The sequence below is a fragment of a genome, unplaced genomic scaffold (genome assembly GCF_019419815.1).
Source record: "Pyrus x bretschneideri cultivar Hongxiangsu unplaced genomic scaffold, Pyrus_bretschneideri_v1 Contig6, whole genome shotgun sequence".
Classification (NCBI taxonomy): Eukaryota; Viridiplantae; Streptophyta; class Magnoliopsida; order Rosales; family Rosaceae; genus Pyrus; species Pyrus x bretschneideri.
The window spans coordinates 8,121,813-8,362,897 of record NW_025999798.1 but is presented as its reverse complement, the minus strand read 5'-3'; the positions used below and the strand labels follow the sequence as shown (position 1 = coordinate 8,362,897).

At 37.4% G+C, this 241,085-nt stretch overlaps 31 protein-coding genes, 1 long non-coding RNA gene, 1 other non-coding gene and 1 pseudogene across 45 annotated transcripts; 20 read left to right on the top strand and 14 right to left on the bottom strand.

Annotated features, from left to right (window-relative positions):
* Positions 1 to 9,149: 9,149 nt before the first annotated feature.
* LOC103943641 (flowering-promoting factor 1-like protein 3) lies at positions 9,150 to 9,749 on the top strand. Its single transcript, XM_009353968.3, has one exon. It carries the CDS (start codon positions 9,196 to 9,198, stop codon positions 9,517 to 9,519), a length of 324 nt encoding a protein of 107 aa, XP_009352243.1. The 5' UTR covers positions 9,150 to 9,195; the 3' UTR covers positions 9,520 to 9,749.
* A 6,688-nt stretch (positions 9,750 to 16,437) lies between these two features.
* On the bottom strand, positions 16,438 to 20,422 carry LOC103943642 (vesicle-associated membrane protein 724-like). 2 transcript variants are annotated; one of them, XM_009353970.3, is made up of 5 exons: positions 20,101 to 20,419; positions 18,539 to 18,680; positions 18,314 to 18,434; positions 16,943 to 17,005; positions 16,438 to 16,847 (listed from the first exon to the last, which is right to left on the bottom strand). In XM_009353970.3, the coding sequence occupies exons 1-5, from the start codon at positions 20,288 to 20,290 to the stop codon at positions 16,698 to 16,700; spliced, it is 666 nt and encodes a 221-aa protein (XP_009352245.2). In that variant the 5' UTR covers positions 20,291 to 20,419; the 3' UTR covers positions 16,438 to 16,697. The 2 variants fall into 2 exon arrangements, with proteins under 2 accessions (XP_009352245.2, XP_018502085.2); XM_018646569.2 differs by lacking the exons at positions 16,438 to 16,847; positions 16,943 to 17,005 and adding an exon at positions 17,285 to 17,524 and having other exon boundaries at positions 20,101 to 20,422.
* Positions 20,423 to 43,608: 23,186 nt separating this feature from the next.
* On the bottom strand, positions 43,609 to 45,065 carry LOC125471223. Its single transcript, XR_007253533.1, has 2 exons — positions 44,938 to 45,065; positions 43,609 to 43,738 (listed from the first exon to the last, which is right to left on the bottom strand). It is a non-coding gene; the product is annotated as an uncharacterized LOC125471223 (long non-coding RNA).
* Positions 45,066 to 50,443: 5,378 nt separating this feature from the next.
* Positions 50,444 to 52,833, bottom strand: LOC125471485. The gene is made up of 3 exons (XM_048571922.1): positions 52,811 to 52,833; positions 50,968 to 51,454; positions 50,444 to 50,854 (listed from the first exon to the last, which is right to left on the bottom strand). Exons 1-3 carry the CDS (start codon positions 52,831 to 52,833, stop codon positions 50,444 to 50,446), a joined length of 921 nt encoding a protein of 306 aa, XP_048427879.1.
* Positions 52,624 to 54,651, top strand: LOC103943644. 2 transcript variants are annotated; one of them, XM_009353972.3, is made up of 7 exons: positions 52,624 to 52,911; positions 53,008 to 53,046; positions 53,197 to 53,250; positions 53,337 to 53,390; positions 54,044 to 54,097; positions 54,188 to 54,259; positions 54,349 to 54,651. In XM_009353972.3, the coding sequence occupies exons 1-7, from the start codon at positions 52,855 to 52,857 to the stop codon at positions 54,436 to 54,438; spliced, it is 420 nt and encodes a 139-aa protein (XP_009352247.2). In that variant the 5' UTR covers positions 52,624 to 52,854; the 3' UTR covers positions 54,439 to 54,651. The 2 variants fall into 2 exon arrangements, with proteins under 2 accessions (XP_009352247.2, XP_009352246.2); XM_009353971.3 differs by having other exon boundaries at positions 52,626 to 52,911; positions 54,343 to 54,651.
* Positions 54,652 to 55,716: 1,065 nt separating this feature from the next.
* Positions 55,717 to 56,178, top strand: LOC125471484. The gene has a single exon (XM_048571921.1). The coding sequence runs from the start codon at positions 55,717 to 55,719 to the stop codon at positions 56,176 to 56,178; it is 462 nt and encodes a 153-aa protein (XP_048427878.1).
* A 3,771-nt stretch (positions 56,179 to 59,949) lies between these two features.
* Positions 59,950 to 61,296, top strand: LOC103943721 (heavy metal-associated isoprenylated plant protein 35-like). Its single transcript, XM_048572330.1, has 3 exons — positions 59,950 to 60,107; positions 60,204 to 60,279; positions 60,425 to 61,296. Exons 1-3 carry the CDS (start codon positions 60,075 to 60,077, stop codon positions 61,078 to 61,080), a joined length of 765 nt encoding a protein of 254 aa, XP_048428287.1. The 5' UTR covers positions 59,950 to 60,074; the 3' UTR covers positions 61,081 to 61,296.
* A 698-nt stretch (positions 61,297 to 61,994) lies between these two features.
* On the bottom strand, positions 61,995 to 65,868 carry LOC103943645 (probable protein phosphatase 2C 40). The gene is made up of 4 exons (XM_009353973.3): positions 65,516 to 65,868; positions 63,348 to 64,532; positions 62,905 to 63,169; positions 61,995 to 62,239 (listed from the first exon to the last, which is right to left on the bottom strand). The coding sequence occupies exons 2-4, from the start codon at positions 64,512 to 64,514 to the stop codon at positions 62,112 to 62,114; spliced, it is 1,560 nt and encodes a 519-aa protein (XP_009352248.2). The 5' UTR covers positions 64,515 to 64,532; positions 65,516 to 65,868; the 3' UTR covers positions 61,995 to 62,111.
* Positions 65,869 to 68,029: 2,161 nt separating this feature from the next.
* On the bottom strand, positions 68,030 to 70,770 carry LOC103943646 (alanine--tRNA ligase). The gene is made up of 8 exons (XM_009353974.3): positions 70,551 to 70,770; positions 70,276 to 70,422; positions 70,054 to 70,166; positions 69,764 to 69,856; positions 68,766 to 68,868; positions 68,607 to 68,681; positions 68,385 to 68,480; positions 68,030 to 68,242 (listed from the first exon to the last, which is right to left on the bottom strand). Exons 1-8 carry the CDS (start codon positions 70,641 to 70,643, stop codon positions 68,186 to 68,188), a joined length of 777 nt encoding a protein of 258 aa, XP_009352249.2. The 5' UTR covers positions 70,644 to 70,770; the 3' UTR covers positions 68,030 to 68,185.
* A 661-nt stretch (positions 70,771 to 71,431) lies between these two features.
* LOC103943723 lies at positions 71,432 to 72,688 on the top strand (annotated as a pseudogene).
* Positions 72,689 to 72,780: 92 nt separating this feature from the next.
* Positions 72,781 to 74,177, bottom strand: LOC103943647 (40S ribosomal protein S21-2). The gene is made up of 4 exons (XM_009353976.2): positions 74,025 to 74,177; positions 73,851 to 73,922; positions 73,617 to 73,749; positions 72,781 to 73,040 (listed from the first exon to the last, which is right to left on the bottom strand). The coding sequence occupies exons 2-4, from the start codon at positions 73,898 to 73,900 to the stop codon at positions 72,978 to 72,980; spliced, it is 246 nt and encodes an 81-aa protein (XP_009352251.1). The 5' UTR covers positions 73,901 to 73,922; positions 74,025 to 74,177; the 3' UTR covers positions 72,781 to 72,977.
* A 2,078-nt stretch (positions 74,178 to 76,255) lies between these two features.
* LOC103943649 (rapid alkalinization factor) lies at positions 76,256 to 76,840 on the top strand. The gene has a single exon (XM_009353977.3). It carries the CDS (start codon positions 76,310 to 76,312, stop codon positions 76,697 to 76,699), a length of 390 nt encoding a protein of 129 aa, XP_009352252.2. The 5' UTR covers positions 76,256 to 76,309; the 3' UTR covers positions 76,700 to 76,840.
* Positions 76,841 to 78,348: 1,508 nt separating this feature from the next.
* LOC103943650 (heat shock factor-binding protein) lies at positions 78,349 to 94,813 on the bottom strand. The gene is given in 5 exon segments (XM_048572018.1): positions 78,349 to 78,697; positions 79,249 to 79,291; positions 79,377 to 79,400; positions 79,839 to 79,886; positions 94,717 to 94,813. Coding segments are annotated over 5 exon segments (267 nt in total). The 5' UTR covers positions 94,720 to 94,813; the 3' UTR covers positions 78,349 to 78,548.
* Positions 90,990 to 93,531, top strand: LOC103943651 (MDIS1-interacting receptor like kinase 2-like). 2 transcript variants are annotated; one of them, XM_018646570.2, is made up of 3 exons: positions 90,990 to 92,121; positions 92,485 to 92,894; positions 93,124 to 93,531. In XM_018646570.2, exons 1-2 carry the CDS (start codon positions 91,380 to 91,382, stop codon positions 92,880 to 92,882), a joined length of 1,140 nt encoding a protein of 379 aa, XP_018502086.2. In that variant the 5' UTR covers positions 90,990 to 91,379; the 3' UTR covers positions 92,883 to 92,894; positions 93,124 to 93,531. The 2 variants fall into 2 exon arrangements, with proteins under 2 accessions (XP_018502086.2, XP_048427974.1); XM_048572017.1 differs by lacking the exon at positions 93,124 to 93,531 and having other exon boundaries at positions 90,991 to 92,121; positions 92,485 to 93,087.
* A 7,002-nt stretch (positions 94,814 to 101,815) lies between the features above and the next one.
* On the top strand, positions 101,816 to 103,531 carry LOC125471586 (xyloglucan 6-xylosyltransferase 2-like). Its single transcript, XM_048572195.1, has one exon. It carries the CDS (start codon positions 101,995 to 101,997, stop codon positions 103,381 to 103,383), a length of 1,389 nt encoding a protein of 462 aa, XP_048428152.1. The 5' UTR covers positions 101,816 to 101,994; the 3' UTR covers positions 103,384 to 103,531.
* An 8,350-nt stretch (positions 103,532 to 111,881) lies between these two features.
* LOC125467940 (probable histone-arginine methyltransferase 1.3) lies at positions 111,882 to 117,517 on the top strand. Of its 2 annotated transcripts, none has more exons than XM_048571610.1 (14): positions 111,882 to 112,085; positions 112,323 to 112,385; positions 112,599 to 112,701; positions 112,932 to 113,075; positions 113,267 to 113,370; positions 113,475 to 113,573; positions 113,659 to 113,728; positions 113,854 to 113,950; positions 114,392 to 114,446; positions 114,651 to 114,734; positions 115,423 to 115,604; positions 115,691 to 115,863; positions 115,943 to 116,094; positions 117,154 to 117,517. In XM_048571610.1, the coding sequence occupies exons 1-14, from the start codon at positions 111,882 to 111,884 to the stop codon at positions 117,157 to 117,159; spliced, it is 1,536 nt and encodes a 511-aa protein (XP_048427567.1). In that variant the 3' UTR covers positions 117,160 to 117,517. The 2 variants fall into 2 exon arrangements, with proteins under 2 accessions (XP_048427567.1, XP_048427566.1); XM_048571609.1 differs by lacking the exon at positions 117,154 to 117,517 and adding an exon at positions 116,331 to 116,624.
* Positions 117,518 to 118,094: 577 nt separating this feature from the next.
* Positions 118,095 to 128,618, bottom strand: LOC103943653 (isoleucine--tRNA ligase, chloroplastic/mitochondrial). Its single transcript, XM_009353983.3, has 22 exons — positions 128,437 to 128,618; positions 127,200 to 127,398; positions 126,875 to 127,029; positions 126,695 to 126,796; positions 126,277 to 126,346; positions 125,914 to 126,026; positions 125,678 to 125,746; positions 125,357 to 125,464; positions 124,800 to 124,950; positions 123,806 to 124,034; positions 123,395 to 123,681; positions 123,149 to 123,285; positions 122,567 to 122,714; positions 122,072 to 122,203; positions 121,456 to 121,584; positions 120,554 to 120,681; positions 120,295 to 120,453; positions 119,889 to 120,014; positions 119,619 to 119,692; positions 119,216 to 119,465; positions 118,601 to 118,780; positions 118,095 to 118,507 (listed from the first exon to the last, which is right to left on the bottom strand). Exons 1-22 carry the CDS (start codon positions 128,521 to 128,523, stop codon positions 118,259 to 118,261), a joined length of 3,282 nt encoding a protein of 1,093 aa, XP_009352258.2. The 5' UTR covers positions 128,524 to 128,618; the 3' UTR covers positions 118,095 to 118,258.
* Positions 128,619 to 131,022: 2,404 nt separating this feature from the next.
* On the bottom strand, positions 131,023 to 131,217 carry LOC125471696. Its single transcript, XR_007253787.1, has one exon. It is a non-coding gene; the product is annotated as a U2 spliceosomal RNA (small nuclear RNA).
* A 1,342-nt stretch (positions 131,218 to 132,559) lies between these two features.
* LOC103943655 lies at positions 132,560 to 135,366 on the top strand. The gene is made up of 4 exons (XM_009353985.3): positions 132,560 to 133,772; positions 133,851 to 134,110; positions 134,487 to 134,696; positions 134,890 to 135,366. Exons 1-4 carry the CDS (start codon positions 132,584 to 132,586, stop codon positions 135,019 to 135,021), a joined length of 1,791 nt encoding a protein of 596 aa, XP_009352260.2. The 5' UTR covers positions 132,560 to 132,583; the 3' UTR covers positions 135,022 to 135,366.
* Positions 135,367 to 135,580: 214 nt separating this feature from the next.
* Positions 135,581 to 137,295, bottom strand: LOC125471474 (TOG array regulator of axonemal microtubules protein 2-like). Its single transcript, XM_048571893.1, has 5 exons — positions 136,933 to 137,295; positions 136,740 to 136,846; positions 136,509 to 136,656; positions 136,201 to 136,395; positions 135,581 to 136,095 (listed from the first exon to the last, which is right to left on the bottom strand). Exons 1-5 carry the CDS (start codon positions 137,146 to 137,148, stop codon positions 135,805 to 135,807), a joined length of 957 nt encoding a protein of 318 aa, XP_048427850.1. The 5' UTR covers positions 137,149 to 137,295; the 3' UTR covers positions 135,581 to 135,804.
* A 1,115-nt stretch (positions 137,296 to 138,410) lies between these two features.
* On the bottom strand, positions 138,411 to 143,007 carry LOC103943656 (pentatricopeptide repeat-containing protein At3g06920). 2 transcript variants are annotated; one of them, XR_001952899.2, is made up of 4 exons: positions 142,828 to 143,007; positions 142,224 to 142,297; positions 139,241 to 142,064; positions 138,411 to 138,775 (listed from the first exon to the last, which is right to left on the bottom strand). XR_001952899.2 is itself a non-coding variant. In XM_009353986.2 (3 exons), the coding sequence occupies exons 2-3, from the start codon at positions 142,240 to 142,242 to the stop codon at positions 139,432 to 139,434; spliced, it is 2,652 nt and encodes an 883-aa protein (XP_009352261.2). In that variant the 5' UTR covers positions 142,243 to 142,297; positions 142,828 to 143,007; the 3' UTR covers positions 138,982 to 139,431. The 2 variants fall into 2 exon arrangements, 1 of the variants encoding a protein (XP_009352261.2); XM_009353986.2 differs by lacking the exon at positions 138,411 to 138,775 and having other exon boundaries at positions 138,982 to 142,064.
* A 6,874-nt stretch (positions 143,008 to 149,881) lies between these two features.
* On the top strand, positions 149,882 to 155,526 carry LOC103943658. Its single transcript, XM_009353991.3, has 13 exons — positions 149,882 to 150,316; positions 150,641 to 150,824; positions 150,943 to 151,011; positions 151,104 to 151,202; positions 151,597 to 151,676; positions 151,766 to 152,600; positions 153,007 to 153,686; positions 154,024 to 154,108; positions 154,227 to 154,278; positions 154,393 to 154,442; positions 154,630 to 154,677; positions 154,780 to 154,974; positions 155,054 to 155,526. The coding sequence occupies exons 1-12, from the start codon at positions 150,060 to 150,062 to the stop codon at positions 154,954 to 154,956; spliced, it is 2,616 nt and encodes an 871-aa protein (XP_009352266.1). The 5' UTR covers positions 149,882 to 150,059; the 3' UTR covers positions 154,957 to 154,974; positions 155,054 to 155,526.
* A 1,597-nt stretch (positions 155,527 to 157,123) lies between these two features.
* LOC125471643 (ubiquitin-like-specific protease ESD4) lies at positions 157,124 to 162,040 on the top strand. The gene is made up of 9 exons (XM_048572323.1): positions 157,124 to 158,278; positions 158,493 to 158,572; positions 158,654 to 158,747; positions 158,903 to 159,001; positions 159,663 to 159,755; positions 159,841 to 159,960; positions 160,988 to 161,091; positions 161,198 to 161,270; positions 161,563 to 162,040. Exons 1-9 carry the CDS (start codon positions 157,478 to 157,480, stop codon positions 161,623 to 161,625), a joined length of 1,527 nt encoding a protein of 508 aa, XP_048428280.1. The 5' UTR covers positions 157,124 to 157,477; the 3' UTR covers positions 161,626 to 162,040.
* Positions 162,041 to 162,299: 259 nt separating this feature from the next.
* LOC103943660 (kinesin-like protein KIN-13A) lies at positions 162,300 to 168,519 on the bottom strand. Of its 4 annotated transcripts, none has more exons than XM_009353996.3 (14): positions 168,101 to 168,519; positions 167,711 to 167,983; positions 167,371 to 167,589; positions 166,328 to 166,513; positions 166,044 to 166,148; positions 165,839 to 165,916; positions 165,585 to 165,666; positions 165,152 to 165,314; positions 164,374 to 164,703; positions 163,981 to 164,199; positions 163,284 to 163,878; positions 163,121 to 163,186; positions 162,720 to 162,936; positions 162,300 to 162,619 (listed from the first exon to the last, which is right to left on the bottom strand). In XM_009353996.3, the coding sequence occupies exons 2-13, from the start codon at positions 167,927 to 167,929 to the stop codon at positions 162,754 to 162,756; spliced, it is 2,445 nt and encodes an 814-aa protein (XP_009352271.2). In that variant the 5' UTR covers positions 167,930 to 167,983; positions 168,101 to 168,519; the 3' UTR covers positions 162,300 to 162,619; positions 162,720 to 162,753. The 4 variants fall into 4 exon arrangements, with proteins under 4 accessions (XP_009352271.2, XP_009352270.2, XP_009352273.2 ...); XM_009353995.3 differs by having other exon boundaries at positions 162,300 to 162,588; XM_009353998.3 differs by having other exon boundaries at positions 162,753 to 162,936.
* A 7,664-nt stretch (positions 168,520 to 176,183) lies between these two features.
* LOC103943662 (translationally-controlled tumor protein homolog) lies at positions 176,184 to 178,308 on the bottom strand. Its single transcript, XM_009353999.2, has 5 exons — positions 178,150 to 178,308; positions 177,344 to 177,417; positions 176,912 to 177,040; positions 176,675 to 176,832; positions 176,184 to 176,535 (listed from the first exon to the last, which is right to left on the bottom strand). The coding sequence occupies exons 1-5, from the start codon at positions 178,175 to 178,177 to the stop codon at positions 176,418 to 176,420; spliced, it is 507 nt and encodes a 168-aa protein (XP_009352274.2). The 5' UTR covers positions 178,178 to 178,308; the 3' UTR covers positions 176,184 to 176,417.
* A 6,457-nt stretch (positions 178,309 to 184,765) lies between these two features.
* Positions 184,766 to 187,238, top strand: LOC103943664 (chaperone protein dnaJ 49). 3 transcript variants are annotated; one of them, XR_007253721.1, is made up of 4 exons: positions 184,766 to 184,925; positions 185,022 to 186,257; positions 186,577 to 186,630; positions 186,856 to 187,238. XR_007253721.1 is itself a non-coding variant. In XM_048572205.1 (3 exons), exon 2 carries the CDS (start codon positions 185,203 to 185,205, stop codon positions 186,253 to 186,255), a length of 1,053 nt encoding a protein of 350 aa, XP_048428162.1. In that variant the 5' UTR covers positions 184,766 to 184,925; positions 185,022 to 185,202; the 3' UTR covers positions 186,256 to 186,257; positions 186,856 to 187,238. The 3 variants fall into 3 exon arrangements, 2 of the variants coding, with proteins under 2 accessions (XP_048428162.1, XP_048428163.1); XM_048572205.1 differs by lacking the exon at positions 186,577 to 186,630; XM_048572206.1 differs by lacking the exons at positions 186,577 to 186,630; positions 186,856 to 187,238 and adding an exon at positions 186,370 to 186,570.
* Positions 187,239 to 191,990: 4,752 nt separating this feature from the next.
* Positions 191,991 to 192,546, bottom strand: LOC103943665. The gene has a single exon (XM_009354003.3). The coding sequence runs from the start codon at positions 192,413 to 192,415 to the stop codon at positions 192,050 to 192,052; it is 366 nt and encodes a 121-aa protein (XP_009352278.1). The 5' UTR covers positions 192,416 to 192,546; the 3' UTR covers positions 191,991 to 192,049.
* A 6,193-nt stretch (positions 192,547 to 198,739) lies between these two features.
* Positions 198,740 to 204,683, top strand: LOC103943666 (putative E3 ubiquitin-protein ligase LIN-1). Of its 3 annotated transcripts, none has more exons than XM_048572144.1 (17): positions 198,740 to 199,546; positions 199,624 to 199,675; positions 199,817 to 200,077; positions 200,176 to 200,234; positions 200,399 to 201,421; positions 201,557 to 201,698; positions 201,780 to 202,025; positions 202,114 to 202,408; positions 202,553 to 202,674; positions 202,838 to 202,960; positions 203,118 to 203,249; positions 203,346 to 203,468; positions 203,555 to 203,665; positions 203,750 to 203,896; positions 203,974 to 204,099; positions 204,193 to 204,309; positions 204,443 to 204,683. In XM_048572144.1, the coding sequence occupies exons 1-17, from the start codon at positions 198,807 to 198,809 to the stop codon at positions 204,458 to 204,460; spliced, it is 3,837 nt and encodes a 1,278-aa protein (XP_048428101.1). In that variant the 5' UTR covers positions 198,740 to 198,806; the 3' UTR covers positions 204,461 to 204,683. The 3 variants fall into 3 exon arrangements, with proteins under 3 accessions (XP_048428101.1, XP_048428100.1, XP_048428099.1); XM_048572143.1 differs by having other exon boundaries at positions 200,176 to 200,252; positions 202,841 to 202,960; XM_048572142.1 differs by having other exon boundaries at positions 198,741 to 199,546; positions 200,176 to 200,252.
* Positions 204,684 to 213,958: 9,275 nt separating this feature from the next.
* Positions 213,959 to 219,807, top strand: LOC103943667 (protein pleiotropic regulatory locus 1). Its single transcript, XM_048572120.1, has 17 exons — positions 213,959 to 214,302; positions 214,440 to 214,464; positions 214,598 to 214,715; positions 214,872 to 214,941; positions 215,265 to 215,327; positions 215,907 to 215,988; positions 216,324 to 216,416; positions 216,623 to 216,686; positions 216,777 to 216,862; positions 216,955 to 217,056; positions 217,203 to 217,286; positions 217,815 to 217,875; positions 217,958 to 218,024; positions 218,142 to 218,219; positions 219,060 to 219,124; positions 219,225 to 219,302; positions 219,387 to 219,807. Exons 1-17 carry the CDS (start codon positions 214,169 to 214,171, stop codon positions 219,557 to 219,559), a joined length of 1,443 nt encoding a protein of 480 aa, XP_048428077.1. The 5' UTR covers positions 213,959 to 214,168; the 3' UTR covers positions 219,560 to 219,807.
* Positions 219,808 to 221,432: 1,625 nt separating this feature from the next.
* On the top strand, positions 221,433 to 224,760 carry LOC103943668 (UDP-glucuronic acid decarboxylase 2). Its single transcript, XM_009354008.3, has 7 exons — positions 221,433 to 222,177; positions 222,530 to 222,677; positions 222,921 to 223,000; positions 223,148 to 223,231; positions 223,317 to 223,391; positions 224,129 to 224,221; positions 224,320 to 224,760. The coding sequence occupies exons 1-7, from the start codon at positions 221,539 to 221,541 to the stop codon at positions 224,536 to 224,538; spliced, it is 1,338 nt and encodes a 445-aa protein (XP_009352283.2). The 5' UTR covers positions 221,433 to 221,538; the 3' UTR covers positions 224,539 to 224,760.
* A 2,159-nt stretch (positions 224,761 to 226,919) lies between these two features.
* Positions 226,920 to 231,335, top strand: LOC103943670 (eukaryotic translation initiation factor 2 subunit gamma). The gene is made up of 9 exons (XM_009354009.3): positions 226,920 to 227,078; positions 227,697 to 227,872; positions 228,006 to 228,067; positions 228,812 to 228,924; positions 229,000 to 229,102; positions 229,458 to 229,685; positions 229,764 to 229,982; positions 230,238 to 230,498; positions 230,845 to 231,335. Exons 2-9 carry the CDS (start codon positions 227,767 to 227,769, stop codon positions 231,145 to 231,147), a joined length of 1,395 nt encoding a protein of 464 aa, XP_009352284.1. The 5' UTR covers positions 226,920 to 227,078; positions 227,697 to 227,766; the 3' UTR covers positions 231,148 to 231,335.
* Positions 231,336 to 231,488: 153 nt separating this feature from the next.
* Positions 231,489 to 233,751, top strand: LOC103943725 (phylloplanin-like). Its single transcript, XM_009354065.2, is given in 3 exon segments — positions 231,489 to 233,031; positions 233,033 to 233,180; positions 233,403 to 233,751. Coding segments are annotated over 3 exon segments (447 nt in total). The 5' UTR covers positions 231,489 to 233,001; the 3' UTR covers positions 233,672 to 233,751.
* Positions 233,752 to 235,989: 2,238 nt separating this feature from the next.
* On the top strand, positions 235,990 to 237,332 carry LOC103943671 (phylloplanin). Its single transcript, XM_009354010.3, has 2 exons — positions 235,990 to 236,452; positions 236,819 to 237,332. The coding sequence occupies exons 1-2, from the start codon at positions 236,260 to 236,262 to the stop codon at positions 237,106 to 237,108; spliced, it is 483 nt and encodes a 160-aa protein (XP_009352285.1). The 5' UTR covers positions 235,990 to 236,259; the 3' UTR covers positions 237,109 to 237,332.
* A 1,362-nt stretch (positions 237,333 to 238,694) lies between these two features.
* LOC103943672 (late embryogenis abundant protein 41) lies at positions 238,695 to 239,411 on the top strand. The gene is made up of 2 exons (XM_009354011.3): positions 238,695 to 238,909; positions 239,012 to 239,411. Exons 1-2 carry the CDS (start codon positions 238,857 to 238,859, stop codon positions 239,250 to 239,252), a joined length of 294 nt encoding a protein of 97 aa, XP_009352286.2. The 5' UTR covers positions 238,695 to 238,856; the 3' UTR covers positions 239,253 to 239,411.
* The last annotated feature ends 1,674 nt before the right edge of the window (positions 239,412 to 241,085 follow it).

Here is a 241,085-nt window from a genome sequence, read left to right as displayed (position 1 = left end):
TCTGAAAATGAACATGAGTGAGAAATCTATCGAGCAGTAAAGGCAGCGATGCTGATGCATTGCTACTTTCTTTTGAAAGACTATGTAGCAAAGTTTCGACAGAAACGCCAACCAAAATACATAAATATTTTTCAATCATTGCCTAAATACACATACCATAAACTTTAACGATTTCTTATGTAAGAGAGTAGCTAAATAGCAAGTTGTTACACTAGTCCTAATTATAATAGTAGAAAGATATACTCTTGGCAGCATAATGCAACAACCAGCCAAATTGAAGAAAAGAGCAAAGAATAAGTAAAAAAACAAATAACCAGGCAAGCACAAGCTAATAAATAAGTTTTTTGAAATCTAACCTGCTTATAATCAAGTAGCTTTCAGCTTTGATAATGTCTTTCGTGCTTCCACTCGGTAGGGAACTATACAACAATATGAAAAATCATTATAATTTATCAATTTATTATAAGTCCGAAGAGAGGAAAGGTAACTTATCAATTCTAATACACAAAAAAAAAAACATGTAGTTACTCTCCAATGGAATAACCAGACAAAAGGAATCACCAACGGGAAATAATAATGCACTTAGTGTAGCATATACAGAAAGAACAAACTTTTATAATCCAATACAACAGAGGAGAAAACATATACCCTTAAAAGAATAAAATTTATTGGAAGGCGAAAACCTAACCTGTTTTGGGATGGAAAAATCTGAATCTTAGCATAGTCCCAAGGTGCACTGGCATCAATTTCCCCTCCATTTTCAATGCGCTTAAAATTGAACCCAAGCAGAGCAACCTGTATGGGAAAAGAGGGAAACAAAGTTTAGGTAAAAAAAAATTCAAATGCGGATTTACAAAAATTCAGCACTTAAACAAACTAAAAGCCTGCGAATTCAGTGTAGTAGATACACATACATACATACATCCGTACGTACATATACATATAAATTCAAAGATAAAGAAAAACCAAATAGTTTACAAGAGCAAAGAAAATGAAGGGATAAAGAATGAAAGATATACCTCTATCATCTGTGGGAGGACTCATATTTGCTTTAGGGGCCTTTCCACCACCTGCTTAAAGATGATTCTTATTTCACAACTCCACCATCCAAAACAACCAACAATGGAAGCAGAAGATTAATAGGGAAACTACAAGTACTCCTCATAAAAAATACATTTACAAGCAAGATAAAAAACAAACAAAACTTCTAAGATTTTCTATAAAGCAGTTCACACAACCAACAAGAGGGGAAACTACCACATATTTCCAGTGATGTTCAAGGACCAAAAAACTTTCAAACATTAAAAACTTAAAAATGCATTACTAGGTTGTTCAGTCCCATAAGACTTTGCACAAGGTTACATGGCTAGTTGCTCAATGATTAGATTCGTTATAGATAAATATTATCATCTTCATTTTGATTCCAGTATTCAAGCAGAGACTAGAGAAGTTTCCTATCCTTTTAAGTTATGTAACAGACCAAAGAAATTGACCAACTGGAATTACCGCTATTGAGAGCGACCATGGAAAAAACCTGTTGAAACCGACTGACATAACCCTTTGCTTGATGTTAGTGAATAAAAGACCCACTCGGCTAACAGACTACAATATTCATTACATACACATTCATTATGTAGTCAAATAGATACACATTCATTATATAGTCATCAAAACGAATATAGTCGAATTCAAAACCATTCCCACAATCAGTTGAAAATGACACCAAAAAATAGAGTTAATTAAAATCAATACCTAGAAGTTCCAGATCTGCCATGGAGTAAGGCTATCTCAGCATCTTTCAGAACTTGCAAATTCAAAATGTCTTAATCAAGTATATAAAAAGAAAAATCAGGTAAGCAAATACAATAGCTCTGAAGGTTAACATCATAATCCCCTGTTTGTTGTAGAAGCCCTTTGCAAGGTTTGTGCTTTCTTGTGCTTCTTTGGATTAGGACGTATGGAAGTTCTTGTCGGGGAAATTTTAGATGGAAGCTATTTGGAAATTAACAGCATCATATCAAGCAAATTGATTAGAGCATACAAAAGCTAGTTGGAAATAAAATTAACTATAAAGGGAAGATTAGGAGAAAAATTGGAAGAGACTTGAACAAATAAACCATTTGCCACTTCCAATACCATAGCAATTTGACAACATATCAAAGTACAACCACTGCCAGTTCATTTGCTTTCTAAGAAACCCCTTCTCTTTCTAGATTGTAAGTTCATCAATACGTTATACATACTACTACCAGTACCAATTCATGCTTTATTTCCTAAACTAAATTACTCTACCAGTTCAACTTCCTTAAAGAATCATTGCCTACTGTTCAAATACGAAAACCCACTCGTTGTACAATCAACCTGAATTGTACAAATGCGTTCATATGGACAAGTCACAAATATGAACAATCAACCTGAATTGTACAATCAAAGAGAAATATGAACAAATTTGAGCAAAATGGAATAACAGCCTTCCAATTAATTATTGTGCCATGAAAAAGCTGAATAACAGCTTTCCAAAGCCAAATATACCATTGGCTAATACATTAATTAGTACATATACAACTCAATATTTGTTAATTCATAAAAACAGCCAATCACCTTCCAGTATAAACCTATTCGAAGTGACGACAGGTCACTTCCGATTCGAAGCAAAAATGGGTATGTTTGAATCTGAACCAGATCAAATCCCCTTTTGATTACCCAAAAGAGAAAAACGCTCAGTTCCCTTGTGTTTCAAACGAACCCTAACCCTAACCCTAACCCTAACCCTAAAATTAATCACAAATTATTAACTAAATTAAACGATACAAGTTCTAAACTGTTACCATTTTACCTGGAACGAAGTGGAAAGGAAAGAATCCCATTATACAGGCATTGAACTGAAGGGGAACTCGGGATGAGATGAGAGTTGAGGCCAACTGATTTGTAGATTCTGTGTGAAGGAGATGGATTTGCAGAGTCTGAGAATTTGTGAACTCGACTGAAGACTTGAGTTGAGACCCACCGATTTGCAGTGTGTGTGAAATTTGAAGGGGAAGGATTTACAAATTCTGTTTCTGCGTGAGATGTGAACTCCGACTTGAGAATTGAGATGAGAGGCAAGAGAGACACAGAGAGGGAAATAGAAAATTTTGGCGAAAATAGATAGAGAGAGAGAGAGAGCCTAGGGTTGAAGAGAGGCTCGGAAGGGGAGAGCCAGAGAGAGAGGAGAGGCGGAGGAATTGAGGAGAGGCTGGGTTGAAAGGGGAAACACAGAGAGGCGGAATGAAGGAATGAGGACAGAGAGGCGTGAAGATTGAGGAAAATGGCTTCTTATTTTGTTTAAAACATTATTTTAAACAAAGGGCACAAAAAATCTACTTTTACTTTAAATATATTAAATTATAGGACACAATTATATTTATGGTGTCATTGCAAATTAATAAAAAATTTCCATTGCTGACATTAACGGCACAAAAGTCATGGTTCTGTGCCCGATAATGTGTTTGTGTCCACTTTTCTTAACATTGCGCACAAGTCATGGTGGCCATTACCAAATGAGCACTGTTCCACCTTATTGGTGTTTAAACAAACACAAACACCTCGTTCGTGTCCTTAATTTTGTGCCCAAAGACCATTTTTCTTGTAGTGTGTGAGACAGCAAAACTTAATTAGTATTTAGGGATTGGATTGGATTAGCACCGGTGGCTTCCTAAGTTGTGTTGGATTGTATAATCAGAGGCTAAGGGGTTTCGAAGAGTCTAGAACTCTATGTTGGCGTGAGGATCAAGAAATTGGCTATCAGGTTTGTTCTCTTATGAATGGAACTCTATGACTCCAGCCACTAAACGTACACTCAAGGCCCAGAAGCATTCTTGGTTAGTTTTCGGCTCTTGGACCATGGAAGCTCAATTCTACCTTGTTCACTTTAGGTCTATAGCCCAGAGTCCTTTTAACAAACAGTTCCTATAAGTACCTTAGGCTACTGAATGTCCACCAATTAATTAACAATAAGCAGGGATTATCATCAAGGGAAACATCACCTTCCACGTTTTTATTTTTATTATAACTGATATTTCTACTTTAAGTAGGATTAAGAGAAGGGGGTCGGTTTTGAATCCGAATTATAGTAGGATGTAGATTAAGGTTTATCCATTAGGACAATCCACCATTTGCGTACATCTCATACTTACATAATATATATATATATATATATATATATATATATATATAGTTAATACAATAAGAAGCGAAATCTAACCTTTACAAATTAGTACAAAGAATAAAATGATCGATCTTGTCATTGTTAATTATTTTGGAATATGATTAATATAAGAATTCATCCCTTAATTAATTTTTGTTCTTATGAAGGGATTGATCCTACATTCCTCATGTTTAGTACTTTATTATCAAAATCATGGTAAAATGGCCTAAATCCATCTTTTTAAAACAAAGTTAGGCATAATCTAATGCTAGATAAGCACTCTCTAGCTAGTTGCTTTATTTTATTTTGTTCTCTTTATAGATAAATTCTCTCTTGAAGAAAAATTCCCATTTTATATCTTTGAAGAACCTTAAGACACTCAAATTTTAATAAACCCAAATATCCAATGAGTTTTGTTGTATTATAATACAAGTATAATGGAGAATAAGTTCGGCCACACAGGCATGAGAGAGGGCATTGGTTATTTAAGAAACTACTACTTAAATTAAGAAGGATAATCATTTGGAATTTACTCATTGCAAGGGGAAAAAGGGGAAAACACCACCCCCCCCCCTCCTCTCTTTCTTTAAAGATGTAAGCAAAGATTACAAGGTGCTCCATTTTCTTTTAGATCATATGCATGGAATCCAGTTGCCTCTCCACTTTGAAAATTAAACGGATCTTCCTCTCAAGCACTCTTTAACAACTTTGGAAAGATGGTTATACCGTTAAAGCGTCTAAATACATGGGCAAGGAGTTTATCAAAATATATTATGGCATTTTCGCATTTTACTTTTGTTCCCCAGCATTCCTAATTTTGTTCAGTCATTAGATCAAATAAATCAAAAGAAAATAAACAAGGAGAGAGTTGTAGAAAAGAAAATGAAAACTTACATGAAATGTGATGAACATATATGATGGTAGAGGTAAAATGACTAATAATAATAGTTCAATGGGAAAATTGGCCAAAATAAAGATTCAAGCAAATCAAAAAAAGATAAGAGTTGAAGAGGAAATCGTCCAAAAACTCAAAATACAAAACTTTGGAGTAAATTGCATATTCACTCAAATTTTATAGAAGCATCCTCTTCACATAACCTAATACTAGCAAACACATCTATAATAGACTTCCAACGTGATTACATCCTAAACCCTATTCAAATGTGGAATCTTTGTCTAAATTAGGGCTAAAGCATCTACTCGCATAAATTAAGTTGTGCTTTAAATTCGATCTATACATAATTTTTTTTAATACAAGAAATAGGTGTGAAATTCGAAACTAGAACCTCTGGTGCAAAAGTAAAACCCTCTTAACCATAACCACAATCCCCTTACCATCCGTACATAATGCATTCAAGTGAATAACGAGAGAATATATAAGCATAGGGGCTTTTCCAAATATATTACTATATATTTAGGAGAGAACCTACATTTCTTTTAGTGATTGAGATAGGTCGTTCCTTTATTCTTTTAAAGAAGAAATTACATTAAAGGATGATATACAAATATCTTGCTTAATTAGTTAAATCGATTACTTAAAAATTGGCTTTTCTTGAGGGACAATCACATGGACATGTTTTATACATGCCACAAGTAATAGAGCTTTCCTTACTTTATGGAGACACATGCTTAGTGTGGCGATATGGAGAGCTAGGGTTAAAGCAAAACAACCATGCATGATGATGAAAAAAGCTGGTCGAGGATATATAAAAATATTCCCTAAAAATAACTTGGAATTTCCAGGAACAAAAATGGTTTGAAGAAAAAAATAGGGATTTAGATTTGAGAGAATCATTGATATCTGAGGTGGAAATTTTCTCTGTAGACGTCATGATCTTGATGCACTCAAAATTCGATTTGGTTGCTTTGCTTTTCTCTGAAAAAACAGAAAAGGATGGTGAAGGTAACATTTTCTTGAAGTTTCTAGCAGAAGTCTTGATAAAACGCATGCATGTTGCCCGTTTGTGAAAATAAACTACATATCCTAGCAAAATGAACGTGATCAACGATTTAGAGATAACAATTTGACAACATAATAAATGCATATGGTAAGACAAACACTTCCATCAAATAAAAGTGATTATTCTGGAATATTTCAAGAATGATCAAAATGCATAGTTGTGGAAGGAATTAAAGAAAAAACACTTGAGCAAACCAGGGCCGGGCCGATGGTCCAAACTTATGAGATTGTTGAGAGGAATTTCATGAGAGAGATGTGACAAAATTGGAAACCCAATTGGCAAAGTTCATTGTCATGAGAGGAGAAATGCTGGGTTTGGTCGGGTTGGGAGGTCTGTTTCAGAGGGCCAAGTGGCTGGAGAAGGAAGAAGCAAAATCTAACAAGGGCTAGATCATAGCACTGTGGGAAAAGAGAATGTGTGTCCTAAAGGCCAGCATGCTATATGCATATATCACACCATCTCCATTGGTTTGGTTGGGTGGGACTGGATTCTGCTGGAATCCATGGCTGCCTGTCATTTTGGAAATTTCCAAGTTCCAAGTTGTTGGTTACTCCCCCTAAGAGTCTTAAGACTAAATAACCCTAGCTAGGTACGTACGTAGCTAGCCAAAATAGAAGATGCGAAAACTATAGGGAGTCTCATTGTACTTGTTCATATCTAGAATGCTAACTCTATAGCAACTTCTGAACATGAATTTTGTTTATTGTGTACAATAACAAAAAAAGAGATGAAACTATCATGGGGAACATGTACAAATTTACCATATGACCTCTTATATACTTTATAGAGTTTCTTCATAATACGAGTCTTATTTGATAAATATATAGTTTTCTACATACAGAAATACTATTGCTACAATAAAACTGAATTCCTACTAAAAGGGGCTCGTATAACACACATGCTAACCTAGTAATAACTACTACATTTCACCTAAGTCTGCTGGCATGCAATGCATAAGATCATAAATATAAGGACTTTAAGTAATGTTTTTCAATAAGAAATAATATAAAAATTGGAGGCAAATTGATGGGGCAAGTAGTCAACAGTTAGGCAGCTAACACTACTTCAATCCGCATGCTTTGGCTAGTGGTAGCTGGGGGGATTCACATTGGTCATCTTTCTACAGATAGTGAATTACCATGGTACTCCCAAATATCCTGCTCTCCAAGACTCCAACAACTAGACTTTAGAATCCTTTTCATTTTGGTCCCATCATTCACAGCTCATATCTTTTGCCACAACCATTCACATCCTTTGAAAAAGACATTAAACTTTTTATATCTGTACAAGCCCTTGAGCATCTCAATTTTTTCCTCTCAGAAATTTTATTCCACGGTCATCCAACTACTATATTGAAACCGAGCAACACTTCCCTCTATTATTCTACTTGAGATGATATTTCAAACACATATAAAATTATACCTTTCATGTATGTGAATGTGACAATCAATTCAACTACGAATATTTATACTCTTGTCTCGTTGTATAATCTAACGACATTAATTAATTGTTTATATTGTGTCGAACTATATAAATCGATCGATCAATATGCAATAATCCAAAATCACCAATCAAGTGGCTACACAGGTCTTGAGAGAGCATCAAATAAATCGTGTCACATTCAATGTCTTTAAAAATGGAGTATAAGTGTTACAACGAAAATTTCACCTAAAACTCAAAACATTCCACTTAAAGGTATATAAGGTAGCGTACATACCTAAGTGAATATTAGATCATGCATGAACTCTCCCTCAAGACTCATCAACATCCAATCACCTTTAGCCGACCCCAGGACCTTAAATACGAAATTCAAAAGAATTTTAAGCTAAAATATCATATTTTTAAAGGAAAACTAATGAAAATGGTTTGAAAACTTTGAGTTTTAACGATCAGGATTGACTTTTTGTTAAAGGTAAAATATCATATTTTTAGTGTAAAAATTTAGTTTTTCGTTAAAGTGAACAGTACCAAGAACGTTTCATTAAAGTTATGTATTTTTAATTAGTTTAGGTACTAGTTGAAAAGTCAAATTAATTTGTTAGTGAAAATGACGATAACGTCCAACCCTACAATCATAATTCATAGTCATTAACCTTCCCAATGAACTGTGACAAACGTGCAACTATGTAAGACTATTTTTAGAAGGAAAAATTGTCACGACGTTAGCCGCTTTAGGGCATAGGGTTTAGTTCTAAGATTTTGGGCGCCCAAGGAAATTCTATAACCCTAAACCTAAAATGATCAACCCCAAACCTTAATGGACCTTCTAAAACCTTAAACCCTCAAAGTCAACCCCGGACTTTAAGGGACCTTATGAAATTCTAAAAGAAATAAACTTGAGAAAAAATGGTAATTGCCCATGTCTTTTATTTAGTCATAGGTTCACTTGCAATAAACTTTGTGGCTTATCCTTAAATATTTAATTGGCCTTTGATATTTTTCCTTGAATATAGTATTTTTCCTTAAAACTTATGTTCAACTTGATATTTAATAATCTACCTTACAAAATTGGCATGTTAATCTTTAGCATACAAATATATACATCCATATAATAATTTATGCCCTCAAAACCACAAAGTTCAAATCATGATCATTTTCTATTAGTCATTTGGTCTAGCTAGCTAATAAGCTTTCTCGAGAATAAGTCTCCATCCTAATTATATTTTTTTCACAAACAAAACAAAGATTCCCAGTGTGGGGTTAAAGCCTTAGGGAGAAAATAAAAAATTTAAGGAAAATAAAAACAAGGATTCTCCTATCGGATATATGATATGCCCATAGGTGATTGCTACTGGTCCATGGCTGCATGTCCCAAACACCATGACACTTGTTGTATCCTTATTAAGACTACCCCGCAATCAAGTGGACGCCACCTTACCCTACTATACCCGCATCCAAACATGCCCATAATTTCATTTCTCCAAAATTTAACCTGACGACATTTCATTTTACCTATAAAAACACATACCCAACATCTTACAAACAACGCATTCTCACTCCTCCCTACGAGCTTTTGCCTGCAGTTGTTTAACCTTCTCATCACAAAACATGTCTGGGGTTTGGGTGTTCAAGAATGGCGTCGTCCGGTTGGTGGACGGGGCGGATTCCTTGCAAGGCTCCAACTCTCGGCCACGCAAGGTGCTCGTCCACACTCCAACTGACGAGGTCATCAGCTCTTATGCCGTGCTCGAACGCAAGCTGTACTCACTCGGTTGGGAGAGATACTATGACGATCCAGACCTTCTTCAGTTCCACAAACGATCCACCGTCCATCTCATCTCTCTCCCCAAGGATTTCAACAAGTTCAAGTCCATGCACATGTATGACATTGTTGTTAAAAATCGCAATGTGTTTGAAGTGAGGGACACGTAGTCCTTGGACTAGTTTGTGCAGCGTGCTGGATGTATTTGTGATGACTTTGATTCTGTGCTAATTTGTGTGTGTTTGTAAGTTTTTGGTTTGGAGCTTACTTTTGAATATTGGGTTAGTTTGGATTGGTTTAGGGTTTAGGGAAAGCTAAGTAAGTAAAGTAGTTTAAGGGTGTGTTTGGTGATTGATTGTTACGTTGGGTAATATTACAGTTTGTACAAATTGTTATTATGTATCGTTGTGCAATGAAAATTGGGTCTCGACTCTTGCGTTGTGTTCTTTGTTCCACAGCCTTTTGTTTTCTTCGAGAAGATCAAAAGACAGCAGTTTCACTCCCTTTATACTAAATCTCTACCAAAAAGAGAGGCGAATTTCGTAATGTTTTTAGAGAGGTAAATTCCACAGAAGTTTTGGTCTGCCTTGGTCACTCCCTGCAATCTTTCCAAGTTCGGTCTCTCTTGATCGTTCTGGCTCTGGTTATGGCAGGAGGTTTGGTTGTAATTTTCTCTTTTCTTACCTAAACCCTAATAAATTGTAATGTACAAGGAGCTTATAGATTAATAGCATTTATCCTTCCCATAATATTGATCGTGCATAAAAAAGATCCATTTCAATCCAAAATATTCGAAATGTTTAATTATAGGTTTCACAAATGTCTTGTGGATGAAAAAGATTGATCTAAATGATTGGAAGTGAGTGGAATTTTGAACTTACAAGTGATGTGGAATTTCCATATGGCATATATATCTAGTATTCTTGGCTTTTGATGGTGTCTTGTTGACGTGGAATATGAGAGGAAGGGGCAACGACACGTCGCTTAATTTGCTTTGTATGCTTTCAAGGTATGTTGGGTGTGTCAAGATTTTTCATTTATTCATCAATAATGTTATTCTTACCATATTTTTGTAGAACAATTGTATACCACCTTAGCATGTGGACAACTACATCATCTAAATTAATTAGCATTTAATTTCAAAATGTTAATCAATAATTAATAAAAAGATTGTTAATTAAATGATAATTGTGGTATACGAGGAGTCTCCTTCTTCCACATAAGATTATTTAAGTGTTTTAATTAATAAAAATATTGAAATTAAATGATGTAGCTTGTCCAACTCATCTGCGACCTAAGATGGTAAAGAAATGTGGTATAAAATTGTGGTAAGAATATCATTAATACAACAATATATTTATATTAATTAGGAGAAAACACATAAAGCTAAATTATAAGACTATATTTTAAAGAGAAACAAAGTTTATTATTTATTTTATAGAGGAACAAAACTTATTCATTGTTTATTTTAATTGGCTTTACATTTTCAATTTTACCTCTTTATGTTTAAAGATGGATTTTTTGTCTCCTTATATCTCCTCTTTTTTCTTCGGTACTCTCTATTTTATTCCCTCCTTGCAACCTCTCTCTCCACTACTTCTTCATACTTCTCTTGCTCCTCCTCTTCTCTCTCGTAATATTCCCTGGATTTATGAGAACCATTGATATTTTTAATTTTATTCTAGTTTTTTTTTTTTTTTTTTATTTTGAGGTTTTGATGATTTGGATGCATGAATTTTGAAACTGATCTTGCAAAAATGTTAGAATTTTGAAACTAAATTTGCAAAATTGTTGGAATTTTGAAACTATTCTTACATAAGTGATGAAATTTTGAAATTGGTCCTGTAGAAGTGTAGGAATTTTGAATGATCTTACATAATTGCTTAATTTTGAAACTAATCTTGCACAAGTGCATGAATTGTGAAACTAATCTTGCACAAGTGCATGATTGTGAAACTGATATTGTAGAAGTGCATAAATTGTGAAATTGATTTTCTAGAAGTGCGTGAATTGTGAAACTGATATTGCAAAAGTTCATAAATTGTGAAAACAATCTTACACAAGTGCATGAATTGTGAAACTGATCTTGTATGAGTAAGTTTTTATGGATCTAAAATCAGTTTGAAGTTTCTATAGATGGCGTAGTTTAGGACAAATCTATTGGGGGCACGGCTAAAATTTTGAATTTTTTGTTTGCTTTTTTTAGTCTAGGTTTGTTAAGGTTTGGGTTTTTGTCTCTTCTTGAAATGATTCAAAACTAGTGGAGTTTTATGAAATATATTTTATATTTTTGTCCCCATAGGTAAAAAGCTTCATATCAATTAATGCCTAAGAGACTTAAACCAACCTACACATGAGTAAGCTATAATAATTTAGTTAGAATTCACCTTAAAAAAAAAAAAAATTTAAAACTTATAACTTATAAGAAAAACATCAATAGCTATAATATTAGGGAATTATTTGGCACTACAATACTTCAAGTTTTCTATAGTTTAAAAGGAAAAATACACATGTAAATTATGAGCAATAAATTTTTTATAATGCCAATAATAATGCCCTAATTTTAAACGGCACATGTGTCAAGATTTTAGATGCATGGGTTCTATAAAATACACATGGGAGTTTCATCATGACAAAGTTTGGTCTAACTAAATATAATTTTATTAATCTCGATGTACGACTAGTGGTTTATCATGAATCCATGAAAACCCAATATCATTCGGCTGGGCCAATCATTTGCTTTGCTTACCAACAACGTGGTTCCGCCACGTGTTCAAATACAAGTGGCGGGGTCTATCCTATCAGTAAAATGCATTCAAAATGCCGAAACTGCCCCTATGCACACCGAACAAGTGAAGGCAAATTATGGGGTTTTCCTAGCCCAAAAGTGGAATAATATAGCCAGGCAGGCATGCAAGCTAGCAAGCCGCATATTTTGGGTGACAAAACTAAGATTTTTCTTGAAATATCCTGACTTTATCTGAATAAATGGTAAAATCAACTTTTACTCGAAACCGAAAATTTTGCCAAATATGGAAATATACAACTTTGTCAAATACCCAAAAAAAATTGTTTTGAGTTTTGACTTAGGAAAATATATAAGGAAAACTAACGAAAAGTTCAAAAAAACTTTTGTTTTAATGAAAAATGACGAATAAAGGTGTAGTGAAAAGTACTAGAGAAAGATAAAAATGTGGTTTTTCGTTAAAAATGAACAGTATCAGAAGTGTTTCGTTAAAACTCTCAAATATACAAGCAGAGATGTTATTAGTTTGAATTTCTTTGAGGCATCATGTTGTTATTTATTCAATTTGAATGTCTTTTGATCAAAGACAGTAACATTGAAACGCTAGATTTACATTGAAGTTTACCCTAATGACCGTTCATCTCGTAAATATAGCGATAAGTATATACGCCTATATCTTCATTAATCACCAAGTTAGAATTGTTTCATTAAGTAATTTTTCATAACCAAGTTTGAATTGTTTCATTCACTAATTTTGTTCATTGACTAATCACATAACAGTGTTTTATCTATTTAAATCTCGGCTAATATAATCAAAACGTCATTATTTATAATGTACATACAAGATACTAATGTACAATGCACATGTCATTTAGGATTAAATTTTAGGGTTCGGCATTATGATCAGCACGTCCAAAGTGTAGATTAGGGTTTGGCATTATTATTTTTAACTCTTTAGGATATTCTAAATAGTTTCCCGAGAAATATGAAGCACATGCATGCATGAATCAATTCAAATATTTTGGAGCCATCATCAAGCTGCCATGCATGGAGCGTGTCCAAGCAACATGTGCTATAAAGAAAGGCTATGGAGGAAAGAGATCTCCTGATAAGTATCCTAAGAGCAACTCCATTCTTTAGGTTTAGGGCGATAATTGTTCGGGCTACTGGACAATTGGTAATTATTATCTTAGTCAACAGTAATTGACCATAAAGAAAGGCTATGAAGGAAAGAGATCTCCTGATAAGTATCCTAAGAGCAACTCCATCCTTTAGGTTTAGGGCGATAATTGTTCGGGCTACTGGACAATTGGTAATTATTATCTTAGTCAACAGTAATTGGCCGAGTGCATCTTCATCCTGTAAATAAATTGCTCAAACAATTGTCATTAAAAAATTAATATTACGCTTAATTTCGAATAGGACTTGTAACACGTCATGCATATGTTATTATCCGAAATTACATTTGCCGTGACATCATCCTAACGTCAGACTGTCTCAGGCGATGGTTTGGGCGATTGGGGCCCGATCTTTCTCTTTTTCCCTGTAGCCCGACTAATTGCACATGTACTGGGGCTCATGTACTGGGGCTCATTTTGTTGGTTTTCGTGAATTACATCATCCAATTTTTTCTGGCAATTGGAAGGGGCAGAGTTGCTCTAAAACGAAAGGACTGAGGCGCTAAAAACTCATGTGGATAAGAATATATCAGCATGTGTCTATATAAAAACTCATAATTCATCATAATATTGTAGGTATATATGCCCATCCCTTGTTTGAATGGGGTACAATCACTTTTCGTCGAGTGGTCAGTTCCTTCAAATCAATGGCCTTCTCAACAGTGCCAAAGGCCAATAATAATCGAACAAACCAAAAACCAACTGAGAATAAAGATCGATATATAATATATATATATACACATATATGATGGAGAAGAGCCAGCAATATTGGAGCTCTTTGTTTCTCTTTTTATACCACGTATATTATATATCCAGTGATTATCCACAAATGATGGAGCAAGAGAGATCCTATTTGTCTTTTATGAGTTTGATTTTGACGGCAAGATCAGAGCTTTTGTCATGTCAATGCCATTCAAACCAATTTCATATGAATTGTCAAATAGTTGTTAGAAGATATTATCAATGAATTTACAGAGTCATATGTAACTCCATACCCACTCGGGACTACGTATCGGTATTCAATATATTATCCTTTTGGCTAGAGAAGCAGGGGTGAAGAAAAAAAGAAGAAGTGAGAGTCTGAAATTGTATTGAAATTCAACTTTAAAACTAAAAATCCTCTTACGTAATTATTATGGTTTGGCCAAATCATGACTGACATTGTTCAATTATATTCACGATTTTGATCCTAACTAAATCAAGCCGAAATGTTCCCCCAGTTCTGAGAAATGTTTTCTTTTTTGCTACTTTGTAAGGGAGTTAAATACTTTTTATCAAATACAAGTAATATTCTACACTAAGAGTCATATTAATTAATCACTTACAAAAAAAAATGGAATATTTAACCTAGTTTAATTCTAACTCGTTTATTGACCACGTGACAAAAAAAAAAAAAAATTCACAAAGAAGACCAAATAACTCTATGATTGGTGAGCCAAAAATGATTAAATAATGTAATGACAAATGTATGTTGTTATCAGTCACATGATAATATTAATATATACAAATTCTATGATTTTCTAGTGGAACCCTAAACCCTAATCCACCAAAAACGAACCCTAGCCAGCTCTAATTTCCAATTGATTGGGAAGACCATTGGGACGATGTATAAACTTGTTTAATTATCTCAGCACGCCATTCGTACTATTATAATTTATTTGTTACTTTTCTAAAAGTTCTGTTCTAGGGTTTGAAATTATGTGGCTCAGTGTTAGGTTTTTCAAACTATGTAACTGTTGCTTCTGCTGCGCCTACCTTAATTTCATGGGACTAGTCTTTTGGGAAATAATTTCATGGAACTAGTTGGACTTGGACTCTCATGCAGCACTTAAAGGTCGGTGCATTAAGGCATAAAAATATTGAAGTTGTTCAGCAAGTTTGGCAGGCCATGACTTATGATGCTTCTAAATGATTATTAAAACTTCAGGGAATAATGCGTCGGAAGTGCACCGAAAGATGACCATGGGAGGTAGAGTACAGGGACATCCAATTGAAAAGTTCGGGCTCATTTGATAACCAGATCGCTTTTATTTTTTATTTTTTTCAGTATACAGAGAGAGTACGAGGAAAAACATATCCTTCAGTTTTCTGAAGAAAATTACCACAAGTGGCCTAAGCACATAGTTTAGACCGTTTACGTTCTCCTAGAAAATCAAGGTTTAAGAAAATTATAATCACCCACTATTTGACTTTAATCTAACATTAAAGGAAAAAAATAAAACAACAAAAGTTAAATAATTACTCACGGTCAAATAAGATTGAAAGGTGAGTGACTATAATTACCCTGCTATATAGGAGAGCAAGACTGCTCATATAAATTCTCTTGGTTTGCATGGCGTGTAGAGTAGAGTATGACAAGTTCACATTTAAACTGTCAACTTAGGGCCACATGTATGGGCTGATTTGGTATTTCTGTGCTTTGAAAAAAAACTGCTTCTGCTTCTGCTGTGCTGTGTATGGGCTGATTTGGTATTTCTGTGCTTTGAAAGAAAAAAAACTGCTTCTGCTTCTGCTGTGCTGTGAGAATAAGCTCATTTTTGCTGCTTCACGTTTTCAACTTTTTTTCACCTAAAACTGTGAAAATAAATTGTTTTTAAGTGTTTATCAAACACTTTTTTCAGCTTTTTTATTTTTTTATTTTTTTATACCTACTTTTTGTAAAAACACATCAGTACCAAATCAATACATAATATCGTTACTCATTAGAGGCACATTCGACATTAGCTGAAAAAAGGCAAGGAATTTGTAGCTAAAATGGCTTACAACATTTACTCGTGTACTCAAGCTCTATGTTCCATTCCCGTAGCCCAAATATTTGTTTGTGTCAAAAAAATTAAAAAAACTAGCTGAAGAGTATCTGTCTTGCTTAGTACCGATAATATCCAACACATGCAGAAAGAAGACATCATTTGACAGCATATGAACATCTAGTATTCAGAATAGTAGAGTTGAGCTTTGATGAAATTAAGATTCCATCACAAAACCAATTGATAATATAAGAAGGAGCCCAAGATCATATACACGCATATAACAAACCTTGTCCCTCCCTGATGTGGGACAACTCTCAACAAGCTTCTCGACCCTTTGCCTAAGGATTAGTCAGTTCTATTTAAGTTTCTTTTGGAACATATTAGGAATCTCCTGATCTCATCAATCACGTAAGATTCAGAAACGAAAAAATTAATCACCAAAACCTTGTCTGCATTGTTGCCATATTAAAATAAAAATCTAGAAAACATATATAATGAACAATTTGATAAAGCCAAATGTAAGAATTCTCTCTCTCACGCTATCCCCTCGCCTGCCCCCGTCCTGCCTCCGTCCTGCCTCTCCCTCTCCTTCTCCCTCCATGTTCAACACAATCTGTTGAAATGAAGCTCATGTATCGCATAATTCGAAAGCATTGCTTTGTGCCTAAATACTACTAGTTCGTGCAGTCAAATCCATGGCAAATAGAAAGCCAGATTACCAAGACCAGAAGTACGAGGATTCCGAAAACGACCAACTTTATCTTCATGTTTTGATACCACATTTTCCTTCTTATTTGTGTTCCCTTATTTTTGTAATCTTGGGCCTGAAAAATGCAACAAGCAAACTTATTCAGCACTTAACTAAGGGGTTAATACAGAAGACAGATAAAAGGGCAGGGTTGATCTTGCCTCCGCTTACCTGAGAACGAAGATCTTCAGTCTTGTCAACAAGAACAGTCAGGTTTTCCCCTCTATCGATAGCCTGAAAAGCATGTGTAGGTGGAATAAGCATGAAATGCAATATCTACGGCCTGGTTAATTGGTGTAAAGAATCATATAATGCAAGGTTTATACATCGCAGATGGTGACCGCGAAAAAAGAAGACATACTGGACTAATCTTACTAGAATGAATAAACAAAGTTGTAACGAGAAGCTCTTTCTGTTCAAGTGTCTATTGGGATTGACAACCAAGAGTTACTTTACTCAATTGTGGTAATTTGTACAATGAGAAACCATATGCATAGTAGGCAGAACTATGAATTCGTACTTAATGCTAGTAGCATGGGCCTACCTTGTTTGCAAACAAGTAAAGTACTCCAACCACCAATACAGTACAGTAAAAATCAGGGACCTCCCACACGATTCGAATAATTTTATATACTCGAGTAAACTTTAAAAGCTGACATAACAGAGTAATAATACATATAGCACCACAGCCAGCAATGAGCAATGTAAATCACGACAGAAGCCCCCGTACCCCATTCTAACAGTCCATAACACCTGTGAATTACAAAATCACAATCAGAGAGCGACAAACAAACCAGCAAGGTCTCCTTGCTTCTTTATATCTTTCTGATCCTTCTTAGTTTGGGACTCCTCCGCTTTAGGGATTCGGAACTATATCTGAAATTTTTTTTACTTCCTCTAAGGAAAAGCTTGCCACTTGGATTGAAACGCAAATCATTCCCTTGCCAAAAGAATTAAGAAAATAATACTCTTCAAAAGATTCTCCATGCATTTTTACTCTCTAAAGCTATGGATTTGCCATTTTTGATGACCACCACCCGCCTTGGCAAACCCCAGCACCAACATTACCACGCCACCACCATTAATAAGTCACACATTCATGATGAAGCCATCTGACACATCCACTATGAGGTCACATCTCTTCCTATTACTAATAACTGCTAGTTGTTAGATTTTATCCATCATTAGATTTTCATAAATTTTTGAAAAGCTAAGTTCAACAACTTACTTGATTAAGGGCAACTTAGAAATTTTTTTAGTCCCACTTAGTGAGGACCAATGTGTCTCTCATGTACAAATGTTGAGGGAGGTCTAAGTAGACTTTGGAAAGACGGGATGTACATGTTTGCTATAAAAATATAAAAAAAAAACAGAAAAAACGAAAAAAAAAAAAAAAAAAAAAAAAACAAGAAGACAAAAAACAAACTTCTGGCAGAAACATCACTAATTAGACCTGTGTGATGCAGATGGTATATCAATAACTAAAAGCATTCCTACTTTGACACTGAACAGATGCACTATATCCGAGAAAAGAAACCATACCTTATCAATATTCTCTAACATTATACTTTTAACTTCTGAAACTTGCGCCTTCACTTTCAATAGTTTTTCAATCTCTTCTGCATGATCAATTATATATTTCATGTGCTCTTTCATAACTGGTCTGTAATTTTCAAAATCATCTCAGTTTCCATTTGGACAGAAATTTGTTCTCAAAAGAATAGAGTTATTTGAACATAATCTATCATGATTCATGAATGAACATACCCGAATTCCTTGTTAAGACTTTTGGCAATAGCCGTATCTGCTTTACCACCCCCATATCTTTTTCTGAAGTCAGCTCTCACTCGTTCTAAAAATGCAATAGATATCTGCTTGCCAACAGAGTCTTTGGCAACAACACAGTATGCTGCAAATTCCATAAAACACGGATAAGAGGTCTGACACCAAAAAACTTCCCCCTAAAAAAACTCTCAGATTCAAAGTACTTTGATTTGGGCACACACATAGATGCATCAACAGACTACAGAAAATAACAGATTGTACAACTAATTCGTTAACATCCAGTTCATACAGAAACTAAGACTATCTCGAGCATATTGTCCAGGTTAAAACTGATAAACTTTTAAAGCTATATACAACATTTATTGAATTGGACATTTGTATGCAAATAGTACTAGCATGAAACATAATAAACTAAACATATAGCTATTGAAATGGTTCAACCCCAAGCTTGTGCTTTGCTTTATCTTAGATGAACTCACAGGTCATCCCTGTGGCCAACTGATAGGCACAAATAGACATTTTTTTTTCTTTTTTAGTTAAAGAAGGCCAAAAGCCTAGAGCTGAGAGTCGAACTCCCAGCGTGGGTGTGCCGTAACAGCTATTAACAACTAAGCTATGAGCCTCCATGAACTGATGCTAAATTTGATTTGGGTCATATAATAGCTACCTATTTCCATAAAGTGAGGGATCCAAAATATGGGGCAGTCAATTAAATTATGGGTTGCATCCTAAAGAATGCAAGGTGTAAGTACAGGCTCTACTATTAAATGAACGCAATCTAAGAAATGTGATACCAATCCATGGAGACTAAAAAGTTTGTTTGTTTTCTCTTCATAGTGAACTAGAGAATTCAAAACACCATTTGAATTTTCAGCATCCAAACGCGGAAGAGCGTTGATCACATTTACTATTATTCAAATGGTATTTAAAGTGCTTCCTTCTTCTTCATCTCATAATTATGTAAATTCTTTCATCAAGTTCCTTCCTTTTCAACAATTCAACCAAATCTACTCACCAAAATTCACCTGATTTCCAAGCCTAGTCAATATTAGCTAAATGCCAAGTCTTCTAATTGTCGAAAGCCCAAACAAAACAAAAACAAAACGAGACTCAAAAATTTAACTTCTTTCCCTTTTTCAAAAATTTTCTCAGCAACCAAACTGAAGAAAGTTGAGGTTTTACCATAAAACCAATTGACAATATAGGAAGCAGCCCGATTACTTATAGCTATAAGCACATGCAAGGTCCCTTCTTTCCCCGTCGTGGGATTCATACTCGATACAAACAGTTTAAAAGACTCGAACTTTACCAAAGGCTCCGAAAACCAAGCAAACCCTAGTTCAAAAAGCTCACTAATTTCCAACTTCCCACTACAAACCAATCAAATCATAAATCCTCACATTTCTCTCTTTCACATTAGATCCAGCTACTCCGGCATGCAATTCAAGCTCCCGGACTGTTTGTTTTCCCGGAAAACAAAAGAAAATCATACAGAAACAGAAAGCAAAGAGATCAGCCAGCTGCAATCGAATAGAACTACGTACCGTATCCATCCTCCACGAGGAAGTTGAAGGTGTGGTGATCGCAGTTGTAGGTGAACTTGTTGTTGGAGGAAGGAAGCTTCTGGAGACACTGCGCCGCAATCGCGGGGAAGTTGCCTGTAAACTGGGTGTACTCCGACAAGATCATCGTACCTCGGGCCACGAAGCTGTAGATGAACGATTCCTGAGTCATTTCCGAGTTGGCGAGTCAGCTGGCTCGGAGGTGTGGAAGCAGCAGTAGCAGACAAAATCGAAGGCTCTGGTTGGTCTTTGTTTCTTTGTTATGAAGTAAGAACTTTTGCTTTTGGGGTTTATGATGCTTAATTAATTATGCTTAACGTTCATCATTAAGTCACTAAAACAGTGGAGTCTGGAATTAATTATTATTTTAATTGAGTTTAGTGGACAGCGATTCGTTCCTGAGCGATTCAAAACTGTTTGAGAAAATGCTTTTTGTTGGACTGAAAGTCGTAAAGCGTCTCTCTGCTTTGACCGGTGTAGAGTGTAATGGCGGTAATGCCCCTCTTTAGCCGCAGTGGCGCTGTTATACAATTGGCGATCAGGCCCGCAGAGGAGGGTATTCTTGGAAATACAACCGATTACTAAATGAAAAAACAGCCGGCAGCTGCGTTGTCCGCACAAGTAGCGTTTGCAGTTTTCTGTCACCTTTCAATATTTTCAACTTTGGCTACTCGATCGTCGTGACAAAATGTTGGCCATCTTCGACCGAATGAGAATTAGGTGGTTCGTTTTAACCTTATAGTTTTTTAAAAAATTAATATTTTAATAAATAATGTCAGATCATATTTTTTTACCATCTTCAACCAATAGGCCAAAGGACCATAGGCCAAACATAGCTTTGTGACAAAAAATCATCTCCAACCGAGAAATGGCCAAAAGGCTATTCATCCAAATATAATTTATTATTTTAATTGAATTAATATGATAGCTTAAATTAAATTACCTCAATAATTTTTCGAGATGGAATGATTCTTACCATCCGTGGTTATGTATCCACAAATTAATTCACAAGACAACTGGATCACTTTTTGGGCTCCTTTCTAAAACTACGAAGTAGTAGAAAAGATTATTTCCATCTGTCTTCAAATTAATTCAACAAATTCCCATCTCTGAAAATATTGGTGGGTTAATAAATGCCCACAATGATATTGAAAATATTGGTAGATTTTTCAATACCCATACAAAGTGATATTGACTTGGGAAATGAAGCAGGATCTTTTTGTCAAAAGTGTCAGCTGTAAATTTCAATGTATAATTAATACGTTTGTTTGAGTTGCTCTATAAATAGAGTGCTTTGTATGCTTTCAAGATACATAGAGAACAAGGAAATATCAATAACATAATTATCTATCCCTCCATCTTTTATTTGTCATCCCCTTATGTTATAGTTATAGTGTAATATTTTACACATGCTTCGCTCCTGTCACTAGTAAAAGTTGTCTCTCTAACTTTTACCTATTTATAACACGTTATCAAGACGACTCTTTAACCATTTCTCATTTCTCTTCGCCGAAAGAAAGGGAAAAAAAAATGTTTCCTCTAAGGATTTTATTGTTCTTCTTTTTCCTCTGCCTCAACTGCTGGATATACCCTCGCGAAGAACTGTTTGCACCATGCCTGCTTTTAGTTCTCAATCTAACAGTTACATATATCTTTGATTTCTTGTTTGGTGTATCTCTTGATTACTAACCCAGTGTTTATTTATGTTAATTTTAATGCAATACAAGATGGTGCGGTACAATCACTCATCTTGAACTGCAAATTTAATCTTATTGCAATCCAAGATGGTGTAGTATCATCGCCTATCCTGGATTGCTGATCTAATTTTACCGCAAATGTTAGGTGGAGTGATATAATCACTCACCTTACCCTGCATATTTAATTTACCTGCTGTTTAATTTCATTGCAATTTTAGGTGGTGCGGTATAATCACCCACCCTACTCTGCGTATTTAAATTTTCCTGCTACTTGAGTGGTGCAGAATAATCGCCCATCCTATATTATATTATTTCAATGAGAATGGTGCGGTACAATCGTTCTCCTCATTCATCATCTAAATCTCGAGTTAGAAGTTTCGAGTGCTTATCATTTTGGGTAGAAGATCAAAATGAAAAAAAATTGTAAGAACCAGAAGTTCTAACACTACATACCTCCAGAATGCATATTATTGCAAGTTCTTACACATCTCAGTTCTTCTTTCAAAAAAAAAAATGGCAAACTTGGCAAAACTTGATTTTGTTGCCATGGACATTACTGGGAAGAACTATTTTACCTGGGTAGTGGATACCAAGATCCATTTGGAGGCAAGGAATCTTGGAGAAACAATCAAGGAGGAGAACAGTGCATCTTCTCAAGATCGAGCAAAGGCCATGATTTTTATCCGTCACCACCTTGATGAAGGACTAAAGAGCGAGTACCTAACTGTTGAAGATCCGTTAGCTCTCTGGAAAGCATTGAGAAACAAATACAATCATCAGAAAACGGTGATCTTCCAATAGCTTGTTTTGAGTAGACTCACCTAAGCATCCAGGATTTCAAGTCAATGGCTGAGTATAATTATGCGATGTTCAGATTTAGCTTCCAGATGAAACTCTGTGGGGAAACCATCATTGAGGAAGATATGTTGGAAAAAACGTTCAACACTTTTCATGCCTCAAACATGTTCCTATAACAGCAGTATAGAGAGCGAAGTTTCACTGAATACAACCAGCTGATATCTGTGCTCCTGCTGGTAGTTGAACAAAACAATGAACTCCTGATGAAAAATCATCAGTCCCGACCTACTGGATCTGCACCATTCCCAGAAATGAATGATGCTTCCCTCGAAGTGAATGCCATATCATCTGGTGGCAATAATCATAAACGAGGACGTGACCACATGCAAGGACGATGGAATAGGAAAGGTAAGAATCATAGTGTCCAGTTTCACAACCAGGTTCCAATGCATAATTCAGGCCCGAACTTCAAAAATGTAAATCGTCACAAAGGCAAAGCTCATATGAACAAAGCTCCAAAAAAACTCTGAAGGAGCCTACCATAGGTGTGGTGGCAATAGGCACTGAGTGCGTACTTGTCGTACCTCAAAACATCTGGTGGATCTATATCAAGCCTCCATCAAGGAGAAGGGTATTGAGACCAATTTTCTCGATCAAGCTAAACCAATAGATATACATGATCCAGTGTGTGACTTATCATGGCAGTTGAACACAACTCACCTAGATGTATCAGACTTAATTGTGGAAATGGGAATGAAGTGTAACAGTCCGACTGAATCGTTTATGTTTGATGTACCGAACTTGTAATTTAAAACTAGCATTTCAAATTCAATAAAAGTGGCATTTAAATTTCTTATTATAAATTTCTTTTAACCATGATCCCCTTACTAAAAAAACATGGATAAGAACTATGGTCATTCTCAAAACAAGAGCAATGGTGGAGATATTTGTCTTACAGACAGCTCAACCACGCATATAATACTTTGAGATTGAAAGTATTTCTCAAGATTGATGCTTACAAAACTAAGGTTAACAACAATATTAGGCCAATCATATGTAATTGAAGGCTCAAGGAAAGCCCAGATTATGTTACCAAATGGAGCAATATTGTCTATACATAATGCATTGTACACTACTCAATCTACTCGAAATTTGTTGAGTTTCAAAGACATATGTTTAAATAGATACCACATTGAAACGAAAAGTGTAGAAAATGTGGAGTATCTATGCATTACCTCCAATGATACCCAGAAGCATATATTGGAGAAGTTGCGTGGTTTGACGAGTAGATTATATTATACATACATAAAGACAGTTGAATCACATATTGTCATGAACTAGAAGTTCATTGATTCAAAAGTTTACATGTTTTGGCATGACCGTCTGGGTCACCTAGGATCTAACATGATGCATAGGATCATTACCAACTCTAATAGACATCCATTATTTTGCAAGGATTGTTCTCAAGAGAAATTGGTAATTAGACCATCACAACTAAATGTTGACGCTGAATCCCCATCATTTCTGGAAAGAATTCAAGGGGATATTTGTGGGCCTCTTCAACCATCCTATAGATTATTTCGACATTTTATGGTTTTGGTTGATGCATCTACCCGATGATCACATGTTTGTCTCTTGTCTACTAGGAATGTAGCTTTTGTGAGACTTCTTGCTCATATAATTAAGTTGCGAGCAAGGTTTCCAGATTATCCCATTAAGTCAATCCGACTTGATAATGCTGGTGAATTTACGTCTCAAACTTTTGATGATTACTGCATAACATTGGACATTAATGTTGGACACCATGTTCCTCATGTCCATACTTAAAATGGTTTAGCAGAAGAATTGATTAAGCAGCTTCAGTTAATAGCTCACACTCTGCTTATGAAAACAAAATTGCCAGTTTCTGCATAGAGACATGCCATCTTATAAGCTGCATCATTAGTTCGATTGAGACCTATAGCCAATCACCAATACTCCTTAGTACAACTTTTGTTTATGCATCAGCCAAACATTTCACATTTACGAGTTTTTGGTTATGCTGTTTATATACCTATTGCACCACCACAACGTACTAAGATGAGACCTCAACGCAAACTGGGAATTTATGTGGGTTTTGATTCACCGTCTATCATTAGATATTTAGAACCCTTGACAGGTGATATGTTTACAATTCGTTTTGCTGATTGTCACTTTGATGAGATAGTATTCCCATCGTTAGGGGGAGAAAAGACTGTTCCAGAAGAACGGCAATAGCTAACATGGGTTGTTCCTGCTTTATCTCATTTTGATCCACATAGCATTCAATGTGAAAATGAAGTGAAAATGATCGTTCATCTTCAAAGCATTCAAATGCCAGATGCATTTAATGATGTTATGAAAATGACAAAATCACATATACCAGCTGCAAATGCACATGCAAGAATTGATGTCCCTGTTGGAAAAAATAAAGTGGCAGCGAATGATTCATCTGGTGCACGCCTGAAGCGTGGTAGACCTCTAGGTTCAAAAGATTTAGCCCCTCGAAAGAGAAAAACAATGGTGATAGGAGCATATTCATGCGACTTAAATGGCTTGTTCTCGTGCATTTACGTTATGTTTCTCTCGTTATTTTAGTCCTTTATGCTTCTTTTGTGTGTTTTCAGGTTCTAAGGGCCTAGGGAGCAAGAAAGTGCATTTTGAGGCCATTTGGAGCATTTTTGGGCATAGATTGGATAGCTTATCCATGGAGCCAAGAGGATGGACGAATTTGAAGGCCTTGTATTCACTTTAGACATAAAACAAAGGGCCTAGCCCATTCTCTCTTATTCTCTCCCTTATAGCCATGCAAAGAACCATCCATTCCATAAAAAACAATCCATCAATTCACATGCAAAACCACCATTAACACACATGCACCCAAACAAAGCCAACCTAGCTAACCCTACATGCATTCTTTATTCACTCTTCATCATTGCATTCATTCTCCAAACACTTTCATTAATTAAAACACATTTGCACATCCACTCATTCTTTCCCCAAAGCCGTGCCTTTCCCTTCCACTTTCCAACCTTTCCAAATGCAATTTCATCAAACACATGCATTCCCTTCACTTTCACCCACATGCAAATTTAATCATTCATTTCCCAACATCATTGCCGTGCACATTCCTTAACATTTCTAGCCATTTCACTTCATCATTACACCACCATTCATTCATTAATCCACATGCACATTCAATCATTCACTCAAGCACCCTTGTGCCTTGTTTCCCCCTTTGTTCCCACCAATCACATGCATCATCATCATTCAACCAAGCCTAACCCGTGCATTCCCCCTAATTCCAGCACCAAAACATGCACTCACATGCATTTTTCACCACCATTCACACACACATGCATCCTGAAATTCTTGCCGTGCATTTCATAACATTTCTAGCCATTTCCCTTTCATTTCCACCACTCATTCTTCATTATTGCAGCCACCTACATGCATTATTCATTAACCTTTCATCATATAGCCAGAAAATAAGCAAGAAAACACTCAATGCCGTGCCTTCACACACCATTTCAGCACATTCCAACACCTTCACATGCAATTCCAGCTTTCACATGTTTTCCTAACTGATTTTCCATCATTAATTAGCAACTTGCATCTTAAACAAACAGCCATATGTTCCCTCCACTACTCCTATAAATACCCTTGCATTCATTCATTCAAACACATCTCATTTCATACACAACACACCACAAACACATCCCATTCTTCCATTGCCGTGAGTCCCACTTCAATTTCCTGCATCTTTTCTTCCATCTCCAACCACTCCTCACTCCATTCCACATACACCTAAAGCCCTAAACATCTCCTTAGACCTTGTGCCATAACGAAGAGGAAGAAAAGAGTGCCTAAACGTTCATACAATTCAAGTCCGAGTTGTTGGAATGTTTAGGTGTTTCTTTGATTTCAAAGTTATAATTTAATCCTCTTTGTTTTGTATGTATAAGGATTGGAAGAGAAGAGTGCCTAAACGTTCATACAATTCTAGTTTGAGTTGTTGGAATGTTTAGGTGTTTCTTTGATTTCAAAGTTATGAGGAACTAAACCCCCTTTAGCTAGGGGGTGATTCGAAACTATGTTTATATTTGCAATATGAATTGATTAACTTTCGTTGGAATTTCATAAGTTGTGGATTCAATTCGTTTAACTGTTTGATTGATAACTTATTTATGTATGTTTATTAAGAGTGCACACTTAATTTTCATGCATAAATATGACGCTAGAATATAAGTGAATTTCACCTAATCGTTATGAACTTATATTCACAAGTAGTGGAGGTTGCTTATAAAAAATCGTGTTAAACGAATTCTTGGCATAAGTTTCATGCGTATTCCATAGTAACGAATGCCTCGTCAATACTTATAGTTTTCATAATGCTTAATGATCTTTGATTGTATCCTTATTGTGCTTTTCACGTAAAGAACTTTTGGAGAATGTGGTGATTTGCGTTGCGCTAACCCATCCAATTCATTGACTTAAGGAGAACTTGACGGTTAATTTAAACGGACCTAATTAACCCGGGGTGTTGAGTTTCACAACTTATCGAAAGACCAACTGAGAATCAATATTGTATGCAAGTGTAACATGTGTGGAGAAGAACCCCTTGGCTATTCCATCATCCATATTTTCATCACATTCATATTTACATTTTGCCTTTAATTATATTCTGTCCATTTAATTTAATATCGTCCAAACACATTTCCCTCATATTTCGTTGAGTCTTAATCATTCGTATTTGTTTTATTTTTATATCTTTAAGCTTTTGGAGTCATAAACAGTTTCAAATTCGTCTAAATCAAGTTCTAGTTTCTATTTGAGTCAGTTTGATTGTTTTAGGCAGTTTGAGTTTTTCAAAGCCATTCTGAGTCATAGTAGTCTTGTTAAGAGTATTTACATTTAGTTTTTGTGTTTTCAAGTCAATTCAAAATAGATTAGCACCCCTAGTTAATCCCCGGTTAGAACGATCCCTACTTACATCATTACTACAATTGTCACAAATAGGGTTTAATTTGTGTGCGTATAATCTACGTATCAAATTTTGGCGCCGTTGCCGGGGATTGGCAAAATTGCTAATCCCTTGTCTTGAGTCTTGTTTAAATTGTTTAGTGTGTGGCAACTTGTTTTCTTACTTGTGCCAAGTCTATTAAGTTGGTTACTTATCTTGTTTACTTTTGTGTGTAGGTACTAGTTTATGACCCGTAACTCACAATCTATTCGTGAGCATATCTCCGACTTTGACGGTGATTTCGAGAGGACTTTGAGAAGGAACAAGAAATTGCAAGAGTCTAATCCTCCTGGTCCCGAACCTGACGTAGAAGAGGAAGCCACAGATTGGGTTAAAAAGGAAGTACCAACCATGGCCGTGGACAATCGAACCATCAAGGAGCTTTCGGCCTCGGGTTTGGATAATGCATTGCCTCTTTGTATCCAATACCCCACGGCTGCAGAGGGGAAGACTGATTTATTTGAACTCAAATCCAGTTTGTTACACCATATTCCGAAGTTCCATGGCTTGTCTATGGAAGACCCCAACAAACACTTGAAGGAGTTCGAGGTGGTTTGTTCGAGCATGACCCCCGTCACTGTGGATGAGAGTATATTGAAGATGAAGGCCTTTCCATTTTCACTTATGGACAAGGCCAAAGATTGGCTCTACGAACTAGCCCCGGGAACTGTGACTTCGTGGGAGAGTATGAAGCGTGCTTTCTTGGAGAAATTCTTCCCTACTTCGAGAGTGATTCTCCTACGGAAGAAAATTAGTGGTATTCAACAGAATCATGGTGAGACATTCCCGGCTTATTATGAGCGCTTCAAGGGCCTTGTAGCTTCATGTCCTCAACATCAAATGAAGGAGGAACTTCTCCTTCAATATTTCTATGAGGGCCTCCTTCCTATCGAACGTCAAATGCTTGATGCATCAGCGGGAGGAGCATTGGTGGACAAAACACCAAGGGATGCCAAGATTCTCATAGCCAACCGAGCGCTCAACGCTCAACAATATGAAGGAGTGGGCCAAAGGGAAACCCCACGGCAACAAAGTGTAAATGAGGTGAGTGTTATTTCTGAAATTCAATCACAACTTGCTAATCTTACTTCTCTTGTTTCTCAGGTTGTGATTGGTCCAAAAGCACAAGAACACCAAGTTTGTGGCGTGTGCTCAATTCAAGGGCATCCATCCGACAAGTGCCCTCAACTAATCGAGAATGGTGGGTGGGAATCTGCCAATGCAATTGGTTTCCAAGGACAAAATCAAAACAACCCATACTCGAACACTTACAATGTCGGATGGAGGGACCATCCAAACTTCAAATGGAGGGAGCCACAACAAGCTGCCCAACAAGGAGGATTTAGGCCAAACCCCCCTGGTTTTTATTCCAAGCCGTATGCACCCCAACAACCCCAACAACCTTCGGCATCATCTCATTCAGGTACGTCATTGGAAAATGATCAAGCTATGCAATTACTAACCTCTATTTCGCAGGGGTTGCAAAATCAAAACAACCGGATAGCAAATAACGAGAAGGAGATGATGGATATGAAGAAACAAATAGGGCAGATTTCTGAGTTCCTTGGACAGATTAGAGAGCAAGGAAAGCTTCCTAGCTCAACCACAGTCAATCCAAAGGGAGGATTCGAATCCGCCAAGGCCATCACCCTAAGGGGTGGAAAAGAAGTTGGGACCAAGCCAAACAATCCCAAATCTGCCCAGAAAGTAGATGAAGAGACGACACAACCTGAGGCAGTGTCTAGCTCACCCACGGAAAGGGTGAAAAACCCAATGCCGCAGGCCCCTAATCACCCTAACTCGGCCAAATCAGGTAATTTAAGTTCAAATTCATGTACTTCACGTCCTAATCTGCCCAATGTACCTTTTCCTCAAAGGTTCATGCAAGAAAAAAAGGAAGAAAGCGAGAAGGACATTCTTGAAATATTCCGGAAGGTGCAAGTGAACATACCGCTTCTCGATGCAATCAAACAGGTTCCAAAGTATGCTAAATTCCTCAAGGACCTATGCAATACAAAGAGAAGAAGGGCAAACAAAGAGGTAATGAAGGTAAGCGAGAATGTGTCCGCTGTTTTACAATGTAAACTGCCTACCAAGTGCAAAGACCCCGGTAGTTTCACGATTCCTTGTGTGATTGGACATAATCGTTTTGAAAATGCCATGCTTGATTTAGGTGCATCCATAAATGTCATGCCTTATTCTATTTATGCATCTATGAATTTGGGTGAATTAAAACAAGATGGTGTAATTATACAATTGGCCGATCGTTCTAACGCGTATCCAAAGGGAGTTTTGGAAGATGTGCTTGTGCAGGTGAACCATTTAATTTTTCCGGCTGATTTCTACGTCCTAGACATGGAGGATTCAGCCCATTCTACATCTTTGCCGATTCTCCTTGGTAGGCCATTCATGAAGACGGCCCGAACGAAGATTGATGTATACAAAGGCACCTTGACAATGGAATTCGATGGGGAAGTGATTGATTTTAATATTTCTGAAACTATGAGATATCCCGTTGATGACCATTCTTGTTTTTCCATTGATGTTATCGATTCTTTGGCGCATGTATACCTTGAAGAATTGAACGAGGACGCCCTGGAAACAACTATCACTAAGGCCATAGAGCGCAAAAATGAAGGATTTGGGCCAATGCAAGGCCACGGCAAGGAGGAGGAATTCTTTGCAATGGGTTCTAGTGAAGAAATAATTGAGGTTGTGGCAGCCCTTGAGTCATTGCCACAACAATATGGTAAGGTCCACTCTCACTTTCAAATTCAGTTTCCACTAAGATGCTACCTTCTGTTGGTCAGGCACCATCGCTTGAACTTAAGCCATTGCCGGACCATTTGAAGTATGTGTTTTTGGGAGAAGGCGAAACATTGCCCGTCATCATTTCATCAAGTCTCACGGCAATGGAGGAGGAGAAGCTTGTGAGGGTGCTGCGAGAGCACAAAACGGCCATAGGGTGGACTTTGGCCGACATTAAAGGAATAAGCCCTACCACATGCATGCACCGTATACTTCTTGAGGAGGGGACTAAGCCATCCCGAGAGGCTCAACGCCGTCTAAACCCTCCAATGATGGAAGTGGTGAAGAAGGAAATAATCAAGCTTTTGGATTGCGGAGTGATTTACCCTATCTCCGATAGCCGTTGGGTCTCTCCAGTTCAAGTCGTTCCCAAGAAGTCCGGAGTAACTGTTATCAAGAATGATGAGAATGAGCTCGTGCCTACACGCATTCAGACTGGATGGCGAGTATGTATCGATTACCGGAAGCTAAATGCCATGACTAGGAAAGATCACTTTCCTTTGCCGTTCATCGACCAGATGCTCGAAAGGTTAGCCGGTCATGCTTTTTACTGTTTTCTTGATGGATACTCTGGATATAACCAAATTGTGATAGCCCCGGATGATCAAGAGAAGACCACATTCACATGTCCCTTTGGAACATTTGCTTATCGTCGCATGCCATTTGGCTTATGCAACGCACCAGCCACTTTCCAAAGGTGTATGGTAAGTATATTTTCCGATTTTGTTGAAAAGATCATTGAGGTTTTCATGGATGATTTCAGTGTATTTGGGAGTTCATTTGATAATTGCTTGGATAATCTGACCTTAATTTTGAAGCGATGTGTTGAAACTAACCTTGTCTTGAATTGGGAGAAATGTCACTTTATGGTGAAACAAAGTATAGTTTTAGGACATATTGTTTCAGAAAAAGGAATTGAAGTAGATAAATCGAAAATAGACCTTGTACGTCACTTACCCTCTCCTACTTCGGTTAGAGAGGTACGTTCGTTTCTTGGCCATGCAGGGTTCTATAGGCATTTTATCAAGGACTTCTCCAAGATGTCCAACCCTCTTTGCCGATTGCTTCAAAAAGATGTGCCATTCAAGTTTGATGAAGAGTGTAATTCGGCATTTAACCAACTCAAGGAGAAGCTAGTCTCGGCCCCCATTATTGTACCTCCAGATTGGAGCCTTCCGTTCGAGCTCATGTGCGATGCATCCGACTATGCATTAGGAGCTGTTCTAGGACAAAGAAGAGACAAGCGGCCGCATGTCATATACTATGCCTCTCGGACTCTCAATGATGCCCAATTGAACTACTCCACGACGGAAAAAGAACTTCTAGCTGTGGTTTTTGCTTTAGATAAATTCCGTTCATATTTAATTGGTACTAAAGTAATCGTTTATTCTGATCATGCAGCTTTGAAGTACTTGCTCACGAAAAAGGAAGCAAAGCCGAGGCTTCTCCGATGGATACTTCTTCTCCAAGAGTTCGATATCGAAATCCAGGACAAGAAGGGAAGTGAAAACGTGGTGGTTGACCACTTAAGCCGTATGGTGCATAAGGAGGATGCCGTGAAACCTAGTCAAGCTTAAACGGAGGTACCGTCCGGCTGCAAGACGTAAAAGAAAGCGCTACTTGGGAGGCAACCCAATACACTGAATAAAATAAAGTTGTCCATTGATCTCCGATTTGAAAAAAAAAAAAAAAAAAAAAAAAAAAAAAACATGGCAGAAAAATGTAACTTTCACAAAGGTTGTTTGCTTGAACTCCTAGGCAAAACTCTAGAAGCGGAAGGCATCGGAGCGGGAAGCATCGAAGGGAGAGCATTCGAGGCCTCAATACTTGGCCAAACGCTGGATGAGCCAGGAAAAATGTGCCTCTGGAGGAAAGCCGAAAACCTTTTACGGTCATTTTGAATCCGACCTTCAGACTCTTGCAGTTCATTAAGCTTCCTCTTCATGCCTGTCAAATAGTTGTTGGCAAGCACGTGCAAACTTCTATTTTCATGCTTAAGCAGTTTGATCTCCTGCTTGAGACTTTCCACTTCTGCCATCAACGATTCAACCTGACGGGAGCGAGCAAGTAGGCGTTGGCCCATGTTGGACACAGAGCCTGCACACTGAACGCTGAAAGCGAGGGACTCTTGAACGGCCAACTCATCGGACCGTCCTGAAAGCAGCCTACTATCCTTAGGAGTGAGGAGGTTCCTAGCTACTATCGTAGCTGTTGTTGCATCCGTCATCATGGAGTCCTCACCTGTAAGGGGACCGTTAGAAGATAAAAAAGAAGGGCGCCATACATTACCTTGACGGGGTGCAACCGGATCGCTGCTGAGACTCAAATCTAAGCTAAGGTTCGATGAGTTTGCCATTTTTCAAAAGTGTTCAAAGAGAAGGGTTGGAGTTAAATTTCCAAGGGCCGGAGTCGATTTTCAAGAATGGGAAATCTTCAGAGTGTGTTGTTGGCGGTGATCGATAGCTCTATAAAAAGCCAAAGCGACGCGTCCACCGATTCAAAGAGCCGGATTTTCCGGCGTAAGTTAGGCGACGCTTTCTCGGCTTTTCAGAAGACGCGTTCAACTTTGTCAAAAGATTTCTTCTTTTCAGACAACACGTGGAAGCCATCATCGCAACTACACATCTTTAGCCGACAAGCGCAAAGTTCGGCGACGCTTTCTCTGCTTTTCAGAAAACGCGTGCAGCTTTGTCAAAAGGAGCCGCATCCGCACTACTACGTGTCGTTCACAAAGCGAAGGGGCGCCTGCTCAGAAATCGAAGAGGCGTTTTCAAAGATCGAAGAGGCGCCACTATTTCAAAAAGCCGGATTTGCGGGATCAAAACGTTTGTCGACAAGGGTAAAAGAACAGTACCACCACTTGCTATTATCTCTATATATGTCGACCTTCATTTTTTTTTTTGGCAAGGCAGACCTGAAGAAAATGCCTAGCTCTTCCTCACCTCTGAGGCCGCAAAGCCTTTCGAAATACTCAATTCTTTCTTCTTCCCCAAAGATGATACCAGATGACTGGAGTACATATGACCCAGGAGGAAACGGCGGATTGAAGCATGTGCTGATTCATTCACCGCTTCTTCAAAGCAAAGGTATCTCATATCATCAAGGTCTAAAGCAAAAGTATCTCATATCATGCTCTTTCCCTGTCCTTTCCTTTGTCCTTGTTATTACTCGCATGGCAAAGTAAACGAAAGCAATCAGAGGCACTTGGAGTCAGTCTTCTGTTCTGGAACCGACTGCCTGGAATCCATTCCTGATTGCTTACCTAGCGTTGCTCTCGAGTAGTCATCTTCAACGGTTGATACACTTCCAGAGAAGATACCACTTCTGCAAGGGGAGCAAGCAAGGCAAGGGAAAATGATACATTGAAGCATGTGGAGACAAACATAGGCTGAGTTATCCTCCAACCCTTTTCAATACGAATTGGAAAGATTGAACAAAGAAACAGACCAAAGGAGTAGGCTTAGACCTTCGGGGGAGACCAAAAGAATCTTGCTGCCCAGTTCAAGAGTAGCACAAAGGAAAATCAACGATGGGAGGAACCCCTGTGGAATCAACAACATCAAGCCTCAATGAAATCAACAAGGAGAAGATGGAATTTACATTCCACAACCAGATTTGCGTCTCTAAACTCTTCTCTTTGTTATTTACATTCTGTCATGTTTAGTATGTTTAAATGCTTTTTGTGTGTTTACTTATGCTTTGTATGATTTTAAGCTTAAAACATTGAGGACAATGTTTGATTTAAGTGTGGGGGGGTAACTAATGTTGTTAATGCAAATTCGTGGGATTTTATCGCCCATAACTTCAAATGTTGTTCCTTACTGTTTTAAGGTGTTTTTAAGTTGTTTTAGAGTGTTTTAGTATGTTTTGTTTTTATAACTCCGAAAATACCATAAAAATTTGAAAAAATTGTTTTGAAAAGCCTAAAAAGAGTGTTTTGAGTCGTTTTTGTGTGTTTGTGTCTTAGGGTACCTTCCAACACAATAATGAGGATTTGGTTTGTAATTGCATGACTGTTAAAAAGAGTTATAAACATGGATGAAAGTTTGATTTACTCTTGGTATATGCTTGGTTATGGTTATAATGTATGACTTCACATGCAATCATAAAAGAAAAATTCGTTTTTGTAACATGCTTGAAGGAAGGAACTCAAACAAACGCTACAACCCTGAGAGACTTGAGCCTATAACGTTCTTTGGAGAGTATAATCTGTGATTTCTTGTTTTCTAAAGTCGTTGCATGATCTCATTATTCCTTGCTTGGTTACTACTTAGAATGCAATTGTATCATGATAGAACTAAATGCTAGAACTTATATCCGTTTCATTCAAATCATGATATTGATTGCATAACATACAATAAGATGAAGTTGTTAGTCAAGCCAAAGCCAAAAAGCCTATCCCTTTTCACATGTATTGTAGGATTACCCCTTTTGAGCCTTTTCAAGCTTATTTTCTTTGTTAAACCCTTGTTCTTAAAGGATAGTGAAGCATGACTTAGAATGAACTCCTTTTGATCAATATACTACAGAAAATAAGTGTGGGGGAAGATAATAGGGCACGGCCAAAGAATGAAATAAAGAAAAAAATTGTTGAAAAGAAAGAAAAAAAAAAAAAAAAAAAGAGTTGAAAAATAAGTGAGAATGATCTCATAAGCATTGGTTATTGAAACTAGGGTCCAAAAGAGTGAATTTGACCCTAGTTGTTGCATGAATCTTCCCTTGTGTTTAAAAGTTGATTTCTGCCATTAAAAGTGAGTTTAAGTGTCAATTTCATTACTTCGCTTTCTATTACCTTTGTTTCACTTTACCTTTCTTTGTTAAACCATTACCCTTAGCCCCGTTACAACCCTCAACTTCTATCTTGATGTTATGTATTCAATAAGTGGAGTTTGGAATTGATATGAGCTTATGGAATCACTGGTTCTCATTCTAAGTAGTAGCATTCCATTCATGAGATCATATACATGTTAATAATTCCAGAAAATGCTTTCCTTGTTATAACATATGTGAGTGTTCGTCTACATGTTTACATCAATCTTCTCACATATACCTAGTGTAGGGAGTGTAGTCAGAAAATCTGTGTGAAAAACGAGTGCATATCTTGTAAGGATTTGAGCAAATTCTCTAAGGCATGTTACTACATTCAAAACATGGTTTTAAATGCTTAATTGTGAAATAATATGTGGTGACTATGAGTAAGAATGTACTTAAGTGTAAAGATGGCTAAAATCTGTGGGAATAATGATTTTTAACTTGTCATGTGCATTGGAAATCCCTAAGACGATTGTTGGAAGGTTTAGGTTTTGTTTTGTTTTTTCTGTTTTGCTCGAGGACTAGCAAAAGATAAGTGTGGGGGAGTTTGATAGGAGCATATTCATGCGACTTAAATGGCTTGTTCTCGTGCATTTACGTTATGTTTCTCTCGTTATTTAAGTCCTTTATGCTTCTTTTGTGTGTTTTCAGGTTCTAAGGGCCTAGGGAGCAAGAAAGTGCATTTTGAGGCCATTTGGAGCATTTTTGGGCATGGATTGGATAGCTTATCCATGGAGCCAAAAGGATGGACGAATTTGAAGGCCTTGTATTCACTTTGGACATAAAACAAAGGGCCTAGCCCATTCTCTCTTATTCTCTCCCTTATAGCCATGCAAAGAACCATCCATTCCATCAAAAACAATCCATCAATTCACATGCAAAACCACCATTAACACACATGCACCCAAACAAAGCCAACCTAGCTAACCCTATATGCATTCTTTATTCACTCTTCATCATTGCATTCATTCTCCAAACACTTTCATTAATTAAAACACATTTGCACATCCACTCATTCTTTCCCCAAAGCCGTGCCTTTCCCTTCCACTTTCCAACCTTTCCAAATGCAATTTCATCAAACACATGCATTCCCTTCACTTTCACCCACATGCAAATTTAATCATTCATTTCCCAACATCATTGCCATGCACATTCCCTAACATTTCTAGCCATTTCACTTCATCATTACACCACCATTCATTCATTAATCCACATGCACATTCAATCATTCACTCAAGCACCCTTGTGCCTTGTTTCCCCCTTTGTTCCCACCAATCACATGCATCATCATCATTCAACCAAGCCTAACCCGTGCATTCCCCCTAATTCCAGCACCAAAACATGCACTCACATGCATTTTTCACCACCATTCACACACACATGCATCCTGAAATTCTTGCCGTGCATTTCATAACATTTCTAGCCATTTCCCTTTCATTTCCACCACTCATTCTTCATCATTGCAGCCACCTACATGCATTATTCATTAACCTTTCATCATATAGCCAGAAAATAAGCAAGAAAACACTCAATGCCGTGCCTTCACACACCATTTCAGCACATTCCAACACCTTCACATGCAATTCCAGCTTTCACATGTTTTCCTAACTGATTTTCCATCATTAATTAGCCACTTGCATCTTAAACAAACAGCCATATGTTCCCTCCACTACTCCTATAAATACCCTTGCATTCATTCATTCAAACACATCTCATTTCATACACAACACACCACAAACACATCCCATTCTTCCATTGCCGTGAGTCCCACTTCAATTTCCTGCATCTTTTCTTCCATCTCCAACCACTCCTCACTCCATTCCACATACACCTAAAGCCCTAAACATCTCCTTAGACCTTGTGCCATAACGAAGAGGAAGAGAAGAGTGCCTAAACGTTCATACAATTCAAGTCCGAGTTGTTGGAATGTTTAGGTGTTTCTTTGATTTCAAAGTTATAATTTAATCCTCTTTGTTTTGTACGTATAAGGATTGGAAGAGAAGAGTGCCTAAACGTTCATACAATTCTAGTTTGAGTTGTTGGAATGTTTAGGTGTTTCTTTGATTTCAAAGTTATGAGGAACTAAACCCCCTTTAGTTAGGGGGTGATTCGAAACTATGTTTATATTTGCAATATGAATTGATTAACTTTCGTTGGAATTTCATAAGTTGTGGATTCAATTCGTTTAACTGTTTGATTGATAACTTATTTATGTATGTTTATTAAGAGTGCACACTTAATTTTCATGCATAAATATGACGCTAGAATATAAGTGAATTTCACCTAATCGTTATGAACTTATATTCACAAGTAGTGGAGGTTGCTTATAAACAATCGTGTTAAACGAATTCTTGGCATAAGTTTCATGCGTATTCCATAGTAACGAATGCCTCGTCAATACTTATAGTTTTCATAATGCTTAATGATCTTTGATTGTATCTTTATTGTGCTTTTCACGTAAAGGACTTTTGGAGAATGTGGTGAATTGCGTTGCGCTAACCCATCCAATTCATTGACTTAAGGAGAACTTGACGGTTAATTTAAGCGGACCTAATTAACCCGGGGTGTTGAGTTTCACAACTTATCGAAAGACCAACTGAGAATCAATATTGTATGCAAGTGTAACATGTGTGGAGAAGAACCCCTTGGCTATTCCATCATCCATATTTTCATCACATTCATATTTACATTTTGTCTTTAATTATATTCTGTCCATTTAATTTAATATCGTCCAAACACATTTCCCCCATATTTCGTTGAGTCTTAATCATTCGTATTTGTTTTATTTTTATATCTTTAAGCTTTTGGAGTCATAAACAGTTTCAAATTCGTCTAAATCAAGTTCTAGTTTCTATTTGAGTCAGTTTGATTGTTTTAGGCAGTTTGAGTTTTTCAAAGCCATTCTGAGTCATAGTAGTCTTGTTAAGAGTATTTACATTTAGTTTTTGTGTTTTCAAGTCAATTCAAAATAGATTAGCACCCCTAGTTAATCCCCGGTTAGAACGATCCCTACTTACATCATTACTACAATTGTCACAAATAGGGTTTAATTTGTGTGCGTATAATCTACGTATCAAATGGCACAACTGAATCTAAATGAAATCATTCAAGAAGAAAAAATGAATGATAAATCCACAATTCATGATTCTGTACTTTCAGAAAAAGAAAATGTCCTTGGTGAAACACATGTACATGAAAAAACAGAGGTACATGAAAGCAAAGAAATCTCCATAAATTATGCTTGTATTAATGAATTGTGAGATCAAAATGAAATAATCATTGACGACATGTTCGCATTCGTAGTAGCCACCGAAATCATATTAAGTGATGATATTGAGCCCCGCTCTATCAATGAATGCAAACAGAGACAAGATTGACCTAAGTGGAAAGATGCAATCCAGGCATAATTAAATTCTTTAAAAAGGCGAAATGTTTTGGATTAGTAGTCCAAACCCCGCCTGGTATAAACCCCGTAGGTTACAAATAGGTATTCAAAAGAAAGCGAATTGAAAAAAACGAGATTGCAAGATATAAAGCACGACTCGTTGCACAAGGTTTTTCGTAAAGACGTTGAATTGATTATGAGGAGACATACTCTCTTGTAATGGACGTAGTTATGTTCCATTACTTAATAAGTTTAGTGATTTCAGAAAAACTTGACATGCGACTTATGGATGTCATCACCGCGTATATATATGGAGAATTAGATACTGACATATATATGAAAGTCCCAGAAGGACTTAAGTTGCCTGAAACAACTAACAAATCACGAGATATACTCTCAATCAAATTAATGCGATCATTGTATGGACTAAAACAATCTGGACGAATGTGGTATAATCGTCTTAGTGAGCATTTGATCAAAGAAGGGTATATCAACAATGTCATTTACCCTTGTGTGTTCATTAAGAAATCCAACTCTAGATTTGCTATCGTGGCAGTATATGTCGGTGATAGGAACCTAGTTTGAACTTCTAAAGAGCTCAATAAAGCTGCTGAATATTTGAAAAGCGAATTTGAAATGAAAGACTTTGGAAAAATAAATTATTGTCTCGGCCTGCAGATCGAGCATTATGCTAGTGGAATTTTGGTACACCAATCAGCTTACATTGAAAAAATCCTAAAGCAATTTGACATGGACAAGGCTCATCCACTCAACATTTCAATGGTCGTTCGTTCTCTGGACATTAAGAAAGATCCATTCCGTCCAAAAGAAGATGATGAAATGGTAATTGGTCCAGAAGTACCATATCTGAGTGCAATAGGTGTTTTATTATATTTAGCATAATGTACTAGACTAGATATAGCTTTTTCAGTCAACTTGTTAGTAAGGTATAATTCTGCTCCAATAATTCGTCATTGGAAGGGAATCAAAGATGTATTGCGATACCTTAATGGGGCAACAAACATGGGTTTCTTCTACTCAAAGAAATCCACAAATAACCAAGTCCTTGTTAGATATGCAGATGCTGGTTTTCTCTTCGATCCGCATAAAGCTCACTCACAAACTAGATATATGTTCAAGAATGGAGATACAACAATCTCATGGCACTCAACAAAGCAAACATTAGTTGCTACATCTTCAAATCATTCAAAAATACTTGCTTTACATGAAGCAAGTCGTGAATGTTCTTGGTTAATATCAATGATCTATTATATCTGAAATTCATGTGGTCTAACTTCGAAGACAGACAATCCAATTGTCATTCATGAAGATAATGCAGCCATGTGTTGCCCAAATGAAAAAATGATTCATCAAGGGCGATAAGACTAAACACATATCTCCAAAGTTTTTCAATGGACATGAGCTTCAGAAGGTTAAAGTTATTGAATTCGGACAAATCTGTTCTAATGAAAATCTGGCAGACATGTTCATCAAGTTTTTACCAAAGTGCATGTTTTATAAGTTAGTGCAAAGTATCGGATTACATCGACTTACCATTTAGCTAAATTTGAAAAATGCGGAATCAGGAGGAGATACATATCAGGGGGAGCACCCATGATAAATGCATGTTGTACTCTTTTTCCTTCGATTAGGATTTTTTCCACTGGGTTTTTCTTATCAAGGTTTTAACGAGGTAACATAAGCATATTTAACACTATATCAACAATTCAAGTAAAGTTGTACTCTTTTTCCTTAGCTATGGTTTTTTCCCACTGGATTTTTCCGAGCAAGGTTTTAACGAGGCAACTGATGTTGATATGTGGGCATCCAAGGGGGAGTGTTGAAAATACTGGTGGGTTAATGAATGCCCACAGTGATATTGAAAACATTGGTAGATTTTTCAATACCCACACAAAGTGATATTGACTTGGGAAATGAAGGAGGATCGTATTGTCAAAGGTGTGTGTTGTAAATTTCAATGTATAGTTAATACGTTTGTTTGAGTTGCTCTATAAATAGAGTGCTCTGTATGCTTTCAAGATACATAGAGAACAAGGAAAGATCAGTAACATCATTATCTATCCCTACATCTTTTATTTGTCATCCCCTTATGTTATAGTTATAGTGTAATATTTTACACCTACTTCGCTCATGTCACTAGTAAAGGTTATCTCTCTAACTTTTACCTATTTATAACATCATCAAATTATAAAAGCAGTAATTCTTCTAACATGTACAGATATATACGCATTATATATATATATATATATGTGTGTGTGTGTGGAATTAAATAACTAAATTACCCAAAGTAGTGCTTGGATGGAAATGTAGCTTTAAAACCAGCAAGATGAGGAGGCTGGCTGGTTCATTTAGGCCAGCCAATTGGCTTGATAGGGTGTTTTTGGTCTGGTGGGGTCCATGAGCTCTTTGACCTAGTCTTCGGTTGGAGACGATTTTCGTGTCATTTCGGCTATTTTTAGCCCTCTGGCCAGATCAGTTGGAGATAGCCTTAGTTAGTTTACTAATTCGTAATGAGATTTAAAAGAAACAAAATCTAAATTCGTTGCCTTGTTGATTGAGTTGTGAAAAGTACAAAAAAAATGTGTGAATATTATCTTTTTAAAAGTTTAGTACTGAATTGTCGTGTCCTTGTGCATCAAAGTTGGTCTCGTGAAATTTTCATTTTTATCGTGAAATTTTTTTTGTTGTTGATGACTTTGGTCGTTTGAGTTTGTCATGTAGTTTTGGTCCAGTTTTTTTTAGCAAGCTCCTCCTTCTTGCTATATGTTGCTAATTGCAAATATAACTGGGGCCTCGTGACCTCATGATATTCTTATGTAATCTTTCTTTTCTTTTAGGTTTATATCTCGTTGTCAACAAAAGAAAAAGTAAAAAGAAGTTATGAATACTATCAAATTATGTGGACTATCATAAATTAATTTTGTGAATATTTTAGACTAAAAATATTTACATTCCGATAAACATTTAAAAATCACTAAACCGACACATGAAACTCATGAAACACTATTGTGGATGCAAATTTCTTCCTCCTTGTTCTTGGACAAAATTACACCTACAAAACAAATAACACATTTGGTCAAGGCCAAGAGCCTCACGCGCCCACGATGAATGAGGGGCTTTAGCCAAAGAACCTTCGATGTCAAAGTTAGAATTTTGAGAGAAAAGTGTTCGAAGAATTTAGAGAATTTTGCAAGGGAGTTGGAATTGAGTTTTGGAGAGAATTAAGGTGTTTATATAGGGGTGTGGCCGGCCACTTGGATGGTTTTGTGGGTGAAGTTCATGATTTGTGTTTTATTAGCAAATTAATTGAATAATTAATCAATTAATTAGCTAATTAATATAATAAAAATGAATGATTTAGGGGTTACCTTGTGGAGAAGATATGATGAGGGATGGATGAAATAGGTTATAAATAAATACCTATTTGGGCACTTTTGACTTGATTGATGGATGTCCACTGCTTGAGCGTAAGAATTCCGGTGTGCCTCGAGGGTAATTTTGTCATTTTTACCCAAAAATCCATGTGTCGTCTCTTGATTATTTTTGGCTCCATAAATGCCCCCACACCTGTTGGGCTGCTCGTAGGAAAGGGCAGCATGTATAGAGATCTCCAGCTTTGATGTAGATTCTCACTTGGACTTGGAATTAGATTCTTCTAGGAAAGGGAAATAAATTGCCTCCAAAGCCTATTTAAGTCTACCTTAAGTAGGGGATTAAATCAACTTCGAAAGACAATTATTTGTCCTACAAGAAATAGAGAAAACTAGAGGATATTTGTTCCCCCTCCCCTAACACTATTCTTTGTTTGCCTATGCAAAAAACCGTCTTCCGTTGATTTCTTTGTCTTCTTCGCGTCGCATCGATGTAAGAAAAACTTAATTCTCCTTGTCTTCCTCATGGGTGATGCTGTCATGGGGCAGCCGTCGGGGTGGTGTGGCGCGTCGGTTGATAGGAGTCAAGAGTTGACTTAGCATGGGCCAATGAGGTAGTGTGGCAGGGGTCAATGCTTGTGCTGCTTGGTTTGACTGAAGCCAAGGATTGGCTCGACATAAGCCGAGGAAGTGGTGTGGCATGTGCCACAATTTGGTCTGCCTCGTTTGGGCTGCTTGCCAAAAATGAGGAAACTGCTTGAATTTGATTTATTAGCTGTCGTAAATGAAGCAGTCAATGATGAAGCTGTTGAAGATGAAGTGTCGGCTGAGCGAACTGTTAAGTGCAAAGTGGATGCTACCCCCTTATTATTTGTTGCCTAGTTAGTCTTCAAGCATTCGATCTTTTGAGTTATGTGACCTTCTCGCACTAGAGAGCTTACCCAGATAAGTGTCGGGGAATTAGTTTACCCTCTTGCACAGGAAAGCAATTAGTTTACCCTCTCGCACTAGAGAGCTTACCCATATGGGTGTCGGGAAATTGGTTTACCCTCTCGCACTGGAGAGCAATTAGTTTACCCTTTCGCACTAGAGAGCTTACCCATATGGGTGTTAAGGAATTAGTTTACCCTCTCACACTGGAAAGTTTACCTATATGGGTGTCAGGAATTGGTTTACCCTATCACACTGGAAAGCAATTAGTTTAACCTCTTGCAGTGAAGAGCAGACTTATACGGGTGTCGGGAAATTGGTTTACCTTATCGCACTGGAGAGCAATTAGTTTAACCTCTTACATTGGATAGCAGACCCAATATGGGTGTCAGGGAATTAGTTTACCCTCTCGTATTAGGGAGCAATTAGTTTAACCTCTCGCACTAGAGAGCAGACCCATATGGGTGTTAGGGAATTGGTTTACCTTCTCGCACTGGAGAGCAATTAGTTTACCTTCTTACACTGGAGATGTCACGCCCCAGACCCGGAGTCCGTGGAAAAATTCAAACCCGAGTCTGAAACGCGAACTAAAAACTAAATAAATAAAATTAAAACTAAAACAGGGTGGAAAATAAAATTCTTCTTATTTAAAATAACTCAATAATTCTTTACAAGGCTAAATAAATAAATATAAATTCTAGCCTCACATCTATTTCGTCTCATCTTGTCCACCCTTTTGACAGTTTGGTTAGTAAACCTGCATAAAAATTGAGGGTGAACTTCAACAGCTTAGTAGGGACATAACCTTACCACAGTAAATTGACAATTTAAATTACGTGTTATAATCATGTAATCAAGTACCAAATCATTATCAATAACCTGCACGTCCCATACCGTGCATTTTACCTATATAGTGGTGGTTCGAATGTTCTAATATACAAATTAATCCCATGTAAATCAATCATCCCAATTTCCCCCTTTGTTAGTCATCTTGCCAAAACCCTTCGTCGCCAATCCCGAATTACCCAAAAGAAACTGTGCACTGTGGGCTCGCCTGAGACTTGGTACCTACTAAGAGTTTGGCTCAACTACACAAAAGATCCTTTCCAACTACCCTTATTTCTAGAATTCCTTCCTGAACACCGAAACTCCAACCACACGACCAATTATGAATGATTCACAAATACTTTCATTTATCATTCACATATACCATAATATATTCTCAACAAATAGCATTTCATCAATAATTCCATAACCAATAACAAGTAAACAAGCAAAGGCAGTATTTATCCAATTAGCAAGCTAGATCACATTAATCAACCAAGAAGATCGATAATAATAATATAATGCTTCACGAAATTTAATAAAGCTAATCTCCGTAAAGGTCTGCCGTATTTCCCCTACCTTCCAAAGCAAGCAATCAGGAACCAATCATATTGACCACACCTTGTGAAATCCAATGTTCTCCCTTTATTTTCCACATTCATTTCTGCATTCAGTAACCCAAGAATAAAACCATAACCCTTAATTAACAAGGTTAAGATCATTTTGTGCCAAACAAATCTCAATAGCCTATATTTCTCATATTAAGGTCCCTGCTCTACTTATTTTCCTTTTCTTTCTTCCTAATTCCTTAATCTACACGTGTAGATATATATACATTTATGCATTCCCTCTTATTTTACAGTTCAACCTATATGAAAACTCTTCATTCTCTTCCTTCATAATCGCACATCCCTTTGCATATATGCATATATATATATATTAGCTTGTATAAATACTTAAACCTTAGATTCCTATAAGAGTATCAAACTAGCTTGAATAATACCACCCATGGATCACGACATATGAGTTAACTTCATGGAATTAATAAGAGCTGACTGCTTCTATTTAGGTCAATCCCTTATATTCCTCATTTTAGTTTTAAGGAAAGAATAAAGAATAAGAAATCATTACCTATAATTTGGGTGCCATAGCGTTAACAGGGGTGTAGTGGATTAATGTCTTAATCACTTCCTTCTTTTTACCGGCCGGTCTCTTTGTCCCTTATCTCTCTCTTTCTCTCTGCAATTCCCTTCTTTTTTTGTTCTCGTAAGAAACTAATCTTTGCACCCTTGGCTCAAAACCTATTTATAGGAAGTTAAAAGGCAGCAGTAGCTCTACTTTGATTGGATGGTCTAGCGGCAAGAGATAAAACATTAACCTGTTACAGATATGTGCATACACGTAGATGAGGTACTGTCAACAATATAAGGATGCTCTTATCCTACTTATTACTTTTCCTAATCATTTCATTAATCACAACCCGTGTTTACCCAATTCCAAATCAGAACCTCAAACTCACAAGCTTATCCAACTCAAACTTAGAAAGACCTTCACGTGGCTTCCATCTACTTCCTATGTATATTTATTAGTGACTAAATATCTAACCTTATGGAAGACCGAATTAAACAAAATGAAGCATACAAGTACATAAAAATCAAAATCTTTTCCCTTATCACAAATATAATATAATTTAAAATATGGGCCTTTACAGGAAAGCTTACCCAGATAGGTGTCGGGGGATTAGTTTACCCTCTCGCATTGGAGAGCATGAAAGTCGTTGTCGTGAGTGCAGTTGAGGAAAGTTGGATTGCTGGACAACTGAAATAATCCTCAGCCTGCTAGATCTTGTTTGGCTATCTGCTTGAGACTTCGAACTGCTTGTGAAACCCACGTAAGTGTGTAAGTGCAATGAGCTGCTCCCAGAATTATTACGCCATCATTATACGTTTCGTCGTGTGCCCTTTTAAGGCTTGGTTGGCACGAGCCACATGGCAAGATCGGTAAGGCTGGAAGTCGTGTTGCAAAATTGGCATAATTATGAGCCATGGTGATAGATCAATGACTGCAAAGAGCCGTGAAGTAGGTAGGCACAGCTGTGAAAGCAGTGATAGGGCTGGCTTGGGCCAGTTTATGTGCAGCAAGATGAATTGGACCACTAGGTTAGTGATGCTCCGTTACTAGTGATGTGCTGCTTCAGTATTGAATCGTCTGGGGTGTTGAGAACAAGGCATGCCCCCGATTCTTGGTAGTTGGGCTGGTGTGTCATTTTGGTACTCATTTGCCCCTAACATGCCATTAGGCTGAGCTGCTATCTTTGTCGAAACAGAAGTAATCTTTGTATTCGATAATATATGTGAGATAGTCCTGTTTGCTCGATCTTGTCATGGAAAGATGACCCGCTTATGTTGGTCATGTCTTATCGGAACGTCTTGTTAATAACTTCGTTGCGTTGGAAAACGCACAATCGCTTGATCATGAGCCTTTCTACTTTTTTCTGAATTTGCCTTTGCTGGTCTAGGCTACTTTTCCATGTGTTCGGCTCGTCTATGCCGCTGCTGCGGTATATGTGGTATGTTCCTAGCAGGCGAACAGGTAACTCACAAGCTGCTGGTTGAACTTGAGCCGAATTCAATGACTGTTTCTCTTCGTCCGTGTGCTGTCTACTCCGATGTGAGGTGGATGATGCTCCTTGCGAGCCTTGCCGCGAGTGAACACTTTGCCTGGAAGGTTGCTCATGTTGATTATCAGAGTGTGGCCCTAACTATGAGTGTATGTTTGTCCCTGGGCCTAACTGAGAGTGCACGCTCATCCGCATGCTAAGACGAGAAAATAAACTATCTGGGGGGCCCAGTGGGAAGTGTACTCCATCAGAACGCTCGGTTCGTGACTAGTCAAGTGGTTGCTTGTTAGGACGCTGCTGGATAGGTTCATCATTTGCCCTTGTCCTACATTGGGACACCTCGTCTGGGGCACGTTGCATCTCGGTACGCTGTAATAGCTGATTCACTAAGATTGTCTGATGTGGGAGGACGTTTATCAACTCTATGACTTGTCGAGACAAATGTTGTTCGCCATCTGGGTTGGAAGAGCTTGGACGAAATACATCTCCTTGAGTAGTGGAAGTGTAATGGACTTCAGGTGCGAGATTTGAGTTGGGATGTCAAATCTCCAGAGAAATGGGGTGAAAATACCCCAAGTTTAATCGTTAGTCCTGAAATCTTAAGCTGGGACGGTTGAACCGGTTGGGATTGCTTGGTAGTCCACAAGAGTGGGTTGGGCCTCAGATTAGACCGTGGGAACGGGTTGGATCCCCGGTGCAAGTAGGGCAGCTAACGTGGATTGCCCTACATGAGGTGTGCATGGGCACTGCTGAGTTTGGGCTCTGCTCGAGACAACGCTGGGCTCGCGCTGGCCTTGGGCCCACGAGCATTAGGCTGTTTTTCTTGCCGCAGCTGCTTGGGCTTGCGCTGTTGAGGTAATATCTCGGACCGGCTCGCGCTAGGCCTAGCTCGGCTGCCTTACATCATGGGTTGCAAATTGGGCTATATGCCAAGTGAACAAGGCTTGGGCTTGCACTGCTGGGGTAGTGGCTTAGGCCTGCTCGCGCTGGGCTTGGCTTGGCTGCCTTGCAGTGTGGGCTACAGATTGGGTTGTGCACCAAGTAGACGAGACTTGGGTCTGCACTGTTGAGGCAGCGGCTTAGGCTGCCTCTAACACTTGGGCTTACTGCCGCAAAGTGGCATGTGCTTGAGCTTGTGGTTGCCTCGCTACTCGCTGTTCATCGTGGGCTTGCTGATATGGAGCTGGCCATTCCTCACTGCCACATTGGTCCCCGTGGCTGCCATGGTGGTGGTGCTCTGTGGTGGCAAAGTTAATCCTTTTGCCAATGCTTTGAGCCTCATCGTTGTGGTGGGGCCACGTCTCGTCCTTCATCATTTGATCAGGATCTTTGAATGTATGAAGTTTTGTTCGTCGTGGTTTTCGAATTTCCTGTCATTGTATTTTTTTCCTCACCTCTATTCAAAGAATTAAAAAACTCTAGGAATAAGAAAGCATGAAAAAATTACGAATGAACGAGAAACAAGAAACTTTGAATGCAAGAGTCTTCTTCGAGCGTCTGAATCAAACTCTCAATAAAAGCACCAATTTGTGGATGCAAATTTCTTCCTCCTTGTTCTTGGACAAAATTGCACCTACAAAACAAATAACACCTTTGGTCAAGCCCAAGAGCCTCACGAGCCCACGATGAATTGGGGGGAAGAGGGGCTTTGGCCGAAGAACCTCCAATGCCAAAGTTAGAATTTTTAGAGAAAAGTGTTTGGAGAATTTAGAGAATTTTGCAAAGGAGTTGGAATTGAGTTTTGGAGAGAATGAGAGTGTTTATATAGGGGTGTGGTCGGCCATCTTGGGAAGAGATGGATCGGCCACTTGGATGGTTTTGTGGGTGAAGTTCATGATTTGTGTTTTATTAGCAAATTAATTGAATAATTAATCAATTAATTAGCTAATTAATATAATAAAAAATTAATGATTTAGGGGTTACCTTGTGGAGAAGATATGATGAGGGATGGATGAAATAGGCTATAAATAAATACCTATTTGGGCACTTTTGACTTGATTGAGAGATGATTGTCCACTGCTCGTGCGTAGGAATTCCGATGTGTTTCGAGGGTAATTTTGTCCTTTTCACCCAAAAATCCACGTGTCTTCTCTTGATTATTTTTGGCTCCACAACTATGAAATAATATGAAACACATGATAAAGATAATTAAACACAAGACACATGAACAAACACATGGTTTTGGAAGATGGTAGAAAGAAAAATTGGAAGAATTGTATGAGAAAAGTGAGTTTTGTGTGGATGTTTCTACAAATACATAGGTATTTTTAGAGTTTTTGGGTGAATTTTGAGTTAAATAATTTTTTATAAATATTTTAACCGTTAGATTTAAATTTGGGCTGTTAATATTTTTTTTATACCATTAGATTTGATCATATTTGATATCAGTTGTTGGATTCAATAAATTTATAAATATAAAAATAAAATATTATCTAAATTAAACATGGACTGTTGAATAACCAACAACCCATTTGAATGTGAGTCGTTGATCAACCAAAAGAGTCGTTGGGCTCAATTTTATTGGCAGACAAGTGGGAGACACACCCATGTGGGTGAGGGCCGCAAGGGGTTGCACTTTGCAGCTTTCAAGTTGGTTGAAGAGTGTGGCTCAAGTGGCGCACGTGAATTTGGTTGCTTGTTGTCCAATTTCATCTGTTCCACTCTCACATGGGCTCCACCACTAATCTTGGCTGTAATCTAGCTTTTTTTTAGGTTTTAGGACCAAATTAGAACTTGGGTTGGAATGAATTGGGGGGAATAGAAGGGAAATTATAGGTTTTAGGCCATGGGTTGGAGTTGGCTTAATAAGATTTAAAGGAAACAAAATCTAAATTCGTTACCTCATTTATTGAGTTATGGAAAGTAAAAAGAAGTCTATAAATATATATCACCTCTAAAAAGTTTAGAATTGAATTATTGTGCCCTTATGCACTAAAGTTGTTCTTGTGAAATTCGTCATATCCATTGTGAAATTTTTTTTTTTTTTTTTTTTTTTTTGGCTGATGATTTGCGTAGTTTGAGTTTGTCATGCAGTTTTTAGTCTATTTTTTTTAGCAAGCTCCTCCTTCTTGCCATCTGTTGCTAATTGCAAATATAACTGAGGTTGCGTGACCTCGTGAGATTCTTATATAATCTTTCTTTTCTTTCAAGGTTATACCTCCTTGTCAACAAAAAAAATAAAAATAAAAAGAAGTATATGAATAATATCAAATTGTGAGTTACTTTTTTGACGAATTACTTTGATTGTCGTATTTGGAAGGTCTTGCTTTACTTTCTATGGGTATCTTTGATTTGGGAAAAGTGGAAAAGCCATTATATTTTTCTCCACCATGTTTATTTACATGTTTAGTTTTCATAATTGGATGAATTTTAGATTATGTTTACATGGCATTCAGTGCAAAGCAGAGGCAATCAGGCAAAGTGCAAACAATCATAATAAAGAAATTAAAGGATCAAACCTATTTTGTTGCAAGAATGGAAATTCTGATGTGGGCTTTGACGCTTCGTTACAGATTTTGGTTTCAGGAGCATGCGGCATAAAAAGGAGAACCGGGAGGTGGAGCTAGGACTTCTGTTGCTAATTTTGTGATGAGCGACAGTTTTTATAGGAGAAAAGAGTGATACTTTTTTTTTTTTTTTTTCTTTTGTTGGAAGCAAGGGAAAACAACCAAGGCACAAAAGCCAAAAGAAAAACAGGAAAGCCTACAGAGAGGCAAACACCAAGAAGGCAAACAAGTAATGAATAGGGATAGGACATAAAGACCCCTTCATCGAGTGGAAGCGTCACCCCAATCACCACCACAATGAAATTAATGTGGACACGACAAACCATCATTGTTCAAAACAAAGTTCAACGAAGATGGGGGCCGATCGACCCAAACAAAATCACTCATTTCCGTAAAACCAACCAACGTAATCTCATACGCCGCACCATTAGCTGATCTGAGCACCCAGGACCAGCGACAGTTCTGGAACTCCCCCTAGTTGCTTGACCCAAGCCAACAATGGGTAAGACTCTTAACTGCCCATATCCAAAGAACAAGAAAGACATTTAACAGCATCAAGATAGTCATATTCAATAATGACAGATGTGACACCTAAAGCAGCTCCCAATTCACAACCACGAAGCAAAGCGATAGCCTCAGCAGCAATAGCCGAGGAAGCTTTAAGAAAGTACCTCGAGGCAGCCACAAACCTCCCATCCTCATCCCGCATAATCACCCCAGCAAAACCCAACTTAAAGACCTTTGACCAACTAGCATCCACATTAATCTTAATGTTAGGAGAGGCAGGAGAGCACCACCAAAAAACCTGGCCAGCCCTACCTATCCCGTCCGATCTGCAAGACCCCAAAACCGTCCTCTCAACCAAAAAAGAACCCAAAGCAGAAAAGACAACAAAAAGCACTTTAGAAGGGTTAATAGGCACCTGATTAAACACAAAACACAGCGTGCCTTCCAAATAAACCAACAAGTAAAAGCAATATAAGATTGCAACCACTTGGTATTTGAAGAAAAGCTAAAAGAATGAGACAAAATAGCCTGTAACCAAACCACCCAAGAAGGAAGAGCAGAACAATCAACTTTGTAGTTCAAGGCACCTCCAAACCAGATAGGCTCAACCCAAGAACATTGAAGAAATAAGTGCTCAATAGATTTGTCATGACAACGACAAATAGGACAAGCTGGGGAAAGGGAAGACCTCCGGCGAAAAAGAACAGCACAAGTAGGGAGGCAATTGTGCATAGTGAGCCAAAGAAAATGCCGCAGCTTTGGAGGCACCTCAAGCTTCCAAATAACTTTCCATAATGCCTTAGGGACCACGCAGGCATCAGATTGCCGAGTATCCCTCAAAACAATCGATCTACTTTGAATCCAACGATAACCCGACTTGATCGAGTAGGTTCCATTCTTGCTATAATCCCAGACAAGCTGATCCTTGCGACTCAAATCACCAAGAGGTGTATCCTCAATAGCCTGTTGATCCCTCACCGAGAGGAAAGACTGCAGAAGGCTAAGATTCCACTGCCTCGAAACCAAACAGATAAGCGAATTAACAGAGTGATAGTTTTTGTGAAAACGAAAAGGCCACTACAATCGTACTTTTTGTGAAAATTGAGAGAGAAGCGATAGTTTTCTGACAACAAAGAAAGAAAGCATTTGGCTGTTTTGAGAAAAAAGTTATGGTATTTCGATTTTTTAATTTTAACGGGTATTCAAGTTGATACGATATTGAATCGTGTCGTTATCGAGTAACTCGATAAGCACATGTTAAGCTAATAAGTTGGTTCAGGTATTCACGTGGATAAAATATTACACAATAAGAAAAATATTAATTTAATAATATTATGCTACTAAAAAAATACTATAATTACCAACGGTAGGATTTAATTCCGAATTGAAAGTTAAAATATAAATATATATATATATATATATATATATATATTTAAATTAAATTTAGAAAATTGATGAACGTTGGATCAATTAAGATTTAATCTTGGGCATCCGATGTTTTTCTCAATCTTAAATAAGGCTCTCTCTTATTCTTGAAGGCTCGAATTTAAGCAGCCACTCTCCCTCTCGAACCTCAACTTCGGCCAACCACGAGTCCACCACCACTCTTTCTGTTACTATCATTTGAAAAAAAAAAAAAAAGAAGCAATACTTTAAATTATAATTTACACACCCAATATAATTCTTTACACACACACACTATCTCTGCAACCAAACAAACCCCACGATATGTACGTAAATAGAATAAAATAGCTTGATATTGGTAATTTTAAGAGGTAAAGTGAGACGAATTTAATTTTAGAGATAAAATGAATTAAAAGATATGGCTATCAATACACACACACACACACACACACACACACACACACACATATATATATATATATGAATCTCATATCTATTAGCTAGATAGTACAAATGTGGTATGAAAAATATAAATTTAGATCATCTTCAGATCTATGTGTTTTAAATTTAAGGACTTAGAGATTCAATTGTTGAAGAGAGAGGTCATCCTCTTTATTTATCTTAAATAAACCAATAAAATAAGCTAATAGAAACCATAAAATAAAAATTGAATGATCTAATTTCTCCATTCATAAACTCAGAACACAAATAATAAAAAATAATTTCAATTAAAAAAAAGGGATAAAAATAGCAACTTTCAAACAAAAACAGTCAAAGTTGTCGAACAGTCACAGACAAAACTCAGTACATTTTACAGGCGGCAATCTCAAAGTCCCACCCTCCGCTGAGTGCCTGCTTGCCGACCCAACCGACACTCAAAATTCAAAATTTGAACTTCCTCTTCTCCTCCTGTTCCTCCAACTGAACTGAAATCTCCAAATTTCAAACAAACACAACTCAAACAAACCTCAGAAAGTCAAAAATCTTCATCTGATCTGGTCCCAATCCCAAATGGCCGCCGCCAACTCTTCTGATTCCTCAATTCCCTCCACTCCTCCACTCTCCTCCGTACGCACGCTCCTCCTCTTTATCCTTACCATTTCTTTCTCTTTAATTTGTAATTTCATGTTTATGAACTTGGAATTTGGTTTTGTATGATTGCAGAGCAAGGAGAATGTGACCCCGATTGGCTCCAAGCTTGCGGTAAAATTTTTTATTTGTTGCTCTTTTTTTCTTTTTTTTTTACATGTATTTTGTTTAGGGTTGTGAGAATTCAAATTAGAAAACCCCAGATTGTAATTTTGGATTTAAAACTGTTTTTAATTTGGTCCACAATGTTATGGTTGTTCATAGGAATTGAATGAATCGAGGTCTGAGCTACTTGGTAGAATTCAAGGGTTGAAGCAGGTGAAACAACTGCCACTACTTTCTCTCATCTGATCACATAATGGTGTTTGTGCCTAATTTGCTTGTTTACTGATTTGGGTAATTAGGATTTGCAAAGTTGGAGGTCGAAGTTAGACACTCAAGTGAAGGTCTACCACGATGTAAGTGTTTATAATATTTTTTTATACATTTGGAAAAGCATGCATTTGGATTCAGTTTATAGTTAATCTTGGTGGGATTATTTGTTCTTGCTAATGTATGTGTGGTTAATGTACGATTTGGGTGCCTGTTATTTGGAAAGTAAGATGATTTGGTTGGAGGGTTAGTTCAATTGAGTTCTTTCTTTGATCACTGAATCAAAATTTACCAAAAGTTCTTTTATATGCATTTGAATAATTAGCTTTTGGAATTCGTATGTTTATTATCTTAGTTGATGATGTTTATGTTGTGTGATTCAACTTTTGATCTGTTGAGAACACTTACGGGTTTCATCAACAAACTATTTTCTTGTTCATATTCTCAAACCTCAAAACCACAACTGTTGGTGTTTCCCATTGACCTTTGATATCTATAAAACACATATTTCTGACAGATGGTGATTGAAATGGCCAGAAGTACAGAAATTGGGTTGTGCATCAAACTTGGATGCAAATACTAAATACGAATAAGTTTGTTGGATGTGTTTGTTTTGTTATATCGAATCTCTCTTCTGATTGGATTTGAGCTAAAACTTGTTTGTTCATAGTTGTATTGCTTTCTTTTTGCAAGTGTTAACCATGTTCAACTCTTGATCCAATTCTCTTCCTTAATGCAGGAGCTTTCAGAACTCAAGAAATCCCTCAACACTGAAGTGGATCAACTTCGATCTGTAAGTTGTGCTCCAGCGATCAATATTCGTCCAAATTTGATTTTGAAATGTGATCGTTTATGCTAACTTAAGTCTTTGAACTGAAACTAGGAATTTCAAGATCTGAGGACCACTCTTCAGCAGCAGCAAGAGGATGTTACAACTAGTCTTAGAAACTTGGGGGTATGTTACACTGCTTACGGGTGCATCTTTTGAGTAAAAAAGTTAGCATAAGAGCTGGATTAACGTCTTATTAATTTCTTCAGCTGCAGGATGTCTCAGGAGATAAAAAAGAAGCCCAAGATACCGAAGAACCAAATGTTTCAACCAAGGTGGATGAGGCCAAAGAAGCTGAAAGCTAGATTGACTTCACTCCGGAGCATGCATGGCATACGTTCGTTCCTAAGTAAATTGTGATTCTTCGTGAATCTGAAATTTGTTATGGTGGTTTAGAGAGAAGTTGCCACAACCTTCTTGTCTTGCGTAACGCACAACTCGTTTCTGAATCAAATTATGTAGTATTAACAATATCCTCAGCGTAAGCAGCTTTCTATCAGTTTTTTTCTCTCCTCTCATTTGTGCATCCCCGTTGTTAATATACATCCAACGTGAGATGATTTACTTTATTGTCCTGGCAACATGGTTGTGCTGGAGAACCGATCCAGAGGACGACATTGCTCGTGTTATTGTGAGTGATGCTGTCACTGAGATTGCGCTATCCGCAAGATGCGTGCTTAACATCGGATTATCTGGCGCCGCGGCAGCATATGTATAACATCGGATTATCTGGTGCCGCGGCAGCATATATGATTGCACTATACATGTATACCATGTGCTGGTTTTCCTACCATCTCATGGTTTTTGGAGTTGGCAATGCGTGAAGAGAGCCTCGTATCTTTTAGGCGCTAATGCAAAGCTTCTTTCATTTTCCGATGTGAAATCTCTCAACATGCATCTGGAAAAACTTAATTATATTTATACCAACAATCGTGAGTGATGAGACGTAATAAGTGTTGTAGGAACATCTATCATCTTGTCAAGATACCTGCGGTCTGGGGCCTTTGGTTGTCAGGTCTGGGTCGATAAGGCCATCTCTAACCGAGGGCTGGCCAGAGGGCTCGTTTAGCCCTCTGGCCCTCCAAAAAATTAATATTTTAATGAACAGTACATGGTCATATTTGCCTCCGTCTCCAACCGAGGGCCATAGGGTCAAACATAATTTATTATTTAAAAACTACAACTTCAATTCAAATCCAACGGCTAAGTGACGTCAGCTAGCCGTTGGTAGCTGACATCATGCTGACGTCAGCTAGCCGTTGGATTTGAATTTTTCTTTTGCTATAAATATGGTGGATATTGGGCTATAATTCACACAACTTTGAATTCAATCTTTTTCAATTCAAGTTTGCAATGAATTCCAACTTTGGATCCTCTTCGGATTCCAACTAGGGGTCCTCATCTAATTCCAAATTGGAAGAAAATTGGGCGCAAATGAGACGAGAAGATGAGGAGTCTGATGAAGAAGTTCAAGGCGCAACAAACAAAACAGAGCAGTAGCCATGGTGTGTCAACCAACTGAGGAACAACCTCAATAGGGTGGCTCTATTGTTGGCCGCTCTTACAAACCACAAAACAGAGCGATGCCACATCCTCATTTGATGAACAACTACTTCAACCCCAACTCGGTGTACACAGAAGACGATTGCATACGTCGTTTTCGAATGAGGCGTCATGTCTTCGAGCGTTTACTTCGTGATGTCCTGCAGGTCAATCCATACTTTCGACAAAAGCGGGATAGAGCAGGCCGCCCTGGTTTCTCACCTCATCAGAAGGTTACTGTTGCACTCCGAATGATGGCTTATGGCTCCCCAGCTGATTCGATGGATGAAACTCATGGTATGTCTGAGTCTACATGCTTTGATACTCTTGAACAATTTTGTGACACAATTGTTCAGGTTTACAAAGATGAGTACCTCCGCGAGCCAAATCAAGAAGATCTGAATCAGCTCCTTCGCAAAGCTGAAGACCATGGGTTTCCGGGCATGATAAGGTCATTAGACTGCATGCATTGGGATTGGAAGAATTGTCCTATCGGATGGTAAGAAGGCTTTAGCAGAAGGTCGAGAAAGTCAATTGTTGTGTTAGAGGCGGTTGCCTCATATGACACATGGATCTGACATGCTTTCTTTGGAGTCCCTGGATCCCAAAATGACGTTACAGTTCTTGGGCATTCACCCCTCTTCAATAACTTGACGGAAGGTAAAGCACCTTAACTTGACTACTACATCAACAACCGTCAATACAATATGGGATATTACTTGGCAAATGACATCTACCCAAAGTGGGTGACACTTGTCCAAGCAACTTCAAACCCTATGAATGACGCAGAAAAGTTGTTTACCTTACACCAAGAGGCATACCGGAAAGATGTTGAGAGAGCTTTCGATATTCTACAAGCATGGTGGAAGATCATTAGAGAACCGGTAAGAGGGTGGAGTCGAGAAAATTTGGACTCCATCATGATGTCTTGCATCACATTACACAATATGATAATGGAGGATGAGCGAGATGGGTATATTGATGGAGAGTCCGATGACGACCAAGAAGATCCAAATAGGTCAAGAATGGCTCGTGCAAAAACATATGATGGGACTAATTTTCCTTTCAATCCAAGAACTAGTAGTATATCTATAAATGAGTACATGGAGGAGCTATAAAATGATACGTTCTCGTGCCACAAACAAGTACCTACAGCAAGATCTTGTTGCACATCTTTGGGCCAAAAGAAGCATGGAGTAGGCGTTTAAGTTTTATGTTGTTAAATGTTTTTAAAAATATTGTTTGAGTTTTATGTTGTTAAATGTTTTTTTTATGTTGTATAATTTGTATGTTGGTTAATGTTATTTAATGTTGTTTCATGTTACTTAATTTAATTTAATGTTGTATAATGGCTTAGGAAGTTATAGGAAAAAAATATATAATTTAAAAAAAAATATGAAACAAATTTTGTGAAATAGAAGTTATAGGAAAAATTTTGTAAATAAAAAATAATAAAAAAATTGTAAATAAAAAAAAAAAAAATCAAATGCAACGGCTAGCTGACATCAGTTAGTCGTTGCATTTGAATTTTAGCTTAAGGATTGACAGGAATAATGATTTTTCTGGCCAGCCCTCCAGCCCTTTCAGATTCCGTGGGGCCCTCTCAGATTTCACGAGCCCTCTGACCCAACCCTTGGTTAAGACGATTTTCAGGCTATTTTTGACCCTCTGGACCCTTCGATTGGAGATGGCCTAAGGTGGTTGAAGGTGGTGGCAACTCTTAATGTGACTAACAAATTTCGTACTCTAAGTAAGTAATCATTTGAATTGGCATCTACCCAAAAATAATGGGTGCTGCTATTCACACATCAATTTTTACTTTTTATATATCCCTCTCAATTTTCGATCATCAGATCGTATGAATCGAAGAAAATCAATAAACAAAAATTAATAAGAATATGTAAGAAGTAAAATGAAGTGTGTGAATTACATTACCCAAAATAAAAGTGTCGGTGACATGCAAATGTCTTCCGTCATCATTAATGCATGGAGAGAGTCTTGTCGTAATGATATGATCAGCCTCATTGATCAGCAAACTACATTTTCCAAGGATTTAGGTGCCCTTAATGAATCGAATTTGGGGTTTGTTGCGATGTTTATGATCCAAATAATTAAAGAGTTCTGGTCTGCAGGGGTAATTTTTGTATAGTGGATTTTGAGTTGTATTATTACTGCACATTTAAATCTTCATTTATTTAAAGGGAATAGTCAAACCAAGATTTTAAAGGATTTTAAAAATGATAGATTTTATGGGATTTAAAAGGATTAAAGACTCCTACAAAATTCATATGGATTTTAAAGAATTTGAATGGATTGTGGTGGAAGGATTTTGAAATTCCACAAAATCCACAATTTATTGAAATCCTCCAAAATCTTAATTTTTTAAATACACATAAATTTGAATGGATTTTAAAATCCTTTAAAATCTTTTAATTGATTACATCTAGATTTGAATGGATTTTAAAATCCTTTAAAATCTTTTAATTGACTACACTAAGATTTTAAAGTCTTTTAAAATCCTCTCAAATCCGAGTTTGACTACACCCCCTTAGTACACGTCATATATCATAATACAACAGAATTTTTGCATATTTTATCATCTTTAATTGCAGTTTTTAATTATTCTTTACTTTTGACCAAAAAAAAAAAATCCTTTACTTCATTTTTGTTTATTTCAATTTATAATTATAGTGTTTTTTTAATATTTATACATATATTCTCTACCTCTTTATAGACTTAATCATAAGTTAAAACAAGATTAGACTTTTTAAATTACTCTTGTTTAGGAATTGGATCCCATTCGGATCCACTTTGTGGGGATCCTAGGAATCCCCACACCTTAACTATTCATCATGTATCGTACGGTTAGAAAATCTCTATATCAAATAAACACAAATAGTATCTGATAAAAACAAAATGGATCCAGAGTGGAAAGTAGAAAATCTCTATATCAATTTAATTATTTATTTCTTGTTTTATTTATTGACAGACATGGTTAATTATAAAATTTAAATGGTAATTTCACGCCCTAAATAATTAAACGTACCAATAGATGATATTAGAGTTGAGGAAAACTTCAAGTTCAAAAAAGAACTGGATACGCTAGGGGGATCGTATTGTACCATCCTTTTAACATATGACAAATAGAGTTTACCAATACAAGTAAGTTACATATCAATATAAGAGAAGACATTACGCGGTCTACTAAAATGTGATCTCCTTAATATTTTCCGTGTTAATTTATTAACATTCAAAGATGGCTTCATGTTATACTACAACAGCATAAGTTTGGTTGGTTTCCAGGGATAATGAAAATGGAGCAGCTTTTTCTTTTTCTGTGTCAATTTGTTTTATCTGTAATTGACTGAAACGAATTGTCCATGTCCTCTGCTAGGTTAAGTGCCCATCAAGCAAGCTCAACTTTAATATATGAAGTGGGAAAGTTTCTATTTATTACTTTGGGGCTTCTGTATATCCAAACCTGTTGTATGTATACTGCCTCTTTGTACTCCAAAGGTCAAACTAATCTACTTTTTATTATTTTTATTTATTTATTATATTTGTTTCTTGAGGGTTTTGATTGTTTGAGAGAGAAAGGCCTGAACTTGAATTCAATGTCCTTGGGAAGCAACGGATTTATCATTGAGAATTTGAGACCTCTCACAAATGTGACTTGTGATCCACAAGGCCTCTAGTTTGGGTTAAGATGTTGTTTGGAATAAGTTACATCATAATCCAATTCGATCTCATTAAACTTTTAAGCGTAACTGTCACACCGTCACGTGATGTTATCAGTTCACAATCAATCAAGTCAATCCATTATAATGAATGAAAGTGACTGTCACATTATTCTTGTTATAATGTGGTATAAATATGTGGTCTCTCTACCATTACTCTTATTACAATGGATGACCATCACACCTAAAATCTCATTAAATTGCACGTCACTTTTTTTTTTTAATATACAATGATATATTGCAGTAGTGGTTCGGTTAAGTCACACAGTAAAGCAACAATAATAACTTAGTACTCACTCATAATCAAACCTAAAATTTCTCACATACAAGTGAAGAAAAATATCACTAGATCGTAACATTATTGACAATTGTTTGATATTGTTTTAGTTTTTGAGATCAGTATGATTAACACACCTTAATTACTACTTCCCTCATAAATCATCAAAGGATCATTAATTGTAGTCAAATATTACATCATTTTTTTGGTTGAAAAAGAGCAGGAACTTTGATAGCTGCGCACTCGCTCTCCTCCGCATACTTGTGTTTTATATTACACTCCCATCTCTCCTCTCACTCACGTTCACCCCTCTTCACTGTTTTACCTTCATTTTATACCTCTGGTATTTGCTCTCTCTCTCTCTCTCTCTCTCTCTCTCTCTCTCATGGCTTCTCAACAAGAACCTCTCAAATATCAGGTACACAAACAAGACACATTGTTCTTCTTTCTCTAACTAACTTGCTACTGTTCTACTTCATAATTTTTTACACCATTTTCTCTATTTTTTCTTCAGACATGGATCTTGAGAGTTCCCATGCACTGTGAAGGTTGCAAGAGGAAGGTCAAAAAAGTTTTACAAAGAACTGATGGTACAAAATTAATTACCTTTTTTTTTTTTTGTGGTAAAATACATATTAGTCGCTGTGTTTCTCCTCGACTTTAACTTTGATCACTGTATTTTAATTTTTTTTTTTCAATTTAGTCACTGTATTTTTACTAAAATTTTTATTGCAGGTGTTTACACCACAGCTATTGAGTCACAGCAAAACAAAGTAACTGTCACTGGAAACGTCGGCATTCAGACCCTCATCAAGAAGCTGGCCAGAAAAGCAGGCAAGCAAGCAGATGAATGGCCGGAAAAGCTTACCGGAAAAGAGAACAAGTCGGAGAAATGCAAGAACAAGGAGAAACAGAAAGTCCCAAACCAACAAAGTGTAGAGAAAGTTGAAGTCCACAAGCTTACCACTGCTCAAAACAGAGCAACTACTACTACTGAAACCGACCCAAGTAAGTTTCCCGGCGAAACTTCGGGGAATAAGGCCACCGGAGGCGGCGGGTCTCCGGCCGTGGAGGTTCAGATCAGTGAAAGTGAGAAGAGTGTGAGCAGCAAAAAGAATAAGGGGAAAGGCCCAAAAGATGATGAGAGTGGTTCAGCAGGCTCTAGTGCACCAGCATGCATAGGATCTCAACCAGTAGATCCAGTTGATCTCTTCCGCACACGCCAGATGGCATATATGTACCCGCTGGCTCCTTATCATTGTTATGTTCCATCGTCACCGTACACGTGTGCACCAACTGGTCATCAAGAGGCTGATGGGATGAAGGCAACACATCTGGAGAGTTTGCAGGTTTTCAGTGATGAAAACCCTAATGCATGTTTTATCATGTGAGGTTTGAGTTGCCAAAAATCAAGATCTAATGGCTAAAACATACCACAACGTAATAGAATTTTCAATTGTAGTGAGGAGGAAATAAGAGAATATTAGAGTGGAGAACAAGTAGGGGACGTTTGGAATTCCATTAACATGACTAATGTTGTTTGTGCACAAAGAATCATTTATGCTTAATTGTTTAGACATGCTTCTGTAAGGACTAAAAATGCATTCAAATAATCAGACATGCTTCTGTAAGGACTAAAAATGCATTCAAATAATCAAAAGCGCTTTTGATAACAGTTAAATAGTGTTTTTGAGTTATAAGAATGTGATTTTCAGTAACAGTTAAAAAGTGTTTTTGAGTTATAAGAATGTGATTTTCAAGAAACGCTCAAATTTTTTCTAGGAAGCACCAGAACTTTTCATAGAAACTTTAGCTTTGCTCAATTCAAATAAAAGCGTTTATATTGAAAGCGTTTATGTTGAAAGTGATCATGAACATAAGTGCTTCTTACAAAAGCATTCTCAAATTTGCTCATAGGGTTCCTTGTGAAGTTGGGAAAGAATAGAATCCAATCACTATATTAATTCCCATCTGAAACTGCAATTGACAGTCTTAAGAAAAAGCTCAGGTCAAAAAAAGAGCAACCCATCTTTATTCATCAGTAGCTGCCAGAAAATGTTCTTTTCTTTTTTTTTTTGGTTGAATGCTAGAAAAATATTCTTTAATTATCAGCCAAAAAAATAACAAAAACAGCGATCCCAAGGCAACAAGGCTTTCTGCTTTGTTATAATCTTGTAAAAATTGCCAAAATTGCAAAAAAAATAAATATAATTTATTTGCCCTTCTTGAACAAGCCTCTTAAAGGATAATAAAGATATGTAATTTGCAGACGAATGCAATGAAGCAGTCTTTTGCCAAGCAAAACTTGATAAACTATAAACATTATTATAGAGCAGGAGCAAAGTATATCTCTGACATCCAACTATATACAATTTGGAACCACAAAAATATTAAACATTCTATTACACCACAAAAAATAATCTTACACGCAAGTTGACGCCCTTGTCGTGCGCTGATTTGTCCCGAGAATAATCACCATTACTGTTACATCGTCGTGATACTTCCTGCGCCTTCCTGCTGGAATGTTCATGAGTTCTTCCATACTGAAACCTGCAACGAAAGTATTAAGGACCGGGCAAACAAAAACTATGCAAAAAGACAAGTTATTCTGTCAGATAAAATAAAATGTAACCAACCCTGTTGTGGGATTTCCTATTTGAAGACTTCAGAAGACCATACTTTAGAGAAAAATGTGTATGCATGCCTTAGGGTGTGGTGTGGTGGGCGGAATGTATATATTGATATCATCCAAGTTAAACTTGGTCTTGAAATGTTTCAATTTCGGGATCAAAACTGGAGTTTTGTTCACCCATCACCAAAAAGTATTTTCTATTTACAATTAAGAGGAGAACATTATAGGAGAAGTTAACAAACGACAACAAATCAAACTGAAACTACTTATTTTAAACTGAAAGATCTGTTATCTTTCAACAAATGCAAGATGCCATATGGTAATAATACCGCATAGGCCATAGAAGCAGGGCCTACGAAGCAGAGAAACGAAAGGGAGAGAACTAAGAGCACACAACATGGAGGGTGAGCGTAGCCTTCTCCAATAACAAATCAATTGCTTTTCTATCTTGGTTAATCCGATCAAGGGTTAGTTAAACATGCTTCTGTGTTTAATAAAGGTAGCCGAAATGAAACAAAGCAAACTTGTAGGGGATATGGATGGAATGACAACAAAATCTCCACATGATATAAAAAATGTCTACCTGCAGAATTGGCTGCTCTTACTACAAGCTGCTCAAGCAGAAACTTAGCTGGATCGCCGGAGGGGTTGCTCAAGATATAGGAGTGGACAAGCTTTACTGCCTCGTCATTGGTAAAAAAGTCAAACAAGCCATCACTACCAAGTACTACAAAGCAATCAGATATTGATATTCTATGCACATTCAACGATGGTTGAGTGGAAACATATGGTGGGCTTATAAGGTTACGAACTTGAAGAATTCCCATCAATGCATCATTCAGGTTTTTCTGCACAAAAGTGAAAAGAAAAGAGATTCAGTAAAATCCACTAATGGAAAATATATTGATTATGAAGAAGGGGCATAAGATATAAACACACCAGATAATGTCAGTTTATCTAAAAAAAAAACTTCTTTTTAACCTACTTGGTGTTGGTACATAATTGTTAAACAATAAGAGTGACCACCTTTTTCAAGTAACCAACTCCAAAAGCTCGAGTGACCTTCAATTTCCCTTTTACTTTTCCAGCCACGACGGTCATGGGATCGTCAGGATGTTCACACAAAACTCGCATTCTTTCACTTTCGTCATCAACTGTATGACTATCAGTGAGCTGGATAGCTTTTAACCTCTCACTCCGACTCATTAAATAACCATCACCATATGTTGCCAATACAGCTCGGCTGTCACCTAAATTTAGTGTGTACAAATCCTTCCCATGTAGAAGCACAACTAAAACACAAGACCCAACAGAAACTAAATCTGGGCGATCCACCATTTCCTGGTCAACCATGTACAGAAAATCATTCTCAGCCTGACTAAGAGCTCGGTGGAGACTATCAAGCACCCTGTGCCTAAATGAATCAGTTGATGTTTTTACTTTAGCACATGGAGCATTCTCAGAGATATGGTCAACACTTGAATCCTTTTGTGTATAAATTCTGGATGAAAATCTTTCTTTGCTGATAGTATTTCTACCATCTCCTATAAATGGAAGGGACCCATCTATATGTAGACCATTAGAAGTTTTGATGGATTCCTGACTTGATTCCCAGTCTAATGAATTAAAGTGAAATACGATGGTTTCATACAGTGTCCCAGCCAGAAAATCAGCTGCGTCTCTTCCATTGAAACCATCATAAATTGCACAAAAGAGCCACTCATTTTCTTCAGAACAAACAGCTTGAACCCTGTCTTCACCAGCAGCTCCACCCGCCACTTGCACTTCCATACCATTAAGAAAACCTTCATTTCTGGAAGGACTCGTGGTTTTCATTAAGTAAGAATCAGAATCAGGCGTAGACGGACTGCAACTTAAGTTTGACATACTACTCTGAAGAGAAGATGATAATATATCCAACCTCGACATAGCTGGTGAAGAGGGAACTCTACGAAATGAATTAGGAGAGTCCCAACTAGGAAGTATTTCTACCCCTATCAAACCATTGCAGATATTTGTGTTTGCCAGAGTGGCATTTGCTCCTATTGCAGCACCAGACAAGCAAGAGAAACTACTGTTCCTTCGGAGTTCAGGCAAGGTTTCATATTCATCGGAATCCTCACAAAAACTGCCTCTGTTGCTATTGCATTGATAGCCAAAGCTTACTTTTAGTTCTCCTTTAGTTTTAACCATAGTCTCTCCTCACATGATCTACAGATGAAAACATACAAAATACAAACATCTTGGTTATTCATTAACTCAAATGTTTGCAACGTGACAACTTGGAATTGATTTGGTTATCTTTATTGCACGAATACCATTTTTTTTTCAAATATGAACTTATAATTCATAACTGTACCGCTGTTTTTCAAAGTGTGTCATTATAGCGTTCAATGGTGAAACATTGGAACTATTGAAAATCAGTTGATATAACTACAAAATAAAACAGTAAAAATACAGCTTCTCAACTCCAAATTCTTTTATTTATGACAATGATGTAAAAAGTGTGCGCCTTTGATTGGATGTGTGAGAGAGCAAAACGCCAAAAGAGAAATTTTCCTAGCTATATGCCACAAGAATGCATACATCTCCAAGTTCAATGATCAATACTAATAATTCAAATGCTTATCCACAACAAGAAAACAGACACAGAGAAAAATAAATTGAGCTGATCAACTAAACATGAAGCTTATGGGGGCTAATAGCTTGTGGTCAAGAACACTACTCTGTCCCCTTACATAAACTTGACGATCAGAGAAAACAGAAGGAAACTTAAAAGTTAGAACCAGGGCAGTGTGACCGGCCCGTTGCATTCAAGTTCGAATCCCCCCACCCCATAGATTAGACTAGTTTAGAATAGAATATCGCCTTGTGAAAAAGAAAAAATAACTTAGAGCTTAAGGAAATTAGATAAGAAAATTACGATAATTCGAAAACAAATAGCAATCATAATAGCATTCTATCCTCATTACTCCATCGAAAGATAAATAATTGGCAATAAATATACGGTTCCAAAAGTGATTCTTTGCATTTCAGACGCAATAAAAAGGGTGAAACAATAAGCAAATTCAATCAAATAAAAGGTTCAGAAACGTAGAGAATATGGTTCAAACACAACCCAATAAACATTAGTGAAATTGCAATACATTATCGAAGAAAAACACGAAGAAACGGAGCAGGGATTGAAAACCCACCTGGGTTTGTTGGTGTTCTTCAACAAAGAGGCCTCCAGAAGAGCAATGGAAGCAAACAAAGAATGCAGCTAGTGCTATATAACATATATATATAGGTGTATATATAAAAAGAGTGATGGAAGTGATAAAGGGTATGACTTTGGAAAGAAAAAGCAAAAAAGCAAACAAAGAGCAGATCTGAGAGAAGGAGAGAGACCGACAGAGAGAGAGAGAGAGAGAGAGAGAGAGGTGAGTGGAGTGGAGAATCTGTATCTGGGTGGTACATAAAACGGGGGAGGTGGAGATGGAGGTGGAGGGAGAAGAAAGGGAATGGGGAAAATGGATGGTGAGGAAGGGGTATATGTTGAAATGAGCGGAATTTGTTTGGCTGGCGTTCTGGCTTTTTGTCTATTCCTCCTCTTACCGGTAATGCCGTTTTCCAAGTTCCATTTCAACTCTATCATCATCAAAATATTTATCATGCTTATTATATTATTCCTTTCTTAACCCTGAAAAAACAAAAATTATCATATAAGTCATATAATTAGCAACAATAATTCCATTAAGGAGGTATTGTGTGGGTGAATCGACACATAGTATTACTAATTCACTAAATTCATAATAATATTATCATCATGGGGTGATATTATTGTATTTTAATGTTGTATTATATGACAAGTGATATATGTGTGTTATATCAATTAGTAATATCATTGCATTAAATGTTGATATTATGTTCTGCCCACATTATGCGTTACAAGATAATCTCCGTACTAAAATGTACTTTGAAACACTTGACAACAATATTTCCACTTGTGACATATTTACTTAATAGAAATGAAAAGTAAAAATTCGGAAAATTTAGTAATAAAGTGAGGAAAGAAAATCTAATTAAAACCAACTAATCCCTCTTCGTTAATTTGATACATGATTTTCATGTATTGGATTACAGGTTTGAAACGAAAAACTAAATATTTTTTTCTTCTATTTCTGTATATGTAGTAAACCTAAGAAAAAACTAATACTTTGATGATTTCAATACTCATATTTTAGAAAATAAACCCAAGAATCATAATAATTCCAATTCTCATTACCTGTACGTGAACAGTCGAGTAATGATACACTTACCATTAATTTGTACTATTCCTCTTATAGAGGTAGGGCCTAACAACACAAAGATTCCATCTTTATTAGAGAGATAATATAAATGATGGTATAAATAGACGATAAGAATAACATTTTTGGAATATATCAGTTGATAAAATAATCTACGATAAATTACAGGAAAAGAATAAAAACTTGAGTAAAGAAAAAGAAGCACATTACTCAAACCAACTTAATTAAAACTCACATCTACAGAATTAACCTGTCATTGACCTATAAATTATAATGCTTTAGTTGGCCTAGCCCTAGGAACACATGCAAACTACAAGTGAGGTATTTTGTAATTATAATTTTACGAATTAATAATTTAATTGGGCGGATGAAAATAATTTCTTATTTTTATATTTATTTTTTTAACAAATGATAAAATAAGCTACATTAAATATATTTAAACTACAAAAATATAATTCAAACACAAGTTGTAAAAAGATAAATACACTACTTTAACCAATTTGGTTAGGCCAAGTTGAAATATATAACTTGTGTCCTTGTTTTGCTCTTTGTTTTTTTAACCTCTTAACAAATGTCAACGAAGGTCTCCGTCACATGATCTATTTTGGCTCTGTTAATAGGTCATCAGATGTCATGTTAATGAAAGATGGCCTTAAACCCTAACGAGAAGCCACATTTCAGCCGAAAAGATATGAAGCCAAAGAAAATAAGAGCCAACAGAAACTTTTTCTAACCGTCACCTGTGTAAAGCTTAGTTGCCTAAAACAATGTGCTGTATCTTTTAAGCCCAAATTCGAATCTTCATCCTCATAAATCAGATGAATTCAACGTAATTGTCCTATCGGTTATCAAAAGAAACTTTTTGACTGAAACAAAAGTGTAATCCAAATTTATGTACAATTCCAATAATTTTGTAAGAAAACTAGTGAAAATAATTTGAAAATTGAGTTTTAATGATAAGGACAAAATAAAGGGTAACATAAATAGTACCAAAATTGACTTTTTAGTGTAAAAATATGATTTTTCGTTAAAATAAACAGTACTGAAGCTTTTCGTTAAAATTATCTAATTTTGTGGCAAATAGTGACTGGGTTCGACATTTTGTATGAAAATTTTCATGCAGTTTTAGATGTCGACCGTGGACCACACACGTATGGCATCTCCTGGTACACCCCGCAGGCATTGCGATTTCCGGCTGCCGGATGAAAGTTTCGAGTCTTGAACGGAACTTCAAACCAGGAAATCCGAACGAGGATGGTGTCGCCTTCGACTCGTCCGTCCGAACGAGACAAACTGCGCTCCTTGTCTATGCCTGTGGAGTGTCGATGGAGTTTCTCTGTATACACTAATTAAGCGGCAACAGTTTAATAAAATACTGAATATATCATGATCACAATACAAACAAATTACAACCAGTGATTCACTAATCGTAAAATCCTTTTAAAAGCCTGAAAAATTTATAGTTTTACAAGAACACTATAATAAAAGTTATATAAATTATCAATTTTTACACAAAGATGCAGATCTTTGTATCAATGAGAGAGCAAAATATTACATCAAGAATTAGGACCCGAGTCACCCGATATTGTAAAAGACCTTTGTCGATCCTTTCTTCGTCCGTAGTTGAGTAACCTGAACAAGTAGTAAAAGACCTCACTTGAATAAGAGTAGACCAACAGATTCTTTCTTGAAGCACTCACTTCATCCTACTAATTTTGCGAAAAATTTGGGACATCAATCAGTTCATAAGAAAACTGAAGCAAATGGATCTTACCGTAATGCTCTTGATCTCTGATATATCAGAAACATGGGTACCGCCACACGGGCAGCCAAGGCTGTCCCCTAGCTTCACAATGCGAGGAGTGCTGTCCTGCAAGAGATCAGAGATGCAAAAAAGTAAATGCAGTTGAAGTTAGTACTCGACAATTTTCAGCACTAAAGTTTGAAGGGTCCAATATGAGCATGTATTGAAAACAGGTCCAGTGTAAGGAATAACCTTTGCAATATAATCGGGAAGGCAATCACCACACAGCTTACATGCTTCTTCATATGGTAACAAGGCAGCAGAAACCTTACAAAAATATGGTAACGGATTAGATCTAATACCCCATACCAAGCATGCAACTTTAGATAAATCCTAAATATTGCAACTCACTTTTCCTCCTCTCGATATTAACGCATTAGCTTCTACCTCCAACTCCTTTCGCTTACTTTCTGTATCTTTTTGTGGAACTGTGCCCTTATATTCCACATATGGCCTGGAAATATTATAAATTTAGAAGTACTAATTCAGAAGGATATGCAAACAACAACATCGTGTCTCAAAGACCAAAGACTGTTCACATCTCAGAATCCTGAGGCTGGCAATGAACTAATTTAAATTTGAGAAGAATTGGTGAAGATGTGTTGCTTCAATCTGAAGCATGTGTCATCGACTCATCGCTTATGCCACTGCTGGTTTTTTTGTATGGCTTATCTGTTTTGGGGTAAAAGCTTATCCGATATACAATAGTGGCCTCATGTGTCCTACAAGACAACTCCACTGGATCCTCAATCCAAAGGAACACTATTGACCTAATTGGCTCTAAGTAGCGCATTTATTTGGTGGCTTATATTGGGCCCCATAACCCTTTCCACTAGAAGCACATACAGGAGACTTTATGGAGAAGGTTTGGAGGCCTACATAAGGCAGCTGCTGCCCAAGACAATTGGGTTGGGGGGGGGGGGGGGGGGGGGGGTGATGGTGAAAAGTTTTCACTTTAAAGCCCACGAAGACTGATCATTGTGCTGTTTTCCACAGATAGATTGACTCGTCGAAAGTTGAAGTACAAGTGAGTGATTACTACACTCAAAAGGAAGGATCATTGTGCTGTTATGTTGAAAAAAATCCTGGCAGCTTACATTAAACATATCTAAATTGAGAGTGATCGCGTTTTTCTGTTTTGTTTATTTGAAGATAACTACAAAAAATTTCAATACAAATTGCATAACAAAGAAAATTGCCAAGAAACGAGGATTGAGGAAAAAATTAGAAACAAGATTCTTGCCAACTAATCATTTAGTTCCCTGATATTAACAGAAGATTTTGCAACAAGAAACACACCTACACTTTGTAATCTAGGCTTAAAGCAATGAAGCAGAAATAAATCATACCCCTGAGGGAAATGGTAGCCTTTGGTTGGCTCTAAATCACCCAATCCCACATTTCTCATACATGTATCCAGCAAATGCCCAGCTGAGTGAAGCCTGCACATAAACAATTCCACAACATTCAAATTATAGAACACGAAACAGCAAGCAAGTAAACCATCTTCGGAGTTTTTTGGCCGAAAATCGAACTTGGTTTTGGTTATACAATAAATGCTCAAACAAAGAACAAGTTCAGCAACTTAATTATAAATATAAACAATCAAATGATCCGATTTCTTCGAGTAGATGCGTACCTAGTATTAAGCCTGCGCCTAGACTCATCCACACACAACAGCACCTCTTTCCTTTTCTCGAATTTCGACTCCGATTCCTCACAGGAATTTTCAATGAAACCGTAGTGGTAAACCTAATCAAAATCAAGTGAAACACCAATCATAGACATTAATTTTTTATTTTCTAATCAAACATTTGAAAATTATAGAGAGAGAGACCATATCAACAATTTGATTACTTACTATGCCGTCTCTGGACCGCACATCGTCTACTACGAATTTGACGCCGGAATCGGAAACGGAGATGAAGCCGGTGTCGGCAGGTTGCCCGCCACCTTGGGGATAGAAGATCGTCCGGTCCAATACCAAGGCGGTTCGTCCATCTTCCCCCTTTCAAACAACAAAGCACACGGTAAAATCCAATTAGGGATTGCATTAATTTTCTGGCAGTATTTTCTCGGGAAACAAACAGAATAGAAAGGAAAGGAACAAAGAGTGTGAAGTGAAAAGCAACTGACTTTAGATACGGATAGCAACGTGGCGGTGGATTGGAGCTTCCACATGTCGTCGAAGTAATCAAGCTTCGTGGAGCCCGAGCTGCTCGAATCCATGGCTGCCGGCGAATGCCGATTTGAACACTGAGCCGCCGCGGCGTTCGGAACTCGTAAGCAGTTGGGTGGCGCTGGCGGCTCTTGTAGTCCACGGCCTAAAATACAATGCCCTGTGTCGAATTTTGAAATTTTAACCTTTTTTGAAACTTTGACCTTTTAGTTACGTTTACGTAACGCAATCTATTCCCATGAAGAAATTTCCGTGTTAATGAGACCTGTTATTTAATGCGCACGTGCTATAATAACAAAAGATGGTATGGTAAGACTGTCAATAAAACATTACTCATATCGTTACGTATTTTACTCGTTAGATTTGATTTTTAACTATTAGCATCGTTAAAAAAATTTACGTACTATTTTTTTTTTCACTTTGTTGAGAAATTTTTTTTATTCTATTGTCGATTTAGAGCAACACCCTTGAGATTGTGAGTGTATTGTCGTAGACGACGACCAGTCGGAAGGGAAGAATTTTTCTAATTTGTCGCACTTGTCCAACCTTGGCACCTTTTTTCCGGTAAAGATTTGTGACCGCCGGGTTTACAATTTTATGCCACATCACTGCAGTACCAAAAAGGATATGTTCTAGCTATTTGCTTGAAGCATTTTTTTATGGTTGATGGTTTGAGTTTTTCATGGCCGAAAATTTCTAATTGGAGTGTGTCTCGTTCGCAATTGATGCTAGCATATATCTATAATAAAAATGCAATATTTATGAAGTATGCTAGTTTTATCAAGACACATTCGTAGTTTAACTCATTGATTAGTATTGACTTGGAGTAATTCGAATTTGGAATTTTTTCTTATGCCAAGTATCACTTTCTTTTTTTCTTTTATTGATGTTAGGCGAAATGAGTGTAGAAAGGAGAGGCAATGACCATTATGACCTTGAGTAAGTAATAGTATTGTGCCATCTTTTTTTGTTTTCTAATCATACATTGCATGCTCTTTGTACAAAGTTCTTAACGTGTAAAAGTCTAGAATACCAATTAATGCATGTTGAAGCCATGTCTTAAGTAGTAACAAAATTAGATAGAACATCTTTAGCAGTGTTTTTGTTTTTCTTACATTTCATCTTTAGTCAGATCATATGGGCGTTCACACTATTTCACAATAATAATCACATTATTTAATTGCTTCTTGTACCTGCAAAGCAAACTGATTTCGTTTTGTCCTTCCCAAGTTCTTGAGGCTTCGGCTTCTGCTCTTCAGGTACTTTTCACTAGGGTTTTTGTATTCTAATTTAATGTATTTTTAAGCTTGGCAAAAGTAAGATACAAAACGTAGGGAAGCTTTTTTTTTGGTTCAATATCTAGAAGGCTTTTGTTCAGGCATCGTCAATGGCCTCTCACGATATCAATGAAGAAATACGAAACGCCTCATCGTCCATACAGTCTTCCAAACGAGCTTTTTGTCGAAGACTCACGAAGGTTGCTGTGCGCTCTTTCGATGATGTTTACTCGGCCAAGTTAAGTTGCAAGAATTTCAACAAAAGCGCTCAGGACAATCAAATATTGGAGGAGGTCACATCAGCAAGATCTCGCTGGTTTCTTGGCGCGAAAGGAAAAAACTCTCCCGATCACTGGAACACTGCAGGGATCGCGGCAATGTCAGGGACTTGTATAGGCAAGGGATGTGCGACCTCTTCACAGGAAAGAGAACAGAAATCGAAATCAAGTCTCTAAAGAGAACGGCCTCAAAGGGTTACATAGAAGCAACCTACGTGTACAGCACGATCTTGGTGCATTATGGGGTCGATTTCAGGCAGAAAGGCCTCAAGCTTCTGCACTCGCTCAACCGTCACAAATCGAAAGGGTTGAGCGAAACAGAATCCAGAGAGGAAATGTTCCGTAACTATTGATAAAACATTGCGTATTATTCTACGCATTGACAATTCACACGAGTCTTGACAAAGTTGATGACAATTCACAAGTGAGGGGGATCTAAACTTGTGTTACTTGCTAGAGAAGGCAATACCCACAGAACATAATCCATGTCGATGCCTATAGGAGTCAGAGAAATATTGGGGTCACTAGATCAAAAGCATGTATTGTCCTGGATTTCATCAGAGGTCAATTTTTGACATAGATCATAAGATAATCATGCAAATTCCGTGGAAATAATTTTATGAAACCAGAAATATAATTAAGGTACTCAACGAGTAGAAGTTTCACTACTTAATCGTCAAAAGAACAGCCCATTTCAAGAACACCAAAAGGTTGGGAACTACTTGCAACGTTCAGTAGTAATTGAATAAGAAAAAACCCTCAACATCACATAATTTAGTTCAGAAATTAAACAACTCATCCCCATTAACTGAAGAAGAATCATCTCTTTCTACTGTTTAACTTCGGTTTTCTTCTTCTGCCAGAGACGGTCCAAACCACTGTCGGCCTCTCCCTACAAAACAAAAGAAAGCACAAGAAATCAGAGCACAACAGATGGAATATCAATATTGCAAATGACCGATACGAAATTATAAGAGGATGCTAATTATCATTTGAGAACAACTGAAAACCTAATAAAAAACCATTAGTAACCCAATATTTTTGAGTTTGACTGTAGGCGTCAATATGATTTTGTTTAAAATTTATCAGTAATCGAACAACTTCCAAAACTGTAGTAGCACTTGTGTCCCGATACGATAAAAAATGATAGCTGAATAAAAAGTGATTGTTTCGGCACAGTTAAGGATTTACAACCGCAGCAAGACTTATTCGATGTGTGACTTGTATGTTATTTTCTCCGTTGTGGGGTTCAAATCCAGCCTCTGAATTCATGTACTTTGTAATATTGCTTAAGAATGCAATCTTACAAAGCCAACGACAGAACCAAATGAGACTAATCCAACAGAAAACACACAAATATAATCAATTTCCGCAACCGTTGTACACATTCTTATCACCCAATACATTCACAAATGCCCAATAAAAGCACAAATATTAACACAGTACAACGAGGGAAAGAAGGCAAAACCTGAGCACGGACGTAGCCGCAGAGAGCAAAGGTGGAGCACTGGCCAGTGTAGATGCCATGCTCATCCAAATGCCCAATGTTAATCTGAACAGACGCGTGGTCCTTGGAGGTGATCAGCCTGTTCGTCGCCGAGCTGCATCCAAAGAAACACCACAAAATTTAACCCTAAAATCCCAATCCCAAAAACAAAGCAGTCGCACAAAATAAAATCGCCCATTAGATTCGAATGGGTACCATTTCCTCGGGATGTAGAGCTCGGTGATGATTCCCTCCTCGTTTTGCATCTTGGCGGTCGAGATTATAACCCTAGAAACAAAATCCACCAAACACAGAAACGGATGTCAGAATTGATCGAATCGGCGAGGATTAGAATACTCGGAATGGAAGGAGGAGAGGAGAAATCTATACCTTTGGGGAAGTCGGAGCGGTGGCGGCAGCTGCTAGAAGTGAGAAGCTCTGCGTTTTTTAGGGTTTTCTAAAATCTCAAGGGGTTATAGCTTTTATACGAATGAGGAGTGCGACAGTGATAACTATAACACTGGGCCTGTCAGATGAACCCAATTGGCCCAAATAATTATATGCCACGGTCATATGGCGCATACTGTTCTGGACCCGTTACTGGATGGTCAGCTTTTTAGCCCATTTAGGAAGGCATGAGGATTGGGACTATTTTTGGACTTTGGGCTAGACTGGGGACGTAAGAGTCCGACACAGTGCGTTAAGACGCTTCAATTATGTACTTGGAAGGGTTAAAGACTTTTTAGGCACTGTGTTTTGGAAGAGAATTTTGTGTACGATGCGGTCTCTCTTAATTACGAGGGAATAAGCGCGGGTTCCATTAAGGGATATGTTGGGTCCCAACCTCTTAGGACCCTACCAAAAACGGGAAACGGCTCGAAAGGTCCTTTGGGAACTCTATGACAGTCTGGTACGAGCCTCAATAGAGTTTATTAATTGTTCGATGAAATGCATGCCTGATACTTCTCAACAAGGCTCGGCAAAGTGATGCTCAAAAGAGCTCAACAGATGTCGCTGGACCTCGACATCATTGCTTAGCATAGGTCGACAAGCCTCATCAGCATAGCTCGAAAAATGTCGATACGTCCACCACCTAACATAATTTGGCAAAAGTCACATTCAATCCTCTAAAAGAAGTTTTTAACTTTTACACTAGGACCTATTTTGGCCACAAAGGTGGGACCACGAGTATAGACGAATAAATTGGAATACATCGAGCCTTTTTCGTGTGTTGCACACAAACACCTAGTCTGACGAACGAAACCTTAGAACTTTTTTCCTTATTTTGCCAGTTAAGCTTGGCATGTAGTTGTAGACTCGAAGTGGTTTACAAGCATTTATTTTTTTCTTAAGAGAATAACTGGTGATAAGTTATGGTTATTCACTCTTTTTGAAGGTCAGAAAGACACACAAAGACATTTCAACCTCTTCTTGACCATGTAGCTTCCACAAGTTTGGTTTACAAGCTTGTTGGGTTCAGTCCTTGGATTTGCAGCAATCAAACTAAGCATTTGAAAGCTATTACATTCGACAAAAAAAAAAAAAAAAAAAAAAAGGATTTTACAAATTCTCCAACAACCCGATGCACTAACTCAAGTGGGAGAGAAAGTGATTTCCTTTTACAATGTCAAGGGGGAATGAATTTACTTTGCACTTTACCTAAATCATCCTCCACTCTTTTAACTTCAAATGTAATTTTCACAATGAAAAAGGGTAAAATGATTTTGATATGTGAATATTCAACTATAAATTAATTCTTTAAGCACTTATACTCAGGTTTGATTATTCAATATGAGATACTCTCATCATGCCTCTTAATATGTGATTTCGTGAGTGACATTGGAGCACATGTAGCAATTTGGCCGGCCGCATATATAACATACTCTTATGTACTGTTAGAATGAGCATTGAACTCAAAGTAAAGTGACAATGGTTGTAGATGTCTCGGAGATTTTAAACACAAAAGACTTCCACGTTTAATATGAAATACTCTTAATATATCATCTCATGTGTGTTGTCTTGTAACCCTAACACACTTGTTCAATATTATTAGTTGACGTCGAAGCACGTATTTTTTATCCGACCTAACACTCCATTTAGTACGAATTTACAATGTTATTGTTAGTTAGAAATAATATAAATGTGTTTATAAAAAAAAAGAAGAATATGAATGCCAGTTTGAAGAAGTTGATATTCCACTATAAAGCTAATTGACAATATTGGTAGTTGTCAAACTCCTTATAAACTCTTGTTAGGTTTCTCTTTCTACCAATGTGAGACTTTTTTACCTTCACATCCTCACACATTCTCTCACGTGTGACGAATTTTCAGGCTAAATACGTGAACAACACGAATTGGATGACGTAAAACATGCATGACCGTTAAGCTTTACACGTGAATCAACATATTCTGATATCACGAAGAAATTAAGGTTGTAACGTTATTATTTTTGTTTAATCATGACAGCTCCCAAAGATAAAGCGTGATTAGTGGATGTCCATAAAGTCATTGGCATTCTTAAACTTGAAGGCAAAGACGGTGAAGTGGCATATCACTGTAAATAATCCCAAAACAAGTGGCATTTCCTCTCCAAAGGTCACTTATAAGGCCAAACCACTCCACAAACCCAGTTCCTCTAAAAAAGTTCATATTTTAGACAAAATCCCCAAAAAAAAATGGGAAGCTCAAGAACAAGAACTCCATCACTCTTTGGCTGCATCTTAATCTGTGCAATCCTGGCCGCCCATTTGGTAGCGATTGCTTCGGCCGTTGACTTCAGCGGCGGCAGCGGCGGCCACCAGCTGGGCGAGTTGAGCTGGGGTTCGATGAGATCGGCGGCTGGGGGACTGATAGCTGACGAGGACGAGGATGCGGAGATGCTGATGGACTCGGAGATCAATCGGCGCATCTTAGCCTGGAGGAGGAGGTACATTAGCTACGGTGCGCTGAGGAGGAACACTGTACCCTGCTCGCGGCGTGGCGCGTCCTACTACAACTGCCGACCCGGGGCTCAGGCAAATCCCTACCGTCGCGGCTGTAGCGCCATTACTCGCTGCAGGCGCTAATTTCAAATTTTATTTTTTTAAATTTAATTTCCACCTCCTTTTTAATTATAAAAAATTTATATTATTTACGGTCTAGTGAGTGATTGTGTGTTATATACCTGAAAAGATTTTAATAAATGTTGTAATATTGTTGCTCTTCCATTTTGTATTTTTTTTTTTATTTATGATTATTTGTGATGAAAATAAGAGGAAATAATAATATTATTATTATTATTTGTGATAAAAATCCAGATTCCAGAAAACGTGTAAATGGGTTGTAAAGGGTACTTGCGGGACGTGAGATTTGTTGGGTGCGTGTGCGTGTGATCTGTATCTTTGCGGTGTACAACTGTCTTGCTATAGTGCAAACAAGACCATACAACATGATTGGATTTTAAAGCAAATGAAATGTAGATGCAAAATTTTAATTTCGGCTGTGGCTGTTTTGTGGGATATTTTTTTTGGTGTGCCCGGTCGTATAATTATGTGTTACGGGATATGAGAGATATATACATATATGATTATATATAGTTATGTACAAATTTGGGTGGATGTTAATCTAAAGGTCGATACTTTGTAGAAAGTAATACAACCTTTACCGAAAAATAAATTTATTTGTTCATACCACACGATTTGACTTCATTTATTCATATAGTTAGTTATCAAGAGAACAAAAACAAACAAATAATTAGTTATAAACAATTGTTATGTATCAATGTTGAGTATCAATAACATCTCGCAATGTTGAGTATCAATAACAGCTCTTTCATATGCCAAATATTGAAACTAGAACAAACACTTGGAAGATATGGCTTCAATGCTACGTAGCACTAATTGGTGTTTTAGCTGTTAAATTTAATTTTCATAACAGTTAGATATCATATTTTCAACATTTTTTTAGACAAATTATAATGTTAGTGGGTTAAACTCTTATTTTTAATATTAATCATTCATTATCCGTCCAATCCAATGCACTATTGAAGAAAAATTGTGTCACGTAATAAAAACGAAAATTGTTATTGTCCAAGCGTTATTCGTATGGTGCTGGGGTTTGCCTAGGGCCACAAATCCAGCGCATTCTTATTGGCATTTTAATATGGTGGATGGATGGATGGATGGATAGTGATAATATAATGTAGGAATGGGAATCTCAGCGTCAATTGCCGTCCACATGCACTTGCGGAAGGTCCAGATCGGTGGATGTGAGAGCACGCAATTGAATTATGGGTTTCTTTTAAGCCTTTTTGTGACATACAACACAATCAAATCAAATCAACACCTCATATGTCTTTGTCGCATTTGCCTTCCATAAACAATCAACATTTGGGAATCTGGCAGGACCACAACATGATATTACGTTAGGGTGGAAAAGTAAAAACATGAGATTACATTATTCGTTTGGAATACCAACGAATATTGCCTCAGTAACGTACCAAATCTGGACAAGTACGAAGTTATGTGATACAGAAGAAGATGCTCTATCAATAATATTATTACTGGGGGAATGAGGTTCGAATGTCTGGCTTCTTTGAGAAGAGATGTACCATCAGATTAAGAGCTAGTCGATCGATAAACCCTCAAAATTAGACTCAGCCCCCCTCGTGCCAAGGTTTTCAATGATAAAGGGCGTCACACCAGTAAGACACATCATGAAAATATATGCGAGGAAATGAGAATCAAAAGGGCTTCCTACATTGCTGTCAGAAAATGACAATCAAATTTGGCCTTGCTTACAAATCCATGGAGTATAGATCTGCTCCGAGTGACCATCTATATAGTATGATTTGGATCCAAATGGAACAGCCAAACGAACGCTCAAAATCAGGCAGTAAACACACCCTATCGATTAAAGCAACACAACATGACATAGTTACTCCTTGCCTGAATCATGAGCTGACTTGGGCTCTATTTTTTGCTTCAACGAGGCTGAAGGAGATGGCGATCCTTCCACTCCCATCTCGGTTCTGAGGTCATTGATGCTCTGCTCCAACTCGTCGATCCTGCTGCCCATCTCATCAAGTGCATCAAGGTCAAGGAAACCAAAAACCAATTTAATCCAAACCAATGTGATCTATTTAGTTTTTGTATTTATAATCACAATAACAATAATACTGGTTCCATATATCTCATCGCAGTCAATGTACGAAAGAAATTACAAGTCCCGCGCAAAGAATAATTCAAATGTGATCAAGAAAGATATAGGTCAAACAAACATGGTTCCCACAACAATTAAAAGAACATATATAACCTTATTAATCAAGTATAAATATGACAGGTATCACCAATCACAGAGTCCACCAACTGAAGAATTTGACAGAAAAAAACGAAAGATGATTGGATTAATCATAATCTATAACATTCCTCAAGATTCTCACGTAATTTTCTCATACGCTGCCAAGCAAGCAAAACAGAAATCTAGGACAGCCAAATGGTCCAAATTCAAATGCTACCAACTTAATAATTTTGCTCTCTAATATCATATAACAAAACTAGTATAACATAATTCATAAAACCAGTGTACAATAATATAATGATCAATTTGAAATTAGCAAGCAATACAATAAGGATATTCTTTGTAATGATGGGGTCGGACATTGTCTAGAACCTGGATTGCTGCACAACTCAAAAAACATAAGTTACACAGTCCATTGGACTTCATTTCAATTACAAAACGTCCCAAAATGTATGACAAACTCACCATCTGTTGAAGAAGATTTTGGACCTGAAAAAACCAAACAAAAGAGTATAAAACTCACCATCTGGTGGCATTTCGATTGCTGTATAGAATTCAGCTATGAAACTAATACGCAAATGGAGTGACAATATTATGTAAATATATGGGCATCAAAACTACCAAGTATACATGGTAAACACCAATAATTGAGAAACCAAAAAAAATGCCCGCCTCTTAATATTGTATTATGGTTTTGTGAATAGTGGTAAAAACAACAAATCATCAAATTAACCAACTGCTAATCTCTTCATCGTTCAGTTTTAACTTTTAAATAATTTCCGTCATCATTGAAAGATTAGGATACCTAATACATAAAAGCCGCATAACCATCATCTTCAACATGCCCACCACTCATCCATATGGCCATATAGAAGTAGTACAAATTAATTTAACATATAAAGCGAAAAAACTAGAGCCGGAACTCACAAAAGCTGTCATGTCAGCAGTGCTTTGTTTCGGGTCATCTGTATCATCCTGCCAAAAAATAAATAGATAAGCTACTTCACCAAAATGTCATCAATAGTATAACTATTAGTACATACCATGGTGCTGGATTAGACAAAATATACAGTAAGTTCATATGAAAGGAACTTGGGAGGAAACCATTTTCAGTTGATAAATGTGAAGCGACTGTAGTTTAACTGACTTCTATTTTGACCCCCAAAGGCTACAACGGGCTGCACAGTATGGGCCCTTTCACCCAACTGGACATGTCACTGACATGTAAGCCCAGATCTTGCCCCCAAACATTTTATTTTTATCTCATCCAACAAGTTTACAAATGTGCCCTTGATATCTCATGTACTGAAGGGAAGATGAACGAACTTCATTCAACCTTTGTATAAGATTCCGAAATTCACCAAAGACAAATTTGTTCCAGAAACTCCAAACTCTAACAAATAATATTGAAACTTTTGCCAACAGGCATATCAATGCAATTGTCTGTAACCATAATATGGTAAAAGTACTTGCTCCACCCTTCTCTAATCTTTACATGTCAAGCTTCCACAAAGAACATGCATTACTTTCCCCATACACTATTATGCATAAGTTTGTGAATTCTGTATCGACATTGGACACTTTCAGGATGATAATCGCGTATGTCACACCACTGACCCACACCATTGCAGGGTCCTCCAGCCTTTACCCGATTCTCCTTACTAAAGTAGTAGAAGACACTACTGAGCTTCTCTCATTACTTGTACCCCCACTTAATAAGTGCTCCACTGGTTACAATTCAATGAGTACCCACAAGCTACCAAATTTACTGCAACATCGTAAATATCACACCATCAAGGAATCCCAAATTTATTTGAGTCTGATGAACTTTGGTTAGCAGCTGTAAGTACTCAAACTCCATCACAACAACTATAAACATGCTACCGAAAAGCAAGTACGGATTTTGCGAACAGCGAAAAGCAAGTAGTCAAATTCCATCACAACAACTATCACATCAGAACTACTTGACATACGAATTGAATTTCCAAATTAAAATTTCAGAAACAATGCAAATGTTTTCAAACACACACCAATTTTCTCAGTAACCAAACAGAACGCTAAATACAAAACGAAAATGACTCGCAAAATCGACAGAATTCAAACTTTCAAAATGCACCAGCACTCAGCCCATTTGATCCACTTAGTGAATAGTGATAGACCTCAATGAACAGTAATAGGCCAAATGCATCTCCACACCTACAAAATGCGCCGGTACCTAGCCCATTTAAAAATTTTAAATTTTTTTATAAAATAATAAATAAATAGAATAGTTTTAATTTCGGATAGGATTTTTAACCATCTTGTCACGCTACGTTTCATTATCCGAATGTACTACTTTGTGAATAAATTTCCACTAAGATTTTCAACCAATCCTGATGCGCCACGTGTCACTATCTGTTTACAATAATTTAGCCAAGATTTCGATAAGATTTTTAACCAATCACGTAGTGCCACGTGGCATTGTCCATAATCTCATCCTTTCTTTTTTTGTCCATATAAACCTTACATCCTTACATCCATCCTCGCACCAAATTCAATCATTCTTTTAAGCTCAGAATCCTTGTTCATCGTTTTCAAATCTTGAGTTCTGACAATGTCTTCTTCAAGGAGAGTGTATAAACAGTTTGAAGAGCAACATAAAAGATTGTTGGCGCAACAGGAGTAATTGGTCAATCTCGAGGAAGGTGGAGGTGAAGATGAGGCTTTTGCAATGGAGGAGGATGATGATGATGACCATAGAAGGCAGATAGCCTCACATTCCCGTCGTGTCATGAAAGTTGTGGGTCAGATAGCCAAACTCAGACGTGCCTCAAACTTCGATAGAAAAAGGGAAAGACAAGGTAAAGATCTCTTGGAAGATTATTTTATTCCCAACAACGTATTCCCTGATTATGTTTTTATACGTCGTTTTAGAATGCAACGAAGTTTGTTCGACAAAATCATGAGTGTTATTTGCAACCATGATCCATACTTTGTGCAAAAAGAGGATGCTTTTCACGTTCTAGGTCTTTTTCCTGAGCAAAAAATTACGGCTGCCTTGCAAATGCTTGCATATGGAGCATCTACAGATCAAGTGGATGAAATCGCGAGGATGGGAAAAACAATTGTTCTGGAGTCCCTAATGCGGTTTTGCTCTACAATTAAAGCCCTCTACACCAATGAGTACCTCTGGAAACCCACGTCAAAGGACATGCGAAGGCTTTTGAGGAAGGGTGAGATGCGAGGCTTCTTCAGATCAAGTGGATGAAATCGCGAAGATGGGAAAAACAATTGTTCTGGAGTTCCTGATGCGGTTTTGCTCTACAATTAAAGCCCTCTACACCAATGAGTACCTCTGGAAACCCACGCCAAGGGACATGCGAAGGCTTTTGAGGAAGGGTGAGATGTGAGGCTTCCCTGGCATGATTGGAAGCATCGACTGCAAGCACTGGACTTGGAAAAATTGTCCAAGTACGTGGCAAGGAGCATATGGCCACAGAAAATGAGCCAAAAGTATAATTTTGGAAGCAGTGGCTTCATTTGATACATGGATTTGGCATGCTTTTTTTGGTGTTCCAGGAGCTCAAAATGACCTAAATATCCTTGCCCAATCTCAAGTGTTCGACGAACTGCTACAAGGAAAAGCGTCGAGATGCACATATTGGGTTAATGGCCATAAATATGATGGAGCATACTACCTTGCAAACGGCATTTACCCAAGATGGTCAACGTTTGTCAAAACAGTGTCACATACACAGAGTGAAAAAGAAAAATACTTCGCAAAATGTCAAGAGGGGTGTAAGAAGGATGTGGAGCGTTATTTTGGTATCCTGCAAGCTCGTTGGGCGATTGTTAGGGCTGCTGCTAGAATGTTTGATATTGAGGCTCTTCGATCCATCATGATGACATGTATTATTCTCCATAACATGATTGGAGAAGATTAGTATGATTATGATGTTGTCGATGAATACGAGCTGGATACGATGAACAACTCAAAAACACGTATTTACTGTGCTCATGACCAGACCAAAGACCCGTGCAACACGAGTTGTTGGAATGAGATGGACGTTACAATGAATTGATCGTTTAGTGGCACACTTCTATGCAAGATTCATATTGGCACATAAGCTGCCAGAATGACTTGATTGAGCATCAATGAGGATTGCAACAAGGTGAAGATAATTAAAATGAGCTTGTGGTTGAAGAATAAAGTGTATTTTTTTAAGTTTATGTAATTTTATTTAGTGTGTTTTTTTAAGTTTATTTGGTGAGGTTATGTAAATTTAATTGGTGTTTTTTTTTAAGTTTATTTGGTGAGTGTATGTAATCTTATTTAGTGTGTTTTTTTTTTTTAAGTTTATTTGGTGAGGTTATGTGAATTTAATTGGTGTTTTTTTTTTAAGTTTATTTGATGAGTTTATGTAATCTTATTTGATGGGTTTTAAAAATAAATAAGAAATTACACAAATTACTAATAATAAATAAGTAATTACACAAAATATTAATAATAAATAAGAAATTACATCTATTAATAAAAATAAATAAGAAATTACATAAAGTACTAAAAATAAAGACGAAATTACACAAGTACTAAAAAATTAAGACGAAATTAAATAAAGTACTACAAATAAATACGAAATTATACAAAGTCTGTGGAGCTAGAATATGTGGTGCTAGGATCTTTGTTGCTAGGATTTGTGTAGCTAGAACCCCCTCGACTTGTTTCCGCATCTCTTGTACGCCTCTTTCGCACCACGTCTTTTTTTTTCTGATGTCCAAAAATATTTTGAATTTGGAGACAATCCTACTAGAGGCTTGTTCATAGTGTCATGATCTGCTTGAGCCATCCTTTATTCTCTTTTTCTCGATTAAGTGCTTCTCTAATCATCTCATTCTCTCGATTAAGTATTTCTCTTTGTCTCTCAACCGCCGCATCACGTCTCTCAGTAACTGCTAATATTGCTGCCATAACAGCAACTTTTTCCTTATCTCTATCCGCTTCCTGCACCATGTTCAGTTCACCTTGGCGAGCAAGTTCGTCCATATATTTAGTGTAGTCATTTTTGGAAGAACTACATTTTTTCTTTAATGTCTTTTTACCTTGAGGCCTGAGGGACTGACGAGTTAGTTGGGTCTCCGACACTTCTTCAGGCGTCCCTTCCGTCTCTTCAAATGTGTTGCCTTCTTGTTCGGCGATGTCTGCCTCTGGCGAACTGTGTAGACCCATGTCGTGCATGACAACTTCTGGACCGGTTGCCACAATTCTGTATCTAGGGCAATCTTTGACAATTTACCAACATTCCCATTTGTCGAATGATTTGTTGTGGTTCTTCACATTGTAGAATGCTTGTGCTTGTAGTGTTTATAAATGTGGGATAAAACAGTATTATAAAATGTGGGAGTAACACAAATAAATAAATTAAAATATTGATGCGGGTGGAATACATATAAATAAATAAAAATATCATCACCTGATCCGTTAAACTTGTCCCACTACAGATTATCGGAATCTTAAGAGATGGCGTTTTTCCAACAAGTAAGGAATGCGTTGAGTTTTTTCCAACGACCTTGAAGACCTTGACTACTTCTGCCGTCTTTTCCATGTACATCACAAAACGCTTTCGTAATTTTACTCCACATTTCTCGCTTATCCATCTCATTACCTGTAATCGGGTCATGAGTAGTGTGAACCCATCATTCACACAACGTAACATCTTCAATGAGCTTCCACATAGTCTTTTTTTTTTTTAATTTTTTATGTATTTTTAACAATTTTAATTAATTTTTTATAAATTTTAATTTAGGTAATTAATATGGACCGTTGGATTTGAAAAAGATTCAAATCCAACAGCCTATACGTTGACACGTGGCCAACGGTCATAATTCTAACCGTTGTGCCTTTTTTTTTTTAATTTATGGGGGAAAAACGTGGACTGTTGATCTCTATATTCGACGGTCCAGATTAAGCCACATCATTAGTTGTTGGATGTCAAAATTCAAAAAAAATTTACCGTTGAAAATCCAATGGCCCATAATGGGCCCCTCCCATCAGTTTGAAGTGCACCTACGCAAGTGGGCCCACCTCTGATTTCTTGTTGGCGATGCGCACCTAGTCGTGCGTGCTGCCCACGCGCCTGGAGCAAAAAAAAATTTTAAATGGCCTCTGATGTCACACCAGTGTCAGCATGACATTAGATAGGCTATCACATGGGTTTATCGATTCTAGGCCGGCCTAAGGCTTGGCTTAGGCTGGGGTAGATCAAAAACAGGGGAGGCCGGTCCATTTTTTGGGTTGGGTGCCAGCCTATGAGGCTGGGGTGGAACTGCTCTTAGGAAGGAAAGAGGTTTAAAGCAGTTGTCATGAAGGAATGAGGGAATACCCAGCGTTTCCTTCTGGTGATGAGACGTCCATGGGAAACAAGGGCGTACATCATCATTATGCTAGTTGCTGCAATGCGGGAATGGGAAAAGTTCCATCAGCAAGGCCACATTTAAAAATGTCTTGAACTGAGTTTGATTATTCAGCCTATTCAAGGTTTCTCATAGCCCAAATAATCAAGAGGGCTAATGTTGAGGCCCAAAAAATGTCATATGCAAGCCCAATTAAGTCTTGATGCCCAATTGTTATACAAGCTTAAAGTCAAGCCTAAATACATGCAAATGTGCGAAATAGAGAAATGAATATATTCACACAATCATGCCACACTACGGTAATTAAATAGTACATCTATATAAAGTATGCCATGCCCATGCATATTCGTCACACCAAGCTTTATCATGGTAACCAGTATTCACGCTAAAATAAGCCCAAGTCAAATGCCCAGGGCTTATCAAGTGAATTGTGGTGTGGATAGTTACTGAAGTTTATCGGGTCTGTATAAAGTCAAGATTATGGAAAACTTTTAATTGCTTAGGAGCCCAAAGATCCTAGCCTATAACCTTTGAAGTCCACATGGGCAAGCTTGAAATAGAATAGACTTAGTTTACCTCATTCCCTAGCAAGCCAACCAATCTAGTTAGAAAGGAACCAAACTCTAAGCCCTAAGATCACGTAAAAGGCCAACAGAGCAAGCATTTAATGAGGAAGGAGGCTAACTTTCCCTTCCTAACTCGCGCATAAGATCAACGCCTCAAAGACAAGAGACACATTACTAGAAGTAACACTTGTGGAAGGCTGACCCGGAAAGCAACACCTCGAGAAGAAGGCGCGGTGCAGGGTTCATGAGGGTAGCAACACCTAGATACTTTACACCAAAACAGAAATGGCAGAAGAACAAGGGGAAAATGGGAAGAAAGACAACCACAATTAGAGATTCCTTAGAAACCCTAGAAACGAGTGATTCACCTACAAAAGAGAGATCAAAGGGTTATAGAAGGGGATCCAAGAACACAATACAGGCCAGAGAGAGAAATAATGTTAGAAGGTGATGCACCAAGCTAGGGAAATCGCTCCCTAAGTGCAAACATCCTTGAAACCTCAAGAATCATCACCCCTGCAAGCTTAGTGTTTTCTATAACTTTTCATCTAAACATCCTAGCCATTAGGAGCCTTGTTACCATCCCAGGAAACTCAGATTATCCAACCTAGAACATCATGCATCCATGCAAACTCTCTTTCTCTCTCTCATGCTAAACTGATAAACTTATAGCTTTCACACCACGCTTCTCTTCATCAAGTCATTATAACATCCACGTACTAATGATCCCATTGCTATGAGCTTATTCTAAGCAGAGTTTGCCTATACAATGGAAGTGAACGAAAAATGTGATATTTATAGCTTTGGAGTGGTCGCATAGTCATGGGGAGGCATCCCCAAGATATGTTCTCGTCATTCTTATCAATGTCTTCTTTGTCCTCGTCATCATCGTCATCTACATTACCAGCCCATCAAATGCCGATCATGGATGCTATGGACCAACGTATATCGCCTCCAATGCATCAAGAAGCAGGGGACGTTCTCTCTCTTGTGAGGATTGCGTTTTCCTGCTTGCATCCCAGTTCGCAATCTCGTCCAACAATGAAACAAGTTTCTCAACTCCTCTCAACTCAGAAGCTAAGCCATTGCATATGATAACCTGCGGTGATTGCTTGTTCATGATCCTTTGACTGGCTGAGAATTAGAGAAAGTGGGTATTTCCTATAAATGATTTTCCCTCTGTCGAGTCTTCCCTTTAGAAGAAAGTTTGTAGACGTTTCCCTTATTGTGATTTATTTCACGCAATTGTTTGCTATGACAATATATATATATTCATGCCCTTGTCCATTGTACGTCGTAATTTAAAATTCAAAAGGATGAATTTGCTTAGGGACATCCAGTGTTCCTTGTTCGATTCAATTCACCTGTAATAATATCTCTAGTAATTATAATTCGTGTTGGGGCACAGAAATGCTTCTCAAAGAAAGGCGATCCGAAAAAGTTATGCTGATGCATGCCTATGGAGAATATTATCCGAAAGGAGTGTGCTATCCACACATCACATTTTACTTCTTACACACCCTTGTTAACTTCTATCCGTTGATTTTCTTTAATTCATTCGATCCGACGGCCAAATATTAGAAGAGTGTGTGAAAAGTAAAAGAAGGTGTGTGAATATGACATCCCTATCCGAAAATATTACCAGTGACTTTGAGGTCAGTTTAGGAATGCCTTCTCTTTTTGCAGTGGTTCAAATACTTTGACTGAATGCTTTTCATAAACTGGTAAAAGAGTTCAACGAAGGCATGCTTATCACTTTTGCTATAACTGCCATTTGTGTGAATATCACATCCCTATCCAAAAATATTACCAGTGACTTTGAAGTCAGTTTAGGAATGCCCTCTCTTTTTGCAGTGGTTCAAATACTTTGACTGAATGCTTTTCATAAACTGGTAAAAGGGTTCAACTTCAACCAAGGCATGCTTATCACTTTTGCTATAACTGCCATTTGTATGTATGTATGTATGTGACCAGTCTTTTAAAAAAAAATTCAAACACTTTTTAGAGACTAACAAATGGAAGATGTGCCAAATGTGGTACACAATTGTGTTCTCCCTAATATTACAGGTCCAATTGATAACCATTTCGTTTTCTATTTTTAATTTTAATTTTTGTGTTTGAGAAGGAAATACATGACAGTAATGTGGGATATATATAAGAGTGGAGTAACAATTGTGGGAGATGTAGAAGAAAATGTACGAGGAAAGACGTACAATATGAAAACTAAGATCTAAAAATATTTTAAATTGTTTTTCACTTTCATCTCACCTTTCCCTTGGTTATTGTCCCCATGTCCCAAGCCAAAAAAAGTAAAGCAAAATTCGAAATGGTTATGTTGTTCCTTCTTTTTTTTTTTTTTTTTTTTTTTTCCATCAAAATCCGAAATAGTTAAGAAACTCAGATTACATGATACAATGTGTTAGAGTTCATTTGGCCAAAATTTTAGCAAGATTTTTCATAGAGGGAAGAAAACAAAAATAAGCTTAGAATCTAGCCAGCTCCATTTCCAAATAATGGTTTCATCCCTAATCTTTGGGCTCGTTTGATACACATAAGGTCATCTTCAACCGAAGAATCCAAAGGGTCAGAGGTCTGAAAATAGCCCTAAAATCGTCTCTAACCGAGGATCAGGCCAAAAGTCTCGTGGGCCCCACTGGACAAAAAAGGGCCAAAGGGCCAACCGGGCGACCCAAATGAGCCAGCAAATCGGCCCCGGGGCAGGCTGGAATTCAAATGCAACGGTAAGCTATCCGTTATTTTTTATTTTTTTATTTTTACAAAATTTGTTTAAAATTTTTTATTTTTTTCCCTATACCTTCCTAAACCATTAAACATTACATAACATTAAGTAACATGAAGCAGCATTAAACAATATTAAACAATATTAAACAATATTAAATAACATTAAGTAACATGTACACCGAGTTGGGGTTGAAGTAGTTGTTCATCAGATTGGCATGCATCATTGCTCTGTTTCGTGGTTTGTAAGAGCGACCAGCAACAGATCTCTTCATAATACCATAACAATCGATTAAAAACCCGTTCCATCTTATTCATAAAAAACTCACTTCCATCATAAGTTTATTTCATCAACTTCATTTCATAATACAATAACAATCGATTAAGAACTCGTTCCATCTTATTCGTAAAAACTCACTTCAATCAAAAGTTCATTTCATCAAATTTCATTTAAGTTCAACAAGCGCAGAAAATACACAAAGACCGACTTGATCAGGCGTACCTATGAAAAATTCCGTAAGTCTTCCTCGAACCATCATAAAAGTCCATTTCAGAATTGAATAATCTTTCAATCTTGCATGTGCAATTCTTCAATCAATTAACCCAACGAACACGCTCATTTTTAAGGCCACTTAAACCATGTGAAGTGAGAAACAAATGAAAAGGACATTAAATGAAGTCATGAGAAAAACCAGCACAACACAAAAAGAAAGACTCCAAAACACAGGAGGGCATATTAGCGTTAAAAGGCTTAGTTTTGGTACCAAACAACTGAATCTCAATTTACACCCTAAGCCAATTTTCACCTTCACTTTGGTCGTATTCCATCCATTCCGTCAAATATGCTAACATGGAAGGATAATGTAGTAATTTCATCCTAGGTGGCACTTAGAGTGCCATTCTCTGTGGTGACATGGCAACAAAAATAAACCGTGTAGAATGAAATTACTAAATTACCCTTCCATGTCACCGTATTTCGACAGAATAGACAAATCCAACCAAAGTGAAGCGAAAATTGAGTTACATCATGTAAAGCGGTGATATTTTTGTTTCAAAGGAGAAAGTGGGATTAAGTTCAAGTTCCATGGGACATACCAAAAAAATAAGCCTTGTTAGAATTTGTGAGCATACCACGAATTTTTAAAAATGAAGATACAATAGGCATATAGGCATGGATTAGGGATTCAAATTACGCAAGCACTGCAGCCTTTTTTGGCTTGCTGAAGCATCACGCACTGTCGCACGGTTAGCCCCAAGTCGAATAATCTGCTCAAGTTTGAAAACGCCAACATCATGCACAACGCGTTCAAAGAACATTAAGCAGGAGCACATTTCATGGAGCAGATCACCTCCTGGAAAAGATTCGGTATGAGAAAGGTGAACCCTAGCACGAAGTAATACAGGTGAAATTTGATGGCTCTCTTCCCAGCTTTAGCAGCTTCACTACATGGTTCATGGCTACTCCATCCCTTCACCCACTTCATGCGAACCCAAACAAGATCCAGTGTTGTAAGTCTCAAGGAAATCCCAAAACAGCTCATCAGAAAGATAGAATTAATCACCAAAGCGCTCATTTCACAATCCCAAGATGTTATCTACTAAATAAGTTTCTCGGGATAATTCTTTCCTCATCCATCCTATGGATGATACAACCTTGGCCAATGGGAAGCCTCCATGTGTTGGGCAAAACCCTAACCCCATGGGCGGCCACCTCTGTGAAATCTCATCCCAAATTTCAATATTTAGTTTTTCGTATTTGGTATTTTTGCGAATTTGCTTTATGTTCGTTAATTTTTGAATTTTCGTTAATTAAAAATGTTTGCAAAGCTCGCACATAAATCAAATACTTAAAACTACTAATCGACCAACAATTTTTCAGTGTACTTGGAATATGGCCACGTGACCGTCTATATTTCACCCAAATTATAAGACATACATGTATGAATTGTGTTTCAGATAATTAACGGTTGCCTCATCAATCATATAGATATAGGCATTGATGCAGATTATAAAGGGGGTTTATTCAGCAGTGTTTTAAATATTCTGGTATTTGGCTATTCCATCAATAATTAATTGAAATTCATGTATATTAGAATGATTACAAAGTCGTTTCCCCTCGATCCATTTCAGAATTGAATTATTACTTATGCAACACGCATTGCATACTACGAAACAAGTCCATTTCAGAATTGAATGATTTTCAATCAATCATGTGTCAATTGAACATCATTCAGGTAGCAGACCTGCAGGCATCTTTGAAGAAAAAATTTGAAGACAAATTGCCAAATTGCATGTAACGTATATATATAAGAGACAAAGACTTTGACTTGGAGTAAGTTAATTTATGGAGGACTCCAAAGTCATGAAACAAAATATTAATTGGAAAGACTTTTCCATGGTCTGAACCATGGAGATGTCAATTTCTTGTGGAAAACAGAACATTCTGCAAGTCCTGTATTTTTGTTCTTCTCTCCCACCCCTTTTTCTTTGTGCAGGTCGAATTAATTTGAATAGCTAGTGAAAGGATTATGATAAGCCCTAGAAGTAGACTATAATATGTACACAAAATTGAACAGAGAGGCCATGAGATCTTTATCTTTTCATGCAATCCTGCTGGAAGTGTCATTGCGATAAACCTTACCAATTCCAGTACACAAGGTACGCTGCACGGAATTTCATTCTTGTCCTTCCCCAATCTTGAATACCTCAACCTTACCCTTCTCTATCTCTACAAAAATCTCTTATTGAGCTCGGTTTGGATCAGAATCACTCAATGGTTGACAGCACGCTTCAATTGCTATTTGTAATCACATTCACCTTTTTAGCAGCACTTTACATTCTTGCTGCTATCTGTACAATAATTGTCTTCGTAGTGAAAAGAAAGAAGAAGCATCAGGATAAAGGAGAAAAAAGCATGCATAAAGAAGTATCGTTTTCAGTTTTGAATTTTGATGGAAAATCAATGTATGAGGAAATCACAAGGGTGACAGAAGACTTTGATTCCATATATTGCATCGGAAGTGGAGGACAAGGAAGCGTATACAAAGCAAAGTTGTCATCTACCGTCACAGTGGCTGTGAAGAAACTCCATCAATTGTGGGATGGCGAGAAGAACTTGGAGGAGGGATTCTTGAATGAAATAAGAGCACTGACAGAGATAAGACACCGGAACATTGTGAAGCTTTATGGTTTTTGTTTGCACCACCGGCACTCGTTCTTGGTGTGCGAGTTTCTTGAAAGAGGTAGCTTGGCTAAAATTTTGAGCAAAGATGAAGAAGCTAAAGAAGTGGGATGGAGAAAAAGGGTGAATATTGTTAACGGTGTAGCTCATGCCTTGGCATATATGCACCACGGCGTTGTGCAACCAATTGTTCACCGGGATATATCAAGCAAGAACATTTTGTTGGATTTTGAATATGAGACCGTTGTTTCAGACTTTGGCACTACTAAGTTTTTGAATCGAGACTCAACTAATTGGACTGCCGTTGCAGGCACGTATGGATATATTGCACCAGGTAAAATTGTTCTTTGTTCTATATATTATTTTGTTTTTTCTTTTAGACCAATGATTTTGACATCTTGCATAAATTTCTTAATTTATTCTGGGATAACTTTGCTCTGAATACTATTCATTTTCGTCCATAGGCAGGAGTTACATTTTGATTTGGAATAGAACTTTGTGATTATGTACAAGATAATCTGGTTGTTACTGGTGATCTAGAATCTGCTTGCTTTATATTAAGATTAAATTAGTGATCAAAATAAATTTCTCCTCCATTTTTCTTCATGATGACAAAATGTTCTAGACATCGAAGTCTTATATTGTTTATTATATACCCATACCAATTATCCCACTGCTATGAGCTTATTTTGAACAGAGCTTGCATATACAATGGAAGTAAATGAGAAATGCGATGTTTATAGCTTTGGAGTGGTCACATTTGAAATAATTATGGGAAGGCATCCCGGAGATTTTTTCTCATCATTCTCAACAATGCCTTATTCGTTCTCGTCATCATCATCTGCATTACCAACCCATCAAATGCCAATTGTGGATGTTCTGGACCAACGCATTTCGCCTCCAACGCATCAAGAAGCAAGGGAAGTTCTCTCTCTTGTGAAGATTGCGTTTTCATGCTTGCATCCCAGTCCGCAATCTCGTCCAACAATGAAACAAGTTTCTCAACTCCTCTCAACTCAGAAGCTGCATTTGTCAAAGCCATTACGTATGATAACCTGCGGCGAATTGCTTGCTCTGGATCCTTTAACTGCATGAGAATCAAAGAAAGTGGGTATTTCCTATAAATAAGTTTTCCCTACACCGAGTCTTCCTTTTAGAAGAAAGTTTCTTTGTAGATGTTTCTGTTATTGTAATTTATTTCATGCACTTGTTTGCTATGGCTCTATGTACTTTTACGTACTTGTTTGCATGATTTAAAATTTTAGATACTCTATGCATGTTCTGACAAAGAGCACCCAAATTGCATTGCCAATCTAATTGAACCTGTTGTCATTAGATGATGAATAAATCTCAATATCGGATGATTCGAGTTAGCCTGATTGAGTTGTGCGCTGGAATTTCGAAGACACGGCGATATGTAAAGTTGAAGCAAGTAAAAATCTGGAGAAGTATGCTGAAGGAAACAAAAAGAATACCAGTCATTACATTAATAATTGGTAGACTAGTAGTACATATACATGCTTTTCCATGTTCATGTACAAAACATTAAGCAAGAGCACATTTCATGGAGCAGATCACCTCCTAGAAAAGATTCGGCATGGGAAAGGTGAACCCCAGCATGAAGTAACTCGGGTGAAATTTGATGGCTCTCTTCCCAGCTTTAGCAGCTTCACTACATGGTTCATGGCTGCTCTATCCCTTCACCCACTTCACGCGAACCCAAACAAGATCCCGTGTTGCAAGTCTCAAGGAAATCCCAAAACAGCTCATCAGAAAGATAGAATTAATCACCAAAGCGCTCATTTCACAATCCCAAGATGTTATCTCCTAAATAAGTATCTCGGGATAATTCTTTCCTCATCCATCCTATGGATGATACAACCTTGGCCAATGGGAAGCCTCCATGTGTTGGGCAAAACCCTAACCCCATGGTTGGCCACCTTTGTGAAATCTCATCCCGGATTTCAGTATTTAGTTTTTCGTATTTGGTATTTATGCGAATTTGTTTTATGTTCGTTAATTTTAGAATTTTAGTTAATTAACAATGTTTGCAAAGCTCGCACATAAATCAATGATCTACCAACAATTTTCCAGTGTACTTAGAATATGACCACGTGACTGTCTATATTTCACCCAAATTATAAGACGTACATGTATGAACTGTGTTTCAGATAATTAACGGTTGCCTCATCGGTCATATAGATATAGGCATTGGTGCATAGTATAAAGGGGATACAGCACTTTTTGGGGTTGGGGGAGAGAATTACTACTTCTGTGGTTATTGAAATTGGGTATGATTATACCATTTCTTACAGGTCTGGATCTCTCATTACTTGTAACCCCACTTAATAAGTGCTCCTCTAGTTACAATTCAATGAGTACCCACCAAGCTACCAAATTTACTGCAACACCGTAAATATCACACCATCAAGGAATTCCAAAATTATTTGAGTCTGATGAACTTTAGTTAGAGCTGTAAGTACTCAAATTCCATCACAACAACTATAAACATGCTAACGAAAACAAGTAGGGATTTGGCGAACGAAAAGCAAGTACTCAAATTCCATCACAACAACTATCACATCAGAACTACTTGCCATACGAATTGAATTTCCAAACTAAAATTGCAGAAACAATGCAAATGTTTTCACACACACACACACCAATTTTCTCAGCAACCAAACAGAACGCTAAATACAAAACGAAAATGGCTCGCAAAATCGATAGAATTCAAACTTTTTCAAAGCAGCAAAACAGTACGAGATTGGTAAAATAGAAATATACGGCATAAAATAACAGATCGGAGTCCATTAGCAACGCATTTACCGATGAAAGTGAGTGAAATTTTCGAAACCCTAATGAAATCAGTGTACATGAGATCAAATAAGTGAAAATTACAGAATGCATTGACGAGTAAAAGGGAAATTACCATGTTCGAAGTCTCTGTGGGGAATGTTTTGGAGACCCTCGGTTGTGCAGTGCAGTGAGTACAGGGAGCGGAGAAAGGCGTATACGTAGTACTTGGTTGGAAGGAGGGGAATTGGTATAAAAGCTGCCAATTACCAATTTGTCCCTATTGCTTCTTGGAATTTTTTTTTTTTTTTTTAACAAACGAGATTATCAACAATAGAAGGATGGGATGAGATTAGCCTCACAATGGATTAGTAATAACGTAGTTCAAATTCACCTTTCAGCAAGAAACAAACTTAAAACATCTTACTTATAAGTGAAGATGAAGACCGCTATATCATAATACTAAGTGGCAATTACTTATTGGAATAAAATTACCTTCTTTTTTTACTTAACGGACAAATTTTACTCTCTTGTCCTTTTATTAAGTTATTTTTTTCTTATACAAATGGATGTACTTTGAGGTGCTTCACGAACAAGGGAAGCACATGTCAAGTACCTTTTTTTTCTAAAAAAAACATTTCTACGAACTAGAGGTGCTTTTTAAATTCTTTTACCAAATGTTGTCAAAAGCCCTTATGACTGCTAAATAACATTTTCTTCTTTTATAGAGTTTGTCACGTGGAGAGTAATTTATATGGCACGATGTGCTACTGCCGCGTATTTTGTGCAAATTATACAAGGACACATAAAGAGAAAGCAACACATGTCTTTCTATTTTAGGTACATAACACCACTGTGAAAATGTATCAGTGTCATATAAATCATTATTGTCAAAACAATACTTAGGAAGCAGAAATTGAACACAAACTCTACGTCACCGGAATAAATTTTATTGAGCACTTGAACTACATAAGTCCCTTCCATATTTTTTTTAATGGTTAATTTGCCAAAAAGAAAAGAAAGCAATTTCGCATACCAAGCCACATTCTAAGAAAAAAAACCCAAAATTTGCTCCATTAACGTTCATTACTTTTGGTCCCGATATTATCATCATTTAAACCTTGTGTCTTTTTGGTAACATCCGATCCCCTTCTCGCCCACAATTTTCTTGCCATCCATTGCTTCCAATCCCCTCCTCCACCACCGATTCAACAATGTCCAATCCATCCCCCCACCATCACCACCAAACAATACACCAAAAACTCCAAAGCCAAAAGAGCTCTCCGGTCTCTATCCATCGGGATTGCAATCCCCCTCTCCTTAACCACAATCACAATTCTCCTTTTTTGCTCAGGCTCCAAGTACAAGGCCTTGGCCAAACCCTTTTGGCTTCCACAACTTAGGCCATATCTAACCAAAAGAGTTAAATATAACCCCGTTTAGAATTATACTCTCCCCAAAAAATTATCTTTAAATGAGCAGTGTCAGACTATACTCATATATCATCTCCAATCGAAGTGACTAAACATAACCCCTCAATAATTTATTAGTTTTAAGTTTATACTTTAAATTTATTGGTTAATTTAGTTAAACTACCATTAAGTGTTTTCAAATCTAATCGTTGAATTTGAATCAAATATTGCAACTAAAGAGTTGAGCTCCAAAAAAAGGGCTAAGCAAAGGGTTACATTTGGCCAGCTTGACGCCTCTTGGGCCAAATAATAGTCTAGTGGGCTTCATACAATTATAGCCTAGTCATTGGTTGGAGATAAGTGTGACATCCTACATCGCCCAGGGGAGTGATCCTTAAATGTATATTTTCATCCCTACCTAGCACGAGGCCTTTTGGGAGCTCACTGGCTTCGGGTTCCGTAGGAACTCCGAAGTTAAGCGAGAATAGGGCTAGAGCAATCTCATGATGGGTGACCCACTGGGAAGTTGCTCGTGAGTTCCCAAAAACAAAACTGTGAGGGAATGGTAAGCCCAAAGCGGACAATATCGTGTTACGGTGGTGGAGCAGGCCGGGGAAGTCGTCCCGCCCGGGCCAGGATGTGACAAATTGGTATCAGAGCCTAACCCTGACCGCGTGTGTGCCGACGAGGACGTCGGGCCCCTAAGGGGGGTGGATTGTGACATCCCACATTGCCCAGGGGAGTGATCCTTAAATGTATATTCTCATCCCTACCTAGCACGAGGCCTTTTGGGAGCTCACTGGCTTCGGGTTCCGTAGGAACTCCTAAGTTAAGCGAGAAGAGGGCTAGAGCAATCCCATGATGGGTGACCCACTGGGAAGTTGCTCGTGAATTCCCAAAAACAAAACCGTGAGGGAATGGTAAGCCCAAAGCGGACAATATCGTGTTACGGTGGTGGAGCGGGCTCGGGAAATCGTCCCGCCCAGGCCGGGATGTGACATAAGTTTTTGGGCAAATCAGACCATTTTTTAGCTTTTGGACCTTTAGGCCACCTCAACTGAAAGGGCTACGTTTAGGCCCCGTCTAAATTATAGCCCTGCAAGAAATTATTTTTTAATGAATAATGCTAGACCATATCTATATTATATACACAATCTCCATCCGAATGGACTATTTCTTAGGCCCCTCAATAATTTATTATTTAAGTTTGTTCTTTAATTTTATCGGTTAATTGAATTAAACTATCATATTGAAATAAGTTTTCCAGACATATTTTGAGGGTCACTTGTCGCTAAATGTTGTTTTAAGTTTCATGTTATTAAATATTTTAATTTTACTTGTATGTTAACAAACTTAGACATGAAAATGAGGTAATATAGTATGGAAATGTGAAAATGATGTGAGAAATGGTGTAGAAATGACTTAGGTATTTATAGGAAAAAATTAGAATCTTTAATTTTTTTTCTTTTCTTTAAAAAAAATAATAAATAGGCTACATGACGTCAACTAGCAGCATAGCTGGGGCTAACTTTCAAGGCTGGCTGGCTATGTGATGAGTTTTGTGTCAAAACGGGCTATGTTTTGGCCTATAGCCCTTTGGCTGGCTCGGTTGGAGATGGAGCCCTCACCATTGGAGATGGCCCTAGGCTCATACATTTAGTGCAACCCTACTGTTGCTTATTGCCTTGGGAACAGGCAACCCAATCCACTCCTCCCCCTTCCCAAAACACTCCAGTCCATTCAGACAATTAGACTCAAGCTGACGTCATCATGATATCAGCCACAATTTAAATTATTAAAAATTATAAATAACATTAAAAAATTATAAAAAAGCTACTTAAAAATATAAAAAATCATAAATTTTTTTTCCATAAATACCTAACCACTTCCACTTTACACTACATTCCAATATTTTCAAATACTTTCAAACAATCTTTTATTATTATCTGAAATTAAAAATAAAACTATCTTTTATTATTTTATAAATACGAATTGATTGAGCTATTGGGGTTGAGATGCATTTTGATAATTATTATTTATTTAAAGGGATTGAGTTGCTTATTGTCCACAGAGGCTTTACTACACTAAAAGTGCCCTTAGCCTCACTTCTCTTCATTCCTCGTTGGACTATCAGCATGGCTTGTTTGGGCCGACGGTGGATTCCATGAACAGCCCAATGCATATGTCCACTGCATTACTCAAATATCATTGAACATTTTGTGGGATCCTCTTGTGCGCCGGACCGGGGCTACTTGGATTGGACGATTCCTTTGGTGCATTTTGGAGGTCTTTTCGCCTGCTACAAAGTCCTTTCGACGTGTGAATGCGTTTGCCAAGGATCTTGTAGAACCATGTTTGACTTGGGTGGCATATTTTGCCCTTGTTACTTGCAAGCTTTTGCGTCTTGGATTTTGAAATGCACACAAACTAATTATTCATGCCTTCATGGTTAGGTTTAGGATTTTAGGGCTAGAGGCACGGGGATGAATGAAACTAGCAATCGCCCTGGGGAACAAATCTTGTCCAAAATCGGCATATTTAAGAAAGCTAGTCGCATAATTTTTCGCATGCAAGTTAGGCGACTAGGTTTTTTAAATACAAGTTGTATACAACAATTGTATGTAATAATTTCTCCAACCTAGGAGGTGTAAAACAACACATATACAATTTTTTACTTGTTTATATATTTTTATTTTAGTCACACAACAAAAGTATGAACATTTTTTTTAACAAAAAATGGTGATATGGAGTATACAATACTCCATGTTTTTAATTAGCCATTAGCCTTTATTAGAACATGTAATCAGTTTTTTTACCATATATTTTTTATATGAAATTATCAATGTTGTAATACTTTTGGATGAAAATTAAAAGGAGTTTATGAGTGATGTGACCAAACTCATATGCTCAATTCCTTCTCTTGTAAGATATGTTATGGGATGTGCTTTCCAAACATTATTTTAACTTCTCACACACTCTTTGTTAATTTTTGTCTTTTGGTCTTTTTCAAATATCTGATCCGATAGCTGAAAATTAAAAGAGTGTATGAGAAGTAAAAAGGGACGTGCAAATATCACACTCCAAATGGTATAATAAAGTTAGAATGGTGTGTGGGTACCCTCATATGGAGAGCAACTTATATGAAACTAGAAATTTACAATCACGTAGCGTTCTCATTCAGTAATACATTATCATGCATGTGAAAAAAAACTTGCACATAACTCGTTTCATGCAAATCTTTCTCCCTCATATGTGCTTTCTACATCCAAATGCCAAAGATTTCCAATGAGATAAAGACATGAATTGACTAAAGAAGATTAGTGAATAGAAAAGATGATTAAAGAAGATTAATCCATATATTAATAAAGTGCAAAAAGAAACTTGGACTATTATTTATATTAATTATCTAGGTTAGAAAGTAATTGGAGTCGCGTAGTGCTTGCCAGTTATTGCCACATGTAGATATCGCACACGCTATCAGTCAAAACTCCGTTTTGTTTTTGGGACAGCCCAGCAAAACGGAATTTCTTAGAACGTCAAAACTCCAATCACATGTGCTATGAGTCAAAACTTCGTTTGGTTTTCGAAACAGCCCAGCACATGATATCAGTTAAAACTCCATTTTGTTTGTTGAAGAAGCCGTCACATTAGGTGTTAACTCCTCGCCTCGTGGCCAGTTAAATTGGAATTGGCTGTTAGAACGTCACACGCGGACACAGACAGATCCACGTGACTTGATTAATCTGTCTAAAGCGGCACACAAACACAACACGTGCTTTTGGTTTTCTTCACTTAATTTGGAGTTTGATTTGCTTGCTGTGAGCCTGTGAAACTGTGAAGTGAAGCCTCTCATGATCTCTACGTAAACAAAAGTGGCCTCGTGAACATGATCTCTCTAGCTGAGTCTCGTTTTCGTAGTCACATAGTGAATTGGTGATCATGACAACATTTCTTGAGGCCTCGTGATTTTGCTTGACTTTCTTGTTTTTGTACGTATGATTGTTAAAATACGAATATTGTTTCCTAGTTTAGTGAATTTTATAGAATTCAAATATTCATGTTTACGAGAATTACTTACATAAAATATGTGAATCAGCATCGTGTTGTACAAGTGGCTCATAACGCTATAGTGGAGGAAAAAAATACATATCAACAAAACATTGTACATGCATCATTCAACTTATTATGAAAATTTCGCCGATTTAATTTTTTTTGGTAATATGTGTAGTATGATGAAAAAATGAAAATTATTAGGAAAAAAGGGCATCGATGAGGACATCCTGGTGCATGAGCATAATTGTAATGGGTTGAATAGTTAATTATTAAAAAAATAAAAAAACAGAGAATTAGTGAGAATACATGCATCATGGCATGAACATGATTGTTTCAACCACTGTAATAAAATGTCGTTTGCAGTTAATACAAAAATTACTTTTATCATACAATTAAGAACTGCACCAAAAGTGGGAGTGCAAATAATTGTTTAGATTTGAAACAACTCATGAAATCTCAATAATGAGTTAATAATCACCCAAATATTTTTGTTATCAAAATTTCAATCTCAAATAGTACCCACGACTTTATGATGCATCTCATTTGGCAAATTCCTTTTTGGCAACTTTGCAGAGTGTTATATAATGGTTTAAAGTTCACAATCAGTTAGTTATAATAATTTATTATTGTATTCATCAAAATCCTAAGTTGAAGAATAACTTATAATGAACCCGCCACATCAAAAATAATTTAAATCGAACAACAACTTGCATGATAAAAGTACATTGCACCGTCTGGCGAAATAGAAGGTCAACCTTAGAGCATATCAAGGGAGACGTGTGGGCTTGGCTAATTAATAATGTAGCCTCAAATTCAGAAAACAATGTCTGCCTTGTAAAATTTGCCTAGTCAAAATGAAAGCATAGACATTTTAGAGCATCTTCAAATAAGATGTTAAATTATTCAAATCAGTAATAACGGAAATAAAAGATAATATTAATGTTTTCCAACTAAGAAGCCAAATCTGATGTGGCATGACATGGATTGACATCTCTCCCTCTTGCTACTAAATTTGACAGCACATTCAGATTTTTTTTTTAATTAATTATTAAATACTTTTAATTAATTTTTTATTAGTTTAAAGCAGTATCCTTTTGTTTCTTTTCATTCGCAATGCAAATAAAGTACATGAATTATTATCTTATGTTTAAAATTTGACATATCGGTTGGAGAGCAAAAGTATAAAAGATGTCAAAGTGTCATGTAAGCCTTCAAATTTAAATTTAAGTTTAAAATTTGACATTTCATTTGAAAATTGTCTTATGAGGTTAAAATAGTCCCAATCAAAGCCTTAAAAGCGTGGGACACCCTTAAATTTATAATTCTCGACAAAAAAACAAATTGATAGGCTATATCATCATTTTGTCGAGCTTAGTTTTAGCCTTCAACCCTTGCACAACACATTAAATTATATTTCTTGATCAATATATTTAGTAAATTACTATTATAAAAGGAAAAAAAAGTATAATCGCCACTAATTCGGATTTTATGGATGATGAATTTAATACTAAATTAAACTACTTATTGTATAATTTAACAGAACTTTCATTCATTTTACTGTAAAAAAAAAAAAAAAAAAAAAAAAAAAGAAAAAGAAGATTGGCGGGATTGCGGGATGACGAGTCCCCCCTACGATTGGACCGCCGAGTAGTTTTTCCCTCCAACGCGATGACGTGCGAGAAGAACGTAAATAAAAAATACAACTTCTAGAAATTAATTTTAAATAATACGCAACTTGTATTTTAAATAAAAAATACATTTCTGATCTTCATTCCCCTAAGCCAGCACCGACGCTTGGCCTTCTCACTTCTCTAAGCCTCACCCCCTAAACGCCAACCATTTCCTCCATATTTACAATCCTAACCTCCTTCGGAGTACAAAATCCTGAAGGCAGCCTCAAACGCTGCACTTCTTGTATCCACCTTCCGGTTCAACTCGGGCGAGTCAGAATGCTGGACCGGTGCTTAGGGCCTCGCCGGGCCCGCCAGATCCAGAGAGCTTTGCGGCAGGGAACGGTGACGTTTCTGTGCTTGTTCTTAACCGTCGTCGTCCTGCGCGGCACAGTCGGAGCCGGGAAGTTCGGAACACCAGAGCAGGACTTCAACGACATCCGCGAACGATTTTACACGCACAACCGGCGCGTGGAGCCCCATCGAGTGCTCAAGGAAGCCACCCCCGAAACCAACCAAAACGATGCCGACCAGGCCGGCCAGTCCAACAACTACGCCGAGTTCGACATATCCAAAATCCTCAAAGACGAGCCGGAAACGGAAGACGAGAAGCGCGACCCGAACCAGCCGTACAGTCTCGGCCCCAAAATATCGGACTGGGACGAGCAGAGATCCGATTGGCTGAAGAAAAACCCGAGTTTCCCCAATTTTGTCGGACCCAATAAGCCCCGAGTCCTGCTGGTTACCGGGTCGTCGCCCAAACCGTGCGAAAATCCGGTTGGTGACCACTACCTATTGAAATCAATCAAGAACAAAATCGACTACTGCCGCCTCCACGGGATCGAGGTCTTTTACAATTTTGCCCTTCTGGACGCGGAAATGGCCGGGTTTTGGGCCAAGCTGCCGCTGATCCGGAAGCTCCTGTCCCACCCGGAGGTGGAGTTCCTCTGGTGGATGGATTCTGACGCCATGTTCACCGACATGGCGTTCGAGGTCCCCTGGGAGCGATACAAGGATCACAATTTCGTTATGCACGGATGGAACGAGATGGTGTACGATGATAAGAACTGGATCGGGTTGAACACCGGGTCGTTCCTGCTCAGAAATTGCCAATGGTCGCTCGACATGCTGGACGTCTGGGCGCCGATGGGTCCGAAGGGGAAGATCCGGGACGAGGCGGGTAAGGTCCTGACCCGGGAGCTCAAAGGGCGACCCGTTTTCGAAGCCGACGATCAGTCCGCCATGGTTTATATATTAGCGAAAGGAAGGGACACTTGGGGGGAGAAGGTGTACTTGGAAAACGGGTATTATCTCCACGGTTATTGGGGGATTCTGGTGGACAGATACGAGGAGATGATCGAGAACCACCACCCGGGGCTAGGCGACCACCGGTGGCCGCTGGTGACGCATTTCGTCGGGTGCAAGCCGTGCGGGAAGTTCGGGGATTACCCGGTGGAGCGGTGCTTGAAGCAGATGGACCGGGCGTACAATTTTGGGGATAATCAGGTGTTGCAGATGTACGGGTTCGAGCATAAGTCTCTGGGAAGTAGGAGAGTGAATAGGGTAAGGAATGAGAGTAGCAATCCGCTGGAGGTGAAAGACAAGCTTGGATTGCTGCACCCTGCTTTCAAAGCTGTCAGGCGAATCAGGCCATCATCATCTTCCTGATTTTCCACTTTTTGCTTTTGCTAATATTTTTTTTTAATTTATTAAGTTAGTAATACTGTCAATTTGTATTTCACTTTTGATGTTTTTTGTTAATGATTTTTTGAAGGAATATTAAGCTTCAAATTTCGGGGGTGTATTCATTTGAGAATTTGAGAAACTTTAATAGATTTAGGGGGTATTCAATTGGGATTTGAGAGATTTTAATGGATTCATAAATTCATCGATTTTTATGGAGTTTAACTAATTTGTAGAAATTTCATATCCTTCGAAATCTCATGGGAATATGTAAGATTTATGGATGCTTAAAATAGACTACAAAATCTCTCTAATTCCTCAACTTTTCCAAATTCTTTAAATTCAAATTCTAATTGAATACACTGGAATGTTATAAACTTCTTTAAAATTCTAATTGAATACACTCGGATTTCTAAGGATTTTAATAAATTATCTTAAAATCCTGATTGAATACACATTGAATTTCAGAGAATCACTTAAAATCCTGATTGAATACCCCTAAATTCATTAAAAGAATTAAAATCCCTCAAAATCCCAATTGAATACACCCCCTTTATAAATCCATGGATTTTTATAGAGTTTAATTGATTTGTAGAGATTCCATATAAAATTTTGATTCAATTCCCTCGAAATATCAAGGGAAGATGTGAGATTTGTGGATGCTTAAAATATACTACGAAATCTCTCCAATTCCCTCTAATTTCTCAAATTCTTTAAAATGAATTTCTAATTGAATACACCTTGAATGTTATAAACTTCTTTAAAATCTTAATTAAATACCCTTGATTTATAAGGATTTTAATAAGCTGTCTTAAAATTCTAATTGAATATACCTTGAATTTCATAGAATCACTTTAAATCCTGATTGAATACCCTTATATTCATTAAAAGAATTAAAATCCCTCAAAATCCCAATTGAATACACCCCTTAGTATTGATTCCCGGGTTTTGTTTGGAAAAAAATGCATATGCCATATATTGAGTTCCTCCTTTCTCTTTGGAGTGATGAATTTTGATGTTTAATTAGGCGGGTGTGTTTGATTGAGACGGTTTTGAATGGACTCAAAACAACTTCATTTAAGGTTAAATGCAAATGTATGTAGGAGGAATTTGTAAATGATTTCACGTACAGATTTGCAATTCTTTATACATACATTTGTAATTTTCATGAAAATCATTTTGTTGCTCATTGTTTACTAACTTGATTTCAGTCTCTTAAAACTAACAACTTCTTACTCAAACATAACCTTAATTGGGATTAACACATTTTAATTGCATAAGAGTATTTCCAAAGGATATGTAAAAAATCTTATGGGATTATTTTGACAAAAAAAAAAATGTGGTTTTCTAATTTCAGAGAAGATGTTAAAATCCTAAATGAATTGACATTTTCCACTTTGTTACCAAATTCGAAGGCAATGTAAAAATTTTCTTTTGTTTTATTTTAATGTTGGCCCACATATTTTTTTTATTGTTCTTTCACTTATTGATTATTTTATTATTGAATTTTGACCGACTTAATTTTTTAAATAGCCAAAAAACATTATAATTTGACATCTTGGTTAGAATATGAGACTTTATAAAATGTTATTTTGTCCCATTAGCTGTAAAAACTAAATTTAACATCTACATTGGAAATGGTCCACATGTCATAGTTGAAACAATCTATTTTTCTAGTTACTAGAGAATGCTCAGTATGCTTTTTCTGGGATACTCTCATCGTACCTTCGTCTTTAATTTTTCTTTTGTAACACATTTTAAGTCTCATATATTAATAATTTGCTTTGATACCACGTGATAATATGAGCATTTCACTGAAAATCAAATGACGATATCCAACGTAAAATGCTCTTAGCAAACACCAATGTAGTTACTTCATTGATTTAAAATCGTGGGATTTTTTTTTATTAAGAATATAACGACGGAATATACAACGGTCAAAATTCTTATATAAAATTTACCTAAGTTTTTGGGCTTTGATGCCTGACCCAACCCAACACAGTGTATTGTACAAGTTAGTAGTGGTGGGTCCAGCCCATGAACATCCCACTAGCAAAAGAAGATCTCAAAAGCAAAAGCAAAAGCATGCAAGCTGGTAAATTTGGGCCAAACAAACCGTTAACACACCCAAAACCCCACTACCTTTAAAATTTAAATTCCCCGAACAAGCAAGGAAACCCCCACAACCGAATCCAGCAATCGCAAAGTAACAACATCACGGATTTAGATCCTTGCGGGACTCCCACCTGGGGATCCTAGGGATCAGCGAACACAGATAGTTGATAAAAAATCGTGCGGCTACAATTTTTTTTCTTTTTTATATTTTTCACACAAAATGATGGTGTTTTACTTTTAAAAATATAAAAGGCATTTAATTGGGACCGCATGATTTTTTATCAATTGTTCGTGTTCGTTGATCCCTAGGATCGTCAGGGAGGGGATCCGACGAGGATCCAAATCCCCACATCACCTCACCTCAACTCACCCTCTTCGGATTTTTTTTTTGTGTGGATTTGTAAATTGTGTTTGTTTATAGTACATCATGTGATCAGTTTTTATCAGGTATAGTTTCTGCTTAATTTTAAGATGTACAAATATCTCCAGAGCATACCACAAAACGAAAGTGATAGAGAAAGGTAAGGCATCGAGTATCAAATGATCATAAAAGGAAACCATACTCAAGTGGAGGGATGCAAGGTCACTGGTAAGGAAATGCCTTGATGCTCGGGTCGTACTCATCGTCACTGTGTCCCGAGGGGGCACAAAAACAGAAAAGGTGAGTGGACCATAAGTTTATAATAATACTAATAATACGAAACCATTTTATTTATGAACATACTAACCCCCTGTTTTGAAAATGTATATATAATACTACAATTGGGTTTTTCCCAAAAACTCTAGCATGTCAAAATAATTGTAGCAATAAAATCATCTCTAAAAGTGGTACCGAACTGCTCGGAGGCAAAACCCAAGAATCTTATAACTCAAATCAATGGTATACTTAGCTAGGAGTATCATAATGGCCTGAAGGCATAACCATCACCAAAGGTGAAGCTGTACGACACTGGGTTACGCTAGTGAAGAAACCATGGTCCGTTACCCTAAGGTGAAGCTATACGACTTCGAGTTACGCCATAGAAGAGGATATAACATATATATGTATATGCAATGGGTCCATCACCCGAAGGTGAAGATGTACACTCCGAGTTACGCTGAAGAAGAAATGGGGGGTCCATCACTCAAAGGTGAAATTGTATGACTTCGGGTTACGTCGGAGAAGAAACATATACATATAACACATCACACCGACACTAGCCCCAGGCTAGTGAAGCTGGGGGTATATCATTAATATCATCAATTGTGTCCTATGACCATTGACGTTTACATACCCGGTTGAGTGTATGTGTTGTATGATAACCCGTTATATAAGCACCAAAAACATACCTTAAAACTCATATCCAATCACTGAAGCTCAAAAACTCAAAGCCTCAACACACAAATCCATGATAATTCACATTCGTAAATCCAGATAATTTCAATTATGCAAATCCGAAGATTCATAACCTTTAATAAAATGTCAATTCGATAAATCATTAATATTTCCTTAAAAGCAATTTAAATAATTCATAAATTCTCCTCAAAACATAATTATAGAAATCTGTAAAAACATAATATAAAACATACTCAAATCATGAAATATGAAATGCATGCAAACCTAATATTTTATAAAAACGTGCAATTAAGAAGGGGTCTACTCATAAGTATTCCACTACCAGAGAGCCGCTCGAACTAGAGAGGATTGGATCACTTCCAACCGATGCACCTAAACACAAATGAAGACAATTTAATGAAACTTTACTAAAACGATGGAATTTAGAAAAATGGATAGCGGATTCAGATTCGGCACGCCACGCGCTGAGTTGAGTCGACGGAAACCTCGCTAGCGCCTTTGTCAACGACGATGGAGGTGCATGTGCTCCACGCGCCAGCTCAGGAAACTGGAATTGGGTCCAGTTCTAGTCGAATCAGGGTTGGGTTTGGGCTTGGATAGCTGGATTAGGCTGGGTGTAGGATTTGGCCTGGGATATTGGGTTTGGATCCGGTTTAGGGCTAATGAATTAGGCTTGGTACGGGTTTGGGCTTGGGTTACATAGGCCCAAGGTTTAGGCGGGTTTTGAATCGGATCGTAGGGTCACGGGTTGGGTCACGAGCGAAAGGGAAGGCCGGAATTTGTGAGTTTTGGCCAAGAAACTTCCTCGGCTCTGTTTTGGGGTCAAAACTTAACCAAAACTCGCCATTCAAAAACAAAATGAAGCTATGAGATTGAGGATTCGAGTCATACCAAGATGAGGTCGAGTCGAGGTTAGGATCGACTAGAAAATGGCCTGCAACCCACAATCATTCGAGGAAAAAAACTGGGAGAATGGTTTCCGAGTTGGTTTTTGCATCAAATGTCACAAAAATGTTGCAAAAACTACCTAAACACGATCTACAAAGATTTAGAGTTGTTATCAAGCTTACCTCGTCGGAAAATGGTGAGAACTTGCCTGATCAACTTTTTGCACAGGGAAGGTACTATGCAACGAGGAAGAGAGAGAAAAGTGAAGTTTCTTTTTGTTCTAGGTTCGTAGAACTCGTAGGGGAAAAAGTGATGGTGGTGTGGTGGTTGCCGGAGGGAGAAAGGCCAGTGTTGGTGGTCTCGGTAGTTGGTTCTCGGAGAGGGTTCGAGGTGAGGGTGAGAGAGACAAAGAGAGAGTGAAAATAAGAGACAATGAGAGTGTGAGAGTGCTCTAGAAAGAGGGTTCATGAGTGGGGGAATAAAATACCCCAAAAATGGGGTGGGGAAATGCCATTTGTCAGCCATGTAAAGGCCTAAAGTGGAGAAATATCTCCACTTGTGAAATTACCAAAAAATGCCCTTGACGTTCAAAAATTGTAGAAGCTTTGTTTTAGCTCCAAATTCGATTCCATTCACTCCAGCACGTTCGCATCGACAAGGGCTACAAAAATAAAATAAACGAAAACTTATAACATGTCAACGGCTCGTTACAGCTATCAAATTTGAAGACAACGTCAAAATTTTGTTTTGTTTTATTTTAATGTTTATTTTTTTTTATTTTTATTTTTTCACTTATTGATTATTTTATTATTGAGTTCTGACCCACTTGATTTTATAAATAACCAAAAAACATTATAATTTGACATCTCGGTTAGAATATAAAACTTTATAAAATGTTATTTTGTCCCATTAGTTGTAAAAACTAAATTTAACATCTATATTGGAGATGGTCCACATGTCATAGTTGAAACAATCTATTTTCCTAGTTACTAGAGGATGCTCAACATGCTTTTTCAGAGATATTGTGACATCCCACATCGCCCAGGGAAGTGATCCTTAAATGTATATTCCCATCTTTACTTAGCACGAGGCCTTTTGGGAGCTCACTGATTTCGGGTTCCATGAGAACTCCGAAGTTAAGCGAGTAGCGCACGAGAGCATTCCCAGGATGGGTGACCCATCGGGAAGTTCTCGTGTGAGTTCCCAAAAACAAAACCGTGAAGGCGTGGTCGGGTCCCAAAATGGACAATATCGTGCTACGGTGGTGGAGCGGGCCCGGGATGTGACAATTTGGTATCAGAGCCTATCCCTGGTCGGGTGTGTGCCGACGAGGACGTCGGGCCCCTAAGGGGGGTGGATTGTGACATCCCACATCGCCCAGGGAAGTGATCCTTAAATGTATATTCCCATCCTTACCTAGCACGAGGCCTTTTGGGAGCTCACTGACTTCGGGTTCCATGGGAACTCCGAAGTTAAGCGAGTAGCGCACGAGAGCATTCCCATGATGGGTGACCCATCGGGAAGTTCTCGTGTGAGTTCCTAGAAACAAAACCGTGAGGGCGTGGTCGGGGCCCAAAGCGGACAATATTGTGCTACGGTGGTGGAGCGGGCCTGGGTTGTGGTGGGGGCCCGGGTTGTGGTGGGGGCCCGGGTTGTGGTGGGGGCCCGGGTTGTGGTGGGGGCCCGGGTCGGGATGTGACAATTTTTATATTGTCACATCCCGCCCCGGGACGGATCACTTCCCAGGTCCGCTTCACCACCGTAGCACGATATTGTCCGCTTTGGGCTTACCATTCCCTCACGGTTTTGTTTTTGGGAACTCACGAGCAACTTCCCAGTGGGTCACCCATCATGGGATTGCTCTAGCCCCTTTCTCGCTTAACTTCGAAGTTCCTATGGAACCCGAAGCCAGTGAGCTCCCAAAAGGCCTCGTGCTAGGTAAGGATGGGAATATACATTTAAGGATCACTTCCCTGGGCGATGTGGGATGTCACAGATACTCTCATCATACCTTCGTCTTTAGTTTTTCTTTTGTGACACACTTAGTATGTGTGATTGTTGAGTCTCGTATATTAATAATTTGTTTGAAACCATGTTATAATATGAGCATTTATCTGAAAATCAAATGACGATATCCAACGTAAAATTCTCTCAACAAACACCAATGTTGTTACTTCATTGATTTAAAATCATGGGATTTTTTTATATTAAGAATCAAACGATCAAGATACGGATTCCTATATAAAATTTAGGGTAAATTACAAAAAATTACCTTAATTATTGGTCTAATTACAGTTTCATACCCTATCTTTAAAACATTTCAATATTATACCTTATATTTGAATTTGTTGCAATGTCATATCTTTCGTCAATTTGTTTGTCAATTCATCTGTTAAATGCGTGGCTTGAGGCAATACTCATTTTCTATTAAAAAATTAATTTAAAAAAAAACCTCTTTCGCTCTCCTTTCTTCCCAGATGCTGTTTCCTCCTCCATCACTCCCTCCTCTCTTCATACCATCCCATCCCAAACCCAATACTACTCTGACTTGCAGCAACTTTCTTCTTCCTCCCAATTCCCGACCCTAAACTCCGACCGCCGACGCCCAGCCTCGAAAAATTGCTCGAGCCCAGCGCCGACCCCTTGTCACCCCTAACCCCAAAAAGGCTCCCTGTGGCATCGGACCCGATCTCGTCTTGTTCTATTCAACCCCAGCGACGACGGCAGAATGGGAAACACCGAAGACGCCGGCTTCGACGCCCCCGATGCGGACGTAGACGACATCTTTGTAGTCCCGCCAGTCGAGCTCCCGGACTTCGCCGACGTCTTAAGCTGAACTCGCGGACTCTGCCTACTGAATCCCACACCCAAGGTGTGTGGGTTTGTCGGATCTTTGAATGGTGGCCCGGGAAGGTAGTGAGGTGAGGATGGGGAATTGGATGGAGAGAATAGGTGAAGGAGACGGGGGAGGGTGGGGATGTGGTATGATATTATATTTCTGAGTTTGGGATGCGATGGTATGAGAAGGAGGGAGTGATGGGATTTTTGGATGCGATGAACCAGGGTGAGGGAAGGAGACGGCATCTGGGAAGAAAGGAGAGAGAGAGAGGTTTTTTTCTTAATTAATTTTTAAATAGAAAGTGGGTTTTGTCTCAAATTACGCCAGCATTTAATATAGGAGTTGACAAATAAACTGACAAAATGTATGATATTGTAACAAATTCAAAAATAAGATACGATATTAAAATGTTTTAACTATGAGGTATAAAGCTATGATTAATCTAATAGTTGAGGTAGTTTTCTGTAACACACTTTAAAATTTACCTAAATTTTTGGGCTCGGATTCCTGACCCAGCCCAACACAGTGTATTGTACAAGTTAGTGGTGGTGGATCCAGCCCATGAACATCCCAGTAGCAAAAGAAGATCTCAAAAGCAAAAGCATGCAAGCTGTTAAATTTGGGTCAACCAAACCGTTAACACACCCAAAACCCCACTGCCTTTAAAATTTCGACTCCCCGAACAAGCAAGGAAACCCTTCCGCTTCACCCTGGGTCCCACAACCGAATCCAGCAATAGCCAAGTAACCACATCACCTCAACTCATCCTCTCCTAATTTTCTTTGTGTGTATTTATAAATCGTGTTTTTTTTATCGTACATCATACGTTCAGTTTTTATCAAGTATTTTATGTTTAATTTTAAATATTTTTTTTTCTTCTAATTACACAATATACGATAAACGGATACAATTTATAAATTCCAGAATTTTAGTAAGGAAGATTCGGCGAGAATCGGAATTCTCAACTCACCGCCAACGCAATGGACACGTCAGCACATGTCGACATTGGAACCTTTCTCTGAAGAGTGTTTGTGAACTCAACTCTCCTCAACGCTCGCTCTCTCGGTATAAAATCCCAACTCTCTTGGATGTTTCCTTCTCTGGCGGCTCTCCAAATTCTCCAACCCCTTCCCTCCTTCACTTTCTCTCTCTAACCAAACCCTAATTTTCTCACTCCTCCACTGTCTTCGAATAATCAGTCGCTGCTTTTTCTTTCTTTTTTTTTTTTGTCCTTTTTTCTTTTTCCTTTATTCTTTTGATTTTTTAATTTAGTAAATATCCCGATTGAGGTTGGAGAAGGAGATAATGGAGAGCTCTGTAGGAGAAGCAGCGAAGAAGCAGCAGGAGTTTGCTTTGGCATCCGCCTCCGAGCTCGCTTCGTTGTCGTCTTCTACTACTCTGGCACCGGCGGTGGCTCGGTTCAGTCCCGAAGACGGAGTTGCAGAGCTCCGGTTTCAGCAGGAGGCTGAGTCCGATGCCCGCCTCAATGTCGATCTCCAAACTGCTAAGGTTTGCCTTTTATTTGGAGTATGCTGTTTCAGTTTAGCCTTTTAAGTTGAGAAGTATTCAGCTTTGTTTGGTTGCCGAGAAAGTGAAGGAAAGTAAATATCTAGTTGATAACAGTTTACCCTGGCTTTACTGCTTTAAAATTTTAATTATACCTGATTTAGTCGGTAGTATAATATTTGATATAATGTTGTAACTAAGTTTGTTGTTTGATTTTGGTATGTGTTTTTTCGTTCGCAGCTATTCAAGTTAGGCCCGGTGCAGTCAGTTTGCATAACAGAAAGTTCTGATACCGATGAAGAGGTAACCGAAATAACTTTTCGCGTTTGCATTTTGATGATTTTACTTTGCAAACTTTTACAGTGCCAAATATGTATCGCAGTGGATTTTCACGTTGATTGTACTTTTTCGTGCAACATTGTTCGTTGTTTGTACCTTTGTGCGCAACATTGTTATAGGATTCATTCAATATCTGTCAGATGTTTGTTTCTTTTAACATTACTTCTTTTGAACCAGAAATCGTATTCAAGGGGAGTCACTATTCGTTTTAATAACGAGGAGGAGAGTGCAGCCTTCCATCATGCATTTGAGCAATGGAAGAAGGACCTTGTTGATCAAGGTTCTGTTCCAAAAGTTTACTTATGGATGTATTTCTTTTGTTTGTGGATGAATTGACCGAAGAAGTACTAGATGAATATCATTGCACATCTAGAACGTAGCTATTCTGTTGTGACATGATTATGTCTTATGATTTCTTCCATGCAAATACTCCTATACTTTGACTGTCTTGCTCCTTGTCGTGCGGCATTGCATACTTGTCAATTAATCCGTTTTTGTGCACTCTTGCAGGACAAAAGTTACCAAATGGAGAACTATCATCTACCAAAAGCAAGTTTGACGACAAAATAGAGCCATCTTCTGCTAAAATGTATTTCCATTACTATGGACAATTGCTACATCAACAGAACATGTTACAGGATTATGTTAGGACAGGTTAGTTGACTAACTATATTCTTGTTCATTTTCAACTTCACGTTTCTTTTGTTTTGGAGTTGAGACGTATTCTTGAGCTTCAGAATCCATTTGTAAATTTAGTATTTACACTAAATTTTATTAGTTTCACTAAAAATATCCAATGAGTTGATGATGAATATGTTAGTAAGTGCCCTGTTTTTCTTCTTCAGGAACCTATTATGCTGCTGTCATAGAAAATCGTGTGGATTTTAATGGTCGCGTGGTTGTTGATGTTGGTGCTGGTAGTGGTATTTTGTCATTATTTGCTGCACAGGTACACTCAGCTCTTTGATCAATTAAGTTTGTGTATAGTAATCTTGCATATTTTGTCTTGGCATACCTCTTCTTGATCTTCTATTTCTTTTCTTCCCAATATAGGCTGGTGCTAAACATGTTTATGCTGTGGAAGCATCTGAAATGGCAGATTATGCACGCAGGCTAATTGCAGGGAACCCTTCACTTGGTGAAAGGATAACTGTGAGACTTTTGATGTCATTTCTGAATGTTTTGTCCTTTTTTTCTTCATTCCTGTCCTCTAATGGGACCATATGTCAACATGTAGGTAATCAAAGGTAAAATTGAGGAGGTTGACTTGCCAGAGAAAGCAGATATCCTTATCTCAGAGCCAATGGGTAAGCCTCTATATATATTTGCTATAGACATTCAAATGGATGTTGCCCTGCTCTTCTTGATGTATCTGCTCCGCTGATAGTCTGAAACTAGTCCTAATGTAAACTTTTCTTTGTCATGGCTTTAGGCACTTTGTTAATTAATGAAAGAATGCTGGAAACCTATGTGATTGCAAGAGATCGGTTCCTTCAACCAAATGGGAAAATGTTCCCCACATTGGGAAGGTAATTTAACCTTTGAATTTCTTCTATGTTTTGTTTTCTGGTATCTCTTGTGTACGTTATTTTAGTTGTATCATGGGATACTCTTTGAAAATATCAACTCTGGGTAGGAAAAAAAAAAAGATGTCAGCGGTGGGATATTTACCCTTTTTTTAAGACAAGAAGTGGGTTCCCAGCAGTAAAATTATTTTAGTTCAGATCAGGATTAGTTAGGTAATGTTAGTTACTAGTCATGATAAAATATTCTATATCATATTACCTACATGTTGCCTGGTCACATTATTTTTCTCTTGGGTTGTTCAGTGATGCTATATTGCTATGTTAGATCTTTCATTTCATTTGCTTTTGGTCCTAGTGTATATTGATTACTATTAGTACCTATTCAAAATCATTATATCTGTTACTTTTGTTTTTCTCATCAATTCAAGTTGATTACTTCCGCAGGATTCACATGGCACCTTTCAGTGATGAATATTTGTTTGTTGAAATAGCAAATAAGGTGCGCATGTCGTCATCATTTTTCGTTAATTTATATAAGGAAGGACATTATGCATGGATAACCATTCAGAAACTTGTAACCTACAAGCCATGCACAATGCAGCTGATCTAAAAGTTCTATTAGATTGCTGTTGTAAACGTGTAGTGCAATCAGTTTCCTCTCTTATTTGATGTAGATTAATGTTCTTGTTTTGTAAATATACAGGCCCTCTTCTGGCAGCAACAAAATTATTATGGAGTTGATTTGCAACCATTGTATGAATCTGCATTCCAGGGATATTTTTCACAGGTCTATATATTTCTTACGCATAACTTAAAAGTATTGCAAAACTTGTACGTTATTCAATTTTGGGTTGAACAAAGCTTGTTGTCTGCAACTGATATTATTTGCCTACTTTGAGATATTGCTGTGTTTTGCAACCATTGTTTACATGTGTAGGTTAAATAAGAACTTGAGTAATTAAACTATTTTTTTTTTTTTTTTAACTTGTTAAATTGAATTTTAGTTTTAGGATTTCCTGGATTCTTCCTATTTCCTATTCCATGAAATTACGCTTGACGATAAACCTAATCAAACTTGATTTGTCACTCTGTGTGCGCTCTTCACTTTTCATGGTCTTGTGAAATAAGGGATAGCTACATACCCTCTGCCATCACAATTTAAGAATCTAATTCCCTTAGTCGATCAGTATGGTTTTATAAGAACCCAGCTACTTTTATTGACTTGCCTATGCCTTTGAGCTAAGGGTTTATGCATCTCTTAAATGAAACAACAAAAATAATTGGACATTTGCAACATCAATAACTTTCCAAGGCTTTTGCAAACCCCTCAGACCGAAATGGCTGAATTTCCTTGGTGAGGGATTATTTAAAACTTCCAGGATCCAAAATTATATCTGTGCAAGACATTTTATTGGTGGTTGTTTTGGGTTGCTAGGACTTGATGTGCTGAATTATTCTGTTTTATTCTCGAACAGCCTGTGGTAGATGCTTTTGATCCAAGATTACTGGTGGCTCCTTCAATGTCTCATGTGATTGACTTTACCAAAACAAGCGAAGAGGACTTGTATGAAATCGACATACCTTTACGGTTTACAGCTACTGTAGGCACTAGAGTGCATGGGTTAGCATGCTGGTTCGATGTCTTGTTTGATGGGAGGTAATCATCTGCATCAATGATCTTGTGGAATGAATATAATCTTCTGCATTTCATCTTATAACTGCTTTCACATTGCTTGTTTACAGTACCGTACAAAGGTGGCTTACCACCGTGCCTGGTGCACCAACAACCCATTGGTACCAATTACGCTGCGTTCTCTCTCAGCCAATTTATGTGATGGCAGGACAAGAAATCACTGGCCGACTCCACATGGTTGCCCACAATTCTCAGAGTTACACAATATATCTCACTTTGGCAGGTCAGTGTCTAATATAATACTTGTTTTGGCTTCAGATTTCTTTTTCCGGCTTTCTAACGAGTTATGGCCTCACCTTCAGCTAAAATGTGGGGCCCTGGGGCTGAGCTAGGAGGTATAATTCAGCAGTCTTCTTGTAAACTTGATCTCAAAGAGCCCTACTATAGAATGTCGCAACCGCAAGCCTACACAATTGCCCAAGATCAGCAACCACATCAGCAAATACAGACACAGGTGAGGGCTATCACCGTCAACTGGACCCTATCCTTCTGAATATTTGAATTATTGTATTTCGGTTCAAAGCATAATGATTAATTAAATCACTACCGTCTTCTAGGAGCAACAAAAAAAAAAATGTAGATATACCGGGTTTTGTCCTGCAATCGTTTACTAGAAAAATGCCGTTTTTCTAGCTGTTGAGTATATACTAACTTGGTTTGTGTTCTTACATTATACCCATTCACTCCCAGGATTTGGACGATTCTGAATTTATTCCACAACCACCCTCACCGACTTCAGGCTCAAAGATCTTACTGGAAGAATTTGCCAAATCCGCGGGGGCTTTGAAGAACATTTGATCTCTGTTTGTTTTGTAACATAAACTGTTTTACTCTAGCAAGTGCTAGGGTTCCCTGTTAGTCGTCCACCACTTCCCGTTTAACTGGTCTCTCACTTCCTCCATGTCCTAGGGTTTAACCCCTGTAAATTAGATATTCATTTGAGTGGCTTGTGCAGCATATTTATGCAATTTTATCTTGATTTCACCAGCTTATCAATAAGACACCGTTGTGAGTGTACCCAAATGTCTTACGTTTTAAGAACTGATTTGGGGGCTCGGACCACCTGTGATAAGCCTTGTTCCTCTGTCCATTAGGGTTGCTTCCCTGAACGTTGGTCAACGTTAGGTCATCAACTGATAGGCATTTTTACCCTGTAGGGTTTAGGGTTGCTACATGGCCAACCGGTTGTCTGGCATTGATGATCCATGGAAAGTACTGTCTTCAGTTTTCCAATAGGGTTGACTCCCTGAATGTTATGCAATGTTAGGTTGATAGACATTTCGATGTCCTTTTGCATGACACAGTAAAACAAAGAATTCATGGTATGTTCCACTGTTGGTTCTTCGAGAAATTAACGGTTAGATTTTGCATATAGAGATCTGATGGATCATTGCTCCCGTCAAATCTCGCATGGAACGTACCTTTCTAGTTGGACTCCATGTCCAACACTTGGTTTATTGTATTGGTTGAAATATTCGTCGAAATCTTCAATTGGTGCTCTGTACAAATGCAGCTCTAAGCAATATGCTGTACAAAAGCCACCAGTCTGCTCAACCCAGAAAGAAATTCGAGCAGATGTCGAACCAACGGAATCTCGACTGACCGCAGCCGCGGCTGGAGATGGAGATTGTTGAATATTAACCACATTATAGCAGCGGCTGGAAAGGAACTAACTTGAGATGGTGATCTTTTGCAAAGAAATATACTGTTTATTTTTAGACAAGACAACCATCTTATGACATTACTGGGTGCGTCCCACATTCAGTCTTACGTGCACTGATAAAATTCGTATATAAAACTGAAGCTTGTAATGGCCAGGGAGACCACATATTTACACTATATTCTCGAAATATCTAATGTGGCAAGTGATGTGTATAGTCGACATCCAGTCAGAATTTTTTTTTTAATTGACGTGGCATATATATACACTTCATTTATCATGGTAGATGATACACAAAATTGGTATAAAAATATGGTCCTTCTAGCCTTCTCCTTCTCAAAAGAGTAAATGTTACGATCATTTTACTGTAATTTAATTCTTGAAAGCGTGAAATAACAAAAATGTCCCTAGAACTTCAGTTGACCTTTAAGATTGTGACACGTATGACCTAGTATTTTAGAATGCTAATTAACCAGTCACCTAGTTTGACCCAACTTAGATTGGGGTTAAAAAAACCCAATCCCAGTCCTTGTCCGGTTAAACTCTCAGTTTTCTAACAAGTTATGGCCTCACCTTCAGTTAAAATAATACTTGTTAGGGTTGACTCCCTGAATGTTATGCAAAGCTAGGTTGACACACATTTCCATGTCCTTTTTGCTTTACACAGTAAGACGGAGGATGCGGTGCATAGTTTCCAAATTTGCTACTGATTGGTCCGAAAAATCAACTGTTAGATCCTGCATTAACGTACCATTATAGTTGGACCTTGTAGTTTCCTAAAAAAAAGTAGGGAATTTTCCGTACAACACTTGGATTATTGTATTGCTTGAAATATTCGTCAAAATCTTCAATGATGCTCTGTAGTCTGTACAAATGCAGCTCTAAGCAATATGCACTACACTTGTCTGCTCAACCCAGAAAGGAAGGGAATCGGAGCAAATGTCGAACTGACGGAATCTCAACTGACCACAGCTACGGCCGGAGATGGAGAGTGTTGAACATTTACCACATTATAGCAGCGGCCGCAAAGCGTGCTGTGCTCTGGAAAGGAACCAACTTGAGGTGAATAATTCCAGCATCTTTCGCACTTTAGGCCCTCGGCACGAGCCACTCCAATCCAGACTTTGACGTTTTCTCCGATGAGGTATTCTCCTTTGTGAGGTATGTTCGCAATCAGCTCATCTTCCAACGAAGGAAGAACCTCTGCCTGCATTCATATAGACAAATGTAAATAGTGATCAGAGGGCGGATCATGTCTGTTTAGCCACCAGGTGAACCAGTGGTTAGGAATTGAACTTACCTGAGATGTTATGAATATGCGATGCAGTGTGTCTGCGTCGTTGTTGGCCGCAGACATTTCACCTAATCTAGAGGCCAGACCGGAATCGTAAGTGTGGAGGTAGACCTTGGCATCTAAACTAGAGCCAATTAGCTTTTCCGTACGAGCAACCTCCAGGACTTTGTTCACCTCAGTTCTCAACTGCTCACAAGTGCATACGCATTAGAAACAAGTGAAATACATCAGAGACGGATATCAACCGTGGCATTTCTTTCATTGTTCTAAGACCACTTCTAACATTATAATCTAGATTTATCTGATTATTTTACAGGTGAATAAACCATTGTCAGGAAAAGAAAGTAAACAAGAACGAAACGTCAAAGCCAGACAACCAAAAGCATCAAGTTTATGATATCGTTAATTTTGGCTTAGAGAGGAACAATGATGATGAGATTCAAGAGCATCAAGTTTATGATATCGTTAATTTTTTCACTGACAACCAATAAGAAAGGAGTTTAAATTTTCCAAGAAGGTTTTCCCTTAAACAACTCAGTTGTAATATGGCACAAGGACATGGACTGCACAAACCCCAAATTGTACTAATGTGTGAAGAACATTAAACAAAATGGTGATTACCTCAAGAATTTTTTCCCAGAAATTAGTTTCCTCTTTCGAAAGAGAGAGCCATGTGTTGTTCAAAGCTGGCCATCTTGATTCAAAAACAAATTCGGCAGCAGAGCCATCTTCGTCAGTGTACTGGAACGGAAGGTTTTGCCATACATCTTCAGCCAAATGAGGTAATATCGGGGCAATCACTCTCACTACAGATAGGAGAAGCGCTGCAAGAACTGTTTGACAACTTCTCCTAGTAAAACTTCTTGTGCCCCTGAAATGATAAACCATGCTTCATCACTAATTCTAGAAAATGAAGACTTGTAATGTAAAAGCATATAAACATCATGAGGCTGACAGACCAATGGAGGGCACAAAAGTAATGCAGGTGCTTAGAAACTGGTAGATTGAGCAGGAGATGAATTACCCAACATAAAGGCGATCTTTGGCGACATCAAAATAGAAGTTTGACAGGTCAACGACAACAAACCGCTGTATGATCTGAGAATATGAAGAAAGCTAATTAGATAGTTGCATGGAATTCCAGCTAAATTAAGGGGGCTAAGTTGACATACAATCAGGATTCAGTAGCAACTGTAAGATAATCCAAAATGCTGTCATCTAATTGAGCATAAAACAATACACTTTAAACAGAAACATAACTTAATCAAATCAACAGGGTTAAGAGAAAGTTCACCTGAAATATCTTAAAGAACTGATAGTTTTCATAGCACTCTTTACTGTTCTTCACAAAATTTTCAAGCTGAAACAGTGCGTACTGATCAATCATGGGAAGATCGTGGTATGAGATAGCACTATCAGCCTGCCAACATGATGTAGTTATATATAAGTGAAAACAACAGACCAAGAGATAAAACTGCCTGAAACAGAGCATAAACTTATAAAAAGAAGCAATAAACAGGTTTTATACATAAGTTGTGTGCATGTGCACCAATCTGTGTATTCGGGGTCAGGAGAGAGTAAAAATATTTATCCAGCAAGCGGTAGTAAAGATGGGAGTCTTAAGATGACTAAACATGTAGAATTTTTTATAGGGTGAGACGTCTGAATTCCAAAGCACTGATTGTGAATGTTGAACATACATTCCAATCATGAAGATTTCCCAAAAGGTATCTCAATGTTCCCCGCGTCTTCCTATAAATGTCTGACATTTGACGGAGAATTTGAGGGCCGATTGTTACATCGCCTGTATAATCTACACTAGAAACCCAGAGACGCAGGACATCTGCTCCATAGCCATCCTGCCAGCAGGGAAACAAGAGTTTAGTATCCAGATACTGTTGAAGGATGGGTTCAGGTGGTAATTAGTAGGTTTAAATTTACCTTAAAACAATCACTTACCTTTTGGTTCTTCCCTCCTTCAATCACAGTCCGTGGATCTACTACATTACCCAAAGATTTGCTCATTTTCAAACCTTTGTCATCCAATACAAATCCATGTGTTATAACACTGGAATATGGAGCCTTTCCTGTATTGAAGAAAAATAATAGATTCATGTAGTCACTGTTTGAAATAAATACTTCTCTGTAAAATGAAATCATCCTCCGTGGCTTAAAATCCATACAGAAGAATGAACAACTGGACATAAACAAGTATATACTAGCATTGCTGAAACTATTTAAATTACATACCATTTCCCTCAACGTTCGACTACTATAGTTAGAGACTAGAGTACATTGTAGTCGCTACAACGCGGCAGTCAAGATATTTAATTCGAAGGATCTTACCCAGCAACCAATCTAAGTCTGGTTTGCATTCACAATGTACTATTTTTATTCAGCTCAGCTATGACGCCAATACTCAAAGTCAAGGGTAAGAAGATAATGCAATGGAAGGATTAACGCAGCCATTTTAAACATATTCATCCTACATAGATCTTGGACACAAAAAAAATGCACATGTTATTTACAACATGTGATTCTTTTTTTCTGTCAAAAGACTCAACTAACTGCGAACAGTACAAATTACAAACCCCATCAGGTATGAGTGAAGGGAACCACATGATGTTTAATTGTCTTAAATAAAGAACAAGACCTCCGGTGAAAATGTGTGTGTGAAACCTCCCCAAAATTAATCACAATTCAAACATGAGGAGTAATGCACAAATGTGCTATTTACACAGAATAAAAATAAAAAAGATACAAATCAACCTCTCTTTTTTTTATTGATTATTATTAAGAAAAACTTATTTAATGTTATATTGCATAGTGAAGATAAATGAACATGACCAGATTCTCGTTACCTTTAGTAGCAACACTTGTTAGCAAAGAACTCTGGAACCACCCACGATGCTGATCCATACCTTCAAGGTACAAATCTGCAGGAAGACTATGGCTATTTCTTTTCCCCAACACTGCAGCCCAAGAAGAGCCTGAAATAGAACTTAACAATTTACTTAAATCCATGTAAAGAAACATAAAAGATTAAATTACAGAACTGAAAAAGTTAGATGCAGTTATGTACATGCATCCAAAGTAGTAAACACCAATTAATCCCAATAGATAATATGGTAAGCGAAAAGACAAAATTCAATTATGCTCTGGAATATTTGACTGAGAAAAATTATGTTCTGGAATAGGCAAGGCAACTATACAACAGAACCAACAACGAACCACTATATGTTTCAACCAAACAAGTGAAGTTGCATATTTCAATATGATAAAAATGACCATGAAGATACAAATGGATTGAGATGCAAAATGAGATATTTCCAGACTACCCTTCTGTAAGGGAAAAAAAAAAATCATCAATGATGAAATTATCTATCTATATTCATGCCATTACCAAGTAATAGAGAATATTCCTATATAGCAGCACAAGGTAGAGCTGACAAGGTTAAATAAAAGCTACATCAATACCTGAATCAAACCATACGTCCATTGTATCAGTCCCCTTTTCATATTCAGATGCTTTATCACGATATTTATCGGGGAGAAGATCCTCCACCTTCATGTACCACCACGCATCACTACCCTTTTCGGATATTATCGCTGCAAAAACAGAGGACTGAAAGAATCAAAATTTAATCTATTAAATACACCATTCATCTTTAAAATAATTAAAATTAGGCTAATCATTTGAGCAGTCTCTGTACATATGGATATTCATTCATTGATCTATATAGCTATCTTCTTATATGTACAAAAAGCACACAAATACACACCTGTGTGTGCACAGACAGACACCGTGCATTAGAAAGAGTGAGAAAACCCTCATCTCATATGCAGTTGGAAATATTCCCAACTGATGCTCAAAATTAAAGCAAATATTAATTTATATAAGATCTTAATTAGACACTAATATTTGGAAATAAGTAGACAGAAAGAGGAAGTGTATATCTAACTGGCTCTTACACTTGATATGCTCAATAGTCTCTTCATTCATCAGAGGTTCCTTTGACTCCACATGATAAAAGACTGGAATTGGAACACCCCATGTCCTTTGCCGCGATATACACCAATCAGAGCGGCTAGAAGTCATTGCAGAAATTCTGTTTTCTGCCTGAACAATAGCATGTAAACTAATGTAAATCCAGACCTATAAATAATGACCAAATCTAAAACTGCTAAATCAGTAAAACTCCTAGGAAAACATAATACATAAACTTCACAATTCCAAGCACATTTTCCTTCTAGGCTGGCTGAAATGAACCGCTTATTAAGTTTAATGAAGGTGAATTGGGACTTGTGCTAAATATGAGTGAAATAATTATGAAACTTAGTGTAAGTTGAGGAAATGCGGTTGAAGATGTCATATAGTACTGGGAAACACTGCAAAAACAAGGATTCAAATTCTGCTAGATGATGAAGCAACATTGAACAGAAAGAACAAGCTGGCAAAGGGCACAATAACTATGTTAGAGTCCGAGATAACTAAAATGACCTTCTTATGCATACAATAAATAAAGTCATACAAGACGCCGTCCCCACGAATACCTTAGGTGGAATCCATTTTACATGACCAATTGCATCCATAACAGCCTCGCGAAACCCTTCTACTGAAGCAAACCATTGCTCAGTTGCCCTAAATATTGTGGGTTTTTTAGTTCTCCAGTCATATGGATACTTATGCTCTGCATAACAGAAGGAAGAGCTTGTCACTGACTCAGCTTGCTATAACCCAAAAGAAAAAATAATAGGAAAGTTCCCTTATCATCCGCTCAAGGGAAAGAAAGAACTTACGGTAGGATTCTTCCATGATAATTGATAAATGTTCATCCAAGTATTTCACGACAGCAATATTACCATCCGCAAGTACATCAAGCCCACAAAATTTTCCAGCTTCTTCAGTGAACTTTCCATCATCATCTACAGGAGAAAGCATAGGTAGTCCGTACTTCTGGCCAGTGACATAATCCTCCTGGCCATGTCCAGGAGCTGTATGGACCAGTCCTGTTCCTGATTCTGTCGTAATATAATCTCCTCCAATGACAACCGGGCATTCCCTATTAAAAACCGGATGGAAATACCTGAAATGAAAATTAGAAATCACACCTCAGTCAATAGTTTTCAGTTTCATCAGTGATGGAAAAAGGGAGGTAATTATGTTAAATAAATACATCTTCTTCATAGGTATCATTTTAAATCCAAAACCTGCAGTTTTCAAGATCTGAACCTGGCACCCTTTTCCTAACAACAAGCTTCACACCCCATTTTGATTCTAACGCTGGCACAAGATCTGAAGCAACAATAAGGAAAGGCTTTTTTTCTTCCTTCAAAAGATTTCCTGGCCTTCCCTTTTTGTTTCCATCAGATAAAGAATCTTCTGGGAGTGACTGTACTTCAACGATGGCATATAAAAGCTTGGCATTCACTGCCACCGCTGTGAAATGAAACAGGGAGAGTAAAATTATTACTTAAATGACCAAGGAAGGTGCTCATATGTCATATCTACAAGTGGGAATGCTTCATTATGTAGGAAAACACATATTAATTAACACCAATTACCAGCAAGATGAGAATCCATAATTGTGTAGCAAGTTATATTACAATTTACAAGTGAGAAGAGGCAAAGATTTTAATGGTACATTCTCTTCAAAGTCAGTTCATCCAATTTCCAAATCAAGCTAATGTTTAATTACAAATAACTGTGTAGCAGGTTATATTACAATTTACAAGTGACAAGAGGTGAGGATTTTAATGTTACATTCTCTTCAAAGTAAGTTCATCCAAATTTCCAAATCAAGCTAATGCTTAATTACAAACAGTTGACACTATTCCTATATACAAGGCATAAAACGGATTAAGAACAAAGATGACTGACTAATAACGACTTAAGAGTTAAGATCAAGAAGTTTCTTTTGCAAAATCTAGGCTGAAGAAAATTTTAGCAAAATAACTACGGGCAGCTTCAGTAAACAGCTTATTTGTAAAGAATAGAGAAGGATATAAGCATAGAGCCTTCTATTTGTGGTACTTTCCTGATGAGTTTAAACAAATACTATAGTTTAGTATGCTGTTATCACCTTGAGATCCATACAAATGAAAAAGAAACTAATATAATGAGTAAAGACTGTACAAAAATACTGTAAGTAATATGCTGCTACCAATAATTTAGATTTTTGGAATAGGCAGCAAAGAAACCCACCAGCATTGGCTGGAATAGTCCAGGGAGTTGTTGTCCAAATGGCCAAGCACACATCTGGGAAATACTCATTTAATAAGCCACCTGAAGTTGGAGAGGCACTGACCAATTTGAAAATGGCATATATGCTTCTTGAAACATGCCCCTCTGGATACTGCATATAAAAGTTTCGGTCAAGTAAATAGGAACTATACCAATACAATGTAAGAAAGCAAAATGAGATAAAACATGAAAATTGACATCCTTTTACAAAAGCATCACAAAAAAAAAGCGACAACATTTACAGAAGGATGGAAAATACATTATGAAAAGAATACATGAAGGAATCTATGCTTCTAACCAGATCTATGATATTAATAAACTGGAAAATCTTGAAGGCCATATGAACTGTTTTCTCTGGATAAATGAAGCACATTTATACATAGATGTGAACATGAGATAAGCACAATCTAAGCCTGGTCAGAATTTGGAACTGTTCAGAAGCAACACAGAGTAACAAACTGCACATGTCATAGCGGTGACATTTTCTATGTAGTTATGTTAAGCAGATAAGAATTTACCTCCAACTCAGCCTCTGCAAGAGCAGTTCGTGATGAGGGGCTCCAGTGAACTGGTTTCCTGCCTCTGTAGATGAAACCTTGAAGGACCATCTGGCCAAATACTTCTATCTAGGAAATGATACGATACAAATGAGCAAGTTTAGCCTTTTTTAATATATTTCATTTCTCCTTTTAAGGTTTGTTAGACAAAAAAAATGCTATCTGAAGTCCATTGGTAGACATCTTTTTACCACAGCATAGGATTGTTGACCATCTTCTAGAGGTTACATTCAGTTTAAAACTTTAAATTGTCTACAAATTAATCATGAACATTGTAAGTACCTGAGCAGCTTCATATTCTGGATCAAGAGTTAGGTAAGGATTATTCCAGTCTGCCCACACTCCATAACGCTGCAATCAGATGAAACAATCAATGTTCAAGATTATTTCAAGCAGTGGATTCAACATAATTAAATTGCAAACTAAGCCTTAAGGGTCAAGAAAATAATCTGCAAAGAATCACTCTTATAGAGCCAAGAAACAAACAGTTGTTGTGAGAGATGACAAAGGGTATTTACCTTAAATGATTCCATCTGAGTTTTAACGGTTTGCTTGGCAAATTTAGCTGCCTTTGCTCTCAACTTTATGGGTGTTAGATCCTTTCGAGCAGCTTGATCAAGTGATTGCAGAACTGAAATGATCGAAATGATGCCCAAGTTAATCAGCACATTCACCCAGGAAAATAAACCAAATGTACTCAAACTGGATTTCTACTTCTCGATAAAAAAAAAAAAATTAAAAAAATTAAAACCTTGATTTTTACCAATTAAGGCCACATTAGGAAAAACTGAGAGGATTCTATAGAACGCTTCTTCAACTTATTTTCCCTCTGAAAGTGGTTTTCATGATACATAAATGAATATGATCGAAACATTACTTGCCTTTCAACTCAATTGGTAAGCCATGACAATCCCAACCAGGCACATAATGAACCTTATAATTTTGAAGAAGCTGCCCACAGAAAAAGAATACAGGAATGAACTTTACTTATTTTTGTGAGAGGGTCATTAGCTTTGACAAACAATCAAATGTAGCTTAGTTTGCATGTATAAAGAGGATAGGATCTGGGTTTATGTAACTAAAGCTGTTTTGTTTTATTTATTTTAGTATGTTATAAGCAGAGTTCATCAAAATATTAGTTGAATAAATAACTGTGAAGCAGCATGAAACTCTCATGCATTTTTATTTTCTTAAGCAGCATCCAAAGTTGAAATGTTATACCTCACCCAAGCTGAAAATGAATGTGAAATATATGTAAAAATATCATTGCGAACGGATAAGTAGAGGAGGAATAAATACCTTGTAACGATTGATAAAATCCTTTAAAATCTTATTTAAAGCATGGCCTATGTGAAGATCTCCATTGGCATACGGAGGACCATCGTGAAGAATGAAATTTTCCTGACCAAGAAAGTAAAAGTCTGCAATAATTCACGCCAGGTCACAGATACCTAAATCTAAGGCATGTATGAAACTCACCCCTGTATTTTTACCAATAACTCTTTTGAACACTTGATTGTCATCCCATATCTTTTGGATTTCAGGCTCTCGCGTTAAAGAGTTTGCTCTCATGCTAAATGATGTCTTTGGCAGCTCAACTGTGTGCTTGTATTTTCCGTCTTCTTGCTTTTTTCCTAAACAACAACAATCAACCCAAATAATTAGGAGAAGAATAAAAGGAATATTGCGTTTGGTTTTCAGACAAAAATTAGAAATACTTCAAAAGGACTTCTCTAGAAATCATGTGACAGACCAACGCTACAAGCACCAAATTTGAAATAAGAATAATAACACAGAAAAACACCTTCAGCTGCTTTCTTTGCGGCCATAACAGGTCCTCGAGATCTTCGCTTTGAGGACAAACCAAACTCGTCATTGGAAAAGGTAGAATAGTGCACCATGTTAAGGAGGGAGAATACTTTAACTGAAGACCTATCTCTGAAATAAAATAGGCCAACGGAAGCTGTGCTCCTAAAAGATGCGCAGGTTCCTTGCGATAGAACCTGATCCATGTACAACCCAATTTGTCAGTTCTGTTTATTAGAAAATAGTAAAAAGATTTAAGATGGAGTTAAATGAGATAGGATAATCTAATGTTCAAATGACAAATTTGAACTCAATCATGAATCAAGCCGTTTATTTCAAGTAAAATTATGTCGAAAGAAGTTCAGAAGAAGAAAAGAAACAGAACAATTGAGAACTGTGGAAGGGAATCTAAATTTATTGGTTAATAGTAAGTTACAATTTGTTCGCAGTTGGTTATTACCATTATTGCGATTTGGTTTGGTTGTTGAATTCCAATTAGAAGTTAAGAGCATTTATAGAGTTGTCTTTGCACTTTGTAAAATAGAAAGAAAAAAACAATGGCAGTTTCCACATTTTGACAAAATCAGTTCTGTCAGCTCTCACTTTTGAATTTCACTTACAATAAACAAGACACTGCATACATTTCGTAATTTTTATTTGTTCTATCTGAATCTTCTACCGAATTAAAGAAAAAAGACGCTCAAAACTCCGACCATCGAGAACTCCATCGAAAGTCTTTGTGTGACATTCCATCAAGCAACTGATGCGCCACAATAAAAATTCTAACAATGGCTCATACTCTCATATGCCGATAAAAATCGCAACTTTATGCAGACACATGAAACCGAATTGTAATCCACTTTCGTATAAACTCAAACTGAAATTCCGAATTCAAGTACATCATCACTTCACCACTAGAACAACTGAAGAAGGAGCAAAAATCGCAACTTTAAAACTCATCACAAATATCCCAAAAGGTTCTTCAAACAGTTGAAAACTGCGATCCTTTTCCCGGAAACCATGGGACAAATGTAGGAAGAAGACGAAGCTAGAAATCTCAAACAGAAAGCAGAACAATTTAAAGGCCCTGCCGAAACTTCCAAGTGTTTCTAGTCCTTCCTAACATTTTCTCGGGAACCAAACAGAAAGTGAACACTCAACTGTGAGCTCAGAATAAGTGCTGGTGTGTGCGTGTATATCCAATACAGTTATATTTCTTGTGTGAGTGTGTATACCCGATAGGGAGAGGTTTGAATAGCAGCCATGGCGGCTTCCCTGGGTTGGAGCGCCAAAGAGTGGGCGGCGAAGGATTTGAAGTTCATCGGAAGAGCAGCTTCTTCGCCATTTCTGGGGACCGTGACTACCACTGAAGTGTCAGCAGAAAGAGGGAAACACCATGCGGAATGCGGATAAAACCAGCCAAAACCTTACAGCCGTTTGTTTTTTCCGGTTCCGACCCGCCAAAGAAACGGGGCTCAACCCGTTTCATTTATTTATTTATTTTCTCAATAGTAGGGTTTTCATTCAAAATCTATTTGACTACAAAATGCGTTTCACTTCGAATTTGTTTAGAAGTGTTTTTAAAATAACTGAAAATACTTTTGATAGAAATGTTTTTGGAGCCAATTTTTAGTAAAAATGTATGTGAATCTTCAAAAAGCACTTAAATGCTTCCTATAAGAAGCAAAGTTATGTACTTCTTGCAAGAAACACTTTAAATGCTTTTAGAATCTAAAAATATTTTCACTAAAAACATTTTCAGTCATTTTAATAGCACTTTCAAACGAGCACTTTATTTGAAATCGTATTGTGCTTTTAGGCAGAATTGCTTGCTAAGCATTCCCAAACGAAATTTAAAGTTTAAGAAAAAAGTATTGGATATTAAAACTCAATTCACACCATAAAATCTAAATTCACAGGTAGAATTTGTTCTTTCAGTAAGATACTGGCATGTATGTTAAGTGTTAACAAATTTTTTGGTAAGAAAACAAGGATAATATAACATTTGAGAAAAGAGTTTGATATTTAACAGTACAAAAAAAACAATAAAAATAAAAATATGCTTTTTTTTTATGTCGGCCAATCACGTTTTTAAGAAAAGAATAATATAAAGATGTAAGATGCTTTTACAGAAATGTGATGAGAGAATATATTGAAACAATATGATGAACAAGTGAGAAACAACAATCGGTGGGTTAGTTTAAAGAGAAAAAAAAGTTAAAGAAAACAAAAAATAGTAAGGAAAACGAAACTTTAGCAAAAGAAATCACTCTAAATAAGGCCGTCTTTTTCAAAGTGCAATGGCTTTGCAACTAAAATTTTCAGATTTCAACTGATAAAATTCCATATTTAGGCAACTTTTCAAGCGCGCATCGACCACGTCTAGACGAGTTCAAGCCTACTCCCACTGAATAGAGACGTTTTAATGGTCGCCCTGCCTTCGAAACAGCCTAAGCGTTATTAAAAATACTAATTATAAAAATTGTCATTAGTGTAAAGAAACCAAAATTAAATATATACAATCTAGCTTTTACATAGATGTAACAATTCTTAATCCAGATCAAAACTATCATTCATTTTTCCATTTCTTTAATCTTCAAGTCAAGATAATTAGCTTAGCCCTCATGAGTTTTGAACTTGGCAACAACAGATTTTGACGATCAATCATCCTCATCACCCACTTACATCATCTACCAAACTTCTCAACAAGAAGTTGTCACCAATCATCTAATCAGGCGGTCCACTTGACCTTAGCATAAAGGCTTTCTTTGTTTTTTGGTCGATGTGGGACTAAAATGCTTGTAAACAGCAAAAATTTCTTACAAAAGCGCCGAGTCTAAATAGCTAAACCATTGAATTTGTGGACAATCAGCATAAAAGCTTAAGACTGCAGCGGACACATCAATCTGTCGACAACATTAAGCTTTAAAACATTACAATTTCATAATTAAAACATACAATTTTACGCAGACTCGTAATTTCATTTCAATATCATACATCCATCGCATTTTTCGTCTCCTTTTCAATTAACTGACTACATGGCCATCGCGGGGCCCACTCCATTGCCCATTTGATTCGACACGTCACAAATTGTGCCACAACACTGTCCAAAGCATATGAGGAACCCTTACCTCCAACTGGAAACAAAAAAAAATTAACAACTTTAACGAAAGACTTTTGATACTATTTATTTTAACTATACATTATATTTTTATATTAAAAAAATCAATTTATTTTACCATTTATTTTACTTTTTATCATAATTCAAATCTTTTCATTAGTTTTCTAAAAAAATTCCCGAACGCAGCCGCCCAAATATCGTTCTTCGCCTTAGGCATGCGGCCATCACCGACAATGGCGCTAAGCCGTCGTTTTTTTCAGTACAATCTAATTCTTTATCTTCAGCTTCTTCGTCTTTCAGCTGTAGCGACATCGCAACCGTGGCCGCCGGTGGCAACAGCCTGGCCACCACCGCCGTTGGCAACGACAACAGTCTTGTTGTTCGATATCTCCATGGACCATGGCCTCCATCCCCTCTGCAACAACCGCGCTCGACTTCACTGAAATCTCTCCTCTTTCGCTGGTCAGATCTGGCGTCGGTTTCTGCAAATGACTAATTGTTCAACGAGATGGGTCAAATGAGTATGGTCCCAAACGATATGATCATATCCTATCTGCCGGTCTCTATTTTTTGTAAGAAGAAATTGTATAGGGTTTTCTGCTTTCTTTTTCATTTGGGTTTTGAAACGGAATTTACACTTTTCCTCTGAGACGGAATTTCTAATTTTGAATAACGGTGATTAGAACTTTAACTTGACTTGGTGGAGTGCGCCTGCCCAAGCAATAGTGCAACGCTCGGACGACACGCAAAGATCCCAGCAGCAAGCTACCGTGGTAGACCTTCCTCCCAAAAAAATTAATTTAATATCGTGTGAACCATTGATCCACGTATCAGATATTAAACTGATAAGAACAGATACTACACTTGATCTTAGCCAAAAGGCCGAGAAAGGTATGATTGGTTCAAAGTTGGGGTGTTCATTTTATAGGCCTGTTTGCTTGCTCAATTCTCTTCCACGGTTGATGTGGGACTCTAACTCTTAAAGGCAAAACGTTTTGCCCCGAGAGCTGCTACTTGTGGATCATCTCTGAACTTGAACTAACATTTGGCCAGAATTGGGGTTATATATACATATATTTGTGGATAGCGATCAAATGTTTATGATTAAACAAAGATAATTTCTACTCTACATATGTATTCTGACGAATTACAAAGCAATTGATATACTCTGTTAAAAAAATTCATTTCTTTTACTCCATATAAACTTGACAAAACATTATTATCATCCAAGTTGATGCTAGGTCTCATCCAATGATCGATTCTTGGGTTGTTAATTGCTACACTATAATTTGGGACTTCACCATCCACAACCGCATTCTAATGCATCAAAAGTAAATAGTGTCAAATTCGGTACAAAATTCTTTGTCGTTTTATTCACTTCCTATTTTTTTTATACTCTAAATAAAACCTCTCACATTTGACTTGAAATATATAATGGGTGCCTCAAATATAAGATTCCTATTAGAGATAGTAAATGTGCATTTATACATGTAATCATCTCAAACTAAGTTGTAACTTAATACTAACTTCATAAAACTTGGCGGGTCTACATAAAGTTCATGACATTTCACAATGTTCTTTTGATGTTCTCTTTAAGGAAAGCTACTATGTAGCCATTACATTGAAGAGAATAAGCAAGGGTAAGGAGCTAATAACAACTACGTAAAGTGACGTGTGAATTTCATCTTATAATCAGTAAGAAACTTATTGAATTCATCATTAACTTGATTAACAAAGTGAATTCTCTTTAGTTGACAAAGTGAATTCTCTCTTTGATTTTTCTTTTTTCGTCCTTTTGTCGATAAGTGAGATTATCTTCCCTTCTAATTCTATCACATTCCCTCTCCTCCCCTTCTAATTCTATCCCCTTCTCTCCCCTCCTTTCACACTTTCATCTTCGTCCTTCTCTCTATAAAAAAGTCAACACAAGATGTGACATGTTTTATTCGTAACCCTTTAAATACGGGAGAGAGAATGAGAGAGAGATTAAAAGAAGAGAGAATTCTGCTCTTCTGTCGATTAGGTTTAGAAATTAGATGGGCTCGCCCTTGAAAGGAAACAAAAATATTGGGCCACAACAAAAGAAAAGATTGGCCCACAATATGACAACACCAATCCTTCAGTCGATCTTTGACCTTTCACCTGCTAAGTTCCCAAACGTTCACACATGGCGCAAATTGGCTCGTACCAGCCCCTCCAAATACATTTTCCAGCTGAAATTCAAACCAAAGCAGCATTTCCTTTCCTTTCTTGAACCACCAATGGCGGGTGCGCACTGCGCCACCTCCCTTGTCATCGCACACCCAATCCACTCCACCGCCAAACCAGTCAAACCAATCCTCTCAGCCTCCGTTTCCGTACCGTCAAAACCCACCCGACGGAGAAACCATTTACGCCCCAAAATCCTCAAAACCCTAACTCGACCCCACCCGCCACCCAAAACCCCTCTCCTTCCCGAACTGCCCCCGACGGAACCTGTAATTCCCACTGAGTCCCCGGTAACTCCTTCCGAGAACGACTCCAACACCGAACTTAGCTCTGACCGAAGCGACGTCGTTGCCGCAGAAGGCGATAAAGTTGAAGAACTGAGCGTGTCTGTGGCGACCCCGGAGCAAAATGGCATTGTTGGTAAATTTTCTGCCAAGTCCGTCCTTAAATTTGGGGCGTATTTGTTTGGGGCTTATTTGTTTCAGGCTTTTTTTACCGTTTGGTTGCTGGGAAATGATAATCCTGATCAGGAAACTGGGAAGTCGAAAACTTTAAGCAAATCGAAAGGGAAGGCTTTGTATTCGAATGTTGAGTCTGAATTGGGCAATGTGATTTATTTGGACGAGATACAATTGGACGAGAGGATAGAGGAAATTAGAGCAATGGCGAGGGAAGCACGAAAGTCGGAGAAAAGGGAGTTGAAGAAGGGAAGTATTGGTGATGAAGATGATGTTTCTGATGCAAGGAATAGAATAGGTATCGAAAAAGAGGTCGGAGAGCGGTTGGTTAGGTTGCAGAGGAGTTTGAATTCTAAAAGGGAGAAGTTGCAGGGTCCATATGTGAGTCATATGGAAAAGAATGAGAATGTAGAAGCTGGGAATTCTAAAGAGGAGGATGGGACATTGCTGTTTAAGAAAAAGGTCAAGTTTAAGGCCGAGGCGAAAAGCAATCCCAAGGGGTTTGGGGGTTTGGATGAGCATGGTGAATCTAGGAGGATAAAGAGAGATCCGGGCGGTGTAGATACAGTGGCGGGAGATGCAAGTGTTGGTAGTGATGGTAAAGAATTGTTGGATTCGGATAATGATGAAAACCGGCAAAAGAGTGATATTGGACAAGGTGTTTCCAAGACCGTAGAGGACGAACCCAAGTTGTTGCAAAATGACGGGAAACATTTGGAGAAAGGAACTCGGAGTATGGATAGCGGAAAGGACATAGGAGCTGGAACTTTTGAGCCACAAAATGGTAAAGCTTTTGAATTGCACAAAAACTGCATACTTTGTTGTTAGTTTGGCTCTTTTGTTAATTTGTTAAACTTTGTAGGTACCGTCCAGAAGACAAGACGAGGAAAGTCCTCTGAAGGGGTAAAGTCAAGAAAATCAAGGGCGTTGGGGAAGAAAAAATCTCCCTCAAAGAAAGAAATTCAGGAACCTACCATAAAATCTGGTGATAATGCTGCATTGAGTGTAAATAGCAGTTCAAAAAACAAAGAAGCTGAAAAGGAACCAGTGGCTAACAAAGTCAGTGGCAATCGATCAAAGAATGATATTGATCCGTGGTGGTTGGATCTTGCTTATGTTCTGGTATAAACTTTTCTTAATTTTCTATCTTTACTTATTTTATTTTATTTTATTTTTTATAAGTTGTGCTGCCTGTTTAGCAATTGAACTTTGTTGCATTTGACCAAACCATCTTAGCCAACTATTTAACTTTAAGGACTCATTGATGCTATCATAAAATGGATACTTGCAATCTTTATCTTATGCTTTATGATTCAGTCACTCATTCTATAGTTATGCCATTTTAGCTGTATATTTTCCCTTTTATGCTCCGTTATGAATTACGTTCACAAGTTTTACTTATCGGATCAATAAGCTCTTCTTTTTGTGTCTTATTTTGGTATTTGGGTAAGCTTTTTGTCTACAACTAACCATCAAATTGCTATGTATCCAATGTCAGGTTATTATGATCCGTAGAGGTTCTGGTAGTGAGGGGCAAGGCGGACTCTATACCTTAAAGCTCAGTTCTCAGCACCAAAGCAAGAGTGATTTTTCCTATACTGTCGCTTTCGAACACCGCACTGATGCCAATAACTTCTGTATACTGTTGGAAACTTTTTTCGAAGATCTGGGTGATTTCAGGGCTGATATTGTTCCTTTACCAAACAAAGTAATAATTCTAATTTGATTTCACAAAATTCAATATTTATGAGTCTGAAGCTGCTGAACATTGCATGAGCACAACGGAGTCGGCGTTTCAACTCTTAAAAGTGTTCAAAATATAATTTTTTCCCATTAGACATGCATTTTCCTTCATTCAAGTCATCAGTGTTAAGATGATAAAGCAACTTTATGTTTTGCAGGAACTTCGCAAAGCCATAAAGTCAGATAACATGAAGCTGATTTTTGTGAAGAGAGGGCAGCTTCAGCTGTATGCCGGGCAACCTTTTGAAGAAGTTGAGACAGCGTTGCGCTCTCTGGTTGAACAAGAGTGAAGTGCTTAGACTTTTTTCCTCTTTCAGAGTTCTTCTGCCAATCAGGATTGCTTTTGGTTTCAGAGTTCTGTCACATTCCTGATATTACGATGGCTTGGGTCTGCTGATCTCAAGTGAAGGTCTCCTCGTGGTTTTGGTAACGTGCAAGGGAAGCGTTGAATGACCCCGTTGTAGGAAAATATAGTGAAAGGCAGTTATAGAGATTTTCGTATTTCTGTCTTATGATATTTCTCTTCTTTCAAATGAATAGGAAATAGTTCAAATGTAGGAATCCATGTATTTGTTCGTACTGAGAGACAATATATTGTGGGAATAGAGCTTAAATGATTTCGATTTTTGGTGAAATTAATTGCTGACTTTCATTGTGGCACGTTCTAATCGCAGACACCAGAACACAGCTGAAAATTTCTTTACAGCGAAGTCTTTGAGTCGCCCTGTATATAACCGCCCGCTTGCTTCCCTGTAGATCTCAAAGATATTCTTTGAGAGAGTCGGAGAGGGTTTGGTTTGGTTACTTGCACTGCCGGTAAATTACTACCGTTCTGCAACTCTTTCGCTATTTCTGATGTTATCAAGAACGAAAATTTTATTAAACGAAGAAATTCATCAACAACGGAAAAACAGCTTTTAGACGAAGCTGGAAGATGTAAATTCGTAGCACTCTCAAACTCTAACTGCAGCTAAAAGGTTACCAGCAGAATCACAAACCAAACGAGCACTCCCACTATAGCTTCTACCACCAGCAAAACCCAAACCCTAATCCACCGTCTTCTTCTAACCTTTCTACTGAGAAGAAGTAATTTTGACCATGGACTGAGCATGAATCGTTGACAAATTAGACTGGCAAAAGTTTAGCCAAATCTGCTGCTTCTCCGGTTTCTCCTCTTCATTTTCCCGCAACTTCTCCTCTTCATTCTCCCGCAGCTTCTCCTCTTCATTCTCTGTATAGGCATTGTATACCGACATTACGATTCCCCGCGCTGCTTCTCTCGCCTCAGGCAGCCTATCATTCAACAAATCTGCAGCCATTTGCACCAGAGAAACCAGCCCATAATCCTTCATTCCTTCAAGGCCCTGAAAATCGGTACCAAAATCCCATTTTCCGTAACAAGGTTAACAAGAAAAATGGCATGTCCAACGTCAAAACTCAAGAGAACATTTTGGTTTCATAGTATATACCATCTTGGCGACACAAGATGCGATGGAAATGGCAGCTTTGGCCCTGACTCTAGGGTTGCCATGGGAAGCGTAAGCTCGGAGCTTCTGAAGCAGAGGAAGAGGGGTCAAGGACTGCACCATCGAGCTCAGTGCCCTGTCTGCTTCTTCACACACAAAACGTTTGTCTTGAGATGCCTTGAGCAACAATTGCAGCAGCTGTGAACCCATTGAACAATCCAAGCCGTTCATCAGAACATAAAAAAATGAAAACGAAATTGTTGTCAAACGATCCCTAAATTTAAGAAAACAAGAAAAGTTTGGGTACACACCAATTGGTCAAATGCATTAGAGGATGCGGAGTCAAGTAAACCATCACCAAAGGCGGTGAAGATGTCGGAAGAAGCCATAATCGAGGTCTTGATTAAGGCACTTCTCGGATTCTTCATTGCCTTCACCAGCACCACTACAACATTCTCTCTGCCCATACAAAAATGACGTCGTTTTAGTGGACTTGTTACAGAAGAGAATCGAATGTTGGAACAAGGAAGAAAAGCACTCACAGAGTAGGAGCCAGAAGAGCAGAGTGGTGGAGTGCAAAACGCCTAACATTGTTCAGAGACTCACACACCTTCACCCAATCCTTTGATTCCAATCCCTCACTCAAGCTCTGAAATTTCAAATAAATTACTTTAATACACAGGCGAAGGGAGTCGAATTCGCGTGCAAGGGACATCCGATGAGATAGAGAATTACCTGGATCTTGAGATCCGGGTCTGAGAAGGGTTTGAGATTCTCAGAGGAGATGTAATCGATGGCGGAATCCGCGGTTGCAGGAAGCGGAGCCTGATTTTCGTCATTTACGAGGCCGGATTGCTGCTTTTGCATTGGAACAGCAACTTTGGTTTGCTTTTTGGGTCTTTCCGGTGTGGTTGGGAGAGCATTGTCGATGGGTCTGAGAGCCATTGCCATTGAAATCGGAGACCGAACGCGGTGATGGAGCAAAGAAGATAGAAGAGAGAGAGAAAGAGATGTGAGATTGAGATTGAAAATCTCTGGGTTTCGATGATGAATGAGGGTTGGTGTGTGTGTGATAGAGATAAAGAAAGTAGGTGAAGAAATTGTTTGTTTACCTTTTAATTTTAAATTTTAAATTTTGAAAAGCCGTAGAAAGCTCCGTTGGATCTTTCCCCTTTGTAACGGTCACATTCAACAAAACGGATTATACTCTGGTGAGTCCGCTGTATTAAATCGGATGTATTCAATTGAGATTTTATAAGATTTTAATTCTTTTAATGAATTTAGGAGTATTCAATCAGGATTTTAAGCGATTCTCTGAAATTCAAAGTGTATTCAATTAGAATTTTAAGATAGTTTATTAAAATCCTTAAAAATCTGGGTGTATTCAATTAGGATTTTAAAGAAGTTTATAACATTCTAGGTGTATTCAATTAGAAATTGATTTTAAAGACTTTGAGAAAGTTAAGGAATTAGATGGAATTGAAGAGATTTCGTAGTGTATTTTAAGCATCCACAAATCTCACATCTCCATATGAGATTTCGAGAGAATTGAATCAAAATTTTATATAGAATCTCTACAAATCAATTAAACTCCATAAAAATCCATGGATTTATAAATCCATTAAACTCTCTCAAATTCTCAATTAAATCCACCCCCTAAGATACGTGGCATGACGTTGATGTTTTTTACTATGGAAGTCCTCATGAGAAAAGGCAATTGCCGTCTGGGGGCCTAGGGTAAGGAGAAATTCTGAAGTTCGATGATCGAATTACAATATTCCTCCGACTTTGAAACAAAAAATTTCCCTCTTCTTTGATCCGGCATCCAAATTATGCAATTCCTACGTACTTCTCTGATTTGCAGGCTGACCATGGCCCACTCTCTGGTCCCACCCCTGTCTTTGCCCTTAGTCTTGTGTTCAAACAAAAGACCCTCTCGCATGTAAGGGCCAGGCACCCGAAATCTTGTGTCTTGGGCCGCACATGAGAGGTGGGACACAATATCCCCCAAGGGTACGGGGTAAGCAATCAATTAAATTTCAAAAACCCTCCAAATCAAACTGATCAATGTATGAAGCAGGTTCAACTTTCACAATTTCCAGCAGCATATAGAATGATGATGATCATCAAATCCGCAATGTATGCCCCTTACATAGTTATATAACAAAAACTGTAAAGCATTTTGAATTGCGAAATAAGAGACCATACTCATATGAAGGGAAAATGTGTGGTTATTCACCAGTATGCGCGCCCAACAACCATATTCAACACAGGCAATTCGCCATACAGCACAAAAATTTGCTCTCTAGGTCAAAAGTTTGATTTCATCTACTGTAACAAACGATAAAGGTCCTCTCATGGCTGGGGAGGCGGGCGTCCACCAGTGAGGGTCATCAACTCCCAACACACATCTGCAATTCTCAACTGAACCAGGTAACCTGAACAATTGGCAAAACACTATATTAAAGCATCGATGGTTCTCGAAGCTAAACTCATGCTCCTGAATAACTGCTACTGAAGTTAATGCTACAATTATAACTCGGTTTCTTCGACATCCTGCATATTTGATACTCTATACCTGCATCCACAAGTATTTAGTCAAATGCAAGTACCTGTGGAACTTGAGAAATTATGAAAAGGGATGCATATGAGTTGCAAATAGAACACTTGCTGCACAAGATCATTACATGAATGTTTGTTTTGAGAATTCAGAATCACTGAAATCGAAAATCTGCCAGAAGCACATCAACAGGAAAAATGGGAAAGAAAAAAAGCCAATATTTGCCAGAAAAAAAATGCATATTTCACCCAGCTATTGTGCATATCATGCATGCACGTCATTCACCCAGCTTTTGTTTACCTTACCGTGTACAACACAGTAGAATCCAATATTTTAAAAGTTACAACCCGAACATTCAATTCATCAAAGCATTTTATCAAATGTGAATCAGAGGAATAACATGTTGGCATGCTCCCTAAAGTCATGACTCTTTTTGCAGATACATGTATAGAATTTCAGTAACTCCATTTGAAGTCTCATTACCTCCACAGAGTGCCTTCAATCTTGTTAAGAAATTGATGAGACGAAGACCTTTCAGGAAAAAAATCTCTCGTTTCCCAATATTTTCTCTGTCAACGTGAATGAACGAGAAGGCACCTTGTGTCAGTTGTGTGTCACCACTCACTGAGTACGACACATCTAAATCCCTCCAGTAAATTGCATGACACACGACTTTACCATGATCTTGACGCATGTTGAGACTTTGCAGTTTCTCGAAGAACAGCACCAACAATTCCTGCCTGCTCAAGGCATTCAGCCTTGTGCAAGGCATCCAACAGAACAACACATGTCTTGGAATGAATATTACAACCTTTCCGCCGAGTTTCCTCAAAAAGTGTATATGCGTCCATTGCCCTTTCTGCATTGCTCAACCCTTCTATCATAGCATTATAACAAGCAGAATCGGGAATGCCACCACTGGCCTTAAACTTCTCAAAAAGCCCACTAGCATCCCTTATGTTCCCAGCCCTTGCAAGTCCAGAGATCATGGTAGTGTAGGTGATTGTATTAGGGTTTAACCCTTGTTTCTTCATCTCTTGCCAGTATACAAAAGCCTTATTGAATTTTCTAACCCTACAAAGACCATTTATGAGAATGCTATACGTTACATGGTTGGGTGTACATTTCATATCTTTCATCGATTGAAAGCAGACAATTGCTTCATCAATTTCACCAGCTTTCACAAGTCCATCAAGCAAGCAATTATATGTGTAAACGTTAGGTGACAAACCTTTCTGCATCAACTCTTCCATGACTAGATATGCTTCATCTATTCTACCTACCTTCCCAAACCCATCAACAAGACTACTATAAATGATTACATTCAGTTCTACTCCTTTTGACTTTGCTTCTTCAAAAAGCATGTATGCTTCATCAAGCCTGTCAATCTTGGCAAGACCATCAATGACAGAACCATAAGTAACGACGGTGGGTTGGTGACCCTTAGTTTTCATTTCCTCCAGAAGCTGGTATGCTTTATTCACCTTTCCACTTTTGCAGAATCCATCAATGATGGCGTTGTAAGCACGGGTGTCCAATACACAGCCTTGATCCTTCATTGCATAGTATAATTCATATGTTTGATGTGCAAAACCTCCTTTTACAAGGCCATGAATTAAGATTGAATAACTTCGCACATCAGGAATGAATCCTTGAGTCTTAATCTCCCCAAACAAAGATCTACCCTTTTCAATTTCTCCGGCCTTTAAAACACAATCCATATAGGTATTAAGAAGCATGAGATCAGGAGAACAGCCCCTACGCTGCATTTCTTTGTATATTTTGTGACCATCCTCCTTCCTGCCACATTTGAAGAAGTTCCTGATGAGGGATGTGTATACAATGGCATTTGGAGTCTGATCAGCGTCCAGCATCTTTTCATAAAGCCTATAGGCATCATCTACTCTTCCTTGTTTTCCCAAGCCATCTATAAGAGAACAAAATGTAACTGCATCTGGTGTGCAGACTTTGTGATCCATTCCTTCAAATATAGAACTAGCATCATCAAGTTTTTGAGCTTTACAGAGTCGATCAATCATTATGTTTACAGTCATAACATTAGGATATAAGCCAGCTTCTTTCATGGCATCCCGAACCTGCAGAGCATCCTTGAGGTTACCAGCCTTACAAAGCATGTCTATTAGAATGTTATAAGTTGGAAGATTGGGAGCTGCATCTTTCTTCATCTCATCAAAAACCCTTAACGCTTCTACTGCTCGTCTCTTCTTCCCTAGGCAGGTGAGAACACAATTATATGCAATCACACTCGGAATGCACCCCTTTCTTCTTTGCCTCTCAAACAAGCTGTATGCTTCCTCAAACCTTCCAGCAGAGCCATAGCCCATGATCATGGTGTTATACGCATACACACAAGGCACTTTCCTATGTCTGTCCATCTCCTCAAATAGCTCCACCGCTTCGTCTAGTCTCGCAGCTTGGCAGAGAACTCCTATCATGCTAGTATACGTCACATCATCAGGCACCAAGCCATGCATTCTCATTTCATGAAAGAATTTCCAGGCCATATCCACCTTACCGACCTTGCCAAAGCAATCTATACAGACATTATAAAGCACAACATCTGCACTAAAAGAGTTGCTCTTCATCTCATCCAACAAGGAGAGGGCAGCATCAACTCGTCCTTCCTTGGCAAATACACGAATAATAGTTGTAAATAAATGCACAGTAACTTCATAACCTAGCTCCTGCATTTGATGAAAGAGAGTCAGCATGAGATCAGATTCAGGAACTGTAGACAAAGCCCCGATAAGAGTTGTATAGGCTGAAAATGCTGGGCGGAATTTGAACTTCCTCATTGTTTGCAGTAGATTGAAACCATCTTTCAGCTTCTGTGACCTGATACAGCTCACAACTAACTCAATACATGTGGTATTAAATGGGCCAATTCCTGCTACACTCATTTCTTCCAGGACCTGTTCCAAATAATTAAGATTTCTACTCCTGGCCATGACCATGAGAAGTGAATTGTATGCTTCGGGACAGTGTGCTTGGTCAGTTTGTTTCTCACACCACCGAAAATAATTAAGTGCTAAACTGACATCTTTCAACCTCCTTAAAACTCCAATAACTGATTCTGATTGAGGCGTTTTGTCAAGCGCCGATAGAGCATTCTCAAGGGGGGGTCCCCAAGGACCACGCTCCAAGACTCGGCACACATCATCAACTACTTGTCTCACATCAATCGAAGACACAACTTTCTCTTCAGACGGAGGCTCATTTGACAAGGATGAAAACCTTTTCGAAAATGTGTAAATGTTCAAATGAAAGCCATGTCGTATCCCTGCAACTGCAACAAGGAAAAAGATCAAGCAAATAGTAATAACTGACGAACATCATTGAAGCCAAAGAGACTTGTGAATATATTATCTATCTGATCAATGAATATACCAAAGTCCAAAACACTTCACTCAATCGAGAATAAACAATCTATGCGAGTCAAGATTACCTTGTTGTCTTAGGAGCATCTTCACAAATGCATGCCCAATCTATCACCGTGTATGCTCTTTGCCTTCCAAATATCTAATTCAATAAGTTTAAGACATAACCCATGTCAGAAAACCGCTACTTAAACATCACACAGTGTAAGCTAAGTTGTGTAAACATTGGGACATAAATAGTAAACACCAAAAGCGCAATCCAGTAAGCAAATGAAAACATCTGCCAAGAGGAACACAGCTCAATATTAGTTATATTTTTTATATACTGGGCCAGGGGAATCGAACACAGAACCCCCGATTGCACGGGTTAACGCTCGTAACCACTTGAGCTACAATGTTGAATTAAGGAAGAACGTCCCACGCTTCCTACAACTTTAATGTGCAAACTCATATGAATGCATAGGAACTAGGAACCAATGATCTATATTTGAGATTTTGCATGCATTTTTCAAATTTGATGAGAAAGCATGAGAAAATTGGAATTAATTCATTGGTGAGGGCCGAGCTTGATTGCAGAAACACGAAATTCCGAACATTTCAGAGTACAAAATAGCACGCAATCAACCGAAGAACAAATTCTGACAGATATTATGTACTTGTAAATTCACGTACCGGCCAATCTTGAAGCGCAGGGCAATGGAGGTTTAGGGTTTAAGGTTTAAACCCAAAATCTGCTACGGAAATCAGAAGAGCAAAAGACGATGGCACGAAAATAGTGCTAAAACACGGCGTTTCGGTACAGGAACATATACGGCGGCGTATTGTTCTGTTATCTATTTGGATTGACAGTCGGTAGTTGGAAGATAGATGTGGTAAAAATAATAAATAAATAAATAAAGAGATTTAAGCTCTTGTGGTAAAGTTTGTTAGGATTTATATTCAAAATTGATCAACTCTTCATACAAATATTAGGCTAAAATGGACCTTCTGTTAATTGTTAACATGTGGGGCTAGCTCACGTGCTAATAATTAACAAAAATTTGATGGAATTTTCATTTTTTGTCTTAAATCCTAACAAACTTTATAATATAAGCTTAAATTCTATTTTTTTTTTTACCACAGGGCTATCTTCCAACTATCTTATTATCACATAAACTATTAATCCAATTAAACCTTTTTTTTTTTTTGGTAAATACACTCCATAATTTGTTGACCACAACCCACGTGCTTTATACGCCTCATATCTATCTTTTTAATTAAAATTTATCTTAACACACCATACTTATTTTCTAATATTACCCTCGCACCCCATACTCTTTGTCAATTATGGATTTTAAAGTTTCGTTTTCTATATATTTTGGGGTTTTTGTCAATTAGGGATCATTTTCCTTTCTTGCAGTGCAGTTGCATAATACCTTGATTTTTTCAAATCCTTCTCAATCACCTGGTAAGCCCTTAGTTGGAAATAAGATGATTGGTAAGCCCTTAGTTGGTTTGAGAGTCAATTAGGATGATTGCATAAGTGTCATTAGGTGAAGAACATTAGGTTTCTCATCCACCGTATTGGCTTCCTTTAGTTTCATCTACAACAAAACAATTCAATAATTGTTACTAAATTTGATGTGGTTGAATTGCCTAGTGATAATATCATTTTTCTTAATATTTGCGGATTTTCTCTTTTAAAATCTTATTATGCTTACATAGTCATTTTATAAAAGGATACTTTGGATGCGGTTCCTAATCTCTAACACTCTTTGACTAAAACCTTAAATGGTATTCAAAGTTTGATCAAAGTCCCTTGACTTTGTATACCTCATTATATTACTATTAGTATTTATAGTTTTATAGTTTTGACATTAATTGTTTGATATTTTATGAGATTTATAATCCTATAAATTTAAAATCTCTCATTATAATACTATTAGAAACGGCTACAATAAAAAAATTCAAACATTTTGATTGACATAGTGTTAAAAAAAAATTGGTACTTTTCACTTATAACAAAGTGGTACAAGAATGGGTACATTATAAATATATTAGGGTACAAATAAAAGATTAAAAAAATATGAGTACAAATGAAATTTTAAAAAATATGGGCTCAAAAAGAAATTAATACATGGGTACAAATTAAAACTAAGAAGAAAATACTACAAATTTAAAAAAAGGCTGCAAATTAAAAGTGGTACAAACTAAAAATATGAATATATGATACAAAGTTTAGCCATAAAACATATACCATATGTAATTTTTCTATCATTGATTAATTATACAATGTCACGTGACAATAAACACATGGGCACAAATGCAAATATGTGACATCCCGTCCCAAAATTCATATTAACGTACGTGTGAAATTACGACTCTACCCCTAGTTCGTTTCGTTTACGTTTAGTGTTGTTTTGTGTGGTGTTGGCGAGCGTAGGGTCACACACTCACACACCCTGTCTTTCTCTCCCGTGTTTCCCTCTCCCTCTGTCTTTCCCTGTCTGTCTCTCTCTCTCTCTCCCGTGCTCCCATTTCTTCTTCTTCCTTCAAACTTGTACGGACAAACCCAAAACCCCTCAAACCATCACTGAACGAGGAAACTAAGGACACCTTCGAACTCGTGAAGCTCGTGCGAGTGCAACCATACCATTTTCAGGTGAGAAATCCTACGTTTTCACGTCGATTCGACAATGGCCGATTTGAGTATTATTCATGCAAACTTAATCTAGCATGTTTTTGGGATTTTGAAGCTTGTAGATGTCTTAGTGAGGTCCCAAGAAGCCTCGGAGTGCTTCGTTGGACGAGTTTGGACGTCGGGATAGCTTGGTTCGAAGTTGGCCGGTTTTGGATTGTGTGGACAGGTATGATCGCGTGGTTTTTAGCTTTTAAAAGTGGTATATCGTGATTCTACTAGTCCTAAGCTTCATTTTGGTTCAAAAATCATGAAAATTGGTTGAGAAACGAGTGAGAAAATGAAGTTTGAAGTTTTCCCAGTTTTCCGGCGCCGGAGTCTCGCCGGAGAAGGTGACGGAATATTCCGTCAAATCTGACGGAATATTCCTGACGCTGTTAACGGAATCTGTCAAAACTAACGGAATATTCCTAACGGCGTCAGTTGACGCCGTCAGTGTGCACCGCACGTGCCTGCGCGTGGCCGGCGCGTGTGGCCGTGCCTTGGCCGGCGTGGGGGCGCGTGCGGCGGAGGAAAATTATTCTAAAAGTATGGTTGTGATCCTGAGGTTGTGTAGAGCACGTTGGTGTATTCAATTGTCCATTTTGAGCAATGTATGAGAAGTTATTACGAGAAGTTGGTTATGTGCTTTTAAATTAACGTTTTCATAGCTATTTCGCATATAGGTGATTCGTATCCCGAGGACGAGCATGCACACTCGAGGCAGGGGGCTACGACCCTTCCACTTACCAGTGAGTGGGCTTTTGGTTTTCCGTATATACCTATATACATTTATATTCCCAGAAATTAAATAAAAAGGGTTATTTGTTTTATGCCATGCACCATATGATTGTCGTTTATGCATCATCACATGCATTAGTAGTGGCATACATATATATATGCGTATTGGGTGCTGTGGACGCACAGGTAAGTGCCAGGTAAATGTTATTCATATTTACATTCAGCAGTAGTTCGAGATGCTTAGAGAGCTCATAACCTGCACCCCCGGTGTTAGTGCTCCCGCCCTGAGCAGGGCACAGTCCTTCACGTGATGTTCACCTCCTGCACCCCATGCTCAGCTTGGATCCAAGCTAGGTGCACAGGCTTGTCGTACAGACCACATTAGGTGGTTCCGACTCGTAGGTGACTCGCGATTATTCGCACAGCCTTCACGTGATCGTAGCACTAGAGCGTACATATACGTTACACCCAGTCCTGTCGTACAGACCACTTTAGGTGGTTCCGACTCGTGGGCAGGTTCAGTTGTTCAGTTATTGTGTTGAGATTTGAGCTCTATATGCAGCCGTACAGGTCACGTTAGGTGACTCCAGCTGCCAGATGTTATGTTATTGATGTGATTTATACCTGAGCACTTGCATATCATTATGAGGCTTTGACATGGCACATTCTTGAGCATGATTGGTATACCCTTGAGCATGTTTGGCATATTTATACATACGTATATATGTTTATTTTTCTGGGAAGTATACAGGTTTTACGGCGAGGGGTTAGAATGTATTTTGTTAAATGGTTTTCAAAGAGCTTTGTTTTTGCCCACTCACGCCTTTGTTTTTGCGCCTCTCCAGGTTCTAGTGGTCTAACAAGTTCGGTGGTTTTCCCAGAGGGCGTCCCGGCATTTCTGACAGATACTCACCATTGTAGGGTCACCTTCGGGTGTACTATTGTCGTATCATTTTCTTTGGACTGCTGTAGTCTTGCTCTGAACTTAGCGTTTCACTTATGCTAGCACTTGTCTTAGTACTTTGTATGCTAGCTTTTAAATTATTCGTACTTTTTACATTACTTTCTTTAGCTTCCGCGCGTGCACATGGCTACGTCACCTCCGCGTGACGGCCAGCACGCCCTGATCTCGGTCGGGGTGTGTCAAAATAAAACTTTAAAAAATATGGGCAAAAAAAGAAATTAATATATGGGTACAAAGTAAAACTGAAAAGAAAATTGGTACAAATTTAAAAAGGTTTGCAAATTAAAAATAGGTCCAAACTAAAAATAAAAATATATGATAAAAAATTTAGCCATAAATATAAATATACTAATTATAACATTTTGAACACTAAAGGAATATATTTAAAAATAAAAATAAATCATTATTAAAATAATTAATGATGTTATTAATACCCAATGACCTTGATCAAAAATTGAAAAGGAATAAGGTTTTAATCAATGAAATAGCAAAATGAGGGATGCGAACCTAATTTTTCCTTTTATAAAAAGGAAACTAATGAAAATAGCTTGAAAACTTTGAGTTTTAACGATAAGGATAAAATAAAGGGTAAAGTGAATAGTACCATGATGTGACTTTTTAGTGTAAAAATGTGATTTTTCATTAAATTGAACAGTATCGAGAGCTTTTCGTTAAAGTTTCCTTTATAAAAAGGGAATTGTTATTAGCACTCCAAAAATCACATTACTTTCCTTACAAGTGTATTTTTCTTTCTAATCATAGAAAGAGTTTGGAGTGCTAAATAAGATTTTTGAAGTGCTAATAACAATTCTCTAAAAAAACCCAAAAGGAACCCGATAAACTACAACAGATAAACTAAAAGGCCCAAGTAAAGTGAGAGTAGCAACCCAAGATACAACGGGAGGCCCTTACAAACTTAGGCCCGTAGGCTGCAATAACAAACAACAAAAAACCCTAGTCTCGAGCAACATAAACCAGACCGCCGCTAGGGGTGGTTCGGTATGGGATACCATACCGAAACTAGTATCCCGAATCCCAAACCAAAATTTTTTGGGACGGGAATTTGAAGACCAATCCCAAACCAAATTTTCGGGAATCCCAAATTTCGGGAATCCCGAAATATTTTCGGGATTTTGGGACAAATCGGGAATCCCAAATTGAAATATGAAATTATGAATTGTTCTTCAAATATATAATTCAAGAACACATTCATGAACTAGGAATTTCATTTCATTCACACTACCATTTAATTGAACACTGGCATGCCTGACTGTTTTTATCATAGTCAAAATTCAAATTAATTAAACCATTTTTGCAATCTGTTGAGAGACAAAAGAATCAAGTCTTCTGAAATCATCAACCATGGCAGCAGCAATAATAAAATCCACATGAATATCAAACAGAACATGAAAAATATGCAAGGTGTAGAGCATTCCAGGTTGCAGAGCATGAATTAGAAACTACTAGCATCAATTATAAAAGAATAATATATATATATGTATAAATATATATATAATAATTAACATTATTTATTTTCGGTTCGGTATGGGATTCCCGAAATATTGAGAAGCCAATCCCGAATTCCATACCGAAATTTTGGGATCGGTTCGGGATAGCATCCCAAAAATTTCGGGAATTTCGGTTTGGGAAATTTTTGGTTTGGGATTGGGATTTTTTCGGTTCGGTTCGGGATTTTTGGGAATTTTTTCCACCCCTAACCGCCGCTGCCGCCACACCCTTGGAGGAAGCCAAACTTCAAACTGAGAGAATAGACACCAAATCCAAAGGCCCTTCACAAACCCCTGCAAATATATACAAACAAAATATCATATGGATAGAGAGTGAGGCTAAGGGGGTATGTAAAATACCTAACACTTGGCCTCGATAGGGATCCGACATGCCGGTTGAATGAGGGAAAGTGAAGGAGGGTAATTGATCTAGAATCCAATTTTGGATCGGAGCCCGCGAATTTGAGTACATGGTGGGATGGGGATGGAGTATCACTACTAATGAGGAACGTGGAAATAAAATTAAAAGAGAGAAAGCCGTAAAAGTAGGCAAAAAACGTCGAATAAAGGGCATGAAACCCAAATCTAAGACAAGCTCAGGGGATAGTTGAGACTCGACTCAATGGAAACTAAGATAAACCCAGGTGAAAATTAGGAATAAAAACGAAGGAAGGAGACTGGAAAGGGGAGAGAAATAGGAGGTGGATGCAGGGAAGGAGATAGAGCAGATGAGATGAGAGCGAAGGAAATATATGGAAAAGGCAGAGGAGAGAGAAGGGAAAAAGGGAACGAGGAGGGAAGAAAGAGTAGCGGGCTATTGCCTACCCCAAGCAAAAGCAAGGGTCAGCGGCTGAGCTTGAAGTTGGGGATAGAGCTTGGGGATCTGGGTTTCTAGAGAGAAACAAAGAGAGAGAGCCGCTTAAGGAACAATGGTGTTGTATTTGATTTTCAAAGGGTTTATTCAACAATATGTGGAGTGCTAATAAAATATAAGCATTTTGGTGATAGCTCGGATGACCACAAGATGGCCATGAAACAACCCACCATCTATAATGGTGGGTTGCTTTGGTTTTACCTTGGATGATACGTAGCATTGAAGCCTTACCCTTTTTATTAGGCATTTGGTTTCAGCTTCCTAACAAAAATAAACCGGATAGCAAAGCAAAGCTAGACAAATCTTTAAACGACAACATTTTGTATTATAAGAAATATGACATATCATCATATTTCTCACTGAGTTGTCATCACTAACTCTGTATCTAAAGCGAATTCAAAATTCCGATGAATATATAAACCTAATTGGTAGTGTCTAACATACCTACCGTTTATTATTCACCAAATTTGGGCTAGACTACAACACAACCAATTTTGTACGTAATTTTTTCTACCCTTGTAACTGATACTTAAAGTGCTTTTGAAATCTAAATTTTGTTTTAGAGCTTTGGGAAAGAAAAAAGATATGTTCGCACGAGTTTAGTTCAACATGATTGATTTTCACCTTAGGTCATCAATGTTGAAAAAATTGTTTGAAAGGCCCACGTGTCACGTGATGTGTAATGAGTGAATTTTAATCAAAATTCAAACGCAGATTACCATATTACATTATTACTATATTGACAGTGACATTAAAATCGGGAATTGTGATATCCACATATCCTATTTTATTTTTCACACACCTTTTTAATTTTTGACTGTCGGATCGGATGAATTGAAGAAGATCAATAAACAAAAATTATAAAAGGATGTGTGAGAAGTACAATAGGATGTGTGAATAGCATGTCCTAAAATTAGAGTGCGTGGGCGTGGAATTGCCAAAAAAGCACAATATACGAAGATGGTTCGGGGCGATCTAAACGGGTCAAGTCAAGCGGATCCGACCCACGCCCATCCATGTCGCGTTTCTCGTGTACACCAAGTAACAACGGCAGCGCATCAACAAACACTGTCTCTCTGATGCCTAACACCATTCTCTCACTCCCATCGACACTCTCATAGACTTCGCAATCGGAAAAAATCCAGTGGTGCTGCGGCTCACATGGACCCGCAATACCCGACCAAGCCGGCGCGGTCGTACGGGCCGCAGATTAAAATGACGATTCAGCCCTCGCAGCACTCCGACAACGACCGGTCCAGCGGCGAGCTGCGCGCGCTGGATTGCAACCTCACCGCCCTCTGCGACCACATACAGACGGAGGGCTTCAATTCCGGTGCCTTCTCCGATATGGTCGTCCACGCCATGGGCTCCACCTACCACCTCCACCGCCTCATTCTCTCCCGCAGCCCCTACTTCAGGTCCGTTGTCCCAAATTCCCTAAACCCCTTTTGTCAATTTACCAAAATGCAACTTGAATTCGCCCCCTCGCCGGCTTCGTCGGCGTTGTTGGATGATGTTGAATTGATAATTGTGGGGTTTTATTGTTAATTTGATTAGTTATGTGGATGTATGTAAATATGGAGAGTACCTAGATTAGCATTTGGACTGTTAAGCTTGAGCTTGGCAATGGGGAGTTGGTGAAATTACTTTTGTTTTCGATAATGCACGCGTAATTATGTAGCAATTAGGTGACTAATCACCTTGTGCAATCTTCATATGCTGGACTGTAATGTGTCTGGCAGAAACATGCTTCATGGACCTTGGAAAGAAGCCAGTGCCCCTGTTTTAACCTTACATATTGACGATAAGAATGTTAACGGAGAAGCAATTGCAATGGCTTTGGCATATCTGTACGGTCACCACCCCAAGCTTAATGATAACAATGCATTTCGTGTTTTGGCTGCCGCTTCTTTTCTTGACCTTCAGGTATCATTTTCTCGTTTTGATGTCTTCTTTTACTTTGCGTGACTATTTTCTTTTCCACTCTAGAAGTCCCGTCCCTTTATGTGCATTTAGGTTACGGCTTGATGTTCTTTTGATGCAGGATTTATGTGCAATATGCACAGACTTCATTATATCTGAATTATGGACTTCAAACTTCTTAGCCTATCAGGTTTGAAAATGCTTGTGCCGCTTCTTTGTTTATGTATGACCCACATGCTACCATTTTCTTTTGTAATTGAGAATGTCTACTTGTGCTTTTAGGTGTTCGCGGAGAGCCAAGATTATGGCATACATGGAGAACGGGTAAGAAATGCTTGCTGGGGCTACCTTTGTCAAAGTGGTTCCATGGAGTTGAAAGAGGTAAAAGATGGTGTGCTTATTTTGTAGTAATCACTTGTGGGTTTTGCTCACATTTTCTTCTTCCTTCTGTTTTCCTTTGAGATCATATAACATGACAACATAAGAAAAGATGAGAGAGAAGGAAAAAACAGTGGATGCCGAAGGAATATATTTGTTTTTCTTTGTAATATTAGCATACTTAACCTTACCCAGTCTAGAAAAATATGGCTTAAGCTCTGTTATTTTATTTAATTATGATAGCATAGCTCAATTTTTTCTTCTCTCTTGGATCTGTCCATTGTCAATGACTCAGTTTATTTGATTTTATAAGGATTAAGTATATTTTAAGGTTTTTCAGTTTTGTTAATGCAAACCTACTGCTACATATTCTATTTCCTGACATGGTCATGGACAGGTGCTTCCAAAACTTTCAGCTCAAACCCTGCTTGCATTGCTGACCTCTGATGAGCTCTGGGTACCCAGTGAAGAGAAACGGTAAGGAGCATTGACGGCCTCTAACTCGGGTTTATTAATTACAGCTTGAGTTCCTTTTGATGTGTTCTTTATTTTTCCTTTGTGGAAAGGTTTGAGCTGGCATTCTATGCATTCCTTGCAAAAGGTGCTCAAAGCAAACAGGAAGACTATGATCATGGAAGTTCCAGTTCTGAGGCAGGAACGGATACTCCATCTGATTCTTCTAACGCAAAGGGAAAGAATCTGATTGATAGCTTCGCTAACAAAAGGTTGGAGTCTGAAGTCGGGCGCTTAACTATAAAAGATGATGTAGAGGGCCATAATACTGCTCGTAGTCTTTTGATAGAGCTTGCAGACTGTGTGGTTGATTTCCAAACAAGAGTTTCAAATTCCAAACAGCAAGTCCAACAAGTTGCGGACCCTCAATCCAATTTGGAGCCAGGATACAACTGCAGCATGGGTGGTCCTTCATCATTAAAAAATTCACTATCGGAAATAGATGTCATGAGAACCTCATGCTATGCTGAAATGCCTGTTGGTGTTGGAGCAAGTAGACTGGGGGCAAATGGAGTGGCTATGGAAGGGCCATCTGATGAAGGATCATGCTATCACTTAAATAACAACAGTTGGTTTGCCAGGGACCAGTCAAGGCAATGCTCTTCAATGAACTCTTCCACTAGTGAGCTCATGCCAAATGATTGGGGAAGATGTGGCATGCCTCCTCTTTCATGGGGTGGCAGGGTTGTAGGGAGAAGACAGGTTAAAGGTTATGCTAAAGGGAACTTTGGGGTTGGTGGGGAGGAATATGATGCATTTGTTAATATATTTGAAGGCGGATCTCTTTTATACTGCAATATGTCTTTTGAGGCACTTTTGAATGTACGAAAGCAACTTGAGGAACTGGGGTTCCCCTGCAAAGCTGTAAACGATGGTCTTTGGCTGCAGGTTTCTTTCTATATCTGTTTTCTTTTTAATTCCATCTTTCTTTTGCTATACAAGTGTGGGGGAAATGAAAGAGCAATCATTACAGTTTCTTACATGGTATCCCTATTAATTGGTATAGTTAACCATTTGGAAAAATATCTTATAAACCAAAGTGCTGATAAATTGATTCAGTCGAAGAAACTATTTTTACAGGCCCTGGCAGACTGACTGCAAGGGCTCTCTGCCCACCTCTCACCATGAGAAAGCCAGGCATCTCTTTCTTCCATACACACATTGTTGCCCGTGGTTATGCTTTTGAAGAGATGTCTTATTTGTTTATTTGTGTGTTTAAATATCAATATGTCGCAAAGAAAACCTATCTGTTTATTTTTTTACTAACTTAATTGTTTGGTATGCAATCATGTAGATGCTTTTAAGCCAGAGAGTCCAAGAAGTTGGTGCTGATACGTGCAAAAATTGCTGTCTTACAAGTATAGCGTGCAGTTGCAGACAGCAATTTTCATTCTCACAAGGAGTTACTACCGGATACTACATGCAAGAGCATAATCAGAATAATTCTCCTGGTGTATATGTTGCTGAGTCTGCTGCAGGTGAAGGAAATGGTCTCTTTAGGCCTGTACGTGTGCATGTCAGGGGTCCTATTGATGGGCTTGCTGGTATCGGACGCGGAACTACATTTGTACCAGCAACTGCCTGGCCTCCAACTCGGTTTGTCTTTTCCCGTGTGCCATTTGGCATGGGCAACAGAAATTGCCAGCAGTCTCTTGCTAATGATGATTCAGAGGCTAGAGCTGACCATAATGGGGACCTGTCTGGAGATGGATTAACAGCTTTAGTTGGGCTAAGCCAAGGAGGGAACAATGTAGCTAATTCTCATGGGGAGCAAACAGAGAGAGGCTATGAGATGGATATGCAAAGCAGAATGGCTGGAACGTCCATGTCAGTGCCAAGTACTAGTGGTGTACCCATTCAGATGGTAGAGTCGTCAGACCATGCGCTTGGGATTGAGTGGGATAATGCAAGCAGTTCTTCCATCTCATTGGATATGAAAACACCTTTAAGTCACTTCCCTCCTTTCCGCTTTGGGTATGTGAGCTCTTTCCATTACTCCTTTCCACCTGCGCTTTAGATTTTGAACTCTCTTTGGAAAATAAGAATCATACATTCTTTTTGGGATGCTGTCCTATGATCTACTAGCTCAAAAGTCTCCTTTACAAATTGATTACCTAATTATATCAGTGCTTTTGCACATCTACTTATGCAATTCCTTTCTGCTTGGAACTGGATTTTGTGTGTGTGAGGATGGTTGAGTTGAATCTGCTCAAGTCTGAATGTCATTAACAATATTATAACGTGGATGTAATGATTGGTCATCATGCTCAATTGTCTATCCTACTAATTACAAGTCGCCCTTTTTTTACAGGGTGCAATTTGAGGATGTGCACAGGCTTAGTGATGGCCAAGTGAAGCATTCTTCAGAAGTCTTTTATGCTGGTTCTTTATGGAAGGTGTTTGAGTACAAACTTATTGTTCTTGTCGATATAAGATTTACATATGTGGTGATGCTTGTCCGATTTCCAATTTCCATGCTCTCAGACAGATTGTGTTTTCTGTTCCAATTTATAGGTTAGCGTTCAGGCTTTTAATGATGAAGATCCTCAAGGACGTCGAACACTTGGTACTGTTCCTGGCTTAATGATATATACCTTGGAAGCATGTTGTTTTGCTTTCCTGAATTATATTTTAAATTTGTTGCTTAAGCTGAATGCATATCATATATTTGTTATTTCAGGATTATTTATTCACCGACGTAAGGCAGAGATTACTGATTCATTCAGAAAGGTTAGCTAGCCTTCCCTTGATTGTTCGAGCATGATTGGGTTATTTTAGTTATGGAGAAGAATGCTTCTTATCTTCACAGTTATGGAGAAGAATGTTTCTTATCTTCACATTTAAGGGATCACCCTTTTTCAGCATTTGTGACTCATATAGTTGTTAATTGATACTTTACGGTTTATGCCCAAAACAGGTGCAGATGTATGTTGATTCTCGTGAAAAGGTTACTGCCCGCTATCAGGTAACATTCCAAAGTGACCAAACATTGTCAGCTTAGCCCATTTTCATGTTACGCCAGAACCTTGTATATTGAAACCATGCTTCATATACCTGTATGATGCAGTTAATTTGCCCATCAAAGAGGGAAGTCATGGTGTTTGGGAGTTTCAAGCAAACAGGCACGCTTTTACCAAAAGCTCCCAAGGGCTGGGGATGGCGATCGGCTCTGCTGTTTGACGAGCTTGCTGATCTTCTCCAAAACGGGGCCCTAAGAGTGGCTGCTGTTGTACAGCTTGTATGAATAATGAATTATACAGAGGTAGTTTCAATGGTAAATTTATCTGGAACATGATGGTAACTATCCTCCTTGCTGACACAGATATTTTCTTATTTTTCAGATAAAAGCCACAACCGAATAAGTTGGCTTTCGACATACGAGGTGACAATTGGACCTTTTGCTGTGTTGACAAGTAGTTGTCTTTTGTTTATTTAAGATTCTCTTGCGAAGAAATACTGTATTGAGGGAAAGAAAGAGGGAAATGTTTACACACCATTTTTCTCCATTTGCATCCTCTGTTTGGTTTTGTTCGTTGATTTTCTGTATTCGTTTGATCAAACAGTCGGTAACAGGCGTGGGGTGTGCATGTGGAGAAAAATGGTGTGTTAAAGTCCTTTCCCTTGAAAAATTGTCTTTGTATTATTTTTCGAATGTTTGAGTAAACAATGTGTGCAGTGGATTTGGTTAAGCTCGCACCTCAAATGCTATGCTAGCTAGTCAAATATTCACCTATCTCGTTGTATGTGTGGTGTTGTCCTAAGTGGACTATGTAATGTATTTTATCTGTTGGATTACGGGTGGGCATTTGATACATCTTTCGATCTTTGTTACGTGCTTATACTCGCGCTTAGAGAGCAGCGAAGACTTGCAATCTTTACGTTCACTGATGCAAAAGGGTACAGGTGAGTTCTGTAGCATTCGATGTTTGTTTTAGTAGCGGTCTTGTTCGGCTGCTAGACGTCTATTCAAACCTATGGCTATATCTATTGAGCAACATTCAACCAAATTTCTCGTCTCACTTTTCTTGTCTTCTTTCACGTGAAGGAACTTGGTAAGCATCCAATATTTCAAGGTTTTCGGACTACTGGATGGTCCGATTTTATATCAATTAGATTGACAAGTAAAAATATTTGTCAAAAGTAATATTTCTCCAATTCAATCATGACTGTTCATATTTGTAGTACTAAATAGTTTTGACTCCCTGCATATATTGAGATACATGCCTCGTGCTTCGACCAAAAAAAAAAAAAAAAAAAATAAAAAACATTTTGTGTCCCTATGTTTTAGTCATTGGGTTAATTTAGTCCATCTGTTTTCAACTTGGCTTATTTGGTCTTTGTATTTATCTCTATTAGCCAATTAAGGACATTTTTATCTAATTTTTGTAAAAATTTTTTTTATAAATTATTATAAACTTATTTATAAAATAATTTACTTGATTTAAAATATCTAAAATGAAATGAAATAAAATAAATTAAAAGAAAATTTATTATCCTCCCAACTCCCGACCCTAACATTACCCCCTCTCTTTTCTATATCACAACCTTAATCATTTTTTCATATTGGAAGTTTTATCTCTTATATGTGTTATTTCTCAAATCATTTTTCTGTAAGGAGAAAAGGTAATTATATCTCTTATAATTTTTTTTATGAACTTTTTAATAGAGATAAAATAAAATGTCCTTAATTGGCTAACAGAGATAAATACGAGGACTAAATTAGCCAAATCGAAAACACGGAGCCATAAAATTATGTTTATCACATAATATAATGAAAAATTTCTTTCGCACTTGCTCTTTAACGTATACGATTTTCATACACATTTCTTCAAGTAGGCATGTTTATATAATTAATGATCAACCAAGTTAGAAATTAGTTCGAAACTAATTTTTCTCCTAATTAATTTATTATTTACTTGTTAAGATTTGAACTACTGATTATTCGTAAACATTAAGAAAGTCAAGACGGAAGTTGTTAAAACTTATGGGTGAGTCTTTTTTTTTTCTTTCTTAATGTATAGTTTGTCTGGAAATGTTTATAAAATAATTAAAAACGTTTTTAGTAAAAATGTTTTTAAAATTAATTTTTAATAAAAATCCAAGTAGATTTTTGAAAAACATTTTAAAAACTTCATGCAAAAAACACATATACAGTGCTTCTTTTAAAAAACCTTTAAAGTGTTTTAAAACACATGCTGCTTTTTCTAATTTTTTTAATACATTTATATTTTTACATTATAACGAAGGGATGTTCGGTTAAGCCATATAATACACAGTCTAATTTGGTATCGTATTCGTTATTTATGTGATTCAAATTTAAAATTTCTTATTTTTAAGTGAGAAATAATACACTACATAGTAATAAGCGGGCTTAAAACCGAAAAGTTTCGTAAAAAGCACACAAGCAAAATTGGGAATTGCTGATCCCAACACAAACTGCGTCAAAATTAAAATTACTCTCCAACCAAACAAAATCAAAAAATTCTACTCAACCCCTTCATTGAAGCGGGAACACTTTTGTCTCCACAGATTTTCTGGTGCGTTTCTAGGGTTTTTGCTCCCTTCAAATTTCCGATTTCAACAAGCTCCAATCGAACCATTCTCTCCCCCCTTTTCCCTCTTCGCTGCTTTCCAAAAACCCTAATTTTGAATTCCGATTGCGCTACATTTAGGGTTTTAAGTTTCGCCAGGTGATTGCTTGCCCTAACATGGTTTTCATCAGATGAGATGTGAATTTCTAGGGTTTTTGAGCTCCGGGTCTATCAATGGGAGCGCTAACCAGCAACCGTAAGCGAGGGGACGAGTGTTTGAGCTTCAGTTGTGCGCACCCATCTCCGAATTTGCCTAATTTTCAAAGCTCGAAGCGACCCAGATTGTCTCACGTGAATCAGAGCCCGAACCAACTCATCGTCTCGTCTAAAAGCGCCAGTTCGAGGCTCTCTCGGTACCCGGATATAAAGCCCCCATTGCCTAGAGTTCACGCCCCTTGCAGAACACAAAAATTCGGGTCCTTTCGTGGTTTGAGTCCGAAAACTAGAGGGGTTCCTGAAGAGCGGTCGATGGGCAATGTACCGAGTAACCGTTTGGACAAGGCAAAGAACGCCGCCTTCGATGCCTTTCGGTATTCGAGCAAGGACAAGGAGGTGATTGAATTGGATAAGGAGGTTGAAGATGATCGGGTTTCCGAGGATTCAAGCATAGAAGAAGTTGTGGCTATAGAGGAAGATGACCAAGAAGGGCCTTCTGTGGTGGATTATGGGCAGGAATTGGATACGAAGATGGTGGATTATGGAACTCAGGCTACTCATCCATCGGCTTCTTCAGTGGTTTCAGACTTGACCACAACTACGAATACTGCTTTCAAAGAGGACAGTGCAGGGAAGATGTTGGACTCACTGACGCTGAATCGTGAGGCGGGTGTGCCAAGTAAGGCAGCATACAAGCTGTTGATTGAGAGTGTAGAGAGGCGGGCTCCGAAACTGAAATATTTGGATGTCCAAATTGACTTCCATTGGAAGAAACGGTCTATGCTTGAATCGCTGCGTCCACAAAAGAAACCAGTGGAGGTGAATGTTTTATCATTTTGCATTAACTTTCTACCTGTTATTAACGATAAAGTATAATTTTCATTTCTTTGGTTATCTGGGGATATGCTTGGTATGTAGTTTGAAGAATTGTTACTAATTCTAAAGTTAAAAAGCTTGTATCAACCTGTAAGTAATGATTGGTAACGAATTATGTGGTTGAGAGTCTTAATAAGCTATTCCCATTTCTTTTTAGGTTGTGCCTGTTGAACCATTTGTCCCTCTTAGAAAGGAGGAAGTGGCGGAGATTGAGCAAGCATTTTCTTCCTCCAACCGGTATGGATTTATGCATATATATTGGTTCATTTTAAAATTGGTGTATGGTAAACTATAACATTGTTGGGGTTCCTTCAACAGGAAGAGGATCTTGGTAACTCATGAGAACTCAAACATAGAGATAAGAGGTGAACTTCTGCAGTGCCTTAGACCAGGCGCGTGGTTGAAGGATGAGGTATTCTTAGGTTACGTATTTACATTTTTTTTTTTAGCAATGACGAAGATTAAGTTTCTTCATTAGATTTTGTTTTTAATGGTTGATGTGTACTTATACGGGCTTACCAAACTGGTAATTTAGTTTCTTGATAACGTGCACTTTCTTGCTTTCAGGTCATAAACGTGTACCTTGAATTGCTGAAAGAGAGGGAGAAGAGAGAACCACAAAAGTTCTTAAAATGTCACTTCTTCAACACATTTTTCTATACAAAGGTTTGTAATTTGCATGTAGTCTTCTTATATCTTTTAGTCATGGTTCTCGGCACATATTTGTATATACATATCCTGTTTATTTCTCTCTTTTTCTCTTTTTTCTTTTCTTTATTTTTTTATTTTTTTATTTTTTTTTACAGTCAGAAGAGTTTGGCAAATATTTGCTGATATGATTAGTTTCTTGTCTAGATAAGTGCGCACTATTATGAATTATATAGTCACTCCTTGATTTATGAAACTTCCTTGAGAGTCGAGACAATTTATGTTTTGAAAATGTTAATACATGAAGCTCTAATTCCAGTTTATTTTCAATTGGTCACATTGTGCTGCAATTTCATCGATCTTTAGGACAAGTTGTGGCTGATTTAAAACATTTGATTTGAAGTTTAGAAAATAAATCAGCCTGATATAAGCCTGACCCGAAATGCCCCAGTTGTTTGTCCCATTGTTTACGTATATTACATTTTGATCAACTTTAGGCCTTAAAGTTGGGCTGGGTTGAGAGCTCAGCCATGTGCTCATTAGGCTAACTGCAGGCAAGGCCTGTCAACTCAGCCCGTGCATTCACACTCCTAGTAATAATTTGCCTAGATTGGGTACCATCTTTGCTGTCCGATTTAAGATTTTCCATGCTCTTATTTTTCTGAAATTTAATGTGCAGTTGATAAGTGGGAAAGGTGGCTATGATTATAAATCTGTCAGAAGGTGGACTACCGAAAGAAAGCTGGGATACTACCTCATTGATTGCGACAAAGTAACTTTAATCAAACCTTTTTCCTTACACCATATACTCAATTCTACTAAAATCACATTTATTTCATAAGTGGTTTTCTTTTCAGATATTTGTCCCCATCCACAAGGAAATACATTGGTGCTTGGCAGTTATTAACAAGGTAGATCAGAAGTTACAGTATCTTGATTCACTCAAGGGAAGGGATACCCAAGTGATGAGAATATTGGTACGTTTTGTAGTCATCTTTTGTTTGGCTGTTGATATAATTTATTGATGCATGGTGCTTACCCTCGATAACACCTGTTTTATTTTATTTTTTGTGGTAAGGGGTATGGGACATTGGTATTTTTTTTTTTTATAATACTACAATTCTTGCCATTGTCAGTACCTTATAATTTCCTGCTACTCTTTTCTAAACCATCTGTGGGAACTGTCTGGGTTTTAAAAAGTGTATAAAATCATATTGTCAGCCTTGCCTGTGGAACTTGGGAAGAATGTCCCTCCCTGCACTCTTAACGTGGTATGCAATCTGCACATCAAATTATTGAATCCAAAGCCATTCTCCACTCAGAAACATTTTAGTGTTCATGATGTCTGAGCAACCATTTCATCAATCATCTACCATCAATTAACTCTTCATAGTAAAAAATCTTAATTGGTGGCAAGTGATATTTGAATTAATTGTCTAGAAGCTTGAAGGCCGAAAAGTAGTGCAGACAATACACTTCTCATTTGTTACGTAGTTGCACATAATGATTTCCCAACCAACCCTTTGAACACTATGGCTACCAGGCCGTCTCAATGTTAAGACTGCTAGTGGTCTTGTCTCCCACCTCAAGGTATATGGCTTTGAATTGTGCAGTTTTAGGAAATGGCTACTAAATTTAGGTTGTCTGCCCACCCATATGAAGTTCTGGCTCCACCACTGTCTATATGGACATCACATCTCTGGAAACAATGGCTTGTCAGAACTTCGATTTTAACATCATAGTTAGAAGTATCAACTATTTTCCCTTTTGTTCATTTAGCTGATCCATCCGGTACTATTGTTTATTTGCCTCATTTTGACGGCCAAAAGAAAAACAGTATATTCTGTGTAGGCCAGAAGATATTAGGCCCACCTGTTAGTTTATTCATCTTTTTCTTTTTCCTTTTCTCGATTCTTATGGCAGGCCCTCAGAAAATGGTAGGAAAAGTAGTAAATCCATTCAATCAATTGAGTTGCAGTTAACGTTCACTGTGTATATTTGCAGGCTAAATACTATGTTGATGAAGTGAAGGACAAGAGTGGAGAGGATATCGATTTGAGTTCTTGGGAATTAGAATATGTTGACAACCTTCCTGAGCAGGAGAATGGGTAGGCTAACATTTGCATGTCTTGACACTTGCTGGAAATTATTATTGATATTTTTTTTTTGCGAACTCTTTATAATTAATTGTTCTGATCAATTTCTTTATAACAGGTATGACTGTGGTGTTTTCATGGTTAAATATGCTGACTTTTATAGCAGGGATATTGGGCTCTGTTTCAAACAGGTAACGCGTATAGAGATGCTTCTGTTACTAATTCATATTTATTTGACTGCACATGCATTCAAACCTTTAAAATGGGAAATTATAGCCAATATTCTAGGGGGAAGAATCTCGGTACTGGCTCCTTTTATTTCTTGTTCTTTCCTCTTGTAGTAGTATGCAATAGAATGAACTGCTCATGTATGGCCTGCTCTTGGATAGTTTTCCATGAAAAACTCGCACTACCAACCATTCCTCGTTCTGCTGAACAACTTTCAGTTAGTATGATTCAACCCTGTTTTTATTGTCATTGCAGGAACACATGCCATATTTTCGATTGAGAACAGCGAAGGAGATCCTGAAATTGAGAGCAGACTGATTGCGTCTACGAAGCAAGCTTTTGACATGCTGTTGTACCAATCAAGAATTAGCGATTAGCGACCAATAGATGTTATCATGAGGTAGGTGTGCCCATCAATGTCTACATTTGATTCATAGTGTTATTGCCGGTCGTGCCAGCTTCGTATTTTTTTTGAGTGATTTGAGAGTTGTCCTGGTGAGGTGAGTCCTGTAAGTCTAAAGGCTTATCAGAGCACGATGCGGAAATAGTTACTTGTATATACAATACAAGTGGGAACCTTGATTTATGACATAAATGTTGAGAGCCCGAACAAATCCTAGACTGCAGGTTTCTTTTTGGTCCTTGTATCTTGATCCAACTGGTTTAACAATTGTATAAGTTTAGTGAGAAATATATCTATTTATAAAACAAAGGTTTCGTTTGTTTTGCCCAACTTGCTAATGATTTGGGAATTCAGTTATGCTAATATTCTGTTTTGTTTTCCAAGATTTAGAAATATAGCCACTCAAAGGCACCTTCAAACCATTGCTCAAGTGCTTTTGAAACCCTTCGAGTGGTTAAAATTGTGGTAAAAAGAAACGGGCTCAAAACCTCGGATGCAAGAGTAAACGCGTTTTTAGCACTCGAGTTGCAAGCCCCTTAACGAAGCTCTCTGACATGGGTACTCGAGGAACAGTAAAAACCAAACAAAATAAAATATAAACCTTATATTTTCATTTTTTTTTTCCTTTACTAGAAAATACATTGTGCAATCAAATCCCCGGTCACCATTACACAACAGCCGAAATCCAAAATCCAGAGGAACTCGGCAAGAACACATCGACGGACTTATCTAAAGAATTACAAAAGAAAACACAAATTACCGGCAAAAGACACGAATCCTATCCCCATTCCCGTGCTTCAAGCCAGAAGTCTGGATGTGAACAAAGTCCGGCGTCTGCAATGCCTCAAATCCTCCCCCACAGGCCTCCTGCTTTGCAACTGTACCGGGACCATAACACGAAAGAATAAGCTGAAATTAACAAGGATGCAGTTTACTATAAATCCTTTCCACCAGGGGCCCGTTTAAAAAATGAAAACGAACATGTATACGAGAGTTCAGATTACAATACAAGATACAGTGTGCAGCGAAAGAAGGTGCCTGCCTTAACGAGGTACTCTTTTCCGACTTAGTATTTCCTGTTCCTTTAGTCTGTGCTGGAATCTTGCAAGGCGGGCTTGAAGGCTAACCAGACCGGCTGCCTTGCGGGAAAGAACAAAATTCAACTGGGTCACATAGTCGTCTATGCGGCTTCCCGGTTGGTCCACTGCCGCCAACAGTTTCATTTCCTGGTAACCAAACAACACGGATGAGCACCATGTGAAAAGATGAAAAAAAAATGCCATTCAAAGTTCATGAACGTACAAAACCAAACAATAACTTAAAACGGAGAGTTTGCATGTTATGCACGACTGATAATAGCCAATAGAAAATCACTATCTTTAAAATCAAAAGATGAAAATTTTCACTTACTTCGCGAACAATTTCCATTGTATCCTCAATTTCTTTTCTATGGGCAGCAATAAGGGCCTCTTCCTCCTAAACAGTCGAAAGAACTCTAAAAATTAGCAGGGGGTGCAGGAGAACTTAAAAAATAACTACACAGTTAAAATGAGTGAGGCCACAGAGTACCAACCTCAAGAATGGCATTGATATTCCCATCAGGAACTTCAGGCTCAGATTGTCTGGATCCAGCATTGCTTGCGTTATAAATTCCTGTACTTTGCTGCTTAGAGCTTGTAGTGGAAAGATCCGAACCACCTTTTTTCGGCCAGTTCCCCAACCTTTCTGATTTTTCATCCTTGGTTACTTTCCTACGAGGTGGCGACACCTTTTGTACTCTCTCTTCTGTATCAACCGAGTTTTTAGAATAATTGGGCAACTTCTGACTGTAATTATCACCATATGAATTATTCATTTCAAATCTCTCCCTGTCCATTGAACCAGAAGGCACCCCACTTTCTTCCCGAACATTGATGGGATTACTTGATGATGACTTTGCTGGCTGCTTGTCAAACTCTGGAGTAGGAGGGATATATGAGAAACTTTCTTTCTCCACAGCTCTTCTACCTGTATCAGCTACTTTAACTTCTTGATGTTGCTCACGGACATCCTCTACCTCAGAAGAAACCAGTGTAGAAGATGCTAATGAAACATCCTTATTCGCTGGTGGTAATGAATTTACGGTTTGATCCTTTCTAGCATTGCCACCTTTTGAAAGACTTTTCACGCTGTTTGTTTAAAATAATCTTTTAGTTTGAAACATAAGTGTAATCATTAGCCAGTAGCAAAGTCATTAGAGTTATTTAAGTTGACAATAGCATAAAGCATACCGATCTGCATATCTCAAAGTATTAAGTGTATGCTCGCATGACCCTGCATTTGGAGAAATGCAAGATATCATAACAGTCCTTGAATTTCCAACAAAGGAGTCACGGAGCACTTCTGTGAGTTTGCTTCCACGGAAAGGTATATGGATCTGATCATTGTCCAGGGCACGAATGCACTCCTTAAGCGCCAAAAGGCTCTTGTTAATTTCTGCTCCTTCAATTCTGCAATAACCCATTTTAATTAAAGAAACTGCAGTAGTAAGTAAATCATCATGCCAATAGAACATTTGCATTATAATGAATGTGAAAAACAATAAGGGTTTATTTCATAGCCTAAGAAGCATTATCCTGATGGAAGAGGTACATCCCAAAAAAATGATAAACTTGGAAGATTACCTTGTTTGTCGGTCATTATCAGTGGTGTCGGCACCCCTTTCACTACCAGCAAGATCAATAAAAGAGATCTTTCCCACAACCTTCCCACTTCTAGATTCATTTACATCAATGTTTCGCCTGGAATCTTTTACCTCAGTGTGCTTTTTAACAACAAGTTGTAAAATAGCATGAGACCGAGAAGACTCCTCATTAGCACCAGTTGAACCAGTACTTCTAGAAGCATTCCCCCTCTCAATAAATTCTTTAACAATTTGTACATCTGAAACTTCAAACTCTTGCAGTCCAACAATGCAAACTTGTTGTCGTCCATCTTCTCTCATACATAGTTTCCTATTGTAAAGGAATGAAGTCATTCATGTCATAACACAGTTATAGAAGTACACCGCCAAGTGAATCAAAATTCACATATACATATACATATGTACATTATGTCTAAATGACACGAAAAGAAATGTGTTGCATATAAAAGAAAATGATGCACAATGCATGTTGAACCCAGAATTGCACATAATCAGAACCCAAATTCCATAATGATTCCACAGAATCTAACTTGCACCCAACCTTTTTACTCATCAGACTATTATAATGCACTAACATAGCCTATTCCCCAAAGTATCTACAAGCCTATACCTCCTCTAACGAGATCTTGGGTTCAAATCCCATTCGAATATAATAGCAATTTAAATTTAAAAATTTAAAAGAAAAAAAAAATTAAACAATGAACTTGAATATGTTCATAACGTCAAAATAAAAGAATCAATGAAGCAAAGAGATGTACTTCCTATCACTGAGAAGATCAAAGAGCTTTCCACCATATATCTCAAAATAGCTAAGCCACAATTTGAATCTCTGGTTACGGTAAACTGGCTGATGTAACAATCTGACGAGGTCTTCTGCAGCTCTGATAGGTAACGGTTGCATTGTGAATGTCTTACCACTACCTATAGTTCAAACCTCATTAGTACTTCAACAATGCAGACATTTAACTTCGTTGAAAAGGATCACATAGCATTAAGTAAAACCACTAATATAATGTCTCAGATCTAAACTCCAGTTTATCACAAGCTCAGTACAATTAATAACTCAACCAATGAAAAGATACTGCATTTTGATGACTGTCTAATACATGTATGGAAAAGAATAAAGTATCAACAAGGATAAGCTGATAATCATGTAGTGTATTAAAAGGGAAGATCATATGAACAACCTACCTGTTTGACCATAAGCAAAACATGTAGCCTTTGTTCGCTCAAAAATTATGGGAATGATTGGTTCTACAGTAGCCCGGTATACCTGTTCCAAAAAGCATTTAAAGTCATCAAACTTATTCTGTCGAACTGATAAACAATCGTAGAGGAACAGACCGTGCCCAATATGCAACACTATCCTCAACACTAAAGGAATTAGGTAACATTTAGACACTTGTGTACATGGAAAATTTTAGTCTCTACAGAAAAACTGTTACCTCATCATTTGAAACTTGCTCATTCAGTACAGCATCAAAACAAAATTCATGCTTCTCCACGTATGCAGTCAGGTCCACCTATCATATGAGAACAAAAAGTAAAACCCAAAGAAGATATGTGAGGAAAAGAGACTTCAATCCCAAAAATAAAATTCAGCTAAAAGTTCAAGTAGCATCTGGTGCCTTGTGAATGCTGAGAACAAACCTTTAGTTTGGGTTCATGGACTGTCAAATAAGCATTGTCATAAACGGTTACAATATCCTCCTCCTTCCGTGAAAGCTCCTTCTTGTTCAAAGGTCTTTTGCGTACCTAACATTAACCATTAGAGCACAAATCTTTCAAAATTTCCATGAATAGTAATAGACATGACATTCCATCATATGCCTCCAAATCACACAACAGAAGATGCCAAAAATGATATATGACACAAAGCATTCATACAGAAATAAGGAACCAAGTCACCAAAAACTTGATATAAGCACACATACCACAACTTTAATCTTAGCCACATTGTTTTCCTTTGTGCTCTCCTTTTCACTCTGGGCTAATGGAAATGATGGATCTGGATCAGGTAGCACTCTTTGCTGCCTATTACTTGTCAAATTCAACTCATCCTCAAATTCTTTACCACCAGGCATAAATGGTGATGGCTCAAAGGGTTCAGAGATGACATGCTGCACATGTAAACAATACCGCACTTTATTGACAAAGAAAGGAACAGAACAAGAAAGAACAGAAACTGTAGTTCTTTTCTTCCTATGGCCCGATAGCTGTAATCGTTATGCACAACATTTCCAAAGTAAGTGAGAATTTAACTCCTCTTGCTTCCTAGTTTCCAACAAAGGTACAAACAGTTTTTCTGCAGCTATAACTAAATATATATCAAATCTAAAACACAGACCAATTACAGATAGATAAAGGAAACAATAATGAAACCGTGCTAGCCATAGAATCCAATATTGGCCATCTGCAGCATAGATGTTAGATTTGGGTCTGAATAAAAAACTTTTTCCTTCTCCAATGCACCAGAATCTCAAAACCCAAATATAAGTTTTTTGCCAAATCCAAGATGGTCGGGTAGAAATAACATAAAATAAAACTTTTCCTTGACCAATCCAAATTTAGAGTCAAAACCCAAATCTGAGTTTTAGCATTTGGGTATCCCATCAAAACAAGTGAGACATTTCCAGGGAATCCCATCATCCCACCCTGAATTTTCAATTTATTTTAGCTCATAAGAGCTGGGCCGTAAGTTCAGACCAAAATAATGGTGTCACAACTTGATATACCAAAGTGCACAACTGGTCAGAATTCTGCAGATATTGAATAATAGCATAAAGCGTTGTAAGGCAACTTCAAATAAAATGACTCTGTCACCGATTAGTTATCTACCTCATCCTCTGATACCTAGTAGACACGAGAGTTAATGATGTACTGGCTTCTGTTGTTATGAATTTACAGAATCAATTCATGTAGAACATTTCAAGTTGAGTTAAAGGCAGAATATTCATTAATTAATTAAGAACTATACCTCGGACAGAAGCTCTGTATCATCCATAGCATGAAGATCCAACAACCCCGCTCCAAAATCACCCCTGAATTCCGGAGAATATAAACCATCCGATGCAGCTCCTCCCAGAGATTGGGCAGTAGGTGTGTATGGCTCAGAACCAGACTCCCCATTGAAATTGAGGTTTCGCATTAATTTGAAAAGCCTCTGCTTCTCTTCGGCAGATTGAGCTCCATAACCCTTGGACAATATCAAACACTTAGACATCAGTGATCACGTATTCTTACATGTAAAAGGAGGATAAGAATCATAAGATAGCACAATCTTATTGGTAATGGTTATAAATACAAGTTAACAATACCTGCATGAGGAGATTGGGAAGGAGACGATTGTCAATGCCCGTGGAAGCTGGTGAGGCCAGATGTTGCAACCCGGCAGACTGGAGCCAACGGGCCATGACCGCATCACCAGCATCACCTGTCGGCCCTGCACTGTGCAGAGGCCCCGCAGCAGCGCCGGTGGCATGATCGTACAGAGCGGTTGCCGCGGCGGCATTGCTCTGCTGCATCTGGCCACCCATGTGGCGCTGCGACCGTCTTTGAGGAGCCAATTTTCAGGATCTAAGTACCAACAACTACTCCACAAAAACACAGAACCAAAATGCGTTTATATAAACATGTAAAACGAAAAAAGCACAAGAATTTCAAACGAATAGAAGCACGATGACCTGCATGAAACTACATATACTCACAGGGTGGAGAAAACTCGAATTCGAAGCGGGACATGAAAGTAAAACCAACGGAAATGCGATTTCGAACCCTCAGAATCTGCAGTTCGATCGAATCCGATCTCAGAAATTCCACACCGAACAATGCAGAAAATCAATCAAATTCTTGCATTCGCAATCCGACGAACCGGACCGGATGAAATAGAAGAAACCACGCAACCAAGATCTGCGGTTATCAATTGATCAAAAGAAAAGAATAGCAATTTCGATCAGATCTGCGAGCGAATTGGGAGAAAGCAAAACCCTAATTTTGATTGTAAGGAGGGAGGGAGGGTTTGTTGGAATTTGGTTTCGGAAATGGGTTTGATGATGGTAAGAGGCTCCACGGAAGAGAGAGAGAGAGAGAGAGAGAGAGAGAGATTTGGACGGCTTGCTTAGATTATAAAATAATCTTTCTGCGACAACAAGAGAGAGAAAGTCAGAGAGAGAGAGAGAGAGGACAACGATGTCGATATAAATTTCAAAATTATTAAACGGCTATTTACAAAATTGAAATTACATTGAAAGGACTAATTTGTCCTCGGATTTTTTAATTTTCGAATGCGTCGTTCCGGAACTGGAAGAGAGACTTTTTGTATAAATAGTGTAATTGACGGAAATAACCTGGATTTTTAAAAGTTTATATGGGCCTTGGGTTTGGAACCAATTCCAACAGGGGGACCCGAAGGCTAAGGCCGTGTTTGGTTGTCGTTCTTTCTACACCCATCAATGCACCAACTTTTGAACGGAAAAGATTTTCTTTTCATTTTTCTCTTCCCTTCCTAAACAGAAAATACATTTTTTCTCATTTGGCTTTTCCTGGGGTTTTACAGAACTTCTATATATGGAGTTAAAATAATTTTTAGAATTTTGGTGAATATGATGATATAGTAGGTGAATCAACCAGCGCCATCTCTAAGGTTTTGAATCAACCGGCACCATCTCTATAGCACATTGAAGGGTAACTATCATGAGACGGCTCATAGGTTGATAATGAATTTCAGATTTATGTTTCACACGATACGTTTTAAGTTCGATTCCTGCTGTTAGTGAACTGCACGATGGTAGCTAAGGGCCCCTAAGAATATAGAGATAACTGATGCTTGGTAATTTCGGAATTGACGAAGTGTGGTCCAAATAAATGGGATCATGATCACCTGTAACTTTCCTTATGATTGGCGAAAAGATGAATATAATTCAATCTTTTTCTTGGGCTAAATTTAACCCAACATCTATTGCTAGTCAAAATCTTTTAAAATATTATGATGTTTCAGAGTATGAGATGTTTCAAGTTTTGTACACATTATATCTTTTGACAAACGATAGTGTTGTTGGATTAAATTGTTAAATGTTAAGAGGGAGGAGGGATGGTAGGGGTCAAACTCGCACTAATAAGTGCACTGTTTGTGCGGTTCCTTGTTCAATAATGTGGTATCATGGATACGTTTTGCCCCATATAACAATTTATTTATCGAATTAGAACGTCACATAATGATAAATTTGTTTCATATAAATTATTTTTTCGCATCAAAATACATAAATATTATCTCTTAAATCTTTTACATCGAATAAAAAATTTGACGCTTAAACAAACCTAAAATATCTCGTACTTCCAGACCCCATAAAAATTAGTGTGAAGATAATATGGCTGGAATATTTTCTGAAATTCATAAGTAGGACGGTGGGAACTGCAAGTTCTGGCTCTGAAATCATGCACACACGAGGCTTCATGAAATAGAATAATCACACGTATAAAAAAGCAATGTGCTAAATTTGGTAATACTAAAATACATGTATCTACACACAGTTGCAGGCTTGGCACTTTGGCAGCAGGCAACACAATAAGTCGTAGTGCGGGTCGGTTTAATTAGAGACTTGCACCTCCACCGAAAACGATGAACACATGAAAGTTTGTACATTGTTATTTCTTTATGTTATTTTACATTGAACGAGTATCTTTTCCGAATTCTCTTTGTGAGAATTCTGATAATTCTTTAATCACATTCGTTCATCATATATTGTACGGTCAGTTTTCGTCAGGTATTGTTTATATTTAATTTTAAACAAAAAAATTTACCATGATGTCTGACCACACGATATACGATGAATGAATATGATTGAAGGATGTCTGGAATCCTTACAAAAAAGATTTTCATTATCTAAATATTACTTAAATCATTCCTCAAAAATTACCCAAAAAAAAAATAAAAATTTCCTTAGCACATCACTCCTCCATGACTTCCCTCTCATATTTTGTTGTTGCTACTACTATGTACGTTTGACCAAAAAAAAATGGTTTTTAATCCTAAGTTCGTCTCATGGAGGCATTGACGCTGATCACGAACAATATGAAAGAAATTTATTCATGTCTTTTTGGTTGTACAATGTGTTTATTCGCTTTACACTTAACTAGAGTGATTTAGAATAGAATAAATTGTAAAAAAAAAAAAAAAGAGGCTTGAATCTTGAGATACTATTGGTGCAGATCAAAGCAATTACAAGTGTCACCCAAAATACAACCGGCTAAACACTCAATGATTCAAGATTTGAGATGTTAAGCTTACCTAACTTTCATTAAAAATAAAAAATAAAAAAAAAAAAAAAAAAAAGAGCTTACCTAATTAAACATTTCATATTTATGCATTTACGCTCATCAAACCTTTGTTTTTGTCGATGATACCCACGAAGGATAGCCCCACGTAATTTGTATGATTAATTATGGGTTTGTATAATCATTCATACTAGTGATAAAGATGATGACAGCAAAGATACACATAAAAACGAACCCTGTAGCTTTCTAGGTGGACCTTTTGAGATAAAAATTAATAATTCTTAAAAAAACCTTGCTTTTCTAAGTGTTCAGTTGATAAGCAGCTCGTTTTCAGTTTTTCATTTTTGTTTTTTTAATTGAAAATTGATTTTATTGAGTAACTACTTTAAGTCTTCTGTTAATTTTCAGTTTAAAAAAAAAAATTAAATAATGAAAACCAAAAACTGAAAGTCACATTAGTCTTGTTTTCAATTTTCATTATTTTGAAAACTGAAAGTAAATATCAAATAAATTTCAATTTTCAAAAAAATAAAAAGTGCAAACCGAAAGAAAAAAAAAAATTAAAAAAAAAGGTTATCATATGGCCCCGAACTTTATGTTTTTATATGTTTACTTTGCTATTTTACGGAGGTGTCCATGACATATACAATATGAACTCAACATAAAATTAATGAGGAAAATTGTTCACTTTTCCACACAAATCTAAGCATCCATCATCTCTTCGCTTTTCCTTCTTGTGTGTTTAGTAGTCATCGTTTTCTCACTCTATTAAGGAAAGCATTCGTGGTTATAGTTGCACTCCTACTTTATTGAGTGATTGTTTTCTCACTCTATTAAGGAAATCATTCGTAATTGTAGTCGCATTCTCACTTTATTGAGGAGTCTTTGTGGTTATGGTTGTAGTTGTTTTCTCGTTTTGTCAAGGTGAGTTCTTTGTAACGCCGGTTTTGGTTTGTGCACTAGGCAAATAATTATGAGGGAAAAACTCAACGTTGATTGCAGGTGACTCATAATATAGCTTCTTTGTCAACGATTGCACCATATGATGTTGCGGGTTTCCCCTTTTGGTGCATTTATGATAGTTCTCCTACTTGCAATATGTAGTTATCGTGAATTTCTTTCCTATTGGTTGGATTTAGATCCATTGTGTTTAAGTAATTGTATTGTATTTGGCATGTGTAGCCTCTTGGTTTGCTCTACCTTGACATGTTTATCTTATGTAAATTTTTGACAATTTATAAAGAAATTTCTTTTTAATATGAAAAAAAATCCATGACTTGTTAAGGAATTGGACTTGATTATGGATAATTCATGTATTCGTTAACTATAGAGGAATCAAAAGAGAAGTAAGGTCTACACCAAATTAGAAATTCAATTTCTCATTTTCAAGGAATCGGGAGTCGGGCATGGTAATACAATAACCAACTTCAATGAGAATGTGGATATATTTGGGTGATGTGGGACACGAGTCACTAATACTGTTAAGAAAGTTGAAGTTTCAATCTAAAGCTTATTGACTAGGTGTAAACTAGTTTTCTAAGTACCCTTTTAAGATTTCTTAATCTTTCGATGGGGGTTAACTCACTCAAGATCTTCACAAACATTGTCAGAACAAAACAATTAGGTATCAAACTTACTCTAGATATGTATCTTTTTCATATTCTTATAAGTTCGACATGCGACCTCCTCTAATCAAGTAAAGACAACTACTACTGTATTAAAGACTCATTGGTAAAAATATGTATTTCAATATGAATACGATATACTAGACCGGATAAATATAAACTTGATATAATTACTATATAAATCAGAAGAGTAAGACATCCATTAATTAATGAGTAATACATGAGATTGTTCTGTACGCAATAACACAATCGAAATACTTTATCGTCCTCATTATGCCCTCTTGGAATCGAAAAGGCCACGAAACATATACATCATCAAACACACTTTTGGCTCCATATATACTTTATTTTTTATTTTTTTTTGGAAGCCCATATATACTTTAATTAACGTAGGAATGAATCGATTGATTTGATATCTAATTCCTAATTTTTACTTGTAACACACTTTTGGTCACTTAATACTATAATTTAATGATTTTTTTAATTTATTTATAAGTGAGAGGTTTTAAGTTCGATTATCGTGAAGAACGGATTTAAACCACATTATTACTAGCACATTGCAAGACTTAACTCGCCCACCTCCCATTTCTTAATGTAAATAATCTCATTTGTTCAAAAAAAAAAAAAAAAAAAATCTCATTCTTTACTTTTGATCTTTATTTAATTAATTAATTTAATTTTCCTGGTAAATTGGGTCTACAGTCATACATGCTAATGGGATCCGAATCTCTGTATTTAGAGATTATACATAGACCCGCATTTTCGCTACATCTAGACCACCATAATAATAATCTAACCTAAAATATGACACATCATTTAACATTGAATTTAATTAGTTTCATCTAATTTTTCTCTAAACTGATCCCTATCACCCTTTATATATATCTCAACCTATCATCCTTCTGGTACACTTTTTTTTTGGGGAAACAACGATTGCTTTAACTTAAAGCATGTGATTAGGTTGAGATCAGATGGAGTCTTTTCATTTCAATTAAAGTTTAATTAAACATTAATTAATTTCCACATCAAATTAGGCTAATTAGCTCCCCCACCGTCCTTTATTTTGGTAATCAAATTTCGTAATATTGGCTCCTGTAGACCCCTCTCTAATATAACAATAAGGAAGGTGATATATATATATATATAATATTATAAATAAATAATTCAACTACATTACAGGTGAATTAAGTGTTGTAAATAAAAAGCAAGCCATCATCAGCAAATGTCACTTCCTTTTTAATGTTTTTTTAGTTTTTCAAAATAAAAATCAAGTTGATGGATAATTGCACTTTTTCTCTATTTTCTCGTGCATCAAAAAATAATTTCCCAAACATGAAAATACAACAATTTATCGTTCCCAAGCTCATTTTTCCACAAAATCTAGGGTGTCCAAGGGGTTTGAGCTTCCTCCTTCATGGCTTTGATATGTAGCAGGTTTCATAAATCCCACAACTGGTTTTTCCAAACATGAAGATGGTCTCACGTATCCAGTGGCAAATGCATATTGGAACTTAAGTCATCTTAAGACTAGTCGGAGTCCGAGAAACATACATATGAAGGTCTTCCAAGGATCCTCTAAATGCATGATACGAGTTTTTTTTTGTGCAAACCAAATGTTTGACGAAATGTCTCCCGCATGTTGCGTCAACAACACTCTTCAAATTCTCTCAAGAATACTCATAAGATTGTTTTTTGTTCGGCTAACAACAACAAGCTTATCAAGTGTTTGAAGAAATTCCTCAGTGAATAAACTGATTTTTTTTTTTTTTTTTTTTTACGCGCTCCACATTCTTTTCTATCTTAAAAAACTTGAACCTTTAACATTGTGATCCCTTGAGATTCGAATCTTAAATCCACCACTACACGTACCCATTGAGCATCTAATTCAGTATCCGAACGGATGTTCTCAAACAATCTATATTTTGTAACCTTGAAAGCTGAATCCCACATATAAAATGTGGTTGAAAGATATCCTAAATGTGTGAGTGTGTTCCATAAGTTCAGAAATCGACTTCAGCTAACACTTTTGATTTGAAGTCTCGAGTTGCTACCTACAGAAAGCTGAGCAGGAAAATACATTTTCTTGTTATTTTTATTTGATTTCTTTTTGTATAAGCGGTGATAGGGAGGAGCAAGTTGAGCTTAAGACCTTTAACTACATAGATAAATATTTTTAACCGCTTGAGCTATAAAACTTTCATTTGAGTTTTTGTATAGGCTTAGTTGGTGTGCATGTAAATGGAGTTGGACAAAGCTAATCAACGTCCAAGGTTCTAAAAGACACTAAGTGCTAGTCGGACAGCGGGTTTGACCTTAAATCCTACGCGCCTAGGTGGGCTAGGGGGTGACAAAGCAGGTCTAGGCGTTATCTCTTAATTTTCAAACCCTATTAGGAGTTATTTCTTAATTTTCAAACGCTTAGGAATTATTCAGAATAGTGACCAACCGCCTACCGTCTAGGCGGAGATTTTTAGAACAGAGCCAGTGTCTACACATGTGCCACGATAGCCACTCAATTGGACCTCAAAGGCTCATACCATCTCAAAAGCCGGAGATTCATAGATACCGAGTCCGATGGGGCGTAACGAAACGACATCCAAGCAACTGCCAAAAATGTATGAATAATTTACCACTTGACTCGGCTGCATGCTTTGCATATATAGGACCGACGTTAAGCACCGGCACGCTACAATCCTCTCCAGCCGTTACCACCCCAAGCACTCCAACTAAATTAACCCCAAACACCACCTCCTAAACCTACATTAATTAGTAAAGCTTCTTCTTGTTGTTTGTTATTCAAAACTAATTAGCGAGGATATAATTAATTAGCAAATTGAATCTAATTAATGCTGGTTCTAGGAAATGTTATGATCGATCGTATACACATGTCAGTGAGCTAATATGATCATTCATATTTTGTAGAGTCCACAAAACAAAAATGGACGTAATCAACTTGCATTCGTGTGCGCGACTGATCTTAACACTCCTCTAATTTTGAATAAAGAATGTGTTAGTTAATATGTGACAGAATTCAAATATGCATTTGCAGGACGGTTCTGAGAAATGTAAGCAACTATTGTACTCACCATGCAAACCGCTCCCCGATGGCCGTGAAGAAAACTGTCAAGCACCAAACTATCTGGCTACTGTTGAATTTTGTACATGCGATTTTCTTTCCCAATCTATATCAACTTCTGTGATCCAACCATCGAAAATTGACTGACCAAAACATGACACATTGTTCATAATTTCATGCTACTACGGTTCTCAAACGGATTTAACATATAGATCTAAGCACATCCCTATGAGACAACATTACGCAAAAAAAAAACTAAATTAAATTAAAAACAAAATATATTTAGTATTTACACTTAAAGAGGATGGAGAGAATAAATTGATTACGAACTTATCATTTACGACATTCAAACTTAAGATTTATTTATTCACAAGTAAATAAAAATATCACTAAGCAACAATAATGAGAATTTTCCATGAGAATCGAACATAAAATCTATAAATTCCTGATGGAGATGAATATTATTAACCGTAATGCTAGAGTTTCTCTGTCCAAAGTCAGATGGTATATTCGTAAACAAGGACCGTCATCGTATATTTGTAAACAAGGACCGATTATCCTCGGAATATTCCAAACCACCGGAGGCATTCAAATCACAGTAAAATCGCAAAAGGTTTGACAAGGACAAACAAGCTCAGCACCCATTTATTAACCGAGCAAACCTCTTACCTTCCTGCGGAAATATAAAAAAAAAAAAAAAAAAAAAAAAAAAAAAAAAAAAAAAGAATTTCACATTCTTCCTTTCGGGAATGGAGGATTAGGAAAATCCTATTGATTGCAGCTCTCTCCAGACCTCCGGAAAAAGCGTGAAGAAAATGTAGAACACAATGTTATTTCTCAATCAAAATTTAGAACCACACAAATAAGAAATCCAAGTCGAAAGACCATTAAAACCAAGATAGCCATAAAGCCGAGTCAACAAACGCGCAATATTCTAACAAAACAAAGCAAAAATAGACTTCATCCCCCAATTTTAAACATAGAAAGTAAAGAAAGCAATAATATAGACTAGGATTACAACATGCACTCTGAACTTTCTCTGCCAATTGCTTAGCACTTGACCTCCTTCAAACCATGAGCAAAGTAGATAAATGTTGGGTCGGTCGCACCCTCCTTGTAGTAGGCAAAGACCAAACAGCCATCATCATGCATGCTCTCCCCAACAAAGCTGCAAACAACATCCGATTCATTGTTAATATCATTTAAGTAACATAGAAACGAGTGAACCCCCAACTGATAGGATCACGACATCAGATTATGATTACGGAACAATCAATCACCATGGGCGCAATATCAACAAAACTTACAATTGGAGGTCGCTGAGCTTCCCAAGCAGAAACTTGGTTGCTGCCTCAATGTTCTTCTTGAACACCTCTTGGCTCTCCCCCTCCAACTTGGGTGTCAACAGTTTGATATACCTCTTCACCCATGTGACAAACTGCTTCTTGTCGTATGGAGGTTGCTCCTGCAAGCATCAGACAATAGCAATCAATTTCTACTCACAACGAACCTTGGAGAGCAACAGTACAGTAAGCACCACATACCTGAAGTCTAAATGTGTCAACAATGTCAACAACCTTGACGGCTTGATCATCAACACCCTCATCCTCACCTCCACCTTCAGCAGATGGATTTGCACCAATGTCTACATCAACAGCTCCTTGAACAACCCACTGCGAACCAAAAATCATTCAAATAACTTACAGTTAATCAACTACGCAATTCATAACAATCAACATGTTAACCTTATACAAGCGATCCATATCAGAATAAACCTAAAACCACAAAGTTCAATAACAACCACCTTGACTACACCCCGCAGGAAAAAAGCTTAAACTTATACATTCGACTTTCAAATTACATTGCAAACAAAACTAAATATTTCTAACGAGTGGTTAAACTTACAATAAAATTACAAAGACAGTTCAACAAGTGGGGAACGAAAATAAAAAAAACTAAAGAATCAACCAACTCACCTTGCCATCAACTTCCCAGAGCACTCCATTGTGGATTTCCCTGTATGGAAACGAGTCCGAGAGAAGCTCATCGCCTAAAATAGAAGCATGAATTTGGTCAACAACTTGATAAAAGAAATTCAACTAAATAAATTAGTTAAAGAAACCAAGAACATCATATTTACAATTAAAATAAATAAATAAATAAATAAAAACAGATCCAGCAGACATCATAAACAAATCTATAAACTTTACTAAGTTCAACTGTTCAAGTAGTTTACACAATAAGTTTTAAAATTGCGTCACAATATCCACCATATCCAAAGATATATCCAATCCCAATATTTTCTAATTATGACTCCCAACAACATATCAAAATTATAAATTAGCAAGTCTAACATAAAATTCAAAAGCTTCGCACAATATAATTAACATGCGTACTCAGTACCCAATAACATAAAATATATACAGAAAGAGTTCGAAAACCATAAATCACCGAAGCTTCATAAATTATAAACAACATGCAAAAGCACCCACAAACAAATTACATGCACACAATCACCACTAAATAAATCAAAACAATTAGCGCAGCAATAAATCGAAGGATTTGTAAAACAATTTACACGGCGGGAAAGCAACAATTTGGCGCCAGATCCGTACCATAACCTAAAATTTGGAGATTAAACAAAGATCCAACTTCGTATTTTTTTCATACAGATTAGAACTAACAAATCGAAACCCTAATTTTGGAACCGAAAAAAAGAAAAACAAAACCCAAAACCCTAATTTGAACATAAGCAGGACAAGATTAGGGAAAAAACTTGTACCGGTGAGGAGGTCTTGGTAAACCAACATAATTGCGGCTCGGATCGCTCCAACAACAAAGATTTGGATTTGAGAGGAGGGCAGAGAGCGGCGCAGCAAAGGAATGAGAGGGTTTGAGAACACCCTGGTAACCGATATATATAGGCGAGGCGAGGGTTTGGGAAGAACACGGAATGGCAGGATCGTGGGCAACTGTGAAATTACGGGAATGTACTCGCTTTTCTGTAAAATTTCTTCTAAGCCATTGGGGAATGGGATATTCGTTTCCAAGTCCGAGTAGAAGGAGGATTTTTGGATGATTGGGTCGGACTAGTTCTAGCTTTGTTAGGAGTTTCTGGACTTTAATTTGGGCCGTAAAAAGGCCTGTTGAATTGTAATAAAACCGGGCCCAATTAATTCAATTTTTTTTTAGAAAATGTTATTATTACTTCAAAAATCTCATTCTACATTCCTTACAAGTATATTTTTCTTTCCAAATATAGAAAATTTGGAGTGTAGAATTAGATTTTTGAAGTGGCAGTAACAATTCCCTTTTTTTTTTTTTTTTGTCAAAACAATTAATTCAAATTTAATTAGGACATTATCTACTTGTTCTTTCTTTCTTTCTTTTTTTTTTTTTTTTTTTTTGGTTAGAGAACGTTATCTACTAATTTGAAAAATAATCTTTTTATTTTTTTTTTGGTGGAATAGTCTGCACATTTATCTATATACAGGGTTTCTCAACCATTTCCTAAATATGTCATGTTTGTCCTTATATTTTTCTTTTATCCTTAATTACTTCATTGTTAGAGTTAATTCAGCCTTAAGTTCCAATTAATTCAATTTTTTTTTGGAAGGCACTTCAAAAATCTCATTCTAAACTTCTCACAAGTGTATTTTTCTTTCCAGATATAAAAAGTTTAGAGTGTAGAATGAGATTTTTGAAGTGTCAATTACAATTCCCTTTTTTTTTTGTCAAACCAATTAATTCAAATTTAATTAGGACATTATTTACCTTTTTTTTTTCTTTTTTCTTTTTTTTTTCTTTTGTTAAAGGACGTTATCTACTAATTTGAACAATAATCTTTTTATTTTTTTTGGTGGAATAGTTTGCACATTTATCTATATACAGGGTTTCTCAACCATTTCCTAAATATATCATGTTTGTCCTTATATTTTTCTTTTATCCTTAATTACTTCATTGTTAGAGTTAATTCAGCCTTAAGTACTCAGTTGCTCAATTATTAAGATTTGCTTAACTTTCCACCCATATGTATGCATGTAATTTTGGGTTTGGTCAAAATCGTCACATGCTCTTCCTTGTTCCTTTTGAGGTTATTCAAGTCATTTAATCGAACCTTTGTTGAAATTGATTATCGACAACAAAAACCGACCGCGATTAGAATTTTAAATTTTTTACAACCAAATTTCTTATCCTTTTTCAATTGCGCAAGGCAAACAAGGAAATTACATTATATGACTTTAATTGTCACACAAATTTCACGAGGATGCAAATAAAGCCAATACGTTGTTCACGTATTGACAGACAGAAGTCAATTGTTAAGCGAATAATATCCTCCCGCATTTAATATCATGACTCTGATAACAATTACGTGGAACGCACTACACTACCGTAACGCTCACATGTAGGCATAATTTTTTAAATAAAAATTCAATGTATTTTCTAGAGCACATCGAAGATTGAATCACGACCGTCAGATTATCCTTGGCCCACTCATCATCAATACAACTTAAAAATGTTCAAACATCACCAAGCCTACAAATCCAAACATCAACGAGCCAATCACCATTCGACATATCAAAAACCCCTCCACGTGTCAGCCGCCTATTCCACCGCCTCAACGACCCTCATAGACTCGACCACAGGGAAACCAAACCCTCTTTTAATTTGCATTGATACACTTGCCACTCTGATAAAACAAGTTACCATATACAAACGCGGGAGAAACCCAAATTTGTTCAACTTTGGTACTCTGGGCGTATAAATATCTCTGTCTTTTTGCTCATCTCTGCTTCTTTGCTCCTCTTTACACTCTTTCTCCCTGCCATTTCTCGTGTGCTTGAAGAGCGCGAATGGATTCTCCGTCGTCCGTTTTGTCATCCGACGACGCCACAGCCGTGAAATGTTCCATCTGCATGGAGGGAGTCTCTGACAACTGTGGCCGCACTATCGTCAAGCTTCAGTGCTCTCACTTGTTTCACCTCGGTGAGCTAATTTTCATACCATTTTTTTCGCATGCACACCCAGTTTATTTCTGACATTTCAATCAAGCTGAGTTTGAAGAAGAATCAATGAACAAAAATAACCGTGATGTGTCAAATGAGAAAAAAGCGTGACCAAAAAAAAAATCATTTTCTTCAATTTAATTTCCTTTACTTTTGAACAATATTTTTTTATTTAACTAAAAATTTTCCTAATGTTGTGTATGTGTATCCTTTGTATATTTATAGGATATCGATTTTGACACTCCTCTTTTAGCGGTCATCACAACATGTTAAAAATTCCAGTTTTTGGGATTTGCTATATATATACACACACATATACTTGTGTATGTAAATATAACTATGGAGTGGGAGACTTTAGATGCGATCCCTAACTACTAATGTTATTTTATTGAAACTTTGGTGGTTTTCAATTTTTGATCCAAGTCCCTGACATTAATGTAATAATGTATTTCTATTTGGATTATTATATTTTAAAATTAAAAACTGAAATTTGTGGTTGTTTTATATGAATGAGATTTTAATTAAAATTCATAATGTATGAGATTAAAAATATTAAAGAATAAATTATACTCTCTAACCAAAAAATTATTGTACCAAAACATGAGTACATTTGTCAAAAACACAAAAAAATAAAAATAAAAATAAAAATAAATAAATAAAGGCTTAATAACATTATTAAATTTCTTCCATTAAACTTGAATGGATACATTCTTTAATCAATGAATGAATTTTATATAAAAATGCGTACATTTTATATTAAAAAATGATACATTTTACATGTAATAAGTCTGTGTATTTAAGAATGGGCACATTTAAGATTAAAAATTTGAAAATCATTTTATAAAAAATTAATGGGTACAAACTTATCCTTTTTTTTTTTTGGGGGGGGGGGAAATGTTTTGAATTGAAAATTAATTAGGAGTTTAACAAGGGTGTGAGCATTAAGATCCTAAATCAATTACTAATTTTTATTTCAAAAAAATTATGTAACTGACATATAAATTAATTAATATGTTAATGTTAGGGAACAAATCAATCAATGAACATTAGTAATTAGGGACCAGATACTAATTTTTCCGTATGGAATTAATATTTGTTCACAATTATTGTTTTGTTATTTCCTGAATGTGTGTTGATGCTGGAACTACCGACACTACGAGTTCAATAGTCAATGTCCTGAATGTGTGTTCATGAAAACCAAGGCTATCTGTGTTGTTTAAATGTGGATCAGGAAAACACTGGAGGATTTCGAAAAATCGGGTTGTCCGAAATTTGCTTTGCGATTCTGTGTGCCTAAGTTGTTCGAGAATCGGCTGTTTCAAAAGCATTGATGTAAACCTTAGAACTCAAGGGTGTTTAAATTGAGTTAATTAATAGTTGTTGGTTTTCTCACTAAACTTGGTTGGAGCTATTTCAAATGGCTTTTGGTCTAAATGTAGTGTGCTGGTTTATGCTTACCATTCATATGCTGGTTTATGGCTTTTCTCTTCAGATTGCATTGGTTCTGCATTCAATGTAAAGGGTGTCATGGAATGCCCTAATTGTCGCGAAATTGAGAATGGCGAATGGAGGTACTATGTATCTCGTAGCCCTGACCGTGAGCTCGACCTATCTGAGGACGAGATGGATTATGAGGACAGTCCTATCGAGTTCCTTGACATGGTAAAAGTAATCACAGCATTTATCAATGTTGTTTTTTTTCTTTCTTTTCTTTCAAATCAAACAAGCTTCACAGAAGTTGTAAAATTTGAGTGAATCGCGAGTACGAGCCAAGATACAATACGATGTGCACACCCCTGCAGAACAAGATGCGATAACTAATGCGCGTAGTTTATAAATCTGTAAATAGATAAAACCAATTTATATTGTTAGACTGTAAATCTCATCCATTTCGTGAGTAGCATTGTCCATTGCACACCATACCTGGATGTTTAATGCTCTTTGTACAAATATTTCTTAGTTCGTAAATACGTTTGTGGATGTTTCAGGGGCAACAGGGAACCATGCTACGCCGTTTCCATCATGGTGAATGGTAAGCACTGTTTCGACACTCCAAGCAGTTTACTGAACTTCACAACATAATTAGTGCCTCTGGATCTTTGCCTTATATATGTATGTTTCAAACCTTGTAGGGAAACGGGATGGTTATCGCCTACCCGTCACGGTAAGTTCATCTTCTTTTGCTTTCACCTTAAGTTCAAATTATCAGTTGATATAAAACTAGTTTCACGACAGGCTCAGAACCACCCTTTGAAGCGGATTTGCTTGACCCATATCCGGTCTTTTCTGGTAATCCTTATACCTACAATCAATGGACTGGCCTTCCCGTACCCACCGACGTATTTCCTTCGAATCCTTCCCGGATTGACTGGGGACCCGAACCTTTAATTTGTGATAGCTGTACCAATTTGTTTTCAACTGGTGACTATACTGGCGGTGCTAATTGGTCTTCATATCCATCGGCAACCTTGAGTTCCGGGATTGATTATATTGGCATGCCAAATGCACCATTGGTTCCTCGAGTTGTTGAGGGCGGGTAAGCTTTCGATATACTCAAATCTCCCAAGTCATATTGAAAACTGCATTGTGTTCATTGTCCTTCATTTTTCTTAAATACCGTCTTGTATCTTAATTACATGCACCTTTTCCGTGTCTCGTGCGTGCTCAAACCAGTTGCGAATCCCCATTTGGTTTCGCTTATCAAGGAAGCAATGATCCCCCTCATCCCAACTTCCCAATGATGCAGCAGCTGCCAACCAATTTCCCTTCACAGGCGGCGCACGCTTCCATGGGAAGATCAAATGACTTGATGCACTGGCTTCGGGCAGGGCATACAACTTCACTTGGACAGACTGCAGACTCCATTCCATTTTCTGTGAACATGAACTCTAGCCTGTCATCAGCAACCAACGGTCATCACCTTGTCCAGGAAGGAAACGGGGTCCAACCTCAACGACTGTTTCCAGAAGATGCCGGTTCTTTAACTTCTTTTTTCCCCGACGTAAATCAGTAAGCCGATGCCAGAGCAGAAAATGGCTTTGTTGCTACCCCTTCAATAACTAATACTTACTACCGCAACTGCATCGTTTGTTTCTATGAGAAGCACAAACTTTCTATATATTATAAAGTTGTTATTTCATGCTTGTTTTATGTAAGCAACCGAAGCAAAAACCAATAAAATGGGGTTTGGTCCGAAGGGGGAATGCCTTGTAAATTGTTATTTCGTGCTTGTTTTATGCAATTCTTTTGTTTTTTTTTTTTTGATACAAACGATATTGAAGGAGGGCTAAACATCATGCCCTTCCGCCATGGACCCTGAATTTGGCCTGTTTATCCCACAAGCCCAAAAGACTGACTTATCACCATTTAAGAGAGTAAAAATGTCATTTTATTTGTATACGAGGAGTTGTTATATCTTGATTAATTCTTAAACGTTTGAAAATTAAGAAATTGAACTTAGGACTGCCTAGGCACTCTACATAGGCACTGGCGGGTCGCGACTCTCACTAAAATAAAAAAATAAATAAGTTTCATTTTGTATTTTATTTTTTCACTAAATTATAAGAGACTTGTAAATATTTGGATGAACATTTGTTATATGTTTGTTTCCCATGTTTTTAATATGCTCTGATACTCTATAATTTATATGTCATTATATTTTTTAATTAACCCCAATACAATATTATGTATTTTTTTAAAGTATAAATATACTTTATTTATATGTTATATAACAAATTTAATTATAATTAAAAAAAAAAAGGGCCTAGGCCACCACCTAAACGCCTAGGTGCAAGACCCGCACCTGCCGTCCTATTAGCGCCTAATGCTTTTTAAAACCTTGACAATGAACAATATACACTCTCCTATGCAACACAGTTTGAATTTCGCTCTCGTAATCTAGATGAGATTGAAATATTGTTCAAAATAAAAAAACTATGGCAATTAAAACCTTTTTTTTTTAAATACAATTATATATTTAGTTTACGGTAAATAGTGGAAATATGGGCAAAACTACATAATGTATCACTCATAATAAATTGATAATAATTTTAAATTAATGTTTACAAGTATAATATAATCATCACATTGATATTAATATATAATGTTTGACCGTAAAATATAATTGTATTAAAGGAAAATTAATAAAAAATGCTTGAAAACTGAGTTTTAACTAAAATGATAAAACTGTATTGTAAGTAAATAATACCATGAATGATTTTTTAAAATAAAAATATCATTAACGTTAAAAGTGAACTGTACTAAAAATGATTTGGTAAGACTCACCTGTATTAAAATAAAAAAGAAATCGACTGAACCTCTGTAATAATAAATCTGACCGAAAAAACATTTGTAATAAGTGGAAAAATTCTTCTGCACCAAGTACCGACGTGGCGTGGTCTAATTGGCCGGATGACCATTCAATGGTGGCGATCAAATGGAGACTCGCTGTTTGAGTCCTCTGCTGTTGGTCCCTTCGTGTCCAAAACTCGGAAACCTTCTCTCTCGCACGCATTCAAGCACTCACCTTTCGAGTTTCCGATCCATTTCTCAGGTAATTGTCTCCGTAATTATTTCAACAATTTGGACCTTAATTTTGTTTCAATGTGTATGCATCAGAATCTAATCTGCATTATTTCCTTTAAATTAGGACAAATTGAATTCACCGATTGGATAATCGGAACCGAAAACGCCCATTTGGGGATTCGAATTGAGATTGGGATTTGTCCAATTCGAACACTGGTTCGTCCATGCCAGCATCTCTTGTTCTTGTTACCGAGTTTTGGGCATTGGGTTTTTTGAATTGTTGAATCAGCAGTAGGTTTTTGACAATGGAAGGTAATAAGGATGAAGCGTTGAGGTGTGTTCGAATTGCCGAAGAAGCAATTGCTTCCGGCAACAAAGGGCGTGCGTTGAAATTTATTAAGATAGCACAACGGCTTAATCAGAATTTGCAAGTTGATGCACTTTTGGTTAAGTGTGAGGCGATTAATTCGGGGTCTTCCGCATCTTCTGTTGATGAGAAGAGTGCTAGTGAGATTAGGAAGGGGGCCGGTGTGGAAAAGTTGGACCGCGGTTTGAATGGGGAGGTTAGTTATACAGAAGAGCATATTCAGTTGGTTAGGAAGATTAAGAGAAACAAAGACTATTACGCAATTCTTGGCGTGGAGAAGACTTGCTCGGGTGAGGACATTAGGAAGGCTTATAGGAAATTGTCACTGAAAGTTCATCCTGATAAGAACAAGGCTCCTGGTTCAGAAGAGGCTTTTAAGATAGTGAGCAAGGCTTTCAAGTGTTTGAGTGATGGAGATTCGAGGAGGCAGTATGATCAGACTGGACTGGTTGATGAATTTGAGTACAACCAGCAGCACAATAATATGAGGAGGAGGAGGAGAGGTGGGAATGACTTTTTTGACGATGATTTTGACCCCGATGAGATATTCAGGGCGTTCTTTGGTCAATCAGACATGTTTCGGACAGGTCGTGTTTATAGGACTAGTAGACCAGCTGGCCATCAGAGGGAGGAGTCTCAGGGAGGGGGACCTAACATCATGCTTCTTGTTCAAATATTACCATTCTTGGTAATTGTGTTGTTAGCATATCTGCCCTTCTCGGAGCCTGTCTACTCATTGCAGAAGAATTACAACTACCAGATTCCCAAGACGACAGAGAAATATGGAGTGGAATTTTTTGTTAAATCGCAAGCATTTGATGAGAGTTATCCTGTTGGAAGTGTTGCTCGAGATAACATAGAGAACAGCGTTATCAAGGATTACAAAAATGTGCTTGTACACTACTGTCGGGTTGAGCTTCAAAGGCGTCACTGGAGTAAGAATCTACCTACTCCTCACTGCGACAAATTGAATAACCTTGGAGTAGCATGAAGGTTAGATATTTTATTTTTCAAAAAAGAAAGATCTATAACTTTTGCTTGTTCATTGTCTGCTTGATTAGAACACGTCTTCCACTGTCCTAACCTTAGCTTTTTCTGAATTCAGCCTACTGGTTGAATTATCAACTTAAACAGTTGCCTTGTAGCCGGGTGCTGAATCCTCATCTTTTTTAAGCAGCTTTACCATGTGGACCTATTGTGTGAATTGCATGATCCTCTACGGGAGTTTAACGTTGCTCTTTCCTTTTCGTGCTGTGTGTTTTCAGCACAATTCATATTCAGCACAAATTATTGACCCCTACTTATTTCTCAGCAACCGTGCAGTTTTGAAATTCAAGTCCTTTGAAGCATAATTCATGGACAATACGTAAGTTGCAGTGCCAAACACTAAAATCAGTTTTCCGTGTTTGGGTACTTTGAGTGCTTTCGTTTTAGTGTAGAACCGTAGATCCTTCCCAGCCTTGTTTCTAACCCTGGCCAAAAATGTTAATTTGAATCCTTGTGTCTTGTTTCTTTGTTGGTTGGTAATTTGGTATCATATTTCAAGTTAACCATTTAACGACATTCTGTATTTTGACTTTTTATTAAGCAGAGGCTATACGGCTGAAGTGGACCATGTCAAACGTGGACTCAAAGTACAGCTGGTTGATATTGTAAATGCTCCTGTCGACTTCTTTGGAAGTGACCAAGGATTGCATATCCTCTCCGATATTACTAGCTGGCCACACAGCTGTTCGGGAATGTGGTCCAGGATAGTGGTAGCGAGGGTTTTCAGCACCCGAATGGCATATCATTTGGCTAGAAATAACAGTGTACACAACTCTTGAAATAACCTGTGAGGTCAATACCAGTTACGAAAGTTTATGAAAAGTTGAGCAATTGGTTTGTGATAGTGATTATTTCCGCTTTAAAACCCTACAGTTTTCTTTGTATTCTTTTTATCAGACTATGCAGTTGCTGTTTAGTGTTTCCTTTTATTTGGTTCAGATAGAAAGCATGTCTGTATGCAAGTAGCGATCCGTGCAACTTAAGCATCTGCCCTTATTGTTAGTTATTTGTTGTTTCGAAGAATTTATATCGTTTCTTGCGTCTTTTTGAGTGTGGAGGAAACTATGTTGCTTTGATTTAGCACTATTGTCTTATGTCAGTGTCATAGAGTTGTTAGAGAACAGTTTAATCCTCACTGTCGCGGACTCCTGGCTCCGTGTACCGCATAGACGAGTCCTCCTCCTCCGAGTATGCATGTGACATGTATAGCGCAAGAGTCTGCTTGCCTTGGACTTGTTCAGGGGATCAAAACAGAAGGGCACTAGTGTCCTATGGATGAGTAAGAACATCTCTAAGACTAAACCCAACCCTGGGCTAAAAGCCAAATTTTCACATTTATTCCCCCCGCCCCCCGAAAACTCAACCCAACCCAACCCAACCTATAAAAGCCAAACCCAAGCCAAATTCCACCCAAAATTTAGCCCATAAATCAACGTGGGCCCCACCAGTGCACTTGAAATCGGGCGTTTGTGCGCCACACCCCCCCCACCCACTAGCTAAATGCACGCGATGCGTGAGCTATCAGCCTGTCGGCCACGTTCCCTAGGCGCTCCAACGACTCTATTGATCCGACGGATGGAATCGACAGGCTGTTGGTTGATCCAACAGCCTAGATTCAAACTTTTTTTTTTTATATATATATTTATATATTTGTTGAATCCAACGACTGAGATCGAATATAATCAAATATAATGGTGATATATATATATATATATATATATATAACAGCCCAAATTTAAATTCAATGGCTAAAATAATTAAAAAAAAATATTTAACTTAAAATTCACCCAAAAACTCTATAAATACCTATGTATTTGTTCAAACATTCACACAAAACTCACTTTTCTCCTACAATTCTTCCAATTGTTCTTTCTACCATTTCCAAATTTTTCAAGATGACAAGAGAGCATATTAGAGGTCGTAATTGGACCTGTGAGGAAGATGTTACTTTATACTTGGCATGAGTTTCTATTAGCGAAGATGGTGCAGTTGGCACAAATCAAAATAAAAAATGTTTTGTGGGATAAAATCATTGAAAAGTTCCATGAAAATTGCAAAGGCGGGACGGAAGGTGGTGGTGTTTACAATCAGTGGAAGACTATCAACAAAGCATGCACTTTATGAGAGGGAAGCTTGGAGAGAGTCATGACTGACATGGCTAGTGGAAAGAGGGCCGCAGAAATTGTGAGTTTTTTTGTTGATATTTTATTTGTCATGTACATAATATTATTTTGCAATTAATTGTTTTTATGTATTTTTTGCATAGGGAGACAAAGTAATGGTAATTTACAGGACAAGAGTAACAGCAAAAAATCAACCTTTTACGTTGCATCATGCTTGGTGTGACATCCCACATCGCCCAGGGGAGTGATCCTTAAATGTATATTCTCATCCCTACCTAGCACGAGGCATTTTGGGAGCTTACTGGCCTCGGGTTCCATAGGAACTCCGAAGTTAAGCGAGTAGCGCGCGAGAGCAATCCCATGATGGGTGACCCATTGGGAAGTTGCTCGTGAGTTCCCAAAAACAAAACCGTGAGGGAATGGTAAGCCCAAAGCAGACAATATCGTGCTACGGTAGTGGAGTCGGGCCCGGGAAGTGGTCTGCCCCGGGCCGAGATGTGACAATTGGTATCAGAGCTTAACCCTGGCTGTGGTGTGCCGACGAGGATGTTGGGCCCCTAAGGGGGGTGGATTGTGACATCCCACATCGCCTAGGAGAGTGATCCTTAAATGTATATTCCCATCCCTACCTAGCACAAGGACTTTTGGGAGCTTACTGGCTTCGGGTTCCGTATGAACTCCGAAGTTAAGCGAGTAGCGCATGAGAGCAATCCCATGATGGGTGACCCATTGGGAAGTTGCTCGTGAGTTCCCAAAAACAAAATCATGAGGGAATGGTAAGCCCAAAGCGAACAATATCGTGCTACGGTGATGGAGTCGGGCCAGGGAAGTGGTCCGCCCCGGGCCGAGATGTGACACTTGGGACGTCCTCAAGGATTGTCCAAGGTGGGCAACCGATGCAGACCAACAATGGGGAAGATTATTTCAACGTGAAGTTGCACCGACAAATGATGGAGATGAAGGTGTCAATGAAGGTGTCGATGAAATGACCCCAACTTCTTCTATTGCAAGGCCCTCGGGAAGAGATAAGCAAAAGAAAGCAAATAGAAAAGGGAAGTCCCAAGAACCGATGAGTGGACACATTGCTATCGGATTTGCAAGATTGTTCGAAAGCCATAGCTTTCAGCAAGAATAAGCGGCCCGAATGTGTTTGGCCATGAAGGAAAAAGGGAATAAGGAGCAAGAGAGGTTCGAAATTAATTTCATGATGGGCACCAGAATATCAATACAAGGTAAATGGTAATATGTACGAGCTAGGTTACTACCTACTGGTGATATTTATCCTAGTTTGTCTACCTTTGTCAAAAGTTATTCTCATCCTGATAGTGCGAAGAAGAAATTATTTTCACAAAGGCAAGAGTCTTACAGGAAAGATGTGGAGAGAGCATTCGGGGTCCCACAAGCTCAATGTGCCATTGTTAGAGGGGTTGCACGATTGTGACATACTAAATACCTTCATTCAATCATGATGACATGCATAATTTTGCACAATATGATTGTGGAAGATGAGTACATCGAAATTGAAGAAGATTCAGATGAAGATGTGGATGATGACCAACCAACACATACAAGAGCTATGGCAAGAGATGTAGAATATCTCGCTGCAACCACATATGAGACCCAATAGGATAAGATCACATTGGGTGAGTATATGAGACATTTAAATAGAATTCAAGCTCCTCGAGGTCATGACACACTTCGCAAAGATTTGGTTGAGCATATATGGCGCCAAGAAGGTGAACATTGATGATGTTGGTGTATTAATGTGTTCTTGTGTTAATTTTAAATGTGCTATGTTGTTATTTTATGTAATAATTTTAAGTGTACTATGTTGGTATTTTCTAGTAATAAATTGAAGTGTTTTCTTGTGCAAAGTCTTTTGTCTATTACGTTGTCAAAATTATTGAATGTTGTTTGAATTAAAAATTTAGGTCAGAAGAGTTTGCGTAGAAAAACTGTTTCTAAGCTAAAAACTAAATTTTTTGGGCTAAAAATTTAGCTTTTAGCCCAGGGGTTGGAGATGGTCTGGGAGTACATGATATCTTCACAAATTTAGTCCTGAGTGAAAATGCATGGTTGCTACTTGCTACTGCTCATTAGAACTTCATCAAATGTTCAATGTCAGAAATTGAGATACCTCCCTGCTCGATTTCTTTTATGAGCTCGGGTCATCCTTATAAGTAGGGGTACGCACGTTAAGGCAAGAGTGGGCAGCTGCCGGTTCAGGGGCGGTCGACCATTCATTCCATTCAAGGTCTTTGGGTCTGAATTTTGATCACATGACTTTGTAATGTCTATATCTCACTTTCTCATCTTTCTCATCTAAAATTTTGTGATCCGTTCATTACTAACTTGATATCAATCTCTTGTCTCTTGGAAATCCGTCACTCAAATTTGGCCTAAAAAGGTTATAATAGTTGAATTTGCCAAACCTGGCCCCTGCAAACCCTGCACATATTCATGTTGGTCCACTGCATCTGCATCTGCATATGCTTAATTATAATATAATACAAAGAAGGAAGGATCGTTTGCTTATTTCTCCGCCATTTTTTAATTTTGTATCATGTTCCCACTTCACTTTCTTCAGGATAGATACACAAAGATTGCATCCCAAATTCTTCACTACTTAACCTATTAAACATAAATATAACTACAAGATAATTTATTAAATATAAATATAATTACATGACTAATGAAACTTATTACTTAAAAAAGAAAATTATCAATCTTGAGCCCAATGCATCTAAAAGTAAATTAGATCAAATCAAAAGGAGCATTCGCAAAATACTTAGTACTACGGTCAAGTTATATTCTTTTTCATTTGTAAATGAGAAGTCTTAGATTCAATTCTCACAAAAACGAATTTGAATTACATTATTATTGGCCTAATGTAAAGTTAAGCCCATTTCTCTCTTCCTTAATATAAATTATTATTTGTTATTTAAAAAAATAAATAAATAAAGAGCGTCCACATGTCGACGTGAAAGAATGAATAAGGGAGGTAATTTTTGTCCACCATTTTTCACTTTTGAACATGGATTACATTATTACTGGCATATTATGAAATTAAGCTCATTTATCTTTTCCTTAATATAAATTATTGTTTCTTAAAAATAAAAAAATTAAAAAAATAAAAAGCGTCCACATGCCCGCGTGAAAGAATGAATAAGGGAGGTAATTTTTGTCCACCATTTTTCACTTTTGAACATGATTTTTTAATTGAGCAATCGAACAAATTAAATAAAAATCAAAAGCTAAAATTCAACCAGAGTGCATAAAGTAAAAACGGAATGTGCAGAAATCACTCATTTCAACAAATAAGGCCATAAAGTACGGAGCGAAGATGGCAGGCAAGACGCTCCTCGCACCGACACTGTCCCTCAACTATTTTAAATGATCAAAATATCCTCATGTTATCACCCTGAAATTCCATTCGTCACCTCGTTATTCCCTCTAATTACAATTCAACCCCACCCCCAAGCCAGGTTCATTCATACATGAAAAGAAGTTTGAGTACGTACCCCAATACTAATACTCTTACATCCCCTCTAAGCTGTATAATTAACTGTAATACACAAATACAAGCATTAAAACTCGGCCGGATTCACGCCGTAACTAATCATCCCCGTCGTCGCCGCCGCCAAAGATCGAAACCCTATTGTAAAGAAGGAATATGACGAGGACGAGAAACAATGCAACCCCAACCGGCGAGCCACTGACTCTGTGGATGGTGTCGGGCTCCCCGGTCGAGAACAAGGAGGAGACGAATGAGCCGCTGTCCGATGACAGAAACTGAATGGTGAGTAGGAGAATAATGGGGAGAAGGAGAAGACCCAACGGGCTCAAAAGCTCGGAGATACCTTCGGTAATGGCCTCTCCTTGGTCACCTAGAAAGTACGGCACCATGATCACCGCCACGACCACCACAGCTAGCAGAATCCCGTGGGGGGGAGTTCCGGCTGGCCTCTCTTGATCTATCATTTTTGTGTTTGTATTTTCTGTTATGACTTTTGTGTTTTTGGTTTGGTGGGTTGGAGGGATTAAAATAGGGTTGGCTGTGACGCGTTTGCGTGAGGAGCGTGAAGGAAGTGCTTTTGAAAGGAGTGCTTGGAGAACGAGAAAGTTGATGTGTTATTTATTATATGAATGCTATTTGGGTTCCGATTCGGAGATCTAAATTTGAATTTTTTTATTTTTTTTATTTTTATTTATTTGGGTGGATGACGATGATAAGGGAGGGCAGCAATCGAAATTCAAATGGAACTTTCTTTTTGTACTTTGGTTAGAAAGAAAAGGAACGAATTATTTTTAAATCTTAGTTTGTTAGAAAAATAAAAGGACCGAGTTATTATTTTGGTCACTATAGTTTTAGTTTGCAACGATAATTTTATCGAGATGTTTGACTAAATTAAGTTATTGGGCGCTTAAATTACAATATAAAATCACGAAACTTGAAACGGTATGGATCAAAGTGAAACTTGACCAAAACAAAGAGAAAAAATAACGTAAAAGCCAAGGGACATATTTTTCTGGTCAGTTGTTAAGGGGACATGGTTTTAGACTATTTTTCTGTGTGGTAAGAAATTCTCGGAAAAAGAAATGGATTTATTTTGATTTTATACGCCGGACTCTGATAAATGGTGTTCGACAAATGTGAAAAGTTTAAAACATGTGTGCTTTTTTGTCAAACCGAGTCCGTTTGTGGAATTGTGAAGATACATAGAAGAGGATCGACGCGTTAAGGAATAAGGACTAGGAACTTAGGAAGGTACCAGCTGAGTGCAGGCTGCAGCCACAACCACAAATATTGGGCACACAGCTTGCCATGTTGGAGTCACATTCAAACGAAAGTGCTGGGAACTGAGAAGTGAACATGGGAATTAAGAGCATCGAACTTTGGGATTTGCAAGTTTTACGTAAATTTTTTTTTATACAAGCGATATTTGTGGATGGAGGAGTCGAACATTGTTGAATTCCACATCGGCCGTAGAAAAAGAGAAGTAATAGTTTAAATATTCTAATTTCATTCTAACTAACATCGAGGTCTTTTGTGATAACATTACACTTGACGGATTGTGTATGTGATAATTACCAAATTGGAGTTGTTGAAGCTGGACCTTCAACTCGCCTCTATGATAACATTTCACATAACTAGAGTTTTGCCTAGTCGAATGTAAATCAAACGTTAGGCTTTCACTACTTGGAAATAAACCCTAACCACAAAGGCTGAAATGCAGCTATTATTAATATATTTGAATTTAATTTGTTCAAAATACAAAAAATAATCTTGAATTAAAATTAAAAAAAAATACTGTTCAAAGCAGCATGGGCTACCACATCATAATGACAGTGGGATCATCAAATATTTGGAAAATCAAATGCCAATTACACTGCCCACGTCTTTTTTTGTCAATAAAACATTCATTAAAAGCCAAACAAGACATCCCAAAACAAGAAGATAATTACAAAGGCTCAAAAGTAAGCATAAACAGAAAAAGTAAAGCTCGCCTCAGCCCACAACAACACAAAATAGAAAACCCTAAATCTAGCAAGCAACACAGCAGCCGCACCTCTATCCGGTACATCGCAGCCGCACAGCCATCCGACCAAAATCCATAACCACCGAAGAGAACCCTGTAAACGGAAGAGCCAAAGGCACGAACAGAAAATGGAAATGAACTAGCCATCCGTGCAAAAAGCGCTTCCATAATCCAACCAAATCTTGCAACTTGCACTTTAAATGCAGCTTGGCACCAAAAAGCACCATTGAGCAAGATTCTTGACGGAGGCAGCCGTTGATCCGAGAAGCGTAGAGTAGTGGTTGAGAAATAAAAGAAAGTTGAAGTTATATCATAAAATTAATTGGCAATATGTAAAATAGTTCAATTACATATAAGTATATGCAAGGTTTCTCAACAAACTCTTTTACGTGTGACGAATTTTCAAGCCTAGTACTTAGACAATACGAGAGCACGTGTGGTCGTGGGTTTCACATATGAGACAACATGCTCTGATATGATGAAAAAAGTTAGAGTTTCATCATAAAACCAACTGATAATATAAAAAGCAATCCAATTACTTATGAGCATATTCAAAGTTCCTTATTTCCTTATGAAACTCATACTCTCAACAGCCTTTGTCAACGGGCGAAGGAGGGGGCCAGAACAGAGGAGGGACAAGAGAGATGAAAAAAAGGGAGACGAGACAAAGAGACGGTGGTGGTGGGTGGAGAAGGAGAAAAAGAAAGAGTAGAGATATAGGGGTTCAAAAATTGGGGCTTAAAAGAAGGGACACCAACTGAAAACAAGAGAACAAAAGCACAAATTTGAGACGTACGAGTGAAAAGGTGGCACCGACTCTCAATGCGAATGAAATAGCAAACCACAAAGTTAGGTTTTTGGCTTGAAGGTATACGGTTACGGTTAACTTTACTTTCTCAATGTAGCACTTAATAGGCCCTTTTTTGTTTCACGAAGTCATATCGAAGGAACATTTTCTTATAAAATCTCAACTTCTAGATATAGATAGAAATAAATATCGACCTATAACGACAAAAAAAAGAAGAAAGAAATGAATAACGACCTATAACATCAACATGAAAGTAGAAAGTAATCTCATCTAATGCCGTATAACAAAAAAATAGAGATTAACTTGATAGTTTGGCAGATAAAATGATCAATAGTGTTACAACACAAAACTTTTGAAAAATAAAAGACGAGGACCAAATTATTACATGCCTTAATCTGCAAAAATGAAAATGTAATTTACCTAAAAAAAAAGATTAAATAAAGTGAGCTTGATTTATTGCTTTTATCATTTTCAACCGGGAGCTTTGATATGACACTGGCTTAGCTACTTGCTCCTAATTTTTCGTATGGCCCCAACTGACCTTTTAATTTGAGCCAGGCTTTAGACTGAAGTTTCTGATACCATTCTAGTCCAGTCTAGGTCCAACTGAAAATGGTCAGAGCCCACCCCTGCCTGGCCACATATATTTTGGAAAGGAGTAATGTTATTTTTTAAGATTAAATTTATAAAATATGTGATGTGTTAAAAAAAAAAAAAAAAAAAAAAGTACGTTAATCAATACTTAAATAATATTTTAATCATTAATAATCGTGTCATATGATTTACAAAATATGATTTATATAAGTGGTCTCCTTAACATTCCATAATGCTAATTAAAACCATTCACAGATCAATGCTAATTAATATTTTCATGTGTTTCTGGGATCATTTCTGGGAAGGAATTGTTAATCATGTTATCATGTGGGCTTAATTAATCACTGACTGTAACTCTTCTTCTATCAATGAAAACCTTAAACCTCATTGCTTTTACTAAAACAAGAACATAATCAATGAGATTAAAGATATTTGAACTTGAAACATTTTAGAAGTTCAAACATTGGGTATAGAAGTTTTAATGATAGATAGCATAAAAGTAGTGGAATTCGAACTCGGGTGTGCATGAGGGAAGACTATATATATCAACTTTAACCAATGTGATTGCGCTCACATGAGTTTCATATGTATAGTTAGGAAATGTAATTCCTCCAATTGCATATTTAAGGACTTTTTTTTGTACAATCAACATTCTACGTCAAATTTATTTAAATTGTAGGAATGCGAATTTCAATTTAAATGCAGAGAGAAGAACATACTACTCCAATTGACTTGAATAAATTCAGGTCTACCATATTTAAAGACTTTATAAGAGTCACAGATCCACTATGTTTGCTATGATTGAAAACGAAAGATGAAAAGTGATTAAACTGATGAAATGTTGATGAAAGAAATGCAATAGTGTATTTTGAGCAAATATTGTAAAATATAAAAGAAAGAAAAATCACATCCTTCCCAAGTTGTTGATTTGGAAGATGCATGTGATTGTGATTGCAACTTCTATTTTTTTTGAAGCTAACATTTACGTTTTGTGCCCGTGACAGACAAAGTGTCCAAATCCAATCTGTGCTATAGCGACCTCTTTTAGTCTTAGACACCAATTCAATATAAACTAAACTAATTATATGATAAATCACGGACTTAATAATCGATTGGACATTTTTTTTTTTGTTAAATAATAATTGGTTAACTTAATATGCAAACATTTGACAAATAATTCACGAAATCTTCATAGAATATAATTCGAGGTAGAACTGACTTATACAACCAATTCTCAACTTTATAAAAGATGTGATTAATAGCGTGATCTACGTAAATTGGGGATCTGGTACTCGTTGTTTTGATTTGTTTCTTATTTCGCTCACTAGTAGCTTGGGGATGGGGTTGTGCAGCTGCATGGAGTCATGTCCCTTTCGTGACAGCTTCAACAATGCAGGCCTTCATCACACCAAATACGAAATTGAGGACCCAGATTTTAGGCGGACATTGAAATTTGGAATATGGTTGCCGTGCACTCGCATGTTAATACAAGCATATTTTACCGTATTCAGGCAAAGGACTTGCATACATGCATCTCTGGAGAGATGTCACTGCGGCACATTCAACTGATAGTATAAACTATAAAGTTATAGTTAGGTCTATAACTCTCAAGATTTCATAGGGCTTAAACTAGTAAAAGGAATCTTAACCTGGCTTAACCTGGCCAAGTCTCTGAACTAATCATTCTATCAGCAGAATAAAACGATCTCAGTGGAAATTCAGTAAAGAATAAAATATAGGCTATGTTAGGTAGATTAATTTTTTAGACGTAAATTATGTAATGTGTTCAGATGCAGTGGCAGATATACATTGGACCAAGGTGGTCCTGGGTTCACGTGGAGTTCGAAATATATACATGTAAAGGTCTTTTGAGAACCTTTTGGATGTTTGGTACGATTCCCTTTTGTGTCTACCAAGTGTTTGATGTAACATCTGTTAGGCATATCTCGGCAGCATTGTATCGATGACACTCGAAATATTCTCCTGAAAGCACTCATCAGATCGCTTTAGCATATGTCGATATTTGTTAATATGTGCGCGACATGGTTTGACTGACGACAATAAGTCTACCAAGTGATCAACAAAATTCCTCAACGAATAAATTGAAATTTTTTTGCGCACTTCACGCTCTGTTTCTATTAAAAAACTTAAATCTTTAACATTGGACCCTCCAATGTTCGAATTTTGGATACGCCACTAGATATGTTATCAATAGAAAATAAACATGTTAATCAACACTTAATAATAATTCATTCATCAATAACAACATTATATAATTTACAACATATAATTTAAATAATTGATCTTCTTAGCAGTACCCTAAAAGATAGTAAAAGTTTGTTAATCAGAATCAGATGGTCTGGCGCACATGACATGGCCTGTTCGGCCCGTTCTGACAAGTCAATATGCTATCTGTGATTCCGTAGTGCACCATTGTCAATTCACGCCAACGGAGAATTAGTACAATTTGCTGCACTCTTCTGAAACTATTAGCAATTGTATTATTAATTTCCTATTAAATTCTAAGCTGGTTTCTAAATACTTATCTTCTCATTGTTAAAAAAAGTTTAAGCTCAGTTCTCTCGTATTAATCAACAGTACGGTCTCCACAATTTCTCGTGCTATAAATTGATACATGTCAAAGTACCCCCTTCGAATAATTAAATACTATAGAAGTTTTCTTGGTAAGTTGTGTAACAATGTAACGTGTTTATATTGTTAAGTTCTAAAATAGGACTATCAACCAGGTTATATAGTTCTCGTTTAAACGAGCAATACAGTTTCATAGTTTGAAAAACAAATATTCGTCACACAATATAAGTTCGATGAGAGAATACTACCAATATTATGTACAATCAAACTTGGTTTAGGTTGCTTGTGCAAAGCAAAGATGGGAGGGGATGGGGGGTTTGGGTTAAGAAATTTCTTAGGACGTGTGAAAGGTGACCACAAGAATGATGTTTTCTTTTATCATCTTTCCCTCCATCAATGGTGGCAACGGTCTACTTTTTGTCTTCTGCAGCAAGCAAACAAATTTGAGGGTCCATTGGAGCCTGGAACTTCCTGGATCAAAGTCACGGGAAAAAAAAAAAAGGATCCAAATTTCAACCTCCACAGCGAAGGAAAAGACTCAACTGACACTACTATTTATATACTAAACATTCAATCTCTCTCTCATCAACGATCTTTTGATTGTACATCCATGTGTAGTATACGACATACATTGTCTTGTAAGTGAATCACATCCACTCGTTAACGACGTTAAGTTTCCTTGAACTCTTGAGCGCACCTAAAATCGTTAAACTCTACAGCGTATGTCAAGCAGTAATGTACTCTAGAATAATTAGAGCCTATTGTTGTCTCATTCATCTCTCCCGCCCTTATCCTCTAAGGCAATACTCTTTCTTCTCTTAAGAAATCAGACTTGGAAATGGAAGCCAGCTCTTCTTCTGCTTCGATGGTTTTGGGGTCGGTTTCATCCCACGATCAAGAGAGACTGAACTTGAAATCCATATGGGGGGTTGTCGTTTCGGTCAACAACTTCATCCACAAACTCATATCAAATGCCAAAACCAGAAACTCTATCCGGATGAGATGCGCCACCAAGTTTACCACTGCTAGAAAACACAAATTCTTTGAGTTCTCTGAGCAGTCTGTGTTATCGAATTTTTACTGGGGCATTGACAGCATCGAAGCCGCAATTCAAGAAAAGTGTTTGGATGAGAAAGCAGCTCTGCTGAAGAAGGCAGAGCAAATGCTGCAGGTTCCCGCGCTGCTCGACGAGCACGGTGTCACAGCTGGAATTCACAACCGGTATTTGGTCTGCTGCTCTTACTTTTACCTCTCATTGGTCAGGAAGCTCCAGGAGGACGAGTGGCAGGTTGCGCTGCATTTCCTGCAGGCAGTGCTGGTGTCCCCGGGGCTTGTTCAAACAGAATTCGCACCCGAACTCTGCGAAAGGCTCTTCCCATCACGCACCGCCAAGTGTGGGAAGCAAGCAACAAGGGGGAGGGGGAACGCGGGGTCAAATTTTCCCTACGTGGAACAGGAGGAAGATGAAGCAATAGGGCGGATGGCGAGGGTGTGGAGAGATTGGCTGATGTATTATCAGGTCATGTTGTACGGAGAGACTCCTCGGTGGGAATGTGACACTGAGCCTCAATATTCTATGTGAGTACTTCTCGAGTATATTTGGATGTTAAAGGCCTTAATTATAACTAAAACTGAATAATCACTCCTTGTAACAGGCATGAAAAATCTACCAGCTCGTTTTCTTCGAGTACAATTGAGCACTGGGAGGTAAGCCTAATATCAATGTCTAAATTCAACACGCGACACAAGTTCGAAAGATTTTCTCTTACGCACTTTCTGTAGAAGTTTGGATCAGAAAAACCCTTTTGCATATTATGTTTAATTTGTTTGCTGTGATGCCATGTAAAGGTGCACCCTTTTGATCCTCGAGAGGATATTGGCGGTGGCATGGGAGATGAAATGAAGACTTTTTCCATCTACATCCGGGAATTTGAAGAATATGAGAAAACTGCAAAGGATTTAGATCAAGTGACTAGTTTTAATGTCGAGAAGCTTCAAAGGGGCTCCAGTATCAAAAGACTCCACGATATGTTGAATGACTCGCAATCTGATATGCGAACTTCAGTGGGTTCATGCTCCGATTTTTCTGCTTATGACATTGAGTCAGAGGTTTTCTTCGAAAGACATTACTATCTTAACAAAATTTAGTTACTACAATAAACCAGTAAGCTTTCGTTTTAAGATTTCATAATTTCTTTGTTTCGCAGGTCATGGATTACGGTGAATGTTCACTGACAACCACAAGAAGTAGTGCAGATTTTCCCAGGTCAGAAATTTGTGACTGGTTAGTTCATACTCTCAAATCTACCTATTTTTTGTTTTGTTTTTCTCTTTTTTCAGAAGTAGAAAATGCGAGTGTAAAGGTCACCACCCAAAATCTAATGATAGAACTCAATATATTGTACTAATTTACAAGCCCTGACTGTACAGGAAGCTGCAGGAGTCAGTGCGTAAAGAAGTCCTGGAAGTAAATAACTCTGCGTTACTTGCCAGTGGATTCGCCAGTTCAATCAAAAGTTTAAACTTAACCCTGTTTGAACACAGAGATAAAAAATCAAAGACCTTTCGGCAGCATTGTATGATCAACCAGATGGATCACCAACAGAGTGGTGCACGAAGAAAGCATAATTTTCGTGGTCACGAAGTAAGTTCACACCCTGCAAAAGACTCCAAAAGTGAACTATTTCATATGACCGAAAAGGCAATATCAAAATTATTGTACTCGGAAGGATTAGGAAAATGGGAGGAAGATCATGTTGTAGAAGTGACAACAATATACGAAATATTGGGTGAAAAGAACGGAGAAAACTGCGCTGTCTTGAAAGACATGATCTTGGATCAATTGCTAGCAGGCATTTCTAGTTCGACAGAGGACATTGTTATAAGGGCATCAATTTCGATACTAACCAGCATTGCTGCAGCAAATAAGTCGGTTATAGAAGATGTCAAGAAGAAAGGTCTGCAGCTGTCTGATCTCGCAAGTGCTCTCAAAAGAAATGTGCAGGAGGCAGCAGTACTATTTTATTTAATGAATCCAACTCCTGCAGAAATTAAGACTTTCGAACTTTTACCTACATTGGCGGGGATCATGTGCACTTCGAATAGTTACAAGTGTAGGTCAGGATCACTGCCATCTCCAATGACAGCATGCCTGATGATTACTGAAATTTTAGTAACTGCATTCGACCATGCCACGAACAACGTGCACTTGGCTGAGATCAGTTCTCCTAATGTTCTTGAAGGGCTCCTAGATGTTGCAAGAGACACCAACATTGAAGAATTGATCTCCTTGGCAACTATTCTTGTAAAATGCATACAATATGATGGAGATAGCCGAAGATATATATCGAAATTAGCTCCTGTGGCTCCATTTGTCCGGCTTCTGGAAAGTAACAACAAGCATGCCAAGTTCATAGCACTCGAATTTTTCCATCATGCTCTTTGCATGCCACGGTATGAAAATATTCTTCAAATTCCAATAGATTTTATGACAACAATTCAAGTCATTTAAAGTTTGTGAATGAAATCAAGAAATGTAGAATTTTAAATAATTATGAGGCTGTCCAACATCAAATTCTAATTTTTCAGGTCATCAACGATTACCTTGCTGAAGAGGCTACAACGCGAAGGAAACACGAACATTATGAACTCACTCATGCTGTGTATCAAACAATTTGAACCCGAATACCAAGTTTTGGCAGCAAATTTGCTGCTTCATTTAGATACACTAGTAAGTAGAACAAATATCATCAAGCTATGTAGGAATCTAACACAACACACACTCCTATTGACAGCGAATGAATATGTGCAGGATAACTCCACTTGTAAGAGTATATTCAGAGAAGAAGCAGTGCAGGTTCTTCTCAAGTCAGTGGCATCTGAAGAAAGCTGTGGTGCACAACAATTATCTGCATTCATTATATCGAATCTCGGTGGAACATATTCTTGGACAGGAGAACCATACACAATAGGATGGTTGGTTAAAAAGGCATGCTTGACTTCCTCGTATCAACGAAACATGATCAAGAACATTTGTTGGTCGGATGATTGCTTAGAGGTGAGCCTTGAACTCGAATGTGTTATAATATAAACTACGATCAATCAATACAAAATGTGCCAATAGAGAAAATTGCACAAATTTACAGGATGCTGGAACAGACACATGGTGCAGCAAAATTGCCAGAAGCATCATTAACATTGGGAATCCGGTTTTCCATTCGCTAGCAAAGGGCCTAAAGAGTACAATAAGGAGTGTTTCAAGGGATTGTCTAACAACTGTTGCATGGCTTGGATTTGAAATTGTGAAGAGTCCAGAGAGCGTAAAATTTACTGCTTGTGAGATCTTGCTTAGCGGAGTTGAGCAATTTTTGCATCCCGGAATGGAGCTAGAAGAAAGAGTTCTAGCATGTCTCTGCATATACAACTATGCTTCTGGTAAAGGTAATGCTTCTCATTTGTAACTAAAAAGCACGAGATTGTCAAGTGTGAACGTTCAACGAGTAGCACATGTTTATAATTTCAGATTGGTAACATAGTGAAGAACACAGTTCATTCTATGCAAACTCAAATGGTTTGATCATGTAGGGATGAAAAAATTAGTTCATTTCTCGGAAGGAGTGCGAGAATCACTAAGACGCTTGTCGAGTGTAACATGGATGGCGGAAGAATTACATAAAGTAGCTGATTATGTTCAGCCATTTTTATCAGTAAGTACTCAAACTTTGTCTGCAGAATTACTCGAGAGCTTTCGGATTAGTCTGCCATCAGTCTATCCGGTGCAATTTCAGCGATTTCTTTTCCTTTTTGAAGTAGTGAGCATTACTAACAGATTTATATATTGTCTTTGTTGGAATCATTATAACGGTAAAGCAGCGTATTTCGTGTGTTCACACACAAATCCTTGAGGTCGGTGTCGGTTGCAGTGGAGCTGTATGTGCCCTCATCTATTACAAGGGATTTCTTTGCAGTGGATACTCAGATGGTTCTATTAAGGTATGATATTTTAAAATTATGTGCTTCAGACACTCGGTAATCATATAATGTATGCATATTCTTATTTCTTGGTGAAGAATCTACATCGATCAAACATTTTGAATATAATTTTATATGATGGCGCGATCATTTACGTGTCTGTGAGTTCATCCAACAGGTATGGAACATCAAGGGGCAATCAGCCACCCTTGTATGGGACGTGAAAGAGCACAAAAAGGCAGTTACGTGTTTTTCGCTTGTTGAACCGGGGGACAGCCTTATAAGCGGATCACTGGACAAAACCATTAGGGTATGGTAAAGTTTTGCAGCAGCGACACTTACGTTTCTTCACTTGGTATGCAATACAAAAATAAATTAAATTGCAAAATGGAACTTCTTTCTGCAGGTCTGGCAAGTGGTTCACAGGAAATTGGAGTGCATTGAGGTGATAGCAGCAAAGAAACCAGTTCAGCACCTTAATACGCACGGTCAAATGATATTTGCAACTACCAATGGCCATGGAATTAAGGTACTTACAATGCCACATTACTGACAAATCCATGGAAACTTATTACTGAATAAGTGTCAAGCTAAGAACGACGTATCTTTTTCCAGGTGTTTGATGCATCAAGAAAGGCCAAATATAATTGCAAGAGTAAAAGGGTGAAGTGCATGGCAGTGGTTCAGGGGAAGATTTTTGCAGGTTGCAAGGACTCAAGTATACAGGTCAGTTTAAAGGTCTTGTATATACTAAATCATGCGCTCGTGCTCTCGTTAAAACAACATTAAGTGACATCTCACTGTGTTTAGGAGTTTTCCATCATGAACAACCGGGCACAAGAGATCAAAGCAGCAAGGAAGTTCTGGAAGCTGCAAAAAAGGCCTATCACTGCAATTGTAACATACAAAGATTGGCTTTACAGTGCAAGTTCGATCGTGGAAGGTTCAAATTTGAAGGTAAGGATTACAATTGGAAGCCCACAGAGAGAGAGAGAGAGAGCCTTTCACTTGATTAAACTGTGTATAATATTCAGGAATGGAGAAGACACATCAGACCTCAAATGTCACTAAAAACCGGGAAAAGAGAACGAGTAAAGGAAATGGGAATAGTGGAAGACTTCATATACCTTAACTGCAGCCCAGCAACAAACTGCATTCAGGTAAGTGTACTCCGTTATCGCACACAAAATGTTCCAAAATGAAAATTTCAGCATGTCCAATTTTGTTGAGAAACAAACGCTTTGCGAAAACAGATATGGTTAAGAGGGTCACAGCAGAAAGTGGGAAGAATTTCAGCAGGAAGTAGAATCACCAGCCTACTCACAGCAAACGACATTATCTTATGTGGTACCGAGACAGGATTAATCAAGGTGTGCACATTAAACCCGTGTAATATAAATCATGCGTATCCATTAGTTAAGGACTAAACAGTTTTCTGTGTGTGAAGTTGAGGTTTACAAGGGTTTTTCATCCTAATTATGCTATAATTTGAAACTAAAACAGGCCTGGATCCCCTTATAGCATCAAATTCATCAACCAGCAGGCACGTACGCGAGAGCAAAGAAGGATGATGCTTCATGTTTATGCCTTGTTTTCTAGTTACGTTATATGTAAAGAGCTAAGCAGTGTGCAGCATTTAACGAAGAAAGAGAAATGTTGAGTCATTGAGTGTGCTATATGTAATATGTGAATGTTTGTGCATAGAATTATCTCGACTAATAGAATGCCAGAATATGTTCATCAATTGATAAATATGATTCAATGGAAAACAATCAAAACATGCCATTCAGGGTGATTATCCGTAATTCTAGTGGTTTTATGGTTAGAGCCTTAGAGGTAATGCCAAATTTTGTGATGCGTCTCACGGTATGAATATAGCGGATTCCGAGTCTCTATATTTAGTTGTTATGCATTTACGCGCATTTTGCTATATCTTAACCATTCTAGATGAGTTAAAATGTAACACATCATTTAACATTAAATTTAATTAGTTTATTTTAGGGTGTTTTAGAGAAAGGCCCTTGAAACTCCTACTTTCCAAACAAAAACCCACCTAATAGTAAATATTCAAATAAAACCCAAAATTCAAATAGACTACCATGTAGACAAATACGTAACCAATTATTACAACATATTTACAACTTATGCCACAAAACCCTAATTATGTCAATAAATATTATTACTCACCCTAATTATGATTAGCAATTAATATTGTTTGATAAAAAAACAAACCAATTAATATTCTTTATGTTGTAGCCTTGTAGGTAAATTAGTTTACATAGATTATTACATACATTAGACATTTTTTATTTGTTATTATATATGCGTGTTAAAAATAATTTATCTATATTTATATGTAAAATATAAGTAAATTAATTTTGAATCAAATAGCATTTATTTTGTAAGTAAATTAAAATAGTAATTACATTATTTTGGTCAAGTTAAACAGTGCCTAAATTATTTCTAAAAACTAAACCATGACATATGATCGCCATTAAAATGAAACAATAGATACATTAATATTTTATTTGATTAAACAATAGGTAAATTATATTGTAGGTAAATTATATTGTAGGTGAATTATTTGCACATTTTATGACACATCCCGACCCAAATTGTCCACTAGGACTCCGAATAGAGTTGTGTTGGCCGACACCTAGAATGTGACGAAGCCATAAAGTGTAGTGATGTGGAAAATGTGAATGAATTTAAACCTAAAAGTGCCTAAATACAAGAGTGTGTTGTGAGCGGGAAAGAACCCATTTCACACGTGACGTCAGAGCATAAGTAAAGTATAGTAGAGTGGATTGAGAATCATACCATCAAAGGTAATCTCCAATACCAAGATTTGCCACGAATACTCTTCGATAAGAAAGCTCAGCTATTAAAACCTGGAAGGGCAAAAAAAATAAGGGTAAGTGGGCCTGAAAATAAAGTAATTTTCATAAAAACCTTTTGAAAACGTTGTAGCCCCTCGCTGTAAAACCTGTATAGTTTCCAGAAAATCATACTACGTATAAGTATGAAATCAAATGCAAATCAACAGTAAATCCAGAAATATTCCAAATCACTACATATCAGCAGCATCATAATAAAATTAGGTGCTCATCAATCTATGCTAACATACGAGTCGAAGTTGCCTAAGGCAACCTATATTACTCATAAATCAATCTATGATAACACACAAGTCGGAGTTGCCTAATGCAACATGTACAACTCATAGGCAACCTGTACGACAGTGTTGGAGTTGCTTATTATTACAACCTGTACAACAGTGTTGGAGTTGCCTATTATTGCAACATGTACAACAATGTCGGACTTGCCTATTATTGCAACATGTACGACAATGTCGGAGTTGCATAAAACATAAATATAGTCATGCCATAACTCAATCATTTCAAATAACGTCATAAATTCCCCTGAACTTACTTGCGCGTCCCGCTTTCACCTTAGCACTTCCAAGCATTCACAACAATTATATACAGGTAATATGCATATGGATATGCCATGATGCAATCTAAAACTCAACCATATCATAGTATTTAAAATATATGACATGGTATAAAATGCATAAATCAATTTAAAAGCATTTGTGGAACTATCAATCATATATATACTATAAACAGGAAAAGACCCACTAACCTGAAGTCAGCGCTACAATTTTCTAGCACGAATATCGAGACGTCATGAACCATCATTGCCTAGAACAATTATCAAATAACGTCTCAGAATTCTTATCGATAGAACACGTAACTTACATAAAATACATCCCCAATGACATTTTAGAATGATTTGAAACCAATTGACCAAAAGTCAACCGTCGGTCAAAGGTCAACAGTAGGGCCCACAATCCTACGTAACTCAATCCAGAAGATTCACACTCAGATTTCCAATCCGTAACTTCCAAAGATCCACATTATGCTTCTAGAACATCATACTAAAATTTCATTACGATCCAACAGTTGGATCTCTGCCAATTGCTAGAATTAAGTGGTGGCTGACGTTTTATTTTACGAGCTTACAAATTCAGTTCGGGAAGATCCGTAGGTCAGATTCCTAATCCGTTAGTTCCTATTGTCCTCAAATATTACGTATTATAACGTATTAAAGTTTGGTGACGATCCAACGGTTGGATTGTCAATTCATATAAGGATCAAGTGACGGTCTCTATTATAACTATGTTCAAACGATGAAATTTCATCAATCGGACTTCACATATAGAATTGGGGTATCAAATTTAGCCTAGGAACGTCAGGGGATACCTCAACCCACGCACCGCCGCACGTGGCGGTCGGTCGCCCCGACTCGCCGGAAAATCCAACTATTTCCAAAAATTACCAAAATTTATAGGAATGAGATCTCAATGAGCAGAGCAAGTTTTATACATGTAGCCAAGTCTAATTTGGCTGGGAAATTCTCCAAATTGACTTAAACCCTCCGAAAACCCTTGATTTGGGTAGTTGTTGATTCGTCACCAAAACGAACTACGATGCCTCATCCAAGGCTTGGGCCTTGCTCCTAGAGTTGAGAGAAGTCTTTTGGCAGTGGTCATCAATGGTGAAGCTCGCCGGAGCCACCGGAAAAAGATTAAAGCCGTTGGAAACGTCGTGGGTTTTGTGGCTTTGAATTGGAAAATGGGAAAGAAATTGGGAAATCCAATACTACAAAGATGTAGGGTTTGTCAAGGGTTTTCCATGGACACCAAGATCACCCAAAATGGAGTTCGTGTGAAGGAGATATGAGCGAGTCAAGTTGGCGGGTCGGATGAAGAAACCAGGTTTGGCCGGTTCTCTCCTTCTTCCTTTCCCTCATTTCCTTTCTTCCTCCTTGGCCGGTTCCATTCCTCCTTTCTCTTCTCTCCTTCTCATCCCAACCATCCATTTCTCACTTCCTTTTTCAATCTCAGCAACACATGTGGAGCCTTCCACTTACTCCAGATTTTCTGGACCCTTCCACTTAAATGGTAAATTATCTATTTTGCCCTCCACTTCACTAGTTAATAACTCCTTCGTTATAACTCCATTTCATGAACGGTTTGCGCCTACGCGTTCGTGAGGTCAAGCACTATCCAAATATGTCAACAAACATGACAAAATATACAAGGATCAAATACGTCCTCGAAAAATTACGTTTTGCCCCCTAGGGCATTTCCATCAATTCCCTCAATTAAAATAAATAAAAACATAAATTTAGGGACGGATTGTCACATTTTATTCCTAATATATATTTGTGCAATGATTCACCTATATTATTATATAAAATATAGATAAATTTCTTTTGAATCTAATAACATTTCTTTAATTTTTTAAGTAAATTATTTTGCATGTATTATTATTGGACAAATTTTATATTGCCCTTTCAGATTTTCATTTGGCTAAGAAAATGACAAGATTAAATTAAAATTGTCAAATTTTATGCAAATTTGAAAAACAATTACGAAATCTTAAGGAAAGTATAACATTAGTGTTTTTTTTCTTTCCAGAAGCATTAACATACAATTTGTTATGATATTTCTTTCCCCGACCACGTCCTCACGGTTTTGTTTCTGGGAACTCACATAAGAATTTCCCAGTGGGTCACCCATCATGGGATTGCTCTCACGCACTACTCGCTTAACTTCAGAGTTTCTGCGGAACCCAAAGCCAATGAGCTCCCAAAAGGCCTCGTGCTAGGTAGAGATGAGAATATACATATAAGACTTAGAAGATCCACACTCATGGGAGTTCTCGTATGAGTTCCCAGAAACAAAACCGTGAGGGCATGGTCGGGGCCCAAAGCGGATAATATCGTGCTACGGTGGAGTTAAGCCTGGGATGTGACAATTTTTTTTCATTAATCCCTCTCTTCAAATCTGCATAGAATTTAATGTATACATTAAAACTGTAATTCGGGGTGTTTTAGGCATCTAAAAAATGCAAAATGTGTAAAGACAAATATAATTAATGAATTTGCCTATGTAGAGCCTAGTCATTGGGTTTTATTCAGGTAAAAAGACTATGTCGGGTTTTATGTAAACAAACTTGAGTTTCAGGGGTTAAAGTCATTTTCAGTTTATTTTATTTTTTGCTCCCTTTCCTAAACAGACCTTAATTAACCTAGTATAAAAAAGGAAACTCTAGGTTATTGAAAGAGGTTTTCGACGAACACATTCAACTTATCTTTTTAGTTTCTCTACACTCCGCGTGCTTTTATTTTATTTTTCTATTAAAAATTAGCATTACATAGCTTTATTCTTAAATTAGTTTTCAATTTCTACAAATTATTTTTCACACATAGAATAATTTTTATTTATTTGTACAATAGAAATTTTGTAATTTAAATGCGAGTATTATAATTTAGTTACTTATTAATTGAGCTATTTGACTAGTTCATTTGGGTCGATGCAATTCACCTTTTCATACATTCCATCTCACCGTATCAATCACCAAACTCTCTTCCATCTGTCCATTCACTCATTATATCTATATAGACAAAACCCATCTCAACGTTCACTTAACGCATATTCTAAAATCCTTGCACCCAAGGCACTGATGACCGTCATTCGAAACACATTTTTTCCTTGACCAACAATCATTTTGAAAGAAGTTAAACCAACGTGCAACTACAATCTTTGTTCGTCCAGCCATCAGGCCGGGAGTTGACACGCTCACAACAAATCAAGAATGACCAAGGGATCCTGAAGTCGCTGGCCCAATTGCCACTTGGTTGAGACCCATTTTGAGACTGACATAGTTTTCCTTTCATCCCATATCGTTTTTGTATGCTCTTGTTGGTGAACTTGGTGGCGCTCTTCTTGTTGGTGGTGCTTGCCTTATCTTACCGGTTCTCGTTGATCCCTGATCGTTAAGGTAGTACTACTTCTCCCCAAAAAGAATATCACAATACTTATTACCATAGTTACTAAAATACATAATTAATATAAAGGGAACAATACATACATGTTTAGTTCGATAGTTTTTTTTTCATTAGTACTTTGAAAAGTTCAGCCATAAAATACGAAAATGGCAAATTAATATGTTTCCAACAATGACTCTGGTATCACCTCATATTATTTTCCGATAACGATTACGGTATCACCTCATATTATTTGCCAACAACAACTGTATCATCTCATATTGCCACGCACAAGTCTGAGGGGAGAGGTGGTGAGTTTTCTAGGCGGTAGAGACGGGTTTCTATTTGGAGAACTTTTTCAGTCCTATAATACTGTTTTTTGTATAAAACGGGTATTAAACATTTATGATTAAAAAGTCACGTATATTACCGCATTTTTGAAATTACTACGGAATAAGCATTTATTTATAATAACAAAAAAAAATATGTGAACCACATTATTGATAGCCCATTGTGAAGCTAAATCCACCCCTCTCTTTAATGTAGATAATATTGTTTGTTAAAAAAAATGTATATATGCATGTGTAATATGTTATGTTCTTATGAATGACTTAGTCACAAATTAATTGTTTTGGGGTTAAATTGAAATGAATTGGGGTTGAAGTGTAATTTGTATTTTTTTTTTTTGTGGAGTTAGTTTTTATGATTTTGTGACTCTCTATTCAACAAAAAAAGTGTAATTTTTATGATTCAACCTTAACCTTGTTGCAAGATTTCCAGAAATGAAGGATGGAAGAACAGAGAAAATGAACTACAACAATTCAGTATTTTTTGTGATTTTGCTAGTTAAAGTGTAATTTGCATTTCTTTTGTAATGAATTGGGGTTAAATTGTAATGAGTTGGGGTTGAATTAGTCTGGTATTGGTTCTTATCATTGGGATTCTCTATGGTCCTGATTTCCCTCCCATTTATGTCACGCCATAATTGTGGATGCAGATTTCTTCCTTCTTGATCTTGGACAAAATTGCATCTACAAAACAAATCACACCTTAGGTCAAGGCCAAAAGGCTCACGCGCCCACAATGAATTGGAGGGGGGCTTTGACTGAAGAACCTCCGATGCCAAAATTAGTATTTTGAGGAAAAAGTGGGATAATTTTATAGAATTTTGCAAGATAATTCGAAGTCAAATTTGAGGAGAATGATGAAGTTTAAATAGGAGAGTGGTCGGCCTCCTTGGGTAATATGTTATGTTCTTATGAATGACTTAGTCACAAATTAATTGTTTTGGGGTTAAATTGAAATGAATTGGGGTTGAAGTGTAATTTGTATTTTTTTTGTGGAGTTAGTTTTTATGATTTTGTGACTCTCTATTCAACAAAAAAAGTGTAATTTTTATGATTCAACCTTAACCTTGTTGCAAGATTTCCAGAAATGAAGGATGGAAGAACGGAGAAGATGAACTACAACAATTCAGTATTTTTTGTGATTTTGCTAGTTAAAGTGTATTTTGCATTTCTTTTGTAATGAATTGGGGTTAAATTGTAATGAGTTGGGGTTGACTTAGTCTGGTATTGGTTCTTATCATTGGGATTCTCTATGGTCTTGATTTCCCTCCTATTTATGTCACGCCATAATTGTGGATGCATATTTCTTCCTCCTTGATCTTGGACAAAATTGCATCTACAAAACAAATCACACCTTAGGTCAAGGCCAAAAGGCTCACGCGCCCACAATGAATTGGAGGGGGGGCTTTGGCTGAAGAACCTCCGATGCCAAAATTAGTATTTTGGGGAAAAAGTGGGATAATTTTATAGAATTTTGCAAGATAATTCGAAGTCAAATTTGAGGAGAATGATGAAGTTTAAATAGGAGAGTGGTCGGCCTCCTTGGGTGAGAGAGGACCAGCCACCTAGCTCCCTTTGTGGGCTAGGTTCTTGATTTGTGTTAAATTGGGAGTTATGTAATAATTACCTAATCATTTAACTAATTAATAGAATAATTACCTAATTGATTATCTAATCAACATAATAAAAAAGGGAAGATTTGAGAGTTACCTTGTGGAGGAGATTGGATGAGGATGAATGAAATAGATTTTGAATAGTTACCTATTTTGGGCACTTTTGACTTGGTTGAGTGATGATTGCCCGCTGCTCGCGCGTAAGAATCCTGGTATGCCTCAGGAACATTTTTGTCATCTTCTATCCAAAAATCCACGTATCGTCTTGTGATTATTTTTGGTTCCACAATAACACTACCACTCGATTGTAATGGATGCTCGTGTAGCTTCACTGGAAGCTTCTATGGCGAAATTAACTTCCATGATCGATGAGGTTGTTTCTAATGTTTTGATACTAAACTTAAGATCTATTTTGAACAGTTTCGCCATGAATTTCAATTTGGGGACCACGGGATGATTTTATTTATTTATGCAATCTTTGATATTCCATCCTCGTGAAACGAGCACATCCAGCAACATTGTAGTCCGATCTATGGAGCACACACTACTCTTCCATATTTGCCAAACATATGCCGTTCATTCCAATAAATAGTTTATACCTCATTTTCTAAGTTTTGCCAAACATGTCTAGTTTACTCCAATATCTTATATGAATCAAAGTTTCAATTTAACAAAATATCTACAAATAGCGAACATCTTTTTGTACTCAAACATATCAATTCCAACAAGCGTACAATGCTTTATTTGTTCCAGCACAAGGGCGGAGCCAAGTACAAGGCTCCCCTAGGCTATAGCATAGGGAGAGTTTGGTTCTTCAAGCTTAAAAATATTAATTTTTGGGTTAGTTTATGATTTTTAATTGTCATATTTCATTTAACAAATGAATTTTTATTATTAATAAGGTTGTTTTTAAGAATAATAAGAGCTGATATATGTTAAATAAACTCATTACTTTAACCAATATTATATTTAATAGTAATAAATTAAAACTTCCATACCACAAATGGTTTCTTATTTTATTCACTTAAAAGTTTTGAAGGCTAGAAACCTAGAAAACATAGCATAAAATTCTTACTTCAAATTACTACATTCAAGTTTTTACTATTATATAACTTTATGTAGGCAACATAAGATTAAAAATTGGATTTCGTAGTAATAATTTTAAATTAGCTCACCCACCGAATAATTTCTGGCTGCGCCATTGTTACAGCATATCATGCAAACGGTTCATTTATCAATTAAGGTAGAAAAGCATGATTAGTATAACTTTTTGGTCATATTTTCAGTGTAAGATCCCACATCGTTCAGAGGAGTGATTCTTATATTATATTCTCATCCCTATCTAGCACGAGGCCTTTTGGAAGCTCACTGGTTTCGGATTCCATGGGAGCTCCGAAGTTAAATGAGTAGTGCGCGAGCACTCCCATGATGAGTGATCCACTGGGAAGTTCTCGTGTGAGTTCTTAGAAACAAAATCGTGAGGGTGTGGTCAGGGCCCAAAGCGGACAATATCATGCCACTATATGGTGGACCTCGGGCCAGGATGTGACATTCAGTGTTTTCACAAATAAGTTTTTTGATTGTTTAAGCTTTCGTTGTTAACATTAGTGAATCAAATGATGGAAATGAATAAAATTGTTTCAACACAAAACTGAATTTGTAATCGTACAAAATATAAGTCAAACTAAAATATATTCACGCACACTGTATGTGTGAATAATTTATTTTATTTTTCGTTATTAAAGAGTGTGATTAGTTTTTAAATTATTATAAAAAAAATCACAAATGGGATAATGATGGGTGGGCATATTTTTATTTATTTTTTGTTATCTTATGTTTAGTTTTTAGATAAGGCATGCTATGTTTGCATGGTTCTGAGGTTGATGTAAAAAATAGTACAATTTATGTTGTATGTACTTACTAGATTGTCTATATTTTTTATTTTTGTTCAATTTTAGTGAGAAAATTTGAATGAATAATTTTTTGAAGTTTTGGTTGGCAAACATGATTTTAACAATAAGTAGTTTAGATAACGTTACAATCATATAGCATTAAACAAAGTAATGCGCTACTTACTGCAATGGCCTAAATGTATTTTTTCTTACTGATAAGTGAAATGTTATAAGTTCGATTCTTATCAAAAATAAATTTAAATTATATTATTATTTGTCCCGTAAATAACTATAACTCTCTCTTCCTCCTTATATCAATCGTTACCACCGAAAATGCAATTAGCTTGTATGTTGTTGATGTTATATATTGAACTACAGGAACCCAGGGCTGTCTTTGGCGGGACTCCTAAGCACAACACCGTACCGTAAATCGAACTAATCAGGCACTTGGTCTCTCTTCGCTTCCCCTTCCTCCAACTTCTAGGGCTTTTGGGGGCCAGAAAGAATCCGCGCTATATCCTTAGTATATAGAAGAAGAAGATCATGCCCGGGCCCACCTTGGAGATGGAACCAGTGGAGCCACAGTCGCTGAAGAAGCTCAGTCTCAAATCCCTCAAACGATCCCTCGATCTCTTCTCCCCCGCCCACGGCGAACTCCCCCCTCCCGACCCCGAGAGGTACCGCCGTTGCCTTTAATTTCTGTAATTTTTAGGGTTTGTGAAATTATTGAGTTGAATTTAGGTTTTTTTTGTTTTTTTTTAATTTTAATTTGTGCGTTAATTATTGCTTACTCTTTTTATTTTTTTCTTTGCAGTAAGAGAATTCGCATGAGTCACAAGGTTAGTGAAATCACTGAGTTGAAATTGTTAGTTTTTGTGTTCTATTTTTTCATTTTTGTGAACTATGAGCTTTGTGAAGTTATTGATTTGAAGAATGTTGCATTGGAGTTAAAATTTTGATCTGAATTATTAGATAAGCATGGAATATGGAGGAATTCAACCCACACCTAGCCAAAAACCACCTCGCCGGGCTGAGTCGGGTGCACCAGTAACTGGTTCTGAAGGGCCTTCCAATGCCCTTGCCCTTACAGGTATCATTTTTAATAATTGAACTTTCTAATAAGCAGTTAGAAGTAGGGAAGGTTCAGCTTATTGTTTTGGGAAAGTTATCCCTAATTGGGTATTCTATATTGCAATTGTAACATGCTAAATTATTTTGTTGGTTTAATACCATGTGTGTCATGAAGATTCTAAGGATGCGCAGACGGGAGGAGCTCAAAACTCTTTGGTTGTCGGTCCTTCTGCACCAAGGGCACTGTGAGTAGTTTCTTCCTTGCAGGTGTATTAATGGCTGTTTTCATGTTTATTTAGTATTTCTATGTTGCACATGTTTCAACTTATCCCTCTTCCCATATATATTTGCACACTCTCGGACTATGGCTTGCAACTATTAGATTCTTTATTTCAAAGTGATTGGGCTAAATATTTGGACCATTTATGAGAATCATGTGAGTGATTTGTGAAATTTGACAGTTTTTTAGTTCTAATGATGCTGGAGTGCAAATGGTTTATTATGATTTCTTGTAATGATGATGCCTTTTATTGTGGACTGAATTGTTTAATCATATTCTTTATTTCAGGAATACTGTTGGTATTTCGGGTAAAGGCACTTTAGCTGTTTCTGCTGCAGGGTCATCTGAAAGGTTTGAGTTTTGTCCTCCTCTGATTTGCTTTAAGGGGGTTGTGGTCAAATTAGTTTCTCTGAATACAGCCTGCTTTAGTTTTTGTTTTTATTTCAGAATGTAGTCCATATAAGAGAGCTATCAGTATTTCATCTAATTAGTTTACTATGAATTTTTGTCTCAGGGTTGTTATGGGAAACATATAAGTTCTTAGAAATGTTCTTGGAAATATAAAAGACCAGTTAAAATATTCAAAAGAGAGAGATATTTTTTAAGAGTAAAGTTTCACAGTGGTTTGAATCCCTTTGATACGGTTGAATTCTTTTTGTTTTAGGAATGCCCTTACCATTTTGCACCATCTGCATGTATTACGTGGGGTTGAAGTCGTATTAATGTACCATATGATGTGCTTCTATGGTGTTGTTAGATTGAAGTTTTTATTAGGTTTTTTATGGGATATTTTAGGTGAACTGAATATACTAAATATTACAAGCTGCATGATGATGTATCCCATCTTGTTGCATTTTCTCTAATCCTGATAATACTACTACGGAAAACATATCCCATTTTTGCTTTAACTGTTACTTTTCTCTTGTATAGGTTTTCAACATCGGCCATGATGGAAAGGATTTCCAGCAGATGGCCACGTCCTGATTGGCATGCTCCTTGGAAAATCTACAGAGTAAGTATAATGCGTTGTTTATGATAGACAGTTAGGAGCAGTGGGGAAAGTAGTTGGGATTATAGCGTCTAGGTAACTTGGAGATTCTGATTAGATGGAAATGTTAGGAACCAACATGGGAATATATGTTATATGGGTGTGTCTTTCAATTTTTGTTGTCCTTTGTTTGGCTCTTTCTTGGTTAACGGGTTGATAAGATTGACCTGCACCCCTTCTATGATTGAACATGAGTTGTAACTTGCCATTATGCTATTGTCTCTTATCTGAAGAAAGGAAAAGGTTATGCATACTGTTTCTTACAAGCCATTGTTAAATTGTTCCATTTGATTATGTAGGTCATTAGCGGCCACTTAGGATGGGTACGAGCTATTGCCTTTGATCCAAGTAATAAATGGTTCTGCACTGGCTCAGCAGACCGTACCATCAAGGTATGCAACTTTATGCTTCATTTGTCTGAGTTGGTCCGTCTGAGTTGTTTTCCTTCCCCTTTTTCTTGCTATGTTTTCTCATTTCCTCCTCTGCAGAAAGTTAAAATCACTTGTCATTTTTTATTATTAGTTTGTGTTCTCTTTTCTTGTCGTGTGAGTGTTTATTTCATGTTCTTTTGGATTGTCTTCTGATTTTGGTTTATCAGATTTGGGATGTTGCAACTGGAACTCTACAACTGACAGTGACAGGACACATCGAGCAAATACGAGGTTCGTTTCTCTTGGCTGTTCGTTTATTTTGGTTAACCATGCTGTGGTTAATGATGCTGTTGGTAACAATAAGTGCTTGGGTTTTTGCAGGCCTTGCGGTTAGCAGCAGGCATACCTATATGTTCTCTGCTGGAGATGACAAACTAGTTAAATGCTGGGATCTTGAACAGAATAAGGTTAATACTTCTACTTAATATTTTTGAGATCTTTATTGCGGTTGTGTTCTGTAAGTAATGCTGGTTGTTACAACAGATAAATTGTTGTGCAGGTTATCCGTTCATATCATGGTCATCTAAGTGGTGTTTACTGCTTGGCTCTTCATCCCACTCTTGATGTTTTACTTACCGGGGGACGTGATTCTGTATGCCGGGTATGTAATTATCCTATTAAAATTCAAATCCTGCATACTATAATGGAGGAAGCACTCTTGGGGATTGAGCAAAGTGATTGTTGTAATATTTATCAGAGTGGTACTGTGTTAATAATACCTTTGTTTTGGTGCAATAAATCTTTCAGGTTTGGGATATTCGAAGCAAGATGCAAGTTCATGCGTTGTCGGGGCATGACAACACAGTTTGTTCTGTTTTTACTCGACCAACAGTATGAAAAACTCTTCTGTTTTCTTTACCATGTTCTGACTATATTGTGGAGTATGCATGCTGACAATATTTTAGATCCAAACAATTCATAATGATAGCTTATATTGTTATTGGTGTCTTCTTTAGAGATTGGGATTCAAGGTCATGGTTTTTCATTGTTTAATTCTTGGTCTCCCCATCTGGCAAAACATTCAATGTTTAGCAATTCATATTGTCATGTCCTGAGAATAGTATTATGTTTATGTTAGATATCCTTCAGTGTTACATCATTCTTTTAAATATTTTGAGTCCTGTAATCCGTAGTCCTCATTTCTTTTCTATAGAAGTTAATTAATAAGCTGCAGTGAATTGAATTCACTGGCACTTTGAATTTCTAGTTTTGTGTTAAACATTACATCTCTGAGGTTTTTTTTTAGGTTGATAGCTAGATTTCTATATGTGGAAACTCTTTTGACGGTTTTCTGGCCACTTCTCATTTTATTGTTAAGAGAGGCAATATTCCTTATAGTTTATTGTCTACTGTTTGCAGGATCCACAAGTTGTTACTGGCTCTCATGACACAACCATCAAGTTCTGGGACCTTAGATATGGTAATTTATGTTCTGTAAGTTAAAACTCATTTCAGTTTTGGTATTTCCTTCTTTTTTAAGTATCAATTTTCATTTGTCTCAGGAAAAACAATGTCAACTCTGACACACCATAAAAAGTCTGTGCGTGCAATGGCCCAGCATCCTAAAGAGTATGTGCTGATTCATGTACTTAGTACTTCACGTGTAGTGAATAATCCTGGTTGTGTTTGTTATTATGCCCTTGTAAATTATATGCTTTGCTCTTTCTAATTGTGTTCGGTTTTCAGGCAATGTTTTGCATCTGCATCAGCTGATAATATTAAGAAGTTCAGCCTCCCAAGAGGCGAATTTTTACACAACATGCTGTGAGTATTTGAATAAACGGTATCTTTTCATATATGTTTTTACACAACATGCTGTGAGTATTTGAATAAACCGTATCTTTTCATATATGTTGTTCCTGGAATGATACATTTACCATTTGCTCTTCTTTCCTATTATATGTCTGTGATGTATTCTTTATTTGAAGAATGATAAGCGATATTAAGATTGATGGTTCGTATGTTTCTCTGCTTAAGCCTAGCTAGGTAATGAACTTGTCATGGATAAATAGTTGTGCCAATGTGTCCTTGTGTTTGATAAGGTATTGCGCTCCTTTTTCTTGTTCTTTTTTATGCACACATTCCCTTTGTAGCAAGTCAATTAGGCTGCTCAACGCACAGGCACCATAACGTTAGCCAAGATGCAATGCAAAACCTCTGATCTGGAGCGTAATAGGGATTGTTTTGCTTGCGATGGATCCATTGAAACCGAAAACTTACACATGGTTCACCAATTGAACAATTTTGAGTTATAAGCATATGCTGAGGTGGTTTGTGTTACTACTTGGGTGTGCGTGTTATTGTTTTCTCATCAGTTCTTAAGTGTGTTATATAATTCAGATTCATGGCCTGGAGAAATGCATGCCAAGCCTTATAGTTGCTTTCTACTCATGCTATTAGAGCATTTTAAAGTATTAGTGGTGTAGCACTTTGAAATTGCAATGGATGTGATCTGTCTTGTATGTATTTAGAGTTGGGTACCTTTTTCTGACAAACTGAATGTATCGTGAATTGAGTATATTGCTGATTAATATGAACTATATGAACTCTTTGGGATATTTTTTTTATCACAACGTTCCAAAAATTTTCCTTGTGTATGGACAGCTCTCAGCAGAAAACAATAATCAATGCAATGGCTGTCAACGAGGATGGAGTTATGGCCACTGGAGGTATGAATTTTTTACATATGAAAGGGCAATAAGGGAATGATCTTAGTTCGTTTCATAAAACTTGGTAATTCTAATCTTTTGCGCCTTTGTTTTATTGAAGGCGATAATGGGAGCATGTGGTTCTGGGATTGGAAGAGCGGTCACAATTTTCAGCAATCCCAAACAATTGTACAGCCTGGTATGTTTATTTTGCTGGCGCCCTACTTTTGCGGTTGATTGTAGCAAGAAGGGATGCTAACCCCTAGATGTGCTTTTATTACAGGCTCGCTGGATAGTGAAGCTGGTATATATGCTCTTTCATACGACATCACGGGTACGAGGCTGGTCAGTTGTGAAGCCGATAAGACTATCAAGATGTGGAGGCAAGATGAAAATGCCACTCCAGAAACCCACCCTCTCAACTTTAGGCCTCCGAAAGACATTCGACGGTTTTAGAGTTGATCCTCCGTCGTAGTTTCTCTGTTCACCGAGGTGTAATATTATCTCACAAGTGATTGTCTTTATTATTTTAGTGAGTGGTCGTTACAGACTTACAGTTGCACTGCTCGTTGCTATGAGATAAACTATACAAATTTTTGTGTTATATTACTCATAGTTGAATATGTTCCTACCATGCGCCTGAACCAGTTCCAGAAATAATTTATTTTGAAGTAGTGGAAAACCTTGCAGTTTGCAGTGCATAATTCTTGTGTTTTTCTTGCAATCTTGAAAAATTCGATACCCTCGTCCATTCATTCTACTGTTTTGATAAACCGGGACGGTAACAGAGATCTGATATTGAGAAGAGAAATATGGTTAGACGAAGAGCTACTTAGTCGATTGGAAAAACACTACTGAATATTTGCGTTGGAACTTGGAAGTGGGAAGATAATCCTTAATATGTAGACTGACCACATGTTGAGCGACAACCAACATGTTTGCCTTTGTTTGCGATGCCATGTTCATTTGGTTTTCAAAACCAATGCGGTGTGTGTCATACATGTCAAATTCAAAATTTCAGGCGCAAAATTAAATACATTTAACCAATTGATACACAAACTTTTTTTTTCTTAAAAACTTAAATTTTAATTTTTGCAAAATTCTCGCTCTAATTTCACATTTTCTTTTTTTCATAATCAATGAGCTTGTGCATGTGGCAACGCTACATTCTTTCCCATCTCCAAGGGAAGAAAATTGTTGCTAGGTTTAGGGGAATTCTATTTAGTGTTTGGATGCCACCTTTCTACTAGGGTGGTGCTATCCATCTACCCATTTTTACTTCTTACATTTTTTTTTTTTTTTTTAAATTTTTGATCGTCGAATCGAATTAATAGAATAAAATCAATCGACAAAAGTTTATAAAGGTATGTAAAAGGTAAAAAGACGTGCATAAATAACACAATCCACAAAAGCAACCTTTAGGTCATGTTTCGAAGTGAACACTTGGCAATTCTGTCATCTGCCACGTGGTACTATGTGAATTGATGACATGCCCATATTGTTGCCTGAATTTTGACCATCCCACGGTAATTAAAACATCAAAACAGCCTGTCCTTATAGGACACGAACGTATTACACCATGGTGTAGTGTATTGACAGCTGGTGACATTTTATTTGGGATTTAACTTCACTCATGAAGAATTAAGCAACAGCTGCTGCTTACACCCAATTTTGGTTGGACATGTATCCAAGTTTTGATTAGAAAAAATCAAATTTTGAACACGTGTCCAGCCATGATTAGATGTAAGCAGCAGTTGCTGCTGAATTTGCAGCAGCTAAGTCCAGTTCTTTTATTTGATGTGAACGAATAAATTCCAAAGTGAGTCCACAAATAATACATTGTCATCAATCAAAATTTTATCTAAAGAATGGGGCGTGTTTGACATTGTTTTTACAAGGGTTAAAAAGTGTTTTCTGTGAACACACTTGTTGAAAAACTTCTAAGTGTCTTTTAGATAACATTTGAATTTTTTCGTTAAAATTTCTACAAACTTGTAACACTAATGTTTATAAGCAGAAGTACTTAATATGCTCACCCTACTTTCTAGAGAAATCCAAAACGTGCCAATAATATGCTTACCTAACATTACTTATTACATTACAAAAGCTCTGTAAAACAACACACAATCTAGTTTAGTGACAAAGTAAGCAAGTAAATCCCCCACCTCATTGCCTAAAAAGCCAAAACCTACATAGATGCACCCACCAATCGCGCGCCTTAGAACGATTATCCGGCCAAATTTCATGCATGAAAGTCCCCATTTACCCACCACTTCCACCCAAAAAACTCCTCTCCCCATCCCCACCCACACTACCCCTCCCTCCCTCTATCCCTCCCCACATGCTCCTCTTCTGCCCACCCTTTCCATTCTTCATCTCTCCAAAAACTTCCCCATCAAAAGTCTGAAAACTAGACAGAAATCCAAGTGAAAATTATGGCCAGCAGCTCCGATAATCTGTCATTAGTTCACAGAACCCAACATAATCAACAAAATGACGACCAATCACAACCCGTTCTCGAACCACAAACCAACCACAAGCCTCCCCATTCCTCCGCCAACCCCATTCGATACATGCTCCGCGAGCAGCGTTTTATCTTCGTCCTCATTGGTGTCGCCATCGCTGTTTTCTTCTTCACCACCTTCCTGGCATCGAACCCACTAGTGGAATCCGTTCACGACCCTCGTCTCGAATCCGGATTAGGTTCTGATAAGCCGGGTATTGATCAACCGGCCAACCCTATCCGGAGGGTGCTGTTGGAGACGCGGAATGTGGGAGGGAAGGTACCGCTGGGGATGAGGAAGAAGAACATGAGGATTGTTGTGACGGGTGGGGCCGGGTTCGTGGGGAGCCACCTCGTGGACCGTCTGATCGCGAGAGGGGACAGCGTGATCGTGCTGGATAATTTTTTTACCGGGAGGAAGGAGAACTTGGCGCACCACTTCGGGAACCCGAAGTTCGAGCTGATTCGACACGACGTGGTCGAGCCGATATTGTTGGAGGTTGACCAGATCTACCACCTCGCTTGCCCGGCATCCCCTGTGCATTACAAGTTCAATCCGGTCAAGACAATTATATCCTGTCTTCTCTTGTTTCTATTTTTATTTCTTGTGCTTGTATGCATGGTTGGTATTTATTACATGCATTTTTTTGTGATAACTATAATATTATGACATGGAGTAATGCTAGGGAGACTAAATTTGTAGACAAAATTTTAAAAACTAAAGGACATGGAAGTTGATGATTGGTTTATTACTTAAACGTTGATAAACGTGCATATTCCTATTGGTGACACATCATTTAATTTTGCAAATTTAAGCATTACCCTTATGACATGCTTTAACACGTAAAATTTTTAATTTCTTGTTTGTGGTGAATGTGTATTTGCCTGAGGTCCTTAATTTGTTGTCTGAGCTGGGGTTTCACAAGACAAATGTGGTGGGAACACTGAACATGCTTGGACTGGCAAAAAGGGTTGGTGCACGCTTCTTGCTGACAAGCACCAGTGAGGTTTACGGTGACCCCTTGCAGCACCCTCAGGTCGAGTCCTACTGGGGTAATGTCAACCCCATCGGTGAGTCACTCTCCCTCTCTCTGTCTCCGCTCGACCCCGATATGATGAAACTCTACGAGAATATCAAACTATACCACGTTTACTAATCACATTACTGATGTTTGTTTCAATAGCGAGACGAGTAAAATATGTACTGTATTTACTTGGTTGCATTGCTCACAAAAAATTCACGGTGAAATATATAATCAGCAACGCGATCGGTAAATTAATGATTTCATAGATGCTTTCTGTTCGCATTGGCAGGTGTACGGAGCTGCTACGATGAGGGAAAACGCACAGCAGAGACTCTGACCATGGACTACCACAGAGGCCTTGGCATTGAGGTCACATTATTTTCTCTCATATTATTTCTCTCCTTGTCATTTGGTTATATGTATCTCGGTTTCAAATGATTCTAGATCACACCCAAAACTTGAGACGAATATTAAAATAGTTGCACTTAGGGTTCTAATGTATAGAATGTCGTGCAGGTGAGGATTGCTCGGATTTTCAACACTTATGGACCGCGTATGTGCATCGATGATGGTCCTGTTGTTAGCAATTTCGTAGCTCAGGTGAGCAGTTTTATACTTGTAATGTTGTTTTAGGCCTTGTTACATCTTTTTCCCGACAAATTTGATGTCTCTGTGGAATATACAGGCATTAAGGACTGAGCCATTGACAGTTTATGGAGATGGCAAGCAAACCAGAAGTTTCCAATACGTTTCTGACTTGGTACTATAATTCTTCTCCTTTATTCCGTTAATGCACTAATTAACTATGAATTTCTAATTGCTATTTTACATTAATCACGTCTCTGTCTAAATTAGCATTAAGGTCAAAGGTGGTTATAGACTATTTTGTTACTGTTTTAAAGTGAAGGTTGTATGGGAGTCTTTGTATATATGAGTCTCTGTCACTGCAGCATATACATTAAATCATTAATCCTTCTGCAGAATTTTCCACAAAGAGGCAAGTGGTGATTGTCCTCTCTTAGTCATGGGATCTGATACAGGAGAAAATTGTGTTCACATTTTCTGATTAGAACAACTCTCACACTGAGTGAGATAAGCGTGATGTCGAATGAAATCAAAATACATAATGCCTCATGATTTTGTGAAAGATACTTTACGAGTAACGTGATCAGACACTCTACTTAATTTTTTCTCATGATAGAGGCCACAACCATATTCGGATAGTAATTTATGCACGACTAATGTTGGAATGCAATTTTCTCGGACATAGTATGAAGACAATGGTGTGTGTCCTTATATTGGTGTAGGTTTGGCTAGACGTTTTCCAGTGTACTTACTTAGGCCGTGTCTAAACCCGTCAGATCTGAGAAGTCCGGCCCATCAAACGAACCCTAGCAACCACTGAAAATGCTTATGGTAGCAATTCCTCTTGATTCAAACAATTAAAACTGAAATGTACTTAACAATTTGTGTCGTGCATTGCTTATGTGGAACTAGGTCGAGGGTCTAATGCGGCTGATGGAAGGAAATCATGTAGGCCCTTTCAACCTTGGCAACCCTGGCGAATTCACCATGCTAGAACTTGCCCAGGTAAAATTAATCAAACTCATTAACTATTTAAACAAACAATTCACAACTCGAAGTCTCGAGTTTGAATTCCTGCTCCTTACTCCTGCTTGTATGTACAGGTTGTGCAAGACACAATAGATCCAAATGCGAAGATAGAGTTCAGGCCCAACACAGAGGACGACCCGCACAAGAGGAAGCCGGACATTTCCAAGGCTAAGGAGCTTCTAGGGTGGGAGCCCACCGTGTCCCTCCGCAAGGGGTTGCCGCTCATGGTTACAGACTTCAGGCAGCGTATTTTTGGTGACTCTAAGGATAGAGATGCAGGCTCCGCTATGTGATGTTTTTGTATTAGATTTTTTATGTATTTCGAGGAAAAATATAGGAGAATTCAGAAAAAAAGAAAAGAAAAGAAAAAGATATATAGATGTGGAAAATAAAGTTAGAATTAAATTGAGTTTCTAATATATTATATATTTAGTGTTTCTTGGTTAATTACTCTTTATAGGAATAAAACTTGGCATTCTTGCATATGCCAATGGAAGATTATTGTGAGAATTGTATAGGGATCAATATATATATATATATATATATATATATATATATATATATTATGGAGTTTTGTTCGTTTCAATTTCGATATTTATATTTTTTTTTTTTGTCAAACGATATATTTTGTTAGACTAGATGTTAAATTAGCCATCGACAGAATTTGAACCCATGTCGTCATGCAATGATTCAACATCTTTCCACAATTGCGGTAAAATGCCACTTGTCAATATTTGTCCTGCTGATTTAGTTGTATTTTTTAATTTTGTTGGAAGATGTAACATGTTTGAATCTTGTATCATTTTAATCTAGACTTTTGTTTTTATTTACTTTCAATTATGTACTCATATCTTCGTACCCGCTATGCGTTGCACTAACATGCTAGTAAAATTTATTAATTTATCTCTAATGAAATATAGATTTATATCAAACCGAGACTAGATTAACAACATGTTTATCTATCTAGAATTGAGAAAGTCATGTATTTGAGAAAATATAAATGATAACGAGAATGAGGTCAACTACTTTTCCCTACTCGATCAAATTCATAATTTTTTAAGTATTGAATTACGTTTTTAGTGTGGAAACGACATATTTGATAGGATAACGCTAGAGAGATCAAAATTTTAAATAAAATTTGCAAACCAAATGATATGTCACCAATAGCATATCAAACACATTTCTACGTCTTGTGAGTTTGTGCTTTGCATTTCCCGCAACTGGGTGGTTCATTTTAAATCTCATTGCACTTCGAAGTTGTTGGCTTTGTATCTTTTGCATCTCAAGCAAAACAAAAGCGTTTTATTATAGTGGCTATAACTTAGTGGTTAAAAGCGGTTATTCTTTCTCCCGAGTCAAGTGCTCAAACTTCTTTTTCATCAACTTTGTATAAAATGAAAATCCCAACAAAAATAATCATCATTTAGATCCCCTTGTTTTGGCCTATCCGAATTTGTTTTCAAGATCTTGGCAGTGCGAACCTTGGCATGTCTATAAAGAAAAGAATTTTGTGACAGATAGTTTAGCGATATATAGTCTTGTTTTAGATTTAGGTAATTTTTATTTTGATACTCCTCCTTCTTGTTCAGTTAGTTTTATTCGTGAGAATCAAAGGTATATTATTGAGTAGGTTTGTTTGGGCTCTTGCTTTTAGCCTTGTTTATCAACCAAAAAAACCCCAGCGAAAATAAGCTACTATTTTTCTTTTGGGTTTCAACAACAAATATGTCAAATATAATGTGGTGAAACATATGGGTGGGTTCAAAAAATCAAAAATCGAAAAAAAAACAGACCGAACATTGAATCGAAATAGAAAAATTGAAAACCGAAAAAGAAAAAATCGAACCGAACGGAACGTTGTTAGTTCGGTTTTGGTTTTGGAGGTTTAGAAACCGAACTGAACCATTTCAGACAAAATCGAGCTTGGATGGAACCGAATCCCTTTACACTTTGTGAATGTATGCCCATTTTTGTGAAACTTTGTTGCCAAGTTTGAAACTAAGCCTAGGCTTTTCCAAGGAGCATACTTAGTTCAATTAGGGAGGACATTTCATTGGTTATAGAGGAAAGTTTTGGAAGGCTTTGGAACTTGGAATAGCTTCTCTATTTGTTTGCTTTTTGAATGGATACGGTGACCATTTTTCTTTGCACTTGAGGTTGTTGATAGCATAAGATTGGTTTATATGATCTTGTATATGTACACAACTACCTTCCCATTATTCCACTTTCCCCATTTTCTTATTATTAGTCTACCAATGCAAGCCTATTTTCTAAATTCCATATTCAAAAAATGATCAAGTTTTGTAAAATAAAAAAATCGAAACTGTACCAAACCGAACCGAAAAAAATCAAAAGAAAATTGATCCGAACCAAATGAAACCGAACCCATCCCTTGTCAAACATAACTCTTTTCATTTGAGTAGTACTTCATTTACCATTTATTTGTACCATCTCTTTAACAGAAGTAAAACTCATCAACATATGTGGGTCCCATTTGTTACATCTGTTAGAGAGACAATATGAATGATGGTGGGAATAGACGGTAAAAATAACAATTTTGTTTTTACCCAAAAAATAAAAAAAAATAAAATAAAATAAAATAAAATCCCCGGTCTAGTGGGCCTAAGCCAGACGGAAATGCACTACCAAACCAGTGCCTCGGTTAACTATCAAATAACGAAAACACCCTCAGTAACATTTTGCGAACGTGGAGATGCCAGCGAATAACCCTTAAACCTGTGCAGGCTGTGTTTCTCTCTCTCTCTCTCTCTCTATACAGCTCAACAGAAAACCTCGCTCACTCTCGTCGTCTTGCCCTAACTCCATCGTCCAGGTCCGTACCAATCTCTCTCTCTCTCTACAGAAACTGATATTTCTTTTTTGTTTTTTTAATTTTTTTAATTTTTTTTATATTTTTATTGTGAGATTTTCGAGCTGTTTGATTTGGGTGTGTTATTTTTTGAGTTTTTCAGAATCGAAATTTTATTGCTATTTTATTATCAGTTTGTTATTTTTCTGGTGTAAAAGAGGAGCATTTTTGTAGATAATACTTTATAGAAAATTTAGGGTTTTGGCATCTTGGTTCCGTACTGTGGTTTTTACTGTTGGCCGCCGTCAATGGATCCCGCTGAAATTTAGGGTTTTAATCTTGTCCTTTGTTATTTTATTGGTCATTTTGTACAAAATGGTTTTTGTCATCTGGAAATAGATGGGATTTTCTTCTGAAATGAATGTTTCTAGTATAAATTTAGTTATCTTTTCACTGTTACCGTTTTATTCATGATCTTGTTCATGGTAAATTTGATGTGGTATTGCACTAAATACTTGGAGGGTTTTGTACCAAATACTATTACAATTGCATACTGGTTTTCACTTTGAAAAGAATTGTGGCAGCGGTGTCCGTTTTCAACTGAGTCTTATTGTTAATCAACAATTTGGGTGATTTATGCAGTCTTTCACAGTTTGGATTTCGTCACCCTTGATACCACCCAGTTAGCTGATTACTTCAAGTAACTGTCAAAATGTCGAGGAAAGGTTTGATGGAGCAAGACCTGAGTAAACTGGATGTAACAAAGTTGCATCCACTCTCGCCTGAAGTTATATCTCGTCAGGCGACTATCAATATTGGTAATCTTAACTCAGATGTTTAAACTGCTCTGAGATTATTATGGCCATTGTTATATTGATTTGACCATCATTTGTTTGTTGGTACCATGTCGTAATTTTGCACTTATTTGGATTTATATGAGTTGCCTTTCAGGTACTATTGGTCATGTGGCTCATGGAAAGTCAACAGTTGTAAAAGCAATTTCTGGTGTTCAGGTGATTAGTTGTTTCCGTTTTGCATTTGATACTGTTTACGTCTTTTCTGTTTATTTATGCCTGGACATTGTAAAGACAAGCAAGCATGTGTTTCCACTCGTGAAGGTGTACAAAAGTTGTATCTGGTTGTCGCTGCTTATTCTCTTTGAGCTACTAATGCACGCTCACAGCCAAGGAAAAATATATTAGGAAAATGTTCTCTCGGATACTAATGTGTTATATTTGCGGGATAAGAGAATTTAGGTTGTTGAGCATCATTGTATTTCTACATCTCACTACGAAAAGTGACTAATCATTTCAGATGGCTACAGATCATATACTTTTTATTCTTGGTGGAGATATGTCTTAAGTTGAGCGTTAAAATGGAAGCTATCTAATAGTATGGAGTATGTTATCCAGGATGATAATTTGTTTAGTATGAGATAGTAGGGATAAATGTAACCTTACCCTACAGGTTTGATAGTTTGGTGCTATCAAAATAAATTCAATATTGTCTTTGGTTACTGGAGATATGTCAACAGTGCTCTGATTTTTTCATTTCACTGTTGCTAAGTTGCTTTATGTACGAAAACCTTAAGCTATTGGCTAAAGCTCTAGTAGTGTATCTCACTAACCACAATAATTGGTTTGTCAGTTTGAGCTATATTTCTCTAGCTTATATGTGTTGTGAGCATTTAAGCTTGGATATGCCAATGCAAGTTTATATCTTTAAGAAATTAAAAATCGAACATTAATGGTATGCAGACTGTTCGTTTTAAAAATGAGCTGGAGCGCAACATTACTATCAAGCTTGGATATGCCAATGCAAAGATATACATGTGTGAAGATGAGCGGTGCCCTCGACCTATGGCCTACAAGTAGGCATCCAGTTAATGTAATTGTCTTTGATCACATTCTACCATTTTCTTAACGTTTATTCATTTCTTTATTAGGGCATATGGAAGTGGAAAGGAAGACGCTCCTCTCTGTGATGTTCCTGGATTTGAGAACTGCAGGATGAAATTGTTGAGACATGTATCTTTTGTAGATTGCCCGGTAAGGCTTTGTGGTGAAATTTTTGTGCCATAATATTTATGACTACACTAAACTGTTGTGAATAAATGGTGGTGTGTACCTGGTCATCCTTGCTTAATAAGAGGATCTGATAGCTTGATACTTTGTGTTGATCAATTATATATTGTCTGAGTGGATCTTAGTTTTTGTTTGCTGTACTCATGGATAACATGTTATTTAGTAGGATCGACGTAAGGTTTTTCCCATGGGATCTTGCTACATTTTATTAGTTGCAAGAGACTTTCTCTATTAAATGATTGTCATCTTTCGCATTGTTTTTCTTGGTTTGATTTTGTTATGTTTCTTAAAAAGTTATTTATTTCATACTTTATTATAGGGTCACGATATTCTTATGGCTACTATGCTTAACGGTGCCGCGATTATGGATGGAGCATTGCTTCTCATTGCTGCTAACGAAAGCTGTCCGCAACCACAAACTTCTGAGCATCTGGCTGCTGTTGAAATTATGCGTCTTCAACATATTATTATCCTTCAGAATAAAGTTGATCTCATTCAGGAGAATGTGGCCATCAACCAACATGAGGCAATCAGGAAGTTTATTCAGGTAAGTTCCTTTGGAGCATTTTTTTTTTCTTCTGGTTTATTGGTCTCAGTCCATTAATCATTAAACATTGTGTACCAGGGAACTGTAGCTGATAATGCACCAGTGGTGCCAATTTCTGCACAGTTGAAGTATAATATTGATGTGGTGTGTGAATACATTGTCAAAAAGATCCCCATTCCAGAAAGGAACTTTATCTCACCTCCCAATATGATTGTTATACGTTCTTTTGACGTCAATAAACCTGGGTACGAGGTTGATGAGATTAGAGGTGGTGTAGCTGGTGGAAGTATCCTCAGGGTATGTCTTTTATTGTTATATTTTGTCAAAAGTGTACAGTTTTCTATGATTTCCATTGAGTGTCAGCTCTCGGCATCTGAGGTTTCCTTTTTCCTTTTCTGGTCTCATTCTAAGTTAGTAGTGGAATTTTGGGTCGGGAAAATATGCACACATATCTTGATTGGATGATAATTTGCGGAATTTTGGAATGTTTCTTAAGTAGTTAGTTCCATACATCTTTCATGAATAACATATTTGACAATGTGGTTGTGGTAGGGTGTTCTGAAAGTGAACCAATTTATCGAGGTTCGTCCTGGGATTGTTGTTAAAGACGAGAGTGGAAACATCAAGTGCACACCAATATATTCTAGAATTGTCTCATTATATGCTGAGCAAAATGAGTTGCAATTTGCGGTGCCAGGAGGTCTTATTGGTGTTGGGACAACCATGGATCCCACTTTGACACGTGCTGATAGATTAGTGGGTCAAGTTCTTGGTGAAGTTGGGTCACTCCCTGAAGTATTTGTTGAGCTTGAGGTAAGGGATTGCTGCTACAATAATGCTTTATACTTTGTTAAAACTTGAGGAGATGTTTCTAAGAGAATGGCTAACTTGTGTGTGCGTGCGCATCTTCATTCATGAGCTTGTTGACGGTGCATTTTGTTTTACATTTGATAATGCGACTGTTGTGTAACTTTGGTATAATATTGGCTTTCTAACCGTACTCTCTTGTTTATTCTTTATTGGATTTTTTAGCATGTTGATTCTTTCGGGGTCTTTTGTTTCTTGTTTTCTCATCCCAAACTAGACAAATCTTGTTTATCAGAAGCGGTTGTCAAGCATAAATCCTTGGTGTTGATGAAGATTGTGGTATAATTTGCAGGTCAACTTCTTCTTGTTGAGAAGGCTTCTGGGGGTCAGGACAAAGGGGTCCGAGAAGCAGGGAAAGGTTTCAAAGCTGGTCAAGGGGGAGATCCTCATGTTGAATATAGGATCCATGTCTACAGGGGCTAGGGTTCTTGCTGTAAGGAACGATTTGGCAAAGTTGCAACTCACGTCTCCAGTTTGCACCAGCAAAGGAGAGAAAATTGCGCTCAGTCGACGAGTTGAGAAGCACTGGCGTCTTATTGGGTGGGGTCAGATTCAAGCTGGAACTACCCTTGATATCCCACCGTGCCCAATTTGAGTTGAATTTGGTAAGACAGGAGAAAGCAAGAAAACTAGTAAGACAGCTAAAGAGTAGGCAAGATGTGGAAAGTCAGCAAGTTATTGGGAACCATTTTTGTCAAATGGAAGGAAAAACATTGTTTGGCGGATCATTGTCGTTTTTGTTTTGTTTCTTTGATTTTTGATAAAATTATACTTTCATCTGCATTATTAGCTCCTTGCATTACGTTATACATGTTAGGTATGGTCCCTTGATCCTTAAACACTTAAGGCTGCATACTCTCTAGTTTGGAACCTCCCTGGGATATGCACGGTATCGAAGAAACTTTTGTTTCCGTATCTGCTCAAGGTTTTTCTCTATTCCTTGTATAACTGCTCTCCCTCCAGCATCTTTGCAGAAATGCTCAAAAAGTTTTCTTAAAATCCAGTACGTGAATCTTCCTCCTCCTTCCGCTCCGTACCTTTTGGCCGAGTATCGAACCCCATTGCGAAAATGCTCCGAAATTGGTACTATGTCCTGTAATACACAGGCACGAGAATGATCATCTTGCCCTTTGATATAAAAAATACAGGATCAACCTTCACTTGGAAAGTTGAAAGCGGTACCAGCAAACTAAAGTTAGGTATTTACTCAAAGGTGTAAAACGTACAAGGCTTGCAAAAGATATGATGAAGATCTTCTAAATGGGTGGAGTTCCTTTTCGCTTTTGTGCTTAGTTGATTTTTCTTTCTTTAGTGCTCGCGTGGCAACATGCGAGTGGCTGAATTTTGGCCATTCAGGTATTTGACTTTGATGGGCTATATTCGTGAACAAAAATTCAATGATGCTCCAAGGTATCATATTCTCCGAAACACCATAGAAAAAATCTCTTCCGTGAATATGATTTCAGGTGCAAAGCCTCTACTTAGTGATTAATTTGGTCTTTCAACTGAACGCATAGCTAAGGTTTGTTCATGGATTTACGGAAGGTGTGTTCTACATCAAGGGTGCTTTTAAGTTTTGTTATTGCTTATTGTAGGTAAATTTCACTTATATTAAAGTGTGTGCCGTTGATTGTATCAATTTTTGTGTCTAAATAACATTACCTTCTAGTTTTTATTACATCACATACTATAGTGTGCTAATTATTTATTTAGCTTCATGTTTGCGACAATTAAAAGAATACTATATAAGAGATGTTATTTGTAAGTAGTGGGTTGTCTTGGTGATTAGGACTTTTATTTTACTCATTGTGTTCTGGTTTAAATTATACTCCTAACCTTAGTATAAGCTAGTGTAGAATATCACTTGTGGTAAAAAAAATATTTGAGTAATGTTATTTAAGCACACAAGACTGATCGCCTTATTGATATTTTCTCAAATAAAAATGGGTTCCTCAGTATAGTATAGTAGCATAGTACTCCACATATATCAATTATTGTAATTAGTTTTGTGTGTCTAAATAACACTATTTATTAAAATATATATGCCCTATCAAAGAGCTCAACGATGAGATCAAATTGTTGACTTGTAGGGTGAAGCTTCATCCGATAAGGCGGCCTGCATGCATGGTGACGTACAACGAGCTGCATGGGAACTACAATTTTGTTATTATGGCCATAACTTACGATTTTCCGGATCACCGAAAAGTGAATCTGTTAAACTTCTAACACAAACTTCCGAAGAGAGCAGAATTCAGTTATTGCATGCATGTTTGCCAGATATGAAAAGAAAAACAAATACAGCAACTTGCCCTCCTGCAGATTGCAATGGCCTATAAATAATCGGTTGCCCTCCACAGCAATTGTGCGCAAGAAAAAGTCTGCAACTTATCAAAGCAAGAAGGAGAAGTAGTCGTTTAACATATAGATTGCTATGTAATCCAATTGAGCAATGGCCTTCAAAAGCATTCTGTTTGTGTCCCCTCTTGGTTGCTGCTGTGGTAATTCCACTAGCTCAATCCCAAATCATCCCTGCCCTTCTTAGTGTAATCCGCATTGACGGGATTCTGTATTGCACTGTCAATGGCAATGTCGGTCCCGGTGGCCCCAACGCTACCCCAGTTTTCGCAAGTAAGTTAGTTTGTTCACTTGTTTAACTTTCACCACGTACGGGTCGTTTAATAACCATCTTGTTTTTAATTTGAATCACATTACACATCTTCAAATATTATACCATATTCTCATGTTACACTATAGACAAATGTTTAACTTGATCAATAGTCGAAAGTCGAAACCAGACAATTTGGCAAGAGAATAGTTTCCTTGACATAGTTTTTTTATGTTTTCTTGTAGATGCTACCGTCCAGCTTCAGTGTGATTCTGGGAACAACGTTGTTTCAACTGTAACAACTACTGGTTCAGGAGTCCTTTCAATCTTGCTGGACTCCATAAACTATCTTCTCTCTTCACTTTTATCTACCTGCAGGCTTGTGGTTACCACCCCACTCGCCAGCTGCAACGTTAACTTGTCTCCGACCGGAATTCTCACATCAGCTTTGCAGTTCGTCGGAAACACCGTCGTCAATGTCGCTCCAGTTGGGTTCGTCCTCCATATTAATTAACTAAGACCACGGGCCTTAATTAGTTTAAAGAATAACGTGGCATCCATGCGGCTGTTTCTTAATTACATTTTTCATGTATGAATAAGGTCAATTAAGGGTGTAACACCTTTGATTTCCAAATATTTCTGTTATCATCAACTCCTTGTTAATGTCATGGTTTGTGTGGTCATGTTTAATGTGATATATTATAAAAAATGTTTAACGTGATATATAACCACGTTCAGTTCAAGAATTTTGTATTCTACTTACTAATTCGAACAGTCAGTTTTTAGGTCTTTCACTCAAAATTATCTCAAAAGAAAAATCACTCAAAGTGGAAACGCTATATTTATAGAAAGCAAATGCTAAGAGATGGGTAATGCTAGAGAGACTAATTACTTCAACCATATTTTGTAGCCAACAGACTCGTTTGGAAGTGCTTTTAAAATAGTTAAAAGTGATTTTGGTGAAAATGTTTTTAGAATCAATCTTTAGTAGAAATGCAAATGAATACTGAAAAAACACTTAAAATGCTTCAAAAGCATGAAGCATTTCAAGTGCTTTTAGAATCCAATTCTTTTTTTTTTTTTCAAAAAATGTTTTTAGTCATTTTAATAGCGCTTTCAAACGAGCCCTAAATTATGTGTTAGTTATTATTGGATTTCTATAAATCATTAAAGAAGGTTTCCAACCATCAATCGTCACATCACAGTCTATAAAATATGATCTAAAAACATGATCTTTAACATTTTCGGATAAGAGATTAATTAATAGAAAAAGTACCAACAAATATATATTAACTTTAATTTTGAAGTAATTAAGTACAACTTCATACTCATGAGTATTGACATGATTCAATGAATATTTACTCTGAAAGAAGTATGAAATTAATAGTATAATATACAGATAAGTATATAGCATGTCGACCAGCTCAACCTGACTTATATAAATAAGTCCAATCATACTTTATGTCATGTTTATGAAATTTTTTTTAGCATGTTCCATATGAAGCCTAAGTCTCCGAAAGATAACAAATACAACTTATCAAATAACTATTTCACTTATGAATTTGATAAGGGAATATACAAATAAGTACATAACGTGTCGGCCCAGCTCTACTTGATTAATTTAAAATTGGCCTAATCATACTTTTATGTTGTGCTCGTGAATGTTATGGGCATTATGGAGTTCCAAGGGGTGACAAATACAACTCATTAGAGGTCATAAACAAGCATTTTTAGCGTCCCACTCTCTACACTCAAGCAAAACCACCTCAAAGTAATGCAGTTTGGTTTCTTGTAAGTTTTGTACATCACAGGAACAAAGAAATGGTACAGAAGATCACAACATGAGCACTCCTGTTAAAAAGAAACACGTCGAATCAATTAGAAGATGGGGTCATCAATGGGCCGGGCTAGACTAGCTCAGCTCAGTTTATATGGGCCTGAGCCGGGCCTGGCTTAGTCAATGTTAAGTGATATTAGCAGGCCATGTTGAGCCGAGCTACAATGAAATTCAAAACCCGGCCCTAGCCCGTCAAATAGGCTTTCGTGGGCCAGAGCAAGAGAGTTGAAAAGTTCGAACAACCCCTAATATATGAGTCCGGATCCTTGCCAGATTCTTTTTATGAGGATCTCGAGAATCCGTTAATCATGTCCGTTCATTGTACATCATGTGGTCAAAAATTATTTTAAATATTTTATTTAAAAATAAACATAAACAGTACTTGACAAAAACTAACCGCACGATGTACGATAAACGGACACGATACACAGATGTCTAGGATCCTCACCAAAAGGATCCGGAGAGGATCCTGTTGGCTAATATATGGCATGTGCAAGACTGCGTGCTCTTTTATCTATGTATCACCTTACTTCATTGTCAAAGAGTCGACGAAGATCTAATGCGTATGCAGTATATTCCATCTTTCTTAGTGGATGCCCGCAGCCAGAAGCAACTTGATTTTGTAGCTGCCCGGATCATGGGGTCATTACATTTAAGTCGAAACAAATCGGTCAAATTAATAACGTTTAGGTTTAGGGCCATACAAGTGTATATATATACAGAGTATGGACCTAGCTACTTATAACTTTCTGAAGTAAATTGAAGACCACGTATTCTGGGTGGGTAAAAAGTTCGAACTAACCTTTTACATCTTGGTTGTCCATGCCATACGGACTCGCCAATTAATGCAATTTGTCACAAAGCAACCAAGGTCTCATATTATTGACAAACTAATTAGGGCATACTAGCTACCTCAGTGAGATTGAATGGAAGAAACTTGGCTTAAATAGTAGGGTGATGTCCACCCTCTGAGGCCGCGTGCATGACGGATGAGCTCCATGACAACAACCTTAGATTTTGACGGAAATAACTTACGACAAGAATGCTATCTTTTTTCTTCACATGATTTTCCGGATCATCCAAAAATACACAAGGAGCATTCCGAATGTCCGACGATTTAGTCAGAAAAATCTGCAGCAACTTGTCCCTCTTGCAGCTACAGAGCTTAGCCTATAAATTGGTAACCCTGCACGGCAGTTCTGCAAGCCAGTTCATCATTTGCAACTTAGCAAGAATATATACTTGAATTGGTGCACTTTGGAGCAATGGCTTTCAAAGCAACCCTCTTTGTGTTCCTCTTGGTTGCTGCAGTGGCGATAGTACTAGTTCCAATGGCAGAAGCTCAACTTGGGCTCATCAGCGGCCTCCTTGGTCTCATTCGCATACAAGGAACTCTATTCTGCACTCCCAACGGTAACGTGGGTACCGGTGGCGCTACAGCTACCCCAGTATTCTCAAGTAAGTAAATTATTTAGCTCGCTCAAGTCCAATTAACCAATCATATTTAGATTTTCTAATGCTAAGCATACCATAATTTATACCACGTTTTTATTGATGTTGATTTAATACATCACACGTCGCATCATAGTACGAATGTGTTGTAAGATTAGCATTAATGGGTTTACTCTTATAAGTTTCATCACCACAATAGTGCTCTCTTTGCATGTCTGGATGGTTATGTTTTCAGAATAAGAATCGCAGGATAGATCCTCACCATAATGTATGGGTGTATGGGCTAATATGTAGTATGACGAGAATATAAAGTCTGATAAGAAAACATTTCTAATATCACCATACATAATTTGTTATGTTTATTTGTTGTAGATGCTACTGTTCAACTGTTGTGTGGAACTGCGGGGAATGTGATTTCAACTGTGACAACTAATGGTAGCGGAATCTTTTCAATCTTATTGGACCCTCTCCAGTTTCTTCTCAATTCACTATTGTCGGATTGCAAGCTGCTGGTTAAGACACCGCTGTCCGCCTGCAACTCAAGTCTGTCCGGGTTGACTGGCCTTCTCTCATCGCCGTTGCAGTTTATCGGAAACACCATCGCTGGCCTCCTCAGCATCGTCAACATCATTCCAGTCGGCTTCAACCTCATAAATAATTAAGGGAATGATATGCACGGATATGGTCGTTGCATATGCAGTAGTGCTTCTTTTATATATAGATAAATCGATCGATAAGGTCAAAATAAGATGTAACGTTTGAATTGTACCCCCTTAGTTTGTCTTCCAAGTATTTGTTTTTGTTATGTATCCTGGTGAGCTACTGCTTAGAAGTAGTATTCTGCCAAGTAATTAATAAAGGCCATGTCTTAATACTTGTTTTCGACAATATACTGTCCACAGTTTATGCATGGCACATGCAAAAGGAGCAGAAATTGTTGCTCTCCAGAGGAAGCAAATTTTCCAAATTCTACACACACACACACAAAGACAAACATGTCTAGTTTACAAGACGGGTGTGTGCCAACTCATTCTTAATGTCTATTTACATGTATTAGAGTAAGTTAACAATGTGATCGGTTTTGAGTATCTCAGTTGATGACTATAAGTGACTTTCTCCGACATTATCCTTTCACTAGAGACGCAGCCTGATACGTACATATTTTCTCGGGGTTTCAGGTCTTCTGTTTGAATATTTTTCTTAGGACTTATAGAAGATGTTACAAGACATCTTATGAATAGGCCTAATGAAGTGAGAATCATGAGAATCATGGGTATATCATTTAACTAAAAGGTACTCCTAGCTAGCTTCACAATCCGTCTCCACTGGATCGCCAAGAGAATCAAACGCCACCGCCTGAACTTGGCTGGGTTGTGTTGTGACCTTTTGTATTCAATTGATGACGGGGGTGGACAAAATCGAACTTGGGATTTCAAGTGTACACAAGCTTGTTAATTTGAAAGTGATTTAAATAACTAAAAGCGTTTCTAGATCACTAATAATGCTTTAGATAATGTTTTTTTTAGAAAAAATTAATTGAAAGTGTTTTTTATTTTATTTTATAAAAAGCATATATACAACATGATTTTTTTCTTCAAGAAGCACTTCAACGACAATTTTAGAAAGTAATTGAATTTCAATGTGGTTCTAAAATCGCTAATAAGCATAAGTGGTTCTTAAAAACCCTTTAGTGAAGGGGCTCTGCAGGTCCCTTGATGCTGGGGTTGTGCCTGTGCCCTTGAATAGGACAAAGTCGGGCTCACCAGATTCCGCTAGACCCCCTTCCATATACAAAGCAGGTTAATCATGATCCAAGAAATTCAAGTTGGTTGGCCTTCTAAGAATGACCATGGAACGAATTTATTGTTATCGTAACGTTTCTATTCATAAAGTTAAATATAAACTATCAAATATAGTGTTGAAGTATAAGACCAATACACTATATAGCGTTGAATCTTTTATATGAAAATTGCTGTCCGTTTTCCTGTATCAAAACGTGACGGCATTTTCCATGAAAAGGTGCGTCGGAACTTGGATACAACTATATTCACACATGGCCATCACCGATTCACCTTCGTATCCTTGGTATCAAAGATATGAAATTTAGGTTGGATCATATCCTACTCACACAATAAAAAATAAGATTAAAAATTAAAAAAGGGTAACAGGTCAGCACACACGTGTTGATGGCTGAATGCCCCCATTGAGTCACATAGATTTTACCCTCCCTATATAACTTAACAGAAACCCTAAACCTCCTCCTCCCCTTCGCCACCGCCACCACAAAGAGAGCCGAAGAAGCGAACAAGGGAAAGGAAGTACTTTCTTTTCTCCTGTTCTCTGACTCGCTGCTCTCTCTCTCTCTCTCTCTCTCTCTCTCTCTCTCTCTCTCTCTAAAACTTCTTATCCAATGGCTGCTTCCTTCCTCTCCAAAACTAAGCCCCTCCTCCTCGCGATCCAACGGTCAGTTTTGATCTTTACGTTAACCATTTGTTTTTTTGTATTAAGTTATTTAATTTTTTTAGTTATGATGGAAATGTTGATTTATTGTTGGTGGTGGAGAAGGCGGGGTTACGCTGCAGCATCACATGGTTCGGTGGCAGCTGGATTCGGTAGGGGAGGGTCCAGGAATGCTATGGTGGAGGAGCGGGTTGCGAAAGCGATGAAGGAGCAGTCTGGACTCGGAGCTCCTTCATCTGCGTGGGCCCCGGATCCGAGAACTGGAAACTATAGGCCCGCCAATCGTGCGGACGAGACCGACCCGGTTGAGCTTCGAGAGTTGCTGTTGAACCACAAAGCAAAGTGACTACTGACTAGTTACCTTCGAAGAAAGAGCCTTGCTATTTGAGGATTATGTTTAATTAATCCAGATTATGTAAGTTGTTTAGCGTTAAGCTCAGAGTGACAGTGGTGGTGGTGTTTTTAGCCTACTAATAATCATAATAATCATGTTTTGTTATCGTAATCGCATATTCGATTTGTACTAAAGTCATTAGTAGTACTAGATTAAACAAACACAAAAACAAAACGTGGAACTTTGTCTTAGGAGCAACTATTAACAAAAGAATGAGAGATTTTTCGAGTGTATATTATGACATTTGGTGAGCCGTGCTTTTGGTACATTGAAAAATATCTTCGAAAATAACTTTGCTCATAATAAGGGGTCATATGTAGTTTACTAGGTGCAATTGGATTATAATAAGGGGTTCTAACTTAGTAACTTAATTTTGTCACAAAGTAGAACTTTGGTTAAACCACAAGGGCCATTTTAGTCCAATTTAATACTAGGAATTGCAACATTTAGTAACATATAGTTGTTAAACCTCAAAAATTAAACTTGTTTTTGTGTATCGTGATTTAAACATTACATGTGTACAATATTATTATTTGGCGATGTTGGAGCAAGTGAGCCTTTGGGCTCAATACGTGAATAAATTGATCTAGTATAATGAAGAAAGTTAATCGAGGAGGGGATTTACAAGCAATAAACCTTGAGGCTTGATCCTGAATCCAGATCATGTAAAGCAAAGGTGGAGTAACCTTAAATTCTGACTCTTTTTCCAATATACTACTAGTGACTAGTCCATGTAATTCAAAAATAGAAGAATATAACTATTTCAAATTCGTCTTTAGTAAGAATAGAATCTAAAATTTTTTACTTATAAGTGAAGAAGAATTCCATTAAACCGTAATACTAAGTGGCTAAACATATATAATTAGTTGGAAATAACATCACGGTGAAATTTCTTTTCAAACTGGAGAGGTGTCCTTGTACTGTGTTAAAGAAATCTAAACCCATGGGTATATGGGTTAAAATTACATGTACATAATGGGTCCGGTCTACCTACGTATTAATCTTCTTCTTCTTTTCTGGTTTGTATGATTCAATAAAGTCATCTCTAACCGAGGGCTGGTCAGATGGCTCGTTTTAGCTCTCTGACCCTCCAAGATATTAATATTTTAATGAATAGTACATGGTCATATTTGCCTCTGTCTCCAACCGAGGGCCAAATGGCCATAGGGCCAAACATAATTTATTATTTAAAAGCTACAACTTAAATTCAAATCCAAAGGCTAAGTGACGTCAGGATGACGTCAGCTAGCCGTTTGTAGCTAACATCATGCTGACGTCAGCTAGCTGTTGGATTTGAATTTTTTTTTTTTTGCTATAAATAGGGTGGATAGTGGGCTATATTTCACACAACTTTGAATTCAATCTATTTCAATTCAATCTTTTTCAATTCAAGTTTGCAATGAATTCCAACTTTGGATCCTCTTCATATTCCAACTGAGGGTCCTCATCCAATTCCAAATTGGAAGCAAAATGGGCACAAATGAGACGAGAAGATGAGGAGTCTGATGAAGAATTTCACGTACGACGCAACAAACAGAACTGAGCAGCAGTTATGGTTGCGACCATGGTGTGTTAGCCAATTGAAGAACAACCTCAATAGGGTGGCTCTATTGCTAGTCGCTCTTACAAACCATAAAACAGAGCGATGGCGCATGCCAATCTGATGAACAACTACTTCAACTCCAACTCGATGTACACAGAAGATGATTTCAGATGTTGCTTCCAGATAAGACGTCATGTCTTCGAGCGTTTACTTCATGATGTCCAGCAGGTCAATCCATACTT

Bases quoted from the DNA above. Each gene is read 5' to 3' on its own strand.
- LOC103943671 (XM_009354010.3), top strand. From the start codon at position 236,260: ATGGCTTTCAAAGCAACCCTCTTTGTGTTCCTCTTGGTTGCTGCAGTG. The intron at 236,453-236,818 runs GTAAGTAAATTA...TATTTGTTGTAG, and splicing joins AGCTACCCCAGTATTCTCAA to ATGCTACTGTTCAACTGTTG.
- LOC103943646 (XM_009353974.3), bottom strand. From the start codon at position 70,643: ATGGATTCGAGCAGCTCGGGCTCCACGAAGCTTGATTACTTCGACGAC. The intron at 70,423-70,550 runs GTCAGTTGCTTT...GTTGTTTGAAAG, and splicing joins CGTTGCTATCCGTATCTAAA to GGGGAAGATGGACGAACCGC. The intron at 68,481-68,606 runs GTTATTCCTTAC...GATCTCTTGCAG, and splicing joins TTCCCGATTATATTGCAAAG to GACAGCACTCCTCGCATTGT.
- LOC125471484 (XM_048571921.1), top strand. From the start codon at position 55,717: ATGCCACATCCTCATTTGATGAACAACTACTTCAACCCCAACTCGGTG.
- LOC103943721 (XM_048572330.1), top strand. From the start codon at position 60,075: ATGGCTTCTCAACAAGAACCTCTCAAATATCAG. The intron at 60,108-60,203 runs GTACACAAACAA...TTTTTTCTTCAG, and splicing joins AAGAACCTCTCAAATATCAG to ACATGGATCTTGAGAGTTCC. The intron at 60,280-60,424 runs GTACAAAATTAA...TTTTTATTGCAG, and splicing joins AGTTTTACAAAGAACTGATG to GTGTTTACACCACAGCTATT.
- LOC125467940 (XM_048571609.1), top strand. From the start codon at position 111,882: ATGGAGAGCTCTGTAGGAGAAGCAGCGAAGAAGCAGCAGGAGTTTGCT. The intron at 112,386-112,598 runs GTAACCGAAATA...CTTTTGAACCAG, and splicing joins GTTCTGATACCGATGAAGAG to AAATCGTATTCAAGGGGAGT. The intron at 114,735-115,422 runs GTCTATATATTT...ATTCTCGAACAG, and splicing joins TCCAGGGATATTTTTCACAG to CCTGTGGTAGATGCTTTTGA.
- LOC103943658 (XM_009353991.3), top strand. From the start codon at position 150,060: ATGGACCCGCAATACCCGACCAAGCCGGCGCGGTCGTACGGGCCGCAG. The intron at 154,443-154,629 runs GTTAGCTAGCCT...TGCCCAAAACAG, and splicing joins TTACTGATTCATTCAGAAAG to GTGCAGATGTATGTTGATTC. The intron at 154,678-154,779 runs GTAACATTCCAA...TGTATGATGCAG, and splicing joins AGGTTACTGCCCGCTATCAG to TTAATTTGCCCATCAAAGAG.
- LOC103943662 (XM_009353999.2), bottom strand. From the start codon at position 178,177: ATGTTGGTTTACCAAGACCTCCTCACCG. The intron at 177,041-177,343 runs GTGAGTTGGTTG...TTTGGTTCGCAG, and splicing joins TCTGGGAAGTTGATGGCAAG to TGGGTTGTTCAAGGAGCTGT. The intron at 176,833-176,911 runs GTATGTGGTGCT...TGATGCTTGCAG, and splicing joins TTGACACATTTAGACTTCAG to GAGCAACCTCCATACGACAA.
- LOC103943668 (XM_009354008.3), top strand. From the start codon at position 221,539: ATGGCCAGCAGCTCCGATAATCTGTCATTAGTTCACAGAACCCAACAT. The intron at 223,392-224,128 runs GTACTATAATTC...ATGTGGAACTAG, and splicing joins TCCAATACGTTTCTGACTTG to GTCGAGGGTCTAATGCGGCT. The intron at 224,222-224,319 runs GTAAAATTAATC...TTGTATGTACAG, and splicing joins CCATGCTAGAACTTGCCCAG to GTTGTGCAAGACACAATAGA.
- LOC103943665 (XM_009354003.3), bottom strand. From the start codon at position 192,415: ATGATAGATCAAGAGAGGCCAGCCGGAACTCCCCCCCACGGGATTCTG.
- LOC103943649 (XM_009353977.3), top strand. From the start codon at position 76,310: ATGGGAAGCTCAAGAACAAGAACTCCATCACTCTTTGGCTGCATCTTA.
- LOC103943655 (XM_009353985.3), top strand. From the start codon at position 132,584: ATGGCGGGTGCGCACTGCGCCACCTCCCTTGTCATCGCACACCCAATC. The intron at 133,773-133,850 runs GTAAAGCTTTTG...TAAACTTTGTAG, and splicing joins AACTTTTGAGCCACAAAATG to GTACCGTCCAGAAGACAAGA. The intron at 134,111-134,486 runs GTATAAACTTTT...ATCCAATGTCAG, and splicing joins TGGATCTTGCTTATGTTCTG to GTTATTATGATCCGTAGAGG.
- LOC103943644 (XM_009353971.3), top strand. From the start codon at position 52,855: ATGGCCGCCGCCAACTCTTCTGATTCCTCAATTCCCTCCACTCCTCCA. The intron at 53,047-53,196 runs GTAAAATTTTTT...GGTTGTTCATAG, and splicing joins CGATTGGCTCCAAGCTTGCG to GAATTGAATGAATCGAGGTC. The intron at 54,260-54,342 runs GTATGTTACACT...TAATTTCTTCAG, and splicing joins CTAGTCTTAGAAACTTGGGG to CTGCAGGATGTCTCAGGAGA.
- LOC125471586 (XM_048572195.1), top strand. From the start codon at position 101,995: ATGCTGGACCGGTGCTTAGGGCCTCGCCGGGCCCGCCAGATCCAGAGA.
- LOC103943651 (XM_018646570.2), top strand. From the start codon at position 91,380: ATGGTTGACAGCACGCTTCAATTGCTATTTGTAATCACATTCACCTTT. The intron at 92,122-92,484 runs GTAAAATTGTTC...TATTTTGAACAG, and splicing joins GTATGGATATATTGCACCAG to AGCTTGCATATACAATGGAA.
- LOC125471485 (XM_048571922.1), bottom strand. From the start codon at position 52,833: ATGAAGATTTTTGACTTTCTGAG. The intron at 51,455-52,810 runs GTTTGTTTGAGT...TTTGGTTTCGAG, and splicing joins AAGATTTTTGACTTTCTGAG to GCAGTGGAATCTTAGCCTTC. The intron at 50,855-50,967 runs GCTATTTTGTCT...GTGTTTAATCAG, and splicing joins CTTGGGTGGTTTGGTTACAG to GTGCCTATTAACCCTTCTAA.
- LOC103943666 (XM_048572142.1), top strand. From the start codon at position 198,807: ATGGAAGCCAGCTCTTCTTCTGCTTCGATGGTTTTGGGGTCGGTTTCA. The intron at 202,675-202,837 runs GTAAGTACTCAA...ATAACGGTAAAG, and splicing joins ATGTTCAGCCATTTTTATCA to CAGCGTATTTCGTGTGTTCA. The intron at 202,961-203,117 runs GTATGATATTTT...TTCATCCAACAG, and splicing joins ACTCAGATGGTTCTATTAAG to GTATGGAACATCAAGGGGCA.
- LOC103943647 (XM_009353976.2), bottom strand. From the start codon at position 73,900: ATGCAAAACGAGGAGGGAATCATCACCGAGCTCTACATCCCGAGGAAA. The intron at 73,750-73,850 runs GTACCCATTCGA...CTTTGGATGCAG, and splicing joins CTCTACATCCCGAGGAAATG to CTCGGCGACGAACAGGCTGA. The intron at 73,041-73,616 runs GTTTTGCCTTCT...TTTGTTTTGTAG, and splicing joins GCGGCTACGTCCGTGCTCAG to GGAGAGGCCGACAGTGGTTT.
- LOC103943642 (XM_009353970.3), bottom strand. From the start codon at position 20,290: ATGACTCAGGAATCGTTCATCTACAGCTTCGTGGCCCGAGGTACGATG. The intron at 18,435-18,538 runs GTATGTTCATTC...TGAAAATTACAG, and splicing joins AGTCTTAACAAGGAATTCGG to ACCAGTTATGAAAGAGCACA. The intron at 16,848-16,942 runs GTAAGCGGAGGC...TGCATTTTTCAG, and splicing joins CTGAAGATCTTCGTTCTCAG to GCCCAAGATTACAAAAATAA.
- LOC125471474 (XM_048571893.1), bottom strand. From the start codon at position 137,148: ATGGCAATGGCTCTCAGACCCATCGACAATGCTCTCCCAACCACACCG. The intron at 136,847-136,932 runs GTAATTCTCTAT...TTGAAATTTCAG, and splicing joins ACCCGGATCTCAAGATCCAG to AGCTTGAGTGAGGGATTGGA. The intron at 136,096-136,200 runs GTATATACTATG...ACCGATTTTCAG, and splicing joins CATCTTGTGTCGCCAAGATG to GGCCTTGAAGGAATGAAGGA.
- LOC103943645 (XM_009353973.3), bottom strand. From the start codon at position 64,514: ATGGTTAAAACTAAAGGAGAACTAAAAGTAAGCTTTGGCTATCAATGC. The intron at 63,170-63,347 runs GTGGTCACTCTT...ACTTTTGTGCAG, and splicing joins GAGTTGGTTACTTGAAAAAG to AAAAACCTGAATGATGCATT. The intron at 62,240-62,904 runs GTAGACATTTTT...CTTTCGTTGCAG, and splicing joins AAGAGCAGCCAATTCTGCAG to GTTTCAGTATGGAAGAACTC.
- LOC125471643 (XM_048572323.1), top strand. From the start codon at position 157,478: ATGGGAGCGCTAACCAGCAACCGTAAGCGAGGGGACGAGTGTTTGAGC. The intron at 158,748-158,902 runs GTATTCTTAGGT...TCTTGCTTTCAG, and splicing joins GCGCGTGGTTGAAGGATGAG to GTCATAAACGTGTACCTTGA. The intron at 159,756-159,840 runs GTAACTTTAATC...TTTTCTTTTCAG, and splicing joins ACCTCATTGATTGCGACAAA to ATATTTGTCCCCATCCACAA.
- LOC103943670 (XM_009354009.3), top strand. From the start codon at position 227,767: ATGTCGAGGAAAGGTTTGATGGAGCAAGACCTGAGTAAACTGGATGTA. The intron at 228,068-228,811 runs GTGATTAGTTGT...AATGGTATGCAG, and splicing joins AAGCAATTTCTGGTGTTCAG to ACTGTTCGTTTTAAAAATGA. The intron at 228,925-228,999 runs GTAGGCATCCAG...TTTCTTTATTAG, and splicing joins CCTCGACCTATGGCCTACAA to GGCATATGGAAGTGGAAAGG.
- LOC103943660 (XM_009353996.3), bottom strand. From the start codon at position 167,929: ATGGGTGGCCAGATGCAGCAGAGCAATGCCGCCGCGGCAACCGCTCTG. The intron at 167,590-167,710 runs GTATTGTTAACT...ATATTGTCCAAG, and splicing joins TTCCCAATCTCCTCATGCAG to GGTTATGGAGCTCAATCTGC. The intron at 166,514-167,370 runs GTATAGTTCTTA...TTACATGTGCAG, and splicing joins ATACAGAGCTTCTGTCCGAG to CATGTCATCTCTGAACCCTT.
- LOC103943672 (XM_009354011.3), top strand. From the start codon at position 238,857: ATGGCTGCTTCCTTCCTCTCCAAAACTAAGCCCCTCCTCCTCGCGATC. The intron at 238,910-239,011 runs GTCAGTTTTGAT...GTGGTGGAGAAG, and splicing joins CTCCTCCTCGCGATCCAACG to GCGGGGTTACGCTGCAGCAT.
- LOC103943664 (XM_048572205.1), top strand. From the start codon at position 185,203: ATGGAAGGTAATAAGGATGAAGCGTTGAGGTGTGTTCGAATTGCCGAA.
- LOC103943667 (XM_048572120.1), top strand. From the start codon at position 214,169: ATGCCCGGGCCCACCTTGGAGATGGAACCAGTGGAGCCACAGTCGCTG. The intron at 214,303-214,439 runs GTACCGCCGTTG...TTTTCTTTGCAG, and splicing joins CCCCCTCCCGACCCCGAGAG to TAAGAGAATTCGCATGAGTC. The intron at 215,989-216,323 runs GTAAGTATAATG...TTGATTATGTAG, and splicing joins CTCCTTGGAAAATCTACAGA to GTCATTAGCGGCCACTTAGG.
- LOC103943641 (XM_009353968.3), top strand. From the start codon at position 9,196: ATGTCTGGGGTTTGGGTGTTCAAGAATGGCGTCGTCCGGTTGGTGGAC.
- LOC103943653 (XM_009353983.3), bottom strand. From the start codon at position 128,523: ATGAACTTCAAATCCTTCGCCGCCCACTCTTTGGCGCTCCAACCCAGG. The intron at 125,747-125,913 runs GTAAATACCCTT...ATCTGATTGCAG, and splicing joins CTCAGATGGAATCATTTAAG to CGTTATGGAGTGTGGGCAGA. The intron at 121,585-122,071 runs GTATTGATGTAG...GTTCTATTTCAG, and splicing joins GGACGTATGGTTTGATTCAG to GCTCTTCTTGGGCTGCAGTG.